A 257,753-nucleotide genomic window follows, 5' to 3' on the forward strand; every position below is an offset into this window, starting at 1 on the left:
ATTAAAGACGGGAGACCTTCATCTCTAAAAAAAAAAAAAAAAAGGGCAAAAATTCCCCCTCTTTAAAAAAAAATCTATTCTACCACCAATAAATCTTTTAATCGCCTATTATTAAACGATGTCTTTTGAAAGGAAACTCTGAGGAGAAATTGCAGACAACAATTCGTCTTATTCGGATGAAACAAATAAATCAGTCGGCCATAGTTTTTGTATCTCGAAATGGACGAATCTCGTTCAACTCGTTAAACAGGAAAAAAAAACGTGATTGCGATTGCACGCAAAGTTGAACACGCGAAAAAAGCTTTTTTTTTTTGAGGTGGAAAGTTGGAATTTAAGAAATAAAAAATTTGATTGTTGGTTCGATACACTTCTTGATTGGAATGTACCCAATCTGACACGAGTTGTAATAAGATCGATCAATCTCGAGGCGGGTGCTAATCACTTAAACGCTCCTGTCCCCCCCATAAAAAAAAAACCTTTCATTTTTTAAATATTAAAAAAAGGGGCAACATTAAAGAAAAGAAAAATTGGGCGTTCAATTTATTTCCCTCGACGTCACGCTTCATGACTCAAAAAGAATAATTGTGTGATTAGATTTCACGATAGATTTATGGGTCTCGGATGCTAATCTTGGACGGCCCTCTTTTTCTCCAACCCAATCTCCTACCCAACTAAAGAAGAAAAAAAAAAGCTCCTCGTAAATTCAACTCAAAACAACACAAATAATAATAAAGATTACGGCGCACATACTCGCATCGACTCCATCTCCCTCTTCATTTTTTTTGTTTCCAAAAGTAAAAAAAAAAAAACTGATTGTAACAAACCTTATATATATTATTATTATTATATTATAGCTCCCACAACATTTTACCATTAAAAGACGCCCAAAGTCGTAAACCCCCCTGCGGCGAAGTTCTTTTCTCTCTCATGTCAGTTTTGGAACCATGATGAAGTTGATATCAACCATTTTCTCTCTCTCTCAATTTTCTTTATAAAACAAAAAAAAAAAATATTTTACGATTTAAAAGAAATAACAGGCAAACTCGTATGTTGAGGCATTCATCAATAAATCAATAAGACCTCCCTCTCTTCTTTTTTTTATCGCTATCCAATTTTTCTTTTCTTTTCTTTTTTTTTTTAAGGAAAAAGAAGGTCATTTTAAAATGGATGTTGTACTAAAAACAGGTTTTTTTTTTCTTTTTAAAAAGGGGGTTACATCCACTTCGGACTTCCCCGGGAGTTTTAAAAAAAGGAAAGTAATAGATAGTCCACTCTCATTAAATTCTTCCGCACCAGCGTTTGTATGTGCCACACACACACACACACACACACATTGTAACCTCGTCTCGCTAGGGCCCAATTTTCTAATTAAATTTCTCTACTACTATCATCAATATGAGAAGCCTATACAATGTGCAACAATCCGAACTGCAATATTTCATTATCCGACTGACGGCATATTTTTGAAATGAAGAGTGAGGTGGAATGAAGAGCGCCGTTCATTTTTGAAAGTGAATGAAGTTGTTGTTTTCAAAAACTCTGATGAAAAATAAACGACGTCACGAGAAAAACGCATATTCGATTACCTAGGCACGATAACCGTGAACTTTAACCCGCAGATATCAACCCTGCCATTGATGATGAACAACAAACAAATCACGAAAGAAAATAACAAATGACGACGACCCTGACGTCTTCGCAAAGGGTGTGACTCTCATTTTGTTTCGGGTGAACTTTCAACTTTTTCACGATTAGAAAAGGATCGTCCACATTTTCCTCGAGACATTCAAATGAAATTTGATTTTCTCCCAAAAAATAATTTCAATACGAAACGTCCTTGAATCAACGATCGCATCTCTCGTTCAATTCCAATATGCCAGTCGTTAAAAATGATTTTTTTAAAAATCAGATAAAACAACATTTTAAATGTGTTCAAAGAAAAAATTGAGTTTAAAAACAGGGTCAATTCAAAAGTATTGATCGCAGTCAATGGAACTTTGTGTAAACACGGAGCCTTCAACGCCACCAGCTGATAGGAACAACACAAAACCCCTCCCCTCCCTTAAAGAAAAGGTAAACAATTTTTTTGTTTTGTTTTTTTCGTAAGTAGTCCCGGAGATGGCACGGTAGGGTTAATATTTTTTGTTTTCTTTTAAAAGGCTTTTTTTTATTTTTACTGCTCTATTTTTTTCGCCTGCTTGTGTTTTCACACCCCCTCGGGTGACGTCATCTCCTGGCATCTGGAACAACATTCACACCTCCCCCTACTAAAACATCACATACAACATTCTCCTTTCACATTGATCTTTCTCCCTCCCCCCCCCCTTTTTTTCCTTGAAAAAAAGAATAATAATAAAATCATGAAAGCAAAATGGGATTGTGTCGGGACATTGGGACGGAGGATAACGACGTGAAAGATGAGAAACAGAATCTAATAAGCCCCCCCCTCCCTTTTAAAAACCCATTTGAATGTTTGATGTTTCGATTCTACGAAAAGAACAACAAAAAGAAACTACGTTTCTAGGTCACGCAGTGTTACGAAAATCATTCCAAAATTTTACCCACCCTATCCCTTCAAAAAGCTTTTTTATCAATTTAAACAAAAATGATTAATAGATTTTTTTTTTAAGAAAGGGGGAAAAAGAAAAAAAAAGCTCCTCCCTGATCCCTGCCCTCACAATCGCCAGTCTATTTCGATAAACATCACCCTCCAAAAGTTTTTCTCGGTCGTGAGTGGAGGAATGCAGCTGTGCGGTAATCATAGAGTTAGTGAGCGACTTGTTTTTTTTTTCTCTTCTTAGCTTTTTTTTTTTAAAAAAGAAAAAAAAAGAAGGGGGAATTTTTTTAGTTGTTTTTGTTTTTTTCATTTGTAAGAAAAATAAGCACTCAAGGAAACTAATATTATCACCTCTCTTCTGGTGTTCAAATAGAAAACACATGTACGATGAAACACACACACACAGGTACCGGAAGAAAATTACTGGAAAACATTTGCATACGCAGCGGAAAATGAATATAAACTTTCATTTGCCAGAGAGAGAGGAAAGTATCAAATTTTCAAAAGTTACTATTAACATTTGAGTTATTCATCACGTTGTAGAGTGCGTGTGTGCACCGTATACCCCAAATTCGTTAACAAACCAAAAAAAAAGAGGGAGGGCGGATAAAACTAGTTGTAAAATAAAAAGACGCCCTGCAGAACATTGGTTTTGTGTTTGTGCTATCGTCCCGTTTGGGAATTGCGTCCCCCCACCTCGCTCTCGCTCGACCGCAATTACACCCAAACACGTACAGTAGGCCTCTATCACATATTAAAATCTTTCACTTACAGCCATGTGCAGACAAGGCAACAAGAAAAAAGCGGGAAAAAAAAATGGAGGGAAATAGATAACGTAATTGTTCACTTACCGGCAACGTTGGTTGAATCTAGATGACCAGTTGATTAAAAACACTCACAACACACTGGGGGACAAAAAAGAAATAACCACGCGGTGAAGATAGTAAGAAAAAAAAAGGTAATCCTCTTCAATTTTCAAGAAGGCGAATGGCCGTTGTGATTGATGAATTGGGTAGTTGCAAATTAAAGTTGAGCCAACGACACACGAGATAAATTTTTTGGTTAAAATCACGTTCTATTGAATGAAATAAAAATTTCAAGAAAAAAGGCGACTTGAAATAGCCACGGTCTTTTCTTCTTCCACCCTCCACCACTTTCGTTCTCGTTCGTTCCTGTTTTGTCCCGCACCAGTTAACGTTGGTGGGTAGGTGGGACGGTCGTGCTCGACTCTTCAACTGCAACTGACCTCGGATTGAACGATTCAGCTCGTGTTCGATTCTAGATGCCGCTGTGAGGCGCCACTGGTACCAACTTCCTAAATGTAGCTCCTCCGCCAACTAAATAGATCGAATTTATTTTTCATTTCGCTGATTTAAGTGCGAATTCATTCAAATTAAGTGGATAGTCAAATTTTGTTTAATTCTTTCCGTTTTTCGCTTACAGTCTTCAGCTTAACCCACAGATACTACGCTCAAGAATCAATTCTAGTAATTTCTTTTGATCCAATTTTTTAATACGTTCAGGGTTTCTTTTTATATTCACTAAAATCAATAATATTCTATCAACTAATGTACGAAAAGATGTAAAAAAAAAGAATGGTTTCGATTAAGCAAAAATTACCTGAATTGAAGAATAGCTTTGGCAACACTGGGCCGCCATTGGTACCGTCAGATTTATTTTAAACGTGCCAGACGACAAATGTTTCAAAATATTTGAGGTCTGGTCAAGTGAATAATAGTGAATCGAGTAAATGGATAGGAAAAATTTATTAAAAGCCGGCAGGCGAAAGTAAGATTCCACAATTCTACATATCTTTATTCCGATTGAAATTTAATTTTCTTATAGCTCGTTGAACGTCAGTTCACGATCCTTGAATGCGTCCCGCAACTTGGCTGAAACGTCCAACTATGCATTGGAGAACTTTGGCACGTCATTACCCGTGGCTGTTATTGAACTTATTGCCTCTGCTGAAAGTAATAGCTTTTATTTTGATTTGTTTCAAGCTAAAATGTCATGTTCTTCAACTCGTTTCTTTCAGGGAAAACCGAGTGCAGTGTAACACTGTCTAAGGATGGCTGGGCTTGGTTTGTGTGTGGGCGGCAATTAGTCATTTGGAAGTTCTCAAAATCGACCAGTGTGAGCTCGGCAATGACGCCATCAAGGAAATCACTAGCTGTTTCTTCTCCAAAATGCCATGAATTGACCTTACCGCCCAGTGACCTGGCACACAAATCAGATCTTGTAGCTGTTTTCTCCTCAGAGTCTGACAGTGTTCCATCCTGCATTGCAGTGTCTCCAGAGGGAACTGTTCGCTACTGGGATTCAGTTGCTCATGAAAACTTTTTTGTAGAAATCAATGCAGACCTTCAGGTAAATTTGGCCAATATTCCTTCTCAAAGCACAATGACTTACAACATTATTATGATAGGGACAAGAGTGTTATACGCTAAGTGAAGCCATGCCTTTGGGCTGCCTAGTGGCTACAACGACAGCTAGCATTTTGCTGTTGACTCCTCGGACGTCAGACGGCCGACCTAACATACAATGCAGGAATTTCAAGACGCCTCAGGGACTCTTAGGCTCCATTAGCCGGAGGATGTCGTCATTGATATTTGGCTCCATTTCCACGCATCAATCAATGGAGACACGTCTAGTTAAGCTATTGAGCCAGAGAAAAGATCGCAACACTTTGGAAGTGCAAATCCTATGCAGTCAAACGTTGCAGTATTGGCAGGTAATTGTGCTTTAAATTATGCCAACAATCCTCATCAAAATTATACTGGTAATTTTTTTTGGTAGGTTGGGGAAACAGAGCGATTACTATACCAATGCGATATTGACAAATGGGCGAGAGAGTCGCTCGTTGCGCACGTCTGGAGTAGAAGCAACGCCATCCACCAGTTGAGAGTTTGGGTCCTTGACGCTCAGGTTCACAAAAGCGAATTGGTTTTGCTGATAGCTGCCTCCAATCCCAACCTGAGTTCTCAGATCCAATATGCCTTGGCCACTCTCCCATTACAAACGAGCTCTCCGCCCACTGGATTCGAGTCATTTTGTGTCCTTAAGTTCGCCACAGACATGTCTGAAAGATCCGACTCCTCTTCCCTGGAATCACCTCCTCCTCCTCAATGTCGCTTTGTTCTGGTTGGTTCAACAGCTTACCTTTATTCGGATAAATGGATCCTGTGCGTACCATCTAACGAGCCATTAGAAGAGCCCGACCGGCTTGAAGTCCGTGCTCCGAATGAGCGTTTCCTGGGCGCAGGTGTCTTTAATCAGCGACCAGTTTTTTTCTCTACACGCCATGGTGTTCTGGTTTTACAGCCTTCTTCCGGTGGACCAAATGACAGCCAATCTTTTATTGATGAATCAATTATGGAACACTCCCACATCATGGCCGAAACGTTTGATCCCGCCCAGGTACGTCACAAGTCTTCTCAGAAAAGTTAAATAATTTCACACATTCATTTATCATTCAGGTCGAATCTACGTCATCCAAATTAAAACTAGCTTTCTTCAATTTCTGCCGCAAAAACGTTTTCGAAGCGCAAACATTGCTGGAAGAATTGTTCGCTTCCCCCACCAGTAAAGGGCAAATCGATTCTTTAATGGACCGCATGGTGGTTGAACTCAGCCAAAAGATCATCGATGACTATCCGGCTTCTGACCCTCGCTGGACGGATTCAGTCCCGGCTGGACACGAGTCTACGTTCACTACTGTGTCGTTATTAGTCCTCCACCAGTTGGAAGACAAAGTCAAGGCTCACGACCTATTCCTTACATTTCTTCGGTACAGTATGTTGATTATTGCCTCAAAGCAATAAACATAAATTTGTTTTTGTCTTAGGAACATGTCCATTTGGGGAGACTTGACAGCAATTGGTGATCGTCGTGGTGCCAAATCTAGTGCCTTTGTGCTTATGGAACACGCTGAAAAATTGCGGTCAGCTTTGGCTTTGCGTGCTCTGCACACGCCCGGATCCACGCTCATCGATACTGCCATCCGCCGTGTCCTTCAAGAACGCTCTGTTGAACAAACCAACGACAAATTGACGCAACAAGATCATTTTTACAGGCACATTTCAGCACTTGGAGATTTTTTTCCTTGTTTCGTGGATGTCGTCTGCGAAACTGTGGCCAGCATGGGCGGCTCTCCATCCGATAAAGTCAAACCGATCAGCAATGCAGCTAACTTTATCGTTGCGATGACCAACGCTGCCCGCGATTACCGAGCTCGCAATATCGATTTGTTGGAGCAGTGTGAAAACAGCTTCGAAACTCTGCCCTGGATTGCCGTAATCTTTAAATCATTTTTTGTTTTTTTTAAATAAGGTTTTTAAAAATATTTATTACCTTGCAGGCACCTGGACCCAGAAGCGTACGGTCTTCAATCGTACGGTTGTTGCATCTCCTAGTCGAAGAAGGAGTGGCTAATGCAGATGATGCTGGACTCCGAAGTAATCTTTGGAGTCAAGTTGCTAATCTAGCTGACATCTTGTTGGATGCCCTAAAGCTATACCTAGACAGTTGTGAAGAAAACAGTTCAGTTTTCGCCCAGGTGAGGCAGGAAGTCCAGTCGGAACGAAGTGCCATCTTAGATTTGTTCCTGAAGGGACGGGAATTTGATAGGGCGGCCCTCCTTGCCGAGAAATACGTCGATTTCGGCGCTTTACTCACAGTCTGCGATGAAACGATGAACGAAGACAAGTTGAGTGTCTATATTGACAAACTCGGTGACTCTGGATTCACCGAATTCGCCTGCAAATGGTATTATGTAGCCACTCTATGCTAGCCAATAATGCAGTTGACTAAAGTTTATTCATGTCGTTCGTGGTCGCTCTAAAGGTACATGCAACGCAACCAACGTGAAAAACTGCTTCGACTACGACGTCCGGAAGTCAGCACTTTCCTAGAAAACCATCCGGACATCCTGTGGGTGGATCAGTCGGAGAACGAACTTTATTTGGACGCAGCGCGTACGTTAACCAATTTAGCAAGCATGGAGAAAGATCTTTATAGGTGATATGTCTTTTTTATTCTTGAAACTTTTTTTTTTGCTTTAAGATAGCTCGTGATTTAAAGTTTTGTTTTCTTTACTATGTCACAGCCGGAAGAGGACGCTTCTTAGTTTGGCTAAACTACATCTTGTCACTGAAGAAAAGTTGGGCCCTGATCCCGAAGTCGTTCAAGCGGAACTGGAAATCGTAGAAGCCGAACTTGCTCTATTGATGCATCAAGAACAACTTCCTGCTATGGTTTTGCAAGCTTACGATCTTGATCCCAACACGATGAGAGTGTTCACTGCATCCGAATTAATCGAGGTATCATCATAAATCGATTACGCACAAACAGATAATCATTTTGTTTTCTGTTTTAAAGATGTACATTTGCGACGAGAACGTTCTGGCCAATGAGCTCGACTTCAAAAAGGCTTTGGATTTATTGAACTTCCTGGAGAATCCCGATGAAAGAGAGACTCGTCGTCTTCGGATTTGGGCACGAGCCATACTACGCGATGCCTGGACTCAGTTTGACACGGATAATGTTCTACAGTCAATCAGCGGAACGATCTTTTTTAAGATTATCGAGTTTTCTCTTGGCACTGGTACGAAAAGAAAAAGAGGGAAAAATATTTCAAGGCTATTTGTCAGTTGGCTCCTTCATTGACGATGTGTTGTTTGCGCAGGCGAAGATCTGGCCGATTTACTGCCTAACCCGGAAGAAATCCTGCAAGAACCGCAGTTATCCGAGTTGGCAAGCAATGACGTTTTCCAATTCCTCCTAAAAGCCGTCTACGAGCATGTCAATTCTCTAATGGAAGCCACTCGTTAAACATATATTTAAGATAATGATGGTTCATTTCCTACCTGTTTATTTTTAGTACGCCTTGTGTCAGTGAACAGTGTGCACCTCGCAAAACGAGGATGTTGTGAACAACAAAATACAAAAGGATTTTCATACGAGTTAAGCACGCTAGAAAAGTAGGAAAGATGAATTCGTTTCGGCGCCGTCGTGTTGTGTACCCCCCCCCCCCCCCCCCCCCCATTTTAGAAAGCAGCAGATGGTTTGTCTTGCATCAAATGCGATGTTAGATTGCCTTGCGCTGGATTTCGGGGAAAGAAAAAACAAACAACGAAATCAACATGTCTTCGAGCACGATTGATCTGCCAAACATACCGTCATTGCTGCCGCTGCAGTTGCCAAGGAGTGGCCGTAAAAGAGGACTAGTCGCATTCATACTACTACTCTTGTCGTCCGGATGGGACGGACCGAAAAGGTAAGACGTGTTCTTGGTAGTCATGGCTAGAAAACTGTTCTCATAAGTTGTTGGATTCCAGATAAAGAAATAGTACAAAGAAAGCAAAACAGCTGCTATGGAAACGCTGCAAACGTAAGCTACGACTGTAAATAATCGGATGAATTTGCTGTTTTTCTCATCTCCGGGACCACTTTTAACTCCGTTGTTTTCACCTGGCATGATAATCGTTGAATTGGCTGATTTCGAATGCAGAATTTCGCACAAACAATCACCCACACTCATTTTTGTAAATGTTCGAGTTCTAGACAAGAGAGTTTCATGAAACATTCGACAGACGAATCGATTGATAAGAACAACACAAACCACAATCAGAAAAACGAATTCGATAACTAATTGCAAATAAATTAAGAAAGAACAAGGAAAGTGAACGACTAGAACTAAGAAAGGAGTTTGCTCGAATGCCTTCACTCGACGCCTTTTAGTTTATTTACGTTTTTTATTTCTTTACCCTAAACAGGAGGAGCCATTTTAGAACACCCAACGTATCTTCATCAGCATCCTACAAGCGTGTTGACATGAAACGAAACACGAAAAAAAAAAAGGACCAGAAATAAAAAAAAGGGCAAAAAAAGAAAACAACACAATGTTTGTGTACAAGAAGCGCATGCTCAGTCGTTTCGTTCCTATAATCAAGTCGGGCTTTTTCTCTTTCCCTCGAGCCTCTTTTAAATCGCTGTCGGCTTCGATTCAATATAAAGACAACAAGGGAAAAGGTCTTCTGTCTAATGGCAAAGGTCTTACTAAACGTCCAAAATGGGCTTAACGTCCACCCGGAATCGTTCAATCTTGTCACAGCTTTAATGCCTTCTTACACTCGCATCAAAGTCTATGTAAGACTTTATAAGGAAAGGTTGGAATTGCATTTATGTTTCCGCCTTGTATAACAAAGAACGCTTTTGATTTAGACGCTACGTGGTTTTGCTACGTAAACAAAGACGAACGAGTTGGTTTTTAAAGGACGCATTGCATGAATTCCCACCCAGCATGGCGATCAATAAATGAACACTTCGAAGGCAGGGAAACAAGGTCGTGAGTTCCATATCAAGTAATAATTGACAGTTGGGACGTGACTCGGTTTATTAAATGCCGACAATTGGAAACCTTTCGTGAATGCGAACCATTTGATGAATCGGGCAATTTTAAATGAAAAGAAAAAAAACTTGATTAATTGAATGGTTCACTCTACCAAACCGATGCTGTTTTTATGGAAATGTAATGGATTTTTTTCATGAAAAAAAAAATTGCTTTGGCTGAAAGACTAACTGCTTTACAATTGCCTTGGGGCTATAATAGCCATTAACTTCTTCCGGTCAAATCAACTTTTCTCCTTAAAATGTTTTTAAATATATAGGCAGTTACTGATTTGGGATTGCAATCTTAGACGAGAGGGTCCTTTTTTTTCAGACTAAATTGTCGGCATGGGACTCATTGGGAGTACAAACACACAAAAAAAATGTCTTTTTTAAGGATTATCAAGTTCATTTTTGGCACAGATACAGCAAAGCAGTTGAAATAATAAATATTTCTCTAGAGGGCGATTACCCAGTTGGCTGCTTTGCTATACCGTTCAGAAGCAGATCGTCCATTTACGTCATCTTCATCCAGCCGGCTGTCGATAATAACGCCAGCTGCACAGCACCAAGAAAAACTACGGAAGGGATGGTCCACATTGACTTAGTGTTATTTGCGCAGCTAAAAAAGAATTCCCGTTGATTTACTACCAAGCGTCCATTCCGGGAATCATGGAGGTCAAAAACATATTTCTGCCCTCGAGCAAGAACATATTTTTTTCTTAGCGGAATAAACTCTTTGAAATCGATACACCATGGCAGACGTTCTTTTGGTTTATTCGAATCAACAATTCACGTATGGCCTCTGTCAATCGTTGCAACAAATATTTGGAATAAAATATATAACTGGCGAAAATTCGCTTTCAGAATGTATATAATACAATAGAGGGGAAATGGTTAAAGAAGAATCAATATTTATTGACTGGTTAATTGGCGACCAGCGCTAATTGGTTTACATGTTTCACGTTCCATTAGAAGTGACTCCCAACACTTCCGACGTTAGGTTGATCGGCGCTAGTCAGTCGACGATTGAAAAGGGAAGGGGAAAAAAATAATAATAGATTGTCAATCAATAAAGTCGGATTGTGTTTGTTTGTATGACAAAAGAAATTAGCCTCCAAATAGACGTACCAGTTACTGTGTGGTCGCCAATCAGATGTCGTAAAAGAGGACTAGCCGAAGTGGAATAGCTCGATAATTGGGAACGAGATGACACAGTATAGGCCGAATTGGGCTCTTGAAATGCGGCGTGATTGGAACGAGGATCGGGATCCCAAAGGAAAATGTAATAAAGCGAAAGCATTACAGCCGCACCGGAAACACTACAAAAGTAGGCGATAACAGTAATTAATCGGATAAATTTGTCGTTTCGATTTTTGGCCGCCGCCGTTTTATTTTCCGGACTCGCTTCGCCCGAACCGCCTGCTCCCGCTTCCATTTTGCGGTAAACTTGTCTTCCAACTAATCCGCTTCCAGCGAAATTTAAAGTCCCTCCCAAACACAGTCCGCTGCACAACATACACACACACACACAAATCAAGCGCCCGTGTCTCCACTTCTCTGGAAATACCCGTCAAATGTAGTGGAAAGAGAGAGAGAGAGAGAGAGAGAGAGAGAGAGAGACAGAGAGAAGGACAGTGTTTGGACACCCGACTCCGTCTGTGATGCAAGCTGAAATGGCCACGAAACTTGCTTTACTTTCACAATATTCCCGACCGAGGAGGAGCCATTCGAAGGCACAAAGGCGCACCTCGATAACACACAGACACATAAAGCCTTTTCAGCGCATGCTAAATCTTCTTTTGTGCAATCTACGGATCTTTCAAAACGAAATTCTGAATATTGATGCCCGCACGTGCATCCCAGGGTTTTGGGGAAAAAAAGGGAAACCAATGCAAACTGGGAAATAGTCGCCTGCCAGTAATGGGATTTGAATGACGACCAACTCGCGCCGATTCGCAATCCTATAAAGCGCGCCATCGCTCTTCCGGTATATCCCTAATCTAGTTAAGTAAACGAATGCCACGGATCGAGCCTAGCAACAAAAAAAAAGACAAGCCTAATATTTCATTTTTTTTTTATCTTAAAAAATGGAGATCCCCTTCGTTGAAGCGAATGATTGCCATAGGATGTTTTTATGGCAAAAGTGTGTATAAAGAAAAAGACAAAACATAAATAGAACTGAAGAAAAAACAAAATTTTTAAAAATATTTTTCTTTCGTTCTTTCAGCACGATCAATAAGCACACTTGACACAGACATCGGGGTCGACATATTCGATCTAGTGTTATACATCGACACCATGGTTCGTGACTCTTTGGTCCCCAATCAAAATGGAAAACATGTGTAGACGGTCCCTCCCCTATATATGTTGATATCAAGATGCTCGTATATCTGTCGCATGTGTCACTGCATTCTAGATATTATGGCTTACTGATATACACTCTCCATATCGGAGACTTTCTGGAGCAACGTCTTACTTTTGCCGGATGCGCAAACGAAAATAACTCTTGGCGTTGACGAAGATGTATTTGATTAGTACACATCCTTCCTCATTTTCTCCTAACGCAATGGTATAGCTTCATTTATCGAGTTCTGTTGATGGCCATTCTTTTAGGTTACCGACCCTATAAAATGAAGACGCCAAACAGGCACGAATGAGACCCTCGCCGGTGCGTATCCATAATATCGATCGTGTTCTACTACACCGTGGATGAACACTTTGGACCCTCACACACGCGATAATCTTTCAAGAGAAACTGTAAGGAAAAGAATAGACTTTTTTCGAGGTCATTGAGAAGAATTCGAGTGTAAAAGAGAGAAAGAAAAAAAAAGCTATTGGCAAAAAAAGACGATTTCATCTCACCAGCAGCTCATTTATACTTTGAGAACAGAACAAATCCATTGAGATCCGCAATCGGAATTGCTGATTTTCGAGGACTTCTGCCCCTTCTTTTCTACGAATACGATTTTTCACGTTCTTGGACGAGTTACGAACCGGGTGGCGCCCTAGGCATTCTCATGCCAATCAGTCAGTGACACATTCCGCTCAACTTGATACGGCTTCCTTCATTGGTGTGTCTTGTGGATGACGTCCAGCAGACAATCCAATTATGTCTGGCATTGTGCCGCATAATAATATTGACGATGAGTTCAAACAGAACTCTTCAGAATTACATATGTAGCCTATCCTGTCATACCTTTGCTAACAACCTATTCTTTGAAGAAAAGGGAAACAACTCCGTTTAGAATCGTATTTTTCCTATACTTGCAGATTTTTGTTTATTTTGGGAAAATCTTGGGGATTCCTTAGCTATCGATATGTGTGGTTGCGGCACGATCAATAGCTAATCATCGACTGCTATTCGTTTTTAAAAACCATAATAGTGTGCGGTACAGATATACATCGTATTCAACTTGTATCTTTGATTCAAAATGGAAATTAAAAAAGAACCTGAAGAGACAAAGGAAGCTGAGAAGCAGGGGGAAAGTCATGAAGGGGACGATAGAAAACTACCAGCTTGGATGCTAACATCAGATGAAACTACAACCGAAAACGAGGAGGGTCCCAAAAGCCCGCCGCCTAGCAGAGATGAAAAAGACTCGGATAAAACTGAATCAGTTGTACCTTAATAATTTGCAATTACATCTTTTTCAAAAATTTTGATGACTTTGCATTTTTATGGCCTTTCTATAGGAGAGTACATCAGAGAATAAGCGAGTTGCTTGCAAGTATGGAGAACATTGTTACAGAAAAAATCCTATGCACAGAGAAGAGTTCAGCCATCCAGGAGATGATGACTACAGTCCAGCTCCCATTAAAGAGGAAGATGGTACTCAACAAGATGGTAACGATAACAGGCCTGAATGTCAATATGGTACTTCGTGCTATCGACAAAATCCACAGCACAAGAGAGATTTCAAGCATACCCAGCCACCATCTACAGATGAGCCAGCAACAAAAAAGCCTCGCAAGACAGGTTCCCTATTTTTCATTAAAGACATTGTTCCCTGTACAAAGATAAGATATTTTTGCCTTTTACTCTAACAGTAAAAAGAAGGCGCCTTTCAGAAGCAGATTACGAATCAAGTGGCGAAAACGAGTATGACCTCAGTGACCCTTTCATTGATGATAGTGAAGCGGATGAAGAGAATATTGAAGACGAAGGTGATGAAGATTACGTACCTGATGTTGATGACGAAGTCGATCAAGATCTTTTGAAAGACGATCAGTGGAAGGCGTCAGCCGATGATCCCCCAGAAGTCTTGGAGCTGCTGAAGGATGCTAGAGACTATTTGAGAAACAAAAAACTGTAAATAACATTTCCATTTTATCATGATTTGCATTCTCATTTTTAAAAAGTCGTTAAATATCATCATTGCTCGTAATTGTGTAACTGAACTTTCCCAATGATGTGCCTTTCCCAAAAATATTTTATGGATATCTTTTGCTGTATTGCTGTTCGATTTTCCCGCTGTCTCTATTCTGTACATGAAGGGTTTTACCTTCTCATTTCATTAATTTTTACTACTAGTGTTCAACAATCGAGTTCAATATATCAATCAAAAATAAAATTTCTCTTTCATTCGTAACGCGAGAGGGCATATGTGGCGAACTGCGAACGCTTATCTGCCATCCTTTTTAAAGAAAAGATGGTATCTAAAAAGCACTAGCCATACAAAGTTACTGATAAAAAGTTAAAAAAAAAGACCTTTGGAAAGGCATGAACTGATGCATGGCTTCTATGTATCAACATGATTATTTCAGAACAATTGAAAACAGTAATCAATCGATTCACATGTTTAGAACAACAATTAAATGACGCAAATGTTTTTGTACAAAAAATGATGAGTACACACAGGGCGAATATTTGGCCAGTAACTCTTAAAAAATCATGAAAAAGAACTTTAAAAAAAGAACTTAGACGAGGTCAATCATCAAACCACGCCTTCCCTTCGATTTAGCGGCAACTGAACCCTGTTGAACTATGGCTAACAATGGAAATAAGGAGAGGAGTATGGTATCCCCGCCCTTACACACAAAAAAAACCTTTCAGGATAGATGGCAATCGACCATTAAATCAATCAGTCAAGTGCAATACTGCTGACTTCCAAGTAATCTACTCTTGGCAAGTCGATGCTAGGAAAAGTTAAATAACGCTGGCCTGTGTTTGCTAACTCTTTAATTAACAGAGAAATCCCCCTGGTTGTTACAAAGGATACTTCTTTTATCAAAATGAATCGTAACGGCCAAAAAAGTAAGTTTTTTTTTTACAAAAAATCGTCTAGATCTGGTACACAAAGTTACACGATTTTCATCATTTTATCATGTTTTAGTTACAGTTAGGGCATTTTTTTATCAAATTAAATGTAAGACGTACCTGATTGATGGCCGCCTAGTCTGAACACGTGTTCGATCGCTTGCATCTTGTTCCCACAGTCACACACTCACTCACAGACACCTGTAGACTGCCATGTTTGATCGTCGACTGTTCTAGAAATTCCTAAATTTTATATTTGGCAGCATGGCCTATGATTTTTAAAATTACTTTATTAAGCTTTTGCCAATTTATTCATTTGTTTTTTAAAGGACCTTTACAGAAGAGACTTTCCTTTGACGTTATTAATTGGCTCAAACAGCTATACTCTATCAATCCTTACCCTGATAGATTTCAGTATGGAACTATGGCTCTACACTGCAAAATAGATGCAGTGCGCGTTCAAGTATAATTACAATTGCATATTATTGGTTTCACTTGACTATCAGTTGCTATTTTCAATTATGCTGTGAGCAGAAGTGGTTTGCAAGTCAACGGGCTAGTGATTGGCGTAGAGGACGTTTATGTCGAAGTTGTCGATATTTCAAATCTCCATTGGCAACAGAAGAACTTCATAAACTTAATCCTAACTCGCGCCATTGCGTTTTGCTGACAATGCCCCAGTATCTTCAAAACATTGCTAACCTAACTGGAGTAACACTGGCTCGTTCAACTCTTCCATCAACTACAGAAGAGCTTGATATCGCGAATAATGTGAGAGCGAGAACGTTTTTTTCTTCCTCAGCACCTCCATTTACTCAGCCATTGGAACACCGACCTCATACTTACCATCAGCAAATCCAATACAGCCCGGCAGCGATACCAAGCCAAATGCACGAGCAACAACTTGTCAGAATGATGCCTCATCAGCTACCATATTCAAGCCAAATGGTACATAATTTATTATTGACATGTGGACACAAAGTAATGAATTGCTTTCTTCTTTAATAACGGTTAAATTCAGAGGCAGCATTGCTATCAAATCAATGAACATGTACCTTTCACCGGCATACAGGGAGCTAATGTCGGGAACAATGGCTGTTTTACCGACTCATTTTATGGCCAAAACTGTTCACCCCAAACTTACCGGTTATCGAGTCGAAGTAGCCTCATAGTTTCACATGCCTGGATGCCAATGGCCGCGCCTTTAGCTACAAAGTCGAAAAACAACGATTTTGTACAAGAAAATTCTACTTTCGATGCTGAAGTGTCTGTTGAAGATTCTTCTCAGATCATTTATCCGGATTACATGGACTTCCCCCATTTCCCTCGTCCCACAACAATGTTAACATGAAACCATTTTAAAGTTTTTTTTCAGACGGCTTTTTCATATGTTCTAAATACTGTTCCGCAACTCAATGCAGTTCATTTTTACGTTGTTTTACAGTTATGTTCTCGTTTTTTTACATGTGCCCTTTTATCCAACCAAGATTTCTTTTTGCCAAAAAACTTGACGTTTATGCGCTCGAACGGTTTTACTCACCAAATACACCGATCGTATACTGAACGTCAAAAATTCGTCATCCAAACGTCAGCCAATTTTGAAATGACGACGAACCGATCAATCTTCTACGGCGTTTATGACCTGTGGTTATACTAATTAATTTTGGCATTATTATTGAACTCGTTCGTATAAGTTGATTACAAAATTGTTTCTTAAAGTTAAACTTAGGTAGATAAACACTAAAGGTCTTTATCTATGCTTTCTGATTTGAAGAAATTTACCACTCGGCGACTGCAGAAAAATTTGGCAACACGGCAGAAGTCTAAGCCAATCGCAGCATACCTGACCACTACCACCTCTGCAGCAGACGAACTGGTGGCTGTCAACACGCGTCAAGAAACTGGAAAAAGAATTTGAAAAACGCGTTATCAAAAAAAGCATAAAAAAATATAATTTAAATGTCCAGCAGTGAGAGTGAATCATCACACGATGAAAATTCGGCTGAGGCTGTACCAGTAAAGTCCAATTCTAATAGCAACTTTCAAAACGATGTCGTATTTGATACTGGACTGGTTCCCTTGAAAATGTGTCCTGCATTGCTAACTGCAGAGGAATTGGCTTCTGATGATTACGACTGTTGGATGGTCACACTTCCTGCCTCGGTATTATTAAAATAGTAGTGAACCCGTTTGTATTTTAAATTATCTTTACCATTGTTTAGCTGGATTCAGAGAAGCTTTGTAATCTTGAGCTCTCCCTTGCAAAATCAACAAAATTTAAAATTGAGAAAGATAAATGTGAATCCATTGTTCAACAGAAAAGTGACATAAACACATTTGTCCTGCCAGACAAGAATGGCACAATGAAGTTTGTTGCAAGGGAGACAGTTGGAACAATATCTATTGTGAAAAATGTCAGTCTGAAAACCAGAAACATGCAAACAAGAGACTTTCAAACCAAGAAAATCATCGACTTACCCCAAGGTCTTAAAAGAAGGCATCCCATTTATGGGAAAGGTAAGGTGGCAAAATTTTATTACCTTTGAACTCTTCTAAATAGTTTTATTTCTGGAATATTACGCAACTGTGCTGCAGACCTAGAAGGTATAATGTGTCAAACATCTGGACTCAAGAAACCTAAAGAAGAAATCCTAGAAAATAGCCAACACACAGTGAAAGAAAAGAAGAAGAGGAAGAGAACTAATTAAACATTTCTGATTCATCCAATGGTGTCCCAAATATTACAACTTTCAATTGAAAAACTTTTTTATTCCTTGTGCAAATGTTTTCTCCTGTTCTTTGCAGGCAGCAAATACTTGTCTTTCTAAAGTCCCAATGGCTTTATTGGTAGGGTCCAGTGTCAATCCAATTTTAACCACATCAAAACAATCTTGGAATTGCTTTAAACCTTTAAATCGGAAACGACATTTTAAAGAAGTAGGTACAAAAACATAAAAAGCTTACCAAAAAGCGCAGATGCCTTCCTATAAATAGCTTTGAGATCGGTTGGTGTCCTCTCTAAGACTTGATCACACAGATATACAACATGTCTGTCATGAGACACCGCTAACTGACAGGCAGCTAAATTGTTATACATGGAGGCCACGAGAGAGGTAATGTCGTCTTTGAGGCGAATTGTTTCTTCATCTTTGTTTTCTGGGTTGCGGGCCAACTCATGCGTAAGCCGCACTTCCAAGGGAATCAATAATTTTAATGCTCGTCCAAAAAAGTAGAACGAATCAATAATTCGTTTTCCTCGATATAGAGAAATACCCTGCTCTTTTAGTTGTTTGCTCACTGTGATCACTTCTGCCCTATCCCAGCATGGCATCGTAGGGGCCTGCGAAACTATTTCATCTAGGTAGAGCTGAAACCCAAGCCACTCTCCGTTACGTGTCTTAGCACGAAATTGACTCACTTCACCTTCGTCCATTAGTTGTACACACAATTCAAGAATTCTTGTCCATTCATCATTGCCAAAACCGATGCGGAACAGAGACAAATTTTCTGTAGTATTTTCTTCTGGTAAAAGCACCGAATCTTCTTGATCTGAACCCAATGGAAATTTAATTACTTTTCCCATTATTTCACTCCAAAATCGTGGTCGCTTCCCTTCATTTCCTTTCTGAATAACTTTTTTCAGCAAGCCTTCTTTGAGTTGAATCCAGTCAAATGCCATTTTGGAGTTTTCCATTTCCACTCAGAAAGCGACAACTAGACCAGCCCTGTCCAAAGTCGGCTACAGTCATAAAGCTGCTTTGATAATTCGGCGTTTTGTGACAGATTCGAAGGGGTTTTGCAAACCAGATCTCTAAATTGTTTAAAGTATTAGCGGTTAGCTACTTCAGTAAATATTGATAAATTTCTTTACGAGTAATAAAGTCCGGTTTCCTTGCTCATGTGCGGAGACACGGCACAGTGAAGCACAGTTTGTGCTCCTTGAAATGGAGTGCGAACGACTATATAGCGAATTGGTCTCTGAAGAGCTTTTAGAATGGGGTTTTGCAGGAAAGGAAAATGCCTGTAAATGGACGTCTCCACTGAACCAGGGTCTACGCTGTAAACGTTTATGTTTCGTTCTGCGATACAAAAGAATGGAATCGTCAAAAACGAAGATTCAATTAAAACTTCTGAATGTAATTAAACCTCTATATTCATATAAAAAATTACCTTTACAACGTAGAGCGAGATTCTTACTATACAACAACAGGCATAACTTTGAGCTGGCGTAACTCTGAAATCTCGCCGATGATCCAACAGCTTCTGGATCAAAGGTAGCAACCGTCTTCACGTCAAGCGATTTAGCCAAAAAATGAGCCGCTGATGATAGAAATATTACGCGGCTAGTAGCTGCTAACGTTGGTAGCAATAACTCAGTTAAAAGAAAATGACCTGCAATAGGATGTTTAGAAAAATTAATTATTGACCTATCTGATACACTTTAGATCTCCATTTAGAAACCTACCCAAATAGTTTGTCTGAAATGTGACATCAAACTTATCTACAGTTTCACTGGGAGGATGGAAAAAAACTCCAGCATTGTTGATAAGTAAGTCAATCGTGGAACAAGTTTGTTTCACATGCAACACAAACTTACGAATGGAAGCAAAATCATTTAAATCCAAGTGCTTGCAATAAATCTTGGGATTCTTAGTTGCTGTCCTTAAATAATTTTGAATGACAATACCCTCATCACTATTTCGTGCGGTGAAGATAATGCTTGCCCCCCTATTGGCAAGCAGTTGTGCAACAACTAATCCAATACCTATTGTTTAAAATGATTCTTTAGCATTTTATTAACACAATGAAAATAAAAACACGTACCAGACGTTGCCCCAGTTATCACTATAAGCTTATTATCGAGTCTTGAAAAACAACGGCAAACAGGACCGCCACAGCGTTTTCTGAAAATTTGGAAACAGATGAGTCCAATTTAACTACGTTTCATTAATTAAAATCTCATTTTGATTACCTTACTTAAAATAGTAAAGGATGAATGCCGCACCCAGACAAGTTGCCGATTTCAGCAAAGTCCACTTCATATCTTAGAAAACTAGTAAAATAATTGAACAAAACGCAATTTTGAAAATACGCCGACGAGACAAGCCGGTCAATGGCTGACGGTAACTCTACAATGTTGCGACACGTCTGAATGGAATCGGGTTGTTCACTTGTTCCGTTTTTCGACAATTTGTATTTTGAATTAGAATAAAAAATTAGAAAAAACACTTAGCGGAAATAGAAGCAATAAAACTAGAAAATTTTTTATGATTTTGTTTATTTACATATAATGTAATAGACAATTAAATCTAACACTGTTGGCGAAGCGAAAAATGCGTTTTTTTCAGGTAACATGAAGAAGGATAAAGCATAAAGGCTATAAAAACTTCATGAACAAAAAGATAACTTGTAAAACAATTACACAGACTAGTTCTCAAGGAAACGATTTGTTGAAATTGCAACCACAATTTACAGAGAGCTATAATTACTGCAGATGCACTACCAGGACGACACCATGAAATACTTTTGATATTGTAAAGTGTTGTGCTGGAACATCTTTGGAGATGACTGTTGAATTGAGATGTGACACATTTACTAGGGCCGATGATGTTAGACACATAGTATCTCTGTTACAAAAAATGGACTTGAAACAAATGACTCATGAGCTATTAACAGTTTTTAGATGTTATTAGGTTTACTGGCCCTGCTGCAAACCATTGAAAATGTGACTGATTTTCTTATTTTCTGGATTGTTCAGGAGATCTTTCAAAAAGAGTTTTGTTTCCTCTTTTAGATTTTCCAAATCTCTATGGCTTTGCTGATTTTCTCGAATCAATGCAGCTGTTCGCACTGCCACATCATAAAGCCCACTCTCCTTTAACATTTCAGTTGTCCTCGACAAACGCTGTTTATTGCTGTTGCCAAGTGCTTCGTCATTTGAGTACTCCTGTTGTTGGTTTTGTTGCTGAGGTTGAGACTGATTGGAAGATGAAATATTTGAAGTGTGAGAAGAGCAGCTAAGATATGGATCAAACGAATTTATTGACGATGTTTCAAAAACATCTTCAGACTCAGGAAAAATATCTTTCTTATATCGTTTTGACGGCAAAGTTTCAATAACTACGTAATCAGGTCTTGACTGACGCTTGTTTGCGCTTTTCAAATGCTGTGCAATTGAACTTGTTTGAGCAAGCTTTGTTTGAGAGTTGATATTGAAAGATTCCATTTCTTCTCTGTTAGCCATAACGTGAGAAAACATCTTTGTTTTATACGTAAGCTACTCACGTTTTCAACTTTTTAAAGCACGTTTGACAAGTTAGAGGATAACGAGTGAGGCAACATCTGCTTTAAAACAACAATGCAGACGGGTTTCTGTTTAGCCATAAAAAGGTGAATGTGTATAAAACACCAACAGTCAAGTGTATGTTGACACATGGAACCTCTGGAAACCAGTATAATTTGATAACATACAAAAAAAAAACATTCGAATCTCTAAAGGTACTAACTCAGATAAGAAATGTTAACGAAAATATCAATAATTTAAACGCTGAAAATCTTCAGAATGAGCTATACGATTGCAGCACACTTCAAAGGAAGAGAACCAACAGAACAGTTTGTCAAATCTATTGTTTTGTCAGAAGATAATGGAGTAAAATCAGTATTGACTACTTCACTTGAGAAGTTAAAAAAAAGAAGTCAATACTTTTTTGACAGAATGCATTGAAAAAAATAGAAAAGAATCATCTGATGCTCAAAGTACATATTTAATGTTTGAAAAAATTTAAGAGTGTGTCTAATGGTACATAAACTATTTAGATATTCCGACAATTGATGAAGAAGAATTAGATAGTGAAGAGGAAACCATCAGTGAAGATCATACATCTCTAAGACCAAATAAGGTTCCTAAGTTGGTTTAGTGCCTGGCAATCTCTTTCTTATGTTCTCAATGGCTAAATGGTGTGTAATGAAAGAAAAATTGAAATATAGACACATGATTCTCTGTATTTTTATTAAATTTTTTTTTCCTTTTTTATGCTTGAAAAGATTTCCAAGTACACACTTTTCTAGTACTTATTTGGGCAATTCAGCAACACAGGGAAGGGACAAGAAAGAGGGAGCCACTGGTAACAAGCGACGGATATCTAATTTACATTTGGCAACGTTGATCGTCCATTTTATCCGCCATTCTGTGGGATTCTTCTTTCGGCTAGGCACGTACATCAAAATATCCTAGTTTTCCAAAAATGTTGGGCGCTCGCAAAGTTGTTTCCTTGACGAAATCCCTCGCCGGAACAAATGGATTCCAACTGCGAACATCAGCCATTTCTGGCCCTGCACGCGTGAAAGTCCCTGCTGCGGTACGTACAACTTCTTAAATACTGACCAGCCAACATACATATTCTATTGTTTGACCAATCGAGTTTCTTGTTTGTCACTACATTGTTATAGAGTGAAACATTTAAAATGTAATTTCGTATTACAGGAAAAGGCTTTCCTAGGATTGCTTATTGTAGGAGGTGTTACATTCTTCCCTGCTTGGGTGCTGGCGCATATCGCCGAATATCGAGGAGCTGCCGATGAATAACATCTTTATTCCTTCCTCAATGTTGAAGCTGTAGAACGTGTAAATGAATGGCCTAAATATAAAAGCTCTCAAAGTATTGAATTTGTTTCTTATTGGAAAAAATAACTGAAACAAGGTATGCAACCAACAAGTTACACAAAGTGCACAAGCAGTTTTAAATAATTTTAAACAAAATATTTTTTAAAAACTGCATTTACACTACATTTCCGCAGTAACTTAACTGATGTACGTAAAATTATGGTTAAAAATGGTAAAAATTAATGGTAAAAAAATGGTTAAAAAATAAAGCTAACAATATTGGAACTAGTTTAAGTGTATTTTCAAAGTGTCTTAATTATAAAACTCCTAAACCTTCGGTTAATTTTTAAATAAACAACCAGATGTGAAAACAAGAAATTGGGCTTCCAAAAACTTTTATTCATATTGTTCATAAGGATACAACTCGCAGGAAATCCAGATTTACGACGCAGACAAATGGAGTAGAAGGGTGGCGGTTAAAACCCAAAAGAAGCAAGCAATGTTGTCTTAATCATTTGGCACCGGAATGCTTCAACAAGACTCCAAGGTTACAATTAAAATTTTCATAACATTAGTTTGCTAAGAAATTTTGCCAATTAACTTTAAAAATTTAGCATTCAACTGTTTCATAAAGAATACAGCAACTGGTTTCAATTGGTGCAACTAATAACAGTCTCCCCAAATTACTGCGTCCACTCTGGCAATTCCCCAATCAAACTCTCAAGTTTCGTTCACGCATTGAAACTTGCTTTCCCTTAAGCGGTCTCCTCCTCTGGGTTGTCATCCTCCACAAACTCACCATCATCGACAGTAGCTTCCTATAATTTTGAAAAATTTGACGTTAAACAGTAACGAAAGAATAAAAATGCCTCGTAATTTCCTGGTATTGTTGATATTCAGAGACGAGGTCGTTCATGTTGGACTCGGCCTCAGTAAACTCCATCTCGTCCATGCCCTCACCAGTGTACCAATGGAGGAAAGCCTTGCGCCTGAACATAGCAGTAAACTGCTCAGAGATACGCTTGAAGATCTCTTGGATAGCAGTCCTATTTAAAAAAGAAATTAGCAATAATCGATATGTTTTACAACAAAGTTAACTTACGAGTTGCCGATGAAAGTGGCGGCCATCTTGAGTCCCCTGGGTGGAATGTCGCAAACGGCTGTCTTAACGTTGTTGGGAATCCATTCAACGAAGTAAGAAGAGTTCTTGTTCTGAACATTCAACATTTGTTCGTCAACTTCCTTCATGGACATGCGGCCACGGAAGATGGCAGCAACAGTCAAATAACGACCATGACGGGGGTCGCAGGCGGCCATCATGTTCTTAGCGTCGAACATCTAAAATCCCCTAAAGTTAATTAAGCGGTCCAGAATTATTGGAAGATTATTTCGTACCTGTTGAGTGAGTTCTGGGACGGAAAGTGCGCGATACTGCTGAGATCCGCGGGCAGTGAGGGGCGCGAAACCAGGCATAAAGAAATGGAGACGAGGGAAGGGGACCATGTTAACGGCCAATTTACGCAAGTCAGCGTTAAGCTGGCCTGGGAAACGAAGACACGTGGTCACTCCGGACATGGTGACCTAAAAATTCATGCCCCAATGCAAAAAATTAAAAACCGACGAAAAATTCGAGCCTGAATTTGATCTCAAATTGTTCGTTAGCCCTTAACAGCACAACGCATCGTCCTGCATACTCACAGACACGAGATTATTCAAGTCACTGTAAGTTGGGTTTTCCAACTTGAGCGTTCTGAAGCAAATATCGTAGAGAGCTTCATTGTCGATGCAGAACGTCGAATCCGTATTTTCAACGAGCTGGTGGACCGATAAAGTGGCGTTGTAGGGTTCTACAACCACTTCCGATACCTAAAACCACAGTGGAGAAAAAAAGATGAAAAATGACTCACCGAGACTAAATGGTTGAGGTCGCCATAAGTGGGAGAGGTTAATTTAAGGGTGCGGAAGCAGATGTCATAAAGCGCTTCGTTGTCGATACAGAAGGTTTCGTCGGTGTTTTCGACCAGTTGGTGAACGGAGAGGGTAGCATTGTAGGGTTCCACCACAGTATCAGACACCTATACCAACACCAGACGACAAACACGTAATTGAACAAATTAATAAAGCAGTAATCACACAACTAACTTAAATTCTATCCTCTAGCAGTGATAGACAACATACCCACAAATGCACCCCAAAAATTAAAAGCACAAATTAGGCAACCATAATTACTTTAGGAGAAGGAACAACTGAGAATGTGTTCATGATGCGGTCTGGGTATTCTTCTCGGATTTTGGAAATGAGCAAAGTTCCCATGCCTGATCCGGTACCACCTCCCAAGGAATGAGCAAGCTGGAATCCCTATTTAAAAAAATGGCCTCATTAAGAAAACAAAAACTATGTAAATTAATGGGGCATACCTGAAGACAGTCACAGTTTTCGGCTTCTTTGCGAACGACATCGAGAACCGAATCCACCAACTCGGCTCCCTCGGTGTAGTGACCCTTTGCCCAGTTATTGCCAGCGCCACTCTGACCGAATACAAAATTGTCTGGTCTGAAAATCCTTCCATAAGGTCCAGAGCGGACTGAGTCCATAGTGCCAGGCTCCAAGTCAACCAGAACAGCACGGGGAACATACTTTCCGCCTGAACCTCACCAAGCATACACGTGAGGAATTTTATTTCAAAGTCACACATAAAAAACTTAAATACTTACTTGAAGCTTCATTGTAATAAACATTGATTCTTTCAAGTTGAAGGTTGCTGTCACCAATGTATTTGCCCTCTGGATCTACGCCATGTTCATCGGAAATGATCTCCCAGAACTAAGATAACATCAATAAGATTAACGACAAATTCTTTACATACGCAATACATCAAAAGGTTTCACTAAGAAAACTGGTCTCAACCGGCACCGCCTCGTGGAGTGAATCCGACTTGCAACCGCGGGTTGGGTCGGCACCCAGGGAGGGAATGGGTGTGGTTAGGCTGTAACACGTCAGCGGCCATTACGCCGGCAACGGCACCCATACACCCAAACCGTCAAAAGGGACATTTTTCCACAACAGAATCAGATTTGGGCAATGACAAGAAAACAATTTACCTTAGAACCGATCTGGTTACCGCATTGACCGGCTTGGAGATGGACGATTTCGCGCATGTTGATGAATTAATTGGATAAATGGACTTTGTAAAGAAGATTGAAATAGCCGCGAAGTCAGGTACTTGCAACAAGGACCAGACAAGACGAACGCTTTAGACTGAATGACAAACCCAACGTTCTTCCACTAACAATCGTCGAAGTTGTGGCCGTGATTAAAGTATCGTCTAGCCAGCTAGACAGTATCGATTGTTGGAAAATCAATAACAAAATTGCGAAATTGGATGATTCTGAATCTGGAACGGATGGAATGAAACTTTTTTATTATCCATATCCATAAGATTTAACCCAATTGAATCTCATCGTCTATTTAAATCTATAAAAGTAAAAAATACTAGCAGGTTTTACAACTATAGAATCGATTGAATTATTCGATTACGATAGTGAATTTTCGCGCCTTTTTTGGTCATGGCTCTTCAGTTTCCCCTCCCATAAGGGCGAGTTTCTCTTCTCGCTCTATTCGAAACCATTACACACTTTCATCGTATGTGATCATATTCTTTAATAATGAGCAACATTCAGCTATGATTGTCAATTAACCTAGAAAACATTTCCATAGAAGAAAGACCAGATAGTTGGAGACCTTTCTCTCTCGATTGTTTATATCTATTCGTTGTTGATGAATCGCGAGTCGACGACCTTTGAAATTCAAGATGGCTTTCGAGCATTACAGCATTGACTCCCGCGTAGTCCGGAAAATCGACCGTGTTATTGAGGCCACACAGCAGGTAGTGAAGACCTCAAAGGTGACACACAGTGTGTGTGTATCACCTTTTAGTTACTAACATACCCTGCTAAAACATTTCGTGTTTTTTTCCTTGTTTTTTATATTTTACATTATACCAAACTATGCATACATGATTCTGCCGGAGGCATTCCTGTTTTGTTGCTGTTTAGGATGGCCAAGTATGGTCGTGAATTCTTGTGTATACCGTTCGTTCTTCTTTGTTCGTTCTACAGAGTTAAAAAGAAAACATTCTAATAAATATTGCAAACAACATTGTCTCTTGAATATATTTTTGCACAGGCATGTAGTAATTGGTAAAAGAAGTTATATATGTATAAAGGGTGTGTTAGAAGCCATGTTTATAACGTCACACACACATGAGCACACATGTTTTTATTTTTACATTACATGGCGAAATGAGCATTCGACATTTTCTATCTTTTGTCTTTTTAAAGTTCCGTTTCCTTAACTCAATGAATCATCTATGCTGATTCATTTTCTTTATATGCAAAAATGGAAAGAAAAATAAGAAGAGAGAAATCGTCAGCATAAAAAATCAAAAACCGCGGATTAGGTGTCGTCATCATTCCAACAGAAAAAAAAACAGGTAAAATAGAAAACAGAAAAAAATGGGCGAAGCATGACAAATTCCGTTTCAGATAGTAGTGGTGCAGTAGTAAAATAATAGTGGTGCACATAAAGAACAGCAACAGATAAACCAGATTTGCTCTCTGTGCCAGGTGATTCATACGCCCGTGTCATGTCTCTCCCCTCGTTCGACACGAAAAGGTGTGGCACACGCGTTGTTGTGTATATTTATTATATATGTGTGCCACCCGTGCCCATTTAGGGTAACATCCCAAAAAGGGAGAAAATTACCAATTGTTTTTGTTTTTTCCTCCCATTTTTAGGGTTTTCATGTCATCACGATGGAGATTTAAAAACAAAGGAATCTTTTTCTCCTTTCTAACTCTTTAAATTAATATTCATGTGTTTTTTTTTTTTTAGCCGTTGATCTGTCTAGGCCACGCTATCTTGGCGTCTTGACGCCGGAAGGCAAACGTAGTGCAGGGTCGATCTATTCCGCCTCCGTTGACGGCGGCCGTCACTGCCGCAGCCGCCACAGCCGTCGCTGCAGCGTTGCCCAAAATCCACGTCTGAGGGTTTTCCGTCTCGGGTAATTGGATCTCTAAGTGATGACAACAACAACAACAACAAAAAAAAAAAAAAAAAAAAAAAAGAAATAAGTTGGAGATAATATTAAAAAGAGGAATTCTTTTATCTCGTCCAATGCCATGGGAGCCGTCACGAACGGTCACAGTCTGGCGGAGAAGCCAAACAAGTGAAAGAGGAAATGGTTGGAACGCACCTTGGCCGTCTACAAGAGCCACCAGCGTAAAGTCCTGAGGGTTGGACAGTCGCAGTTTGAGGGCTAGTAATTTGGTGACGTCACGAACTGTCATGGATGGCCGTAGGGGAACGGTACGGGCCAATAAACTGCTCTGGTTCTCATCGGCTACCAGAACTCGAAGAACGCAAGGCGTTTGGATGGATGTCGACATGGACGTACATGAGGAGACGTCGCCTCCAGGGATTGAAGTCAGCGTTCCCATCCAACTGCCGCAATCCGACGGAGAGGCCGGCCTCGACTGAAGGTTCTTCAAGAGCTGAGCGGCGGAACTCAGGGCTGTTAAGAAATAACCACCTTCGCCGGCTAATAGCGAAGGTTGGAGCAAGGCCCACATGAAATCGGCTTCCATTTCAGCTGTGGAGAAACCGCAATGGGCCAGCAACCAGGCTAATAGCGGAAGGAAATCTTCAGCCGCGACAGACTCGCCACATGTTTCGGCTGCGTGATTGTAGATGACAGTGCAAGCGTCAAGCAACTGTTCCAGCTTGTCCAAAGGAGAAGCTGCCCGTTGCAAACGTTCCATGCTGGCTGTTGCCCGGTCCAGGATGTCCGTCGAAGGTGGCGTTTGCCCTTCTTTCAATCCTAAACTTGACGGATGAATCTCACGAGCTACTCGGATTCCAGCAAGTAATTGCTGCACACTTCCAGCAGCTAGAGCTTCTTGTCCCAGTAATTTGTACAAATGCGACCTATTAAATTCAGATCATTAATAACATTCAACGTTCATTTCCTTTTTTTGCAATTGAAATACCGAAGCGGAAGAGTGACCAGCTGATGTAGAACGAGTTCCAGGACGACATCGACATTGAGGAATTCATTCGATTTAAGTTTAGCACGAATGTCCAACAATGCATTATCAAAGGCCGGCTCTCCATGTTGAACTAAAAAGTTTTTAATTCCCGAAATGAATTGACGGACGTTACGGAGGACAGCTGCTGCCCGCTGCTCTTTGGCTTCTCGTGTACACTGTAGGAAATTTTGCAAACTTCGGCCAAAAGTTGTGGTACAATCCCGTCCCAGTTGAAGAATCAAAACCTGGAAAGAAAATACATGAATTAAATTTACATACAAAAAAACGTTTCATCATCGATACCTGAAGGTTTCTGCCAGCTTGGCTGTTACACGTGGAACGCAAGGCTAATAATCGAGGAGAAGCCAACAATGGGTCCATTTTGTCCTTGAAACTGCGGGTGCGTGAAAGCGGAGCATGTGAACCGGAAGGGGGTCGGTCGTTTATCGATTTCGGCGCTGGATCGATTGGCCTCAGCGTTTCGAAATCACTGAGTGTGCCAATTCCGCCGTCTGACGAATTCGAGCTGCCCGTATTGAGCGTATGTTGCTGGGCGAGATGGAGAGACCGCTTCCGTCTGCCTATCGTACTAGTTCCTCCACGGATGCTACTAGATGGCGATGAAAGAAGTCGATCCCATCGAGCGCTATCCCAAGGCTCAGAAAATTCAGTGACTGTTCCATCATCACTCGAATCATTATCTCGTTCATCCGGCTCTTCATCCGCTTCCTCCAGATCACCAGCCGAGCCTGATAATAAATTATCATAAGCAGAAACTCGTTGTTTTGTTAGATGAGATGTGGCCACATTCCGAGTCAACTGAGGATGTGATGGAACAGGCGATGGAGTGCCCAAGGCCGCCGATGGGCACAAGGTCGTTAAGACTTCCTGTCGTGTGTGAAAATTTCCAATCAAAATTCATTTAAACAAAAAATCTAAATTGTTAAGATATACCTGTATGGTAACCGTATCTTCTCCAGGCGCTGGGAGATAAATGACGGATGGAAAAGCTTTACGTTGTTCGATTGGCAACGATGTCGTGATGGATGAACCGGTTGGAGGCTTCGGCATAACAACCTGCTTGCCTCTATTGTTGTTTGATATGGGACGCTGTCCAGTTGGTGGCAAGACGTTGACCCTCGGATTCGATTGCGATGGTGTCAAACTGGGCAGAGTGCAACGGACGTAACCGTCTTTAGTAAATGTACTGAAATCAGTTGTCGGTACGGATGGAAAAGGAGGTACAGGCAATGGCCGTCCTGGTTGTTGATGTTTCCATGCTAATTCCGGAGGTAAGGCATCCGCTGGTTCAGAATAAAGAGGAGATGTTCTCCGGCTGTTTGTTTCTCCTCGACTTTCGGTCGAACTGCAACTTGTCCGTCTCCGAACTAGTGCGACAATTTCACTTGTATCCGGTTCAGCATTTTCTTTGTTCTCCACCTGCATTTGGATCTTATCCTCTTGTTGATGATCGATTTCAGGCACTGGATTATTTCGGATTTCGATAATTGTCACAGATAATCTTTGTGGTTCTTCCTGGAAAGGCGATGGTGGTTTAATCTCTTCCGGCTCTATGACATCTACCAATGACTCTGGTCCACTTGAAATCGACGGTCTGCGTTCCGGGCTGACTGACGTCATCTTTTCCAACGTCGAATTCGAGCTGCTACTTGTGGCAGAATAATTCTCATGACAGATCTCATCTTCCGGCCGATCACTTAAGGCCGTATCTTCTTCATTGGCCAGTATAACGGGCCGTGGTGGAGGATCGTATCCTTCATCAGCGTCTTCATCGTGACTGGCACCGGGCGACGTGCCCCAAATATCTTCATAATCGCTGGCCTTGTCCGCCAAACTGCTGTGATGGCATTGCGGAGACAATGGAGCTGTCGATCTCCTCCGCCGGGGTTTTCTTCTTCTCTGTACGTGCCTTTTAATTTCCTTTTTTGGCTGTTCTTCGACAACTGGAACAACTTCTTTCAACAACGGTGGGGTGTCAATAGCAAAAACGGGCGATTCCGGTTCAAGTGATGAATCCGATGAAGGATTGAAATTGGTAATAGCCAATTGAGGTTTGCACCAACGTGGGGGAGGTGGCGGAGGCACTGGCTCGGAACCACGAGCTTCCAATCGAGGTGAATGACTTTTCCGGTCATCGGGTGTAGTTGGGGTTGGAAGCAACGGTTCGAATGTGGATAGCCTTAATGGCGGTACTGGCGGTGCCCTCTTAGTTGAAATCGTTAAAATGTTTTCACCCGTGTTCCAAAATTCTTGTCCTGTAGAAATAAAAGAATTTTTTTTTTAACAACCTCCTTATCTACCACAATTCCAAGAGATTATTGCACTCGTGTGTCCTGCGTTGATTGGGCAAGTCTGGGCACATTTTAGTTTTACTACTTGATATCACCGATAAACAAAGGCGCGTATACACACGGGGAGTACATGATAGTGATTGCACTTCTGTTGGTGTGCGACTTATCTGTTAAAAGGAACGAATGTTTAAAGGTCAGTAACATTTTAGAAAAATTACCTAATGAAGCCAAAGATGTGAGACTTGGACGGTTCGAACAATTGCGAATTCTGGCCGGCAATCTGAGACGGACGGGTAGTTCGTCGCAACATTGGCAATAGTGTGCCAAAAGGGCAGGCAAGTTATCGAATACGAAATCAGACGATTCGAGTCTGACACCATTTTGAGGAGTTTCAGCGGCTTCAATCAGATAATGTTGGACACCAGCGCCTATAACGGCAGCACCGATACTAAGACGAGATCCAGCTTCCGGCACAGTAGATGTCAATTTAACTGATAACGCTAATGTGCCCGGCTGACTCGATTGGCGAGTTATAAAAACCTGTGAGAATTAAAAAGAATTAAATCTTAATCGAATAGAATTTGTTTGAAAATGTTTTTACGCCTTGTTCTTGATTTTGAAGGAGCTGGGCGGCTGCTACCCGTTGGATATTGGGCAAATACCAAATGGGATGACTTCGGATGAGTCTCTCAAGTAGCGGAATATCTGAAGAGTCGACCGCATCTTCACCGCACGATTGTGAGAATCCGGGCAAGTCGGGACAGGAAACCGCGGGACTATTCCCGACATCGCTTCGATCCGGCGATCCGACCAGTTCCTGACTTCCTCGTAGCGTCGGACTGGTACTCAAATCACTGAGGATGGAATCCAGATCCGACGCGAAGCTGTTCAACATCTGTGATGTAGAAGAAAAATAATCACGTAATTTTCAAATGATTTGAGGTCAAGGCCGTCTGACTCACGATTCCCGGCAACATCCGCCGGAAATCACAATGATGTTAATGTCATTTACCCCATTCGAATTTAAGGGCCTCTATTAAACAGTGTCATCGATTTTTAAGGGCGTTGTCTGATGAACCGTTATCGTGTGATCTAATTCAATTAAGCGGAGTAGAATAGCATAAAAAAAACTATTGGGTGTTGGCCTCAATCGATCCAGCCATATTCTTGTTTTAAAGGGACGCCCATCAAATGAAACTCCACAACATTTTATTGTTATGTATAATGTTATAGTTTCTCTAGGAATTTTAAAACACTTAAAATCAAACGAAATTCCGTTAAGCCAAATAAGCCGTTGGGATATTCGATAGTTAAAGAAAAATATGTTCTATCCGCATATCACATAACAAAGTTGAAGGAGGAGAAGATACACATAATAGACCTACCACTTGATAGGGTAAAGCTACGGATGCCCACAAATGGAAGAAGGGCGGCTCCCCCCACCCGTAAAAACATATCAACATATTCAGTATATGATCGTTTAGCCGGCGGCATCTACGTCTTTTTCGGGGAAGATGAAAATCACGCGCAAGTATCTTGCTGCGTGGTGTTAAAGCTCAAAACGAGCAAGGCCACAAGATATCAATAAAAAGATTTCTTCAACTAGGGGGACCCTTCTGGCACCAAAAATATAAAAAACTTTCTCGAAAAAATTCTTTTATAGTCCCCTCCCCCCACTTCACAGAGCGGATGACGTTACAAAATACAAAAAAAAAGTATCTTTCTACCTCAACCGGAAGAGGTTATTACAAAATCAGTAGGGGGAATTGTTTAGAAGGACAACAAAAAGGTCCCCACCAACTACTCAAGTTTAAAGCTTTTTAATCCTAATAAGATAAAACGGGTTTCCGGATGGGATTAGTAAAAAGTATTTTAAATTGGAATTTTTAATTGAAAATATATTTGGATAAGCTAATTTTAAAGCAAAAAGACAAAGAGCGTGCGAAAAAAAGCTGGCAACAATGGAAGCCAATGTAACAATTGCATCCGGCTGCTGCTCTTAAAACAGAAAAATTCGAAAAAAAAATTCTTTTTTCGTGATGGACGACCTCTATGCACGCGGGAGTGCTCGCGTGTTTTAGTCGACGTGGTTTTACGTACGAGAAAGTTGGAAAAGGGGAACTGAGAAACGTCGTAATAACGAAGAAGAAGAGAGGGGAAACAGTTGGCCTGAGGCTGCGGAAACGCCAGAAAAAAAAACAAAAACATTCTCTTTCTAACAACTGAAATCGTGAATTTCTGCGAACTTTTATCAGATATGGAATTTCATCTATCGTTAGGGAAAAAAAGTGACTCAATGATGAAGAGAGGAGGGAAAAAATCCCATCCGGTTTCACATTTTGCGCCACTGGTTTCACGTGGATTTTCGTTCTGCTACACACACGATACCGGACGAGAGAGGGGTTCGAAAAATACGTGTGTGGGAGGGGAAAAATAGAAGGGAGATCTTCTTTTGCTGCTAGACAAAAATAAGTCCGGGTGTGGGTGTGTGGGTAAAAGAAAAGGTTTTTCGGGCCTAACAACTCGGGAACGCATTCTTTGTGCCAAAAAAAAAAAAGCCAAACTTTTCTCTTTGAAAATTACAAGAATTTTAAACAATGAAAGAAAAGATATAAAAGTTATATACCAGCATGTAGGAAGACGAGCGAGGAGCAGGTGATGGCTGACTTCCATCGCCCGATTTCATTGAAGGCAAAACTGGAGAACTTTGAGCTGAGAAATGTGATGCGGCGAAACCAACCGGACTGCTGGATGCACATGACATAGTCCACGGCCGTGTTTGGCTTTCTTTTTCGTGCTGTTATTCTCTTGTGTTCTTCGTACACACTGGGAAATTCTCCACTACCCTCTTTCCCCCTCTTAATGGTGGGGCAACACACACAAATCCAAGGCGTCTGCCAGCAACAAAGTGAATCACTTTTCGCTGTACACACTGACAACCCTTTCAAGCACACACACACACAGACGATTGTTGATTGTTTTACTTTAAGTTATCCATCAGATTTCTTTTAGATGTGGAGTGAAATGAAACGTGGGATACGATCAAACGGCGTGGGGATTCAACACAATAAACGACGACTGAGCACGACTTGGGTTCATCACAGACTGCGAGCCTTGCGGCGTACAGAGAAAATATCTCATACGCGCACTCTATGCGAGTGTGTGAGCCCCAAAGGGGGAATATATATATAAAAAAAAAAAAGTTGCATGACAGATGTTTCGTCTGCTATTGTGAGCGCCATCTGTTGAAAGAAGAGAAAAGCTTGAAAGTTCGTGTGAACCACATGATTTCTGACGATGAAAACTAAAACGAAAGGCAAACATACAAAATGGTAGACTGTAGAAATACCTTAGTTGACTATCACACGCTAATAAAAGATTAGAATGGGTAGCTTATATAATCACATGAGACTTGTTTGAAATCCGTGCAAGTAGAGCAAGAAAATGGTACTCGATCCAGTTTTGTAGTAACAGTGAGTTTGTCGGTACCAACTCGTGCTAAATTGAAGTACTAAAGGAAAAACGAACTTCTTTTTGTGGCCTGTGGTAGTTTTCGTGTGTCAGCCATCGGGTTTCGTGCCTCACCTGTTTTCTCATCGGTCATCCACGATCCATTGTTATACAAACAGGTGCACCAACATCTCATTATTATTCTTCCACGTACCACAGATCCATTTCCATCCAGCTGTCTCTAGCGGCATTGTCGTGAATCAGACGATTGTCGACTTGTTTCCCGCGTTTGTCCTTTTTGATTTATGATCGTTCCAGTTCTAGATATTCTGTAAAATTTGCACATCCAAAGCTATTTGCCATGATAATTTAAACCAGTATTTTTAATGAAAGAAATTGGAAGCAGCTGATCAAAAAATCCCACACACAAACAGCTGGGTAATAGTAAATTAATTTTAACTTTCGAACTCGAGGGATTAGTAAATTCGCAGACGACGCTAATGTACATCATCTGCATTTGCTTTTATTTATCATTTTAAAAAAATGGCGGTACCTTTTTGGTTCTAATAAATATAAAACTAAATTACAATGTGTCAAAAAAAAACAACTTCCTTTTGTTTTATTTCAGTGATAAATCCATAAATCAACTTTTTTCAATGTCTATGTTACAACATTCTATGTATACGGAACAAGGGGGGATGGGTGGGTGGTTGATCTCTCTTTCTCCATTCAAAAACATCGACCATTCCGTCCCGACGTGAATTCGGTACCACGCTCGTAAAACAAAAGAAGAAATGAATGTTTACGCAAAGAAAATTGTCTGAAGAGGCAAACTGCAGGGATAATAATGAAGAGAAACAATGTTTTAACAAATGGTCATCATCTTCGCCAAGAGCTCTAGGTCACGTGACAGCATCATATACCCTGTAGGTACATGGAGAAGAATGGGGGAAAAATGCACGAAGGTGAGATAAGGAATTGCAAAAAGAAAAAAAAATGCCGTTAGATCCAGAGCCCTCCTCGTCAGGCGGGGAAAGAAAACCATAAACGAGGCCGTTTCATCTGTTTCTTTTTTTTTTTTACACGATAAAGGAATGAAATCAAATGAACATGAAGATGGACGCGCAGCGAGGAAAGGCGGATAAAACAAAAAAGATTTTCACTGGAGGGAAAAGGGAGGATAGTAGGTCAACATGTGGTGTGGCTCATGATTTCCTATTGGGGTTAATGAAGAGTAATTTTGACAGGGCATGATAATTGTCGTCGGCTTCTAATTGCAAGGTTAAAGGAAACGAATGGATAATTTTCTCTCATCATCAGACCATGGTGCCTTCATTGGTGGTGCTGGAAGTGTGGTGAGATGGGCCAATCGGCCGTGCCCAGGTACAGACGATGCCATCTTGACAGGCGGTAATGAGGCAGTCCTCGCGGAAGATGAGCGCCGTCAGCCGTTCGTGGGCTACCTTCTTGCAGACGAGCGGCTCCAGCATGGGAATTTCGTCCAGCCGGGGGCAGGCTTGCGTCCCGATAAGACGGAGCGGATCGGCGCATCCCGTCACTAGAGATTGGGACTGAACCGGCGCGGACGATTTGGAAGCCGAAGAGTTGGCCGTCGATTTATCTGATGAATTCTTGCCACTTCCAAGGCTAAAATTTTTACGGTGAGATTTCAAGTCCGGGTCTTGCCCAGCTTTCCTCTCCGAAAAAGTCAAACTCGCCAACCGCTGAGTAAGAGATCCTGCGGTGTTGATCGGTGTCGTGGCAGTATTATTAGATACGACCGAGGTGGCAATGGTGGCGTTAATGGGCGCTACCGTCAAAATATTACTGCTGTTTCTATCGCCTGAAATGGGCGTTTGGCCAGTGAACTTCAGACTAGAAGGAGGCGATCCTGGTCCAGAGACCATTGAAGCTCGACTCCGGGAACCATAAGGCTGTTTCAGGACGTCGTCCGTCAACTCCCACAGACAAATTTGCGTGTCCATGGCTATAGATCCTAGACGGTAACAGGTAGCAATGTCAGGGGTTGCGTTTTTCGTCTCTAGGTCGTCCTCACATCCGCCTATTCCATTTGAAGAGACAGTATCTGTTCCTTCCTTCGAAGACTTGGAAGACGAATGTTGAGATGAATATAAAGTGGTGAAGGGGTCGAACGCCACCACCGTAATCCAAGATCGATGACCCTGTCCCCTAGCTACGATTCTCTTTTGTTGAAATGACCAAACCGTCACCAAATCGTCTTCGCCACCTGCTACTACCAGCTGCCCGTCAGGTGACCAACAGACACACAACAGACCGCCGAAGAATGATGTGGCCAGACCAATTAGTTCCATGGCATCGTAATTGAGAACACGCAGACAGCCGTCCTGCGACACGACAGCAAGATACTTCGAGCAAGGTGAGAAGGAAAAGTCGTTGATGGCACCGTTTCCAATTACCCACCTACAAACAATAGACTTTCGTTAAACATTGGTTAATCGATTGGTGACAAATAATATAATTACCTGTAAATGGGATTTCGGGTGCTTTTTGCTTTACACGTCCATACTGAGAAACCGGCTCCTTGCTTGAACAGTTGGTACGTTGGTGGGGCGGGTCCTCCACACGTAACGTCTTCGCTGTATAGATACATTTGCCCTGACGCATGAGAAACTAGAAACAAGTTGGGCGAACCAGGCAGCCACTTGATGCATGTTACTTTAGTTTTTTCAATTATCCTCTGCAAAAAAGTAAACAGCATTAGCTAAAATCATACATTCAAATAGAAAAAAGTTGAGTAAGAATACCTCTTCATTGTAAAGCTTTCCTATTTCCTTCCTAATCGGGTCCACTAATTGGATTTGTCCACCAGTGAAACCAACTAGTAGCATAACACTTTCACTACTTATGGTTAATTTATTGATATCATGGCAAGTGGGACTTGTTCCTTTGTAGATTCGTTTATCTACAGGTTTCGATAAGTCTGCGGGTTTCTTGGCTCCTTTGTATGTATAAAAGTAGAGTTCCCGACCATAGTTGAAACAAATGCGATCACAAAACCCTGCTGGATCAGATGGCAAAGACACAAAGGTAACCCTAACTGGAGGGTTGGAACCTTGACCGAGGGCTGCTCCTTGTTGGCTTTGTATTGCACTATACCCAGACAACCGATTAGCCCGGGAGTATTCGGCCAATGTCATCAACTTGTATACTCCCTCCCTGGTTGTGAAATGAGTTCGCACATCATCTCGGCTGCTGTTGCCACTTGCACTGCCACTGTTCAGATCCGTTTGGCCAGCCATCGGTGAACAACAAACGAATCGAAAAACACAAACAACTTAAACTCGATTATTCAAACATGTTTGCTCCACCGTTTAAACAACGGCCTCCCACCACGAGGGTCCAAAACATTTCACATTCAAATGCTTTTTTCTGCGGTATACATAATCCGATAAGATGGATAACAAAACATAGCCTGTCAACTTTTTCAGGTAAATAAACTAATTTTACAGGAGAAGTGGAATTTCCTGATAGTAGCAGACGCCCGCCATTTTTACTGTTGCAATCGACGTTGTCATCTCTAATAATGATTCAATAATTAACCATCAATTAATAAAAAAAACATCATACAAGAAATTTCGCTTTAACAAATCCTACGAAAAAATATAGATTAAAATGAAGAGAAATTTCTATCATTTTAGGAACCATCCTAGGAAATAAAAACTGGCTACAGCTTTGAACGCTCAGTTTCCCCGTTAACGTGGCAAAATGGTCTTATGCTTTACAATGGATAAAACAGAAGCAGCCTAGCTTTTTATAAAATAAAAATTCATACGATTAAACGGACAGAGTTGTTTAATTCAAAAGAAAAAATTTACTGCTAAAAATTTTATTTATTTAACACTTTGTTTAACCATTGTTTCTTTACAAAGAATTCTAAATTGCAAACGATTCTTCAGTTACGGTAGCCAATGTGAACAAGCCGAAACTCAGATGGGTATTACCTCTTAAATTTTCTATGCAAAATACTTCTACAAAAGATTTTAAATGCAAATTAGATTAGATTTAAATGTTCAATTTTTCGTCCTTAAATTTCGATTCAATATGCTAATCTGGCAACGTTGGGCGTCTGCAATTTGATTTTCTTTTTGACACGTGCCTTTTGAGTTTTCGCAAAGCTAAACTCTAAAATTTTCTTTAAGAAATGGGTCGTGGGCGACGAGGATCTAAGCGTGGAAATTTCAAAAACCATGGCTCTCGTAATTCATCTTCACGTGGCCGAGGTAATTTCAAAAACAAGAGAAAATTCAACAGAGATGAAGACAAAAAAAAGGATGCTGAATCAGATAATAAAAGGCAGAAGATTCAGCCCGAAAAAGAAAGTGAACCGCTTATAGAGGAATCCTCGTCAAGTAGCGAGTCAGAGGAAGAAGTTAAACCTTATACCCAATTACTGTCTATGTTTAAATCTGGTAACAGGGCACAGCAAGTTTTGACATCAGATGAAGAGGAATCAGAAGATGTTGGGTCTGAAAATGAGTCTGAAGAAGCTGATAGCAGAAATGAAGGAGATAGTGTTTCTGAATTGGGTGATGAAGAAATGGAAGAAGAAGGGGATGAAGAAGTTGATTTAGAGGATGAAGATGATGAAGAGGAAGAAAGAGATCTACTCGGAGTTGAGGAAACTGATGAAGTTCAAGAAGATAATGAAGAACTAGACGATGAAGAACATGAAGATGAATCAGAGGAAGAACCTTCTGATGATGAAGAGGAAATAGCTTCATCAACTGACCCATACCACCTTCACTATGAAAGAGAAATGAGTGAATCTCTTTTAGAAATTTTGACATCACCTAAGCCTTATGAGACTCAGGAACTAAACTGGAAAGCACTTGGAAGAATGGTGATCCATCTACCAATAAAAGTCGACAAGAAAATGGAGAAACCTAAACTTGTACTATTGGGTGAAACAACAGAAAAATATGTTATTCCTGGTACACTGCCAATACTGAAGACTGGAGTTCCCCTAGTAGATTATGGAGTTAAATCACAATTATGTGCCAACCTTGACAAGCGGCCACTCTCTGATAGTAGCATTCAGACGGCCGAAGAACTGCTTTCTCCTCTGCAGCACGAGCTATTCAGTCTCGCGCACGATTACCGTGATATATATTATCCTGAAATGAACCATTTGAACAACGATGAGATTCGAACTGTTTATTGCCTTCATTCCCTGAACCACGTTCTCAAGTCGAGAGATAAAGTTCTATTTCACAATGCGAAATTGAAGAAGGACAAGGAAAATGGACAATCGACTGACGATGTCGAATTTCGAGACCAGGGTCTAGTGCGCCCTCGAGTTCTAATTATCGCTCCGTTGAGGAATTCTGCCGTTAAGTAAGTCATAAGCTTCGTAAATTTTTTTTGCTATTTATATTTATTTTAATAAATTCAGGATTGTGGAAAAATTGGCCTCACTGCTACTTCCCGTGAAAGGGCAAATCATCAATAAGGACCGCTTTTATAAAGAGTTCGGTGAGGAGAAGGATGAAGAGGACAAAAAAGAAAATAAAAAGAGTTACAAGCCAGAAGATTACGAAGCCGTTTTTACAGGAAACACTGATGATTCGTTTCGAATAGGAATTTCGGTTGCTAAACGTACTCTCAAAGTAAGAAAGGCAGCATTTAACTTCGCAAAGCTTTAGTTAACGTTTCCTACCTAAAATTCTTTAGCTCTATGCTGGATTCTACAAGGCCGATATTCTTATTGCATCTCCGCTGGGAGCAAGAACGCTACTCGCTGATGATTTTGACTTTCTTTGTAGCATAGAAGTACTTGTGATAGACCAAACAGATATTCTCTACATGCAGGTAATATTTCCTTTGGTTTAATTTGTGTCCCAGTGTAATTTTTCCTTTTCTTCCCACAAGAATTGGGATCATGTCCTTCATATTTTTCAACATTTGCACCTTCAACCACGAGAGCAACATGACACAGACTTGGGTATGACTCAACTAATAGACTGCCTTAGTTCAAGTTATTAAAAATAATCTTTGGTTAACAGGTCGTGTTCGTCTTTGGGCGTTAAACGGTTACTCCCCTCATTATAGACAGAATTTAATTTTTAGCAGCGTAGCACTTCCGGAAGCTGCCGCGCTTTTTTCTCGCCGTGGAACAAATTTTTCCGGCAAGGTGCGTGTAGAAAATGTGGTTTTACCCTCAGCAACAACCGTTTGCCGTGTTCTTGTTCAACTACCTCAAGCATTTCATCGAATTCCAACGCCATCAGCAACTCAATCAGCTGACGATCGTTTCCATTTTTTCACAAAAAAGATTCTTCCGCAGTATCGCGATCTTCTAATGAGCAATACGCTCATTTACATTCCTTCGTATTATGATTACGTAAGACTTAGGAATCATCTTCACAAAGAAGAATACAACTTTGGCCAAGTGAGTCATGAAATGAAAATACTTTAAATTCCAGGGTATTAATTTAATCATTCAATTTAGGCTTGTGAATATACACCAGACGGGAAATTGGCCCAAGTTCGTAATCGCTTCTTTCTTGGGAAGAAGCGTTTGCTGCTGTATACAGAGCGCCTTCATTTTTACAGGCGACTGACAATGAAGGGAATTCATCACATTGTTTTCTATCAGCTACCAACTTTTCCTAATTTTTATCCGGAGCTTTGCAACCTTCTCCAGGTAAGCCTGATTTTTTTTACTATGTTTTGCCTTTGAATTTTATTTTCTTAATTGATCTTATTTATTTATTTTTTTATTTGTCGCCTGGTTTTTAATTTCAGGACGCATTTCAAAATCCAAAATACCGAGGGGATGGTAGTCAAACTTGCACAGTCCTATATTCATCTTATGACGCCCAAAGACTTGCAGCAATTGTAGGAAGTCAACGAGCTGCTGAGATGTTGACGTCAGATCGACCAGTACACCTTTTTGTTAGTGGAGGAAGTTGACCAAATAAGTCATTTCTTATTGTTTAATTCGGTTGATAAATACTACTTATATTGGAAAGATCTTTTTAGGGCCTGTTTTCCTGACATGTGGAGAGGGCACAGTGTCCTAAATCCGTTTACGTAAGATGTCTAAGATGCTACTGATGAACGATAACCGCTATTGTGTTAAGCTTATTATATATTGGGAGTCGATTTGCGATAACCTTCGGCGTATTCGTGTCAACTCGCTCAAGGCAATTCATAAACGTGAAGAACCGTTGCGGAAATCGAGCGCATCTAGGTCGCTGCCTGATTTTATCTTCTTTATTCGTGCCAAATTTGAAGACTTCAACGTAAGTGATAAATAATCAAAAGGAATCTTGATTCATAATAGGCTAGATTTACTAGACATTGTCTCTAATTTCGCATCTTTTGTTTATTAGCAATTTAAAAAAACACTTGAATCAGATCAAGGGTAAGATTTCTCCATGTCCGGAAAGTCTCCCAGGTTATTAGTGCACCTTTAAAACGAACAAGAGGTTGGTAGTTTAGGATAAGGCTATAAGGGTGTTAAAATCTTGCGATTCGTTAGTATTCTCTAGTATGTATTCTGTAAGTTATGGGCGACGCCAACAATCGAAAGTAAACAAAATGGGCAGTCATGTAGTCAGTTGATTGGAAAACTGAAACCACAAAAATATCATAGGTCATTAAAAAGCTTCCTAACGAGCAACAAGTACTAGAATCGCCTCTGATGACTGGTCTTTTCGTATGTTTTCTCTGCTAAACAAAATGAATTCTACTAATTTTGAACGGTTAAAATAGTTCTCTGGAAATTTAAAATGGAATAGTTATGTAAGGGCAGTGGACTTTGAAAAAAAGAATTGCTATTAAGACTTGACGAGTTGTTTAACAGCGTCTGGAATATTTTCGACAAACCATTTGTGGTCGTCAGATTTGGCAGCGGCTAGAACCCCTCGCCTGTTGGGGTGCATCTCTGTTGAAGCATACGAGTAGGCATCTCCGTGTATGTCGGTAAGACGACCACCCATTGCAGTCAAAATTGCTTCTGGGGCGCAAGTGTCCCACTTTTTGCAGCCAGGGCTTGCAAACACGTAAGCTGTGGCTTTTCCTTCCATTAACAGCATAACCTTTGAAAGATTATTTTTTAAAAACCTTAAAGCTTGAAATTGTGGCAGGTGGGAATAATTACATACTTTATATCCAGCTCCCCCGACTCTCAGGATTTCGTCTGGTTTTAGGGAATCCAGGGCTTGCTGAACTACGGGTGTCATATGACTACGTGTTGTTACAACCAGACGTTTTCCTTCTGGTGGTGCAACAGGGTTGAATCCACCAACGCCAACTCCCGGAATACCCCACAGAGTTCGCCCAAGTCCTGCCTTATCGTTTTTGTAGTTGTAGTAAGGCTGATGAATTACCCCTCCAACTGGACGATTTTTGTGAGCAATACCAATCAATACTGTCACATGGTCCAGCATGCCTAATTCAAACTAGGTATTAGTATTACTATAAAACTTGAAATATTTTTAATAGTTTGAATCACCTTCAGTGTACTCTGCTGTACCATCAAGTGGATCCACCCACACAACAAACTGAGGAAAAACATCATGAAACTTGTGACACTTTGCTTAATAATCATAGATAATACTCACATCTTCTTCTGTAACATTGACAAGATCTTCTGGGCATTTAAGATTCAAAACTTCTTTATCAATATCACTGACTAATTCAACATCAATTTCCTGGGCAAGATCTTCTTCTCCAATAACACTCATTAATGGGAATTTTTTGTTGAGGTTGCCAATAATACACTGTTGGGCTCTGCGATCAGCCTCAGTTTGAGGGTCATTCACTCCCTAACATAGACGTGTAAATAAAGTCAATATTATTGATCTTGTTTAAGGTGAACACTGGACGATACCTTTTCAACAATACCAAGGTCCCCTTTGCTCATGACTTCCCGAATGATGTTGCCTGAAAATTTAAGATTAATAAGAATACTGTGTGTGGGAATTGACATATCGTTTGAAATATTCTAAATTTTACCTGCATGGTTGGCAACAGCCACCGCATTAGCCATTAGACGCAAAAAAACCGGAGAAGTAGCAGCCATTTTTGCGTTATAAAACCGGCAATAATTTCAGGGACTGTGGACGAATCTAATGGAACAAGACCTTTTAAACGTTCAATATCGGGTACAAGATAAAAACAGGTTTTGTTTGGATACCTCTGGTGCCTGCTGCTATCAGGAACGAACGCGAAAGACAAATAGGCTTAAGTTGTTGCCGTAAGCATATCAGACAGCGTTGGCACCTGCTCTGCAATTCAGCCCAACGTAAAAAAACAAGCAAGCTATACGAAACAGAAAAACCCATGAAAAAAAAAGGACGAAATTACTAAATACAAAGGGCAAGCCATATTTCTTTACTAATTTTGCTTCACGTCGTATTGACTAAGCTAAATTTTTGATCAGGGTTGCGAGCGCCCTGTGCCTGTGTGATTTTGCACATGACTCGCAAACTCACTCCATCCAACATGGATATTTATGTATTACGAGAAGGATTTTATTTCATTAACCTACCTGTGTTATATGTAACAAATTCTTGCCCCATCTGATTTTATCAAACGATTTGGATTGTGTACCTTTTGAGTTCTGGCGGCTTTATGCGATTAAGAATGATTTGTTATTGAGAAATTTACAAATTTGGCCACGTCACTCGCGTGTTTCCCAACCAACGCGCGATTAATGGACGTGGAAAGAATCTATTTCACCTCTAACGATTCTGATAGCTCCGAATTTATTGATTAACGGAGTGGTTTTTAGGTTTTTCCCAAGTATGACGCAAAAAAGATAAGGAACGAGACATTTGTGTGATACAGCATAGATTTTTTTTCGTCATGCTACAGTTGCAATTTTCACAAGTGATACTGAACAAAAAGACGTTTTCAAGCACTGGACAAAGGAAATTAGCATAGAGCTCTTCTATTAGAAAGAATTAAATCAGCCAATGGAAGTTCATAAAGGGATTTTTATCCTAAGGATAAATTTACACAGCCTTAATTTCCAACAAATGACTTTAACTATAAGGCTTAAACATGTCAATAAATACCAGGTGAAATACATAACTATTTAATGTTTCACCGACACATGTTCTGATACAGGATCAGTCATGTGTTAAGCGTGATGCTCTGCGTGATGTGCCGGTTCGGGTTTGGCGGCTTCCTCGTCATCGTCAGGTTCGGCCATCTTTTCAGCGTGATGTGCTGGTTCGAGTTTGGGGGCTTCAGCACCGTGTTCAGGTTCTTCATGATGAGAAACAGCCTTAGCTTCCACTGATTCAACTGACCGTTTGTTGGCGTGGTGTTCTGATTTTGGAGCTGACTCTCCGTGATGGATAGGCTTGGCTTCAGAAGATTCGTCATGCTTTTCAGCAGAATCATTTTCGTGTTTTTCGGCTGAATGCTCATCGTGCTTTTCGTTGGATCGTTTGCTGGCGTGGTGCTCTTTGGCGTCAGCTGAGTGTTCATGATGAGCGTCCTTATCGTTGGATGAGGTATGTTTCTCAGCAGAATGATCTTCATCCTTATCCGCTGATCGTCTGGCAGCATGGTGTTCTGCAGTATGGGCTGGTTCTTCATGATGGGCTGGCTTGTCGTCATGTTTCTCTGCAGAATGGTCTTCATGATCATTCACTTGGCTAGGTGCTGCTGCGGCCATCGCCACGACAATTAAAAGCTGTTCGATTTGGAAAGAAAAATTGTCATAAAGTAATTTGGCGATTTTTGAGAACGTTAAGTTACTTACGCAGATGATGGTTTTCTTCATCATTTTGGCTTGTAGAGGATAATATTGACAATGTCTTACTGGTAGAAGAAGCTGGATGAGTTTGATACTGCAAATAGTTGTGGAGGTTTTTATATACGAATCATTCAACTCATTGAAATTCTACGGCTGCCTCTTCTTTCAAATTTATACGCCACCTCGTGAAATTGATCTAGAAATTGGCATCGTCCACGCAGAAAATCTACCGTTTCTTGAGCAATATTAACTTCGGTTTGTTCTGGAATCGAACACGATGTCATAAGAGAAGGACGAGTATAACGAGATAAGAATGATTAATCTGCCAATCCCCGTGACATTAATCCTTTCATTTTGCCCAGATGGGATGCAAGACCTCGAATGACTCATAAAGTTCTGCGTACTTCACTACCTTAGCATATCAATGAGTGAAAGCACTTACCGTTTCTGACTCTAAATGAGCAAAACTTGCTATTTCAGATAGAATCGCCCTTGCCTCCATTACGTGCTCTAACTGTTCACTATCGATCAGATTAATTTCATCGCAAATTGTCCTTGGCCGTTTCCTAAAATCGTCTTGTTAATCTCGTTAGAGGCATAGCTTTAGTTGACCTAATTTGTATGGCGAATATATTAAAAACAGTCCAATCTAGAACCGGTCAGAATCCTTAGAAATTCAATTACGAAAAGTCAGCTGAGCATGCATGAAATCCGATTTGCACAGTGCCAGACGGAACAGTTTCCTACTTTGGTTTATTTCCCATTTTTATTTAATTTGCGTTCACGACAAAAAGGTTTTGTCTAAAAGAATATTATGATTCTTACTTTATACCCTCTGACTCTAAAAACAAAAAAAGCCAGCAAATGTGAAAAAACTGGGAATTTCGTTTGGCAACGTAGCGCCAAGCATGGTTAGCAGACGACACCGTATTACTTGAAAAAGTTTGTGAAAATTTTCTGTACAAGTTCGAAATCATGGCCGGTGTTTTGTTTGAAGATATTTTCGATATTAAGGACATTGATCCCGAAGGAAGGAAATTTGACAGAGGTAAGAAACCTTTCTTATCTGTTTTCCGTGATTGGGTTTTATTGTGATATTGGTTTTTAAAATGTTCTCCGATCTGGTCGCGATTTTGTACTCGTGGTTTTCAATGTCAGTATCTTTTCTCATGCTTCCCCAAACTCTTTAGTTTCTTGAGAGTAGTGCATGTCAATTTTGTCTAGATTTGTGTTATTATTCATTGTTGTTACAGAAATAGGGTTGGATTCCCTGTAACATTTAGCTTCAGAGATGATTAATTCTTATCTACATTAGTCATGCAATGGTATGGTTCTGTGCTGGTGGTAGAGTTAGGGCAATCTTGAGCTCTAACTGGTTTTTGCAACAACAAATTTACAAGAAGCAACAAGTACTTTAGAGCATCATTTCCCCCCCCCCCCTTTACTGGGTTGGTTACAAAGGGAAACACTGTTTCTTAACAGCTTATCAATATATCAGTATTTCATTGTGAGCAGAGGGAAAGCAAACCTTATTATTGGGGAGATTTCACTATTATGCTTTTGGGGAAAACTTCAAACGCTGTTTTCTTTTTTTTTTCTTTTTGAAAACTGGGTTGTAAATCTGGTCCCGCCATCTACTTGCGAAAGACGCGACTACCTTTCATTGGCATATGGCTACAAACTTGTGAAAACTGAGTGACGCACGCACAGCTTTGGTAACCAACGGTGATTGCCCTTTTTATGCCCTTCATCCATATGTGCGTAGAAGGTAACGGCATAAAAATTTTTACACTGAGAATGAACTATCGGATGTTGATTTTAAGCACCGAAAAAATTGAGAAGCTGCCTGACATCCAATGACGTCAGAACGAACCCGGACACCGTGCTCAAGGTGAAACCTTTTTCAGAACACGAGAAGTTTTGTTTCTTCCGAACTAGTCAAACTTGATGTCGTTCTCGCCTTGATTTTTATTACTGGGTTAACGAACATCGAAATGTAACGAACCGAACGAATTAAGAAGCTACGGTGGTGGCCTACGCCCATTTACGCCCATCAACAACTCCTTTTTCCAAGTTTGTTATTGTTGTTGAAGAAGAAGAGTATGCCTCTCAAAGGATAACCTGATAAGGAGAAAGAGTGTTCTCTATCGTTTTGATGAGCTATGAACTTGTATAAACCCAACCTTGTCCCTTTTGTTGCTTAATTGGATTTCGATCCATGGGGAACGCGATAGCCATTAGTTACATGAGACCTTTTGATGGTAAACAAGTAGTTATGGGCTTCATGGGTACAATGCGCCCATGTTTGTTTTGATAATAGCGACGTCGCCGACGTCGTAAGTAACCTTGACCTTTCCAGCTAACAGCCAGCTCCTTCTGCGTTTTCTCCCAGTGAAAAATCGATCGGCTGCAAGAAACGCCCAGCCAAGTCAAGATCCGACTCAAACTCTTCTCGTTTTCGCTCCGCTTCGCGTGTGTGTTTAACATCTTTCGCGATATGAAAAAGGGTTTAAAATCGTGAGATCCTCTTGTCAAAAGAGATGGAAAGAGAGAGCGACCCCGTATTTCCGTTCTGATAGACTCAATATTGACTCATAAATTCAATCCAACTACATTGTCGAATTGGGAAAGCGTATCGACCGGTCGTTTTCCATTCCCGCGTGACACGTCATCTTGGGGGACTGGGTGGGTACCAGTTATTTTCTCTCTGTTTTTCGTTTGGTCAGTCCGGTTATTGCGGGTCAATCCCGAAACAGTCGGCAGCCATTGCGGTGTGCGTCATCGGTGCGTGGGTGTCTCTTTGGGTCTTCCGCTCTCAACGTTTTTTGGTGGGCCGATTGTAATAACATATCGAATTGATTCTGCTCGTCTTTATTTTTGTGCACAAGTGGTTAACTCGTCAAATGCACTAGTGTCCTGAAATAGCGAAAAAAATGGCCGACCGTGAACCTGGTGTGAGGGCCAAACCCACCTGTCATTGGAATACTAGACTTCTTTCGGGATGGGAAATCGCAGAAGGATGCAAGGGAATGAAAACAACAACTAAATGTTACGCAAATATCACGGATGTGTTGCTAGCCGAGTGCAATGTCTTAAAGAAAAATTGATGGAAGGCCATCGGGGCGGAGACTTGCGTTTAAAAAACATTTTACGCCGTGCAAAAATGCTTACTTTGTCGCTGTTTTTTTTCCCTTTAAATATTAAATTCATACAAAAATTCTTGGGCCAATGTCCTCCCGAGGTCAATAACATCATCGACGAGAACCGGAAGATCTCTTTTTTTTTTTTAATCTTCTTTTCCTTTAAAATTATTTGGATTATTGCTGACGATCAAATCCAACAAGAATGGGCAAGTTGCCTGTACACGAGATAACAACACGCAACAAGGTGTTGTTGTGTGTATGTGATGCCACCTGGATTGTCCGTTTAAAAACGTCCAGTTATTTTTGCTGCGTGTCATTGCAATGAAACATGTTTTTTGTCTTTTTGCAATTTGCTTTACATGGCGAAGACGGAAGAAGAAGAATTTTGTTTGGCTTTTGTGGCAGTGTCATTGATTCTAGGTTGATGGCCGATTGTTGTTGTTGTTGTTGCCGTCGTGGTGGTGTGGGCCTGAGACGTCATTGGCCGTGTTGTGGGTGGAGTTTGAAATCGGCCAATTGGGGAAAATGAGAGAGAAGGGAACCAGAAAACCCACTGGGTTGCTGTGTTCGTGCGGGACACGTTGCACGTACACTATCCCTCCCACTTGCCACCTCCTGCCTCCTTTCACGTTCCCCATCTCGTCGACGGCGTGACGCAATCTCTCGTCCCCGAACGTCAGCGGCAGAGAGAGGGTGGTGGTGGGAGGCGGTAGATAGAAATGGCGCCGTGGCCCCGGCGGTTACGAAAAAAAATATAAGGAATAAAATAAAAGACAAACAAAACAAGAAAACGAGTCACGCTATGATTGCACACACACACACACACCAAGCCATTTCGCCATTTTCGAACCTCTCTCTTTTTCTCTCTGTGTGTGCGAGTGACTCAGGAGTTTTGGTTAGTCGTTGGCTGCGTGACTTTAGGTGCGGGAGTGCGCGGACAGAGTTCCTCCTAAAGTGATCACCTATTCACGCTCCCGTGTAACTACTACAACTGTTACTTTGTCCCCAGTGTCATTTAGATTTTTTTTTTTTTTTTTTTTGCGTTGACCGAGTGTTTCATTTCCTTCAAATTGGTTTTCATTTTTTGTTGTTTTTTACCTTCAGGATGAAAGTCGTTTTCAATTTGGTATCCAATCATTTCTGATTAATTTTGTTTTTGTTCGTTTTGAGAGGAGGGAGGATATTGACGGACCTGATAACAATTGCGTTCGTGAACAGGAGGACATTTGTGGGTGGGAGGGGGGCAGCGTTTGCGCCGTGTGCCCGATTGGGAGAAGGTGGAAATGATGACGACACGAGGATGGTGGAAAGGAGGGGGGATTCGGTGGGTGGATTGGGAAAGGGGGTCGTGAGAGATGGGAAGGGGGTTTCGCCGTCGTCGTCGTTGTTGTTGGGGCTTTCGCTAAAACTGCGCAGTTGGGCAACCGACTCGAACCTTCCTGGCTCCGACGTCGACGACGCCGCATCGCTTTGATATCTACTGTGCCTCTTTTATTGTTGTTCAATTTTTCGTTCAGCTACGCACACGCAAAAATTACGTAACGAAAAAAAACGCAAACAATGACAAAAGCAAAATCAAGAATAATTTGTGAAAAGACAAAAAAAAAGGACAGGATGACTTTCTGAACGTGTTGGAAATTCCCAAATTATGGGTAAGTCATTTGCGTTGTCTGTTGCGCAATTTTGTTTTGGTCAGTGCGTGAATGTCCGCATCTCGGCTCCCCTTTTTTGGACGCACATGACAAAAAAGGGCCAGCTTCAAAAAAATATGTACTTATTCTAAATAATAATGAAGCGTGTAAGACTTTGAAAGCCTGCAGGTATTCTCAACCGGAACTGGTTCAATGTCTTTGAGGATATAACCAAGGTCAATCGTGTTCCATTCACCGTCTTCTCTCTCTCTCTCTCTTTTCGCGGTGTGCGGCTGTGGTAGAATTATTTTTTTTTTTTTAAGTTCCTTCAGATTTTGTTTTTAAGCTGTTGCAAAACAATAATAACAATACGCTAGTGGCGCACTTGCGTGTTATTGTTGTTTTTTCTTTATTTTGGCCAAGGACGAGGTAAAACTGTTTGCGATGCCCAAATACTGCGCACTTGCGTCACTGCGCGCCCGCAAGATTTGAACTTTCCTTTTTGACGTTTGTTTTCTTCTTCAAAAGAAAGTTTTCAAATAATAAAAAGTGCAGAGCTTTCTCTCCATTTCGTTTCGTATGTGAAACGCTCTGCGAGTTGATTGGATTTTGTTTTGTTTTTTGTCGGAAGAAATCGCGCACCCAAGTGACATTGACCGCCATTTTTGAACGCTCCCGAAAATCTGATAAGTTTGGGTTGCCGTCTCCCTTGGCAACCAGCGAATTGCGTCAGTTTGTTTTCTTTTTCGTTATTGCGACGTTCCAAGTTCACCTGTGTCTATCTTGCATGTTGATAAACAGCCCGAGACAGGTGATGCTGACAACACGCATCCGGGATGGTACCAATTTTCTCTCTGTTGCGGGATTGATCCGATTTTTTTGTTTCGCACTGTTCCACGTGACCTTGTTTTGATATCGTGTGTGGCGTCGTTCCTGTTTCGCACGACGCCTTCCAGTTCCTTCCAAGGGATCGATACCCTCTTCCTCAGTCTACCCACTCACTCCAGTTTCTTTCCCCATCAGCGCTTTTCTTTTTGTTTTATTTTTTATACGTAACTGCGTTGCAAAAGATGGAACACAGAAAGGTCGAAAGGTCACGTTCGTTTTGCGCGCACGCGCATCACGGAAAAACAAGTGCGACTCTCTTTTACTTTAAAAGGCCTCTTGTGACGTCACTGCCCGCTGCAACGTTTGATTGAATTACCTACACTTCATTTCGACTTCCCGTTTTGCCGACACCTGGTGCTCATTATAGACAGTTTCGTGATAAGATTTCGTTTTTTTTTTATTCCACTCTGCCATTTCTTTAATCTCTACTACGCCATTAATGTCATGAAAGTAGCACCCCGACCCACTTTCCCTTCTTCCCTCATCAAATGGTAAAAGATATCGCCCGTTTACAATGTCCGTCTCATTAACTGGCATTTAGTTTGTTTTTCTATTGAATTTCTCTTTCTTGTTGTGATCTATTTAAATTTAATGTGTTTTGTCATTTGTTTTCTATTTAACAGTAAGCCGGCTGCATTGCGAAAGTGAATCGTTTAAAATGGATTTGATTCTGGACATCAATTCGTGGCTATTTCCGATGGATTTAGGTAAATGGTGCACTTCTTTTATTTGTCTTTTAAATTAAATTAAATATTATTTATTTTTAAAAAATAGGCGACAAGTTTCGACTGGTCTTGGCGACGACGTTGCGCGAAGATGGATGCTCGGATGCGGGCGAATGGGCGCCGCAAGATCAGGGCGCCCCATCTCGCGCCGACGCTTTCGAATACGTCATGTTTGGCAAGGTGTATCGCATTGAAGGTGACGAAGGATCGACGGAACCGTCATCACGATTGTAAGTTTTTCCCTTGATCCAATTTCACCTTTTTTCTTTTTGAAAAGCACCACATTTACGATCGCAAAAAAAAAAAGTGTGAAAATATTCCACTCCGGGACAGGGAACCACCCTGCGTTCGCTTGTTACCTTTAGAGCCAGGTGAACACAGCTGGTGGTATCTCAGTCCTTGTGATTTTGGAACGAATCGACTTTGTTGTTATTTTGTTGGCAATATGGAACAGAATTTCGGGTTGTTTTCTCTTTGCCGGTTAAAGAACAGAAAACAAAAATCTGTTGCTTTCGCTTAGTTACCGCCGGCATTCCGGCAAAGAAAAAGAAATTTCCGGATGGCGTTCTGCTATCCATTTTCTAAGATTGGCTTGTGACCGACATTCCTTTCCCATGAGGCGAAATACGTATAGCGATCCATTCCAGTGAAATGGCGAAACTTTGTCCTACTACCAACCGTTCCCTGGAAACATAAATATTGAAAAGCGTCATTGAACGGGTTCTCTTGGATTCCCCGAATCGGCCTTTGACACGCCCCCTTCCGCGAAAATTTTCTCTTTCCCTATAGTTTACACAAACAAACGTACGTGATTGACAGGCTCTTGCTAGATGTTGTTGCTGCATCCGGCATATCGTCGTCTGAATTCCGAGTTCTTTTTTTTTTTTTTTTTTTTTTTTTTTTTTTTTTTTACGGAAATAGCGCCGTAGGGTAGATAGATCTTTTTTTTTTTTTTTTTGTTTTTTAAACAAAACGTCTTTTTGAAATTTCGCAATGGTGGGAGATCGACGGCCTTAGAGGCCCACATCTCTGCCCACCGACTATATAAAAGCAAGCTAGGTAGAAGAAGGTTAGGCCCACTTGAAATTCGACCTTTAACCTGGACGGTGCTGAGAAGAGGCGTCCTCTCCGGAGCTAATATCCTGCGCTAGAAAAGAAGATCGAAATCCAAGCTTATTTTTATTTATTTCGGAAAAATTGCATTTTTAAAAATTCAATGTTGTGTGTGGGTTACTTGATTTTTCATTTGTTGTGGCTCGTATTGCACAAATTGATTGGATTTTGTTGGTTTGCGTCCCTTCTTTTGACAGTCCACTTTCTGTCTGGAGTCCGTACCAGTGGTGCGTTTGCCTTTAGCTATTACGTAATCGGGGTAAATGCATTCTTCTGGTATCGTCACTCTTGTCAGTCATCACGTCCTCACTCATTTTAAATTTGATTTTATGCAATTTCCTATTTTCCTATCCACGTTTTTTGTTATTGGCAGAAGAAACGGAATAAATTATGAAAAGCAGTACAAATCGTTGTATTCGAAAGGTGTTGAGCGTAACACATAAAACCAGATAAAACTATAATCGCACGGTTGCGATAGCGGAATAAGTCAGTTTCAGGGAAACACAATGTCGTTTGTAGTCGATAGCGTCAGATGGTCAGCAGTCTGTGCATATCAGCCCATAAATCTTGACGCAATTGTAGTTGGTAGAACTGCGTTTCCGTAAAAATGGACGTTCCGAGTTGAACGTTCGTTAAGCCCTATAATTTCAGAAGACGAAATAGAGAAAAATGCAGAGAAATCACGTATAATTGAATACGTAGAAAAGTTCATAGAAAAGTCATTTTAGCCATCGCCATGGCTAAAATTCGCAAACTATGAATACGGTTGCTATAAGCGCAGAGTTCATGAGGAAAAGATTTTGCGAAATACAAAAGAGGCTTAAAACCAATTAAGAAAAAGACCCCGTCGTTGAATTTTGTTTTCCGACGAAGAAGCAACGTTTCCCTTTCCGCGAATGTTATTAATTTTTTCGTCAAGGCGAAGAGGTCGAAGAATCCGATGCTATTTTCGTCGACCCGTCGATTCAGAGGAAATTCCCATGGCAGGAACCCATTTGGCGACGTACGTTAAATACGCCTAGTGTACGACATATCATTTTCCTTCTTTTTTTTTTTTTGCACATTGCGATACGTTCTGAATATAAAAGGCTCCATCAAATTGAATCTAGATCACAGTCAAGTGTCTTCCTCTCATTAGGAAAGAGCTAGAAGTTGAACAGGTGTCTCCAGTGATAAGAGAAACTAAGGGAAAAGAAAAATGGTGTCCCGGCTGTTGGCAGTGTGGTTAGCTGGTTGTGAGATATTGTTACGACTCCACAGCCACTATCCAAACTGTCCACTGTCGGTTGACGCAATATTCAACCTCGATTAATCGTAGCTATTTCGATGTCTCCATTGTTTTCCCTTTGTTGTTTAAAAATAGTGTTTTTATGTTTTAAAAGTTGATGCTTATTTATTCGTATAGATCGGCCTACGCTTCGTATGGCGGTTTGCTGATGCGGCTGCAAGGCGACGCCAACAATTTGCACGGGTTCGAAGTGGATCAGCAAATCTACTTGTTGATTAAGAAACTCGCATTTTAAAAACATTATTATATGAATGCAGTTACACTGCTGTGTATACTGATGCATTGTAATACACGTGAATTTTGTAACAATGTCGAGGTCTGACGACTAGCCTATTTCGATGGACTGGCAAAAAATATTTGAGGACGTAAGTATAATAAGGTCTTGTATTCTTTTCCGTTATAACATTCTTTCGAACACAATTTGCATTGATAAAGCAGAACTACAACAGAAACCAGTCATATTGAGGTTTCTTCGGATGTTTTTCATTGCAATTCCTGCAAATTTAGGCGTGACCAAGGGCTTTCAGTTTCTCTATCACGGCGTCCACATTCTCGACCTTGGCGCCGGCTTGTCGTACGGGTGGTTCCTCGACCGTGACTACTTGAATTCGGGGGCTAACGTCGACGCCTAAATCTTTAGGCGCCATTTTTTTTATGGGCTTTTTCTTGGCTTTCTAAAAGAGAAAAGAAATTAAACCTACTAAGTAAAAGCGAGGGCATCTGCGTTTTTTAAAACAATTTATACCATGATGTTAGGAAGGGTAGCGTAGCGCGGCTCATTGAGACGCAAGTCGGCACTGACGACCGATGGTAGTTTCACCTTAATTGTTTCGAGGCCTCCGTCAATCTCACGTACCACCTGCAAGCTGCCATCCTTGGCTTCAATCTGAATAGCAAAACACGATTCTCAAAATAGTGGTGTCGGACAGCTGAATATCTAAATGCAACAAAAGACAACCTTGGAAGCAGAAGTAGCCTGTGGCCAATTTAGCAGAGCAGCTGTCATTTGGGCTGTTTGGTTACAGTCATCATCAATAGCCTGTCAATCAAAGGCACCAAGTGTGCTTAGTAGTGTTATCATTAAAAAAAAATACAAAGTGTAATGGGTCAGACCTGTTTCCCAACAATTATTAGGTCAATCTGCTCATCTTTTGCCAGTTTAGCCAACATTTTAGAAATGTGCAATGGCTGCAGTGTTTCATACTCTGGCCCTGAAACTTCAACGTGAATTCCCCTGTCCGCTCCCATTGCGAGAGCGGTCCTGAGTGTTTCCTGTAACACAGGAAAAACCAGTCACAAAAATCAGTTCAGGATACAACAAGATAAGCAAGTCGGTGCCAAGCTTATGTAATGGAAAAGAAAGTTGATAAAATGCCAACCTGGCATTGAGTTGGACCACAGGAGAAAGCTACGATTTCTTTGGCAACCTTCTTTTCTTTCATGCGTACAGCTTCCTCAATTGCAATCTCGTCAAACGGGTTCATAGAGTGCTTCACTCCTTCGGTGATGACTCCAGATTTGTCAGGTTTAACACGGATCTGCAAAGGTAATATCATTTTCTTACTTGCTACTGTAGCGATAATTAGAATATAATACCTTAACAGCATAGTCAATAACACGTTTACAACCAACCAAGACGCGAAGAGACATCCTTACAAAAAATCACTTATTAGTAAGACAGAATATCACGAAACGGCAATAAAGTGCAGAAGACGTTAGACTAGTAAGGTCATCTAGCGGCGCAAACTTTTTTGACAGCGTTGCAAGATAATTGGACGAATGAGCTCGTGACTGTTGGGATTGGGAATCGGAGCGCCGGTTTCTTTATTTATGATTGACTGATAAAAGTTGGACGGAAATTTAGGCAAGGGTTTCAAAGAAATAGCGTATCGCTGTTTTTTGATTAACTTTTATTGAAAATTCTCAAGGCATACAGACAATGTGAAATAGAAATAAGGAAATAATGGGGCTGTTTTCACTGTATAATGTTTTCAGATTCCCAAGTAATATTGGTTTAAACATGTAATAGCAAATCATGTTGACACAATGGATGTGGAAAGAAAAAGCGCTGCTCAGAAGATCAAATTTTCCAGTTCATCAGGTGACAGATTCATCCATCAGGACATTTTTACTTAAAACTGTCTGGCAGGGAATGTTCTATGGAATACGGGAAATTTTTCTTATTATTTCAGTTTACTTGATTAAGCTAAATTTCTATAAATATATACCCATTTGGTTATCGGTGGCGTGGGCCAAATTCAAGGTTTTCATGATTTGAATGAATTCTTCTCGGCTTTTCGTCAATCGGGGATTGTAACGTTTTTCTTCGTAAACGGTTGTGACCGTTCGACCTTAAAGGGAAAGTAGTTTTTGAATCGGAGAAAGAAATCATTTTCTATGTTCTCCCATTTTCGTACCTCTGTAGTCGTGACCTGGGTAGAGCCTGTGTGTGTTTGGCAGTGAGAAAATCTGGTTAAAAATTGACATATATAAAGTCTCCGGGTCTCCTTGGTCGAAATCAGTTCGGCCGCATCCTCTTATCAGTAAAGTGTCCCCGGTAAACGCCACTCCCTCTTCGTGACATACGTAAGTCACGCAACCTGTAACAACAAACATACACCTTTTAGATATACATTGTGCTTAAAACAACCATGTTCGGTCATTTACAGTTCGTATGTCCTGGTGTTGCTCGTACTTCTAGATTAAGTCGGCCAAACTTAATGATATCGCCATGGCGTACTAAGATATCCGCGGTCGCCCCACTGGCAGCAGAAATGGCAGTTTTGCATGATGGAAGGTACTTCTTCAGCTTTTGGACGGTAGTCGTATGATCGGAGTGCATATGGGTACTTACTGCATATAGTAAATATAGGAACAATAGACTGTTGAATGCTTAGACCTAATTATTTGTCTGAATCTCATACAAGCATATCTGATGTTAAGGCCCAATTCCTTAACAATTTCTAGGTCTCTGTCGACAAGCTGGATGACAGGATCAATGACCACAGCATCTTTTGTAAATGCATCAGCAAGGAGGTAAGTGTATGTGCAACTTTCCCTATCAAACAGCTATAAAAATGTGGCAGCAGAAAGCAAAATGTATTATTAAAGACTTTGTGCAAAAGCAGCAACTGAAAAATTTGTTCTTGCCTGACGAAGAAAGAAATGTTCTGAATGAGGTTGTCTTTCGATGTGAGTACTGAAACTCCTGCATAATTGATTTACAGGCAAATATTTCCCAATTGATACACTGGCATTGGTTGTAGATGATTTGGTGGAATTAAATGCCCAGCTGGACAAGTTGAAACAAGAAGACGTTTGCCTGCTGAGGCGTACATTCCTTACACCGAATCGGAGAGTCCTCCAAAAAAGCGTCATTGGAGAGGTGGTTTCGGTTACACTGTTCCAGAAGGATTGATGAACTAAATCAGAAAGTCTCTGTTCAGCTGTGGTGTTGTGTTGTTTTGATTATAGAAAAAACGATAGCGCCTGTAATTCAAGCTGAATTGACCTTCGACAGATGACAGTTACCTAATACAATATTAAATCATTTTAAAACGAACGCCACTTGAAGAAAAATTGTGAATTATACCTCAATTTTGAAAAGTCACGTAACACCCAAACTCACGAGGGTTACTTGATCTCGGCGGTCTATGACACCTTTGCAAAGTACCCTTCAATGGGTTTAAATGGAATTTCTAGTTCTACCGCTAGAAGGAGACTGTTGAGACCTTTTAGCAAGTAAGTGAACTGGTACAAAATTGTTGATTTGGCTATTAAAACTAAATTCTTTATTTAAACAGAAAACCTATGAACTTACTAGAAAATTAATAATCGAGTGAAAGATCTTTGTACCCAAAGGAAGTCTCGTCAATGTTTTGGCAGGTTTCATTCCAGGTTAGCCACTTAGGAATGAGACTGGTGTCGCCGTTACACACTATATATTCGAGGAAGCAATCTTGTAAAGGATATTGCGATTTGTGTTGCTGCCTCTGCCATCATATAACTAACAAAATAATAAAAGAATCAAACCGAAGACCATTCCTTGCATAGTAAAGAAAAGATGCCCTTTATATATTCGTCCTTGTGCCGGCAGTTTGTTTATTCTAGCAAAAACGTCCTCGTTTTAGTCCTTCCCCCAACGAAACGGAATCCAACTTTCCAGCTTTTACGGAAGAATGAAAACGAGCTATGGCTGAGCCGACCATCCCTGCCGCCTTGTATGTTGAGGAACGGGTAAGGTTAATCGATGGACGACGACGATCCGGCCGGGAGACGATCAATAATTTCGGCACGAGGCTATTCACGCCGGGTGAACTCTCGATGCCATATCTAACGGCAGGGATCGAGAACCCCGCCATGTGCATTCGCCGTGTTCTTTTTCTCCTTCGTGTTGAGGCTCAGCATATCGTGTATGGTGTATCGGCTTGGCGCCATGAAGTACTATTGACGTCATCGATGGCTGGGTGAATAGCTCCGTTATACGGAAATGAGATCTTCAAGAAGGGGATTTCGGACAGGTTCATAACTTTTAGCACGTCTCTGCCATCTTCTTAGATTCCCTTTTGTGATGATGTCGTTACGGTCTTCTGCGTCGTCTGCTTTCTTCTCGATCGCAAAACGTCCACGCAACGACTGGCTGAGAAATGAATGCCATTTGCATCTTAATTAGATGCTTTCGTTATGCAGGCGTTATGAATGTCATCTTTCATTATATCGTGGGGCTTTTTACATTCAGAATCGTGCTTTACTGAAGGGTACGAAATCAACGAGACGACGAGGATTATCGTGCCGACTAATCATGGCAGAGTACGAGAATTCCCGTTCATTTTGTACGATCCAGTCGAGCGAGCATTCCGACATCGAGGAGGCCCTAGCGATGCTCAACTATTGATTAAGTGCTCTCTGCATCTGCAGCCTACTAGTATGTTATGTACCGTGTCGTCGGCCCTGAAAGTATTGCCTCCCTCTGTTGACAATAGACAGACACAGCAGAAAACACCCGCATTCATGGCCATGAAATACTATACTGCCGAACACAATTGTGAACCCAACTCGTATCTTCTTTTTGTTATGAAATCTCTCAATAAACATTGTGACCATTAACTTCTTTATTTGTTTTTTCTTTGTCTTTTTTTTTTTAAATTCGGATATTTGCTTTCATTTTTTTGTTTTTTTTTTACCCCGGAGTGGAAATCAATTTTGGTTGCCAAGGGTAACCGGGTCTCCCTAAGGCGAGCGAATGGCGCGCGCGCCAAAAAACATAAACCCTCTGACGAGCGTATAGGTGGAACAATTGCATCGAACCGGCACCGTTGCACAAGTCGTTTCCAAAGATGGCCTCCAAGGGAAGGATGGAAGATGTAAGTCCCTCTTCGATTTATTTGATTTTCATTAGATCTTTTTGATTCTGTACTTTGTGCGATTTTTGTTACGTGTAGTCCTCAATTAAGTGCATCGGTTTGAACGAATTCCCAAATTTTTGACGCCTTGTTTGTGCCTCGAAAAATGACAATTGTATAGGTAGGATAGGCAGTGCATACCCTTTCTTACCTAGGTATGTTTTTTGAAAAAAAAAAAGAGAAGCTTTTTCGGTAGGGGATACAGGAATTTAGCTTCGGGCTGTTTGGTACCAACGCCCTGTTTTTTGTTTAGATTTTTGTCGTCTCTCCACGCACGTTTGGCCTGTGCTTTTCAACCATTTTTATTTCATTTCCTTGATCATTTGTTGGGGAAATATTACTCTTCTTGATGATCTGCATATTTTATTCTCTCTCGTAACATTGCGTATTTTGAAGCAACTGCTTAAACAAGTTTCTCGTTTTGTTACGTACGTTCTGGCATCGAAACTCAGAAAATGATCTGCCTATCATCATGTTCAGCGAATGTGATTAAGAGCATCGTCAGTTAGAGCCAGGCAGAGCGCGAAACACGACACATAATGAAAAGGTGTGATTGGTCTCCGTCCCATTTCGACTCGATGGAGCGTTTGATTCGAAACGTCGTTATTGTCTTGTCGCCAGTGCCTTCCTTTTTCCATGTATTGATTCGTTCGTGGGGTAATAATCATAGTAGAACCCCCCCCCCCCCTCCCCGTCCTAAAAGCAAGCAAAACCGGGATAAAAGCAGCACTAGATAATGCGATTCCCCGTCACCGTCGTCAGGCCATGATTACGTCATTTCTAATACGCGTATCGATTCTGGGCGAGTTTATTATTGTGTATTATCCGTGCCAACGTTTGTTAGATGTTCTCGCCCACTTAAGAAAAAGGAAACTAAAAAGGGTTGCGTGAAATTGAAAAAAAAAAAAAAAAAAAAAAAAAACTATATCGATTCATTATTTCGTATTCGCCTATTACGTTGATCACGCTAAAAAAACAAATCCGAGAACAGATCCCTCGCTTTAGATCGTTACGTTCAACGGGGAGGGCTTCTCCATGTCTCCTGTTTTCACCTTCTTTTCGTCTCACGCCCCCCCCCCCCCCCCCAACATTTTTTTTTTATTATTCCATTGTTAAGCCGTGCAGGATGGCAAAGCAAAAAAGAAGTCTGTCCTTTTGAAGCCAATGGCCTGTCTGTAACATGTCCGATGTCTCAAATAGAGTCTAGTAGTAGTAGTACTATTGATCGCGTACGGAAAAACGAAAAAGAGAGCCTCTAGTTTTTTTGTTTTTTTTTTTCTTCTTTCTTTTACTTTTCTTTTTTATTTTTGGTGAAATGAGAAAAGACTAGACTCTCTTGTGGACGGAGCGCATGTTGTTGTCTGCAGACTCTGGCGCGCCGTCGCCGCTACCGTTGACCTTTTCCGTTTTTCTCGGTTTGACTCGGCTCGTATTGATCGTTTCGAGGGAGAAGGTACATACGCACAGACGGTGTAGGCAAATAAATGTCGACTTGGTTGAGCAGCTCCTCTTTCGTTCCACAATCGTCGTCACCTTTTTCTTTGCAAAGATTCGATGCGAATTGGAACTTGTTTTTTTTTTTTTTTATTTGAACGAAATAATTTGACACGATACCATCTCGTGTTTGACGTCTCCGAATTCTCCGTGCTTTCTGTCGTGAATGAGGGTCGCACCTGGAACTCGTGTGGAGACATGACACACACGTGATCAACGGGGGGAAAGGAAATAGGGTAGTCTGAAAATGCTCGTTCCGCTGGAATAAATCACAACGGTTCTCTTTTCCACCACCATCTTCTTCTTCTTTTCTCTGGAGGATGTTCGTTTTTTGGCACTCAATTCTGAAATGTCTAAACTTAGATCTCAGCCCGTTACGCTAGACAGTAGTCTTATCGAGTTTGTCGATCGTCATCACAAGATCGAGGTGCATCCCATTTTTTCTTCTTCTTTTCTTAAAGGTCAGTCGAAGATCAAATTGAGATTTGTCGTCTCTTCTCTCGTAGACACGCGTCCGCAGCAATTGTTCTGTATGGAATATAGAGACATTTCACACGATCGTGACCTCATTTGCCTAATTCTAACGTAGCTCTACTACTTCAAAGCCTCTTTCGTACAGAGGAGAAAAAAAGAAGAAAAGAAATAGAAGATCTTGCTTATCTTTTTCAGCAATGTCTCCCATCTTTCTTGGGGTGGTTTTCATTTTCTTCCTGGAATTGATTTCCAGCTGAAATATTTGTGTTGGAAAATTCCCTCGACCATTTACTCCAAAAGAGAGGAATGATAGGACACCTACACACCCTTTTAATCCTCCCCTCTCTACAAGAAGTAGCAACGTTTCGAAACCATCCCGAATGGGTCTATTAATGTTCTTCTGTAAGTCTCTACGTCGCCAAAGCTATTTCCATATCGTTGACCTCAAAAACAAAAAAAATAAATCCCTCTTGTCTTTTTGTTTTTAAGGGCTCTTAATTCTTTTTCTTCTGTTATATCCTGGACAGGCTAAATAACCTATCTCGTCTGACCTATCAGTAGACATTCCCCTCTCCACCCCAAAGTTGATTGGTGTCCTCCAACATCACATCTCGGAGATTAAAAATGTTTGTTTTTCTATGAAAAATAGTAATCTCTTTTTTAATTAAGAAAAAAACAATCATTAAATGAATAAAGGGAAAGGCTTCTTTTTTTTATTTTTATACATAAGTCAAACAAATCAGAAGCTTGCGTTGCGTAATGTCTTTGGGGCCGTTTTTGCGGGGCGGCCAAGGACTTTTTGTTTATATTTTTGAAGTAGACCCTTTTCTTTCTTTTTTTTTTTTATGTTTCTCCTCGCCTTTGTTAGACCTTATGTTGTCCAACTGGTAAGATTTGTGTGTTGTTTGAAACGGACGAGAAAAGGAAAAGGAGGGGACGAGAAAACAAATCCTGCCCAGTTTATAAGAAGAAGGGGGAAGAGAAAGCGATCCTTAAAATCTACATAGATACAACACAGTTGGCAACAGACTTGCGTTTGATGCACTTGAAAAGAAAAAAAAAAAGAAAACGGAACTCGTGTTATTTTTTTCTGGGGAGGGCCTGTAATCTTCTGCCATTGTTGTACATGGAACATGACAAAGATGACGGATTAAAGAGCAATCGTATAATATGGCCGTTACGTCTCACGCTATTTTTTTTTTTTTTTTTTTGCGTCGTGTGACATTGTCCTGATTGGATTAAAAGCTGGACCCGGAGTCAAACTGGAATAGGGAGAAAAATAAGGGGGGGAGTGGACGATAATCAAATCGTCTTTAATTTTGTTTTTTTTTCTCCATGACGAGAAAGTGAGGAGAGATAATGGGGATGGAAGAGATTCCGTTGCGGACCCCACGTACCGCGTCTGGCGCCGCTCGTGTCAGATTTCATCATCTCATTCGAAGAGCCAAACGTTTGCCGAAAGTTTGCGATCTGCAAATTGACTGCCAACGCCCACCTTGTTTTCCGTGGTCAAAAAGTCCGATCGATTAGCGTCCAAATTGGATTCCGTTTCACTTTTTTTTTTTTTTTATTTTATTTTGGGAGGCCCCGGCCATTTGTATCGATGGATGCCATTCGTATGCCAGGCGCTTGCGTTCCGCACGAACTTTTGCAGACATTTTTTGCGGGTATAGAAAGAGGAATTAAAAAAAAATAATAATAAAAGAAAAGGAGGAAATCGATAAGATATTTAAGAGTTGAATGCGACTGCGGTGGGGTCATTGATTAAAAATTAGTGGGAGGGGGTATGGAGTCGACCGGGGCAATTTCGAACATCGGAGGACTTTGGTAACTAATGGCCATCATGGCCGGACTCATCAGACATCGATCCGCGTGAGTAGGAGGAGTCTAGGGTCGCCGTAAAACATCCCGCCCAGCATGTTTGGGAGGAGTGTGGATGCGCCGAAGGGTTTCCTCTTCGTCTCTCTCTCTCTCTCTTACCATCCTGTGTCTTTAATGCAACGCGGAATGAGCTACTGGACATGTGTAACATTAAATGTCATATTCCTGGCTATCCAGGAAAAAAAAAAAAAAAACATTTTCATGCGTGTAATCGATCCCCGTTTTCTCCCGGCAATTCAGCCGTGTGTGTGTGTGTGTGTGGCTGGACTGGCGTGAAATAGGAAACGACTGGGCAAAAATGGTAGCGACGCTGGGGCGCTTCGGGGATGGGCTCATTTCGATTTATTTTTTTTTTTTGCGTGCACGTGAATCTGTGACGGATGAAGGAGCATCTTCTTTTCTTTTATTTGACGAATGAAGAGTCCTCTCCCACCAATGTCACAGACTGGGCGAGAATGATGGGCTGGTAGGATAGCACTTGAAAAGAAAAAAGAAAAACTCTTTATTGCATTTCGTATTGTCTACAGTGCTCGTGTTCAGTCTAGAAACCCTCTCGCTGTATGTGTGCCCCTCCTATTTTCACGAAAGCTCCTCCCTACACCGTCGTGTGTGTAGTGAATTATTACGCTTTTTTTTTTTTTTTTGCCATGCTTGCACATACCGTGCGCGCGTGTGTCGTGTGCAGAGACGCCACGAAAAGCCGAGAAGGATCAATAAAAACCTTTTTGGCCACTCTTCTATTTTCTCTTGTCTGATATGTGCGAAGGTTCTCGTTCCATCCGGTAGGATCCAGAGGCTTTCCCATTTTTTTTTGTTGGAGTAGAAGAAAGACGGAAGGCAAAAAAAAAAAAGAATGGAAATGAAGCCCGCGTCGATTGATGTCGTCGATATTGGCGAGGGGAGGGGGGGGGATGCAGAAGACACTACTGCTATTTAGACTAGCTGCCGCACATTCAATTTTTTTTTTTTTCTTCTTCTTTTGATTATCGCTTATTAGATTTTTGCTTCCTTTTTTTTCCATTCGCTGCATCTTCCATTTCCGTTGTGGATGGATAGAAAAATTGGGATTGTCACACGGATCCTATTTTGTTTTTCATGTTGTCGGCATAGCGGCCGGTCCATGTGTCCTACGACATTAATTTTTTTTTAAATGGGCATTTTTGCGCTTGTTTCGTAGGAAATATTCACGAGAAATCTTTTGACGTCACATGGGGCTGAACGCCAATCTGTCAAAGCTTATCCTCAAGTTTTTTCTTCTTTTGCTTGTAGTTGATTTGGGATTTTTTTTTTCAATCTCTTTAGCAGCTGGATCCCATCGGATAACACACAAGAAAAAAAAAAAAAGACCGGAAGCTTTTCTTTTTTTTTTTTTTTGTCCCCAGGAAGGAAAAGAAAAAAAAGGGGGGGGGGGGGTAGGGAATTGAAGCTCAAGCATGTCTTTTATATCATCTCTGTATCTAAGCGAAGTTTCTATACGGAAATCCATTTTGGATGTAAAGGGGGAAATAGCATCGTGATGTGAACTGATCTTTTGTGTGCGTCGTGTGTTTGATCCGCACTCGATGCGCGATTTTTCTGAGCGTGAAAAATAGAAAAAACAACATCGAAATTCTAGGATGGCGAAGCGTCTGGTCTCTAGATGGCGTCTACTAACACTGGGCTTTGCGTCCAATAAAAAAAAAAAAATGCTGATTTTCTGTGTTATAGAGTACGAGGATCGCGAAATTCGGGATTTTTTTTTTCAACTTGATCCAATCAGCTAGAAACCTGACAATCGCATTTGCCTCCCCCCTTTTTTTTTTTTTTTTCCTCCACCCAGCACCTCGTAAGGCGCTCTGTTCCGCTGGCGCTGAAAGTGATTATGTCTAGCAATAGGAAAGAAGGAGAACGAAACAATCGATTATGGCCAGACGGATGGAGATAATAAAGGGGGCATCGAGCTCTTGGCTTCCTATTTCGGATTGATTCCGTCTGTTTTTCTCCGGCTCCGTGCTTTTCTATTATTCCGCGTGTCTCTTGTGTGACATAACATTATAGCGTGTAACCATCGCGAGAGTAAAAACCGATCTTTTCCTCTTTTTCAGTTCTTGTGTGCAGCCAATTCTATTAAAGAGATGGCAAGGTTTTCTTATTCTTTTTTTTTTTTTTTTTTTTCGTGCAAGATTTATTTTGAAAATAAAATAAAATAAAACAAAATAAAGCCCCACCCACACGGCCGTTTGCTTTGAGAGGATTCTTTTGCCACTAGTACTCGCCCAACTATTGAACAAATTGGAATTGAGCCAACGGGGTCCCCATCGATCGCATTTCGAATTTTCTTTCAACCAACAATGAATAATAGTTCCCCCTTTTTTTTTTCTTTTTTTTTTTTTATTTGCTTATCGCTTACACTGCAAACTGGGAAGAGATCTCTTTTGTTCACAATTTGTTTAGTTGCGTGTGTTTGCTTGTCTCATTTTTTCTTTTTTTTTATCGGCGACATCTTGTCATCCGCGATTCTGAAAGCCAAACGGGAGTAAGAAAGAAAAACACAAAAATTGATCAAGAAAAACAAAAAAAAGCTAAAAACGTGTGTTTAGTTTGCAACATTGCAAGAAGAGCAGCTGCAGCAACTTGAGACTGTATGATTATTACGTCTCTTTTATACGTCAGTCCATATTTTATTTATTTATTTATTATCGAGCTGTGGCGTGCCGTTAGAGTAGTGTCGTTCCGACTAGATATCCACATTTTTCTTTTGTTATCTTTCCGAGTGCATTTGTTTTTTTGTTTTTTTGTTTTCTTGGGGGGTAGAGGGAGAGAATACGGAAGGAAAAGAATTTTTTTTTTTTCTTTTTTGCAGCCGTCGAAAACGGAAATAATAAGCGAAACGATGCATCTGTGTGTGTATGTACTGCCAGCAGTGGTGGGAAGGGACTATTAATAAACTCCCAGTTGCTCTTTTATTTCATCATCCGGCCTTTCGCTTTTTGTAAGGCTATCGCGTGAAAAAAAAAAAAAAAAAAAAAAGGAAAGCGTAGCGGAATAAGAGAAAAGAAAAATGTCATTTTTTTATTTGTTTTGATCCGCCGAGACTATTTCATCTTGTTACATTGCGCGCATCTATATGCAAAGGATGACAAAAGAAGGATGATTTATTTATCCATTTTGCGTCAGTCGTCTGTTGCTAGGGCCAAACGGAAATGTCCCATTTCTGGCGTTCGCACATTTTGTTCCGCTTTCTTCTTCTTCTTCATCGTCCTCAAGTAAAATGTGTAAATCTTGTTTTGTTTTTTTTTTTTTTTTTTCCCAAAAGAAAAAAAAAAAAAAAAAAAAAAGACGACGGTGGCGCAGCCTGGCGTGCAATTTTGTCGCGTTTCTTTTGCGGACCGAGCGTGCGCAAAAACAAACTGCGGGAGGAGTTCTACCCGATAGCCGGGCCCAAGGGGTGGGAGGGAACTAAGAGAGGGTGGGGGGGGGGACAAAATTGAGACAGAAAAAAGGACGGGCAAAGTCGGTTAGTCGTGCCGGAGTCGTCTGCTCGGCCAGTTGTCCGTCGAGTCCGTTTTTATTTTTTGAGAAGAAAAAAAGAAAAGAAAAAGAAGAAAAAAGGACATTTTTCTAATTTAAAAACAAAAAACACATCTGGCACGGCCTTTTTTTTTTTTCATCTTCTTCGTGAATTTTGTGCGTGTGTGTATGTGTGTGTTTGTGTTCCGACAGGAAAGAATTAATTTTCGTTTGTCTGCGATACATTAAGAGTCGAATTAATTCGCTTAAAAATAAAAAGGAATACCCAAATTTAAAACAAGCGTTGTGACGGTGTGGTGGGTGGTGCCTTCTAGTAGAAAGAATTTCAAACAGAACGCGTTGCCTCGTACAAAATTTCGGTGTTGATATCGTCTAATTACCAGTCATGACTGAGGTTAGTAATAATTAGATTTCCTGTTGGGAACCCCATGATGTTTTATCCCCCCCCCCTCCCCCTTTTTTTCTGATTTATTTTGCTATTCGTGAGTTTGCGTGCACCTTATCACTCACGAACGATCATCCCTTTCGTTTTTTCAAACCCCATTTTTTTTCCACCTCCCTTTTTTTTTATTTTTTATTTTTTTTTTTTTTTTTTTTTTTTTAAATGGTATCTCAACGTCACCACCCGAATGTGAAGGTTCTGATCATTGTTCGGGAAATCTCCATGGATACGCGGCGGGTCATCGTGACGTTAGCGTTGTTCAATAGTTAGTTTGCGTGTGTGTCTTACACACAGTAGCGAGGGTATGTAACGTTGTACGGTTGTTTGGTACGCACGGTGCAGTGAAACTGAAACTCCTCAAACTACATTGTATAAGTATAATCATACCATTTTCTATGGCTTCCCCTCCCTCCTTTTTTCTTTTTCTTTTTCTTTTTCTCGTACCGCTAAAGGACGAGAAGGAAATAACGATCCATTCGCTGCACCAACGGGCAAATCGATTGAGGGCAGGCCACACTGCGGGAGACGAGTTTGACTGCGTGCGTGTCACATATGAAGCACGTCGATGACGTTTGCCATCTATTTGCAGCGACGACAAGTTTCTGACAATGTCCAATCGAAAAAACGTCCATCACCGCTAGAATAACAAAGAAGGTTCGCTTAATGAGCGGTGCGGACCCACTTTCATGTTCGCCCACCACTCTGCGTGTTTTCTTTGAGCGTTGATTTACGGCGTTTGAAGTGTCACATTAGTTTAAGGACAGGTGTCGCCGCCGCGTCGGGTTTTTGTTCTTTGAACGTCTCGTTGAGGGACAAGTGGACGATCATTTGTTCAAAAGTATTTCTCTTTTTTGTTTTGTACTGACGCAACATTTTTTTTGGTTTTTTTTTGGTTTTTTGTCCTTTTATGTGTTCTTGCGTAAAAACAAACGAACCCGCAAGAAGAAAAGTCTAAAGATAGGATTCCGGTTGCGCCAGCCGGCCCAGCTGTGCACTCCCGATTTTGTTGGCATCGATTTCCAGTACTCAAAATGTGACGCTCCTTGTATTTATATCCACCGGCGTCGGTTGTACTACATCCGAACCGCCATTTTCACATCCGTTTTTTTTTTCCCCCAGCATTTCACGCTCGTTTAGTTTTCCCCGTACGTCATTGCGGTACATTTCACGCGATTCACGCAAAAAAAAAAAAGAATGTCGTGATAGTTTAGTTCAATTTTTTTTTTGTTTTTGTCCACTATCCGCCATTTAAAATGACGCAATCGAACCAATTCCTAGTTACACCTGGAATGCTGCCATCAATTATGTTTGACGTTGTGCATGTTTCATTATTATTTTTTGTTTTTTAGCTTGAAAACCTTTTAATTTTGTTATGTCTAATTTTTTTTTTTTTGTATTATGATTTGCCTGCCCTGCCCTGCCTGCGCCCTTTCATGATTTGCCCTGCATTTGCATACGTTTAGTACGGTCGTGCGGATTCGTACCGGACGGCTACCACAGCCACCTTACCCGACGACTGTCTTCGTGCCGATGGTGTTGCCAAGGTAATGTTTTACTCGACCATTTCCCCAATGTCTGCACCCCCCTCTCTCTCTCTCTCTCCCCGGCCCTCTTACGTACTTTGTGACCACGTATACACGGTTGCATTGCTGGCAAATGGAGTTCGAAATGTTTCCCCCAAAAGAACTGATTTTTCTATTGCGTTGGTCACGTGTGAAAATCGAATTCGCGTTGATGTTTATTAAAAATTAACGTTGCTTTCATTTGTCACAGTATCGGCGAAAGGATGCGGCGCCTAGCGCTGGCAAGAAGGCGGCCAAGAAGGGCCAGAAAGACCTGAACGAGTTGAAGCAAGAGTTGGACATTGACGACCACAAGATCCCCATCGAGGAGCTCTACCAACGACTGGGCACCAATCCCGAAACGGTGAGTTTTTTTCTTTCTCTCCCCCCCCCCCCCCCCACAACGTCTTTTTTTTTCTCTCTCTTTCGATTCATTCGGTACACCGATGGATGTTCGAGGTACAAGACGAGCAAATGACATGCATCAACATTAATATTTTATTGCTTTCTTTTGCACACCCACACTTCCGGCAGCATGTATGATGCAGTGGGTGTGCAAGTTCGCGGCAACTCTGGGCTTCCTTTTCGGATCGATGAATTAAGTCCCCCCTTTTTATGTATCGTCTTGCTCGTTTTTCTAGACGTCAGGGAGAGGGGGGGGGGCGTCAACAAAAGAAGCGACGCTTCTTGGGTTGCCATGTCGACCCCAGTTTGCCAGGACGTCGAGCGCTTATCTTTTTATTATTTTTTTTTCCCGTGTCCGGCACAAAACACGCGCATATGATGCGCGCGTCGTGTGTGTGTGTGTTTGTTCTTATTAGCAACGTTAACAAGATTGAAGAGAAAAGAGAATCTATTTTCGTAATGGCGGCGTAAAGAAAGCCTTACTTACAAAACGCAAACATTTTTTTTTTTTTGCTGCGTTGAGATGATGGTCGTTTGTGCTTTTTTTTTTTTTTTTTAATGATTGTGGCGTGTGAAAAATGTAGGGCTTGACTGTAGCGCAAGCCAAGGCCATTTTCGAACGCGACGGCCCCAACGCCCTGACGCCGCCCAAAACGACGCCGGAATGGGTGAAATTCTGCAAGAACCTTTTCGGCGGATTCTCCATGCTGCTCTGGGTCGGCGCCATCCTCTGCTTCGTCGCCTACTCGATCGAAGTCAGCACCGAAGAGGACGTGCTCGGCGACAACGTACGTTTCCTTCCCATTATTATTATAATTTTTTTTTCTAATTTCATTGTACGTCGCATTTTGAATGTTTTAAAATTTCTCAAAATTTTTGGCGGGGATGTAGTTGTACTTGGGCATCGTGTTGACGGCCGTCGTCGTCGTCACGGGCGTCTTCTCGTACTACCAGGAGAGCAAGAGCAACAAGATCATGGAGTCGTTCAAGAACATGGTGCCGCAGTACGCCGTGGTGGTGCGCGAGGGCCTTAAGCAAACGATGAAGGCCGAGGAGATCTGCATCGGCGACATCGTCGAGGTGAAATTCGGCGACCGCATCCCGGCCGACGTCCGCATCATCGAGGCTCGCATGTTCAAGGTGGACAACTCGTCGCTGACGGGCGAGTCGGAGCCGCAGAGCCGCAACTCCGAGTTCACCAACGAGAATCCGCTCGAGACCAAGAACTTGGCTTTCTTCTCCACCAACGCCGTCGAAGGTATCAATCATTTGCAATAATTTAAAACGAATTCAAATGAAGGATGATTCAATTTAAATCAATCGATCAATCAATAAATAAACAAATAGGAACCGCTCGCGCTATCGTCATTAGCATCGGTGACAACACGGTGATGGGTCGCATCGCCGGATTGGCTTCCGGACTCGACACTGGAGAGACGCCCATTGCCCGCGAGATTGCCCACTTTATCCACCTCATCACGGGCGTGGCCGTTTTCCTCGGTGTTACCTTCTTCATCATCGCCCTGGCTCTCGGCTACCAGTGGCTCGACGCCGTCATCTTCTTGATCGGTATCATTGTGGCCAACGTGCCCGAAGGTCTCCTCGCCACTGTCACCGTTTGCCTGACGCTGACGGCCAAGCGCATGGCCAAGAAGAACTGCCTTGTCAAGAACTTGGAGGCTGTCGAAACCCTCGGTTCAACCTCAACCATCTGCTCAGACAAGACTGGAACCTTGACCCAAAACCGGATGACTGTTGCTCATATGTGGTTCGACGGACAAATCATCGAGGCCGACACGACTGAAGACCAGTCTGGTTAGTTTCATCTAATTTGAATTTGAATTTGAATTTGAATTGAATAGAAAATGAAAATGAAAATGAAAATGCGCAGGAGCCCAATACGACAAGACGAGCGTCGGCTGGAAGGCCCTGTCCCGCGTTGCCGGACTTTGCAGTCGAGCCGAATTCAAGCCCGGCCAGGATAACATCCCGATTTTGAAGCGCGAAGTGAACGGCGACGCGTCTGAAGCCGCTTTGCTCAAGTGCATTGAGCTGGCGACGGGCGAGGCGATGGCCATCCGCGCCCGCAACAAGAAGGTCTGCGAAGTCCCTTTCAACTCTACCAACAAGTACCAAGTGTCGCTCCACGAGAACGAGGACAAGAACGACGGCCGTTACTTCCTGGCCATGAAGGGAGCGCCCGAACGGATCCTCGACGTCTGCTCGACCATCTTCATCAACGGGGTGGAGAAGCCACTCGACAACGAGATGAAAGACGCTTTCAACATGGCCTACATGGAGCTGGGCGGTCTCGGCGAGCGAGTCCTCGGCTTTTGCGACACCTACCTGCCGCTGGACAAGTACCCCAAGGGCTACTCTTTCAACGCCGACGACCCCAACTTCCCCTTGACTGGACTCCGTTTCGTTGGTCTCATGTCGATGATCGATCCTCCCCGCGCTGCTGTCCCCGACGCCGTCGCCAAGTGCCGTTCTGCTGGTATCAAAGGTAAACCCCCCTTCCTTTTTATTTTTATTTTTATTTTTTTTTGTTGTGCGTCTTGGCCGTCCCGCACCCCTTGACGATGTCATTAATTCCGGTTTTTCTTTTACCTTAGTTATCATGGTGACCGGAGACCACCCCATCACTGCCAAAGCCATCGCCAAATCCGTCGGCATTATCTCTGAGGGCAACGAAACAGTGGAGGACATGGCTCAGCGGCTCAACATCCCCGTCGAAGAGGTAGACAAGCGTCTGGCCAAGGCGGCCGTCGTTCACGGCGGCGAGCTCCGTGACATGAACAGCGACGACTTGGACGACGTACTACGCTACCACACTGAGATCGTCTTTGCCCGCACGTCGCCCCAACAAAAGCTCATCATTGTCGAGGGTTGCCAACGGCTCGGAGCCATCGTCGCCGTAACGGGAGATGGTGTCAACGACTCGCCCGCTTTGAAGAAAGCCGATATCGGTACCGTGAAACGGGATTGTTTTTGTTTTGTTTTTTTTTCGTTTTCGTTTTCTTATTATTATTATTATTATTAATTACTATTTGACGTGGTTCTCGTTGTGGCCGCTAGGTGTTGCCATGGGTATCGCCGGCTCCGATGTCTCGAAACAGGCCGCCGACATGATTTTGCTCGACGACAACTTTGCCTCGATCGTTACCGGTGTCGAAGAGGGTCGTCTGATTTTTGACAATTTGAAGAAATCCATCGCCTACACTTTGACGTCCAACATCCCGGAGATTTCGCCCTTCTTGCTCTTCATCATCGCCGACATCCCTCTGCCGCTCGGCACCGTCACCATCTTGTGTATCGATCTTGGTACCGACATGGTAAGCCATTTCGGCCCTTCTCCTAGTTCTAACGTAAATCAAATCACCACTTTCAACTGCTCCCTTCCGATCTCTTCAATCGTATTTGTCTTTTGACCGTGCGCGCGAGGGCGGGAATTGCTTGAATTTCAAATGTTTCCCAATCTAAATTTAAAAAAAAAAAAAAAAAAACGGAAAAAAAAAAAAAAACATTTAAGGTACCGGCCATCTCTTTGGCTTACGAATCAGCCGAGAATGACATCATGAAGCGGCCGCCGCGTAACCCCGTCAAGGATAAATTAGTCAATGAAAGGTATCGGGGGATAAAGGATTTTACAAGAAAGATGGCGTGGTGTGCGAGACTGATCAGCCCTTAAACAAAAAAAAAACTAATTCGAAACATAATTCCATCTCTCCCGAGTGTGTCTGTGTGTGTGTGTGTGTGTGTGCAAGCAATTAGGATAAATGCAGAAGGAACTACAGGTCAGGTCAGTGTTGGTGCATGGCTCCCTGCCCCTCCACCTAGCGCGGTGTTAATCTCGTTTATCCCTTTGCTGTCCAATATCACCGTTTGACTAATAGATTGGGCCCACCACACAAAAAAAAAAAAAAAAAAAAAAAAAAAAAATGGACGCGAGAGAGCGGAAAGTTGGGTGGCTTCTGTCTATTTTTATTTGCACTATGTGGACGGCACACACTCTCTCTCTAATATTGGATGTCGTTGTGGCCTGATTGGTGCTTCCCCCCACCCCCTTTCATTTTGATGGATCGTCGCCAACTGGAACGTCCGTTCGGCCAACGGGATGGGTCGAGAAATTTTGATGAGTTTTTCTCGTATGTGTGTTCCTCCCCTTCATGTTTGTGATTTGCACGGCCGCTGCCGCTCTCAGTGTAACCGTTCCATGTTTCAAGCCTTTTTCTATTTTTAAAGAAGTAGGGAAGGGAGGGGAAAAAAAAAAAGGCCGTCCGTCCGTTTATTTTTCTTTTTGGATTTTATTTCATAATTTTTTTTATTTTGGACCCACATTCTTCGTTGAAGTGATAGACAGAAATGTCGTTCATTGTCGATGGGGACCCTCGGCGATTTCTTAATTTGAATATCAGCATGACATCCTCGATGTAAATGGCCGGTAAAAAGAAATTTAATGTAATCGAATGGCCAGTCCAATTTTTTTTTTGGCTGAGATCAAAACATTACGTAATATTTTGCATATCAAACTGATTGCATTTTTGCCGGCCCGGTTGATTGTTTTGATATTTCAAAATCCCTTTTTATTTAGTTTGTTTTTTGTTTTTGTTTTTTTTCAATTTTAATTGATTTTGGATTTTTCTTTTTTTTTCTCTCTCTTTATTGATTTTGTGCGTCTGTGTGTGCGCGTGTCTTTGTGTGTGCGTGAATACTGTCGACACCCCCCCCGGTTGTTTTTGGTTTCTTGAAATGCCATCTACCCACGACACCGATCACCAAAACTGCCAGGTGCCCGCTATTTCCTTGGCCTACGAGGAAGCTGAGTCGGATATCATGAAACGTCGGCCAAGAAATCCATTCACCGACAAACTAGTGAACGAAAGGTAAGCCCAAAAAAAAAAAAAAAAAAAAAAAAAAAAACAAGCCAAACAACTGGAACACGTACCAATCTCCCCTCCCCATTTATCATCACGAACCGGGAAATACGTTCTTCTTTCTTGGGTTATTTCATTTTATTACGTTCTTCTTCTTCTTCTTCTCTATCTAGACTTGATTGTTTATTCTCTTTTAGTCCTTCTGATCTATCCTATGCATGGGATGACATTTCATTGACGTTTTTCAATTTGGCTTTTTTCCTTCCGTCCGCTTTCGTTGTTTGCTTTTGGACAAGAACACCTTCGTACAGAAACTTGAGACTCTGTTAGCCCCACCTGATGGAGATTGATCTGCAAAGGTGAGTACGTTCCGCACGATGCGGGATCCGAACGGAAATGTGGGCGGGCTTAGTTTCTAGTCACCGATGACTTGCTGCACTTGTAAAATAAGACACGTTGGCAGGTGTGTTTGGGCGGGAGGCCGATAGACTGGAGGCCCTTTTTTTCTTTTTTTCACGTTTGACGAGCACGGTTTGAAAAGAAGTAGTTTTAGTTAAACAGAGAGATTGGACAGTGAGAGAGAGAGAGAGAATCTATCCTCGTGTCCTGCTCGTCAATAGGTGCCTGCCATCTCTCTGGCCTACGAGGCCGCCGAGTCCGATATCATGAAGCGCCAGCCACGCAATCCCTTCACCGATAAGCTCGTCAATTACAGGTAGGTTCTCACATTCGATTCCATTTTGCCCTTCTCTCTCTTTTTTTTTTTTTTTTTTTTTTTCCTTTTTTTTTTTTTTTTTCGTTTTACAAATAGTGAACTAGGGCGGGGAAAAAGAGTTCAATCGTTTTAGCTGTAGATTTGATTTGTTTAAGATTTCAAAAGGAATTTTCAGAATTGTTTTTTATATTATAAAAAAAAAAAAGACCCACCAACATGACGATAAGGTAATATATCATCGCCAACATACAAGGCTTTTAAATATTCATTTTTTTAAACAATTCGTTTGGATCAATCGATATTCTTCTCTGGTGGGTTATGGCACACTTTTTCTTTTCTTTTTTTTTTCTATATTTTCTTGTGCGGTGGCTTTCCTCTTTCTTTATTGTAGAACGTTTTTTCTCTAGTTTTGTGATCGATTTTTGTGTTTTCTTTATTTTATCTTTCAAGATTTGTTTGCCCTTTTCCCATTTCGCAACTTCATCCATTAGCAACTAAACAAACATTCCCTTCAATACGAGGAAAAAAAAACAATTTAAAAATACTAAAACTCAAAATTGAGATTGATAGTTGCCAAACAACTTGATGTCTCTTTTTGTTTTGTTTTTACTTTCTTTTATTTGAATGGAACATTCTTAGGACACGTAACGTGTCGAGGAATAGTCAAATGCTTTTCTTACGTCATTTGTGTTGTACAAAAAATGTTTCATTCGTTCATTCTTTAACCCTTCTCCCCCCAAAAAAAAATTCCAGGCTGATTTCCATGGCCTACGGTCAGATTGGTATGATCCAAGCGTCTGCCGGCTTCTTCGTCTACTTTGTCATTATGGCCGAAAACGGATTCCGACCCGACAAGTTATTCGGCATCCGCAAGAACTGGGACTCGCGTGCCGTCAATGATCTCCAAGATTCTTACGGACAAGAATGGGTAAATTGAATGATATCATTTGGCTCCTTTGAAACACACATTCCCTTTCACGCCGTGAATTCCATTTTTTTTTTTTTTTTTTTTTTAATATAATGTGTCATTCTTTTTATAGACTTACGATGCTCGTAAACAGTTGGAGTACACCTGCCACACGGCGTTTTTCGTATCCATCGTTGTAGTGCAATGGGCTGATTTGATTATTTGCAAAACTAGACGCAACTCGATCCTCCACCAGGGTAAGCGAAAATGCCCTAAATCCAATTTCGGACAAATAATATTTTCTAATTTAATCTAAAATTCTCAGGCATGCGCAATCACGTCATGAACTTTGGTCTCCTCTTCGAGACGGCCATGGCGGCCTTCCTTTCCTACACGCCCGGCATGGACAAGGGTCTTCGCATGTACCCGTTGAAGTGAGTGATCACGTTCACATTACTTCCGTTTGTTTGCCTCGTTTTCATTTATTAAAAAAAAAACAAAAAAAAAAAAACGAAATCTCGTTTCTGTTTTCCACTCGCGTTTTTTCAGGATCAATTGGTGGCTGCCGGCCATTCCTTTCTCCATATTGATCTTCGTCTACGACGAGTGCCGTAAATTCATCTTGCGTCGCAACCCGGGCGGATGGGTCGAAAGAGAGACCTACTATTAAGGAAAAAAAGCCAGAAAGAAGAAAGCGAAACAAAAATGACATGCAAGAAAAAGAGCAGCAACATTCGACCATCATTACGAGCAAGATCAATCAGAAGAACCGGAAAAAAAAAAAACTTACTGCGTTGCGACCTGCCAATTCATTTAATTTAGCAAAAAAAAAAAAAGCAAACAAGGATAATTGAAGGATCCCTCCACCTACCCCCTACTACCCCCTGTTTGAATCTCTAACGAAAGTTTTTTTTTTTTTTCCTCCCTTTTTTTTTTTTCTTCAAGAAACAAATCAAGGGTCAAAATCGTTATGACACATTTTTCACACACACACCACACATTCACACACGTGCGGAGGAAGCTTTAAAACAAAAGCAAACAACAAAAAAAAAGGGTTAATTTAACAATACTTTGCATTTTTTTTTTTTTTTTTTCATTGACACAGTCGTCTTCTGACGATCGCTCGGGACTCATCACAGTGCAATTTCGGGACTGGTCCTACACGATGGTCATTTTTTTTTTCTTCCCTGCCCTCACCACCCGAATCTCTGAAATCCTTTTTGCAGGTAGATAACAAAGAAGACAAGCAAACGAAAGGGGACAAAAAAAAACAAACAAACAAACAAATAAGAAAAATAATCATGACGCCAATCTTTTGAGTGTGTACAGAGGGACGTACTTGCGTTGTTGGTTGTTGTTTTTTTTGTTTTTTTTTTAATTAACGATCATGTTTTTGTTGTGTGTATGTTTTCTATGGCTTTTCGATCTTTCTTTCTGTCCTTATCGAGGGAAGAAAACCCCCAAAAATTTCGAATCTCCCGCTGTCCACTGAAAAAAAAAACCATCTTTGAAAAAAGGTACCCGATGACCTCAACGTCTCACCGAATCTCGGTCGTTTATCTCTCCGTTCGTTTTTCTTTTGGACGAACACATTTCAAATCGCAGATATGTTTCCCCACCCCCGATGAAGCTTTTTTGTCTCTCATTTTTGCTTTTCCATGCAAAATTCTGTCTCTTTTCACTCTCTGCCACCCCGCCCCAAAAAAAACCGTTTTCTCTTAGTCTATTATCCAAATAAGAGCCATGTCCCCAATTTTCACAGCGTTTTGATCTGACATAGTGGGGATGTAGGGAGGGAAAGGGGAGGATGTAGGACGTTAAAAAAAAAAATACGCAAATTTCGGACGTAATGATTTTTCTTTTACGTCACGATCGATGTGAAGAGGGCAAGACGCAAAGAGCCAACAACAAAAAAAAAAAAAAATTAGAAGATCAAAGAAATGTGAAGTATTTACAAAAGAAGCAAGAGAGAAAAAAAAAATCCCGTAGTACAAGTAGCTAAAAAAAAAAAAATTTTTAAAGCCGTCTGTCTCGGAGGCATTTATTAAGCAAAAAAAAATTTTTTGATGTATATCAGTGGATTGATCTAATTGAATCTACCGTTGTTGAATTTTTTTTTTTTTTTTCACACACCTGCCCATCCTTTCTACTATTACTATCTTTTTGATGATTGATTTACTTATGAGGAAGTCGTCGCTCAGGACGTTTCCACACCCATCCCTCCGTTTGTTCTCTTTGAATTTTCTTTTCTTCCTCATTTTTTATGCAAATTAATTTCTCAATTCGTCCAGCAATTTTACACATTTTTTTTTTTCTTGTACTTTTTACAATCCTCCATTCAACAAACACATCTTTCTCCTCATTTTACCTTCTAATCTTTTTCTCCTATTTTGCGGAAACGTCATTGTAGTTATAGATCACGGAACAAAAATAATAAGAGAAAATGGCCGAAAAACTGTCGTTGTACAGCCATGAAAAAAAAAAAAAAAAAAGAAAAAAAAAATCAAACAAATCTCGTTGAAGTTGTTTTTCTTATTAGTTTTTCACCATTTTTCTTTTTTAATTTCTTCACGAGTTGCAGCTAAACAAATTTTAGACACACTCGTCTTTTCATTTGTTTCCCTGGAAAATGATTCGAAATAGATGACGCGATTCTCCACCCGAGTCTGGGTGAAGTCGAAGCCAATTCAAATTGGATGCTGATGCCACTTTTCGCTCGTACTACGAATTCTGTTCTCTTTTGTTTCCGTTCGGGTAGCTGATGCCTCGATCATATCGACAGTCCCGCTCTTTTCTCAAGCTCTCTTCTTTTAGCACTTTTGGGAGTACTGCTATTGGATATAATCATTTCTGCTCTTGTCCGTTCCTCGATCGAATAGCTTTGTGCTGGTTTCTCATCTTCTCCCAACAAACAACACTCTGGAAGAGTTATCTGTTCCATCTTTTCCTTCCGATATAACATGCAGCTATGCTAGTAGAAAAGAAAACAAAAGAAATCTGAGAGTGAAATCAGAGCCAGAAATACGATCGTTTGTTTTGTGAACGCATCGTTTCGTTTCCGAGAAGAAAAGTTAAGCAAAAAAAAAACAATAATAATAAAAAATATTGACACAACAAAAAAAAAACCAATAATGTTCAATCGAGGAAACACCCTACTGCCGTTTAAACAAAATCTTGAGTTCAGTTTTTTCGTTTGTTATTTATTTTTTTTTTTTAGCTTCATCATTTATTTATTGGACTGGATTTGTTTTTTCTGGTTCGTTTTTTGCCTTTGAAATCCAATCATACAAACTCATGATCCACTCTAGTAAATAAATAACGAAAAACCTGAATTGTCTATGCTAAAGTTAAACAATAGAAGCCGAGACATTCCAGTCGATGACTTTTAAAAAAATTAAAGAAACTCGTTAGAACGTAATTGCGAATCATTTGTTTTTTTTCTAACCTGTACACCTCATCCAACAATCCCAGTACCTTTTGATAGGCAAAAGAATGGCGAGTGATGGATTCGTTCACTCGTCTCACGCAAGATTTTCGGCGTCTCGACACTCACAAACAATTCTTCTAGGTTATTCTCCAAACCCCGATTTCATTTATTTAAGACGAACGATTGCGTTGCAATAATCGTGTTCATCATCTCCTCTGTGTGGCGGTGTGTAGGGATCGATAATCGACTCAATCGGGAACTTTCTCTGTTTTCTGTTCTTCTTTTCTGTCTTCTAACTTCCTTCACGTCATTCTTCACGTTCCCGACATTTCTGATATCTTTCTTCTTCTCATCTACATTTTTTCGTTATTTCTTTGGCCAGTTTTCGTAGGCCCCTGTATTTCTTACGAAAGTAGAGGACACAGCTGCATTCGAATCCTTTCTCTTGGCCCGTATTCCCAATTCTCAATCATTCGATTGATTCAGTAGTCAAATTCGTTTTAGTTTAATTCCTTTGAGTTTCGGATGACTGTTTTCTTAAACAGGTGGAACTGAAAAAAAATAACAAATTTAAATTATAGAATTCAATAAAAAAATTTCCAATTTAAAAAAGGGTGGGGGAAAAGGAGTGAAGCCTTGTATAACGTCCATGGTTATCGAAAGTGTCATCAGTTGACTCGCAATATGGCTTTTACTTATTTAGTTTTTGTTTTAGTCCTTTTTTTGTGAAAGATAAAGAAAAACTTGTTCTCCTTCTCATAAGTTCAGCCCATTCCCTTGTGCTGATACTTCCCAATCCAGACTCTTTCTTTGTTTCACCCGTACAGTTATAATACATTAAGTATTATTATCATTAAGATTTAAAGAAAAGGAAAATGAACTCGAAATACACACCGATCTTAAAATTAATCCATCCCGCTAGATCCTTTATGACTGAATATGATGTGTGGTACTAGGTACTAACAGTAGCATAAAAGGCGTTTGGATATTCAACGTAAGCCGTACCTAAGCAAAACAGGGTAAAGGGAACTACCAACTGTGACCATGCTGTTCGTCAAAAGGACGTATGCAACCATGATAATCTGTGGAAGAAGCGAGTGCCACTTGAAGCTGTATCAAAAGAGGTCGGCTTAATGGGCTACGTACAGTACGTACTCAAGTTTGCATACAACACAGGCAGAGTTTCATCATTGTTAGATGAAGAAGTTTGTAAAGACGTTTATCACTGCACAAATTATTCAAGTATGTTCGCTGTGGACACTTAAGGCAGTCGATGCAACTCTTTGTTTCATGGGTTCGTTGCGATTTCCCGCCTAATCAAAATAGTTCCTAAACATACCATCGTGTCGCTACTGTAGAGGAATTTTCTTCTTGACAGTTGACAGACGTCTGTTTAGCTGACGCCGCTCAAAGTCAACTTGTACCATACAAAGCATGTTTGTATTCTTTGTTATTTGAAATGTTCTTATAATCGTTAATGGTTGCTCACGAAGTCATCGCATAAGTTGAATAACGTCTTGATAGGAAAGCCGGTTGGATGTGTCACATTTAACGCAGTAGGTTTTTCTGTAAGATGATGGATTCGGACGATGAAGATGTTTCGGAGAACGACATCCTCGACTGGTACAAGAGCGAAGTGGCAGATATTTGGGACACAGCAACGGATTCAGCCTTCGCTGATCTCAGTTCAAATTTTACTGAGATGTTTAGGCAGGTCATGAATGACGTTAAGCAGAGGAGCCAATCCAGCCAGGTGCCAAATGGTCACGCAGTGGAAGTCAATGGCCATTGCTCTAACGTGAATGGTGTTCATGAACAGCAGGCGGCACCAGAAGCTACTACTAACACTGTGTCAGTCAGCACTGACCAGTTGATGGCAATGCTTCAGGATGAAGATGATGATTGGCTCGAGGACAGCAGCACTCCCTCACAGGATGAAGAGCCAATGGTTCTCTCCGTCCAGTTAACAGATCCCCAAAATCAAACTGAAGAGAACCAAAAAAACGTGAAGGGAGTCAGTCAGGAGAATAATCGCCTGGCTGACTCCATCATTTCAAAGTTTGAAACAGTTTTTCAAACAGTCATGCAAGCATCACATCTCTCATCCTGCTTCGTTGTTCCACTGACTGCATTGTACACTGCTTCTTTGACACACAAACTATCTCAAATGTGGTTTCTCAAAAATGTTCAAGACTACATCTATCCTGTCGCAAGACTGTTTTGGCTTGCCTACTCGGTTCTGGCTGGTAATTTTCATCTCTTTTTAAACATGCTAGTGGATTCTTAACCAACACTTTCTTTCTCTAGGTCTGCATGAAGAAAGTTGCCTCATCACACACCCATTTTGTGAATACAGACAAAAGTTTGTTGATTGTCAGTTTCGCACTCAAGTAATCGAAGTTAAGAAGGAGAAGTCAACAACCATTAGATCTCCGATTGAATACTACAACGGTGGCATCCCTATCATGAAGGTACACAGTATTTATACCAGTTAGCGAGACCCAAGCAAATCTTCTATTGTTTGTCTTAGGATATCAGCCATAAACCAATATTGAGAGGTATCAAGGAAATTCAATCTAAAGGAAGACAAACAATTTTGCGATTTGTCTACGCTTTCATCTCGAAACGATTCGCCGATTTGAGTAACCTCCTACATTACCGAGAACTTCGAACGTGCAGGTAGCTCAACCTTTAATTTAAGTCTAACTAAGCCACTAAGTAAAGTATGTATTGTTTCCATTAGAAATATTGATGGTGTGTGTTCTACTCCATTCTTTCATCGTTTGCATATTCTGCTCCCTAACGTATGCGCCCAGGTACTAACTCAACTGTCAATATGGACACACTGATTGACGGATGGTAGCTGCACAAATCATTTCGCGAAGGTACGAAGTAGATCTCGATATAGATTTGTATATTGAATGAGGTTTGGTTTTATTCCAACTAAAATTTCATACATGTCAAATAGTGTACTACAATTGGCAATTTTGGAACTCGATTCCCGCATCAATTGACAAGTTGGGTGGTGAAATCAGCGTAACGGATGTCAGTTCGTTTTTATTAATACACAATACAGAAACCACATTGTTCGAATGGAATCTCCCGTCAAAATACAGTAGTTTGTTAACAAACATAAAATTGCAGTCTAATAGGGTACGGAGCAAACTGTGATGATAACGTTGTTTTCAGCTAAACTTCTTTTGAAGTTGTTGCTTGAACAACACCGGTAGCAGCGAGAGCACAGCGAAGGCCGCAAGAATCAATATGGAATTGAGTGATACTGTATCGCTAGATGATGTTAACTGATTCAATGTCGTCCCAGCTTGAATTGCAACGAAGGATGGAGGTGCCACGCCTACAATGTAAATAACGATAATTATTGATCACACTGTTTGAAAGGAAAAAATACACGAATCCAACTTTACCTAGAAACGTTCCAAAGAAGAATGGGCCCAGGGGGACGCCTATCACTGGGGATGTTATGTTGATAAACCAATTTGGCAGGAAAGGAGTTATTCTTAGAAAGATGATGTAGTTGAGGAGGTTATTTCTATGTTGATCAACCTATGTTCATTGGTTAACCAATGAAACTTTTTGTTAAATGTTATTGAAATCTAATATATTGATTGTTACCTTTTGGGCCCATGACTGGGCTCTCTCTTTGGCAAATTTGTTCACAAGCTTTGTTCCTACCAAGTAAGAAAGCAAATAGCACAAAGATGCACCAATTGCAGAGCAGAAGCAGACTAGAATCAAGGCCAGATAAAATGGAAACAGGTATCCAGACAAAATGGACAAGAAAATCGATCCAGGTATGGCAAATGTCTGCAAACTATAATATGATACATATAGATTAATGGCTAAATGAGTCAAAACAATGATGATATTTGAATTTACACTTACAATATATAAGTGATGAAGACTCCTCCAAGAACTTCGGAATAGTACTTATCCTTGAAACGAGAAAGAACAGCACCAAGATGTTTTGCATCCTCAATATCTCTGGGCAGTTTGATATATTGTTTCTCTGATTCTTCAACTTCAGGGAAACAAGTATAGACACACGTAAGTGAAAGAATCGAAAATACGAATATAGTGACTAGGATTGCGAGGGCATTTCTCATGCTGATGCTACCAGCATCTTTGGATTTCTTTGCGGCTTCTTTGGCCGCTTTCTTAGTGCTTTTAGTTTTTGCTGATCCGTTTTTCATTTTTAAAGAATAAGTCCAGTGGAGAAAAATATTAACTAACACTATATTTCACAATTGGGCAGCGTTTCGGTAAATTATTTTACAAAGAAATCTTGATCAAGCACACTGTTTTGCTGTTCACACATCACACTCACGACATGTCATATTTTAAACTGCGGCGTCTGCACCCCAGCTGGCCAAAAAATATATTGATTTTTAGTAACTTTTGGTTTTTTTTCTTAAGTATTAATATTTTAAACCTTATGCAAAAATCTAGAAGGATTCTATTTTTATCTAATAATAATCTACTATGCAAGTTACAATGGTTTCCTTTTTCCAAAAAACCAAAACACGTCAAGTCAAACCCGTGACGTCAATCCATTTTGAAACCAGCCAACAGATGGCGTTAAATTGACCCCGTTACCTATTTCCTAGTTAATTGCTTAATGGTGAAGCTGTCTTCTAGCAATTCTTAGGAAATTCTTAGGAATATCTTACGAATTTTCTTCACATGAATGGTTAACAATATGTCAACATTGTATTCCATGTGCTCATTTGGAGGATTTCACTCTTGTTTCTTTCGTTTTCTTATCTTTTTCGCGGTATTAAGTGCACCTGTGATAACAACACCTACAGCTTCCAAACTGATGAAAGTGGAAAGTTCTTTGGCAGACTTTTGTGAACAGTGGGTTACCTTTAAGGATCCACAAACTGGCCAATGCCTTCCTTGCTCACCTTGTCCTGAAGATCATTTGACAGTGGTAAAATGTGAATTTGATCGTGACACTTTGTGCAGGCCCCTGACAGACCTGGCCGAACATATTGAATCTGTGGTTCGTAGCAGTAGCAGTGTTACACTGACAACAAAGAACAATACCATTGTCATTGTCGAGGAAAGCACTGTGTTTGAACATTTGCTTGGAGGAATTGAGTAATAATGTTAACTTATGTTTGTTCTTTGTTTATTTACTAAATTATTGAAATTATTATAGATATTCACCTGCCTTGTTGGCAGTCCTGTCACTTGCTGTTTTTGGATGCATATCATACATCATTCTGCAGTCATTGAAAAGGTGTAGGACAAGCAAGAAGCAGCAACGAGCACTTCAAGATCCTCTTCAAGAGAGTCTTTTGGGGCAAGAGGAGCAGGAAGAAAATGAAAAACCTGCTCTTGACATGGACGAGATGCTGGCGCAGCGTTTCGGTCGATCTTTAGTCACCAACGTGTACGTTCCCTAATTCAACTCACTTTTCGTTTATATAATCCAAATTACCTATGTTTTGACCGTTGTCTGCGAGACCATTGTTGGCAAATGTACAGTGCCTTTCTGTAATGGGATTCCACCAATATAACAAGATGAATTGAAGCTTCTTGTCGTATGGTCGGAAATACTAGGCACCATCAGGCCTGATCATATGCCAAATTCCATTGCTCCTTATAAAACGGTGATAGCCAAGGGAAAATGGTTTACGATCTGGGTTAAAAGCTGATGTTACGGTGTGTTTTGGGGGATGCCATGCATTCGTAACATTCCGCAACGTCCCATTTGGCAAATTGATTTCGGATACGGGCACCTCATCTACTGACGGTTTCAAAACTTTATTTCGGCTTGCAGACTGTCAGTCCCGATTACTAAACCGCAGTATGGAACGATAGAAAATTGTCGTTGTGAATAAAGGCACTTGAACTGCCAAAGAAAGAGTTTCGAAATCATGATGACTATGGTTTAAAAAAAAATATATCTATATAAATTTTTTTTTTTTCGGTTTTAGAAATCAACAGGTTTCAGGGTAACTTGACCAAAAACAACGAAATGTCAAACCGGGAAATTTACCCGTGGCAATTTCACGACTTGCGAAATTGTCTACGTAAAGCTGTTAATCTACTGTTTTGATACATGCGCCGAAACTCACAATATCGAGGTCAATCATATCCAGTAGTTTCTGTTCAAGAGAATCGTCGTGATCGATATCGATGCAGGTCATGCTTATGTTAAGTAGTGAATTGTAAATTCATACGCAATTGAAAAGCTAGCGATGGAGCTCTGGATTCAAAAGGAGTCCTACTTTTATCGCTTGATTTTGTTTTCCTTTTTTCCGATAGTTTGCAGCTTTTACCGTTATAGCGGCGACAGGCAAACAACCACTAATATTGCGATATATTTTAGTAACCTGTAGTCGAGAGACGTCCTGTTTTCTCGTGTTGCCTCACCGAGTTCCGCAAGTTAGCGGGTTCTCATTTGACGTACGTTCTCTTAGTAGAAAGCTACGTCGGTTAGCTGTAGTGCGGTGGAAGTTGCGCCGCATTGGTTGTACCGTATGCGGATTCGCCCAATGCATTTTATTATACCGTTTCGGCATTATGCAATTTTTCAATTTTTTTTGGCGCTGATCTTATAATCAAATTTCCTGCCGATGTTAACGAACCGTTATGTTGGAGAGATCTGTAACGGATGACTGCGTTTAGATTCCACAAGTGTGAAAATGGTTGTTGAAAAGCTACCTTTCACTTTTCTTGTTTAAAAACTTATTTTTGTATAGGGGTTTTATACAATGCGATTTGATTCGGTTGGAATTGTCGCGGAAAGAATTACGCTCGCTTTTACCTTTAGATTTAAGGGGTGGGTCTTTTGAATGAAATTGGTAAAAGTGCCTTTATTACGCGAATCTTTCACACTTTAACTGTCAGGGTTTATTCAAAGTTCGTTCTCCCTTCTAAAAATTGTAACGCCTATTAGTAGAAAGTCGCTTTAAATGACGCCGTACGTCCCTCCAAAAATAAGGGAACATTTACCATTTAAAATTACGACTTGATTGTTCATTATCGTCCCCCTTTGTAAAGGAAAAACGGGGATATTTGAAAGAGATGCCAACGAACATAGCCAGACTACGCTGCTTAAACAGTAGCCTTTTGGCACTGCAACGAAATTGCTTCTTAATTATCAGCTACATGTCACACTGACTGTCACTTTCTACAAATTTGCATGATTGCGCGAAGCTTATTGCTCTACTTCCTATTCTGTTAACAATTAGTGACGGAACAGGTAATCAACATAAAAATCTGTGCACCTCATACTTGAGCTGTAGGAGCAGCTGTATAGAGGTTTACCACTATACATCTCCTCAAGGCATTTTCTTTAAGAGACAACAGGAGGGATATCAATACGTTCAACATTGAAACCACGCCTCCATGTTGCAAAGTGACGCCACGGTTTTCCCGTGGGCTCGTATCCGAGCACTAAAGTCATCGTGTTGTGAGCCCAACATCATCAGTGTCTGCTCGTTGCTCTCCTGTCTTCCACTCACGCTTCCAGGTGACCATGTTTAAGGTAAATTGTACATCCAATACTACCGTGAAGAGTTATTTGAAATGCTAATCAATATAATTTTATGTTTTGCAATACAGACGGTTGCAGTGTTGGTAATTTTTGGATGCGCTTTGGCTGCACCGACGCCTCGCGTTGACGACCAAAACTTAGTCCAAGCCAACAACTTTAATCCCAGCAATGCCATCAAAGAATTGGAATCTTCTCTTGACAATATAGACGCGATTTTCAAACATTCCTTCCAAAAAATTGGTATGTACGAAAAAATGGGAGAATGTTCTTAAAGCATATGACCTTGTGTTTGCCCTAACAAAACAAAGGCGGAAGTCATGATCTGTTGATTCCACCTATCCGTCAAGGTCTATACAATCGCATCATGGGTGTGTCGGGGTTGTTTTTGTTCCGCACAATCAGATAACACCTTCTACTGTTTTTACCACTGAATGGCATTAATTTCGTCTAATTAATTTGGTATGTTCTGTTTTCAAGGTGCCAACAAGAAATTTGATTTCGTAGACGATAAAGAGGAACAGTTTCCTGTTGACATTCAATTCAACCCTACAAGTCGCCCCTTGCGCCAAGATTCTCGTGAAGAATATCGGGGAGCCCAGGCACGTGATCCACTGGTTGGCACAGAGGTATCAGCATACTTTCCAGTCGTTAATTTTACTTTCTTTTCATTAAACCAAAATAATGAAAGTACCGTACTGACCAACATTAAAAAGAAACTCGTGGGAACTAATGCAAATTTATTTCACTACCTTCACCAGGAGGCTGCAGCGCGTGCTATTGACTCTCCACTTTTTTTCAACACCTTTGATCACGCTCATATGGTCACTGGTTACGCCGAACGAAGACGGGATCGCCCAATGTTGTTACGTAGCATTCGACCAGACTTTCCATTCTCCGATATTTCACGAAGGTATTTATAGAGAAAATTTATGGTTTCTATTTGTGGCCACTATTACACCAATGGTTTATTTAGAAGACAACGAGTTTAACAACAGAACGCCAGGTTGTGGTTCACGTTGAAGTTTTAGGATGGTAACACCACACGAGACGACAGTGATGTTTTCTTTTTTTTAATTGGTTACAATTTGATAGAATATATAAGTGAAAGATGCAATTGCAGCTTTTACAAAAATGTGCATAGGCTTACGTAATTTTTGTTATTCAATTTGTGAGAAGGTATCGAATAACGTATACCTTTATGCCTATCTGAAATATATGTTTACTAAACGAAACCATCATTGGTTATTTTTTTAATCAAGTTATACAGGGAATGGCTAATAAAGTTCCTATCCTTAGTTGGTTTTCAATGCTTAGCTGATTGAAAAGCCACAAATATTCTGACGTATCAATCTCTCTAACCTTGTATATCACGTATTGGCAACCAGCGACGGGATAATGGAAATTTCACGCAGGAACGTGATGGCTCCAAATCAGGAAATCCGATTATTCTTTTTGAAAATGCCTTGTTTAGACCCTTTATCAGCGGAGAGAGCTTATAACTTTATCTTGTGGATTGGGGGATATTGATAGCATCGGAAATGCAAAGAACCAGTGTTAAATAAGGGTACAGTTGCACGTGAGCCATACCATTCGTTAAAAGGTTTTGATGATCATAGGTGAAGTATTAGATAACATCATTTCAGTTGGTGAAGTAACCATGGTTATAGAAATGGGTTGACAACTCGTAATTAAGACGCAGTTGGCAGATGTGGTGAGACACCGAACAATCTAGAATAAATGTATATTGACAGTTTTGACAGCATTAGATAGTCTCAGTGCTCTTGAGCTTTTTATCTACAAGGTTGATTACAGGTGCCACTGACTTAACGTAAAAAAGCATTCAGGCCGAAATGACATACCTGCAAGTCATGTCTACATGATTTCAAATGAACGATTGAAACAATGAATAAAAAAAAAACTAAAAATATAAGTAAAATAGCGGTTTCTGTAGGATCCAAAAATTTGAAATGGAAAATCCTCATAGAGTACATATGTGGTATTAAACTGACGTTATGAAAACGCAATAAGAGGCAATAATGTTTTATTTTTCGCAGATGCCACGCCTCTTCCCATCCTTTATCTCTTATAGGTATAAATTCGTACGCGAGTAATACAACTGAGCCACATTCTTCTGTGCAAACGAGACTGAAGAAACTGCGCTAGAAACTAACAACTTCAACTGACTCTACAATGGCGTCTGTCAAAACTGGTTATTGGAATCTTCGTGGGGTAAGACGAAATTTGTTCTTAGTATTGGCCTTATTACGTATTATTTTATTCATTTTGTATGTTGGCATTTTGTGAACAGTATATGCAGCCCATCCGGCTTCTTTTGGCTTATACCGGAGTCGAGCTTGAAGACAAACGTTACAATATCGGACCCGCACCAGAATATGACCGCAGTGAATGGATAAGCGATAAGTTCAACCTTGGCTTGGACTTCCCAAATGTAAGGTTTGCAGTTATTAATTCTTCTGCTGGTTAAGTACAACATATGTTGATGTTTAGTGTCCTTACCTCATCGATGGAGATGTCAAGCTGTCCCAGACTTTTGCCATCTTGAAGTATTTGGGGCGCAAACATGGTTTGGCACCCAAAACAGAGGCTGAGCAAATAAGAGTGGATCTAATTGAAGCAGAAGCTATTGATGTGAGAATGAAATGGTCCACATTATGCTACAACGCTGACTTTGTAAGTTTTTACAAATGTTTTTCCCTGTGTCTGTTTTGTAACTTGGATGCTTTTGTTTTTATTAATGTAGGAAAAATTGAAGCCAGAATTCTTGAAAAACCTGTCAGTGAAGTTGAAGGAAATATCAACATTTCTAGGAAGTCATCCATTTTTTGCCGGAGAGAATGTATAATGATTTTTTCTAGTTAATTGGCAGGAAATTCTTTTATATTTTTTTAAATTTAGGTTACCTACATCGATTTTGTGATGTACGAGTTGTTGGACCAACATTCGCAATTGAGTCCCGGCTTATTGGAGGAATTTCCCAACCTTAAAGAATTCCACGCACGGATCGAAAACCTTGAGAATGTTGCCGCTTATCTGAAGTCCGATAAGTGCATTAAATATCCCATTAATGGCCCAACAGCCCAATTTGGTGGCAAATAGAATGGACATTTTGATTTCATATTATCACAGAAGTTAAAATTCAGATTGAGATATATACTCTTGTTATTTGTTTTAAAAATACAAATGTATTTGAGTCACTTTTTTATAGTTTCTTCAATAAATGTTAATAATTATTATATAATTGATATTATTCAACATGTAAAACTATTTTTTATTTAATAATTAAACTAAAAACATACAAATATATGTTAAACTTGTATTCTAATAATGCACATATCCATTAATGACTAAACCATGTGGGCACACCTTGTTTTGATATGTTTAGCTTTGTTTTCAGGGCAAACTGCTCCTTTGATGCTTTCATGCTTTTTGATTGTTCAGTTAATTCCTCATCACCTTTCGCAAACATATCCGGAAAAACAAATTTATGGTCCTTATGCTACAATATATTGAAGTTAATCAATGCATTACTGAAACTTAATAAATAATTACCAGGGTTACAAAGGCAATCTTTTCATCTAGCTCCTTTGTAACATAATGATTTGGAACAGTTTTTGTTTTACCTTAAAAGGAACATAGGTTTTAAACTCAGTTTGGTTTAAATTACACAAATATAATCTTACCCATTTTGTTGAATGTGTTAACATGAATAACAGGAACATTGTAAATTTTCTCAAGGTATTGTTTTACATCAAGTTTGGTCATTTGTGGTGAAACAACAAACTGAACTTGGTTAGGAAGCAAATTATGGCTTGGTTTGACAAGTTTCATCCAAAAGTCAGGTAAGAAAACACGGAGCTTGGAATTCCCATTTTTGAAAGCTGGATACCTATATATTTTATCATTTTCAATTACTGTAGGATAACAAATTTACTATGCATTTAACACTAACGTTTAGGTTTATTTACTTACAATCTTGTCGACATTTTTGTCAAGAAGTGTTTAAAGCTTTGAAGTTTACTTTTTTCGTCTGCATAGCCATGATGGGGTACCAAATAATTGCCAAACTATATATTTAAGTTATTTGAGTAAGCAATGTGATATTTTTTGAATGATTACGTAAGGCTTTATTTATTTTACCTGACGTTGTATAGTTATTTTTAAAATCTTATAAAACTATGATTTTATTTGTGTGAAAATTGCAGTGCTGTATGATAAACTGTCTGGAACTGAGGATTGTTTAACTTCTTATCATCAACGAAAGGGCGTGTAAGTCAAGTTTTAGCCGGTTTGAAATAGTTTTCCATACCTTTTTAGAAAATAATTGGTACGTGGAAAACCTTGGTTTCGCCGTCAGCGTTACTTCAATTGTTTATTTTCTTCAGTAACTTATTCGTAACAATATGTGGAAAGCAGCAGTTGGTTCCAATATCAAAGCTCCAGTAGTGAGTCAAGACGATGACGAATGGGATACCGACCCTAATTACATCAATAACGTTACGGAAGAGGAGCAAAGATGGGGTGGAGGAAGAACAGCGGGTGCTATCGAGTTAGAATGTGATTAATTTTTACGCTGTGCCTCTTGTTTAAAGTTCTTGTGAATATCTAAAGTATGAATGCTCTTCGTGAGCAAACTACTAAAGAAGATTTAGAGCTCAAAAAGAAAATAATGGCTGAAGGACCTCAAGCATCATATGGCTATGGAGGGAGATTTGGGGTGCAGGAAGATCGGTAACACAAATTTGTTTTCATTGTATTGCTCGTAGTATTTATGGACATGCTGCAATGTTATTATTTTACTAGTATGGATAAAAGTGCAGTTGGTCACGAACATATTGAAAAAGTTGAAAAACATGCCTCACAAAAAGATTATGCCACTGGCTTTGGTGGAAAGTTTGGGGTCCAGAAAGATAGGTAAGAATAAAATTTTTTTGTTGTACTTGCCACAGTTATTATTAACTTGCTAATAACTTATTGTTTTATAAGAATGGATAAGTCTGCTGTTGGTCATGACTATGTAGCCAAAGTTGAGAAACATGGGAGCCAGACTGATGCTGCAAAAGGGTTTGGAGGCAAGTTTGGTGTTCAAACTGATCGTGTTGACAAGGCAAGTTGATAAGTCTAACTAATGTCATCTCAAGTAAATAGTCTTAGATACGCTCTATTCTGCATCCTGACATCTTGTTTTTATCAATAGAGTGCCGTTGGTTGGGACTATCAAGAGAAACTGGTTAAGCACGAAAGTCAAACAGATGGCTCCAAAGGTTTTGGCGGGAAATTTGGGGTTCAAACCGATCGCATCGACAAAGTAAGAAATTACCTCCTTCTTTTGCTCAAGACATTATTTTCTATTGTAATGAAATTCTTAGAGCGCAGTTGGCTGGGACTACCAGGAAAAAGTCGAGAAACACGAAAGTCAGGTTGATGGGAAAAAAGGTTTTGGTGGAAAATTCGGCGTCCAGGCTGATCGAGTCGATAAAGTATGAAGTTCACGAATGTCGTGTTTACTATAATGAAATTTCTACATTCTTTGTTTTTTTTTTCTTGCAGAGTGCCGTTGGTTATGACTATCAAGAGAAGGTGGAGAAACATGAAAGCCAAACTGATGGCTCGAAAGGATTTGGAGGAAAGTTTGGTGTTCAAACTGACAGACAAGATAGGGCAGCGGCTGTCGGTTTTGATGAAGAGCAAGGTCATGTTGGCACTACATACGAAAAAGACAAGCCTGTTGTAGCAGGTACTAAAATCGGTTTATCGTGCTACGTGTACTATCATTTTTTAAACGAACACTTCTGTACTTTCCAGAGAAAGGAAAAGCTTCGTTATTAAAATCCCGGTTTGAAAATTTGGCTGATGAAAACAAGAAAGCCGCAATGGTAAGTTTTGCATCTCAGAAAACTTTAACTAGCTTCAGTAATGTTTGCTTTAATCGTGAATTCGGGTGCGCAGGCTGTTCCTCCTCCATCGAAGAGCGCCCGACCGATGGCTAAAATAGCACACAAATTCGAAACCCAATCTTCGTTGACACCCCCGCAACAAGAGCCACCCGTTAAGCACATTCCTCAAGTAGAGCAACCTGTTAGGGAAAGCCAAGCTCCTGAAGTCAAACCGCCTGTAGTTCCCGAGCCAATTATCAAAGAAAGTGCTATGGCTTCTCCAGTACCTGAACCCCCTGCTGCATCGCCTCCACCCATTATCGCGGCTCCTGTACCACAAACCCAGCAATATATTACGCACTCTCAAGAACGATGGAATGATGACCTAGCGGAAGCTGTCGAACAAGTTGATCATGGAGCGTGGAGAGAAGTGGATGAAGAAGAAGACGCTTGGAAAGACGAAGAAGATACAGGCTACGTTCAGGAAAACACAAATTTGGAAACAGTGGCAGAAGAAACTGGTATGGGTTTGGTTGCCGTCGCTCTTTACGATTACCAAGCCGCTGCAGAAGATGAGCTCTCCTTTGACCCAGATGATGTCATTATGAACATCGAAATGGTAAATTATCTTTTAATTTCTTTGTTCGTATACGAACTTTTATTGGTAAACGTTTGTACTGAGCAGATCGATGAAGGCTGGTGGCGTGGAGAATGTAGAGGACAGATCGGATTATTCCCCGCTAATTACGTCCAACTGCAACAGTGAAACTCCAACGGTCTTCTCGTCTTCCAGGTTTTATCCAGCAATCCAAGGTTCTTTTTATTCCCAATTGTTAAGCATGCTTTCCAAGATTTTCTTGATATCGTAAGCCAACCATATGGCGGTACTTTTATGCGTGGCGTTATTTTGCATGTGTTGTTGCCCAGTCAGTATTTACAAACGTGGTGAAAAAAATTTCTTATTACAAAAGAATAGTCCGATGAACAAGCGTAACGGGATAACATCGCTCTTGCCCATTGTTGCGAAAAGAGAGGAACTTACTTAACCCTATTCCACCGATTTTAATGAATGAGCAATAATTAGATGATGTTTACCGAATTGAATCACAATGCTTTGTTAACGATTATTGTGCCGAGATCCAACCGACCAATTTATCATGTGCGGCCTGTCGATTGATGGAAGAGTTTTCCTGTTCGTTTTGCTGCAAACAAAAGCCACTGTGATTACGTGTTGGTCCAAATACATATCTGCGTGTTAATGGTAATTGCAATGTACTGAAGAATTCGGCAGTCGTCGGCTTGTGAAAACCGATACCAAATTTTGTCGCGTTTCAAGTAGAAATTTTTCTCCAACAAAGGATTATTCGGGTCCTTTGCTAACCTTTCCTCTTGACCTTAAAGGAAAATTGGAAGGGAGGAGAAGAACTTTCACTTGTCACGCCCCTTGTCTCGTACAATTTGGTATCGTCGATTTCATATCAGTCTGACTGGCGATAACAGTTTCATCTTCTCAAGTGTGGCAGCAGTAGTTAATTCCTGTTGATCGTGTGTTCATTTTAAAAATGGCAAGTGAAAGTAAGTTGCAGTTGGTGTGCCTTCAAGATTATGAAGAACATGCCAGCAAGATTCTTCCACCGTTCGTCTTGGATTTTTACAGGGGTGGGGCTGATCAAGAGCAAACTCTTCGAGACAACCGCGAAGCATTCAAACGGTATATATTTTTTGTTTTTGTTTTTAATTATTTACTAATGAAAATTATTGTAAATATTTTGTAATGTTAGATGGCGATTAATGCCGCGAGTTCTTCGAGGAGTGGAGAATCGTTCGATGGCTACCACGGCTCTTGGATATTCAGTGTCTGCTCCTCTTGGCATTGCTCCAACTGCCATGCAGAAAATGGCACATGAAGATGGTGAACTGGCTACTGCGAGAGGTTAAACATCTCAATGAATAGATTGATTTCACAATTTGAAATCACTCTCATTTTCCATGCAGCTGCCTTTAGCGAAGGTCTGGTGTACGTTTTGAGTACGGTAGCTACTTCTACGATCGAGGAAATCGCAGCAGCTGCTCCTCAAGGCAATAACTGGTTTCAACTTTACATTTATAAAGATCGGTATTATTCTTCAAACATTTTAGTTAATGGATAAACATGTAATTTTGATTGACTATTAGTCAGGTCACTGTCGACATGGTTCGACGTGCTGAACAAGCCAACTTTAAGGCACTAGTAGTGACTGTTGACACTGTTCTTCTGGGCCGGCGTTTAGCCACTGAGCGAAATGAATTGAGGCAATTTTTTTTTCACTTTTGATTACATTGCTCCCCAATAGTATTTATTTAAATATTTGTGATTAGTGATTCGGGAAGTTCAACGTCGAATACCTTCGTGTCGTCTCTCTTTGATCCAAGTTTGACCTGGAAAGATATTGCCTGGCTTAAAAGGTAATCGTTCTGATGGGTTAGAAATTTTACTATGGTCAGCCAAATTGAAATGTTACGTACAGCATTACGAAGATGCCAATTGTGGTGAAAGGAATCCTAAGGCCCGATGATGCTGAATTAGCAGTTCAACATGGTGTAGCGGCCATTGCAGTGTCCAATCATGGTGGAAGGCAACTCGATGGCGTTCAAGCCTCGGTAATGTTTACGCTCGATATCTCTTTATTGAACTGCCTGCAATCCGTAGTTTTTTAATATTTAGATTGATGCGCTTCCTGCTATAGTGAAACAAGTCAACGGACGTTGTGAAGTCTACGTTGACGGTGGCATTATGCAAGGAACAGATATTCTCAAGGCATTGGCTCTCGGTGCCCGCATGGTATTGCCATTTCACAAGGGATTCAAAATATTTTATTAATTCACACTTGTTCTCGCCAGGTCTTCGTCGGTCGCCCGGTATTGTGGGGTCTTGCACATAGTGGTCAGGATGGAATCATCAACGTCATTCGCTTATTAAAGAAGGAACTGGACTTGGCTATGGCGCTTTCAGGTAGGACAAACCCACACTTTATTTTTATTTTTTAGCGAATTCTAAAATGGTTATCGTTGTGCATGATTATTTAAGGTTGTTCTACCGTCACAGACATCGATCGATCATTGGTTGTTCATCAAGGTTACTTTTCAAATATGTAGATTACGTTGAATTATATGTAGATGTGTTTGCTATAGTCTGTATGACATTTCGGATTCAAAAAGTAGTCTGAATAGATTTATGGAAGCATTTTCTTTGAAGAAATCAAGGGAATCTCTGAAAAGGGTATGCGTTAAAACATATGCGCACGTTCCTAGGATTTTATCTGCTCGTTTTTCTTAATGGTTTGTGGCTGTGGTTTTCTCAATCTCGACGTTGAGTTTCGAAAGGTGGCCTTTTATCAATTGATGAATGTAAAAGGAAACAACAGTCGATTTTATTTCAAATGCATCATTTTATTTTAAATTATCTCATCAAATACTATAAATGAAGGTTATAGTGTTTATGAGTTAAATATAATCTCCGGTTTCCCCCATGTTTTCCAAGTCAAAGCGGTCATATCCGTTACGGTCGGCACCTCGGTTATCGTACTCTACGTGAGTTTGAATTTGATTAATAGTTTGTGGAACGGTTTCATCTTTCTGTTTAGCTCCTTTTTAAAGCATAGAGGAAATGTCCGTACCTTTGGATCAAAGATCGTTGACATAGCTGTTGTATTTCTTTTCCTTTTTCTTGTCGGTATATTTTTGCGATTTCGCATTTTTGTAGCCTTTGTTTGCCTTCGTTTTTTCTACGCTTTTCGTTTCGTATTCATTCTCGTCGCCGTGTCCTTTCGTATAACTATCATCTTCAGATTTTTCGCGTTTTGGCTGGTGATGTTCTGCCGAGTCATATCCTTTCAGGTTTTCTTCGTACACATTTGAATTTTCGCTTTTTGTCTCGTAGCTGTGCTTTTCGTCAGATTCGTAACCCGTTGGGTTGCCATAGGCATTTTGATATCCGTCTTCACTTTCATAGCCGTATCTCTGTATAGTGGGGCGAAATCCAATGTGAAAATATTCTCTGCCATTGCCTAAACAGAGAGAAATTTTCATGTCACCAAGGAATTTTTAATTGTAAAAGAATTCTTGCCTCCATATCCATTGTTGCGTCCTTGATTTTGGCAGAAGAAAATGCAATGTAATACTTGTTATTTATTGTAATCTGAACAGGTGGTTGATTAACTTAATTTTTCATACCCGTGTATCCGTTAAGTTGACCGTATCTATGTGCTAGAGTGTAGCCATTTGTTTGGCCATATCCTCGAGCGTACCCAGCAACTTGTACGTATCCGTTAGGTTGTCCGTATCCATTGTGTTGACTGTACGCATGTTGAATTGGAACATAATGAGGCTGAATGTGACCGTATCCATGCTGATTTTGGCCGTATCCTTGTTGAATTTGAGCACCGTAACCACCTTGGCCGTAGATTGCGTATTGCCGATGTCTTCTTCTTCTTGTCTCCGACAGACTTAAATCCTCTCCGCCGGATGGATTCCCAACGCAAGCCGCTATCACTATCACTGCTGAAATGATTAACGTAATCTACAAACCGATAAGCAAATTTTTTCAAATTCGATATGGAAAGGTTTTGTTAAATCAATTTAAATTTTTTTACCTTTAAAGCAGACATTCCTTTTGCCATTGGGAATGTTATTACTGTAAATGGTTGCGCGATCGTTTATTCGTGTCCGTCTTGAAGAGCGCACTGCCGAAGCGGTGTTGCTTTGCATATTGAGGAGAAGCTCTTTTATATTCGTCTTTTGAATCTTTTGAGGGGCAAATTGAAAGAAACTGTGATGAAAAGTAAAAAAAAATAGACCAATGCCAACGAGAAAGTTCAGGTGGTTTATTTGATCGAATATGCGTGGGAAGAACTTGGTTTTCTTGACGCATCATTTATCTTGATTTTGCATTCAGCGTGTTGCGTCAACAAATCTGCGAAGGTGACTGAGACGAGCACACACCTGAAATCTGGGCTCATATTTTGACTCACCTGAAAATGTAACATGGGCGTTGGTTGGCATAGACCTATTTTTCTTTGTGAATTTAGTGTTCTATAGATGGGTGGGTGTCCTGCGTGATTGACACGGCCTGATATTATCAGAGCAAAAGAAACCGATTTCAAGTCATCGACAGCCTTGAAATTAGCCTTTTTTGTCTTTCTTTTTGTTTGTTTTATGCTTGAATAATTTGTTAGTAGTTGCGAAGTTTCCTATCCTTTGTTGGATATGAGGTCCGTTAAAGAAACTCTCACAAATATCCCATCGTGATCGCTGCATTCAAAATTTTTCATTGCGTCATTTAATACGAGTAGAAAAAAGTGTCAATCCTCGAAAAGTTTTCTCAGTTTACGATTTTTATAATTGAATGGATAAACTACCATTAAAACCACGATAAAAATTCGTGGCTTTATTGCAATGTAGATGTAGCCGGAGAAGGAACGGAATGATCGAAAAACGTGATTTTTTTTTTGTTTTGTTTTGTTTTTTTGTTTTAAATTTAGTTACTAGTTATTCAAATTTTCACCTTTGCTAATTCATGGCATGTTGATTTTTATTTTCATTTTGGTGCCACAACGCACTTTGTAGAGTACTGATTTGATCAGAAAAATTTTTTATGGCAAAAGAAATTTTTAGATAATCAAACGTATCTTTCAAAGGGGTATCTGTTTATTTCTTTTAGAATTTCTGCGAAAATAATTTACGGTTTCGATTAACTTTAATCTAATACAAGCCTCTGTGGATATAGTCATCAACATAATCATTGCGATAGTATTGATTGCTGTATCCACTTTGGTAGCTATTTCCATATTGATTGCCGTATCCGCTGTTGTGACCTGATCCATAGCTAGATTGTCCTGCGTAACCATATTGTTGTGTGTTGCCGTATCCTGTCTGGTAATTGTTCCCGTATTGGTTGCCGTATCCGCTGCTCTGGGCATATCCTGTGCCGTAGGTGGATTGCCCTGGATTACCTAGACATTAACAGATCAGTTAAGGTGTTACCTTTTTGGATCTCTCTCTCTCTCTCTCTCTCTCTCTTTTACCTCCGTATCCGTAAGATTGTCCGTATCCATAGGATTGTACTTGTGGGTATCCGTAGCCCTGTGATTGTCCATATCCAGTCACTTGTCCGTGTCCGACACCTTGTCCAGATCCGTAACTGTTATAGCCAGCGTTGTTGTTGCCGTAGTACCTTCTGCGTTTCGTCTCTGACAGTTTCATTTCGTCGGATGGATCCTCATTAAAAGCCGTGACTACCACTGCAACAGTAGCTAGAGCGATGAGTGTGATCTATGAAAATAGATTTCCAAGAAGCCAGGCGAAAAGGTTACCACAAAGTTTAATGACTTGATGTAAAACTACGTACCTTAAAAACAGACATTGCGAACGACAAGAAAAAGATGTTCGTAGTGTGAGGAATAGCTGTCGATTGCAGTGTTGGAAGCTGATGGCCGATGTTTGAAAAACTGCGAATGCATGTCCTTTTATATTCAGGTTTTTTTGGAGGACAAGTGAAATGGTCGAATTGCAAAATTAGATCAACTTCAATGAAAAGGCTAATTGATGGGGGTGGGCGAAATTTTGTTTTCTCAATGAATCCATACGTTGCATAAAAACAAGAGTATGTGGTGAAGACAGGCGATAACTTTCGAATAATTTTAGTCCTAGTAAAACAGGGTACGCCTTTCCCCGCAGGTTTTTTTTGTTTTGTTTTTTTTCGTTTGGAAGGAACAATCCATCGACTGGAACACTTGCGGTTTCTGCAAAGGCATATTTTAAAGAATCATTACCCAATATTCGCTTGCAAATAATTTCAGAATAGTGGTCGAATAGCCGTCCCAACTTTTTTTTTAGGGGAATTGAGTAATATTTTAGGAAAACTACCCACTAATAATAAAATAATTCCAATTATTTTGTTAAATGAATTAGAAAAGAATTTTTTTTGTCTGTAAAATTAATTTACAGAAAACCGCTTTGTGACTGTTTGATTATGTTATCTATCAGAAATTGATGTGGTATTTGAAATTCTCCCTTGGCGCTTTGCCATCACTGTCATGCGTGACTGTCACACATCTATCTAAAGAATGGAGAGCAAAGCAAGCCGCCCATGTTCTGCATAATACCCTCTATTAATCTTTCTCTTTTGAAATGTCAGCTTTTTCCTTGCAAGTTTTGCAGCTTTCTTGAGCTTCATCCAGTAAATGCTTCAGCGTTATCCATTCTTCGACAAGTTATTTCGGAATAGTGGGAAAACACTTATTCTGCGATCAGTTTAATAGGAGAATGCAGCTGTCTTCTGTCACAGTTTCTGTTTCTTGCGGCGCACAAAAGGAGATGGCGGAACAGCGTAAGAGGGTATCACGATAATCGTGAGAGCCACTCCACTGCCTCAAGAAGGAAATATAAGGTTTGGCAGTATCACATGCGGAAGCCGTAGGCACATGGCGTAGGTCAAAAAAAGGTCTTTGCGGAGATAGTGACTAAGTGTAGTTATCAAACTATGAAATACATTAAAATTCACGAAACCTGTTTTAAGCAAACCGCAAATCTGCTAGAAGCATATCAGCTTATGCGTACGAATCATGCACATAGTAAATAATTGAATAAAAATGCAAAAGCCCTACTATTTTTGAAGGTTTATCTCCTCAGCAACAAACATGTTGGCACGGAAACAGTTATCACAATACTGCGGCATCCGTTTTTGCGTTGTTTTTTTTTTTTTCTTTTAACTGTCCCGCGTCGCATGTAGGTAGACGGAACGTCTCAAATTAGGAAAAACCGATTTCAGTAGACAATTTACAATTGGCTTTTGGCAGGCTCAAACTTCAATGGGATTTCCCTTTGGACGTAAAGCCAAAATGGTCAGTTGCCAAGCAAACATTTTGTGAGTTCTTTTTCGATGAAAACATTAGTATTCTAGGCGGGTAAGTTAAAAGGTTCATGTCAGTCAACTGGCTTGGGAACATGCAAATGCCAAAATGATACGCACGTCATTGGGTGGTAGTTTTCTTATTTTGTCGACACAGACAGCCTAAAAAGGACCTACAGCAGTGACTGGATAAGGTGATCGTTTATTGCTTCATATACCTATTGTTAGTAAAGCGATCCACCTGTTGTTTTCATGTACATTTTTATTCATAGTCTGAAAAATTGAATGGGCGCGTGTGCATCGCAGCGTCTTACTTGGAATTAATGCCGATTAGCCTTTGAACGTACCGTTTTTTATAAGCACATGATTGTTGATGTTTTTTTGTTTTTGTTTTTTTTCAGATTTTGGTAAAACAATTTTGTGGGTAGGGTCTGCCATAACAATTTCCCCGCATCCGTCAGAAAATATTTTTAGAAAGGAACAAAATTGACGACTGTTTAGCCTTGGGTTAAAGAGGAGGGGCTAGGGCTGGGGGGCTTTTGTTATGGCGCAACTTTCAGACTTTGGTTAGAGTCAAACGGCTCTATGCTTGTAGTTGGGATTTTCGTCTCAAGTTGGTGTGGTTGTGTATTAACTATACGAGCCGAAACGTGGTGCTAAGGCGATTGTTTCTTTCCTCGTTTGTTTAAGAATTATTCATGATCTCTTTATCAGTTCACTATGACCATCACTTATACAGCACAAGTTGCAACTTGTACAGGACTTGGATGTTTTTGGAAACTACTTTTCTGGTATGATCAAACTTTTCTTTCTCAGTGTTTCATTTTGTTTCCTCAATAATAACCAGATAATTTTCTTTTTCAACAGTTGGAAAGGCTCGATTTATAAGCTACTATGGCCAAATCTGGTTGTTTACGTTCTACTGTACTATTCTTTGTACTTTGTTTACCTTTTTGCTTTGGACGAACCGGGACAGTTGTAAGAAACCAACAGTTGTATTTTATATTAATTATGTTTTTTCCGTAGTGATGAATTGACACTGCTAGCAGGAGAAATTTCTTTGGAGCAAGAATTTTTCTTTGATAACTAGAACAAAGGATGTAGCTAGCACAGAGCATACATTCATTCATAATTACTTTAGCCCTAGAGCTAGAAACCCTACGTCAAACTGTAAAATAGCCTGAAGGAAGCTTGTCATTATAAAGCTATTGTGGTATTTTTAAGCCAATGGAATTTGGATATTGGTGTGGTTGTAGCTTGAAAAGTTAAAAGCTGTTTTGTTTTTGAAATAATTTATACTTATGAACTTTAAAGCTAGATCTAGTGTTTTGTATGTTTAGACAATTTGAGAAGATAGCCAAACATTGCTTAGAGTATTCTGATCTCATCCCGTTGTCTTTCGTCCTCGGCTTTTATGTAAATCTGGTTGTCAAACGATGGTGGGAAATGTTCCAGTTTATGTAAGTAACTTGTTTTACACAAGTGACAACTTTGGCAGTATAATTGCATTCTAATAAACTTATTTATGTAGCCCTGGAACTGACACGCTTGCAATATTTATATCCAATTCGATTCCAGGCCAGGTAACAATACACATTTACCTATTTTCAAGTCAGAAAGATAAATTTTTTGTTTTATGTGATTTTCAGGACGAGCGGTGTCGAATGATGCGACGCACTATCATGCGGTACGTCAATCTTTCCTACGTCATGATATTGTCAATGGTCTCAACGCGGGTCAAAAAACGATTTCCAACGCTTGATCACCTTGTTGAAGCTGGTATGTATTTAACTTATTTTAAAGCACCATCGACCTTTATCTGGATTTCCAACTGAGGGATTAATCCCCATCTTAAAGGCTCAGTAGCCCCGTAACCTAGTTAGATCCGCAATCGGTCACCAGTGCCTGCATGGCCGCTGACAAGGGACAGAAAACGAGCGTTTTGCGTGTAGTTGAACTCCACCCTTCGTATTTCCCATTGTTACGCAAGAATGCCTAGCTGTGCAATTTCGTGACATACCATTACTACCTTTAGGGGACATTTAATAGCTAAGATAACTTCGGACCGGATATGAGGCGGCCTATGTAAATAATATACTAGCCGACCTCTGTTTATCAAGATCACGTTACTTTTTAGGGTCGTAAACAGTTCCGGAGTCTGACGAAGTGACCCAGTTGCGTAATTTTTTTAAAATGTTTTTCTTTTCACAGCAATAGGAACTTGTGAACAAAGTCTAGGTGGACCGACATTATGTCGTCACCAATTTTCCTAGATTAAGAAAAACACGGCCTAATTACATTGCGAACTATTTCTTTTACAGGTGTGATGTTGCCCAACGAAAAGAAAATCTTTGATGACCTAAACGCACGCTCGCGCTACAGTAAATTTTGGATGCCGCTGGTTTGGGCCGGATCTATTGTTGCAAGGGCACGCAAAGAAGGCCGGATACGAGACGATTTTGCAGTCAAGACCATTATCGATGAGCTGTGTATCTTCCGGTCCAAATGTGGCGCGCTTAACGGTTACGATTGGGTCCCCGTTCCTCTGGTTTACACACAGGTTTAGTAGTTTGTTGTTTAGCAATTTGAATAAAATTACAAAATGATCATAGGGGATTTTTAACTGTCACTGGTCTTTCAGGTTGTAACATTGGCAGTTTATACTTTCTTTATGGCTACGCTAATGGGTCGCCAACTAGTTGGCGAGCAGAAGGACTTATACGTCCCCGTATTTGCATTTCTCCAGGTATGGTTATGTTACATTTTTCTTATCCCGTTTCATTTTCGAAAATGTCAAGCTGAACTTTTCCTTTGTCCCATTGTCCTCACCGATAAGCCCGTAAGCTAAACTTATTTCTCGTTTTATGTTATCTGTGTCCAGTTCTTTTTCTACATGGGATGGCTGAAAGTGGCTGAAAGTCTTGTGAACCCTTTTGGCGAAGATGACGATGACTTTGAGACAAACTGGTTAATTGATCGAAATCTTCAAGTATGTAAATCGAAACAAGTTCCGAGAATAATTCAACTGAAGAGCTGTCTAATTATCCAATTCCAAACACCATACAAAAATTTTAGGTATCTTACTTGATCGTCGATGAAATGCACAACGAGCATCCGGAACTGCTACGCGATCAGTACTGGGATGAAATGCCGCAAGAACTGCCACATACGATTGCATCTCAGGCTTTCCGCACGTCTCCTCACATGGGCTCAACAGCTCAATTGGCGATGACAGCCTATGAGAAAGATATATTCCCTTCGTCGTCACAGCTTCACAAACTGGATGAAGAAAGTGAAGATCAAAGTACAGAAAACGAAGAAATCTCACCAGACGATGGTGGAGAGGCAGGGTAGGATTGTTTGCTCGATAGAATTAATTATGTTTTTAAGTTCTAAATGTGCAATTTGCCACAGATTACCGGTTAAGGAACGAAGCCCTAAGAAGAAAGTTCAGCGTCAAATGTCTTTACAGTCAGAGGCACCAAATTCATTCAATAGCACATCTCGTCTCCGAATGTCGCACAAAGCACCATCTGTAATGTCTGTCTTCCAGAAAGTTTTCAAGAGAGATAATAGTATTCATTATGAACAAGTTAGTTGATTGATTTCGGTTTTAATCGCTTTTTCTGTTCTTTACCATAAAGCTATGGGTAGCAATGCATCCATCGCATCTGGATATACTCGTAAACCGGGATTTAACCGTAGTAATAGCCGGTACAGCACAACTGGAGTCAGCCGCCCACATTCTCCAATAGTTTTTGGGCCACAGGTAGGGCTTCGTACCGGCCCAAAATTCATGTTTTGAAATAATATTGATTTGTATTCTTTACCATAATAGGAAGACATATTCAAGATGTCTGATCTGAGCATTGATTCCGAATCCTCAACTCCAGTTAACACCCCTATAGGAAACCCACCGGCCGTTAAGGAACTACCCCCATTGAATCTGAAGAAAGCAAATGAAAGGCGCAGCAGATTCGGCAAGGTGAAAATTCAAATTGAAATATATTTTCTTAACAGATGAAGAAATAAATTTTCTTCTAGAATTTGAGTGTCGAACAACCTAGGGGATCCTTGGTTATCTCGGACACCGAGGACGAACCGCTAATTGCAAGTAATGCGCCATCTCCCGCGGCGCCTCTTACAGCATCAGCTCAAAATTCGCCAATGTCAAAACACAAGCAGTTGTTATCGGCGAATAAATCAAGTCCAAAACTATTGCCGAAATTCTCTCATAGCCCACAAGGATCTCCGAGGATTACTCGCGTTCCTCCGGTAGCCTTTTTTATGGGATCGGATGCATCGGTAAATTGTTTATTAACTTCATTAGTGCTTTTATAAATACGAAACACTATACTTTGTGCAGCAAACTGATCGAGCTTCCACGTCGAAAACAGCAGCACTTCCCAAGAAAATCCATGTTGTACCTTTGGCCGAAGAAGAAGAGGACGGTCCCGCAGAGGAAATTACGAGTGACATTGCTGCAATTATTTCAAATAGTTCATCAATGCGGCCGCCGCTAGTAGTCGCAGCAAGAACTCATAAAGACAGCCTACGTGAGGTATCAGAGCTGGAACCAATCGATGAGCAAGGCGAGCGCCATGAGTCAACTTCGGTTGAATCAGCTTCGATTGAAGAAAAGCTGGAGGATAAATAATGTAACTTAGCTTGTTATAACTGCCATTTTATTTAGATGAAGAAGCATTCCGTGTTCATACTTCACTAAGACTTCACGTTTGCCCTACTGCCCTTACTGTACAGATTATGACTCCCTGAATTAGTTATACTTCTCTGATTTTTTTTTTTCGTCATAATGGATACCTGCCCCGTCATCCTAACACGAAAATACTCTGTTTCACTTTACCCTACAATCTGTTGAACAAACAAGAATCTACGAATTTTAAATTATAACATCATTTTAAAAGCATAGAATAGGTAAGAAATCTTGCACCTATTTTAAGCAGTTGCAAAGCGCATAGTGTAAAATTGTTGATTTTATTTAGCTATTTTTTGCAGCGTTCCTATTTACGTGTCTTCCTGCTTTAATCTAGCCTTGTATCATGCTGGTATGTTTCTACAACAACGTTAACACGATCATTTTGTCTGCAGTGTTGAAGCTTACATATGTAAATTCATGCGCTTTAAGAAAAGCATACGAAAAAAAAACAACAAACATGAGGGAACGTACCCATTTTAAAGCACCGTAAAGATGGGTAGTAACTGTTATCCGTAACCCTGCGCATTTCAATTTTGGTTGCCGTCAAAAAAAAATTACCTTTCAGTGTTCCGCCATTAGGTGATTGCCATTAATCGGCATTAAGGTTGTAACTCAAGATAAACTTCCTTCCAGATATGTAAGGGCCTCTTGGTGCATTGTGAAACCCCGCAATTAGCCCACTGCCATTTCTTTTGGACATTTTTGTATTTAGTGTAGGTCTATTCTATATGTTTCGTAGGGTTACACTAAGGACTTTACATTAGGCATTTCCAAAGTGGTAAACATCGTTGTTCAACTTCATTTTATCTGTTTTGATTGATGGCAATTGTTTTTACCCTTTAAAATAGGTTTCAATTGCAAACAGGGATGGATGCTAAACAGTGAGGAGATACCATGGTGTACAAGGATGGTGAAACAACTCTCCATTTTAAGGCCTATCTCGAATGAAGCCTGTTTCATAGGAGGTGGGTGTGGCCTAATTGAGGTTAGATATAGCCAACGCCACCATCATATTTACTTGTGTCGCGATAAGAAAGGTATTACAAATTCTGTGGTCTAAGGGATAGAACACTCGATTACAGTACGGGGGTCTCGAGTTCGAACCCAGTATAGATCTTTCTTTTTTCTCCTTTCCTATTGCTATATAAATTTAATTCATTATAACGGGCTACTTTTAAACAAAAGAATTGATCATTAAATTTATTCTAAACGAACTAAACGTCAAATACGATAATATAATAAAAGAAAAGTTATAACGGTAATTTGATAGCTAAGAGGTAATGGGATAATGGGACACGTCCCCTTGTTTGGACTTAGAAAATTTTTCAAGCAGGTGCAGCCTTTACCTTTTACTTCAATATCGGCCACTAGGCGTCTCTGATAATATCTAACCTAGACCCCTATTAGCCTTCAGCCGAGATAGGCCGTTATAACGAAGAGTTCTTTCACCATCCTTGTACACCATGGAGATACTAGTCAATTTTTATAAAATTACGGCCAATTTGGCAACATACATCCATTAGCTTAATGCTCATTGGACTCCATTTTCACTTCTGTACTCCATAATTCACGTTGTTTGAAAAATTGCAGGCGCATTTCAAAATGGAAATTATTTTAATAAGCCAGAAAAAAAACACCACCTAGGTATGCTGTTTTTGCCTACAGTGTAAGCATTTTTTGTTTTCATTTGTAATGTAACTCAATGCTACTACTAGGATAGTTCTAGAGTTTACAGTTTTCCCTTTCCTTGGCGCGAAGGGTGACAAGGTAGACTATACCGTCGGTCACAGCTGACCTCTTTGTTAATGCAAAAGTTTATGTGAAACCTCGGGCCACTTTCAACCCCTGTTCGTAATTTCGAAATCAATTCGTTTCACTGGAGCTGTTGATAAGTGAATACAATCTTTTCTCCAACCTCTCTGTTAAGTATTAAAGAGAAATGGTAAGTGGTATCGGAATCTACATTGTGTTAAATTCATGAGATGCTGGTTTTCATTTTTCTATTTAGGTAACTTATCAATTTCAGCTGTTCTACAATCGAAGAACATTGGTCAGATAAAACAAAAGTCACTGTGTTTACCCAAAAACCCAGTATTACCCTTTTCTTATGATATTCAGATCCATCCACTCCATTCTATCCATCACAACTGAAGAGTTGTGGGTATTCTACATGAAGGTGGGCAATAGTATCCACAATAGTATAAAACTGTTTACGGGCATTGTTTGTGGGGAACGTTTTAACAATTTTGATAAAGTCGTCCTCCAGGTAAGCCATTTCACGAAACTGTATTTTATGATTATAAAATATCTGTTGGGTTTGCTTTAGGTTACAGGAAAAGATGTACCTCAATACATAACATCATTCGCAGAACCCAGACTGCACCAAGGACTACTTCAAAACATTTAGAATTCTGGCTACATAAAACCATCACCTGTTCAGAAAGCTTCAGTTGCAGTATTTCTTGCCAAAAGAGTTTTAATTGCTTGTACTGTCATGGGCTCCGGCAAAACGGTAATCCAATTAATCAACGCTGTAAAATTTTGAAACCTTGATGCTTTCGTACTGACTTGATTCGAATGGGTCGGTATGAACTGAGTAAGTTGAAGTAAAAGTAATTTTGAGTGGGCACGCCGGCGATTGCGACTGCTAAAAGGTCCAATTGCATCTAAGATACTCAACAAACCCTTCGTGATATTCGTTGATTAAGTCATCTAAAATTTTACATTTTTTATGTAGGTGGCGTACTTGGTACCGGTTATGAACATATTGTTAGAACAAGGTGTTGCTGGTGCGTCTCATGCCATGGGGCAAAAGCCAGAAGTTGTATTTGTCGCACCCGCGCGTGAATTGGCCATTCAAATTCACCGCGAGGCATGAAAATTCTCCTACAATTCGGTTTTAAAGTCTGTGATTATATATGGAGGAACTGTCACGAGCCATCAGCGGTTAAATCTTCAAGCTGGGTGCAATATTCTTGCCGCGACCGCGGGGCGACTCAAGGATTTTCTCGACCGTGGAGTATTTGTCTTCTCGGGGGTCAGGTTTTAAATTTTGGACGAAGCTGATCGAATGCTTGATATGGGTTTCGGCCCCAATGTTGAAAAAATTGTCAACCATCCAACGATGCATCCGAAAGTATGTTCTCGATGGCTTTTGAGTATGAGATTTGACTGATGTAATACTATTTGTTTCTCTGTAGGGAATCCGTCGTGTTTGTATGTGTTCGGCTACTTTCCCAGATGAAGTAGAAGCGCTGGCTGCGACGTACATGGAAGACTACATATTCGTCTCAACAGGCATTGTCGGTGGCACCAATCCGGATGTTGAGCAGCTGGTTTTTCAGTGCTCGAAAAGAGGGAAGAGAGCTAAGCTGGACGAAGTTTTACAAGATCTCGGTGATGCTAAGACTATCGTTCTTGTCGGCAGCAAAAAGACGGCGGATTTCGTCGCTGCATTTTTCTGCAATAACAACTTACAACTAAGAATTAAACCTGTTGTGAATTGGGCAAAGTGTCTTAACTTTAAATGTCTAGTCCACCAGCAGCCATGGTGATCGTCTTCAGAGTCAGCGTGAGCAAGCGCTTCGTGACTTCAAAAATGGTATTAGGAATATTCTCGTGGCGACTAATGTTGCTGTCCGTGGTTTAAGTAATAGTGTCTGGGTTCTTCGTTCGTTTTTATACGTATTCGATGTTTGTATTGTTTTTCCTAGATATTGCGGGCGTCAACTATGTCGTAAATAATGACTTGCCAACTGATATTGAAGAGTATATTCATCGTGTTGGTCGAACGGGCAGCGTGGGTAATGTTGGAAAATCAATAATCTTCTTCGACCAAGAAAGAGATGGCCCTAACGCTGGAAAGTTCTTTATTAAACTTTATTAAACTAAGTCTTTGTTAACCAAGGTAAGAACCTACTTCAGTTTGACATCTAATTGTATTTCTCTGCCCTTGTATTCGTAATTAATAATCCTCCGTATTTTTTTTTAGTCCAACGCCGATTTACCGCCATTCATGCAAGCGATGGGCTCAGGTGTGAGTGGAATGGGGTAGGACTTTAGCGCCCCTTCGACTCAATGGGGTTTTGCTAGTCGAAATGTGCGCCGAGTAAGTTTAGACGTAGGTAGTTTTTATTAGTTGTAGATCTAATTTAATCTATTTGCAGTTTGGCGATAAACCTGGATTTGCTGCCTTGCATACTGAACTACTGAATTTATTTTGTTGATGAAAACATTTGATTGTAATATTTTCTATTTATACATTCCTATTTTAAATCACGGTTTTTTTTTAATTTATCAAATAACTACATAGCTATCAAAATCTCAAACTACATATGTAAGGACGGTTATGGCATAGCGGTAACATGCTGTCCTACAATGCGAAAGGTCTGTGGTTCGAATCCCAGAATGGTTAATATTGCTTGGCGTTGTCGTCCCAGGAAAATATCTGGGTCGCTACCGACCATACGATCGTCGAGAAGAAGGAATTTTTCCTTTTTATGCCATTTTTCGTTATTTCGACAAATAAACGTGTGGTTTGAAGAAAAAAACGTACATGGCGAATCTGAGTATTGATCCCTAGAACTTCGGCATCCGAAGCCGATGCTCTACCATTGAACTATTTCACATATTTTAATACTACTATTACTAATAGTGAATTTAGGAATACGGTTTGGACTTGGAAAGAAAAAAAGCAAGCCTCTTTTTGTTTCCTGACCATTCACTGGCTCAGAACATCGAAGCCAAGACCCAGGCCACTTGCCTTAACCGAATACCAATACCTAATATACCCGAAAACCTATTTTTTTTTTTCTCACACGGACGTTTTGTTATTACGCCGTCATTTGTACGTCAAAACCACAATTTTTCTGCAGGATGTTTTTTTAACAGAACTGGCTTCGTTTTTTTTTTTGTTTTTGCTTTTCCGTTTTTTCTACCTGCCAATTCCTTGCGCCGTCATTTGTACGACAAAACCACAAGTTTTCTGCAGAGTGATTTTTTTAACAGAACCAACTTCGCTATTTTTTTTTTTTTTTTTTTTTTTCTTTTTCGTTTTTTTTTACCTGCCAATTGATTGCGGTGGCGGTTGATAAACTAATCAATTTTGTGTGTACATAAATATTTACATATAATTAAATATACCTATAATATGACTAAGAAAGGGCCTTCTACTCAGGAAATTCCTTTTATTGTTGTTTTATTTTCTCTTCGAAAACAGGTTGTTGCATATTAATTGTAAATTTTTGTTTTCAGTTATTACAAATACACTGAAATGCCATCAACCAAGGTAGTGCCTTAATTGGTTGCCACAGGGAAGGCTCAAAACATTTTCGTTCCGCTATGATAATAAATTTATATAAAGAAAAACATGTCACCAGACAAATAAAACGATAATCATCCCTACGAGAACATCGTATGTTAAGTAGCGTGTTCCTTTCCAGTAAAGAGTCTTTTTTTCTGATTAAGGGATCTTTGTTTTCCACAAGGCCACAACAAAGTTGTGCTTCACTGCGTTTCACTTTAACATTGTTAAACATGGCACAAAAGCAAAGCCTGTAGAATGAGAATCAGAATGGTCGAACACTTGATTTGTTCCTTAGTAAATCGGTAAAAGAATCTTTAGTTTCCCTTCTTACTCTACTGTAAATTGTAAACTACCTAATTGCTTTAAACACTTGTACCTTCCATCACTTACGTCACCACGATTACTGGAGCAGACGAAATCAAACAACACTGCCAAACGGGTGATAAGCAGCCCAGAATACCTGTTTAAAAAAAACTCGGTAGGGAGTTGAACCCTAGACATTCGGTATTTCAATTCGATGCTCTACCACTGAGCCGTGAATCACATATATAATTTGATATGGCGATCAGTATGGAAATCCGTTTAACCCCCCCCCCCCCCCCCAAAAAAAAAAAATTCGCCCAAAAAAAAAAAAATCACACTTTTTTCTTTTTTCCGACACGTAGCCATCTACCGCTCAGACTCGTTATTACTGGCATGTAGGCAATTTCAGTCCATTGGATGCCATTCGCAGTTAATTGAGTAGCGTGGATGGAGATTAACGTGTGGCTGGAGAAAAATATGTTAAAATGGATAAGATAATAAAAGATAAGGATGGTAAGTACAAAGATTATTATATTAGTTTTCAATTATTAATTATTGTTTTTTAGCTCTAATTATGAACCTGCAGGCTCAATTATTGTTCGTAATCAGTAAATGCAGCGATGGAACTGAACAATTGTGGGACTGTATTTGGGCCGAAAAATGGGTGTGGTACGGAAACCCAGAAATGGCACAAGTTCAACATGAAACATGGATTAGGTACTTTTCGGTTTTTTGTCTATCGAAAAAGTATTTTTAATGCTATTATTTTGCATTCACAGATTTTAACGGGGGATCAAATCAAGTCTGGAAGTGTTACAGGATTGAAGAGTGAGCCTACAGATGAAAAAACACTGAGAGTGCATTACCGTAAGGTGTGAGGTAAATTAATAGAGTAATGCAAATTGCCTAATGAGAAGTACCATCCATCTTGTGTTAATGAGTTCAGTACAACAGCAATCCTTTATAGTTCTGTCACAGCTAGAAGCCTCAAATAATTCTGCTTCTCTGTCTAAAGAACAACTTGTCCTTTACGTTCAGAGTGTTGGGGAAACTGGGTACTTAAATGGCCCTAAAGATGTTTTAATTTTGCTGCTATTGCAGAGATGAACATCATACATGGACTCTTTAGGTATGAAAGGACTTTTCTTCAAATAATTTTGAATTTATGACGAAGAATTTCTCCTGCTTTTTGCCAACCATGTCTAATCTACAAAAAAAAAATCTATTCTACCAACTACCACTTCTTCTATCTTATCTACCAAAAAAAAATTATCCAATAGGAAAGGATTTTCATGTACTGGGAACACAACTATCAACAATGCAACATTCTACAGGTGCTAGTTTATCATTCAAGAGCCTTATACAATGAAGTTAATCTGCAATTTGTATGTCCTTTCCCAAGCTTCCACCAGAAGTTGAATCTATGAGTCATGTAAGTTCCATGATCAACAATTGATGTGTTTAACGGTGTTGTTTTTCTTTTCTCAATATAGGTTAATAGTAACATTGGATCTGAAAAGATTCTTGGTTGGGGCAAGACACTGAATAAATTGTATTGATTGGATGGATGACATGACATTGCTATACTTAATTCGGATTCCCCAGACGGTATTTGATATTAAAAAAATTGAAGTGCATATCTGGGCTCCCTTCTTTTCTGAAGCCCCGTTTCCCCTTGACTCATAATAAGCCCGTAGGGGGTCATGCCCCTACTGTACGGTATATATAAAAACAACATATACCGAGGTTTGGAGGGCTCTGGCCGGAAAGGGGACGTGGGGTGCCGCTTCGTCCGATGATGTGTTCACGGAGGGTGACGTGGCTGCCCACAAATCCGAACTAAAGGTTAATCGCTCCTGTAAAAATGTTCCAAATCTTCAGCTCTTCTTCCGGCTTCTCTTAGCCAATCACCGGGTAATCTCCCCGGTGGGTCAACAAGGCAGTGTCTCCCCCTGCCTGGGTTGACGGCAACTTTTGAAAGGGCTATTGTGCCTTTTTAAAGTTGCAAAAATAATTGTAATGTGCAGAGAATTGTCAATAAAATTATTTTTATAAAATATTTTTTGCAAAATTCGTTCGCTTCATTGTCTGTGTTAGCTTTGTTCACACATTGCATTTATCAATTTTTTTTTTTTGGCTTTGCTTTATTTGTTTTTGATCACATTTGATGGTAAGGTGACGGGTATTGGTTTATCGTTTATCTGTAAGCTTTCTATTATTATCCAGGGATCGAACCCTGGATGTTTGGCATACCTCGCCGATGCTCTACCAATGAGCCACGAATCATATGATTTTGATTTGGGTTTTTTTTCTAGTCACTTGTGGACTTGCATTTACACTTAGAATAAAACTGAAATGCAATATACTCTTCTACATTATTCTCCTTCATTTTTACACATCTACTGAGGTTTGAACCCAGGGTAACAGGTATCGCAGATAAAACCTCTACCACAGAACTAAGAACCTTATGGAAGAAATAGAAAGATAAACATATAGTTGTGAAAGACTGCATAAACATCCTAGACGATAACATATGATATGCGATAATAAAGTATTTAGATATATCTCGTGGCTCAATGTTAGAGCATCGGCGTTGCACGCTGAATGTCTGGGGATCGGTTCCCATACGAGTAAAACAAAATACAAAATTACTTCATAAAATATCTAGATTGTTCCTTGAATCTAAGTTGAAGAATTCAAAGAGTGTAATAAATAATACTTACAGATAAACGATAAACCAATGGAAACAATGCTTACCATCAAAGGTGACAAAAACAATAAAGGTGAATTAAGCAAGCTAAATATAAAAAGTGTAACGTGTGAACACAGCGAATACAGACAATGAAAGAAACGAATTTTGCAAAAAATATTTTATAAAAAAAAATTTATTGACAATTCTCTGCACATTACAATTATTTTTGCAACTTTAAAAAGGCACAATAGCCCTTTCAAAAGTTGCCGTCAACCCAGGCAGGGGGAGACACTGCCTTGTTGACCCACCGGGGAGATTACCCGGTGATTGGCTAAGAGAAGCCGGAAGAAGAGCTGAAGATTTGGAACATTTTTACAGGAGCGATTAACCTTTAGTTCGGATTTGTGGGCAGCCACGTCACCCTCCGTGAACACATCATCGGACGAAGCGGCACCCCACGTCCCCTTTCCGGCCAGAGCCCTCCAAACCTCGGTATATGTTGTTTTTATATATACCGTACAGTAGGGGCATGACCCCCTACGGGCTTATTATGAGTCAAGGGGAAACGGGGCTTCAGAAAAGAAGGGAGCCCAGATATGCACTTCAATTTTTTTAATATCAAATACCGTCTCGGGAATCCGAATGAAGTATAGAAATATCATGTCATCCATCCAATCATTACAATTTATTCAGTGTCATGCCCCAACCAAGAATCTTTTCAGATCCAATGTTACTATTAACCTATATTGAGAAAAGAAAAACACCATTAAGCATCTCAATTGTTGCTCATGTGACTTACATGACTCATAGATTCAACTTCTGGCAGAAGCTTGGGAAAGGACATACAAATTGTAGATGAAAATCATTGTATAAGGCTCTTGAATGATAAACTAGCACCTGTAGAATGTTGCATTGTTGATAGTTGTGTTCCCAGTACATGAAAATCCTTTCCTATTGGATAAATTTTTTTTTTTTAGATTAGACATGGTTGGCAAAAAGGAGGAGAAATGCTTTGTCATAAATTCAAAAAATTTTCAAGAAAATTCCTTTCATACCTAAAGAGTCCATGTATGATGTTCATCGCTGCAATGCCAACGAAATGAAACATCTTTAGGGCCATTTAAGTACCCAGCTTCACCAACACTCTGAATGTAAAGGACAAGTTTTTTTAGCAAGAGAAGCAGAATTATTTGAGGCTTCTAGCTGTGACAGAACTATAAAGGATTGCTGTTACACAGGATTCATTCACACAAGATGGTACTACTGATTAGACAATTTGCATACTCTATTACTTTACCTCACCTTAATGGTAATGCACTTTCAGTGTTTTTCAACTGTAGGCTCACTCTTCCATCCTGTAACACTTCCGGACTTGACTTTATCCCCCACTATAATTCTGTGAATGCAAAATAATAGCATTAAAAATACTTTTTCAATAGACAAAAAACCGAAAAGTACCTAATTCATGTTTTATGTTGAACTCATGCTATTTCTGGGTTTCCGTACCACACCCATTTTCAGCCCAAATACGGTCCCACAATTGTTCACTTCCTTCGCTGCATGGACTTATTACTAACAATTCTTTTAGTGCAGCACTAACAGAATTTAACTTTAACACACTGTCAGGTGGTAGACTGAATAACGAAACAATAAATAATTGTTTGTTAAAATTCTATACTTATTTTGCAAGGGTACCTGACTGTGTTGGCCTAATACCAACTCATCCTCATGTTCAGTTAGGGATGAGTTTGGAAAAACCTCATTCACTGTTTGGAAACTGTTCCGTTCCAATTTGTTCTTTTCCCCTAGCTGAGCTTGTAGACTCAAAATTTGAGCTACACACAAATGAATAAAAGCAAATAAATAGAATCATTACGTATTAGGCCTTACCATCCTTAGCTTTGCTGTTATCTAATATTTTGTGTTGTTCCAATAATTGGGCCTGCAGCTTCATAATTTGATCTAATAAACAATAATTAATAATTGAAAACCAATATAATAATGTTTATACTTACCATTTTTTTGTTTTATTATCTTATCCATTTTTCAATTGCTCCTCCAGCCACGCGTTGTTCTCCAGCCACGCTACTCAATTAACTGCTAATGGGATACAATTAACTCAAATTGCTTACATGCCTGTAATAACGAAACCGACTGATAGATGGCTACGGGTAGAAAAAAGAGAAAAAAGTGCGATTTTTTTTTTTTTTTTCCGCCATTTTTTTTTTTATGTAAAACGGATTGCCATACGGATTGCCATATAGATCCGTTTTAACCGAAGTAAAAATAAACAAGATTGGCCTTTTTTTCTGTTTGCTACTCGCCATCTACCGGTCACATTTCTAGTTAATTCTCCCCATATGCAAAAAATTTTTAAGCCCGACTTAATAAGCCCGACTTTTCTCGGTCGGGCTTAAATTTTTTTCTGAAAAAACTGACACTCATCGGAATTGGTTGAAAATCACAGGGTATACTGAAAATTGAATACTGATTCCGGGAAAATTTCAGTTTTTTAAATTAAATTAATCTGTTTTGAAATACACCGAATATTTGACGCAATGCTAGCGCGCCAGTACCCTACAGCGCTTGCGCAATGCAGACGGATAACGAAGAAGGGGTTTAATTATTTTCAAATATTTTATAGACATCTAGGGGAAAAGTTATGAACTGCTTGTCTATCCCACGGTAAAATTGATGTCACTTGTTTTATTTCGAATGGCGTCGGAGAGGGAGGTGTGGCGGATGTGACCGACGTTCATATTACTGAAATTTCTCTTTCGATTTCCTGCATTTCAGGTTGGTCTTGAAAATAGATTTTCCTGTTTTCGCCTTTTGAGAGGTTTATACTTTGAAACAAATCTATACAAGTTTGGAGGCATTAAAGCTCAAATTTATTTAACAGAAGTATTGTACCACATTTAGAAAATTCTTTAAAGGAGAACCTTGACTAGGGTGTCCTTGATTACCAAGCATGTGTTACACTTTTCACAGTCTAATGCGACCAACTAAGGTATACAAGGTTTTCGTTGAAGAAAGCTATCATTCTTTGTAATATTTGTCACAATTTGATTGTCAGGATTCATTTCATCTTTATTGTTAGCAGTATTGGTTTCGTAAGTATACTTGCAGGTCTCTGAGATGTACCTAATACGCTGTGCTGGCTGTGGGATCCTTCTGTGACGGAAAGGAGTATTACCTGTGTTGCGGTTTCAGTGATAATATAACATCTAGTAATATACTTGTTTGATGAATTATTACATCCTTTAAACAAACCGTGGGGAAGTTAAAATTGAAATCAGTAAATTTTTTTCTCAACAATACCAAGTGAAGTGATCTAGTGCTGACGAAGAATGATTTCCTTTTTTCTTTGCAAAGTAATTGTTTGGCACTTACAAGAAAAGAGAAAGAAAAAGAGAACTTCATAAATTTTCATTGTAAGTATTTGCAAGCGTTTTTTTTACTGTAAAAAGTAAAATTAAAGTTTGTCTGATAATGTAAAGATGTGGTTGGTAAAAGTATTCTAAGTTTATGTTATGGCTGCGTAAATAATAAATGTTGAATAAAATACACAAACAAGTAAATTAAAAGTAAATTCGTTTTATTGTCCCTCCTCCACCCAACAATTCCACCACTATTTTATATACAACAACGCTACATTTTTATATACAAAAAAATACATATATACACAAATACACATACAATTAGTTAACCTGTTGGCTGCCAGCCATGCAACCCGTAGGTTGCTTAAACTACAGTAACTACGTAACACGTCTGAAGGATCGCTGACCAAGGGGGACTCGTCCTAAGACAAGCCCGGAGTGGCACGGTGATAGAAACCATTACGGGAATGCACACCCTGGTTTCTATCAGCGTACCGACAAGGAGGAGTCCCTAACGGTGCATTGCATACGGGGCCCGAAGGCCAATCTTGGGCAGATGCGACTGCTCCACCCCAAGGCAAATACGGCCAAGAGGCAGAGCAGCGCGGCCCGTCCCTACAAGCTAAAAAAAAAATGGGACCAAACGGCGTGGCAGCCAACAGGTTAACTATACAATACAACATACAACAAAACGAAATAGGACAATACCCGAGAAGTTCCGTCGCGAAGCCACCCGCGATAGCCATTTGTTTTTTCCCGATCTGAGGTTGTTCCATCGTTGTAGGCCACAGGCAAAAAACGGCGACGGCTGTGAAGGCGAATACAGCGATGAAGTGAAGGCGAAAACTGCGATGGGGCAAAGACGGCGATGAGGCGACGGCGGGGTAGATGGCGAAGAGGCGAAGGCGGCGATGAGGCGACGGCGGTGTAGATGGCGAAGAGGCGAAGATGAGGCGACGGCGGGGAAGACGGCGGGGAAGACGGCGAAAGTGGCAAAGACAGCGGTGAGGCGAAGAAGACAGCGGTGGTGCGAAGACGGCGATGAGGCGAAGACGGCGGTGAAGCGAAGACGGCGGTGAGGCGAAGACGGCGGTGAGGCGAAGACGGCGGTGAGGCGAAGACGGCGGTGAGGCGAAGACGGCGATGAGGAGAAGGCGAAGATTAGCGAAAAGCAGGACTTTGTTTCCTGTTTTACCTGCATAACAGATGTAAATAAATTAGCCAAAAAACAACACACCATTGATAGATAAGCGATTAAATTATGACTATGGTTCCGCGAAATATTAAAAAGACACAAGTTTGAAAACTAGTCAGGGTGTTTTCTTAGAATTCTTGGATTATTTTCTAATCCAAGGACCAATAATGATGGAACTGACCAAAGACAAAGGATGCTACATTTTAGAAATAGCCTTTCGTTCTAGAAAAATCTTATGCAAAACAACAACGAAACAACCTGACGATGACGATGGGTAGAAAATTAGGTTGGGAACAGGACTGATTTCTTTTTCATTACCAATCTGTACAAAAAAAAGGAAATAAATCAGATGAAAGAACAAGAGCATAATCATGGCCATCTGCAATGAAAAACTTTTGTAAAAAACGAAAAACAAATAAAATTCATCAAAGAGAAAGAAATACACTACATGACAATCAAAGTTTTCTATTGGCAACCTACTTGCAACAATAACATTTAACAAACCAATGTGTTATTGAGCTTTTTACATTGAGTAAAGATTCTGAAAGTCTAGCGGAAAAGTCTACTACAGATAAGTTGTATGGGGAACTAAAAGGTGAAAATATTACTAATTCCATTAGTCCGCTTCAACGTTAATGTGGAACTACCATATATCTCAAATAATAAGAGAACACCCAGTAAGCTTGAGTTTGCAAACCACCCACTACAACCTTATGAGTCAATTGACAATCTGTTGCGACAGACTCATTTGAAACCAATGCTCCCATGGTAAAATTTACAAGTATTTAAATTTGCCTTCTATGCTCTGGAGAGAAATTGAGTGACAAATAAATTAAAACTAAACTAAAGATTAAATTTCCCAAGACCATAAGAGATGAAGCACTTTTTCTTGGTTGCAATCTGAGTCCAATTTTCCTATGGTTTGTTAACGAGCAGCCATCTAACTATTCTAACTCTAAGCTAAAAAATAATCTCAGCCTTAGAGTTATGGTCATTTTTAACTTACTTGATACTAAAAACGCACGAAAACAACGATGGAATAGACAAAAATTAACGAAGCAAAGGCTGTTAGGACGTTTAGTCCGCCATGACAGCCATAGCAGACGACAGTCTCCTGCAATCCTTTACATTGAATCATAAATAATAAACAAATATTGCATTTTACGAGTATCGAACTTGAAACCTTCCTGTTACCAGCATAGCACTCTAACCATCTAAACTAACACGCCACTATTTGAAGTTTTCCAAGACCATATGATTAAACTTTTCTCGGTAAGGCGAGTATAATTATTCGTATTCAGTAAAAGACCCATTTGAACGATATTTGCCATATACTTATGGCAATCCGTATGGTTTCGATTCGCACATACGCTAATTTTATATTTTAGATTACTCCAAAACAATAAACTCTACGTAAAAACAAATTTCGTTTTCGTGTTCGTTGTTAAATTTTGAGTCAGAATCATATATAGTTATCTAAATTTAATATTATTATTTTCTAATAGGAAAAAATTTTAAGCCCGACAAAATAAACACAGCCTTCTGTTTTTTACGTTCAATTCAAAAAGTGGAATACTAATATAAAAATATACCCCATTTTCATGATCAGCGATCAATTTCGAATCGGACTAATGTATTTTTAATGAAATCTAGGATCTTGCCTCCAACCAAACATGCTTTAAACTTTTATTCTTCTTCAGTCACAACAGATAAAATCACTGTTTTTTTCAATTACACATATCAATAACTTCAGTTAAACTAAAGGAATTTGACTTTCACCATTTTGCCTACAAAATCACTAAAATTGTTTACATTATCATCTTCAAATTTCAAACAGTTACCTTTTCTTTCTTTCTTTTATGGGCCATCCAAGTTAGTATCAATATTTTGACCAGGAATTACCAGGAGTTGTAGGATGCGAACTATATATTATAGAAAACGAAATATATATGGATATATGTTATAGAAAACGAAAGCAGTGGAAATCTTGCCTAAACCTATGCTTTACCTTCAAGAGCTAATGTTAATAATAAACAGCTACCATTTACAACGATGTCAAAGTGCCGAAACAGACGATATAAATTTCACACTGTTTTTACGTTTCAAGGCTAAAGCACAATCTTTTTTTTATTCTTACATACCACCCTTGCTTCATTCAATTTTAATGTTTTTAAACATATATTCGGCGAGATATTTTCCATTGAATCTACAAGTGACAAACATTTTAAAAAACATGACGCCATGCGATACCTTGATTCAAGGTAAAATGCACCAAACGCGTATTAGCTTTTTCACTTAAAGATTAAACTCATAATTACTTATTCCTACCCCTAACAACGTTATGCTGAATTGCAAGAAAGACTGCCTCAGGATGTTTAGGTATCACATCATGCATTATCGTCAGGGTTCCATGGAGTTTCGCCTGGCGATCATACATAGTTGAAGAATAAATTGAATTTCAAATAAATTTACAATCAGATTATAGAATAAAGGGAGAGAGGCTATACATATAATTGAGATTGTGTGACTTGTGGATGCAATCCTTTTTCACGCGGTGAAATTTAACGAGAAATCTATAATTAAGCTAAGCGATTATTAATGCGGATTTGCTGGGGTATCGACAGATGGATGGTCGCTTCAATTGGGCCCCGTACATTTCATATTAATCCAATTGTCGCTTTCCGAGTCGCGTTCCAAAACAGTAGCCAACTCCAATTCTAACTCTTCGACTGGAATTGAAAAATTTCGCCTCATTAAGTAAAATAATGATACCGAAAGAATAGAATGCTTTTGAATACATACATCTTGAGCTGGGTAAAGCCAGCGGCACTTGTGAATCAGTGTGCGTCGGAGCTCCAGCCTCAATACGATGAACTTGTAAAGCCGGGCCCCAATCACTGCTTGGTTGCAGAAGAACTCGAATACGCTATAACGGAACGAAATGCTTGTTTTAACATTAATTCTCGAGGTCACAACACCTGTAGTTAGTCACCTCTAGAATGGGCCCATCCAATTGGAAAACCTTGTAGATAGCCACGATTGGAACCATGGCCACAGAAGACGACGCAATGAGAAATCCTATGATGGTAGCTTCCAAAGGATAAGTGTAATTGCCATAAGTAAGTGTACGGAAATCCACCAGAGTGAAAACCAAAATTGCCTTTCATGGGGCAAAGTTAGAAAAATCAAAATAAGAACTATAATTAATTTCTAAGACCAAATAACTTACGATGATGATAACAGGCGTAAAATATTTCCAGATAAATTTCCAATACCAACGCGGTGGTGCGTCATGTCCGAGCATTAATTTGATGTCATCGAGGAATCGATCGATACCATAATGCCATGCGATTACGCACACCTCGGCCATTCCGATTATCAACGCGGAAAAAGTAGCTGCGTAAGTGTCAATCAACTGGAGGACGTACATACCTCCATTGGTGCACATTACAAGACCAAGAAGAAACATGATCGTTGCGCTGGCCAACAGCACCCATCTAGATATTGAAAGGTGAAATTATAATAAAATTCACGAAAACATACAAGTTTGATAAGTACTTGTGATTTTTTCCGCGTAGCTTGTGAGGCCATATGTCAACGATTGTTGTAACTACCGTCTCCAAAACGGTAAATTGCGTTCCGAGCCCAAGTGTAAGCAGCATGACAAAAAAGAGGATTGACCATAACGGAGCGATTGGTAATCGAGCTACTGCTTCGGGATAGACGGCAAATGCAAGTCCAGCTCCTGTGTACAATCATTTTTGTTTAATGTGAAACGAAAGGTGGGCAAAATTTTAAAATACATACCTTGGGTGGCAACTTTATCGACGGTGGTGCCCAGCTCAAATGCCATGAAACCAATGATACCGAAGATTACAAAGCCGGCAAAGAACGCTGTCAAGACGTTACCAGTTGCCACAATTACGGCATCCCTGTTGAATAAGTGTTACGTTTAGTATTGCGGTCATACAAATATAATGCTCTACTGGTTATAATAACGATTACCTGAAACAGTTGTTGTGAAAACGGTTGTAGCTGGCGAGTGTGATCAATCCTCCCCAGCAGGGCGACAGGGAAAAGAATATTTGCATGGCTGCATCCCCCCACACACTTGCTTCGGTCAGCTTACTCCACTGAGGAGTCAGGTAAAACATGATACCATCCGTAAATCCCGGTAGTGTGGCTGAGCGAATCAACAGAATCGTCAGGATCACGTAGGGAAACAGAGCAGTGAAATAGACTGCCTAACGTGATCCACACAAATCAATTTAAATTTCGAGGCTAATCAAAAACAAATAAATAGAAACAATTTGTTTTTTTTTTACTTTGCCGAAGCTTTTGATTCCTCGTAGGAGCACGAAAAAGACACACACCCAGGCAAGAAGCAGACAAAGTGCTAATTCCCAGTTAATTGGACCTAAATCGTGGATGCCCGGGCTGATGTCCAGGACGCGTTTGCTATTCCAAAATAAATACAGGATTAATCACTACGAATAATTTATTTAGAGAAGTTCTGCTTATCCATACTGGAAGTATTCATCTGCGGGAAGCCTGCTGTTGGTGTTCATTAATTCCAATTCTTTCCAGAAAGAATCACTCACTTCAGATTTCATGTGACATGTTCTACTGGAATCCACCAATCCATCCAGTAAGGTACAGTTTTTAACATCAAAATCTCGACAATCTAAACAGAATATTAAAAAGATGATATCAGTTCAGGTCAAGTAAATTCTTTTAATTTCAACCTTACTGTTGGTATTCCAAACATTGCTACAGGAAGTCCAAGGAAGGACAGACGTCATGGAAGCAAACAAGTATCTAAATGACCAGGCTACCACCATGTTGTAGTAGATACCAATGAAGAACGATATTACAAACATAGCATATCCAATTCCTGTTTAAGAAATGTTGCGTAAGATTCCACTCTAACAGCCCGCCAATAAGCAAGGTCAGTGGCTTTTATCCATTTTAATCAAATGCATTACCTTGGAAGAACGGAGCTACTTTCCATATGCTAACGGGCCCTGGATATTTAAGACCACACATTTAGTTGCAACTGACAGGTGAGTGGATTATTTCAATGGCAAGGGCTTACCTTCACTGGCGTATTGCCCAAACGAGAGTTCAAAAAAGAAGAGAGGTAATCCAGCAAAGACGTACATGATAGCATACGGAATTAGGAAAGCTCCACCGCCATTGCGATAACTGAAATCCAAACAAACAATTCAAGAAATATAATCAACCATGATGTAGGGGTTTTTCAGCTCTAATATATATGGAAGGAAACGGAAGCTTATTCCTGCCACCAAAAAAAGGGAGCAAGAATCATGCACTGCGCTTACCAAAGATAAGGAAACCGCCATATCGTACCCAGTCCCACAGCATAAGAAAAACACGAGAGGATAAATTCCAATTTGTTTGACCAATTGCCGCGTTCGACATTCTCGTCACGTTTCACGATGACCGAATCGAGTGCATTACGGTCACAGTTAACGATCTTTATCGTGGGCTCCTTCAGCCATGGAGCTTCTTCGTCGTCATTTACGGTTTTGTAATGATCCTGTAATATGAGAATGAATTAAAAGATTGTCATAGATAAAAAATTTTCTTTAAAGCGTCCGACAAACACGAGCGTTCGGGGAAAGTCAACCCACGCTTACATAAAAAGGTCATTGTGAACGTCAGAAGAAAAAAAAAACTGCACGCTGCAATACCCCACTTTCCCGCTATCGATTGCCGGCTCCCGCGGCTATACTACGCGAAGCGCATACAATCCAACATAAAAGCGCTTCCTAATCGGGGATTTTTTCCTTAACATAATTCGTTACCTCGCAGCCGGCTAAAAATACTTCCAGATTCTTCCGCAACTCAAAATACACGTGTATCACCATATAAGGCGCATTTAACAACAGCGAAAGCCTGTACCGGATGTCATAATATAAACAACTTAACAAGTTACGGCTTACCTTGTGAACCATGGTTGAATGATTGAACCTATCCGTTCAGTTGCGAACGGCAATAAAACAGGAAACACGTCAGCTCCAGACGACAGTCGCGCGTTGAATGAAGCTCGCTCACGGTCCCGTTTTCTAGTTTATAGCTCGACTCATCGGTGCACGTTGAGAAGTGTATGGCAGAACGATCAACTTCTGCATTTGATGAATTGAACTGAAAATGAAAACATTGTTTTCTATTATTCTTTCTTCTTTATTTACTTTGCATGAAGATGACAGTTAAAATTATACTTGCCTTTTGCTTGTTGACATATCGACATCATTGCAAATTTTGCAGAAATCAGTTCCACGTCGAATTCATTTGAAACCTAGCAATAAACTATTATCAAACCGGATAACTCCAATCTCGTCGCAACACGTTTTAACTATTATTCAGCCGGTTCTATTATTTTTAAACTTTCCCTTTAAAATAAAAAGGGTTGCCACCAGACGAGCTGCTTTCTGTCAGTTGTCAAATAGAAGAAGGAAGCGTCAAAATAGTGAAATTATCTGGTACGTAGATATTTTCTCTAAATCTTTACAATTCGTTTGGCTATTTACTCAGGCGATTCATGCTCCTATTTCGGCTTGACTGTCGCAATATAAGAGAAATTGGTAACCCGCAAAAAAAAAAAAAAAAAAAAAAAAAAAGTTACAGTCACGCTCACGTGAAAGCCACGAACCGGCTGATGCAACGTCGACAAAACCAGACATTTCCAGTTACTACCAGACAAGCCCAGCTTTTCACGGCAGGAAAAGTGGGGGTGGTAACGTGAACGAGCCAACAGTCCCGGTTTCCCGAGGCTGGATCAATAATAGACGCTCCACGGTTGCCCGTTCTCAAGTTTACTCTTTTTTGTGTCTCACTGTTAATGTCTAAACGGATGCAAATCAAGACGGGAAAAAAAAGGAAAGGCTAGATCAGTCGAAAGCTTCAAATGACTCGGCATTAAAATTTTCGCCAGTCCAGGGGATTCTTAATGTAAAAACCAATTAAAGGTTTAGGATTTCTTCTCGGTCCAATTATGCCACGGCACCCCGTAAACATCGAATTTCAACATCGTATGTGAAAATCCTTGCGCCATAAAAGAACTCGATATCTTTTGTGTCTTGTATGGCACAATATCAAACTGTGAAATTGTTTTAAGAAACCCACAATCAAGGATAAACTGGAATTTTTCCTGAAGTAGCTAGAGGTTTGCAGTCGCTTGTCATCCGAAATGGATGGCACGGAATCCATCAGCTGATAATAAAATTATCAACTTGAGAAAAATAGGCGAACGTGATCAGCGCCAAAGCTCGTCTTCGAAGGTCATCAGACTGCGTACCCGAAGTTCACGTTTGCTGATAGGATTTCGGTTAAAGCGACGCAAACAACAAGGTCTGTTACATACTAATAACGAAAACAACAAAATACGTAACCAGAGCCGAAACTTGCAACCGCAAATGTTTCGCTAGAATCACCCAAGTCATAAAAATGTCGTTTTAATAAGGCACCATCTAGTGGATTCGCCATTAAAAAAACAAACATGACCATTCATTTTTTTCCCACGTATTTCTCGTCCAATTTTACATCAAATCTTTTTGGATCCCGAGTCATTGATTCTGAAAAAGCAGGGACGTTTGATGTCCTCAATTTCTCCATCGTAGATTACGTTTTTTAATATTAGATTTAGCCTTGTCGAAAAGCTATTGATCCCAATGGATGTACTGTGTTCAACCTACCCAGATAAATTCTACTGTCCTAGACAACAAAAGGACGTTCGATAGGGAGCACCTATATAACTATGGCTTGTCTCAAACAAACTCAAACAGACTGTGACTTTGGTATACATGCTCTTATACTATTTAAAAGGAGAACTGACCTGAAAAAAAAAAAGTGCGCCTAAAGATGCCCGAAATATCACATTCCTTTACTTCTGTTTGAGTTGTTTGTTTAACTAACCAAATCAAAACCTATAGATAAGAAAATAAATGTAAAAAGGAAAAAAATAAATTTTTAGTTAAACTTATGTTGTTACCAATGTAGACTTCCCCACCTTCATGAATTTATTAAAAGATAAAACAGCACCCAGCCAATATGAAAACTTCATTCTGCAAATAACATTTGACGTTTCCCGCGGACAAGGGGGAAAAGTTGATAAATATCCATGGCTTTTCACCCTAAAAAGATGTAGGTCTGAGAGGTAGGCACATGTTATAAAAGGAATCCGCTTTCCAGAAGCTTGAAGGTTTCCAGTTACACCAGCCTTTATTCTGTATAACTCGCAAGTCTTCACCTCCAGTATAATGGGGATCTAATATAAGGAATCGCGCATCACCCGTATCTTGATTAAAATCAATTCCAATAATTGTGTGAGCCAAAACGCCACCGCCTGCAATGAAAATGTTGAAAATTATTAAGGTCATGGAGCGCAAAAACCCGAATGATGTCATTTAAATATGGCGCCATACCGATCATGATGGGAGTCCCGTGCATTCGGAAATGCTCAGATATTTGCTGTGCTTTAGAACTCATTTCCGCACCACTCGATACGTTAAGAATAGTTGATTCGACACCTGGATTATTCCGATATTTGGAAAGAAACTTATTTAGGTTCACATTGGTAATCGAAGAACGTACCGATAAGCGTCTGAAGACAAAATGATACTTCCATAGAACCGATCCACTGTCTGGATTTGACAAAACTAGGGGGCTTGTCTCCAATATCCACCAAACATTGTTGGATTTCATGATGGGTTGGAACTGTACGTTCGGTGTATCCTTGAAGGCTAAAGCAATTCAACATTATTAGCAAGTTCACTACTGAATTTGTACCAGAACAACCTACCGAAACCAAGAAATAATAGACTGCAGCGACCTGTAGGCGCAACCCCAGCCGTTGTCATCGAAATTATCTTGCATGTAGTGATGGTAGGCATATCTGCCTTGAACCAAAGAGACATTGCTACCAGTCAGGTTAAGGCCCACGTGCGTGTTGATCAGCTGACGACTCTTTTCATAATCTCTGGCAAACCAATGTTTATTGCCGCGTTTAAAAATTGGACGGTCCATTGGTAAATCAAACCATTGGTGAACATCCTTACGATAACCCTCTAACAAAAAAAAAAAAAAAAAAAGAAAATATTTAATAACCTTGGCATTCAGTTACAAAATGATTCAAAATACCTAATGATTGGTCGCTCCTCTGTGGGTGGTACACCAATGTAACGTAATGTTGCAAAGATTCGGGATAGAAATGGAATATTTCGGGTATTTCAATATTGCGGATTGAGGTGTGACGAAGTTGTTCCTTTAAATCTTCCATCATGAGTTTCAGTTGGCGGGTGATGGCCATACAAAGGATTGGTCCAATGTTCTCTGCTGGATCTGACCAGGGGACCACTGAGATTGTATCAAATGAGAGACACAGGACATGGCTATTTCCTAACAAAGTGACAGAACTGCATCAAATAAAGATTTTTAAAAACTTCAACTGAAAAACTTACTTCTCTGATGGTATATTAGTGGTGCACACTGTGGAACATCTGAAGATGCATCCTCCAAAACAGTTGACCAATACAGTTTGAAGAGCAGTGCAACATCCTTGTCAACTGATTTTTTCTTGGTCTTGATATTTTCCTCTTCGTCTTCATCTTGCATGTATGTTGTAAGTTCTTCAACGTTGACATCTTGTGGGGCTCCATACAGTACTGACTTATCCCCACTACACAAGAGTGCAACTTTTGATTTGTCCAACACAAATGAAGCTGCATCTGAGTTAATCTTGTCCAAAAGTTTATCAAGGAATTTGTCTGTCTCGTCTTCTTTGGATGAAAGCTGAACAGAGATCTTGGTTTCAACTCTTAGTGTTGCTAGGTCAATAGCATCAATAGTTTTGAAAGAAACATTCTTGAAAGTGTCATCTTGATCTTGAATGAAGCACTTTAACTTTTCATCTTGGACCAAAGCTATATAGTTATCAGAGTTAATTTCGTCTAGGCAACGGCCAAACGCTCCAATTCTCTCTAGCCCAGCTGGCAGTATATTTTCGTAGTTTTCATCGACCTTCTGTTGGTTGAGGAACGTCACGGCCGTTACAGTTTTTACCGATTTAATGCCGTACAAGACTGCACTTTCGCCCTGGTATCTCTCCAATCGCTAAAAAAAGGACATGTGGTTAATGCATTAAACCAAATGTCAACCCAGATATTAGAATATTACCTTGACAAGAGTGGATAATAGGACGACTTTGGTCGACATGGTCTTGCAATGAGTTGTCGTTTTTTTTTCACATTACCAGAAGACAAGTGTCAATTATCTTGCACTGCCACCTGTTGACAAGTGCATGAATCCATGGCCAGCATGCGTGATTAAGAGACCACCCGACAGCACGATGTCCGTGATTTGACCGATGTCCGTAATCTATGAATGTCTGAGTAGAAGAAAATGGAAATTAATTTTGTTGCAGAACAAGAGAACACTAAGACATTACATATTCGACATTTTCTTTTCGTCTACTGACAGATGTTACCGTATTCAATATTCTACATGGAAAGCAAAGTTTGTAGAGTTTCTACTGGTACTTTGCCAATGTTCCAGGTAAAAAAGTTCACAGTAATTTTTCTGATCACTCCCCACCCCCCACATAGCTTTTCACTTTTCAGGCTTTTGCAATCCGCCTGATGGATGGAACGTGGACTTTAAGAAAACACAACATGTGAATGATCAACGACGTGCCATCACCAGGGTGCTGTTACAAACTACTGGCCAAACTTGATTTGATAAATTGTAGGGCGTTGAAACAATGCATTTTTTCTTTTTTTAAATTAAAATCACTCGGCCTTTTACCTGATGGCTGGAAAATTCTCAAAGAGACAAATTACTGTACGCCCATTTCTCATCCACCATTTGTTCTATTGAATTTTTCTGAAACGTGGTCGAGGAAGGACACGAGCGGATGAATTGAACGGCAGCAGCGCATCAATCTAGAAATTAGCATGTCTTTTTTTAAGGGTTTTGAATTTGACGTTTGATAGTAAGAAACAAAACGTACGACACGCTACGTACCCGCTCATAGCACCGCAATTATTGGCCAATTAATCCGTGTAACATAATGTGCGCAATTATTAAACGCGTGACCGAAGAGCCCATCGAGGAAGGCAGCCAATCCCTGTAAGGTAAAATAAAAAATAAGAATTTAACCTATGACACTTTGCGCACCGCTTTCGAAATAATTTAAAATTGCAGGCAAAAATGATAATAATACGTTGGCCTTCTCTCTTTGTGTTCCAGAGACTTTAAAGTCGATCCCCCTCTCTCTTTATCGAATGTGTGTGGTTATCAACCAAAAAAAAAAAATTGAATGTCGGCTAAGCATTTTTCCGACCGTGTCCTCTAAGCTGGCCAAATGACTTTTGCTTACATAATGACGTCAGTTATAATAATGACAGTTTGGCAAAATTATGGGGCAAACTGTCACTGCTGCAGGCAAAGAGAACACGCCTCTATTTTTCTTACATCTCCTCTTTACGAGAGGGGAAAAAATATGAATTTGTTTTCTTTTGTTGTTTGGCTTCTCACAGGTCGGTTTTGACCATTTTCAATGGAAATTATTCCCCCGCCCTTCCCATTGAAATGGAGGAAAAAAATACAACATAGATTTTTATAGTCTAGATGATCGTTATTCACCGCAACACATTGATGGCCGATCGTGACTTTATTGTCGAAATGGCACGCGGCCAAACGAAACAAAAATTCACACACGTAATGATTCTCAGCATTGGTTTTTATCCGGGAGTCTGGACTATTGACCATTCACGCGTGTTATAAGATTATATTGTAGTTTTTTTTTTCAGAAAGAAAATATCCCCATGGATTTCTATATAACTCCCCCCTTTGGAAACCCCAAATATAAAAAGGAAAAGATTGGATACAAGAGGATGCCAATGCTGAAATATATAAGAACTTGACCCAAATCAAATCATCTTGAGATCGGACAATTAAAAAAAGACCGTTTGTTCCCGAGCTTGTTAAATTATCTAATTGAACACAATAGGTCTCGCGTTATTGTTTTAAAAATACGGGGTGATAGGTGTGAGAAAATTATTCCATTCAAAATTCGACCGCGTCTGGACTTTTAACCGCTTTATGTCTTACTTTTAATTTTTTTTTCACGACTTTCTTTTGTTTTGTTTTCTGATGCTGCCTGCCAATGTCGTTCTCGCTCAAACCTATTACATTGTTTTATGTAGGGGGGTGTTTTCTCTCAGCTGGAAATAATGATACACAGTGCCTCAACGGGGGACTCCGGTCAAGCCCCGCAGAACGGACACGCCTCTCTGCACGCGCATGAACATCGCAATATAACCTATAGAAATCGTACCTGCTATTATTTATGTACACGAGATGGGTAGCCGGAGAATCGTTCTCTTCGACAGTTCAAGATCGTTGTCTGTTATTTCTGCCGACTGGCCATTTTTACGTCCGTACGCGCGGACTTGACCCACTTTTATTCCCTGCCCGAAAAGACATAATAACTAAAATAAACAAATAAACAAAACAATAAAAATAGTTTACCTTTTTTTTTTAACGTGTGGATGGTATTCGCCCTTGCTAATATATCACCACCATCTTCTACATCAATTGTTGTGCGGCCGAATGTTTATTTTCACGCGTGCGTGCGGCCACTGTTCCTTTAGAAAAGTGGATCGTCCGGTGGGTGAACAATTCTTTTCTTCTAGCCACCCGCTGGGTTCGTATCCTGTTATAATTCCTAAAGTCCGCTAAATATCCATCAAGCACGACGCGTGCGGACATCACATTAAGGTGTTTTGCGCACCCAATTGAGCCATTAACCGTCAATGCACGACAGCTGAAGGCTGCGATGATTTTGTATTTTTCTCGAATTAAAGTTTTTTTTTTTTCTGCGCGGGAAACTAACTGGAAAAAAAGAGAGAAACAAGATTTATTATTATTAGATTATTTATATATATATAACGTATTTAAACCGCATAGAGGGGGTGACATGTAGTGCCATCTAGCGGCGACCTGCTTTTCCTTCCTTCCTCCACCCGCTGGATGCGTTTAGAACACCGCAAATTTTGCGTGCTCCGGGCATGCACCGAGTTCCCTCCTCCTCCACCCTGAAGAGTGTGGGTGGGTTCATGAGGTATGCTTCGCCTCGTGCTGTACGTTAAGACGAGAGGCCTCCGTATAATCAAAACAGCTGCTGGGCCTTTTCCTTTCTGGAATAGAGAGTAAGAGTTCTTTGAAGGCGAGGATAAAAGGCAGCGCGTTATTCGTTCGGTTGTCTTACTGTCGATTCACAATTCGCAGAGTCACTTGTGTCCAATCCTCCGCTCTCCACCTATTTTTTTAGAGCAAAAAAAAATTTTATTTCGTTTAATTATAAAAAAAAAGAAAATTCTACACAATTTATTACATCCGTTCAACATGGCACGACCACACCAGGTGAATCTACTCATCCCTCCCTGCTACTTCTTACTCCCCTTTTTTCGGAAATAACGTGACAAAGTGTGCTCTTATTTTCTCTCTTTCATTTGGTTCTTTTATCCCACATCGGTAGTTGACTGTGATCTTCTCCGTCTTTTGGATTATTACGCAATGCTTGGCTGATTACTATTCACCAGCTAATTACGACACGTATTACCAGGTAAAAACCTTCTATTGTTATTTTGCCCTTTTTGAAAACCAAAAACTGTTGGCTTGGATTCACTTTCTTTTTTGCAACGCAAAAATTAGTTTCGACTATCAGCGAAATTCAGATTTCCGTAATAACAGTTGATGTCTTTTTAAATTTGAAAAAAATTTTTTGAAAACCGCCGTTTTTTTTAGTTGTCAAAAACCTTTGGTTTTTTGGGGGGCCATTAAAAATTTTCGTTGCTGGAAATTTCAAAATGATGATGACTTTGATTGCATCCACCCTAATAATTTAAAAATATTTTTGTGAATTCCCGCATTTTTTTTCTCGGGGTGGGCGTGAAGGTGCCGGCCTACTATCAGTACAGTTGGGAAGTGAAGGACGAGCCATCCGGCAATGATTATCGTCAACAGGAGACCCGCGACGGCCATTTGACCACTGGATTGTATCAAGTTCTTCTACCCGGTGGCCGCCACCAGGTAAGTTTCACGCCATTTTTATTTCTTTTTTAAGATTAAACAAAACAAAAAAAATGGGCCTTTATTTTACAAGATGGTTGAGCCCTCTTGTCCTACATTCTCTGCCTCAAAAGAAAAAATTGTTCAAAAACAAGACACGGTTCGCCAAGTTTCACAAACACAAAAGTCGTGCTTGTAGGGTTCAAATTCTTCTCCAGTATTCCTTTCTCTAACTTCAGAGCTCGCACAGTGTTTTCTTTTATATTGGGATTCAGAAAAAAAGAAAAAACGTTGAATCGCGTAAAAACGAGTCGCAATTCACGGTATCTAAGGAGAGTACGTTTATAAATTCCGTCTCAATGGTTTTTCACTTTCTTCCTCATTACATAAGTTTCAAATGATTCCCTTTTCCTCGTATGGCGACATCATCTTTGCAATTGCAAACAACGTACTCTCTACAAAAACAACAAACTATCAAACGGGCGGGGGTCCACTTCAATTTTTTTTTTAGCGCCAAAAGAAAAAATACAAAACATCAATATTTTAAAGGTGCGTATCGATTGACAAATGAAGAGAAATTTTTCAGCCCATCGCAAAAAACAAAGAAGGGAGCTCAACAAGAGTGAGAGTATACAGAGCCTCCTGCTGTTCACGTTGTCCTTCGTTCACAGCAGCAGCTCAAAGAGAGATGCACCTGACGTTTTGTGTTCCAAAAAAGAAAAGGATCTTTAGTCAGGCGACACTTGGATCACGATAATTACCGACATCCTGCCCCGTGAACTGCAATGTTTCTAATAGCCCTCTAGTTAAAGAGCGTAATCATATACAGGGCTAACTAGGATTGCGCAAACAACTTCTCCCATTTTTTCTTTTATATACTTTACCGTATCCTCATTAGAACGAGAATAATGTGTGACGTCATTCGAATGTTGGAACGTGACCAATTGAACAAACGAACGAAAGGGAATCCCTTGCGTTGGTTTATTAACGAGGGTATCAGACCACACAACAAACGACACCCCCGGGTAGTTTGGGTACGATCCGCTATAATTTAAGCCGTTCGAAACAAAAGAAGGAAGGCTTATTAATAATTATCTTCGTGTTCCCTCGACCTTGCCGATTATGTGGGAGCAAGAATATAACGGACGCGGGAAGAAAAACATTTTTTTTCCACGGCGCTGATTACAGCGCGTGAAATAGAGTCGCACAAACAGAAAGGTAAGTAAGGTATACAGGTACATCTCCTTTTTTTTTATATGTGTGAATCAATCATTTTCCCTTTTTCGCGGTAAAGGCAAAACAAAAGAAAAACGAAGAATGCATTTTTCGTGCTGTGATGATCCGCACGGTTTTTTTTTTTTTTACTATTCAATTTTTCCAGTTGATTTCGTGGCCGCCCACCTTATTTTCCTCCTTTCGACATGTTCAAAAAGGAAAAGGATATAAACGCAATAATATCCGTTGCTTTACTAAATTTAGTTGTTACGATAGAAAGTCATACGAGACTAATTAGGTTACACATTGGTCAACTATTTTTTCCTTTTTATTATTATTAACGAAATTTTATTTCCTTTCTCCTCGCCGGTATAGATACTACAATTACATTCGCCAGTGCTTATTATCAGATTGAACGAGCGTTAAAAACAATTTCAAATTGCCCATCAGAGCATGGAAGACGACAAAAAACTGTAGCAACTCCCCCCTTCTAATAATATTCTTTCCTTCCAAGGGTTGAATAGCAACGATTTTGTTTTCACAGAATTCCATTGCGTGTCTGCGTTCTGATTAAATAATCCCTTTGTTTTTATTCTTTTTTTATTTATTTATTCATGCGCTTTAATCTGGGGGAACGATCGACTTAGACGGTCAATTATAGAGTGGACAAGGACTCGGGCTTCATGGCCGACGTCAGCTACCAGGGCGAAAACAACTATTTCACTTTCAAGAGTAACTACCAGCATCAGTTGTCCGACACAGACTACATCAAAGCCCCGGCCCCGCAAGGATCCATCCCACCGGTCACTTACGCCATCGACTACGCTCCGGTGGTAGCGCAACAACCGCCCGCGGCCTATCACAACTACCCCTCATCGTACGATAATTACGAGCCCCATCGTCCGGCTTACATCAGCTACAACTCCGCCATTCAAAAACAACAAGAGGCAGACACGTATTACGACGCGACGGAGAGACCTAGTTATCCTGCCCGTCCCCAGCAATCTTATCCCACCCGTAACAAATACGGATTTGATGATGCACCGGCCATCCGGACGACAACAACAACAGCCGCCCCGATGACTAACCCGCCCGTGACGACGACCGAAGCAACGACCACGACGGCTGCGCAAAGCGACTACGATTACGCTCATAAACCCGATTACTCTGTGCCGATGTATCCGCTCTACCGGGCGGATTTCTATTCCGCTCGAGCTAAGGCTGGCAAATCTGTTGCGCAAACGCAAGATAATTACGGAGTCGACGAAGAAGGCTACACTTACATCAAACCATCGGCCAAATATTCGATTCCCGATAAATTGGGATCGTATGAAATTAATCACCGGAAAGCCACCGCGAGGAAACCAATGGTTTCGGATTATCAAGCCCCAGAAGCCCTTATCCAATCAAAGTGAAACGGAGGTCTTTTTTAGAAAAAATCAAACAGAAAAGATAAAAACTGGAGGAAAATGGGGAGAGGTGAAAGTAATATAACGCACGGAACTACAAGAAACACACAAAAAAAGAAAATTTATGAGCATTTTTTAAAAATATTTTCTTCTTATTTCTACAAATGATTGTGTTGCTCTGTGCTCATCAATGTCCGAGAAAAACTATTTTTTGCCAACTGTAATTTATCAACAATAAACAACTTCGAAAAAAATTCATTCAATTTTGAAATTTACTTTCTTTTTTTTTTTGCAGAGGACAACGTCAATCATTTTGAATAGGGGGAATTTAAAGAAAAATTAAAAGATTGGGCAATAATTACAAAAAAATTTTAGGCTGTCGAACTTTATAAACATGTTGAACACGCAGGTGTTAGCCCCAGGGTGTTATTAACTCACGCGTAATAAGCGTTCGTCATTTTTTTTCTGGAAACAAAAGTTTTTCGAAAGGCCACAATCAAAATGTCAAAAAACCGCAAAAAATTGGCTGCGGTTTGTTACGTCGTATTTTAAAAAAAGCAGGATGAATAGCATTTTTGAACTAGTGCACTACAACAGAACAGCAAATATGAAGAAATAGTGCTGCATATAGAGCTGTAATAATAATTGTCACAAGACCGCGAATATTTCAAGGAGACAGTGAAAAATGGCTGCCCGTTTTCGATTTTGACCAGTCAATTCGTTTGGTCGCTCTATAATTCACGGTAAAAAAAAACGGATGTGTCACCTGAAATTCAACGGGGAGTGTGCGTTCCCCCTCCTCTCATTATGTAATGTTCTCGACCACCTGAACGTCCTTGGCCTACTTTAAAACTATTTGGCTTTTCCAGTTGGTTAAAAGAAAAATGTTGAATTTACGGATTGTTTCCCTTTTAACGCGATGGCAACGCTGGAGCAGTTCGAAATCTACTTCTCTACATTTTTTTCGATTTTCACGCCCCCTTATCTCATACTAATCCTTTCCATCATTTCATAACGTGACCTGCGAACGACAGAGGGAGACTACAATCGCTCAAATATCTTTTGAATTATTTTTAACGTGTATGCTCTACATGGTGAACTGAATTCCTCTCGCCAAACACGATTTCTACAAAAACACAAAAAATTGCGAACAAAAAAGGTTTACCAAGAATCTCCCCCCCCCCCTTCTCATATGTTACGTTCACTTGGAAAGTTTGGGACAACAATACGTACAGCTGAATCGTGTTGTTCAGGAAAAAAAAAGAAAATTGCACGTTTGAAAAATGGCGCGAAAAACAATTTTTGGGCGATCCATATAGAAAAGTGAATTACAAAATCAGCCATAATTTTGGAGATAGCCGATGCATAAATAGATGAGCATGACAAACGTTATGTATGCTTTGTTGAACGAGTATATGCAAAACAAAAAAGGCGTGACGGCAGAAACAAAATAGAAAATTGTTTGCCGAGCGATTCAATCAATAGAGAAAACACGCACGAACTGGGTGACGTCACACAGGCGAAACCGATTTTTAAACACAAAATCGTTTTCGAACGACGGAACCAGGTTTCTTTTCGTTAAAAAGAAAATAATTTCACCAAGAAAAAATAATCAGCGATCACCTTTGAACCTCGGGTTTAGTAATGATTCTCATCTTCTTTCCAAAAAAATAGATCGTGAATCATTTGGCAGCAAAATGGGAAAAAAAAACTCTCGATCGTTTTTCGTGTAAATCAATTATGATGGTAAATAATTTTCTAAAGATGTTAATATTATAGAAAGGCAACTCTTTTCTGATGTGGTAATAATCCTTGAACTGACAGAGACAACAGCACAGACAAAAAAGTAGCCATGAATGCTGGCAACAGAACTCCCGAGAAGAATGTGTTCAAGACAATTCACGACCACATTCAAAGAAATGGTAGATGCCACACCCTCTTGTACAAATTATGGCTTGAATTTGCTGGTCCATTTTTTTTATGTGTTGAAGTTCTCTCGAGTTATATACCGAGTCCCACAACAAGTAAAATGGTCAACGAGACAATCAGCAGCCCGAGGAAAACAAAATTAGTGTAAATCAATGTGGGCTGGAACCAGCCCAACCCAACTGCACGATCCCGTTTACTTTTTTCTCGGGCCTGTTAACAAAGGACAATACGACAATTTTCCCGCCATTTTAAGAAAGGAAAAAAAACGAGGCAATTGAAGCAGGAAAATTGTCATCCAAAATGAAACACGAAATGCAAATCAGCAGCTGTTAAACAGCCAACAATAAAATGGATTGTCACGATGAGGAGTCTCAATAGGAAAAAAAACCGGCACGTGCGTTGTAAAAACGATTATCAATGACGCCATTTCTGGTAAACTTGTTGATATTTATCGACATTGATTTATTGGACACGTCGTGCATAAGCTACGACTATGGATTCAACAAACCTCGCCCTGATTAAAATCTACACAAATAATATGGTGGAATGCACTCACCTGTGAAAACAGCTTTCAGGAACAGCATGCTGGAATTCTCTGCTTTCCTCCAAACGTGTGAGAACGTATCACGATTTTCCAATGCAAGATATCATTCATCCGCAATCAATTGAATAATTAAAGAATCTGTTTTGCTACTGGCTTTATCAACGTTTCTTTATTTTAGGTAGATGCATCACCATAAATTGAAGGGTTTCAAAGATATTCTACGATTCATTTTTCGACTAAACGTCTTTCATCAGCGAATGATATGGATTTCTGATCCGATGATCCCTATCCTCTAAATTAAAACAACGTTGCCAGAACTATTTGATGCCTAAGCGCCATCTATGGAAATTTGGCAGACGAAAATTTTTTCGACTGGTGAGCAGTTAAAATATTACATATTTTTCCTTTTTTAATATTTAATTTTCTTTTCGTGCAGTGAAACGATAAAATCGAATGCAACACACAATTTTAAAGTCTAATTTCAAGCCCTAGAGAAATCTAAACCCACAAAAGGCTAAATTGGTGTTAATTACACTTTAAAATCTTGCTAGCAATTTTATCAATCAATTACAACAACAAAAAACCGTAAAAAGTTCCAATCCCCCCCCCCCGAAAAAATTTCACCATCAGTTTTGAAGACGTCTAATAATCGATAGACTTAGAGGTGCATTCCATCAACGGATAACATCACCGTATATCCGCCATGACACTTGCCTCTTTTACCTTCCATATCTTCCACGAAAATCTTGAGCTGCAGCGGCAATGGATACCTAGAAAGTTTTTAATGCTCGTCTGACTATAAAGAAGGATCGTGTGTACAAAACAACACGCAAATGTCTCATCATTGTCTTTTCTCTTTACTTTTGACGAGCGTCTAACACAGCCGCGATTGCATCTGCCAAGTTTTCTGCTTCTATAGAAGCGCCAATCTTAATGCAAAAAGCTTTTAAACATATTTTTGTTAAATGATTTAACCGTCAGTCCCAGTTTGGTAAATCATCTTTCAAACGTCCAGCAATGGCTTCCATCAAAGAGTAGGCGCGGTCACGAATTGGCGGCACATCACATAAAATTTAAAAAAATGAAGTTTAAAACAAAAATAAAACTATTATTAATAGTTGATTGAGTACTTGCGAGTCATCAGTTATTGATCGTTTTTCTTGAAGAAGGGAAAACAGCGCTCCTTATTTAAGTTGGTTTCCTACATCTTGTGATTCTGCACTTTTGAGGATCCGGCGAACACAGCTTTCACTCGGCGTATGAATCCGTGTATAGGTAGCACCTTATATTGCGGGGTGACGTCGGTTCCTTTGATTATGCTAATTCATCATCAGAAAAATTGTGTACCTGAAACACACACGACCATCATCGTGGAAGTATGCCAATGGACCGTGATCTCACTTTAAACGATTTCAGTAGGTAGATTTAATTGTCCTTTTCGTCACGGGTACTGGAACCTAAAAACAAAAGAAAAAATTCTTGAAATTTTTTTTTTATTCTAAAATATTTCATTAGATGCTTGACCGTGAACGGGATGTATGGCGAATAGAAATTGTTACTCTACAATGAAACATACAATTTAAGAGAATTTTAATTTAAGTAGATCGTGAGTTTTGCCTTTTTTCTTTTTACGGGAGGCCATTTTTATACAGCAATGAAGTTTGACAATACAAGGGACATGTTTTCTCCTTTTTTTATGCTTTGTATATATGTCGCCTAAATATTATTCCAGAAAAGATTACTACCACGACGAGAAAAGGACGCCAAAGAAAATCAAAATTTTAAATGATTCGAAAGGACGGAGTAACTTAATTGCACTGCTCGTTATTTCTTCTTTGTTTCGTTTTTTAATTAAAGAAAAACTCTCACACAGATTACAAATTCCCAATGCAAGTTTCCGTTTTAACAATGTCAATTGGACTTTATGTTATCGGTCACCAAAAAAAAAAAGTCCCTTCGGACTAATTTCGGTTACATTTGGTCACGTCGCCTCCCATGGAGGTTGAACGTATTCTAAAGGCCTTGATATTTACCTATGTATGCAGTTGGCAAACAAAATTACTTACCCACTTTCGATTTCATTTTTTCTTGAGGTTTTTGAATTTATCCAAGTTTGGCGCGAGGCCAAGTCACCAGCAAGTCTGGCGAGCATTTGCCAGTGATGCATTACGGTTTCTTTTTAGCCGAAACAACTTTAATCGGTTAGTAATCTATGCTGGTTGATATAGAACTATGCACATATTCAGATGAGGCTAGGCTCTAAAATCAGACTGTATTTCTCTGAAATCTATTTATATTTGTGGCTGGGCTGCTTGCCGAATTCAGTGGAAAGACAGATCGAACAGGTGCGGCTGATAAATAGGCATGAAACATTAGCAGACGCTTTTTGGCCTATGCGTAGTTGCAAATATTTGTTAATTTGTAAAAGAAATTTTTCTTTTTATTTTATATGCGCGAAGAACTGAGGAGGAACTGGAACTTTCAACCTACAAAAAATTTAGGTCAATAGAGCAGCAAAATTCTTTATATGGACTTGATGCGTGTAGGGTAATTACTGTAGCAAGAGGACAAAGAAATTCTTTATGGACTTTTGAAGGGGAATGAGGTTCAAATTATAATATTGCTAAAGTATGCAAGAAAAAACTCGATAAAACCACAATTGCCTTGCCGCCCCGCCAATTTTTGGCTTTTACACTTTGTGTGTTCGTTTTTCCCACGAACGACATTACAGCATAACATTTACTTACACTTTTTTTCTTTCATAAACAGTTCAATCAATGATTTCTTTTTTGGAGGTCAGGAATAACAACGGGTACCATTACGTGCACTTGAAATTTAACATTTTTGTACCGAAAAGAAAATGAGATTTCAGCAGGAAAAAAATGGAAAACGCATTACGTATAGCTGCAGGGTATGTAGCTCAAGATAAACGAAGGCAATCAACTTGATGAGATGCCCCGACAAAAAATGGAAAATGATGACGGCTTTTTTTATATGTATATTTTAGATCTACCTCCAGGTGCGTTGGGACAATTTCACAAAAACATAAACAAGTACAATTATTTTGAAACTTCTCCATTGCTATCTGCCATCTAGCGGTCACATTAATAACTTCTAGTAATTGTTTTTCCTCGTTTTTTTTTTTTACTTTTGAATGAAATTTGTTGTGAATGGAATATAATTGCACGTCTGCACACTATAAGGAAGAAACTGAGCATGCAAGACAATCGTCAGTCAATTGAAAACTATAAATAAACAAAAAGTTTTATTGATCGGCAAAAAATTAAAATGCGACACACATATCCAAACACACGGGCCAAATGAATAATAAATAAATAATTTAAATAAATCGTTTATTTTCACAAGGGTGTGGATACAATCAAAATTCTTAGCAAAAATAATAATTTTATTAAGATAACAAAAAAGAAAGGAAGATTTAATGCCGTAAAAAAACGACCTGTAATGAATTTCGTCTCATTTCCCAAGATTTTCTAAAACGATAAAAATAGTTGCGTGCATTTTCCGTATTAGATACTGCGGCCACTTATAATCTCATCCGTGTAGCGGATATTACAAACCAGATACATACATCCTTAATGCAACAACACGCTTATGATGCGGAAGTTTGGCCGTCATCCTTTAGCTAGGCCTCGTTATTACTTAAAACATAAATATATATTGTGATTAAAAGACATCAAAGTGCAAGAGGAGATTCGCATTATGGATGGTGAACCCTCCAAAACTTTAAAACTAATTAAATTTACATTTTCTCATTTAAAGTTTATTCCCCCCGAAATTCTAATAAAATGGTGCCTTACATTTCTTAGAACAATCATCGATACGTTAACACGGTCTATTAGGGTGGTCTACGCTCTCCGTTTCTAAACAATTGAAATAATAAAAGAAAAAAGGTACACATAAATGCAGCTATAACAATCGTCATCAAATTACAAAGCGAGTTTTTTTATTTTCAAAAAAAAAAAAAATATTTTCCTTAACTCTCAGGGATTTTTCTTGGTTTTTTTTTAACGACAACCCCAACCTTACGTACAATTCAAAAGTAAATTGCCAGTTGGCACGGCATATCCCTCCTCCGTATATCCTATACAACATTTTTTATTTCAAATTTTATACAAGCGACGCGAGCTGAACAAAAAAAAAAGAATAACATTTTTCTTATTATACATTTCTGGAATTTTCTGGAATACACGAATGTAAAAAGGTGGACCATTTATAGAGACATTCCACGTTTGTAGTTAGTTTCTAGCGTTTATTAGAACAACTGGTTGACGTAAGCGATGCCGAAATGTAGCCATGATTTGTAAGAACGAAATGCCAGCCATTGTGCAATGTCAAGATTAGTCACGATTTTATAGCTCTTTTTTTTTTCTATTATCAGAGTTAAATAGACGTACAATAATAACAAGGTTATGTACACATCTATTGTATACTCGCTCTGTTAGAAAGGGAATAAGAATGCATGTCTACTAGACAGATCTGCACAAAAGACTGGAAGATGCCAGCGCTTTTGTTCGAGCAGGATGTTCATTGGTCGTCTCTGTGTATATATCATCAACATAATAGGGACATGGCATACACATTATCAAAAGAATACATAAAAGACATGCTCTCCTGAATTCAAAAATGCGCACAGCGCGGAAGGGAAACAGGAAGTTGTGCATGTTGGAAATAATCTTTTTTGAGCAACAACAACATGGTCCTATAAATATAAGTTTGCACAGGTATCTATTATCTAGCTCGTTGCTTTTGTGTGTCTACATATCGTCCTATAATAAATAGATATGCAGGATCAAAACTCACTGATTGGCTACTATCCGCCATAGTCGACATTGACGGGCAGGCCCGGTCATTATTCAAATACATTGTATTGGACAGTTCTTTTTTTCTTTTCAGGGGACAACAAGTATTGTCTTACTGCTATAACATTATATATTGTAAAAGAAAAACAAAGAAGATTCGAAAGGAAAAAAAGTTCTGAAAAATGGTTTTTCAAACGGATATTTTTGATCAATGGTTTTTTGTTTTGGACTGGGGACAGTTCTTCAGAAGCGATAAGAGTTTGTTCGCTCCATATGATACGTTATATATATATATACAAAATGATATCGATCTTTTAAGGAGTTTTCCCGTTTAGTGATGAATGATGCACGCCATCCTGTAGGCCTATACGTCCCCACCTTTTCCCCCCCTTGTCAGACATCTTTAGGAGGACATCTCTTGTGCAATCCTTAAAAACGAAAAGACACATCATCTGTTTTTTGTTTTGTTTTCCTCGTTTTTCTGAGAACACAAGCGTTTCAGTAGCCATTGGTTGTGTGTTTTTCATTTTTAATATAAAAAGCTATTTAGATTATCACTGTGGGAAAATTTAAAAACGAAACAGTTTTGCTTTTTATATGAGACAAAAAAAGTCATTAGCCACTAGTCTAAAGTGGATGGACTTTTGAAGCCTATAATCACACATCAGTTTTCTTCTTTTTTTTGTCTGTATTATATATTATAATATTTAACTCGTAAGGCTTTTTGATATCCCCCCCATTTTTGTTGGGTTGTCAAGGCAACCAACGTGTGTAATACTATTAAGTTGAAAGGCCTATTGTTTGTAGAAGAAACACATACGCCACGTAGACACGCCATTGAGCTGTATATTTACCTGAATGGTCCTTAAATATGCTAAATATTACATACGTACATATACACAGTGACCCCTTATAAAAGCAATTCTTCTTACGTATAGTTTCGTCCCTTTTTTCCGATCCTACGTTATATAAAAGTTAATTATGTATATACGACTATCTTTAATCGTCAATTTTAATGTATTTAATATAAGGCTTCTTATGTAAGGGCGTACAGGCCTATACGTGTGGTTCTTAAGTTTCTTTTGGGTTCTTTTAATTGGTTGAAACGGTAATAATACGATTATTAGCGGATTAGATAGTCACATTGGTGTAAGGTCAAATTACATCAATTAAGCCTTTTATTATCAGCACAAATATTTAGTCTAGGTCTGTATCTAATAAATCCAAAAGAAAACAAATACATTTTCGTGTGTTTACCTGGAGGTAAAAGAAGACAAATTAAAATTGTTCCAGCTGTTGCCTGTAAATTCAGAAACGTAAAAACAAAGCATAGAAAGAAAAACCGACAAAAATGATTAGATTTCTGTTGGGCTCCCCCTATCCGGATGAGACAGATGTTTACGCGCCATCCGGTTCTCTACACACACCAGTTCGTATATAACTCAACAGACGCAATAACATTATGGTTAGAAAAAAAAGTGAACCTTCTGTCTATTTTAGATCCACATCTAAACGGTCAAACGATACTCATCTCCAAGGTTCTTTTACACACACAGAGAGAGCAATTAATATTGTAGACACCAGCAGCAGTTTTTCAAAACTCTTATGTATATACGGATATAGAGAAACAAAAGAGGGTAGAAACAAAAAATAGAACTGTGCAATAGCTCCTGCGGTATATAATTGATGCTGTCTTATGATTTGATGGATTCTCCCGCTTCACAAACATGTTTCTATATGCGCCGTGAAAAAGCCCAGCAGTTCTATATAGGAAAAGGAGACGGACAGACTTTCATGCACATTTTTTTTTATTTTTTAAATTCTTATTATAGAAACTGTGGGGGAAAGAAATTGGATGTGTGATATAGCCGTTTTTGTTGGTAAGTTTCGTTTGTTCCAGACCAAACACGCCCACCTCGTTCATCAAACGGTTGGGGGAAAAAAAAAAGTTTTTCTTTCTTGTGTATTTCCTTTTTTTTTAACATTTATTTCTTTGTTGGTAGATGAGTTTCTGTTCCCCAAGTCTGTGTACACTGACACTTGATAAAAATGTGCAAGCTAGAAAGTTTCTGGAATATAACACACGTAAATCATGCGGATATTTAAACCAAAAAGAAAACTCTTGCAGAATTTTCTTTTGGCGTGAATCGAATTCCAGGTATATTTCTCTATTCTAACCCGAGTTTGTGGTTTTTAATTACGTCTATATTTGAATAATGAGGCGACTGTGTGGCGTTTGGAAAAAATGGAAGAAGATCGTGGGAAAAGATCAGTTTCCTTGAAATCTTTTTTGTTTCTTGAGGTGAGACACACAGAGCAAGAAGCTGTGTTAAGACGATAGGAGAACATGTTGTTTAGACAACAGAAGCATTCAAAAAAGGAGGAAAAAAAATCTAAGCAGCAACAAAAGAAACTTGATGGGTGCCTGATGGAGGGGCTGAGCGCCAATATGGCGCTTCCATTTCTTTTTTTAAATCATTTCTTTCTAGATAAAAAAACGAAATAAAGTCGAACCTTTTGAGAAAAATGACTTAAGGAAGTGACCGTGATGAATGTTGTATATAATCAGCTTATTAATATGTTTGATGATTATTTAAGCCCTCTTTTTTTGTGAATTAAAGAAACACGACTCGTAATGACGACGAAATACAAAGTTATTCGATATGGCCGTTGGATTTCGTTGACTGAAACGCATTTGACAAACCCCACAATCTTATTATTTCTCAACAGAATCATTGAGTTTTATACTATTGTTGAAATCCATCAACTAAATCCGGTAGTTTACTACTGTACAAGTCGACACTATCGAAAAAGGAAGAACAAAAAGTAGAAAACGTTTTTTGAAAAGCAAAAAAAATGTTTAAAATGAAAGGAGGATGTAACCTGGGCCGAGTTTTCTTTCTTTTTTTCAGGTTATAGCTGATGGGATCCCCCCCTGATGTGAGGCTGATGAAAACGTCAAGACAATGACCTGCTGGCATGACGGATGACTTGACGCTTGACACAAACAACTGCAACAACACAAAAAGCCAGCAAGACAAGGAAAAACGGAGAGATACTTTTGCTGCTGTTCTATGGGCTCGGATGATCGCTCAAAACTAGCAGCCATTTTTCTTTTTTAACTCAAGAACAAAAAATTGTCTGTGGTAAATGATAAAAAAGAGGGAACGGCAACAATGTTTTCCCCAATAATATTGAGTTCTTTTTAGAGTTGATTAGATTAGAATGAGTTTTGCATCCTGCAGTAGCACGATCGTCGTCATTACGTTGAACCGGCGCTATGGTCTAGAAGATTTTCCCTCCAAAAATAGAAGTGGATAAACAAAGAAGGCATGAAATCCGGTAATTAAATATCGTTTTATTTGACATAACACGTTTCTATATGAAAGGAGAGACAACAATAAGCGGTAAAGAGTTTTTAAAAAGTTATTATTGTTGCATGCTAACGGCAATCGAAGTAATTCGAAAATGAATGAAACGAGCAATTCGTTGTGGCGTTGCCAAACGTCGTGGGAAAAATCTGCAAAACTATTTAATAAAAAAAATTGATTAATCTGTTGTCCAATAAATATTTTTACACTGTACTCATTTCAGAAAAAGGAAATTTTGAAAACGAGTTCGAAAATTCGTCTATGCAATAAATTCAGATCAACGTTTGCAATTTGATAGTTCAGTCACAGCGACGCAGTTACGTGCATCGGTTAACCGTTTAATTTTGAAAAAAACAAGATAATACAGAAAATTGCATGATTTATGTTATTACAAAACCGTTATAAAAATTTCACCTTTTTTTTTTCAAGAGTAATAATTGGAAATGGTTATTGGTGCATGAGCCCATATTCAAAGAATATTCAAGCTATTTGCACATGTTGCGGCATCTCATTATGCGTATTCAGATAAAGCGTTGACTCATTTAAAAAGAAATGTCGATTATTATATTATACAACTTGTACGTTACTGATGATACATAAACCAATGGCATCTCACGATGCAACGCTCGTGGCGTAGTCGAGCGTGACTATGGGAAGTATATTTTCAAATTTATCCAATGGCGTCGGTATGTGTTGGACCGATGCGCCAATGAATGGTGGAATTGATGAGAACCCAACGTTATTTATACCAATTTAAATGGTTTTTTTTTTTTTTAATTTCACAAAGGCAACGCCGCGTTCATTTTATTCTTCTTAATACTCGTAACATCAATGACTGATTTATACGAACCGCGAAACCTTTCGACCTTCTTGATGTGAAACGAAAAAAATCTAAGGTGGAAAGAAATTTGTTTTTCTAATAACCGGTTTATCTAATTTTGATTGTATTTAAAAAGAACCATAAGAAAAAGAATTTTGTTTAAATGTCAAGGGAAAAATGGTCTCACAACTCGCACGAAGAAACTTTTATTCAGTTTGATAAATTGATTCATTCCTTTGATGCATGTATACATTTCCGTACACACGTGCAACTATTGCGTTATGGTTGTGGCGTCATCAGTGTTATTGCTTATCCAACAAATAACAAAAAAAAAAAGAACTTTTGGAAGGAATGAAAATGGAGGTGGGCGTGTATGTTGCCATATTTTTTCAAATAAATTTAACGTGAGAACAAAAACAAAAAAAAAGAGCGCGTGAAATGAAACATGAGAATTTCCGATGTTTCTAATGTAATTTTTCGATACTAGTATAAAAGGTAATAATAAAAGATGAGTATTTTTTTTTTTCAAAAAAGGCACGTACTTTTTTTTTCTTTCTTTATAAAAAGAAGAAGAAAAAATGATTAGATATTGTCCTTCCGGCACCGTCTGCTGAGCCCCGGCAAGAGCCGAGCGCGCTAATTGGTAAATGGGCGTTTTCCAATTAAGAGAGAGAGAACCCCAACTCTCTTTTCTCTGCTGGAAAGGTGTACATAAAAAGAAAAATACATTTCCCTAAGAAACTGATGGCGGCAAGGCGCTTTTATTTTAGCGCTCTATTGCACGATGCACTTTCAAAAAAGAAAAAAGATTCTCGAGCTGCATTTCCGAGAGGGTGGGTGGTTGTCGATCGGTATCGAATGATTGAACGAAATACTCATCCATCACTCACCACCGCAAAAGCTGATGGTAAGATGTTTTTTTTTTCTCATTAAAAACGTGTTGAACACTGTTTTTAATTGTAAAATGAACTATGTCCAGGAACTCTATTTACGCGGTTCTGTTTTTTTTTTTTTTTTACTTCATTTACCTATTTTTTCAAAATAATTATTCCTTTTTTTTGTCTGGCATTGGCTGTATTACGCAGGCCTATACTGACGCATGCACCAAGCTTTAGAAATCCAGGCTTATAACAAGCTTTCCAGGCATCATTAATCTTCTTTTCGCCATTCGCAATGTTCATATCGAAAAATAGGTTGAAATATAAAAAAAACGAGACATTTGTTTTGGCCCGTCTCATTTGTCTTCAATAGTGCAATAAAGCTAACCCCCCTGTGCGACATAGCGTCTAATCTGTGATGCGAAACAAACATTGGCCTGACCACCCAGTATGCCAGCGAAGCGGACCGAACGTTGGTCGTTAAATTGCTCTTTTATTTGCTGGCCAGCAACTCTTGCGCATCATCAACCAGTTATGCCCGATAGGCAAACATATGTGTTGTTTAACTGCTCTCTATATAGTCAATACACATAGTTTTTAGACGGAAGAATAGGAAACAATGGAAAGGTCTGGCCAAAAAAGGAACATCCACCTACGGCTGGGATTTTTAAACGACTTTTTATCCGGATATCCGGACTAATGTTTAAAACCTATCCGTTTTTATCTGTCCACAGTCTAAATGTGCATCGATTTTGACAGTTACAACGAACCCCTGGGTCACGAGGGGTGACCAATGACCGTGATGGTCCAGGTCCATCAGCTGTTTTGCCTCTTTCCCACTTTGAAGTATCTCGTCATTTTCTATCCCTTCTAATTAAAAAAACAAATAATTTTGCCGATTGCACTAAAAAGTTATTGAATCGAACGGAAGGCCCGAAAAACTTGTCGGTAGAGGGCGACAAGCGGCGACGACATTTGTTTGCCGCTGCGTGATCGATGGCTGCACAAAGTCATAGCAGCAGATTGGGGGGAAATTCATAGATCTCAGCTCACACCAGGTGGCGTTCTTTTTTTATTCCTTTCTTTTTTTCTGGTTAAAGAAAAGTTATTTTTCTCGTCGAATAAAACAAGTCATCTTGTCTTGTGTGTTACTGTGTGTGTATAATAAATCGGTAGCGGAACGATACGCGCCAGAACAATGGCTGCCGTAACAGAAGACAAGCCCAATCATCATTTCATATCCATCACTTTGTCAAGTTTCTCTGCGTCTACCATCGAAAAGGTAAAACTTTTTTTTTTTTTTTTCTTTTACCTCGGCTTTTTTTTTTATAATCAGACGTGTGTGTAATACTTGAGCCTATTCGATGGAATATGTTAAAGAAAAAGTTGGGTTCGGAGTGGCACGCGCCTGTGTGCCATCAGAAGTTTTCTGGACACGTGGTCGTGCCCTTTCTTTACCTATTTATCACGTAGAATCAAACGTTTGGTTGCCAATCATGAATAATTTTGTATTCATACTTTTATTTTAATTTCTGATGAAACACGTTTTGGTTTTTAGGACATTTCCGTTGTGTAAACATCTGTTCCCTAGAGGGATGGTTCCACATTGGAAAACTTGAATAAGTTTGTTTTTCTTTCTTTAATCGACTAGAAAAATATGCACGTTAATCCTCACTCAAGGACAAAAAGTCTTTTTTTTCTCTTCTAAAAAGGGAACATTTTCATGTAAATTGTGTTGTTGACTAAGCTCTGAATTCCCTAGACGCATACATTTGGGAGGAAGGGTGAGCTTTTGTTTTAGAACAACGGCGGCCATCATGGATTTCGCAATTTTGCCACCCACAAAAAGGGTTGAAATCGACCTTGACACATGCAAAAGTCACCCACCCAAAATTTGTTTTTCCATTAATTTGATTGACGTTAAAGAAAATATCCTTAGGCTTCTCGTGATTGCATTTTTTACGACTTAAATATTATTGTGATGATGATGAGACTTTTATAGACGTTTCGTCATTCTAATGTCGCTCATTTTCCCACACACACTTGGACCATCTAAATCGTATGTATAACGTTCATTTGTGCCTTGCAGCTCAGTCCGTATGGAGGTGACATTTTCAGCGCCACGTTAGTCGTTTTTTTTTTCTTTAACATGTTCCATTTCTGTGTGTGTATATTTTACAAGTTAGCCAGGTTATGTTGACCACCGGTGAGATGTAGGGAATTTATGCGACAATAAACACCTTAGGATATTTTTTAAAATTCACAGCTGATCGACGAGATTTGTCGTAACAAAAATGCCATTTTTTTTTGTATTGTTGTAAATCTTAATGACATTTACTAATATTTAGGCTTAACAAAAAAGAATGGTTAATCTTTTAATCTGATTAGGATGACAGTAGTAAGTTGTGATTATGGAGGGACACCACAGAGAAATGTACCGAACACACACAGAAAACAGCTTTTTTCTTTCCTTTTACGCAACAACAGACATGCAGCGGCAGACGTAATCGAATGTGCGTAGAAAATAGTTTATGTCCTTACAGTCAACAAACCCTGTATTTAACTTGTAATTGGAAAACTTGTTATTGCCGTTTTTTTATTCGTTCTTGAGGTTTTCTTCCTCCATTTTTTTCTTTTGCTTTTTAAACTAAAAAAAAATGTTTAAACATTAAGGCGAACGGTTGAATGACAGCCATTACACGATTGACGTTTAATCAATTATGGTGAAACGTTGCCTAGTCTAATAAATCAGATCGTGCTGTGGCAATTATACAATAATCCATCTGTGAAAAATCTCATCATCACAAGTTCCATCACGTAAAGAGATCGTATTATGTATGTATACAGCATCACGCAAATCCATCTAATTAAGACCGCAAAATATCTATTTACCCTTAGGCTGATCGAACGCCCTCTATTATACGTAATACAAATTATCTTTTTTTTTTTTTTACAGGAATTATAGCAGCTTATGCATTGCGTGATTCATTCATTAGTGTGTTTTTTTCCCTCGGCCCATGCACATGAGCTTTTAGACATTGTGCTTTAATATCGATAATGACTATCGATTGAACTGCTAATATGGCCGCTCATCAGTGGGATTTGGATCTCGGTCTGTGTGGGGACACACGAAATATGTGGGGGTCTTCAGCATCCTATATATTATAGGCCAATTGATTCGAGTGGTTGTCTCGTTGCGCATCACCAGTAAGCAGAAAGATTCCGGATGTTCAGTCTGGAACATCAGTTAAGCAGATGGACAGACCCCTTTTTGCTTGATGGCTGTGCAGCGGTTCGCAGCACGCAATACACGTGGTGGGGGTGAAGGCAAAGAATTACAAGGTGATTTTCTAAATTCTACTTAACTCAACATTTAATGTTTAGATACGTAATTTGAAGTCGAGGTCTATTGGAACGAGAAAATGTGATCCATTTTTATTCGATTTCGATCGAATTCTTTTGGGTGTTATGTGTGACACGATTGGCAATTGTTTGTTACGTGCGTAGCCTACGGCGTGTATCTCAACAAGAGAGATCATCATCACGAAAGACAAATGTTTGAAGAGAAAAAGAAATTGGCATTGCGTGCAGCGTCTTTTTCTATTCAAAACAGCTGATGATGAGCCTCTATTTACACGATTTTCACGTTCAACAAGCAACACATTTGTTTTCTTTTGAAAGTGTCAAATCTCCTAGAAAAACTAAAAGTTCCATTTCCACTCTGAGCAACTGAATTGAGAATGAATCAAACTCGAATATTTAACCAACAATTTCAGATTCAATGGCATTCCAAGCATTCTCGTTTGATTTATCTCAACTTTTTTTTTCTATTAAACACAAGAACCATATCGAAAATGTAATAAAAATAATCGTCTATAGAAAGTTATGCGGCCCGGCGCCATAGAGCACCCGCCGTGCCAGCCCCTATTTTTCGATATCTATTATTATTGTGAGAAATGAAAAGAAAAAAAAAAAGAACCCCGAAAAAAGAAAAAAAAAGAAAAAGAAAATAAGCAGTCATCTTATTTAGCCACGCCTACTTTCCCGCCTTCCATCACTGTACAAGGTGCTCAACAATCTCCGCCCACGTCTCCGCCTCTTACGGACGATGGTGGCCGAATCCCCGTTGGCCTATTGGTCGTGGTCCATGACAGGAGGAGGTGGCTTGAGGGAGGAGTCGCCTCGGGGATTTGCCGAGGCTGACGAAAAAATTGAAAGAGAAATAACAAAAAAGAGGAAAGAAGAAAAAGAAGAATAGGAAGGGAGGGATCATCAATCAAGGTGAGTATATAGACTTTTTCTTTTTGTTTTCCTTTTGCTTGTTCCCTACCTTAAAAACCTACGTGTACTGCCCGCGCTGGCGCTGCTGAGCTGACATCAAAGGGAGGGAAAAAAGGGACGGCAAACAGTTAATGGCCTCTGCGGCCTCTTGCCGGGTGGAAGGGTTCGCTAACCACTCCGTTGCGCGCGCTCGTTCGCTCCCCCCTTTTTTTTTTGTTATTTTTTACACTGTTTCTTGTTTAGTTATCTCTCAAGTTCAATTTTAAACGTGCGCTAACACAATGATCTTGAGATTTTGTTTGTGAGAATTTTCAGTGGCCACCTGCAATCCGAAATATTCAAGTGTAAAGTGTTTGGTGTGAAAGCAAAAGCATTTGTTCAGGATTGAACGAGTGGCTTTCGACAATAACTGGTCCATGATGCATCACAGCCGGTTAGAACCCATCAAAAGGTGAAGACGAGAAGACACTCGTTTTTGATTATCAGCAGCTTAAACTCAAGTGGCAACTGTGCAAAGTGTTTTCATCTGTTACAGTTTTTTTTACGTTATCGGAAAACAAAACAAAAAAAACATTTTTAAGAGACGATTTCTAAACATGTTGGGATTCGGCTGAAAGGAATTTTTGTTTCTAATCAGAAACTAAAACACGAAAACCAGTTCTCAGTGTGTTCCGTGTCGTGCAGTGCTGTGTGTAAGTGTCAAAGTGTTTTGGTGTGTTGTGCGTGTGTGTATTTTTCTGTGGAATATATTTCGATTCATACCAGCCCCTTCCAGCACTCATCACCAGTGCGTAATCGACAAAATAAAAGTGCCCCTGAGTGTTTTTTTTGTGTTCTATTCAATTTACCTACGCCAGTTGAAATTCGAAAAAAAAAATGAATCAACTAGGCACCGTTTACGCCACCAAGCGTCGGCGTCGCAACGGCAAAAGGTAAAACGAGGCCTAATTTCTCTTATCTAAATGAAACGCACAATCCCATTGCCGAAAAGCTTCTTATAAATCTATAGGGTCACACCTAAAGAAATGGGGAATAGAATTTTTAAGTTTTTTTCGAGGGGGTTTTGTTGTGTGGAAGCGCTATCGACTGGGAGGAACCCCTTGTAATTTTACACCGAATCCGATATGTGCTCAGCTCTTACCTGTACAGGTATAACCCCTTCTTTGGTGTGTTAGACAGCCAAAAAAGAAGCCTTTAACGTGCAGACTTTGTTATTTTAGTTTTTTAAGTGTGCCCCGTCTGTTAAAAAAAAAAAAAAGTAGATATGAATCAGCTGTTTTGACATATTTTCTATACGCATCTCTGAGTTCATGATAATATTGGTTTATATATTTTTTTTCTTTGACAGACAGCGGCCTCTTTTAACGAGGGATGTCTACCTGTGTTAAATAGGAAGCAGCTACCGATATAGGTTATTGTTTCTCCCCTCCTGTCGTAACTTGTAAAAACTTGGCTTCTCGTATTCGTTTTGACTCGTAAATTATTTTTTATTTATAGACATTTAAAAATTTTGTTTTCCACTTTTGTTTCGCTGGTTTATGAATGAAGAAAAGTTCTTCATAAAAAAAAACGAAACAAAAGGTTTTAAAAAACTGGCCATCGGCATTAAGAAAAAGGATCGAAAATCATCACTTTGGTGTGACATTTTTCGTTTTATTTTTCTCTCTACGTGTCGTTTATATGATCTGTTACCATGTCGATTGTATGTGTATAACGCAGGTGTGCAGGATAAAAGAAATTAGTGTCATTATGTTTATGCCCCGATGCGCATAGTCATTTGCATATAGGCCTACCATATTTTTTTAAGTTTTGGCACCTGGAAATTCGATTGGCCTAGATTATGGCAACGCTGTTAGTTGACATTGGAAATGGAGGCAATTTTTTATTTTGCCGACATGCGATGTTAAAAATGTACTCACGGGGTTGACACTTGGTATTGCGTGCCAAAAATTCTGAAATGGCACTTGTTCAAAATGTTCTAAAATCCTCTTTGAAAGATGCACAGTGTGTGTGTGACCCCTAGCGTCTTGAGTCCACGTCGTTTAAATTGTTCGGATTATTTGTTTAAAATTTTTTTGGAAAAAAGAAATCGCTCATGTCATCGTTTGGAAGCCTCGATATATTTTTCTGACAAGTGGAAGGTTGTCGGGTCTAAAAGTTTACACGAAGGGGTGGAGTTAACTCATTTTCTTAGCGATTTATTGGAAGCCAAACAAGAAAAAAGTGTAACGTAAAATTCAGGGGAGGATTTTTGCATAGAATTTATGCATTTTTCTGGTCGTCAGGTCAAGTAGGAGGTCGATTTTTTCTTCGTAAGAAAAATACCTTTCCTATTATCATAATGAAGTTCCGCTATTCTCAGCAGACCGAGTAAAAAGAAAAACTGATTATGCATTAACTTTGGCCAAATATGGTCGCCTAGTCTGAAATAATGGCGTCGGCAAAATTAGAATTTTTTTTTTCTTACATGAGACTGGTCAATTGACACAAGACAGGTGATAATGAACCGCAAAGTACAAACTCACCGCCAAACTTTTTTTTTGTGCGGTCTGCATGATTTCTTCTATATTTTTTTTATTTAACGTCTACCCATCCCCCCAATTTACATGTTAATGAAGTGTATGGTCTATACTTGTTCTTTTTACAATCGCAATCATATCCCACATTTTTATCTCGAATGCCAAAATGAATTAACTCTGATATTTAAATTTTAGTTTGAAACCGTCGCCCAAGGAGAGTTCGGGCAAAAGTAATCCGAGCAAACGTCATCGGGAAAGGTTGAACGCCGAATTGGACACGCTGGCCAGTCTCTTACCTTACGAGGCCTCCATCCTGTCAAAGTTGGACCGGCTTTCCATCCTGAGACTGTCTGTCAGCTACCTGCGCACCAAGAGTTACTTTCAAGGTACGACACAACCCAATTGTTTCTCCCCCCTTTTTCTTGTGTTTAAGAATATTCAGATAGGCTCGTTTTATTTTTATATAACTCTATTTTTGAAAATGATGATGGAGCCTCGAGGTGTTTCGATTTTCGAATGAAATTCAAAAGACACAAACAAAAAAAATGGGTTGACAGAAACAAACAGATACGAACGAGAAAAAAAAGAGGGGGGGTATAATAACGAACAGTTGTCTGATGATGAACCAAACATCCCCATATAATCTACGTGTCAAGGTGCCTCCGCACTGACATTCACAAACGGGCCAGTCGTCCATCATCTACCCAACTGCCCTTCTGTTGTGCCATTCTATTTTATGTTTTTAAAAATAACGAAATTTTCATTTATTTTTTTTTTCCCATTGTTGTTTTTGATGACAGGATGATTGAAATTGAATTCCCCGAGTTTTTCTATATTAAAAAGAATATTTTTTGGTGGTTCTAAAATTTTGAAAGATGACGGTAGCTTTAGCCGACACCGTATAGATATACGGCCGATTTATATAGGCATCTAAATTTACTTTCATATTCATAATGAAATCAAGTTGTTGGGTGGAGCTTGTCTTTCTCTCTCTGGGGCCGTGAATTTATTACATAAAAAAAAAATACTCTTTGATGAAGACCTGATGCTGGCATAGCCCCTTTCTTTTTTCAATTCAACGTCTATACATTTTTTTTTGTTGTTGTTGTGATCCCTTCATTCAGTGAGTTACGATATCACAACAACAATTTTAAATTTCTTTTTAAATTTTTTTTTTCTATGTTTGCATCTTTCAAATTTTTTTGTTTGTTTACGGAAGGGAAATAATTAGATTAGAACACGCAACAGTTTTTTGGGGGGTTCTGTATAAAAGTACCGCACCTTGTCCAAATAGAGCCATGATGAATGGCTGACTGGGGGAAACAAAAAAATTAACTTTTTTTTTCCCTAAAATTTCTAAACACGTGTATGTTGGGGCAGTGGGGGGAAAGAGATTGCAACTTGGAAATGAGCTACTTAGTTTTTTTTTTTTTTCTTTAACTATTTTATCTTTCATAGTTTCGCCGCAGTGTAATTATCCCATAAACAAAAAAAAAAGAGTTTTAGAGATAATCGTTTAATAATATCGCGACATTCTTTAGAAAGGGTAAACAAAAAAAAAAATGACGAAACAAAATGGCGGCGAAACAATTTCACGAATTTCTTTTTCTATTTTGATAATTCGAAATTGAGATGTATAATATGCACACTAGTAGTAGTAGTTTGAGAGGAAAAAAAGAGGGGTTTATATACGACCATAGATATAAGAAAACATAAAGATGATGATATAAGAACCACCCGTTGAGGGGTTGACTGGCCTGTGTCGGACCCCCGTGGCGGGTGGGGATGGCTCCCTGCTGTTTTTTTCTTTCTTCTATTTTTGAAAAAAAAAATATTTTTTTTTTAACCAGCCCTCCCCCTTCTCCGCCCCATCACCACCAGCTAGAATAAAAAAAAATGGGGAATACTATTTTTCACGAAAAAAAATGCGATAGCGATAACAAGCAGTGAAAAGATAGCCTAACCCACATTTTTCAAAAGTCGAATCAATATGGTGAAGAAAATGTAAAGACTGTAATCAAACGGACGAGAATGGGTGTGCCACGTTTGGCAACAAAGTCACCACACATTGCCTATTATTCTTTATTATTATTCTTTTTCGAAAATGTGTGACTTGTAATTATTTATTTTTTTTTTGATCTGTTATTTATTTTTTGAAAAAATAAATGACAATTAAATCAAAAATAATTAAATTAATTAATGAATTAAAAAATTTTTTTTGATGAATGATTTCGCAACGTTGCATAGCTTTTTGAACAAAGGAAGAGGGAATTGCAAGTCATTGTCGCCATGTAAAACGAGTGCAGGGGTTCAGTTCAATTTCTTCAAGTGGAAGGAATTGGCTTTTAAGGTGCGTGTGTAATGTGATAGAGTGTCGTGATTGTGAAGAGTACCTGTTTTTTTGGTGTTATGGTTTTGCGGTTGGTCTGCGGGAATCACTTTCAAACAAGTAAAAAACCATCAAGTGGCCGTTTTGAAAAGCAAATGAAATGGCGTTTCGTTAGCCCACCACGTGGTTTTTTTTGGTGGGGAGTTTTTATTTGTCGTTATTTTTACCATTTTGTTCGTTAACACTTTCCATTTAACGCAATCTTATCGTCAGCACTAAATGTGAGTCATCCAAATGTTTCAATTCTTTTCGTGTAGAACAATTTTGTAATTAATCGCATCGGTCAAGTTCAAAATGGCGTCAGTGTTCGTCGAAACCTTTTTTCTTTTCTTTTTTTCTGAGATTTCGTTGCTCTTCTATTGAAATGAAAACGAATGAAAGACACTTTGATTGTTTGCCAAAAAGAACAAGAAATTCAGTTGTGCCAATTGTGGAAGAGTCCATCATCATCATGTTGAATTACTTAAAGGGATTAATTTTTTTTATATTTTCCATCCAACGTTCAGCGTAAAGAAATTTGAGGTACGTTTTTTTTTTTTTTTTTTTTTTTCAAAATTGTGTTCGCCATCAATCACGGCGTGTGCGACGCCCAAAGGCATTCGACGCAAGAGTTAGAGACACACCCATCAGCTGTGAGGCAAATTAGCTAAGATGAAAGACGCCATTTTTTTCTTGGGTTTCACAGGCGACAACGTTGTTTTTCGATCGATTTGACTTGTTAACGTTCGTTGAAGCTGAAACCTTACACAAAACATTTTTGTCTTTGAAACAAGGGGATCTCATTTTCTTTTCTGCCTTTTGTTCTGTGCTTACGTAAGCCGTAAGCTCTTTTGTTTGATTAACCCTATCGCCGCCCCCCGTTTTTTGTTCTTGTTCGTGTGGAATTCTTTCCAACACACGAAACCTGAAACACAAATTTCGACGTCATTCCCTCCCCCCTTTTGCGGAATCGACACGCGGGTGAAATTCTTTTTTTTTTTTTTTTTTTTAGTGTTAACATTCCCGCGTAAGTCTCGTGTAGTCCCCTCCTCCAATTTGAGAGGCTTCCTTTAATCAGGATTGTTTTTGTTTTTTTTTTCTTTTCAAATTTCTCAAGGCTTTCTCTTTTTCTATAGTATTTATCCCGATGCAATTGCGCTACTTATTTGTATCTGTTTGGAACAAGAAGGAAACATAACCGATTTTCGTATTTTTTTTTTTTTTCTTACGTCTACCTGAAATGTTTTTAAGGCAATAAGCCTCCCTCCTTAAAATTTATATTTTTATTGGAATGTAATGGTAATTTTTCTGTGTGTGTGTGTGTTTCATCTCGCCCGTGTTCCTCAATAGCCCAACGGGATAATCACGAATTCTTTTTTTTTTTTGGAAATCTTTTTTTTCTTCTCCCGATATGGGAAAAAAAGAAGAAAAAATACGGTAGCCGTTGTTTTCTCATTTTGAATACATGTCATTACTAGGGGGGGGGGTTTGAGAGAGAGAGAGAGAGAGAGAGAGAGTTGAGGAGGAAAATAATAATAACAGAGGGCGCTAGTAGAAGAGAGAGGGCCCTGTAGGCTAGAGGAACTTGTCTCTGCTGCGGGGAGATATACAAGAACTGTTGCACCTGCGGCTTCTGGTGCATCACATTTGAATAACTTTTGCAGAGAGACTCCCTTTTATTCTTTTTATTATTTATATTCTTTTTTTTTTGGGGGGGGGGTGTAAAGAAAATGAACAAAACGAGGGCCCGGAAGTTTGCGTCTGTCATGAGAGATATACCGGAGATGGTTGTCTTTTTCAATTGAAAAAAAAAAATGAAATAAAGGGTGGTGATGACATTTGTGGAGATGGGGGGAATAATAAAAACAAAAAAAAAAAAAGAGAAAAGATGTCTTAAAAGAAAAGAGAAAAAAAAAAGCCTGTGGGGGTGCAAAATAAGGGGGGAACTAACGCCGCTCCCTTGTAGCGACGGGAGGTCACAACAGCCGTATGTCGGCACATTCAAATTATTATTTTTTTTTTTCAATTTTGTTTAGCCCGAGTTACCTAGGTAACCCGTTTTTTTTTTTTTTTTTTTTTTCAAAACGTTAAAATCCAAAATAAAGACGTAACTAAAAATGAACCGAGGTCGAAATCAAAATGTTTGAAATTGATCCGTTTTTTTTTTTTAAAGATATATATTCGATTTTGGCTATTTTGGAAATGAAATGTCTGAAAGATTGAAGGGCGGATGTCGGTTGTTCTAGCGGATGGCAAGTGTGTGGGAAAGCAGTTGGCTCTGTCTCCTTTCTTTTTCTATTTTCTCGTAAGGGAAATGAAAAAAAAAAAAAACTGGAACGCATCAAACAAAACCCGACAGTTAAATCACACATTTAGAGGAGGAGGCGAATGCGTAGAGAAAGGCGGCAACAAACATTTTGGTTTATATCAAGTCCACGCCCTTTTTTTTTTCTTTTTGGCAGGTTTAAAAAAAAAAAAAAAAGAAATGCACCTAACACACCGGTATCATCCTCTTTTGACTATGGGGTTTCGGGTTTCACCCCTCTCTCATTCTTAACTATCCCCCCCCCCTCTTCCAAAATAAAATAAGTTTTTTTTTTTTTCTTTTTTCTTTTTCGCTTATTTTTGAAAGTTGATTGTTTGACCCTGGGTGTGTAATCTTGTGAGACTTATCGACAGTTGGATAACACAACGGACAGGTGAATATTGTTTTTGGGTGCACCGGAAGCTGTTCATCAGTTCACGGTTGCCAAACCGCTGAACTTTTCTGATCGACCATTTGATTTGAAAACCTAAAAAAAAAAAAAAAAAAAAAAAAGAAAAGGGCCGTTTGATTTCTTTTGTCTTTTCAAAGTCATCACAACCTGCGGCCATCTTTGTTCAATTTCCGAAGTGTTGCATTTTATTTTCTACGTTAGACGGGGGTTGGTTCCATCGGTAAATCAAAAGCAAATTCTCTTTCTCCCATTGTCCAATCTTCGTTCCACCATCAAATCACAACCCCTACCTCTTGCTCGAACGTGTGTGTGTGTGTAACGATTGTATTGGGATTTTCTTTCAAACATGTGTGTAGATAGAAAAAGAAAAAAAAAAAAAAAAAGAGATGAGGGTTCTTCTTTTTTTTTGGGGGGGGGGGGGGGAAGGTAAAACGATAAACAGTGGCGCCAGGATGTTCATAAATCGGCGGGGCAATCATTGCGGTACTGCCACACACACACACACACACACGCTTTTAAACTCTATAAGAGAAAAAGCAAATGTATTTCTCTCCTTTGAGTTTATTTGTGTTGGATGTAATAGCGTGGGGCTTTTCTTAAAAAAAAAAAAAAAAATCGGTCGCCATTGCCGACGCATGAGCGTGAAAATGTGTGGATAGGGTTCAGTGTGTTTCTCTTTTGGAACTAAGAGTAAATAACAATAAATAAAAGGCGATAGAAAGAAGAAGGAAAGGGGTCGTTCTTCTTCTTCTTTTGATTGTTTCGTTTTACTTTTCACACCTTTGCGCGTCTCTTGATATTTTGTTCGGAGTTGTATCATTTTTTTTTTTTTTTTCCCACCAGCTTTTTTTTTGTTTTGTTTCGTTTAGTTTTTGAATTAGCCGCTGAAAACATTTGCATTTACCCGTCCTTATTTTTCTTTTCTTTTTCGTCTTTTCTTTTGATTGGGGGGTGGTTCAGTTTTTGAATGGCAGGTGACATTTCAGCTGCCAGTCTGCCATCATCACCACAAGTAGATAATTTCAAAGAACAATTAATCCATTTATTATTCGCTTCTGTCATTCACATATCGGGTTATCTCATTTGCATTTATTTATTTACCTGGCCAGTTTTTTTTTTAAATTTAAGTAAAAACAAAAAAAACAAAACAAAAAGAAAAATGGTTAAAAACAGAAAATGATGATGATGCGACTGCCGTATTTTTGTTGTTGTTGTTGTTGTTGTTCCATAGCCGCCCCACGGGCACGTCCCTGGCCATGTCAACTGCAATCATGTAATCGGTGGTGCCCTGTGTGTAATACCTACCGGGGCGCTGCCTTCAACAGGAATATGCACACCTCAATAGTTCTCCTTTCTCTCTCTCTCTCTCTCTTCTTTTTCTTTCTTACCTTCATCCCCTCCTCTTTGAAAAAAAAGAAAAAAAAAAAACCAAAAACGAAAGAAGTGGAGGAAATAATTGGAAAGAGTCAAGAGGGCGCTTCTGAAGTTGTGTTTTCAAATTGCGCGCGCTCATCCCTCCCCCCTTCACTCTCCATTGTTCTTACCTTTTCGTCTATTTATTATTATTATGTCTTTTTTTTTTTTTTTTTTGGGAAAGTTGAGGAACGGTGCGGCAAGCAAGGTCGTTACATTCCCCTACCCACTTTTTGTGTGTGTGTTGCCTTTACCGATGATGATGATCTTCCACCCTTCTTCAATTCTCCAACTGTCTGTGCACCGTCTCCCTTTTTTTTTTTTTTTCTTACCTGAAAAACGCTGCGCACTGATCATCATCACCATTTTCTAAATAAGGGTAGTGTTCATTTTTGAAGAAGAGCTTCTTGTTTTCTTTCGTATTTTATTTTTTTCAAAGAAAGAATTCAACTAGTTTAGCTACTTATTTATACGTACGTACACCCCTGTGCATTTTTTGATTGTTCACGCTTTTGCTTGTCACAACAACGAAGAAGCGCATTTTCTTTTTTTTCTTTTTTTCTTTTAAACGTTCGCTACAGGAATTTTGTTTTAAAAAGAGGTTTTCATTTTCTGAACTATCATTTTTTGATTTTTAAAAGGAGGCAGACATCTTGGGCGGTCGTCAGTTTAATTAACGCAACAATAGTCCTCGCTCTTAGCGTCTGCATTTTTCGGAATATTATTATTTTTTTTTTTTTTTTTACATTTCCACATGTTGAAAATGACTCGTCAAACAGTAGCAGGCCTTTTATGACGTACGATTCATCTGCTCAATTTGCATCGATAAGGAAAAAAAAATAAAAATAAAAATTCTAATATCGAAAAATGAAAGAAAAAAGAAGGAATCAGTAATTCAAATGTTGGCGCCCAATCGACGACGTTGTACGTTAATGATGATCATCGTCATTGACCGATTGTGCAGGGACTCCAGCTACTGTTGCTGGAACAAGATATACAGTAGCTTAGACTTCATGATGATGATGATGATCGACTTTTCTTTTCTTTTTTTCTTTTTTTTTTTTTTTTCTTCTCTTCTTCCAGAATCTCATTTGCCTATTCTTTTTTTTTTTTTTTAATTTTATTTTATATTTTCGCCCCTCGTTCGGAAAGAAACAAAAATTGTTGAACCGAAAATGGTTAAGGCCCCGACGGCCATCCACACACACATAAAAAAAGAAAAAAAAAAAAAAAAAAAGAACAACAAGTAGACAGAGAGAGGATGTGCTGCATGTGAAATCAGATTGCCAAGACGGTGGTGGATGGTTTTGGTTTGTGAGGTGGGGGGAGGCTTGTCTAGATCTTCTTTGTCTTCATTCATCATTTTCTTCCAGCAGCCGAAGACATCGAACTTGTTGCTCTGACGTGCCCAAAGCCACCCACCCACCACCACCTTCTTTTCGCTTCTTTTAACCCAAGAAGAAAAAGGTGGGATATCTCATAGATGATGATGAATGTTTGAGAAAGAAGGAAAGGCAATCGTTATGGACGATTCCCCATTTTCTTTTTTTTTTTTTTTTTTTTTTTTTTTTTACATATTGCCTTTTTCGATAGGGCCTCATTATCCGGTAGCTACTACCACTAGCTTCTACACCCTTTTTGCTTATGATAATGACCTGAAGACAAAAAAAAAAAAAATTATTCATTTTCTCTTATGGGGGGTGTTCTATAGGGAAGGGGGGGGGTTAAGATGTAATCATAAAAGAAAAAAAAAACGGGTATGGTCATGTTTAAAAAAAAAAAAAAAAAGCCACAAAGCCTAGTGAACGGAGACTAACGTTGGATGTCCTTAGCACAAACCAGAAATAAGAGGACAGTGTGTCGTGTCAATGCAATCAGTTGGCTCCATCACTAACCTTACCCCCCTCGTTTTTTCCTTTTTTTTTTCTTTAAAAGTTATTGATGAATTTTTCTTTTTGTGAAAAAAAAAAAATATATTGATTTTAATCTAATGGTCAGACAGCCAGCAGCCAAAGACATTTTTAAGATGATTGAAAAGTTGTGTCGGTTATGGTGACATGTTTGACCATGCGAGATGAAAACTCGGCCCTTTTTTTTTTTTTTTTTTTTTCTCTTTCGGTTTGGGGAGGGATCTTGGCGTCGTCTGTGTTTTTTGTTTTGTTTTGTTTCCCGAGTGTCTTCAAGATCAACAAGGAGCTGTCTGTGTGACAATCAAATGGGTGGAAAAATAAAAGGAGTGAGGATAAAAGAAAAGAAAAGGTGGCGTGAGCCATAACTGACTTAATGATCATCACTCTCTTAAAAAAAAAAAAAAAAAAAAAAAAAAGGAAAATACGAAGGAGGAGCAGATAATGATGAATGAATTGATCCGAACGACCATTTTTTTTTTTTTCTTTTTCTTATCTTTTACTCGGGAGCGGTTTGACCGGTGCAACTTCAAAAAGAAACGAGTTGTGCTTTTTTTATTTTTATTTTTATTTTTATTTTTTATGATTGTGCTAAGGATTTCCGTTCTCACATTTTTTTTTTTTTTTTTTTTTTATTATTTTTATTTATTGAGAGACTGGCGTCTTGATCTACTAGCCAAGATATGAACACAGAATAGGAATGAAAAGAAGGCGCGGTTCTTTATTACTTTCAACCGTTTCCATAACGGACGTTAACAATTGTAACGAATTTCAAAACGTAAGGAGGGAGGGGGTTATTCTGTTTTCAATAATGCTGTCACATGATTCTTCGATAACGGGAAAAAATTCACTACGTGTCGCTACCGTCGGTTAATGACGTAACGTGAATCTACAATTCATTTCAATTTTGGCTATGAATAAGAATTAGAATTTTTCCTCATTACCTTACGTGTTTGAATTTGATTCAATAGATTTCTTTATTATTATTTATTTATTTATTTATTTTTTTTTTTAAATTTGCAGTCAGTTGCCACAAGGGGATCAAAGGTGAGCAGCAACAGCATCAACAGCACGGCGGAGGTCATTTCTTGCTGCACGACAATCAGTTTCGCAATCGGGACGTGACCATCTTCGACTCGCCCTCTCTCGACGGCGACAGCTTCCTCCAGGTATGAACGCATACACACACGCTTACCTGTTTCTCCCGTTCTATTGTCTTTTCTTCGTTCACAACTGCGATGACAATCCTATTGATTTTTTTCTTTTTTTTTTTTTTATTTGGGCTCTGCTTCGTTTCGTCCCAACCCCTTGCCCCATTCTTTTTGTTTGTTTTGTTGCTCTTATCAACCAGGTTTCGAGTCAAAGGGGGAGGGGAGAATCGAAAAACAAAAGAAAAGCGGCACTTGGTATGTTACCGGTGCCCGACTTTTTTTTTTTTTTTTTTTTTTTTTTCCCTCCCGAATGTTCCAGTGAGAGTGGACGTTGGGAGTGGGGGGGAGAGGTAGGGAGGGAGAAGGCTGTATAATAGTGTGCGCTATAGTCTCATCGTTGTACGTTGGGAGGTTAGGGCATTGCGTGACACGATGTCATTAGAAACGAAACGAAAAGAAAAAATAGTAGTGGCGTATGCATTTTCCCCTGACTGTGCCCTAGCAGTGGCCAGCCCAAATGAAAGGCAAATGGGGGGACCTTTTGCTGGACAAGAGAGAAAGAGAGGGGGTGGGAATACACAAGTCTATAGTCTAGAAATGTGCTTGTATATATCTATTTTGAATAGATGTAGAAATGTAACGATAATCCACACAAACAAAATAAGAGAAAAAAAAAATGGGAAGGGGGGTGGGGACGAGTATTGAACGCGTTTATGCCCTGAACAAAAAAAAAAAAATAAAAAAAAAAAATAATAAATGGGTATGTCATATATATATATATATTTCTAAACGGTTTTGCGCCGGCGCTGGGTTTTATTATTTTTTTTTTTTTTTATTTGGCCGGCCCGGAAAAAAAAAAAAGAAAACGGACCAATCTCTGCGCGTCGTCGGCCATTTCCTTTTTTTTTTTTTTTTTTTTTTCATAGTGTGCCTTGTTTATTTGGTTGCCTAAAAACAATCGTGTCGCTAATTGCGTATGCTAATGAGAAAATCAAGTCGATTGCAACTGCGCCCCGCCTTATTTATTTATTTATTCATATATAGTTGAATGGGGGAAAAAAACAACAACAAAAAAACAATTCATTAATTCTTTATATTTTATTGTAAATTTTCATCCCGTAGGCGCTGAATGGATTCCTGCTGATTTTGACCAGCGACGGCGAAGTCTTCTTCGCCACCCACACAATCGAAAGCTACCTGGGATTCCATCAGGTTTGTCCACCTTTTCTATTTGCCTTGTTAGCGCCATTTTGTTTTTCCCTCCATTTCTCTTCTTCAAGAAAAATAATAATCGAAATTGCGATTTGCGGATGGGGATAGGGGCAGGGTGGGAGATACTGTACGCGGTAGGATCCGGCACAGGTGAAAGGCAAAGTTTGATGGGCGTGGGGTCACCCGAGTTAATCAGATGTAGACATACGTCATCAACCGCCGACAGCTAGAGGCTCGTCTCGTCTCTCTTCGCATTCGAAATCATTTTTTTTTTTTTTTTTATTTTTTTTTTTTTTGTATTTGAAGGGCTCATATTTCACGTTGAAAATGGCGTTCGAGCCCCATCCACAAGAACTTTATCCATTTCCTTTTTGTTTTAAGGGATATGTTTATATAAAAAAAGTGAGTTTAATCATAGAGAAGTCGACGGTTACGATGGTCAAGCCCCTTTTATTTCCTTATCATTCCGTTTTTTTTTTTTCTTTCTTTCTTTCCTTCTACATTTTTTTTCAAAAAAAAAAAAAAATTTATGTACGATATCTAAATATTTCGGTGTGTGTAACGAGCTACTCGCATGTCGGACGAGACGCCGAGTTTACCTTAACGACATATAGATTTATGTTTTTATACATTTCAAGTATAAAGAGGTCACGTTTGAGTTTGCGCATTGCCAACCGTCGTTTGATTGTCTTTTCACAATTTTTCTTTTCTTTTTCCGTTTTTTTGTTTTTTTCTCATGACTTTCCAAGTCAATTCTTCATTTCCGGATTGTCGGAATTAAAGTCCGTTCCGCCAGTTGACAATCGTCCCTCCTCCCCCCCCACAAAACATTTTTTTTTTGGAATATCGTCCTTTTTTTTAAAAAAATATTTTTTTCTTATCCGTCACAACGGAAACAAGAGCTCGACGGATATATTCAACGACTAGAAGAAAGCAGAAGAAGAAGAAGAAGAAGAAGAGAAAAAAGAATAGAACATTTGCAGCGTTGTCTTGCGTGCCACGACGCCATTATCACCCCCCGACACAAAGGAGAGAAGCGGGGTGGACTCTTGAGCTTAAGGAAAAGATATATACACACACAAACATTGTGTGTGTATATATTTCTATTCAGCTATTGTTATATATATATATATATAAAATATATATAAAAGATAGAGCGACGTCAATATTTTTTTTTTTTCGTTTTCAAAGAATAAAAAAAAAACGCCGGGTTCGGATGGATTTTTTTTTTTTGTGTGTTTTGTTATACGAGCGCAGCGGGTGGCGTCGTGGTGCCGGTGTTTGCGGTGCGCTATGTGACCGTTCGGGAGGAAAAGGGAGGGCCGAGAGCTAAAATAAAAGAAAAGAAAAAAAAAAAAAAAAGGTGGAGCTTACGCCCCCGCCGCCTAGACCAACCAAAAGAAAATGCGATAAAAAAAAACAAAACAACATGTCGAGTTTTTTTTTTTTTGTTGTTGTTGTTGTTGTGCCTCTCTAATCGGAAAGGGAAAGAGACGGATGAGATGGACGGTGAATTTCCTCTCTGCTACTTTAATCATGTGCGATAGCCAAGTGATGTTTCTATTTAAAAATCCCCAAAATCCGAAAGAATTTTTTTTTTTTTTTTTTGTCTTTCGTTTGCTACTACACGTCAGCGGCAAAATTTAAATGTAGATATAAAAAAACGAAATGTTTTTTTTTTTTGAATGAAATTGGATTGGATATCCCTGTGCGTCTCGGCACAACGGAGGGATTGCGTAGAGATGGATGGGATAGATCAGTCACAACAAAAAGCCGAAGAAAAGGGTCCCATTCGAAAATGAAGAAGGGGGAAATGCATTTTCTTCTTCTTCTTCTTCTTGTTGTTGGAGCATCCGCGCATTTTGCCCCGCCGACGTTTTGGTGTTCCGCTCCTGCATTTTTTCTTGTTTTGATAGGAATGACGAACAGCGGCCCTCCGTCCCTACTTTCACATCTCAATGTTATGTGTGTGCATACGTAAAAGGCATTTTTTTTTTACTGATCGTGTCAGTTGCGTCGTAGAGTAGCGCTCGTTTTTTTTGTTTTTTGTTTTTAAAATCTCTTCTTCTTTTGTATTTCTATTCTGGAAAAAGCAAGAACAAAACGGAGAAATTTGAATGTACAATATCATTTTGGACGGGCATCAGATAGACCCCAACTGTCTATTTGGCTACCGGCTCTCCTTGTTTCATTTCCCGACTTTACTCCCGTTGCAGTGATCCATCAACGGCCCGGGAATCCTTCTCAATTTTGTTTCCTTGTTTTTTTTTTTTCTTTTTCTTTTTTCTTTTTTCTTTTGATTTTTAAATACTTAATATTTACTCAAAGTTTTGTGCCGCTTTTTTTTCTTTCTTTCTTTCTTTCTTTCTTTCTTTATCGGGTTGGTTGTGAGAGAAAAAAAAAAAAAAAAAAATGGGGGAAAGGAAAAATATTTTTGTTTGTTGATTGAATCGTCTACGAGTCGATAATGAAGTTGCATCACAGCGGGACGTAACGTTTTAAATATGAAGATTTCAAAAAAAGAAAGAAGAAAAAATGTAAACAAATCGCTGCTGGATAGATCACGGATTTCTAGAGGTCTTTTTATTTGTATGTCGTCGTTGTTACATTCCGATCTTTTGTGCGTATCTTTTAGAGAAAAAAAAAGGAAAAGGGGGGGGGGGGGTTATTTATTAGATTGGTTGGCCATGCAAATTGGACTCGAAAAAAAAATTCAGGAGGATTTCGTGTGGGACGACCAAAAGAGATCCTTTTCTTTTTTTTCCTGGAGAAAGATGTCACGTCGTGCATCCATACAAACATCTCTATTCCAAAAACATTCCATTGAATGTCTTTTCTTAAAAAAAAAAAAAAAAAAAAAAAAAAAAAATTTTTTTTTTTTTTTTTTTCTTGTACAAACAGACTGAAACAGCTAAAGAGAATCGGCCAAAAGCGGAACAAGGTCCCCCCGTTGCGGCCGCGCGAGGCTATAAAAATCGGCCCGGGCGGTTATGTTTTTCCCCCCCCCCCTCTCTCGTTTTTTTTTTTTTTTATGTATTTAGATACATATATATATATAGTTTGTGTGTTTGTTTGTGTTGGATTGCCCCGCTGATTCTTCGTGCCGGCAAAACAAAACGAGAGAGAGAGAGAGAGAGATGTCGGTTTTTGATATGTTTCTTACACAAGACACACACGGGGGCTTTCCTCTACCCCCTTTGGCTGTGTGCTTTCTCGGCTCGATGGAAAATGTAGTGTATATCGATATCCCCCCGCCTTTTTTTCCTCGAGGAAAAAAGAAAAATGTAAACGAAACAAGGAAGTTGAGATTGTCGATATTTTAATAAAAACGTCATAATCAGCGTATAAAATCAACATCACGTCCATCTGAAGGGGGGAAAGAAGAAATAAAGAGAATTCGTCTCGTAAAAAAAAAAAAAAAAAAAAATGGCTTGACAATCAGATGCGTGTCAATGTCTTATTTACACAAAAGTGCAACGCGATTGCTCTGCAGTCCGAAAAAAAAAACAAAACAAAAACAAATCAGCTGATTTGAGTCGGCCAATAAATTCGATTTATATGTTTTTTTGTTTTTTTTTTGGCTATGGAAACGAATAGCGATGGGGGGGTGGTGTCCTCCCCCTGCCGGCCTGTGTGTATCTATTACATATTCAGAGGAGCCTGGCCAAAGTACGACCCTCTGTGGAGAGGACGGTGGATCTGTTTATTTCTAAGGAACAAGTCGATCGTAATTCAGTCGGGTTTTCTTTTATTTATTTATTTATTTATTTATTTTTATTTGGCTTGTAAATTGAGAGATGTCGGCAACAACACGGACGTTTTCCATCTTGTCCTTGATGAAGACGGCTGTATCGTAATCATGTCGCCTTGTTATGTTTTTGTTTTTCATTTGACAGTCGGATGTGGTGCATCAATCCGTCTACGAGCTGGTCCACTCTGAAGATCGGGAAGAATTGCAACGGCAATTGACGTGGAGCAGCCAATTACCGGCCGATTCCGGATTGTCGCTGTTGGACGCCCTCAGACCGGACAACTCGATGATCCTCGAACGATCCTTCACCGTCCGCTTCCGCTGCCTACTCGACAACACTTCCGGATTCCTCGTACCGTCCCTCTACAATTTTTTTTTTTTTTTTTTTATTTTAAAATTTCGAATCGACATAAAAAAAAACAAAAAAACAAACAAACAAAAAAAAAAAGCGGACATTTCCATCGTTGCCAGAGCGGCCGAATTTAGTTTGATCAATAATTATACGCGTACGCTTCAAAAAAAAACAAAAAAAAAACCCAAATAATAATCCCTCCATTTTCTTTTCTTTTTTCTTTTTTTAAAGGCGCGTCCTAGTCATTTCTTCTCGTAAAGGAAATAGGGAATGTATTTATTTATTTTTATTCTCCAGATGAGAGACGCAGGAGCGCTAGAAAAAAAAAAAAAGAAGAGAAAATGCGCGCGCCCTGTAATTACAGGTATAACCTCTTTGGAGTGGGCAGGACAGACACAAGTACGGACGCCATTGACTAGCGGGGCTTTTTGCTGTACCTCATTTTCGGTTTGCGTCTATTCTTTCTTTTTTTTTTTTTCCTTGCTCTTGTCCCTATGTGCCGTACCTGAAAGGAAGGGAAATTTTTTTTTTTTTTTTTTTTTTTTGTTCAATTCAAAATGAAAAAAATAAGAAAAAAAACAAAAACATTTTCGATTGGGCTTAGTGCGAGGGCAGCGAACCTGCGTGTATATAAATAGAAAGAGGTTGCCCGATGCAACGTCATCCGTCATTCACGTAATTTTCATTTTTTTTTTTTTTTTCTTTTTTCATTCTCGTCTTGTGTGTGTGTGTGTGTGTGTGACACAAACAAAAGCCGTACGTCTTTTTTTTTTTTGGCCTCTCAATCTTGTTTTTTTTTTTTGTTTTCATCATGTAGATACAAAGGAATGTATTTATTTATTTTTTCGAAATTCGTGTATGCTCTTTTGTCGGACATTCTTTCCTGATTAGTTTTCCATCTTCTTGTGTTTTGTGTCGACGAAGGGGCAATAATTGCGATTCCATCTTTTCCCATCCTCTCGTCGATACGTAGGCGAACTGTATCGTGCCAGACGTCTGTATGCTAATTACTGTCGACGCAAACACAATGGAACAATTTTCTTTTCTTTTTAAAGAACAAATATTCTGATTAATCGTTTTTCATTTTTATTTATTTATTTGTTTATTTATTTATTTTTTTTTTTTGTTTGGCCTATTCCCCGTTGGTTTTTGTTTGTTTTTTTTCAAAAAATGACAGAGACTGGATATCAGAGGCCGTGTGAAGGTGCTCCACGGACAGAACCGCAAAACGGAAGAGCCGCCCCTGGCCCTGTTCGCCATCTGCACGCCGTTCGGTCCGCCGAGTCTGCTCGAATTGCCGCATAAGGAGAGCATGTTCAAAAGTAAACATCGACTCGATCTCGCCCTCGTCTCCATGGATCAAAGGTGAGTCACCACTTACCTACTACTCGTCCCTCCTCCTCCTCCCCCTTCGCTCCTCCTAGACCAAAACGAAAAACAAAAGACAAACGCGAATATGAGGACGTCCAGTTATTGATGAGAAACGGTTCGTTTCGTGAGATCTGATGCATATTCATAATGAAGGATGGCGATGTTATGATGGGTCAAGAAAAATCACGCGGGACCAGCCCTCCCCCCCCCCCCCGCCCCCGACGGAGACAACACGACCCCGGTCGTTTTCCGAGTCAAATGCACCGTGGATACGTGATCGATTTCTAGTTTCACTGGCTCGCGTTCGTCTCTTCTTCTTATTATTATTATTATTTTTTTTTTTTAAATACTGTGGATAACTGTTTCGTTTGTGATGTGCGTTTCGTTTATCGGGAATTATTCACGAGAGAATGCCAACCACCTGCTCGACGTACGCTCGCAGCCTCTTTGAATATTTCACGCGTCGCAAATGGCCGTTCATCTAAAATTCACGAATTGTGTCAACATTTACAATCCCCCACCCCCCCACCAAAAAAAAAATATGATCTGAAAGAAAAAGAGAAAAAAAAAAAAATGAATCATTCATTTATTAATCACGCGTGAAAAGTGAATGGGGTCAATCCGATAAGAGTTGGGGCCGCCGGTAGAGCACGCGCACATCATACATTATTTGAGTATGATTTTTTTAAAATTATTTTTGGAAACACGATAGTTTGATCGATTCGACGACATTGCACACACGACCCCTTTTTTTTTTGTTTTGTTGTTACCTTGCCAGGTGAAACGATATTGATTCCTCCTATTCTACCCCCTCCCCCCCCCCCCCCCCACTTCCATTTATTTATTTTTTTTTTTTTTCTCAAACTAGAAATCGAGGCTTATTCATTTTTGGCATGAAAAACGAGATCAAATGATCATGTTTAAGTTATCGAACGATCTTTTCCCCGTTTCCGCTAACGGGACACGGAACGTTCGGGGAAAACATTTTTAAAAGGAAATGAATAATGAAAAAAAAAACAAACAAAAAACGACACGCGAATGTTTTATTTATTTATTTCATTTTTATTCAAATGTGTTTCCTCGTGTGGCAGGGGCAAAGCGCTTTTAGGTCACAGCGACGCCGAACTGTCGTCGTTGGGTGGTTACGATCTGGTCCATTTCGACGACTTGTCCTACGTCGCCAGCGCTCATCAAGAACGTGAGTTTTTCTTTTTTTTTTTTTTTTTTTTTTCCTTTTTCTTTTTCGATTCGACGAAACGAAACATTTTGGAACGACCCAAGTCTTTTGTTTTGTGAGGTACTTTGCGGTTTGGGGCCGCCAGCGATGTTTTCAAATAAAAACAAAAAAAAAAACAAAAAACCCACAAGAAATAAATGGATCGATTCGTTTAATGACGTGTTAGAAAAAACAAAAAGAAAAACGAGTCAAAGTAAATAGACCTTGTCACCTGGAACAGCGGGGAAAAGGCCGTCGGTGTAAAAATGATGAATTTGTTTGGTTTTCTTTTTTTTTTTTTTTTTTTTTTGTTTTTGTTTTTTTGTTTGTTGTTTTTTTTTTTTTTTTTTTTTTTTTTTTTTTTTGTTTTATTTCGTCTTTGTTATGAATGGGGAAAACTAAAAGTGCTCAAGACGGGAGCTTCAGGATTGATCGCCTACCGACTGCAGACTAAAGACGGACAGTTCCAGTGGTTACAGACTTCGTCACGGCTCGTCTACAAGAACAGCAAGCCCGATTTCATCATCAGCACGCATCGGCCGCTCATGTAATTTCATTCTCATTTCAAAACCATCCCACCAATAGGGAAATATAATCCCAAATTTATTTTTATTTTTATTTTTTTTCCTTTGCCTTGGAACGTTCCAAAAAAAAAAAAACAAAAAAAAAAAAAAAAATAGGGAAGAAGAAGGTCGAGATTTGCTGGGCAAACGTACCATGGATTTCAAAGTGAGTTACCTGGACGCCGGGCTGACTAGTAATTATTTCACGGATCAAGAGGCTGGGTCGGCCATCTCGGCCGCGTCGACGACGACGACGACGCCGCCAACGACCACGTCCATTTCCGCCGGGCAGACGGTGCTGCCGTCGCACGCGGCCGGGGCCCAAACGGCCCACGTGGCCGGAACTCAGAAAATCGGCCGCAAATACAAGAATCAGTTGAGGGATTTCCTAACGAATTGCCGGACGAAGCGGAAAAGTGGCAGCGTCGGCTCGGCGTCGACGGGCGGCGCGGCCAACGGCCTGACGACGCCGCCCGAACCGTCGCCCGTCCACTACCTGTCGGCCAGTGGCAACAGCGTCGAGTTGGCTGGCGGGGCCGGATGGACGACGTCCGTCGTCGGCGCTAGCGGCATAGGCGGCGGCGGCGGCGGAGGAGGAGGAGGAGGAGGAGGAGGAGGATCAGCCGCGGCGTCTTCGGCTGCGGCCTCGGCCGCCGTAGCGGCCGCCGCCACGGCCTATTCTCCCTCGGTCTACCCGGGAGCGTCGGTGGCGGCGGCGGCGGCCGCTGCCGCCACGGTCCCTTACCACGCCGACGCCACCAACAGCTTCTACCACAGCGCCATGCATCACCACGCTCACCACCACCATCAGCTGGCGGCGCACCATCACCACGCTCACCACCAGCCGAACGCGACGTTGCAAAATTTGCAGAATTTGCATCAGAGCTTTTACGGCGCGCCGGCCGGCCTCGATCACAATCGGTTCGGCATCGGCGTCGTGCCGGCCGTTGGCGCCGAGCACAACCTCTTCCACCACGGCCACGCGGCCTACGCTCGCGGGCTCGGCGTCGGAGCCGCCGGCTATTACGCGGCCGAGTACTCGCCGTACGTTCACGCGGCCGCTGCCACCACCAACGGATTCCTGACGGCCGGATACGATTCCACCATTGGCGGTAAGTTTCTCATTCCGCCTTTTTGCGCAAATGAAAACGAATCGTAATGTGTTGATGCAGCGCATCCCATGAAGAAAAAACAAGAGACCGATAGGGGAAAGTTTCGTTTCGATTTTTCTTTTTTTCTTTTCTTTTTGTTTTGGTTTTTGTTTTTGTTTTGAAAGAGCGTCCCATTTTCTAGTAGCTAGGGCAATAATTATCGTTTAATGAGTTTGTTCAAATGCAATTTTTGTTTTCTTAATGTGTTGTTATTATTTTTTTGTTATTATTTATTTTGTTTTGTTTTGTTTTGTTTTGTTTTTTAACGCGGTTTTCCCTGGCGTTTTGTAATTTAGTTCAGATTTATTACGCGGTGAATGTAGACAAGCACAAAAGAGTCGTTGAGATTAATGGGCCAGCCTGCTGGACAAAGAAAAAAGAAGAAAACTTAAAAAAAAAAAAAAAAAAAAAAAAAAAAAAAAGATTTACGATGCGCGGCGCAGCTTCAATCGTTCATTTTTTTTTTTTTTTTTTAAATTTATTTTATAGCCTAGCTCGATGTAGTGCATGTATAAACATGTATCGGTCCAGCCCTTTATTACAATGTGTGCTACTAGTAAGGAGGGGGGGGATCCTCCCTACACCGGATGAGACACACACACACGAGCTAAAACAAAAACAATTGGAAAGAGTTTTTCAAAATTGATTTGATTTTCTATTTAATATTTTTTTGTTGTTGTTGTCGTTGTGTGTGGCCCTGTGTGGCTGATGTTTTTTTTGTTTTTTTTTTTGGGTGTGTGTGGCGTCGGGGTTCGGCGACACGGTATGCAGGGATGAGCCAATTGTACGGCGGTAGCAGCAACAGCAGTCCGGCTGGCGGTGGAGGTGGCGCAGGTGGCGGTAGCCCGTCTGCTGTCGAGAGCAAGTACGTCAGCAGTGCCACCAGCACGGCCGGAGGTGTGTCGAGCTTGGGTCGGCTCACCGGTCTGCATCATCATCATCATCATCATCACAACCATCATAATAATAATCACGCGGAGGGAGGAGGAGGAGGAGGAGGTGGAAGAGGTGGAGGTGGACCAGGCCTAGGTCTGCTATCATCCGGCGAGACGGAGCCATCGTCAGAGTCGTCGGGCACCAGCACCAGCAGCATCGCCGGAGGCGATAGCCCTTACCACAACGGCCATCACAACAACAACAACAACAATCATCACCAACACCACCATCAACAGCAACAACAACAACAACAGAGGAACAATCTGTCGGGTTCCAGGCCGAGTTCGCGCAAAACGATCGACCAACAGCAACAACAAATGATGCAACAACAACAACAATTGAAACTGGACAAGTACGGCGATGGCAGAGACTCTAGCGGTGGCACGTCGTCGTCGGGATCCTCATCGGCCAGCGCAGTTTATCCAGGCGGGACGAGCAATAGCAACGACACCCGACAGACTGTGCTCATGTGGGGATCGTCTGGCCTGACGTCGGTCGGTGGCAACAACAACAACAACAACAGCAGCAGCAGTTCGAGTACCAACGACGACAGTGGCAATGGAGTCGTCGTATCCATGACGACCGCCGATTTAATAACATCCACCACCGCCACCGCTTACGCCGCAGGTATAAAAACTTTGAGACGCGCACACACACACACACACACACACACACACACACACACACACACACACACACACACACACACACACACACGGACAGAGAGAGAGGGGGGGGGGGGGTGGCTGAAGCAATTACATTTAAATGCGAAAATTGTTGTCGCCGTCTTGTCGGTAGGGCGGAGGGGCTTTTTTTTTTTCCCCAAAGTTAACTGAGGACTCTGTTGTTTTTGTGTGTGTGTGTGTGTGTGTGTGTGTGTGTGATGAGGAGAAGCTTTAGTCTAAAATTATCTATTCGACTCAAGGACATTTGCGATTTGCATACGCGATTTGTTGCCGGAAGAAAGAAATAGCCAATAGCTATATAGAGCTATTATGTATATAAATATTTTATTTTATTTTTATTTATTTTTATTTTATTTATTTTTTAAGACATGCAACTCGTGTCCACCTGGCGGCCACTTGCGCTTTTTTTTTTTTTCAAATAATTGGTTTATTATTAAGCTTTGAAAATAGCGGAAAATTGGCTGCGTACGAATGTCAATCCTCGAGACGAATTGATTTACTTGGAAATGTTTTAAAATTTGTGCTGTTGTTCGCCTTCGATTTCCCAGTTTAATGTCATTGATTTGAACGACGCAGATTGCGGCGGGTCGGAAACGGGCCTCGGCAAAACCAAGTACGGGACTCATCACGGCTACAACGGCCATCACGTCCAGCAGCAACAGCAGCAGCATCAACAGCAGCACGGCCATCACGTCCAGCAGCAGCAGCAGCAACAACAACAACAACACGATGCAGCCGTTACCAAGTCCAGCAACGGTGTGGCCAACAACAACAACAGCAGCAACAACAACGTGGAGAGCAACGGCGGCAGCCTGAACAGCGCCTGCAAGTGGGGGCGGGTGGGCCCTCATTACCTTTACGGTGCGGCGGCTGCGGCCAGCGCGGCCGAAGTGGCCGGCAGTACGGAGGTATCCTGGCCTCCGCACCATCACCACCACCACCCCACAGCACCTCACCACCACCACCATCCACATCAATACTATCCTTACCCATACCATCACCATGCGCACCACCATCACCAAACGCACCAGTGAGTTTCGTTTTGCATCTTTATTTATTTATTTATTTGTTTTTTTTTTTTTTTTTTTCGTTCATTCATTTATTTTAAAAATTGAGTTGGTGGTGATTTGCATGATTTACATGTTGGCACGTTTTTTTTTTTCTTTTTTTTTTTTTTTTTAAAGACTGAACTTCTAATTGAAATGAAAATTTAAAAAGCGAGAGAGAGAGAGAGAGAGAGAGAGAGAGAGAGTTCCAGTTGAAAGTCAACTGTGGATGACTTCAAATTGGACTTGAAAGCTGAAATCGAGTCTCTTCCTTTTGTCTCTCTCTCTCTCTCTCTGTGTGTGTGTGTGTATGTGTGTGCGCGCAACAGCAGTGCCTCCTCCATCAGCTGCACCTCGGCGGAGGACCCTGCTGCTGTCCTACACCAGTACACCAACAGCTCCAGCATCAACAATCTTCATCATCTCCACTCCACGGCGTCCATTGCTCCGGCGGTTCGGCACCGGCATCAGCAGCGCAGCAACACAATTCCTGTAGCCAATCACAGCAACAACAGCAGCAGCAGCAACAGCAGCACCTCGTCCTTTGCGGATCCGATCGCCATCGCACGGACCGGAGTCCTTTGCTGTCCTTCTCCGAGGTGACAAACACCCTCCTCAACCAGCACGGAATCGGTACACATTCAACGCTTTTTTTTTTAAAAAATATTTTATGTTTTCATTTAATTGATTTAATTTTTTTTTTTTTTTTTTTAGATCCATAATGTTTAAACATTGAAATGAAATCAATAACGACTGTGGGATTTTTTTTTTTTTTTTTAAATACCGTGGAATTGGTTGAACCACATGCGAAATTCCCGCGCCTTCCTAACCTGGAACGTTTAAAACAAAAATCGAAATTTCATTTTTTTTAAAGCACAAAAAAAAAAAAAAAAAAAAAAAAAAAAAAAAAAAAAAAAAAAAAAAAAAAATATGTTGTTCATTTGAACGGACGATCTCCAACGCCGCTGTCTCCAAATTTTTTTTTTTTTTTTTTAAATTCATTTAACGAAAAAAGAAATTACCTTAAAACGAATTCATTGAATGCTCTGATTGATTAGCGCCGTTATCAGCTGTGATTTTCACACCATCCGTTTACTTGTGCCCACTTGTTTCCGGTCCCCCAATTTTATTTCCTCAGCGGATACGTGGCGATATGACACATTGGAAATTGAAATATCCTTTTTTTTTTTTTTTTAATTATTATTATTATAATTGCTCCAACTTAAAAAAGAAACAAACAAAAAAATACGTAAACTCGAATGAAATGATATTTCACTTGATGAAAGAAACCCAAGATATAAATCCTCTTGTTCCTCGTTTCGCCCAAGCCGCTAATCCCAAACGTGGTTGAACTCTCGATGGTAAATTTAACGATATCTTTCTGACTCGTTTGAAATTTTGACGCCGTGGTTCTTTTTTTTTATTTCCTGTCCAACGTGCGTTACCAACAAGATGCGTCTAGTCAATTGTACGCGATGACATTGTTTCTTTCTTTTCGTATCATAGGCCCTCCTCAGTTGCCACGAATTTTTAACCTAATCTAAAAAAAAACAAAAAAAAACAAACAAAAACAAACTAAAACTGCTAACCTGGCCCCGTTCATTCTTTTGTTTCGCGCTTTAAAAAAAAAAAATTATTTAATTTTTAATTTTAGAAATGAAAAGGGGTTCAATTCATTGCGAATGTTTGTGCTACAATCTTCCTCCTATAACCCATTTGAATGTTAGTACATCAATTCATGTATGTTTATGTTTTATGTTTCGTGAAAAACAATTCTGACTTGATGGCTAAAAAAAAAAGAAAAAAAATTTAGAATTGTGTGGGTGGGTGTGTAGTGTACATTTCTTCCTGCGATTCTTGTTCTTCTTTCGTTGTTATCTGCCCTGTTAGCGAGGAGAATGAGTTACTTGTATCCGTGTGATTGCTTTGCGTGACCCGCTAAGAGGTGCTGGTTATTATTATTATTTTTTTTTTTTCTTAAACAATTCTGTTTGTTTGTCTGCGTATGTAAAGTTCTTTTCTTTCGTATCTTTCGAATCATCACTAGAATTTCCCTCGTCACCGCCATAATAATAACAAAAACTAAGAAATATATGATGATGCTTCTGCTCGTCTAGAACAATTGCCACAGGAAGAGTGGGGGTGGTGGAAAATAAGAAAGAAACAAAATCTTTGGGTTTGATTTGCTTGACGAGGTTTTCATTTCTAACATTCCCCTTTCTTGCTAATAATTACCAGTTTTTGATCATTTTTTGAAAAATGTTTGATTGATTATTATTGCGTGTTAAAGAAGAACATGTCCCCTCCCCCACATTCAAAATGGCGGCGACCGACTTCATTTTTCCTGTGGTACTTTGTCTGCAGTGGAAAGAAGAAGATGAACAGGAAGAAGAAATATATAAAGGAATCATCATCATCACACACACACACCCACGATATCAAGTCTCGTATATCCGTCGCTATAAACAATTATTATTATACATAACAATTTCTTTTTTTTTTTTTTTTTCAAATCATTTTGCTGCACTTCCTCCTTATAATTGTGTTGATCTTACTCCGATTCGTTGTGACAATTAAAAAAGAAAAAGAAAAAAAGCAAGATAAAAGGATATTATATACCTCATGCCATGCTTTTCCTTGTTTTCAAACGAAATTTAAGTTGAAAACCTTTCATTTTGATTCGATGCTGTTCAATAATAAGTGTGGTGTTAATTTACAACAACTACGGGGGGTTGCCGAACGTCTGCTCACCACTGCCAGCCGAATTTATGACCTAACGGTGGATAATTCATGTACCAACAAAAAAAAAACCAAAAAAAAAACATACCCGTCATAATTTCGTAACTTTCTTTTTTCAGAAAAAAACTAGGGTGAGTTTGTTTGATTAGGTAATCAACAGAATAAAAGGGGTTGAGTCACGTGCCTACGCTATTTCGACGGGGAGAACTATATGACTGCCCCACCACCTTGTCTGTGCATAATCGACGTATACAAGACCGAAAGTAAAGAACCATACACTACTAGAAAACGATATACATATAGAGTTGATGGTAGGGGTGATGAAAGATAGGGGGAGCAGCTGATGGGTTTAAGTTAGATTAGAATCGTCGCGGACAGTTGGACGACTGGTGGGGTTCATGTCAGATCTCTGTGAAGGGCTGTGAAAGAGAAAAATTGTGAAAAAAAAAGAAGGCTATAATTACGTGCACACACAACGGAAACTGTACCCAAGTTTGGAAAAAAAAAGAGGGGAGATGACCCTTCGCTTGTCGCTTTTTCCGAGGTATGTAATCTTTCTTTTTTTTCTGATGGAAAGGTGAGTGGGGGTTAGTTTCCAGCCGCAGCAATTACACACAGACAAACGGAGTGGGGAGAGAGAGAGAGAGCGCAATTGTTGTACAAAGCCCTGGAACCTTTTTTTTTTTTTTTTTTTATCTTTTAGATAGTCTTTTGTGTGTACAAGTCAGTTTTCTTGTCACATTGAGTGACAATGAATTTCAACTAACTTTTTGGAAACACTGAGCTCTTTTATTTTATTTTATTTCTTTCGTTCCTTTGTTGAGGGGGGGGGGGGGGGGGCGTGATAAAAAACATTTTTTTCGGAAACACAAATTCAAGTAAATTGACCTAGAATAACTTTTTCTCGTGCTGCGATTTTAGATAATCGATGGCCAATGTTCTGTCACCGAGGCATCCGAATTTCTTTTGCCATTCGTTTAAAAGCATATCGTAATAAGACATTTTCTCCACGAAGCGGAAATAGCGTTCAGAATTTTCAGACGGGAAGACTCTTGTAAATCTGTCCAATTATAAAACGGAAATGATTTAACTTCTTAAAAAAAAAAAAAAAAAAGGGCTTGAACTGAACAAGACCAACTTACCCAGCGCTCTGACTGAGTTCATCTTCCGTTTCAATTAAATGTTGAATATCGTCTCGAGTTAAACTGTCCAAAATGTTGGTTACTTCGACGACATGGGTTCCATTATCGGGGCATTGATTTTGAACCGTCCAGCAAGATCCACTAGGGACCGAAACTGCACGTTGGACGATACTCTCGTAAAATTCGTGCTTCTTTGTCTCCTCTTCGCTTAAATCGAATCTAGAACGGGAAGGATCGTGGCAGTATTGCGATCCCTCATCGCCCCCGGAAGACTTTTCGCATACGCGCTCTTTGAAGTAGGTTGAAATGTAATTGGCTAAATGCTCTTTGCTCAAGCTGGAAGCATTATTTGGGAACTGAAAACGCGCCATGTTGAGCACATTTTTGATCAACGGGCCCTGAAATCGGCAGATCATTTGAAAATCAATTTGAACAGTGGCGTTAGAATCGTAAATCAAAAAAAAAAAAAAAATAAATAAATACCTTTACGGAAAGATCAAGCGATGACGTAGAATGCAACGATGGCGAAATGTTGACTTCCAGCAGCCAAGGCTTCAGTTCCGAGTCGAGCAAAATATCGAAACCAAACAGCTCAAAGCAAGAATAACGATTTGCGACATTGTTTTTCAGCATGTCATTGAGGACTGGCGTGACACTCAATAGGGTTTTAATTACAATATCACTTAGAGAGGATTTAATTGCTTCGACATCGACGCCGAGGCCAAGAAAGTGCGTCCACAAGCTTGCCAGAGTCCTAAATGGTATAGATATATAAACGGTACATTTTAAGTGGCAGCGAAACGTAAAGACGTAGTTCACTCACCATTTATGTCCTTGACACACATTGGCATCTTCGTTGGCAACATATCCCTCACAGTGTTTATTAACGCTGTAGTTGGTTAAATGAACGTACAAATCATCGAGACTATTCATTTCAGTTGAGTAGGTCACTAAACCGACAATGGCGCAATTAAAAACGGCTTTTTTTTTTTAAAGGAGAAATTGCGGGGTTAATGCTTACGCGACGCGAAGCGGACCAATCCATTTTCGTAGAGGTAGATTCTAAGGGGGTTGACGCTAGTGACGAAAACATACAGCCGGATGTCAAATTTCGTGCCATTAATAAGGTAAGGATTTTTCACATAGGACTGAACAACCTGTAATCAAAAGACGTTTGTATCAAATTTAACAAGAAACTATTTTTAAAAAAGGTAATACAAACCAGAGGTTTCTTTCTTGGCAATTGGTTCCATTCATGAATCACCTGAATTCCAGTACCCCTTGCAGACGCAGGCTGTATTTTTTCAAAGTTTTTTTTTTTTAATGATACAAAAATTTAGGGAGTACTTGTTGATTTTTACCGGTTTAATGATCCACGGAACATCGGTGGTGCGTCTACTCCAATGTTTTCGAAGTAAACGTAGATCATGAGGTAAAACGAACGTTTGAGGAAGGAAGCCAAACCTAACATCAACGAAGAGTTAAAACAAAACTCGTCATGTTAATATCGAATATGCCCTACTCTTCATTTCCATATTTGGCAGCCATTTTTTGCATGTTCCGCCACAATCTGTCTTTTCTTCCGATTTGAAAAGTACCGGGGAAGTGATTGACCTAGGACAGCGCAAGAATGACATTAGATATATTTGATTATTTGGCTTTGCGTAATACCTTCTGATGTTCCAAAACAGATGTGAACAATGGAGACTTCATGTGTTTACCCCAAGTTCCAATCCAGTCCTTGGGCTCTTTAATGACTCTAAATCCAGAATTCACCACAGTTTTTCTCACAACCACTGGGGTAATTGTACTGAGTTTCCATTTTAAACAACGTCGTATGATCCAGGGAAGTTCAACCACTACAAGAGAAAACGGGAATCTGATTTCAAACATCTTTACCTTGGGTAAGGGGCTCAAACGTATTCAAACAACTCAAATTTATCAATGATAAAACAGCATACCTTTCTCGTCATGAAGGCAAAAATTAAGATACGGAGGGACGCCAGAAAAAGCTGAGAAGCGTAAGGCAGGCTGGAGAACATCTGCTTTATCACTAGAAACCGTTAATGGTTCAGTTTCCTTTGCATCACATTCTTCTTCTGTAATATAGGAGCAAGATTCATCATCTGCAGGGATCTGAACACTTTCTGATGAATCTAACTCTGGAAATGAAAGAGCTGTAGCACAAAAGGCCATGAATTGTTCTTGATCAATGTTTTTACCTTCTGAAAAATTAGAGGCAAGTGAAGGCACAGAACTGGAGGCATCACAATCATTTTCAGACTGGATGGAAGCATAACTCAATTTTCCATTGATTTTGGCTTTTTTGCATGTCGAATTGGATACTCTTTCATACGAGGAAGCTCTGCTCTTGCCATTTATTGTGTGCGCAGGATGGACTTTCCTTAAACTTTTCTTCACCAATTTCTTTTTGACAACCACTGGCTTGACTTTGTTGGTATGTTGATCTGACAAGATTGATGTGGTGTGCTGGCATTCAGTCCCAGAATCAGTAACAACTTTTTCTATCATCATGGGTTTTGGCATGTGTTACTGATAAGGTAAAGGTTCTAAAGGAGTGGATGTGTTGGTTGGAAAACTGAGGTTTTCTCCCTGTGATAAAAACAAAACAAAACATCATTAGCATATAAAGGTAATAAAATATTTTTTTCTTCTATCATACACCAACATTCATGCTTCCACCAGCTGACTGTTCAGACCACTACCATTGTTAAAATGAACGTGAACTTTTAAGCGGGAAATGTCTGACGGTCGTCTAGCTGTTAGCAGGTTATATTGAACAATTCCAATCAATATAGAAAAACATTTAAGAAAATATAAAACAATAATAACCTGACTTCAGCAAAGTGGCAAGTAATTTTTCCTTTCAAATTTCCAACAATAAACTTAATTTAAAATTATTCAATTTCTCGCACAACCGTCACACTGTACTCAGTGTTTTACGGAACAGACAAGGTAGTCTGCTATCATGCTTGTTCCGGTAGGCTAAGTGCATTCTAACGGCCGAATTTCAAAGCTCGCGGAAGTTTCAGCCCTTTTACCAAAACAAATGAAGAACGCATCGTTGACGAGCATCTTCATTTGTGAAACTTGAGGTAAAGTTGTGATCTGAAAACAGAAACGAAAAGTGTTTCCTGAGTAAATCGTGGTAGGAAGATCAAATAAACAAATCCTACCATGCCGCGAATTATGATTAAAGGTGGTGTGTGGAGGAACACTGAGGTGAGATTTTCGTTATTACCATCTTACAATGCCGGTGCATGTTTTTGGCATATACCTCCTCTAGAGATGAAACAAGTTATTTTTTTCCATATAGGATGAAATTTTGAAAGCAGCTGTGATGAAATATGGCAAAAATCAATGGTCCCGTATTGCTTCACTCCTCCATCGTAAATCTGCCAAACAATGCAAAGCCCGTTGGTATGAATGGCTTGATCCAAGTATCAAGAAAACTGAATGGAGCCGTGAAGAAGATGAAAAACTTTTGCACTTGGCAAAACTTATGCCTACTCAGTGGAGAACAATTGCTCCAATTGTTGGCAGGACTGCTGCCCAGTGCCTGGAACGCTATGAATACCTTCTGTAAGAAACCCACATCTTCTCACTCAAAGTCCTAAACACCTAAATAACAAATAATTTTCTAGTGATCAAGCTCAAAGAAAAGAAGAAGGGGAAGAGCCTGGTGATGATCCACGTAAATTACGCCCAGGAGAAATTGATCCCAATCCTGAAACCAAGCCAGCCCGTCCAGATCCCAAAGACATGGATGAAGATGAGTTGGAAATGCTTTCAGAAGCCAGAGCTAGATTAGCCAACACTCAAGTAGTATTGAAATCAAGTGTTTTCATTTAGTTCTGGAAATTAAAAATTGCATTTTTTTTTTTTTTTTCTGTTTTTAGGGTAAGAAAGCTAAACGCAAGGCTAGAGAGAAGCAATTGGAAGAGGCACGGCGACTCGCAGCTTTACAAAAGAGGCGCGAGTTGCGAGCTGCAGGAATGGGTGTCCGTCGTGGAGCTCTGTCCCACAACCGTCGCAAGCGTGGTGTTGATTACAATGCTGAAATCCCATTTGAAAAGCAACCAGCTATTGGTTTCCACAATACGGCTGAAGAAGAATACGATCCCTTTGCACCCAACTTCCATAGACTCCGTCAACAACAGCTCGAAGGCGAACTACGCTCAGTAAAGGAAGACAGGGAACGCAAAAAAGACAAGGACAGGCTGAAGCAGCGGAAGGAAAATGAAGTTCCTTCTGCCCTACTGCAAGGAGACCAACCAGCTGCTAAACGTTCGAAACTTGTCCTACCAGAGCCACAGATCTCCGACAGAGATCTTGAACAAGTAGTTAAGCTAGGCAGAGCCTCAGAAGCTGCTCAAGATGCAGCCCGGGAAACTGGCCAGAGAGTATCGGACACTCTTTTGGCCGATTATTCGCTAACACAGGTAAACGCTATAAACAATACCAGAATTTGACTGATGTACTAATGTATATTCCCACAGAGTGGGGGCTTGCGAACTCCTCGAACTCCAGCCCCTGCTATGGACAAGATTTTGCAAGAAGCGCAAAATTTGATGGCGTTAACGCACGTTGAAACTCCGCTTATGGGTGGTACCAACGCACCATTGATAAATCCTGATTTTGCTGGGGCCACTCCAAGTAAAGATGGAGTCGCAACACCAAACACTTTACTTTCAACACCATTTCGTACTCCCGGCGGTGCAACGGGTTCTGCCACACCAGGCATGCTAAGCATCACGTCGGGAGCTACACCTCGTGCGGGAACTCAGTCTCTTCCCGGTGCAACGCCGTTGGTACGAGACAAATTAAATATTAATCCAGAAGAAACTACTGAGGGTAAATTTCGAAACTACTCCAACTTAGTGTATTAATTCTAATCAATTTTACACATTTTATGAATTCAGTTATGCAACGCACGCTTAAAGAGCAACTCAAACGAGGACTGAGTACCCTGCCTGCTCCCAAAAACGATTACGAAATTGTTGTACCAGAAGACGAAATGGACACTGAACCTGGATTACCTGGTGACGCAGGAACGACAGGCACTTATATATCTGTTGAAGATCAGGCAGATATTGATGCTCGTATTGAAGCTGAACGCAAAAAACAAAGTATGACACCGCAGTAGAGTTATTAGTTTATAATTATTATTGACGTATCGAGTACATTATTTATATGCTTTGTAGGAGAGGCAGAGTTAAAACGCCGATCCCAGGCGTTGCAAAGAAGTTTGCCCCGTCCTCACGAAGTCAACAATGCCATTCTCAGACCAGCCAATTCATCTGATTCGTCCCTCAGTGATCTTCAGAAAGCTGAGGAGCTTATCAAGAAAGAAATGCTTACAATGATGCACTATGATTCAATCCGTAATCCAGTCAATAACTCCACAGAAAAGGGTGGCGGCCTCTCAAGGAAGATCATTGAGACTAGCCAAAACTTTTTGAGCAACAATTCCTATCAGGAATTTGAAGACAAGGAAATCGAACAGGTATTTGTTTCTGGCTATCGCAGTCATCGACAATAAATGTTTAATGTTTGAACTTTCGTATCGTTTCGAAGGCAAAGGAGTTGCTGAAAGTGGAAATGGAAAAAGTGAAGGCGGGTATGGGACATGGGGATTTGACAATGGAGGCATATACACAGGTTTGGGAGGAATGCCTGTCACAGGTTTTATTCGTTCCATCCCAAAATCGATACACGAGGTAACATTTGAAAATGAATCATCCTTCGAACTAGTCACAAGTGTCCGTCTTCTTCGGTCAATTATAGGGCATCTTTGGCTTCGAAGAAGGACCGACTGGAAAGTGCTTCACGTCATTTAGAGACCAACCGAGCTCATATGGCCAAAGAGGCCAAAAAAGCTGCCAAATTAGAAAAGAAGCTGCGAACCTTGACAGCCGGTATAAAGTAGATAATTTTTCAATGGATTTCCTCGTGTCCTTATCTTTTCTTTTTCTTCATCTTTTAAGGTTACCAGTCCAGATCACAAGCTCTTCATAAGCAGACCCAAGATCTGATTGATCAAGTAGAGGCCGCTCGCATTGAATTAGACACTTATTCTTTCTTAAAGAAGCATGAAGATGGTAAGCTATGAAACTTTATCCTGATGTTCAGTTCATAATTTCTAATTAATTTTTTTTTTCTTTAGCTGCCATTCCCAATCGTTTAGAAAAAGTACAACAGGAAGTGCTCGTACAGACAGAGCGCGAGCGTGAGCTTCAGAAACGATTCCAGCTTCTGCAAGACAAATGTTTCGAAGCTAGCCTAGCTGCACCGTAATGCGACGTTAGCGCTCTTGTCCATTTCTATTCTTTACCCGCTGTAATGTCTGTTTTATCTTGATATAATATGGACTTCATTCGTCTATGGTTGTCTTAATTTCGTTTTTTTTTTCTTCGCCATTCCCGGTCGTCTACCGTAAGGATTGAATTATTTTGTTTACCAAGAACAGTTCTTCTAGACCAATACCTGATTTTCAACTGTCACGGACTAAATAGATCTATTTGTTCTTTTAGTTCATCTTTTGAGAAAGAAAAAGGGTTGTGCTTTACTATTAAATTCTATTTCCTTTAGAATCCTGAAATGTTTTAAGAAATTTACAACTGGCAACCATGTAACTTGGGAAAAGCTTCTTCCGTTTTTGGCGGTATTGTTGATTTCAGAGAGCATGATTTTAGGAGAGCCATGGCCGATCCTTGGAATCTCACGCTTGACCAGAGTGTATTTGATAGTTGGTGTGGTGAATCAAGAATAGTTATTAAAGAAAACGATTTTACAGATACTTATGAAGTTGTTCAGAAACTTAGTGAACAATGTGTAAAGCAAACCGATCCCATTGAGCTGGAACAACAACTATCAATATCCTTTTCATATATATAGTTTTCTTACATTTTTCATACACTTGTATTGTAGATTTTATTGAAAATCCTTAACTCACCAAAAAACATTTGTTTTAGGGATGATTTTGATGTTAAAGATGTGGTACCAGTTCTACAAATGATAACGGCTGTATCACAAAAACTGTCATTGCTACCAATTTCGATATGTCAGCTCACTATTCAAACCTGTAAACATGCCCTACCTACAGTGTTGGCACTGAATAGGCCAAAAGATCTTAAACAGTACTTTGACTGTTTAGAATGCTGTTTACATCATGTTAAAATATCTAAAGATTCTGTCAGCTTGGTAACCATTTGTGAAATCATAGAACAAAGTTATGCATCATGTTCGAACAAGTAAGCCTCAATCATTGAGTGGTTAAAGCGCTATTAATTCTGTCTTGTCACTTGCATATGATATTTAGGACCATTAATCTACCGGATGATCTTTTTAAACATTCTTCAGAAATTTTGATGACTGCCCTGTCCATCATTGAACAACAGCAATTTGGTGACAGTGCTTTAGTTGGGAAGTTGTTAGTTCCCCTAATGGCTATTGGAAAATTCTCTTGCAAGCTAGATGCCAAGTCAATGGCTTTAATTTGGAAATTAGTACTCAAAACCATGCAACACTACCCAGATCTATGCCCAAAACTAGAATTGGGAGAAACTGTGGTGTTTCTTGTTCAAGAAGTTTTTTATCTCTTTGATCTGCTTCATCAGAACACCAGCAACATTTCAAAATTGGCCAAAGTGGCAGGTTTCCTGATAAAAGTCATCATTGGTCTTAGTGAAAAAGATACAGCAATGCTTGAAAATGAAAGCGTAAACGAAACAGTGCTAGATCTCGTCTTCCAGCTTCTGCAGTAATTATACTCTTAAAATTTATCATTGATTAATACTATGATTTGATTTTCTTCTATTTTACGCAAAAATTTTAGATTTACTCCTGATGCTGTTAAATATAAAATTCCTGTGAGTGACGATCTTGCTCGTCTTTTGGAACTTCATGTGTCCATCGCTATGCACCCAATTTTAGATAAGTTGACGAAAACACGACAGCTTCTTTCTAGCTTACTGAAAGTATCTTCGAATTGCCCTCCCGAGAATCGACTGAACTTGATCCGGCTACTCGGTTTGCTGCTGACACCTAATTATCAGTTGAATGTAAGAAACTACGGTATTAGTACAAGTGACTTATTGGCAATATTTCTCTCCTCAGTTAACCAAGGTAAAAATTAGTAAAACTATGAGGGAGGTAGAGAACCTGTTGAAAATAATGAATAATGATTTTAAAAATCTGTTAGGCCATGTAGAGTTCAACGGGGCTATTCTTCTTCATGGTATAACTCATAGCGGCAAAGGAATTCACACCGTGCCTATCTACGAACTATTGGTATCTTGATTCGCATTAAAAATGCAAAATGTTATGATTTAGTAAGCCATTGCTTCTTGTCAGGTTACACAAGCTGCTGCCGCGATGGCCATTACCACACAAGATTCTGTTACACAGTGCGTTGCAGTTCTTCTTAAGTCTGTTATCCAAGATGGATTTTGGGCTCATCTCATGTCTTGTGACATTCTTACCTTTATGGCAAGGTAGTAGTCGTGCTGAACTAAAACTAAAGCTAAAACTGTTTAACAAAAATGGTTGGTTTTTCTTTTCCTAGGTATGGCCCGTCTCAATTTTGTCTTGAACTAGTTCAGCACTTGTTCCTGCTTAGTCCATCGACTCCGACCACCTCTTGCCGGCCGATCTGTCTTCTCAACCGTTTGATCCCTTTACTTTCGCCTGCTGGTCGGGCGGCCATACTGAAATCACATCCCGTGGAAAAATACCCTGATTTGTGGGCTGCCATAAATTGGGATGCGTTCACTGTCGAGCAAAAAGGGGACCTCCGGCAATGTTTGCCCACTTTCGCATCTAGTTCCCAGTTATTCAAAGCTAACGCAGTGATTCGATTTGGCTTAATTTGTACTTCTGGAAACGACTCAGCTCTTCAAGATCAAAACGATTTACAATCGAATTTGATCAAAACGGGCACGGCGCTACATTTTGGATTGAAAAGTCAATTGGCTAAGGATTATCAACGCCATGTGGAGCATCTCTTAGCGTGCGTTTTACGCGTTCTTCTGTTTACAGCTCAGCCAGCTCAAAAAGAATCACATCTTTACTTGATGCAAGTATTAAAATTGGCATTAGATAGCAAAGCTTTAACGGCTGTTCTGCTTGATGCCACCATTTTTCTGACTAAAATTGGTTCGTCGGGCATAGCAGTCTCACCACAACAGATAGCCTTGTTACGTGTCGTCGCCAATTTGTTCTGTGAAACCACCACTAGCCGATCCTTTCTGGTACAGCTACGCGCACTTCACGCCTTCGAGTTGTTTTTTAAGACAACGCCACATTCCCATTTAGCATCGTCATGCATTCGTGAAGGCAATGATGTCGTTATCAAGCGTTTCATCAGTCGCATTTCTAGCAAATCGCCCATGGGTGAAATCAATCAGTTCTTCAGCTCACAGCTCTTATACCTAAAGAGTCCTCCTTGCAACAGGGACCCGTTTCCTAAACTACCAATAGAAGTTTATGCCCTCACCGCTGTTGACTCTCTAGATGTAGTTGATTCATGCTCGAATGGTTCCATAGCCAAACGGCCCCGAATGGATAATAGTGACCAGTTACCATTCTTACTCAACAGTTTGGCTAAAGTTGTTACTGATATGGGACACCTAGGACCCCTTCCGATGTGGTGCAAAGAAGAGATAAAAGAACGTATAAATATGCTGAAATCTTACTTGTAAATGTCTAAGAAAAATCGAAAATAACTTATAGAAAATAGAAATATGCAAAACTGTTCTTTGCGAAGTTTAACTTGGGAGCTAGTTACTTGTAAATACATGACTTTATGTTTCGCTCGTTTTCCTAAACCGAAATTAGAAAAAACAATCTGGAAATCTTGAGTCATAGACATTTATCTAAAGACCTGATGTTCTGGCAGTCATAGAACTTTTTTATGTATTTTATGAATCCTGGTTCTGGTGAGTTAATTCTTTTTTCTTGCATAAAAAATTTAATATTAGCAATATATATTTTTTTAGCTTTTACTTTTATGAGAGTTAAAATCTAAGAAGTAGGGGTTAACATGACATAAGTTAAAAACTACTCACAGAAATATGGCAACAGTGTAAATAGAAACAGACTGATTGCGTTATGGCGGCGCGTTTCTTGAGTGTTGACAAAGACGAAGGAGTGTGTGACAAAATGGAAGTGTAATTTCAATCAATTAAAAATGTCTTTACTTTCAATTGACATTGCTAGGCTGATACATCATCACCTTCTGAAAGAGGGATATGAAAACTCTGCCAATAATCTAATTAGTGAGTGTCCACACCTGAAAGGATTAAAGCCTGTTAAACACCCTTACAAGCTTCCAAGGCTTTTAGGACTATCATTGGCTGATTTATTCGAAAGTTATTTTGAAACTAAGGAAAACGTAATTGAGGAATTGGAGCTTCTGGAATCGGTCGTCTTTAGAGAACATGACAGTCTTCCACTGCTTACCAAAACACTAGTGGAAAACCTTAAATCAACAACACTGTCAAAATCTGTTCAAAAAGAAATTTGTAGTAAAGGTGTCAACACAGAAGTTGTAATCGCAGATGGCCCTGAGGTCTGTGATGCAAGTGTCAACACTGACTCTGTTCTTGTTCCAGAAAATTGTGATGCAAGTGTCAACACTGATACTGTTCTTGTTCCAGAAAATTGTGATGCAAGTGTCAACACTGATACTGTTCTTGTTCCAGAAAATTGTGATGCAAGTGTCAACACTGATTCTGTTCTTGTTCCAGGAAATTGTGATGCAAGTGTCAACACTGAAGTTCCTTGCTGCCCACAAACATGTGACTCATGTATTAACACAGACCTTTTCCTTGGTCTGCATGAAACATGTGATGCGAGTGTTAACACTGAAACTTGTTTTAATGCTGAAGAGACAAGCCAATCAAATGCTCTGTTTGCAGAAAAACCTAACATTCTTGAAAAAACAAGTGAAAATAGTGTCTGCAATGAAGTCATCATTCATAGTCAGGAAAAGAAATCGTTAAACCATGTCACACCTGCAAAATCTCCAACAGTGTTGGAAAGAACCAAAGGGCAAGATGATAATGGTGAGGCAAATATGAACCCTAATTGGACCCAACACCATAATATTGACCAAGAAAATAGTCATGTACTGCATTGCTCAGAGCAACTTGTTGCAACAGAAACGGTGGATTTTTCCCTAGTGTATGACAGATTACTAGAAAATAGAGAGTTTCAAGAAAAAATAGCTGAAAACATTAATAAAAAGAAAGCTCAAGCTGTTTTACCATACACTGATAATTCAAAATGTGGAAGCTTGGCATCATCACAAGATCTGGATACTGTTATCAAAGCTATTGTTGCAGAAACTCAAGCAGATCCTGCTTTTGACAATTTTCTAAAAGACTGCATAGGTAGGCAAGCATTTTAACTTAACATACTATTTCCCAGGATAATCTCTTTTTGCTACTTTTCAGGCATTGACAGTGAAGATCAAACATCAGTTGGCACCCCAGACAGTATTGCGCCAAATGATGGTGAACCCAATGCTACACCTAATAATTCAGATAATCAAGAAAATTGCTTGGTTTTAAATGATGTAGGAGAACCCATGTTGGTGGAGCAACCAACAATAACACCATCTTTTTTTACTGTACAAAGTTCTGACATAACTGGCAGCTCTTCTTTGATGAACACACTGAATAGTGTTGCGATTGTGACATCCTCTGGTCAAATAACTTTGGTTCCAACTATCATTTCGGCTATGTCTGGTGAACTAGGCTCTTCTGAAATTGTATCTTCAACAGTAACCAAAAGAGTAAAGAAGAAACAAATCATGGTGCCTAGAAGAGCACCCGTTCGGATTGCTCCGAAGCCCATGTTTACCCTCACTTTCCCGGCACCGGATGATGACTACAATCACGTTCCAATTACAGCATGTGAAGCCGAATCAGGTGTTCAAGAACAGAATATAGTGGAAAACCAAGTAAACCAGCAACAATCTGTCGATTATGATCGGTTAACACGCGAAAACCCTGGTGACTGTAGTCCAGGCCCTTCTAAGATCAAACCTATCATGAAGATAAAAAATCGTCCTCTAGCGAAAAGTAGACGTAAAAAAAATTCGAAAATTCGTGATCCAATGTTTCAACGTCCCACGAACCCTCCAGCTGCAGAAAAAAATGTTACTTCTAATTTAGCTGCGCTTTTGAAAATCGCAGAGGAGTATCGCTCCAGTACTATGGATGTTCCAAATCAACAAATTGTCAGTCAAACGGAGCCGTCGGAATCTCCCGATGTCGTCTTTAGTACACCCGTTCCGGATTCTTCTGGATTCGTAACTACTCCTACCAGCACTCGGCGCCGAAGCCATGTTCGACAGCTTAATTTTGGCGAATCGCCTGAATTACCCAGTAAGCCAGCTGCAAACAGCCCGGCATCTCATCCGAAACGATCCGAAATACCTTGGGATCTTGCTTTGAGAAATGCTTTTGCAGCTCCGCCTCCAACGGACAGCGAAATTTTTGCAACACCAAAAGGAAAGGCCAAACGCAAAAGAAAAAGCTCACCAATGCCTGAAACAAGCCATGTAGTAGCTATACCAGACACCTCCTCCAATGAAGTAGCTGTCAATACTTCACCATCCAAATGCTCACATCCGCCCGCTCAAGCGTCCGCCTTCAATTTGGCGGCTACAGAAGAAACAGTCGCCCCTGCCGTTGTGATGGAAGAAAGATCGCAACCTTGTGGCACTTCGGATTCCAACTATGCCGATTTAGTTGCTGCTTCAATTTTACATGAGATGGCTAACACTCCCTTAACAGAAGTGAACCGGGACGAAACTTCAAAAGAAACAGGAACCGACGGATCAGTTACACAATGTGCAGTTTCGGGTGCTAATTTACCCCAATTTGGAATGGATGTGGTTAGCCGTGAAGAACATGTAATGCAGCATTTTACTCTCCCTGTTCTTGCTACCCCTCGTAAAGAGGTAACGGATAGCTTATTAGGAAGTTACCCACCTCAAACCGTGCCTTCTAGCGTGCTCTGCGACGGTCAAAGCAATAGCGTCAGCTTTGGTGCATGGGACGGAGAAATCCCACGGACACCACAGATCCGTATGGATCTTACCAGTTCTACTAGTCCCTTCCAAGTTTCTCTTACCAAAGGTTTCCGTTTCTTACCTGCGGCGGATTCTCCCAGTTTGGCTGTTCCTTCCACTCCTTGCATTTTAGAAGCAGGAAATTCTAACACTTCCATCGAGACACCATACGTCGGGTTTTATCAATTCCCGTCAGTGCTGAGCACTCCGAGGTTTGCATCTAGCCTTTTCATCTTGCATTTTTAAGTTTACCTCATAATGTTATTACTTTTACAGATTGGAAGCTCTCCGACAGGAAATCATGGAGAGCCCAGGTAAAAGCTTGAGCATGACCGTGATCAGTCCTACCCAGGTGGTCCTCGGGCGTCCAACCCCATATTTCGTTCCAAGTGGTGAGCGGGCGCAAGGCCCTATCATGAACCAAAATGCCACTCCAGAGCATGTTCCCGAACCAGACAAGGTTAATACACAACTACCATAATCTTTAAATTTTAAAATTTACTAAACATTTTCTGTATATTGGTAGCTGGACAGAAGACGGCGAAGTTCCATGGAAATGGATCCATTGCAGTTGGAAGAGTCCAACGATGCAAGCGATGCGGCAGCTGCATTAATGTGCAAAGCCGCGGAAAACGTTGCTGCTGCCCTTCACCCGCCTACTCCATATAAAACAGATCAAACTCTAGAAAACGACCTTATCAACGAATGCCAGCGTTTGGAAGATGTTCCGTCACCAGAAAAAGTTAAACAACGTAATCAACGATTAATAGAATTGTTTGGGGAGGATTCCACGAATCTTAACGAAGGCACGAATGCTATTCCATCTGCTCCTGAGACTGTAATGGAGGATGCACTAGCTCAAAGTACTCCAATAACTACGAAACAAAAAACCGGAAAAGCTAGAAGAACTGCACCCAAGAAATCTGTCCCCATAGATGAGTCCATTAATTCGGGGTGTGCTAGAGTGCAGATTTATGCTGGAAATCCCCAAGCCAATCGCCGGAAGTCTAAGCGTCATGCAAAAGGATCCAAGCCGTCCACATCACTAGAAGATGAAGCTATAATTCAAGAACTTTTGGCTATGTCCAGATTAAACAACTCGTATGATGGTGGGAAGCAGTCTCCTTTAAGCAAAAAGAAACGGAGCTCCCATTCGCTTCATCGTGAACAAAGCAGTTCACCTGGCGAAATAGTTACAGAGAAAAAATCGACGCGAAAGCAAAACAATCTGTCTAGTTTCAATGACGCTATTACCATTGAGGCTTCGACTTCCACGAGTGAACTTGTGTCCGTATCTAGTGCATCGTCACCGAATTCTTCTAGAGAAGACGTGGACGTCGTCGAGTTGGTAGAGATGGTGGAATCGCCCTTGAATAGTCCTAGGAAGAAAGATAAATCCAAGAAGAAAATTACGGGCAGAGAAAAATCCGCTACTAGGCCAACACGGAAAGCATGTAGCTCTAGTTCATTTGGCATGGCGACCCGAAGGACTCCGGTGAAACTGTTCAAATCCGCACCGCCACCATACGCTCGTAAAGCGATTAGCTACCGTCAATCGGCCACTAACAAGAAAACACCGACAAAAGTATCTTCTGGGGAATCTGCTGCCGCCACCAATGTCTCCCACGACGACACATGTTTGGAAAAATATCCAATCGGAGCAGTAAATATACCTGTCACAGACTCCTTGGCAAAGCATACTCAACCTACAGAAGATTTTGGTAGGACAGTTGAAAGTAATGATCCGATCATGGACAAGTCTGCAGCATCTCCGATTACGGAGGTTGCTGAAAACACCGATGATCGATTGAGTCTGATGCACCAAGCTGTAGTACTAGTTGCAACAGAAGATTCAGTTAAAGAAACAACAACATTAACAGAAATCACAAGCGAATCTGCAGAAACCTCTCCATCCATCTCTGTTGAGGGTTTGTCGATAGAATCAGAAAGTGAAACAATAAAAACACCAAATGGAATAAGTGCGGCTGAAACACGAGAAGTTAACGCGGATGCCCTTGTTAGTTCTGAACAAAATCCCATAGCTGTGCCTATACTGGAACCTCCTGCGTCTCCTGACAGTACCCTGGTGTCCAGTAACAACTCAGAAAAGGCAGAAAACTTGATTAGGCTTCCATCAGTAGCCATATCCGACGTGATTGGCGAAAAACACTGCCAGGCAGAATCAACGTTCACAACTCTTATCGAAACCCAAGGTGCTCATACCGTAAATTTTGTGTTACCTCACGAAAACGTGGTAGTGGAAACGAACCTGGAAGAAAGCAGCCTAATTTCACATTCAATAAGGGACTCAAGATGTGAAGAAACACTTCACCCGGCAGAAGCATTAGCAAAGGTTCCTGACAATGTCCCTCAGCTCAACTTCATTGAATTTACACTGCCTCAAAAAGACCTCATGGTGAAGGCAAACCAAGAAGTATCATCTCCTAAAGTTATTGCAGCCAAAGAAAAAACTAACCGATCTAATTCAAAGCTACAAAATTACCTGCGATTAAGTAGCTTTAACAGCACACCTGACTGTTCATCCAAGAGAAAGTCATCAGTGGTTGATGCTACTATTTTATTGCCAAAATCCAGTAGTCCTGCTCACCCCATACCACCTGCTATTGGAGTTTGTGGCCAATTACCTCTTCAAGAAACAGCTGTATTCATGCACAAAGACCTTGTAAACAAAATCAGAAAGCAGATAAGGCTGAGTAAAGAAGTTGATCTCTACTCACAATGAGTAATCTAGCATTTTTAAAACTAAACGTTTAAATTCTCGTATATAGCTTATTGGCAACGTAATTGAATTATTTAATGCCGAATGTCTCGTAGTCTCGCATTGCCTTTTTTAATCTTAAAAATTAATTAACCGTGAATAATTGGTTGCCTGAGTAATAAAGTACATATTCTGTTTGTTTTGTGTCGCTATGTTCAATTTTCAGAAGGGTGATTAATATTGTTTTGGAAAATGACTATTAGCGATGTCGACATATCGTAATTAATTGAACAATCGACAATCGGAAAATAAGAGTGATATTTCCCGATATGATATATCGATGTTCAACATCATCACTGGTCACTCTCCAAAACAATAATAGTCACTTTTCTCTGAAACGTCGTTACGCAGTATATACTGTAATTGATTTGACATCGACAACGTTTTCTGTATGACAGTCTCGTTGTCTTAGTTTTGTCCCCTTTTTAACGGCTAGTTCTAAAGAGTGGTAAAATATTCAACTGAGGAAGTTGTGGAAAATGAAGCTTCGTCTCAAAGGAGAGTCATTTGCAAGGCAAGTGCTAACGGAATTTGACTCGAACAACGTTACTGTGGCGGAGTTAAAAATTCGCGTTCGAGATATTTTGCAATTGAATGATGAAGATTTTCTCAGGTATTCATGGTATCTCACAGTATACAAATATTTAGTGTCTTTTCCTATTAGGGATTCCAATTGTGTTTAATCTCATAGGTCTATGCAATTCAGTATGAATGGAAAACAAGCTCTTTTGGCAGAAGATACTGAATTGGTTTCCAATTTAGGCTTTGTATCTGGAGATGCAGTTTACATCTTAGGGACTTTTTCAGCTACGAGAAGACCAAAATTTCCCAAACTGAATCCCAGTTTTTGTGAAAATGATCAGGAACAAGAAAATTTTTCTACAATTGTAGCATCTGATAAGAGACGCATGGCAAGCTTAGAGCTCAGTACTGCATCACGAAATGTCAACAGAATGAATAAGCAAAGCAAAGAAGAGTCTGACGGAGATCCCACTGTACCAGATTTTGAGAAACATCACATACCTATATTGGATACCCCAAATCTGTTGATTCCTCCAACCTATGCAAGATTAATTACTTCAAATTCACCAAATGCCCCATTTCAATCAAATCTAGAAAAGCTGGGTTGCATGCTTCATATATTGATGGTTGAAACTGGGTTTCAACCACAAACATGTAAAAGTTTTTCAGACCCATTTTGTACCCTACCTGATTCATGGAATGTAGCAAATGAAACTCTGAGGCTAAACTACAAGACAGGGTCCCAATCCCCAGCAACAATAGTACTTACATCAGTGGGATTACTGGTAATTGTTTATGGTATTGGATCATCATCAAGGAAGTCTCTGTCATTGAAACTGAAGCCCAGTGAGTTTATGCCGCCTGTGGGTAGCAAACATCTGAGACAAGTATGCATTGATTATAAAAATGAAATCGCTTTCCCATTGTACGTCCATATCGAGAGAGAAGCAAACGGCACTTGCCCTACACATTTTTCCACTTTGCCACCGGAAATCTCGTACAATATACTTCAAAGGCTTGATTCCAAAAGCTTGAGTAGACTGTCGATGACTTGCCGGCTATTTCAGCATTTGGCAAGTCAACCTAGTCTTTGGAAAAAACTGGCTTCCAAGTAAGGATAAAAAATTCTATGTTAATAGATTTAAAAAATATATATATATTTATTTATTTTTGTCTTGTAGAGACTTCGGGAAGAAAATTTCGAATCGAGTGGCGTCCGATACAGTAAACTGGAAAGAGCTATACAAGGATGAATTTTTGATAGAAAAGAAACAGCAAGGTAGAGAAATACTCGCATCGTGTATTTTTCCAAACCTGTTTACATATATATTGTTGAATTACGTATTTCCTTCTTTCTTGTTGCAGAAATGTCGAAATCAATTCGTGGCTATACAACAATGCCACGCGTCCCTGAGATCTTTTTTTCTAGCCCATTCCCGAGCCTGCAAGTCTATCCCGACGTCAATGGCGTGCATGAATTTCCGGGAACTATGGGGGGTTATTCCGATTTGTATCCAGATTTAAGAGGTATCGTACATTTCAAAGCAATTGTCTGGTATATTATTCACTTACTGCGATTCAGGTTTCGATCCGCCAGGTCGTCGGCAACAATCCCGGAATCTTCATGATGGGGGGATAGGATTTGCACGACCACATGGTAGATTCCGTGGCTTTCCAAATATTTAATCTCCAGTTAAACGGTTATTGTACATGAAAATCCGACCTTTTACCAGTAAAATAATGTCGGTAAGTGTTTTAAAACCCATTTTCTTTTATTTTTGTTATTTGTTTCACCGTTACAGGAGTTAAAATTCCTTCTTGATCTAGAATTTGTTGAAAATTTTTTTGATTAGAGCAAATAAGGCTAAAAATGGTATGTTATGGTCGAAGTTCTATTACACGAAATTCGTTGCAGTGAATAAAAGAATTCTCTAGTAACTTCATTTCATCAACACAAAAATTATAACCAGGCAGTGTAATCTCTTTAATAATCCTCAGCATAGTCATCTTTTTTTTTCTAGTAAATTGGAATAATATTTTAGAATTTTAACTCCGACCGCAGGGTTCCATAACAAAGCCACGATGGCCGCCGTATTTTGGGACATCAAGAATAGATAAACTAGTAATCACTTTCATCAAAGACGTCGCTGTCATTGAAATGTTTACCGGTTTCAAGCATTTTGAGGTGTGCTTTAACGTAGATTTGCATGTTTCACGTTAACTGGAAATTTTTAGTGTGGACTCCAAATGTTTTAAGGCATTGTGTGTACAGAAGTAATATTATTAAGACTGGTATGTAAAAACTATTATACAAGAATTCAAAATAATTGAAAGAAAAATATTCCGCGTCTGTATACCAGCTTGGATAGCGTTCTTGTTATTATAAAAGAAGAAAGGAGACTATGCTCCCATAAGACCCTGTCAAAAATTGGCAATATATTGTGGCAGAAAAAGAACTAATTCTCTACTTGAGGCAAAATCAGTATCAGCACACAATTTTCCCAGAGCTGCACCTCCACCATGCTATGTCTAACGAAATAGTGAGTTAGGTCATTCAAATATTGTTAGTATTATCAGTGTAAGCATTTTCTGTGGTCTTTTGTAATGTAACTCAAGGCTCTTACTAGGATGCTTCTAGATATAGAGTGTACAGCTTTACCATTCCTCGGCATGAAGAGTAAGAACGTAGCCTAACGGTCGGTCACAGCTCGGGCCACTTCTATCGCCTATTCATATTTCGTTTTTGAACTCAACTCGTTTTACTGGAACTGCTGTTGATAAGGCAGTACAATCTTTCCCACACAATCTCACTGTTGCTACAACGAAGAAATAATACGTAATATTGGACTGTATGTTTTATTAACTTCATGACATACAGAGCCTTTTCTCCGTATAGGTAATCAATCTATTATATTACTTCCTTCTCCACTGTAAATTGTTAAAAACCTATTTTCTTTAAACATTTCTCACTAACGTCGCTTACGTCAACAAGATTATTCAAGCGGAACATGCTTGTCAATTCCTAAAGTTTCATACAACACTGCCAGATGGTGATAATCTGTCAATGAAAACCTTTTGGAAAAAAGAAATTAAAAAGTGGGTTTTTTTTTTGTCGGGCTTAAATTTTGAATGGCATTCTACCCTTTAACCTAAACTACCTAATCTACCTAATTTATCCTACATTTTAAATTTGTTTAAAAACATTTAATTGTGACGGATAAAGTTTCTCGTGATGACCTTTGCGTCCACAAGAGGCGCCTTAAACCGTGGCTCATCGGGCAGTTTTTTTTCAGGCATATTTCTATAATGGCTTAACGCATGCAGTCTGCTGTCTACCTTCCTCGGTAGATTTTACTTCTTGACCTCGCGGCTTTTGCGATTTTTGGTATTTAATTTACTCGTTTTCCATTCATTCTGATCTACATTTTTTCTGTCCAGAGTCACAAGGTAAGTGTTTTTGTGTATTCCTCGTGTGATTACTTTAATATGGTTTTGTTTAACAGTGGGGAGAAGGACACTTTGCCAGAGAGTGTCCACAAGCTGGTGGGGGCGGTGGCAGTGGTCCGTTGACGCCACAAAGTAAGATGAAAATATCGAAAAATGTGTTCGAACTTAACTTCTTGGTGCTTTTTATAGTATGGGGAAGGGGGACATTTCTCGAAGGATTGTCCACAGGAGGCCGCAGCGGCGGGGGAAGTGGTACCTGCAATGAGGTAAACAGAAAACATTAAAACAACATTTTTAGTGTTCATTTTTAACGAAGAAGAGGGCAATGTAGCAAGGCGTTTTCCTCAAGGAGGATGCATTGGTAGCAGCAGGTGTTACAGTGTAAGCATCAATTGTGTCTTCCCAAAAATATTTTATGTTCCAGTGTTCATTGTTTTACCCTTAGTGTTGTGAAGCTGGCCACACCTCAAAATGCTGCCCAAATCTATTCAGTGATTTGACGGAAGATGGAAAGCTGTGTGAGCAATCTGTTCCGGAAGCTGTGACATGCGATGAAAAGGAACTGTTTAAGGGCATCGTCTGTGGGGAATGTTTTAACAATTTTGATAAAGTCGTCCTCCAGGTAAGCCATTTCCCAAATTTTATGATTTAAAAATATCTATTGGGTTTGCTTTAGGTTACAGGAAAAGATGTACCTCAATACATAACATCATTCGAAGAAGCCGGCCTGCGACAACTACTACTTCAAAATATGAAGGATTCTGGCTACATAAAACCAACACCTGTTCAGAAAGTTTCAGTTGCAGTTCTTGCCAAAAGAGATTTAATTGCTTGTGCTGTCATGGGCTCCGGCAAAACGGTAATCCAATTAATTAACGCTGTGTAATTTTGAAACCTTGGTGCCCTTGTACCGACTTGATTCGAATGGGTCGGTATGAACTGGGTAAGTTGAAGTAAAAGTAATTTTGAGTGGGCACGCCGGTGATTGCGACTACTAAAAGGTCCAATTGCATCTAAGATACTCAACAAACCCTTCGTGATATTCATTGATTAAGTCATCTAAAATTTTACATTTTTTTCATGTAGGTGGCGTACTTGGTATTGTTGATGAACATATTGTTAGAACAAGGTGTTGCTGGTGAGTCTCATGCCATGGGGCAAATGCCAGAACTTGTAACTGTCGCACCCACTCGTGAATTGGCCATTCAAATTCACCGCGAGGCGTGTAAATTCTCCTACAATTCGGTTTCAAAGTCTGTGATTATATATGGAGGAACTGTCACGAGCCATCAGCGGTCAAATCTTCAACTAGGTTCAGTGTTCTTGTCACGACCGCGGAGCGACTCAAGGATTTTCTCGACCGTGGAGTATTTGTCTTCTCGGGGGTCAGGTTTTAAATTTTGGACGAAGCTGATCGAATGCTTGATATGGATTTCGGCCCCAATGTTGAAAAAATTGTCAACCATCCAAGGATGCACCCGAAAGTATGTTCTCGATGGCTTTTGAGTATGAGATTTGACTAATGTAATTCTATTTGTTTCTCTGTAGGGAATCCGTCGTGTTTGTATGTGTTCGACTACATTCCCAGATGAAATAGAAGCGCTGGCTGCGACGTAAATGGAAGACTACATATTCGTCACAACAGGCATTGTCGGTGGCACCCATCCGGATGTTGAACAGCTGTTTTTTTTTCAGTGCTCGGAAAGAGATAAGAGAGCTAAGCTGATCGAAGTTTTACAAGATCTCGGTGATGCCAAGACTATCGTTTGTGTCGGCAGCAAAAAGACGGCGGATTTCGTCGCTGCATTATTCTTCAATACCAACTTACAAGTAAGAATTAAACCTGTTGTAATCGACAGACGATTGCACCGATCCTTATTGAATATACAGAAAATTTAGATTACATGCATAGTATGAAAGAGATCAAGTATGTTACCGAAATTGGCTATCTCAATTCGCAACTTCCGAACTCATCCTCAGTCTGTCATTCTGATGCAGGGGGTCCTGAAAGAAGTTGGAACGTTTTGACCCGTCTCAGCCAATAAGTCTGTCTTTTTTTTGTGCCTGGAAACCCATGATTACAACTAATTCAAATGCCATTTATTGTGTTATTTGCATAGGTATTAGAAAATGGTAGTCGCTTAATGATTAGTTTCTTGGCTGCCCGTCAACTTACCATCCAAGCAAGCACTGTCTGTCAAACCATTAGCCGAATACAATTAATACCAGTAGTTCACCAAAACAAGAGGTAAAGATGGATTGCACCGATCCTTATTGAATATATATTGATAGGCAAACATTTAAAAATTGATTCATGTTTCGTTTTCTTTAAATAGGTTAAGAATCATACTGAATCAAAGAGGTATCTAGTCGAACCAAATTTCATAATGATAACGGTTGGAAGCCCGAAGGAATTTTTGAAAAATGCCTCCTGCCCATTACCTTCAGTCGTTGCTGCTGCCTGAAAACAAAGTATTAAAATTTATATAAATTGAAGTGCATATCTGGGCTCCCTTCTTTTCTGTGGCCCCGTTTCCCTTAAATTTTTAATAAGCCCGTAGGGGGTCATGCCCCTACTGTGATCAGCAGTAAACGGTTGTGAGTGCGCTGTCCGGAAAGGGGACGTGGGGGTCCCCATGGTTCGATGATATCATTGGAGGGCTGTGGGGCTACCCAAAAATCCGAATTAACGGTTAATCGCTCACGTAAAAGCTTGTCCGCGACCTTCGCTCTTCTTCCGGCTTCTCTTAGCCACGCACCGGGTAATCTCCCCGGTGAGTCAACTGAGGTAGTGTCTCCCCCTACCTTGGTTGACAGCAACTTTGAAATCGGCTATTTTGCCCTTTCAAAGTTGCAAGTCTTTAAATTCTGCCGAATTTTGTCAATACAAATTCTTAAAAAAAAAAAAATTACAAATTTTGTCTTTTTTATTTTCGTGCTGTTGCTCTGTTTACTAATGTGAACATTTCTTTTTTTATGTCGCAATGTCATTTTATGGACATATACGTTATATTTTCAATTTTTGCTGTTCCCATTTATGGGAGGATATGTTGTTAGACGACTTCATTGTTTATGGAACGATGCACTTTAATCTCACTTCATGGAGATTCTACACCTTTTAGTGCATTAATGACATTGAATTGTATACATGCATTGTATATCTAATTTAACATTTGGAGTTATATATATTTATTTAATTTCATTTTGACTGTTTAGGGAATTGAACCCTTGTTTTCTGGCGTGCAACGCCAATGCTCAACCATAGAGCCATGAGTCTTGTCAAATAGGTAACTATTTTTCCATGTCTTTTGAAGGAAACCTATTTGCACTTGTAATAATATTGTTGTGCGTCCCAACTCAATTTAATATTTCCGTCTCGGAATGTCACCCATAAATACAATAGAGTAATTCATTTTTTGGACAAAGAAATATTGTCTACAGTGGGAACCATAACTCATTCCTCTGGCACAGAGGATCCATACGTGACTCGAACTCTTGACTTTTGATTATCGTAGTCAGACGCTCTACCTCAGAGCTATTAGTATTACATAATTTCTCGTAGCGTGCTACTAAGCTACAGCGTAACGTAAAATAAGAAAAAATCGGTCTTATTTTTAAACCTGACTGTACATCAGATGGCCGTGCATGATAAGGTTATAATAATAGTATGTGGTATATCTTCATGCTATGATCTATACTTACCAGGTATACCTTCCCATTAGCGTGATACATAATGCTAGTAGTCTCTGTTAACGAAATAGTGTCATTAGTAATCAATCAAACAACAATAAAATAAAAAAACAAGCATGAAAGAAGCCACTACACCATTTCGTATATGATCATAATGCTTAAAATGTTTGGCATATTAATGTTCATTTTTTAGTTTTTGCGAAATTGAAAAAAAAAATACAGGTAGTGACCGGAAGTAGACTATATCTCCAGAAATACTGGGCCCACAACAAAACGAATTTGATTTTCGTGATCCTCGTGAAATTTAAGGTGTGTCTGACCTATTTTGACCTGTTTTTGGCGAAAAGTCCAATTTCGCCAAAATCGCGATTTTTCCTGAACTATAGTTCAGGGAAATTTGCGATTTTTGACGATTTTCGGGTATTTTCTACTGACACATGGATTCGACCCCAAATTTCACGATTCAGGATTACGAAAATGTGGTTCTTTTTTTCATTCAGACCAACAGATAGTGAGTTATTAAGCAATTTCAAACCGGAAGTTATACCGAAAATTAAAATTTTGAAAATTTAAAAAATGAACTATGTTTTCCTTTACAAGGTACACAAGATCTGCATAGTTTCAGTCGTAAACTATAGTAAATTAACATAACATGGCCTTTCAAAGTTCGTTAAGTTCAGTTTTCAGGTACCACCTGTGTATCACTTCAAAGCACTACTACACACATAATAATCGACGTAAATGGTTTAAAACCATCCCCTTAATTTCATAGCCATCAGAATTAAGGCCATAGTGGAACAGATACGGTCTTACCAGAAAAAAGTAAACAGGAGATCCAATTCTTGTGGAATATTGATGGCAAATAGCACATCTTGTTAGAATTTCTTGAAGGTTTATTCCAATGAAAAAATCTTCTGTTACAGACTGTGAATATTTTGTTGCATTGAGAAATGAATGCTACCACGCTTGTAACAATGGCTTTATCCAGAATGATACAACATGAGACCTGGTTTTCCAAAAGTACGTTAATATTACCTTGTTCTATGCCCACCAGCTTACATTTTGTGTTGGTAACGAAGCAGCGTAAAATTTGCACATCAATAATAGGGGTGGAGGTAAAAACAACAAGCTATTCCGACGAAGTAAACTCAAATACACGCTTTCAACGTAACAACAAAGTAAACAATGAGAATCAAATGTCAAAAAATAGTTTCGATTTCAGCCGCTAGAAGCTGGTGAACTTGGAGCACCGTCCGTTGGAAATTATGTTGCATATTTTCAAGACATCTAGTGGAGAAGTGACTAATTCCGATCCATTGTCATTGCCACCACGTCAGCTGTTCTTTCACGCTATTCTATCAGCTGTTCTATTTCGCGTGGCGTCGGGCTGAGGATGGAAGCATGAAATGAACGTCTTCCTTCTAGAAATTTTACCGTTGATTTCATCGTGTTTAGACCTGGATTTCGTGAATTGAATCTGTGCTTAAAGGTGAAGTAAGTTCGTAAAGGTATTATGGCAACTATTGTTGTCAAAAAGCATTCTGTAAAACATTTTAAATTATTCAAAGGAGCAGCATTGATTGGCTTAGCCACCACGTTTTTGATCTCGGTTAGTCGAATACACCCATTTGGGACCAAGGGTGCTACACGAAGAAGACAGTCCTTTGCAATCGATGTCACAGCCTGGATGTCTTAAATCCAGAGTATATCAGTTAGTGTTAAGGGATTGTATTATTTAATTTAATCATTTTAGCTTTGTTACTGTTCTTTTAGGTCCTAGTGATTTACCAGGATGATGTAGTGGTCACTTTGGGAAAGAAAGAAATATCATTATTATTCTGTGTTACTGTAATAAAAGACATCCAGTACCATTGTTGTGTTGTTGAATCATTCTCCCACACGCAAGAAACAAAGAGAAGTTCCAGAAGAACATTGTATATGTTCCCTACTGGGTAGTCAAGTCTGTCACATTGTGAAGATCTTTTTGGGTTTTTTGTAGACAAAAAGCAAACGTCTTTTTTCAGCTGTGAAAAGGGATGTTCACTAAACATTGTCAACGTCTTGAGATTCAGTTATATACATGGTAAGTGTTTACTATTAAAACTAACTTTATAAAGTAAAGTGAAATATACAAGAAAAATATATAAATTTGAAATTGTTTTTATTGTCCCACCTCCGCCCTCAATTCCTCCACATTTTAAATACATATATAAATACAAATACATACATGAATAAAAATACACACATAAATACAAACACATACACTTAACTAAATTAACCGGTTGGCTGCCACGCCATGCAACCCGTAGGTTGCTTAAGCTACATTCGCTACACGTCGAGTCGGAAGGATCCCCGACCAAGGTGGGGCTTGTCCGAAGACAAGCCCGGGCTGGCACGGTGAAAGAGTCCATTCTGGGAATGCACACCCCAGGATATCTCTCACCGTGCCGACAAAGAGAAGTCCCTAATGGTGCATTGCCTAGCGCCTAATGGCATAAAGCCATTAGGCGCAATGGCGACTGTTCCCCCCATGGCCATGAGGAGAACAGCGCCCAAGTCCCTACATCTACAAAAAAAAATGGGACCAAACGGCGTGGCAGCCAACGGGTTAACTTATACATTATACACATTATACACTACAAAATAAAATAATACCACGGAGATCGATACACGATGAACTCCCTCCATCGCCGTGGGATGCCGACTTTTTGTGAATGGTGAAGGCGAAGGCAAATTGCGATGACGTCGATGGCAAAGGCAAAGACGAGGAAGGCGATAGCGGTGGCAGAGATGAAGAAGGTGATGGCAAAGGTGAAGAAGGCGATGGCAGAGGCGAGACGGTGATGGCGAAGAAAGCGATGGCGAAGACGGCGATGGCGACGGCGAAGACGGCGATGGCGAAGATGGCAATGGCAAAGGCGAAGACGGCGTTAAGAAGATGACGAGCCCATGGCGGAGTCGAAGACAGCGATGAGACGACTACCAGGACTTTATTTTTTATTGACCCTATGTAACTTTAACAGATGTAAAGATATTAGACAAAAGAATATGAGAATTTAATAAAATAGATCGAAGTATGATTATGGTTCGCGGAGATTTTTAAAAATAATACAAGTTGAAAAACGAAAACTAGCTCAAGTAGTTTCCCAGGATTACTGGGACCATAATATGAAACTGACTGAAGGCAGGGAATGCTACTTCTGAAAAGTAGTCTTTCATTCAAAAGAAACCTTTCGCTAAATGCTTATCAAACTTTCCATATCTTCAGTCTTCCTTCAACAACAGCTTGTCACAAACAGTTGTCATCAAGCTTTGTTAGTTGAACGTAGATTCAAGAAGTTCCAACAAACAAATATTTAGTACAATATTAGTCACGATATTGAATACAAACTTGAAAAAGGTTAATAAGCTGTTAAGTTTACTAAATATAGATGAAAAAGGCAGATATATTAAATAATGATATCTCAGCTAGTGTGCTCAAACTTGAAACAGTTCAGCCAATCCTTTTAATTCTACTCACGATTCAATTCTAAGGAATCACTGCTAAAAAATACTCAAGCACAAATTTGCCAATAATATTTCTCCTATGCTCTGAAGAAGAACTTGGAGACATTTTACTCCAGAAAAATCAGATGACTGCATTTTCCAATGCACCAGCTGAGCCTTGACTTGCTTACTATCTACGTTCAACTTATCATTGCTAGTTTACATAAGAGGCTTCCAGCTTCCTAATTCTAACAATAAAGCAAAATATTAACGCCTGGACAAAAATAATGATCGTATATTACTTACTCGTTGATGTAAATGCACAAAACAGTGGAAAAACTCAAAATAACTACAGAGCAAAAACGATTGAATGTTTTCATGGCTAATGGTGGACATGACAGACGACGGTAGCGTTCAAGCTTTTGGGTTTTGATGCAAAGCAACCAAGGTTTTAAATCTTCATACGGTAAGCATCCTGGAATTTCATATACACTTGGAGTGATTGATTTGATTTTTAATTTACGGTTCCTTACCGCTTATATGCAAATTTTCCGGAAGTGTGTCGGACGTAACGAAGAACTACAGAACTGCTAAGCAGACAACGAAACAATTCAGAGATTTATAACACCTATAAAATTTGGGAAAGAGAATTATTTTAATTACAAAAAAAACAGGAAATTGGATTTTGGCCCAATATGCGAAGTTTTTGGTAGTTTTAGTAGCTAAAACTTTGTAAAATTTCTCTACTGTTTTCTTTCAAGTGTGTGATGAGCAAGTTAAACAATATTGTCTCAAACCAAACATGTTTTAAACTTTTATTCTTCTTCAGTCACAGCAGATAAAATCACTGTTTTTTCCATTACATACATCATTAACTTCAATTAAATGAAAGAGATTGGACTTTCACCATTTTGCCTACAAAAGCACTCAAATTGTTTACATTATCATCTTCTAATTTCAAATAGTCCCCTTTTCTTGCGTCGGCCATCTGAGTTAGTCACTTTCACTAGACCTGCAAAAACGCGGTTTTAATACTTGACATACCTTAATAATGAAATGTCCAGTTTAAACGATAACACAGGTTTTCCAAGCTTCCACAATACACACGCTGACGAAAACATCCTGACGAAGACTACCTTTAATATTTGATTGGTTTGTTGAAAGATTAATCACGATCACGTTAACAATTGATTGCTTTCATTCGGGCTACGCAGCCCTAACAGGCATCCTAGATCGAAGTCAACCAGATTCGTGTAAAAAACCATCGCCATACACCTTAAGGGCCCTAACCCAAAAACAATTCTGTCAAGACATTTCACAAAAACAAAAAAAAAAATTATAATTTTCTTCAGCATGCTACTGGATAAATTTCGATTGCACTGAACTTATTTTTGAGAACCTAAATCTTCTATAACTTGTGGTTTCTTTTCTGGTACATATTCTTCCTTAAGTCTTCATGGTGATTTCATCGGTAACATGGGTACAACAATTCAAAATAAACACTACTAGTTCATAGCAAGGCAAGAAGTTGACTAACATGTTACACTGGACCAGAACTCACCAATCTCTTCATGACTGGTAGAATACTGTAATGATTTAAGCTCAGTAATCTTCATAATACTATTGAAAAACAAGACAATACTAACACCTGGAAAAAAGGTAACAATTAAGTACCTGCATGGACCAGTTTGCAGGATAATAACTTACTCGTATTTATTTTGTGGTGCAATTATGGAATCTTTTTCTGTCAATGTCACCATTTCCCATATGACAAGCATTAATGCTGTACCTATAAGACATTTTAAAAGTACCATCATTATTTGAACAGGGAATGAAATTTTTCTTCCATGCCTTATAAACACTGCAAATATTATGCCACAATAGTGTCCCACTGATTTGGTTGTAAATACACTGCTGGTGTTACATTGGAGAATTCCTGGAAAAAACAATAACAACTTTAAAAAACTAAAAAATAATCATTTAATGAAGCCCAACTCACAAGTTAACAAATGGTATTTCCTTACATTCAGGTTCAGTAGAAACCATGAAAAACCTCAAAGCAAGGTCACATGGCAAGGTTACCCAATAAATGAACACTGGCTATCAAACAGCCATCTGACTTATCCATAGACATCCTGCTTGGCCCCAAATTTATTAATTATCAAATAACAAAGCAATCCAAATAATATTTTAATAATACATGTAACATAATTATATTTACATTACCAGACACCTACAGGTAATCCAAACTCTGAAAAACCTTTACGATGTGGCCTTTTTCAACAGAAAAACTGGAGCTCGAAGTGGTTCAATTTAAATTCTAGATAGGTTCTGAAACAAAAGGAAATGTGATTAGGTAACCCACACAATTCTTGGGAGCTAAGCATTCTTACAGTTATCTGGTGGTGCTTTCATTTACCATATACGGTAACTATAAAATACCTTAGAGCTGATTTTAATGAAATGTCCTTCTAGTTTAAACACCTATATACCGTATATATAGACACAGTACATAACATAGCCAATGTGATAATCCAGTTGCAACAGAACAACCTTTCGAGCACGAGAAAACTTTCATGCTTAATCATGGGAGTGCAAAACGTGTATGCTGCCATGATGGGCGTCTCTTGTGAAGTTCTGGTATAAACTGCCTTCAATGCCCCACAAGCGCAAAAGTCAAGCTCCTTTCTCTACACCACATTTTTGCTGCTGTGCAACTTGCAGTATCCAATTTGTCCGCTCGATGCCTCACGATTTTAGCGACACCTAGCGCTTTTTTTTGCAATGCAACTGTTTCAATTCAATAACAGAAAATATAGTAAAATACACAAAAATACGAATTGATTCAATACTGAATTTTAAGAAATACCAAATTTTTCGTTGACGAATGAGAACTGATCATAACATCTTGTATTACTGCTTTCATTTGGCCAAGGTAATTGTGGATTTTGTCCTAAGGAAGGTAAATAACTTAAACTGCATGTTAAAATGAAAATTTTCTGAAAATATCTGCATTCTTACAAGGAAAGGGCACCATGATTTGAAACGGGATTCATGGTGGATCCGTCATTTACCACATCTTGTTGAACAGTCAGGTGCGTACAGTGTAAACTAGAGCCAACAAGTTGTGCTCTAACTGATCATAGTGTGATGTCGGAATGGAAGCTACCTGAAATCCCCCAAGACAGGTATATAATTAAACATATTTTTCTTCAGCACAAACAAAAAAAATATGTTTTTTATAGTTAAAGCACACATCATTTATATAAAGCATGAAATTGCTTGACTAAGTTGACCCTCCCGTGCAGCAGTGTTGATGGTCTACAATTACACTTCCAATTGTTGATGGTATGGCTAGGTTTGAATAATCTCCTGAAAATCTTTTTATTAGAAAACAGAATGGCAAATATACATTCCCTTCTGTTGTGTGGCACTATTTTCCCTTGACTTAATTCAATTTTTTCATTGCAGTTTGTCTTCAACATCAACTTCTGCTATACCTATATGAATCATTTTTGTACTTTCATGTAATATATTCTTAACTCTTCTAGGCATATATGCAAGTGACACTTGATCAAGGTTTTCCTTTTCTTTACAGATTTGGTGGTTCATCTTTTGCCAAGTTATAGTCAAAGGTGTCCTGCACTTATATTTGCCTCACTCAAAAATAGGAAACGGAAAGAGATACTGCTTTCTCGGAAAAAGCTATTCGCACTTCACCGTTAGTCACTGATTAATCCCGAACATGAAATATTTATATTTTTATAGATTAAAGTCGCAACTCTTTTTTATATTTTCCTGTTGTTTTTTCTTCAGATCTTGTAATCGACTTTTGCCAACTAACCACGAAAGATGTCATGCAACTGTATTAGCCCATGGCCAAATATTGAATACGGAAAGGGATATTCGAAGGAAAAGAAAGCGGTATTAGTGGAATTTCAAAAAACCCTCTCAGATTCCTTGTAGTTCTTTGCTTGTGGCACTTGGATACCTCTCTTCTTGTACCCTGTATCAACTGTCAACTGAGTGCATTTTGATACAAAAGTAGGGTTACAAGTTTTTGCTGGATGACGAACACGTCCATTGTCTTACCTACTTAACCTTTCCGACGCAAAAGATGTATATTTTCAACACGCCTTCTCATAACCAATCGTGACGAAAAATCTGAACTCTTCAAATCAGGAGACATTAGAAATATGTGTAACATACGAATACAATAAACGGACGTTGCAAGTTGAAGGCCTACAGAGCATCACGAAATGTCAGTCGTTTGCCAGGGTTTTCATATATTGGCTTTAAACGAGTCTTTCTCAGTGCGTAAGGATTTCATCGTTTCAATAGGATCATTCTGTTTCGCATGGCTTTGAACGGTGAGCTCGTTAACACGCATGAACGGATTGAACAGCTTTTCTTCACTAAGTAATGAAGGAACGGTGGGCTCGGATTTTGCACGTTGCTCTTTGGCCCAAAGTATACGCTTGGCGACAGATTCATTGTTAGGTTCTACATGAAGACCAAAAGCTAGATTTTGTAGAGAGTACTCGTGGCCGCAATAAATGCGAGTATCATCAGGAAGGCAGCCAAGAACATCGATCAATGCATGATACATTTGATCTGCTGTACCTTCAAAAAATCTACCACAACCCCCCTGAAAAAGAGTATCACCTTAAGTAGGCAAGACAAATTATTAGAAAATTATTTCTTTATGTTGCTTTGCCTATTTTACTCACCAGTGAATACTGCTGCTTGACCATTTACACTGCTTGGTGGCAAATAATAACAAACATGTCCAGAAGTATGGCATGGGGTGAATAAACATTGAATTTCCAGGTTTCCCACTTGAAGTTTATCTCCATGAGAGACTTTTTTGTTTAAAGCTCCAATGCGATCATCTCCACCATAAACTGCAAGACCAGGTACAAGTTTTACCAGTTCTTCATTGCCTCCAGCATGATCCCTGTGGTTTGCATTATAACACCAAGAATAAAATTCTGTTGTTAAATAAACAGCAAGTTATACCAATGGTGGTGGGTGGTAAGTACGGTTGTCAACTTCACGTTTTCCTGATTAGCTATTTCAATCACTTTACTGGGGTTTACTGGATCTACTACAGCAGCTTCATTTGAGCTCTCATCAATCAACTTTCAAGTAGTATCATATTAAATTCAAAGATTTAAAAAGTTTCATAAATAAATTACCAAATACATGTAGTTATCTTGCAAAGCTGGAATGATATGGACCTTCATTTTTGAGTCAACACAAGTTTTGAGCTGGCTGTGACTTCTTGAACCCAGTGCCCTCCAAGCAGAAACTGTATGACACAAATAATATAAAAGAAAAAACCCACATTTGGCAACCAGTCCAATTTCACACAAAATCTGTTAACTCACATCGAAAATAAGCCGACGTTAGGGCTTGTAAACACGATTCCGGTAGAAGACGAACAAGGGTATTCATTTGTTTTGCTTTTTTTAAGGGCTACCTTGCCGAAACTTCTCTCGTGGTCAAGGGTCTGGGGATTTGAGCTTGACGACGTTAACGTAAAACTCTTTTTTTTTACAATGATAACAAGTTACGCAATTAAAAAGTTTGATAAAAAGGATACCTTTTTTTATCTAAAATAATTCTGTGACATTAAGATAATACGAAACAAGTTTTTCCCTTTGATTTTTAGTTCTAAGTCAATGTGGCAAGAAAGCATTTGTTTTGCAGACGACAGACGGAAATAAATATACAACAAAAATATCACGAGATTTTAACTCGAGAAGATTGTGGAATGGATATTGAAAGGACGCAACAGTTTCTGATTCAAACTGAAAGTGCTGCACAAGAGATTCTGATCTCCAAAGATGCGCTAGTAGCATTAGATTTCAGGCGCCAAAAAACGCGCGAAGCATTTAGGGCTTTGAAGAATGACATGATACCTGGTGAAAAGGCATGGATGTCAGTTGGAAATATATTCGTGAAAACAAGAACATTGAATGCGCAAAAATTACTAGAACGAGGTAACATAAAATTCATGTGTCATTTAATGTAGAATATTGCATTTAATGATTATTGATGCAGAGATGAAAGAACTTGATAAAGACATATCTGATCTTCACAACAAGCTCAAAGAGCAAGTCAAAACGCTAAGAGATCTTGAAGGAAAACCAGAATTGAAAGGGTTTGATCTGAAACCAATCACAAAAGAGGCTGAAGTGATAATGAAAGTACTTTCTAACTGATATCCAAATGTACCCAATAAATTATTTTCTTTGACTGATGATTTCTGTTATATCCTCTGGATTCTCCTCCTCTTCCAGGAAATCTTGTTTCAGATAAAGGGTAGGGGAGAGATTCAATGTTAAGCAAAGTTTTGATACAGTGCCACTGTCCAAATAGGTCATGAAATTTGGAACAGTCGTTTTCATCCCATCTAAAGTTTGTAGAGCTTCATTGTGCATTTGGTGATCAACATATAGTTGAAAAATTGTGGCATAAACATTTCCTGGCCTCAAAATGCCCAAGTCCATACCAGGTGAGCTAAGAATGCTTTCAAACTGAGGAATCACTTGAGAGTTCGTCGCAGCCATTTGCTTGATATTAATAAACTGCTCAAGAAAAGCCATTTTCATGGCAAGCACTTTTGATTTTGTCGACTGGTTGTTGTCGGGAGTTTTTGAAACTATTTTATGCGCTTCTTTTAACGCGTTCATTGCATTATCGTAGCTTTGATATTCGTCCACCTCAGCCTACAAAGAAAGCAATGACGTACTGATATAACTTTCAAAATGTTATCTTTAGAACTAGTTCCACGAACCTGCGCACAAGCTTCATAAAACCCTACAAGAAGTTCAGGCGACCTAGCTTTCGTATAGAAAGTAACAATATGCTTCACATATTCCGGATACGAACGCCAATCCAATGTTTGTAAATAGTTCCCAGCAAGTATGTAAATGTCTGGCTGCCGGGATACGTTCGCGAAGAATACTACTCGATCAGTGTCGCCCGATTTCATGAGAGCTTTCATCGCTTGGTACTACAACAATCGATTGGCGCAAGAAATCAGATTAATCAACATTCAATATTATAATACATGTAAGAAAAGAAGTGGAATATACTTTATCTCCAGCTTGAGTGAACTTTTTAGCAGCTAACTGGTAGTCTCCCTGACGTTGAGCAACTTCGGCCAACTGGAGCAGCAATCGACTATTGTTCTCTGCACTTCCTAGTTGATCAGCTAAGGCTTCTGTCAGCGTAACGTTGAATTTTAAACACATGTCAACGGCATCGGTGTACTGTCAAAGATAAGCGGGCATTAGATTGTAGGTAAATGTTTTCTTCTAAAAGGGGAGATGCATTAGCTTACCTTCCCTGCCATTGCGAGCAAATCAACTGCCGCGTCATAGTGTCGATGACTCGCTAAGTAATCAGCACATCGTTGTAATGAAGCAGGGTTGGAATTTTTGTCCAAACGTCTTGATAATTCTAACACAGCTTCATGCTGCTCCGTCCTGCACAAAACAAATAACGCTGTACATTTAAAAAATGCAAGTAGAACGATTGTTGGAGACCACTTTCGTGTGGGCTCCTGCCACATCATTGGCAAGATATTACCTGGATGCCAAATCAAGGGCAGTGTCAAGTAACCCAGCTTTGCTATAAAGCATGACGGCTCGGTCAAATCTCGGCTGGCGATCGCTAGTTGACGATGGAGCCTCGAAATAACGTGCAGCTTCAACCATCTCTTCTTGTTCACCTTGCATGGCATAGCGATACAGTTGATCATCTAATTCGTGTTCCTGTAACAAAAGAAGTATTCACGTAATGAGCTAGCATTACCGAAGTACAATTGCTGAAAAATTACTTTGCATAGTCGCACTGCGTTGCCGTAGGCTGAGGCCTGACCGAAAAATTTTAACGCCTCGGGAATGTTATCATTAGCCTCGTACTGACGTGCAACGTGAAAGCAAGCTGCACGGTCTTGACTTTGTTCAGCCAATTCGGTCGCCCTACTCAAATCACCCAAATAGCAGTGGAGTCGCACCAACGAAAGATAATCGCCTGCCCTGGCGTAATGCTCCAGAGCTGCATCCATTTCGCCACTGCTTTCCAGAAACTGCGCCCACCAACGAAGTCGCTCTCTACCAATCCCAGAAAAGTTATTCATAGCCATTGAAAAGTGAAATTTAAAAGAAAATGTGTTTACGGGTCTTGGCTAGAGGTACAATAGCTTTGAAGGGCTCCCGTATCTTCGAAGAGCATTCGTGGAACATCGAAATGGTGCGTTTGACACTTTTCATACATTTCTAGCGCTAGTGCGGTGTTGCCTAAAATTAGAACATAAAATGTTTGCGAACGCTGTCCTAATGATGACAATCTAAAAAAGTACCTTCGCCCTCAAGATAGCGGGCATATTCATAGTACGTTCGTTTCAAATTGATGCGGTCCTTCGTATGAGCCAACTGTAACGCTGCTTCCCATCTGTTAGACGCTTGGTACATTCGGCTAAGTAGATCGTAGCAAGAAGATTGCTCACACAGCGCTTCAGCTTCTTTCTAAAACAACGAGAAATGAAAAAAATATCTTTTAAAATCAATGTAACAACAATTTAAAATCAAACGCTCATTACTATCATGCCCAGCTGGACAGCGAGCACTGCCGAGATTGCATCCACTTGTCCTACATATTTTGCTTGGGCAGATCGCACCGCCGCGGCTGCCTTGGCGTTACCCAGTTTCCCCAAGCAAATGAGGCCAACGTCAGGCCGTCTAAGTTGGACACAACTACGCGCTAAACTCTCCCATATTTTCGGACTGTGGCGAAAAGATTCCACAGATAACGTATCGGTTGATTAAACGGTTAAGTAAATGGCTAAAATAAACATACTTTGTGAAAGGACGGACCGCCTGGTAAGCTTGTTCTACCCTTCCTCGCCGTAGGTGACAACTAAACGACAACAAGGCGTCGCGGGCTGCTTTATCGCTGTGGTCATTCAAGCTGGCTAAACTGGCCAGCAAGCGCATGTGAATTTTCGTCGCTTCGTCCAGAATGGCGTAATGGGGAAGTCGTACGCCAATTAGTTCGTCCATTGCCATGGGTACCACATCTTGAACCAGAAGCTCTTGCTGATCGTCCGCAACTAGGAGCGATACTAAGCAGCCATTTTGATTGCCTCTGAGCTGGCAAGCTACGATACGGGGTTCTTCTTCATCCCAAAAGTGAGCTTGGAGAGTGCCTTGTTCTTCTATCCATTCAGCGGCCACATTAAAGAACTCCACCGAATTCATAGTTGTTCGCCATATGAATAATTTAGATAGTCCTTCATCTGCCTGTCGGAAAAAAATATAAGATTTTCTTGATTATCCAGTGGCCAACGTAATGGGCAGACGTTCAATTTACATCAACCGTAAAAGAGATGCAAGTGCCGTCGCTGTTGGTTTTTACAGAACGGAATCGCATAAAACCAGATATGTTCGATGCCACGTTCTTAGTATTGATGTGAAGCTTCGGATCACTAGATCAAACGGATAAAATGATGAAAAGGATTGGGTCTCATGACCGAGTCGGGCTAAATGAATACCTATTGGATACATCCCAGAGTTTGACATAACCGCTGCTCGACGCCACGCAAAGAAAATGCCCAGAGAGATCCAACGTTATAGGAGAGCCTTCCGAGTCCATAAAGGACAGTGGTGGACACAAAACAGAGCCCTGAAAATTCCGCATCTGAATCAACGGACCTTCCAAGCAAAAACATGCGGATTTGTGAAGCCGTGCCAGCAAGCATCCGCATTCATAATTTCCTAAAAAAATAAAATAAAGTGAAATGATACCTTAATTATTGGGAAAAAAAAAAAATAAGGGAGCAGACATTACCAACTAGAAAAGGCTTTTCATTGGTGGTAGAAAAACCAATTTGATAAATAACAACTTTCTCCTCCCCCCAAACAAGGAGGTGATTCGCAGAAACATCAATGCCATCAATCCTAACGGGTAAATCTATCTGAACAGAATTTGTATGTTTTTGAACGGACACGACAGACGATGAAAGTTGAACAACGCCAACCTATACCGGGAAAATCCGATTATTTTCTAGTTACGTCCAATGGTCTTTATGATAGGGTTGCTTTTTAATTACTTCATCTCGAAATGCGACGGACGGCTGCTGTTGGACGATTTGATAGAGGCTAGATCCATTATGTACGAGCAGAAACTTCGCTCCCCAGATGGAGTGTTCGATAGAACCTCCGGGGAGGCCAACCAGACCGATAAAATGCCAATCGTCCTCGAGACTGTTGATGTTGTCACGACTGTTATTGTCCCGCCAAAACACGATCCCTCCCAAATTGGTCGCAGCGGACAGCAGAGAGGGCGCTGCTTTATTTGGTAGATAGGCCAGCGTGGTGAAGTGTTCCGCCCCAGAATGGAGGGTAAGTTCAGCTACATCAGGCAGTGGCAAGAGAAAAGTGTCATTGCTTTGACAGTTCCAAAGGCGAATTGTCAAATCGCCGCCTGTCAGAGCCAGCACATTTCTACTCAACCACGTCAGCTGAATCATGCGAGATTTACCGCTTATTTTCACCTAAACAAAGCAATTTCTTATCAAGGATTCTCGAAAAATTCTAGCCCATGACACATACCGTATTCAGAAGTTCAATGCTTTTGATTCCGTCTTTTGTTTTATTTTTCCGGAAAACTGAAACGATTCCACCAGATGTTAAAACGCAGAGGGAATCATCATGACTTACGATGTTTTGAATCGCTCTAACCATGCGAACAACTTCTACACAGGTTGCAACATCCTGTATTGCATGATAAATGGCACCTGTTGAGTAGCACAATGTTATGATTATTGGGTAATAAAAGTGGTTAAAACTGTTGAACAACAATTCTCACCGGAAGAGCTACCAATAAAGCACTCCCACGGTGGTAAAGGTAATCTTAAGCAGGCCATTTGAGAAGGTGTGTCCTTTACATCATGTTCATTTATTTTTTGGAAATGATTATCTTTCGAATGGTTCCAGACAGTTAAAAGGCCAGCCTAGAATGGAAGGTATTGGAGAGAAATGAAAAACTATTAAAGCTGTTAAATTTGCAATGTTGCACACATAATTAAGCATACACTGTCTAGGCTTAAAAGCTGACTTTCACTTGCCCATTCAATAAATTGAATGGGGTAACTGTGAACTGTTGGGAGCTTTAGTTCTCTCATGGTTTTAGATTCCAAAATGAGCACATAGATTTCTCCAGAATTAGAACCAACAACAACGACTCCTAGAGTGGGATGCCATTTGACAACCAGCAGCATTGAAGGGCATTTCCAAGGACAACCATGTAGTAGGGTGCTCTAGAAGATTGAATTACAACAAGTTATCGCACGTGCTGGATAATATTCCACGAAAACACTCTCTTACCTCATCGAAAATGTACAGCTGGTTATTCTCGGCAACTACAGCCGTGAAATTGAGCTTGGAATGGCAAACAAGTTGGTCTAATGCTTTCCCATTAAGCTGAATTAATAATCTCTCTACAAATATCGGCATTGCTACTTTCCTTTGCAACCGAACGGTTGCAAAACGGGTCGAGATATTCAAATATAATCACAGTTGGTGTGGCGCCCTGGCGCATTCTTCACAACCAAAACAACAGTTTCCATAGAAACCATATTTGCATGAAGACAAGGTTGCCATGATTTTCTTTTTCAAACTGACAGAGCAAGGTGAAAACAGTTTGCGATCCAGTCACTATTTATTATGCAGTAGGTAATAAAAAAACCTTGTTGAGAAACGAGACCGACGTCTATCTGTTATGTAAGAAAAATAACTAAAAACAGCACGATATCAATCTAATGTGTTTTTAATACAAACGACTGAAAGAAGTAACGCACATTGAAGAGGCCGAATAGCAAGTTGCCCAACACATTCAGCCTTTAAATTCGTTTTGACACCTAATCAGCAGTTTCCCCATATGACACAATATAGCAACAACATTTAAAAAACATAGGCACCAAAGGTATTTATATATATAACATCAACATAATAATTATGTAAGAAAGGAGCAGGGGAAACAGAGAGAAGGGAGGAGCAGGAAAGCTTGACAGTTTGTAAATGTCATGCTTTGATGTGTTGATTGCAAACACAGTTTAAACGAAATCCATCAGAGGAGATAGGAAATATGAGACACACAGTGTAGGAATTAAGATGAAAAATCACATACAGGCCATTCAGTAAATAGTGGAAGACACCCTACAACTATGATATACCAAATGCTCACACAACGTACACACGAAATGCGGGGGGTGAGGTGGAGGATATGATTTGAATCCGTGTTTTTAGATCAACCGTCACTTATACTTCTCATAATACAGCGACTTGGGAACCTTATGTAACTTACCAGACTTTGATATTTTTTTGAAAGATCATCATCTCTATAACTCGTAGCCTCACGTCATCCTCCATCGACATAAACATATAAAATTACTGTACAAAGCATGACAGATGGGGATTGGGAGAAAATGAATTAGAAATTAGAAAGAGAAAAATAACATCGACAAAGACATTTTCTATAGAACATGGCGCTTTTGTCTAGATAAGAAAGTATATAAAAAAAAAAAAAAAAAAAAAAAAAAAGAAGTTAAACAATCAAGAAGCCACACGAATAAAGATAAAAATTGATGCGATGATGACAGCGAGCGATTGTTCTCTTTTCGTAAATAAAAAAAAAATGAACACACTAAACATTAGCAAAACGAACCCCCGAGACACACTGAAGAAAAGAACACAAAACACATTATCATTAGCTTATGCAATATAGTTGGCTTTAAAAACTGGTGGAATTAAATCCATCGTGCGTACGCGATTGTAGTGGAGTGTGGAAGATTGGGTGGCATATCGGTTACACTGTTCTTTTAAATTGGTCGAGATGTTCTTTTGTTTTATTTTGTTTTGTTTTTGTTTTGTTTTTTAAATTTTCACATTCGTTTTGTCACAGCTGTTACTTCCACGTAACTCGTCACGAATAGTTGGCAGCGGTGGTAGTAGTTGTAGTAGTAAAGCCTACCTAAAAAACAATACCCGGCACAGCGCTCTACGCATCACGCCGACAATTCCATACGATCCAGCGATTCCGGGCTGAGCGATTCATCCTCTTCGGACGGCTGGTAATTGGAGCGCACTCGCGACACATCGTTGCCTCCTTGGTGATGATGGTGGTGATCATCGGGATGCGTTTCAAAATGGCCGATCAGGTGAGTGTGTTGCTGATTGCCGGAAGCGTGATGAGAGCTGCTAAGCAGCGGATCTCCCCTCGTGGCTTGATTGAAATCGTCTTCCATAAAGTCTTCCAGCGCCGTGAATTCGCACGCGACCGCTAAGCCGCCACCACTGCCGATCTCTGGGATTAAATCCGGTACCTTCGATGGATTGAAAGATTAGAAAACAACATTAGAATGAAAGTGGGACACGGAAGACAATTTAAAAAAAATTTAAAAATACCTTTCGGAATGAGTTGTCGTCGCGGGGTTCCGTCTTGATGTAAGGCGGTGTGGAGGGTGTTAACGGAGCCGAAGTTAAATGAGGATCCGTCCAGGTGCCGTCCGTGTCTGAAGCGGGCAGCGGCAGACCGTGCGTTTTGGCTTGCAATTCCAGCTGCTGGATCCGCAAAAGTAGCCGTCTATTTTGCAATTCCAGCTGCCGTTGGCGGGCCTCATTCTGGGCCAGCCGGTCGCGGTCGTGCCTCAATCGGCGAATGTAGTCCACAGAGGCTTTAAGGATCCCTCCTTTATTCTGGCGGACGTCGCGGAAACAGTCGTAGTACCTGCACATATCACTAAAATCTTTTAAATACTAGAAGAACTTTGCCGCGAACTACTTAAACGATACAAGTTCCCCGATCATATAACACGCCACGACTTTTTCCAATAGCAAAAAAACGAATTGCTTCACCTTCGAAGCGGACATTTGAAATTCATGAATTGATACGGGGCAGAATCAAAACGATATTGAAAATCGAAATGATCGGGCCTCTTGAATAATTGATGAATTGAATTTAGAAAATGGAAATGAACGTACGGGTCGTTGCTCTTCGGTAGTAATGTGCCCAGCTCCTTGATTCGATCGTTGATGTTGAACCGGCGCCGCCTCTCGACTAATCAAATTTGAATCACAAAAAAATACAAATAAAATTAATTAATAAGATATAACAATTTGGTGGCATATTACAGAGTTGTAGTTGCTTAATTGTAGGCCTTCTCGATTAGCTACTGTTTGTATATTTTTGGTAGGACGACTTGATTGCTTTCATCATCAACAGGTTTACTGTACGTAACACGAGCCGGAAATTGCTGCCAGTATTTGAGTTTTTAATGTTCCCTTTTCTTTTTTTCTTGCTTTTTATTGTTACTTTTCCTTTTAGGTCATGTCTTAATTTCGTTCAATTTGTTTTCGTAAATAGAATTTTTATGGACGCGCGGCATGAAGGGCAGGGATTAGTAGACAGGCACAAGCTCCTGATGGGTTCATTACGTGGCGGTTACGGCGAGTGAGAACAGGTTCGCACGGGATGCCAACTAACGAGGCAATCAAATAGAAAACTTAAAAAAAATTACAAACGGCGGCCGAGTTGTCAATAAAGGCAGACGTTGCTGTGGAGGGGGGCAATCAAATCAGCGTCACATAAAAACAACAAAGCACAAAAAGTCAATAATAAAAGATAATCTTTTTCAAGTTGGGCCTCGCCATCATCCCGCCCAACGCGAACGATTTTTTTTACGTAAGCCAATTGGTTATTGTGCAGCTCAATTTTGACAGGATAAAAACCAAACAAAACGAGAACATCAATTGAAATCATTTTTTTTTTTTTGTTTAGTTAGACTTAGACTACTACCTTTGCAGAGATTCGAGCGCGCTAAGACTGTGCAATCGCGACAAACAACTGATTACGATTAGATGGTGAAATAGAAAAAAAAAAACAAGCGACGTCAAAGAGAGCCATGATTTCTCTTCGCCTTTGCGTTACTTGAATTTGTTCCTGACAATTGGGCCAGCTCAACATCCCCCATTGAATTGGAAAAAAACAAGACATTTTTTTTTTCTCGCGTCCCTTTTCTTAATGGAATGACGTCCGACAAGACACACAATCCAACGGTCACAGCCCATAGCAACTGACAGTCGAGACCCTTGTGATAAATGCGTACCCATCTCCCTATTCGTTGATTGACAATCGTCATTATCTCGGGGCGTCTTTCGTTTTTTTTTTCTCTTTACGTAACGTAAGAATCAGAAAAAAGAGAACGTCTGTTCTTTTAAAAGAGGGGTGACCAACGAGCAGCCACTTGAAACTTAAACAAGAAAAACATTCCAAAACAACGCAAACAAGAGACGCTGTTGGATAGCGATCGCACATATCTAAAGCGATAGAAAAAGAAAAGACTACGACCTAGAAAAAAAAAAAGAAAAAATAAAAGAAGGTCTTGGCTTACTCATGTTATGATTATCTTTCTTTTGACGATCTTTGGCTAACGCACGTAAATCGACCACACCGCCAATGCCGTCATTAGAGAGTCCATTGCCGAGGGCGGCAGCCAATCCGCTCGAGGCGCCGAATTCCGTGCCGGAGCCGCTCAAGTCCAGGTCGACAAAGACGGAGTCGATGGAGCCGCGATGATGATGGTGGTGATGCCCGTTCGTGTGATGATTACGTAACGGATGGTGGCACGGCGATGAGGTCGGCGACGTCATCGGAGACGTGAGCGACGAAGGCGGTCCCGATGTCAATCCCGATCCTTTTAATCCTGCTAGTAATCAATTTAGATTTGTTTTTTTTTTTTTAAATCCAAATTTAAATAAAAAACGAAATTAAAAACACGATATTGGGGTTGTGTCCACTGAATGAACGAGGGTCAAATTATTAAGATCGGCTATGACGTTATACGAGTGAAAAAGAGTACACGTTGTTATCGTTATTTTTCAGTTCCTGATTGTCAATCCAATGCAACGTCTAGTATTTTTTAAAAAAGAAAGGCTTTGATTGCATTTTACAAACTGCAAGCAATTGATAAGGCGATCTATTTTTTGGGGGTTTTGCGTCATTTCTCACCAGCTGTGAAGGCTCCGGTGATGATGGGCACGTAATCCACGTTATCATTGATGGACGCGGTTGTACCCTTGGCGGGCGGACTGCTGCTGGCCGCGTGGGCCGGCAGTTTGGCCGGCAATTCCAGAGCTGTTGGCAGAGGGACGTGATCTCCGTGGTGATGCAACGTCGAGCTCAACGTCAAAAAATGTTCCATCAGGCTGCCCGAATCGCTCACCTATTTTTATTATTATTTTTTAAACAAACGACCCAAAACAAAAAAAAAATATGGAAATGAATAACAAAATTTTGTACATAACGGTTTTCACTTTTTTTTTTTTTTTTTTTTTTTTCTTTCTTTGTTTAAAAAAAGAACAAAATGTTTACCTCAGGCGGAAGGGTTTGATGGTGAGATGACGTATCCATGACTCGATTCCGATCAGCCGCCTCCAAACCGGCTTCCAAGTTCAAAATGTCCTCCAAGAAATCGTCCGCCTTTTTCAAAGATGGAAGTTTCGCGTGTCAAAAAAAAAAAAAAAAAGAGATGAAAAAAATAAAATAAAAAATGAATAAACAAAAATATAAATCGGGTCAACGATAATAAATACAAGTAAAAGAGGAGAATGTAAATCATTCTGGAACAACAACAAAAAAAAACTAGCTTACATCGTAAAAAAAAACAAAAAACAACACAATTATTGTATGCGATAAAGAAAAAAAAAAGGGGGCCTCTCTAATGTTACGTATGCGAACACACGGCTCTTTTTCGTGGTAACAATCAAATGAGACTAGTTTGCCCTTAATAATGAGTCTACCTGATGGACGCTGAAAGTAGTCATGTCTAGGTAGGTAGGCATGATGATGGTGAAGCTGCAGCTTCTTTTTTTTTTTTTTTCTTAAAGGCAAACGACTTTCAAAGAAACGAAGGTTACACACAAAAGGTAAAAATGTGTGTGTTATTTCAGCCGTTGCTGCCAAGCACGCTACACAACAGGTTTTCTTCTTTTGCTACGTATTTTCGCCCTTTCTCGGGAGCTTCCACGATACTCGTTTCTTTTATTTTTTCTTGGGCGACAACGAAAATTTATTTTTTTTTTTCAGATTGAATCGATCCCGACGTAGGAAGAAGAATTTCGTTGAGAACAAAAAAAAAAAAAAAACGAGACTCGAAAGAAACTTGTTTTGCCGGATGAAATTGCACAGGCACTGGGACATCAATCTGCACGAAAATTCGCTTTTAGTTTTTTAGTTCGAAAAAACGATGCCAGTCGTTCAAGAGTTAGGTCAGCACGCAAGCGGGTGCACTAATAAGGCGACATGGACTCTTTGAACCCTTAGAAAAACACGGTTGAACAACAACAACAACAAAATCTTTGACGGACAATCAAAAAAGTAGGCGGAGAAAAGAGACACTCTTGCGATACAGAGATCGGGGAGGCACCTGAGCAAGTAACAAGCCGATAACTATTTCTCGTTTTAGTTCGGTTTTTTTTTTTTCGTTATCGAATATTTCTTTGTTGTTTTGAATTTTTTTTTAAATGTCCAGACGAGTACGGAACGCGTAATAAAGCGGCGACGGACGACGACGCGTCTCGGCCGAGTTTCAACTCTCATCTGGCAGCTTGTCGATAGGTAAGAGATTACATTGTCAAATTCGAGGGGTTGCCACGAAAAAGCCCCAAAATTGTACTCAATAAGAAGTGTAGGACTCTAACGAAAGAAGAAATGTAGACATTTTTCGGTAGGACAGCGGCAGGAGGGGGAGTGGTCCACTGTGGGTGGGTTCGACTCCAGGAACATCCGGATTCAACTCACGAAGGGAGACTGAAAGGGTGGGGAGACGGGGGGGGGGGGGGTAGCGAAAGAAACAAATTGCGTGTAAAACACAAGAGAGTCAAATGAAATTCGAAAACGTATTTTTCCTCGAAACGGCCGAAGAAGACGATCCACACAATAAAAGTGGAATCAAACATTAAAAATACAAAGAATTAAAAAAAAAAAAAAAAAAAAAAAAGGAGAAGAAAATTGACATGCTGGACATGAGACGGCCGTAAAATCTTGTGACTGGCACGCGACTAACGACAAGACCCGCATTGAAAATGACGGTAAAAAAAAATATATATATAATAAAAAAAAAAAATTTCTCATAACTGAATTGTCCCATTTCTCTTATTTTGCCGTTGTGTGTTATGATTGTTAGCCTTAGGATCTATTGCACCTGTCTTTTAACCTCTTTATTCATTTTTTTTTTTTTTTTTAAGAGAAAAAACTAATAGAGATAGTACTACTATAATGACCAAATATGGAGCTGGATTGAAGTAGAAGGACAACTGATATCATTTTCTCTGTACATTTTTTAATGTTTCTAGGATTTTGTTTTTGTTCTACCCCCTTTCGAAAAGAAAAAAAAAAAAAGAAGTACATTGGGGTCGTCGATCCGGTTCTCTTTTGTCTAGAACGTATATCTAACTGTGAGAGAGAGAGAGAGGTCGAGTTTGATCGCTAGTCATGCTCGTCCAATCTCGTAGCCATGCACGCTTTTTTTTTCCCCTTCATTATCGATTGTCATTTTCTTCGTTCATAATTTGAATAGTACGTAAAAAAAGAAAAATTCAAATGAAAATTTTTGTTTTCTGATTCTATGAAAAAGGAGAAAGAAAAACTAGTTTGGGTGTGGTGATAAGACCTCATGATTTATAGGTTCCATTTCTTTCGTTTGCGCACGGTCTACAAAAGAGAAAGACAAATCCTACATCAGAACATAAAAAAAAAAAAAAAAAAAAAAAAAAAAACAAACAAAAAAATCAGATGGAAATCGAAAGAAACGTTTTAAAAAATCTTAGTGGTACATAGGAAAAAGGGAAACATTTTTATGGCTCGTGCTTCCTTACGTAATCGATAAGCGTTGGCGACCAAACAGAAAATAAGCGCCGCAAACTCAAACGTGAGATGATTTATGAATCAATTATTTTTTGTTTAAAAAAAAAAAAATCGGAATGTTCTTTAGTACGAGAGACTAACCGGCTCGAATGGGATCCCGTTTTTTTTTCTTCTTCTTTTCCTTCGACTTCCAACGATCATCCATTCGAAACGCAGAGCGCGGCGTCAATTGAATGTCGAATGATGGCACGAGCCATCAAACTACTTGTCAATACCACCGACGATATCTTCTAACCTACTCCTAGACATTCACCAAGTATTTATTCATTTTCCTCATCATTTTTTCAAATCACCAGTTAAAAGCGGCTAATACCCATTGTCAAACCCATTTTTGTCCGGCCGGCCGCGATCAAATACCATGCACACACTCTAACGCCTCCAGACAAAAACGAATGTTAAAAAAAAAAAAAAAATATGAATAAACTGACCAAAATAAAAAGATGTAAAAATGTTAAGAAAAAAAGACGGTGGGTATGCCCCACCGGTCGTAAAAGAAAAAAAAACCCAAGGGCCATGAAAAGGGTCATCGAGCTTATGTTTTTCCCCGTATCAGAAGTATATCTACCTGTGTTACGTCGAGGATCGAGCAGAAGCCGACGATGGAACCAATAGGACACGGTCCATTTCAACCAAAACACACACGCTTTCTTATTCAAGTTTGTTTTCCCCCGGCTCTTTTTGAGTTCCCTCAAACTCAAAATTTCTTGTCAATTTGCGGCTTTTCTACCCCTTTGCAACGCAAAAGCGCGACTAGTTAACACTGTACGCGTCCGACCGTCTGGGACAGTCGCAACCAACTTTTGCTGGTGGCACACAGTAAAGTTGAATTTTTTTTTTTTTGTGCATGGCCAAGTCCGCCGCCGGCCGTCTTGCTTTTTGTAGTTTTTTTTTTTTTAAGACCAAAGGTTCTGAAGTATGGGAATAATAGGCCAGCCCACACCCTCCTCCGCCTTCCCGAAAAGTTTCAGAGAGATTAGACAGGAACGTACATGTCGAGCTTAAGGGAGCCCATGGTCTGGCTTTGATTATCGCTGTGACGACAAAATGATTAGCTCCATTTTATTGCCTAGTGCGGCGTGTCATTGTAATAGAGTTCACACTTGCGCGTTAAAAGTACCAAAGAGTGAGCCACGGTGCGTTTAATTCAACGCTACAATTATCCAGTTCGGATTGTAAAGCCACAAAAATCGGTTTGATCGAGTTATCACAGTGCGCAAAGTCAAGAACCATTTGTTTCAAAAGCAAACGAAGACACTGGGCCCTGAGTTTAAGAAAGAGAAAAAAAAAAAAGGAAATGAAAAAAACCAGTTTCATCCTGCGATTAACATTACTTTTTTTTTTTTTGTTTTGTTTATAAAGTCGGTTAGCTTTAATATAAAACTATCGGTGAATAGCGGTATCCTGTCTCGTACGCAGTTATGCGAATGATTTAAAGGGAATAGCGCTTACACTATTATCTAACCCTCCCTCGACTGAACGAAAAACGGGTTCGGCTGGACTCTTGTCTCATTTCACTCATAGAGACATTTAACGAACGATTGTACAAGAACGCAATTATAAAAAATTTGAAAAACATTTAAAGAAACATTTTTTTTTTTTTTTTGCCTTAATGCTTTACTAGGTTATTCTTCGGTTTCTCTTTTTCTTTGAAATGAATTATTTTTTTTTTTTTTTTTTTTTTTTTTTTTTTTTTTTTTTTTTAAAGATCAAACAACCGCAATCTATTCGTTGGGGGAAAAGAACGGACTACTGTGTGTCTCGACACAACGAAATAAATAAAACAAATGATTATGAATTTCCATAGGCATGACGGAACGTGCCTTTAATTTAAACAGGACAAAAGGCATCAGCCAAACGAACGAGAAGTGGAGAACAAAACCCAAAATTTTGTTTGCTGGTTTCAAACATTTGTTCGAGTTGGTCAATGAATTGATGAAGCCATTCGACATCAATAAAGTCAAACCAATTTTTTTTTTCGTCAGCACATTCCGGTTCATGTCGTAGGGCGCGTATGCGACGCGTTTCAATTATCACGCACGGCGCCCCATGCCTCGATGAGAAATTTCCCTTTCCCACTCATTTGTCTCCAAATGCGTTCCGGCTAAAACCACTCGCCAAATAAAAAAAAAAAAAAAAAAGCTTTCGACACATTCGAAAATAAGAAATCGATAGAAGACTGTGATGAACGTTAATCGCATATCCAACTACATCTGGTTTTTTGAGTTTTCCATTATTTGATTTTCTTTTGTCCCCCCCCCCCCCCCCTGTTCTATTTGAATTTTTTGGAGATGATTTTCAAGCGACGTTAGCATTAAAGACACGTTAACAAACACAGCAAGATAAGTGATGGCCACGTTATCTGATCCGCAAGACGATTTGTACTGTACTCGATCAGTTGATGACGAAACGATGCTAACCTTTCACCACCCAAACAAAACACACACACACAAAAAAAAACGCCATGTCAGCCAAGGCTAAGCGATAATGTTTCTCTTGTCTTTTGCTTGTAATTATCAAACATTTGCTTTTCGTCACGAAAAAAAAAAAAAAAAAAAAAAAGTTGGAATCTGCATCGAATCGAACCTTCCCCCCCCCCCATTGTTTCTGTCAAACCGGATGCAAGAAGAGAATGAAATCAAATGAAAGGGGAGGTTTGCAAAAATTGTCAAGTGAAAGAGAGAGAAGTTGCTAATTGATCTGAAAAAGGACCAACGCCATCCACCCACTTTTCTTTCTTTAACATCCTCCCCATCTCTGCATTCTTTCAGATGTGCTCGTTTGATTGGCACTTGGTGCATTGCCCAGTTGGCAAATGACACCCAAGATTAAAAAAGAGATCCCTCTCCACTTTCCATCGAGTCAAACAAAATCAAAAAAAAAAAATGAATCAGATCGAGGAGAGCGACTTAGGTGGGCGTTGCCTTCCGCTCGTTCGTGTTTACGTATATATGTCAATCAATGGCCCCCTTCAAAGAATCAAGTTCAAAGCTGATATCAACCGTACATTACGATAGAACATACGGTGTTTTGAGCAGGAAGAGGGGGGGGGGAGAAAAAAAAACCTGATCGCGTCTGTACATTTTCACATTCGAACGAAAGAAACAAGAAACTTGTGGCCTTGCGGCGTCTTGATTTCTACCGGCTTTCACCGTGATCACCGTTCCCGCCCTTCCCCGTTCATCCGATCTCAACCTGTGTATGTATACACGGCACACAAACGCGTATGTACAAGTACACACGCCGGTTCGTGACGTTGATGGAATAGCACTGCCCGCGGGCCTCGCTAACAATCAACGACAACAAAAAAAAAAAAATGAAAACAAAACAACAAGAGAGCTCGGAATTAAACATGCATATACGTTCAATTCAGCGGAATGCGTTTTCTTTTCTTTCTTTCGGATTAAAAAAAAAGGGGGAAATATTAAACAAAAAATGAAAAAAAAAAACATTTAAAATCGCCCCCTTTAGCTAGTGGTTATATTTGTTGTTGAATAGAAATAAAAATAGATTTAATAACAACTAATGGCAGGGTTGGTTTCAAATCATGGCTGCCAAGCAAAAATTACATTCTCTGGCAATTACGATTTTTTTTTTGTTTTCTTCCAGGGGGATGATGTATAGAAAAGTATGTTCTATGATTACATGTAGAAAGTCTACAGTTCAGGCTGGATGCATTTTTTGTTGTTGTTGTTATTGTGGGGTGGTGGTTATCAAACATTAGGAATGCAAGAAAAGAGAGAATGAAAACGATCGACTTACAGCTTTTTAAATAACGGCTTTTTTTTCCCGCACTTTTCGCAATGTCACTGTCGTACTCTTGACGTTTGTTTATTTAAATTTTCGTGAGTTCCTTACGTCGTTCCGATAAGGTAAAATGCCAGCCAATTTCTCTTTCGTTTTTTTTTTTTTTTTTTTTTGTGTATGTGTGTCTGAACAAACCACAACAAATTGGCAGGGGCGTTCTCGCTGAAACGGAATTCGTTTTTTTCGCGAGATATCAAAACGAATCGAAAAAAACAATACACGCGGCACGAGAAAAAAAAAAAAAAAAATGAGGAAATTTTAGCCGGACGCCATGTTTCGCCAACGAGCTCCGGCCACGAACTGTTGGTTCCGTTGCCTCTACAACGACGAGTGGCTAACAAACAATAACAACACCTCCAGCTAGGCAACGGGGGCACACGAAATGACGATCAGAAAACCGTTTTCTACGAGGGCAGACATGCAAAGCGACCGCAATCACGAATAAGAAGAAGAAGAATGAATAGAGAAAGAAGGAAATGTTTTCCTTTTATTTTATCAGCCAAAAAGAAAACCCGTTTTTCTTTTGTCTCTCTCTCTCTCTCTCTCTCTCTCTCTCTCTCTCTCTCTCTGTTTCCACAGTTCAACTTAGCCTGCCCTATGAAATTTGGGCTGTCCCATTTTTTGTTACGAGTCACAACACAAAATTCGTCTTGTTGTTTTAACTTCGAAAGTGAAGATTCCCTCTCTTATCTGTCGAACAGGTCCAAACGGCAGATAGACAACGTTACGTTGCACGTTGCTACGTTCTACCACACGTATTCAAATTACGACGGCTCGACCGTTGAACGCGAACATCTTTTCATTTTCATTTTTTTTTTTTTTTTTGTAAAGGGGCGTCTCTTAATAAAGATCGTTAATCCAACATCCACCAGGAAATGGTGAGAGACGTCTTCCTCCTCTGCGATTTGTAAAAGAGAGCCCATCTTTTTCAGCGAAGCCTTGAACGCTCACGATAATGTCGCAACACGAATTTTCCGTTACAATCGTCCTAAAGGGTTCAGACACGGTAATCGACTGAGCAGAGTTCAATCTTTACTCACGCCACATGACTCTGCAAGAATTTGCCACCTCATTTTTTTTTTTTTTTTTTGTTTCGTCCCCAAAAAAGAATGTGAAAAATGCGGAGGAAAAAAACCCAGTGATTGCATCGTGCAATGATAAAAAAACCAAATCAAATCGAAGGTAAAAAGTTCTTACATCATTTTGTTTGAAATCGATTTTTTGGCCGGGCCAAGGGTTGAAAAGAGGATATATCCTTTTTTTTTTTTTTGAATGGAACGAAACGGCACTGGAGAAGCACAGAGGACACACACAAATGTTTCACGTCGTTCAACTCGTAACATCGACGTTTGAGTGGCGAAGGACCGTCGCGGATGTTCTCGTTTCACTCGCAGGAAGAAACTCAAAAGGGAGGGCACGGTCCAGCTAAAGATGTTTTATTTTATTCCTTCTCTTCTTTGTTTTTTGACGAGTGAGAGACGTCGGCAATCAACTCACTGATTAAATCAAATAGGATACGAAAGAACTGCACTATCCCAACAGCATCCGCAACGATGAAAAGCCGAGAGGCTTAACGCACTTTCACGTTTTGACTCTTGTTTTTTTGTTTTTTTTTTTTCGATGATAACAATTCCGAAAAAACAAAAGAAAAGAAAAACAAAAAAACAAAAATGCAGAGGAAAAAAAAGGGACGACGCCACTGACGGCGCCGACGAGCAGCACCGTCACCTCGCACAACTTTTGTTCAAATCCGCGTCCGAGTCTCTCAATCAATACCAAAAAGGGGCAATGGAGGTCCTCTCTTCCTCCATATTTTCGACGGACGGAGAAGAAGGAGAGAGAGTGGGTGGAGGAGGAAGTACTATAGTAACGCCGGAGCTGCCATCCGTCGGAATCGCAAAAAAGATCGGGAACGAGCGTCCTTGTTACGCCGACGCTATTCCGTCCTGACTTGCGCAATCGAAACTCTGCGCATTATTATTATTTGATTAAATAATAATAATAAAATAGAAAACAGGTCGATAAAAAGAAAAAAAAGGACGGCCCTAGAAAATAATATGCCCGTCTTCAGAAAAAAAGAAAACGGAATTGATCCGTCATTGTGCGAGAGATACCCGATCTGACGGTTCCAAATATCTCGCGCGAAAAAGGGGAGGCGGGGCGGGGATTTGAGAAACGACTGCATTACTTCCGCATTACTCATAAACAAAATTCGGGATTGTTCAAAACTCACGAGCGGATATGGAAAGCTTAATTTAAAAAAAGAAAGGCTAAGAAAGAAAGAAAAAAAAAAATAGATGATGTGGGGGCTTACCTCGGCGTCGGTTGGGGCTGATGGATGTTGGGTCAAGGGCACGGCGAAGCCTCCGGCCGGAGCGGAGCTGATGGTGGCCGAAGGACGGTGATCCAGCGGGAGCGAACTGGATGCTTGCTGTTGGCCGTGCTGGAGAAATTCGCGCACTTGACGCTTCCGAGATTCGATGACGTGGTAGAGCGTGGGATTCTCCAGTCGGGTGCGCACCGTCAGAACTTGAGGTGGAACAGAAACCGGATCGACGACCAGCTGCTGCGATCGCGCCATGATTGGAATTCCCATCTTAACAGACGGGCAGCTGGACGCCCTTGCAGCCGATTGGAGTTTCATCATTTCGCGTTCGCGACGCTCCTGCTGTTCCAGTTGCTGTCGCTGCAGTTGCTGTTTCATCAGCGTCCGCGATGGCTGGACGCTCAGAGATGAACGCGGATGAGGCGGACGGCCCGTAACGCCATCCGATTGAAGGGGATATGGTGGAGGTGGTGGACCCTGATGGACCATCGTTTGGGTATGGGCCGGCTGCTGTTCCCAAATGAACGGTTCACTTTCGAGGATCATGGCCAACTCTTCATCGATGCCAGGCCCTTTAGTCCGGCATACAGAGGTGACCGGACTGGATTGGACAGATGACAAAGGACTGGGCGACGGTGTCTGGAACGGTGTCTCATAAGGGCTGACGTAGGGCGACTGGTAAGGCGTCAGCCCGCCAGGATAGGGAGGGGGAGGAGCCTGACGCGGACTGAGGTAGTTGCTGGACTGATAGGTTCCGACTTGACCGGATATGGCGTCGTGTCCAGACATGGTCACTGTAATACTGGTATCCGATTTAGCAACGCCACTTGTGCAGCTCTGCTGTTCCAGCAACAAACTGCAGCCAATGGCCGTTAGATCCATGAATTTCGCTTCGTCGTTCAGCGCCCGCTTGATTGACATATTCGTTCCAGCGGAATGCGAGCCTTCCCAACAGTGGCAGCACAAGGCATCCCTATAACTCGCGATTATCAGCTGTGTCTCGACTCGTCAAACTCGCATCTCATTCCACTGTGGACTCCGTCAGCGTCAGAATATGATGTTGATTGAAGGTCAGGTTAACGGCTCGTGTTTTGGCATGAATATCGAACGCTCAACAATCTAGGCGCCATTGGACATCCCTCCACATCTCTGCATCAACACGAGGCGGAAAAAAAAAGAAAGAAAACTCACTTTAATGAATTACAAGAATCAAGTTGCAAAATGTTATTAAGCACTGGAACAACGCACTGATTGACTCGTCAAAAATGTTGGGCTATTTCGTTCAATAATCGCAACACGAGCGAAGAAGATTCGAAGTGCGGCCGTTTTGCTCACGACCCGATCACCGACTAACATTGCACCACGAAAAAAACTGGCAAATTCGTTCATTTTATTTTTTGTTTTTAATTTGCTACGAGACGGACTTCTTTTTTTTTTTTTTCCTTCTTGTCTTGCCCGTTATATTCTTATTTTTCTTTCGTCTTTTTTTTTTTCGCAGTAGCTTCTAAATATTTCCAAGTTGGCTCAAGGTGGATGCAGTGCTACTATTTTGGGCGCCACACTCGCATACACACACACACACACGCTGCTGATGTATATTATTGGCATTCGCAGCCACGCCACCCACTCAAGCTATTATGTTACCCAAACGGTCGGGAACGGAAATAGGAAGAAGGCAAAACGCAAAAAATTGATTTCAAATGCCTCATGGTTGTTGATGAATGTGTCGAGACATTGGCACATTATACAAAGAGAGAAAATACATATGTAGAAATAGAAGACGAAAAAAATATTGGTCGCATTTATCGTATCCTCCCTTGCGCAATACCAATTGATTGGGTCCAGGCCAAGAACGCATATTGAAAAGAAAAGGAAGACGCTGTCTTTTATTTTTGTTTTGAAAATTGATGTGATCTTTTTGTGAATGTTCAGGCTGGTGTTGTTGTTACTAGAGGTTTCCCCCGCGAACTAGTAGCGGGGCATACATAATACGCCTACGCATCGTACTAACATTAAATTATGTGGAACCGAGTGAGAATTAAAAAAAAAAAAAATGTCCCAATTTTTGGGAAAGACGCGCTTTGGAATTGTAATCAAGGCTTTTCGAATTCCTATCACACAACTAATAATAACGACATTGCTAAATTTAGAACTTGCGCGCCATCTATTGTTAAGAAAAATTGGAAAATGATCGCCATCTATTACTGTTAAAGAGAAATTGATAGACGCCATCTATCGCCAGTAACTGAAGTTGGAAATCGAACGCCATCTGTCATTGTTTAATAGAAAACAACACTGGATTCTAGCGGCATACCAACAAACTACCTACGCCGGCACCCATAGAAACAACTGGCAGCATAGGAGAAGGATTAAGTTTTCAACCGAGTTTGAAATTAAGCAAAATTATCAAAATGGAACTTCCTCGTCCCCCAGAAGGTAATTATAATTCACGAGTCGCTCCTAGATCACTGTGTAAACAAACGTACTCTTTAAAGACATTGAGCTTCGAAACATAATCGACAAACTGGCGCAGTTTGTAGCGAGAAATGGTCCAGAATTCGAGCAAATGACCAAAAACAAACAAAGAGACAACCCAAAATTTGGATTTCTGTTTGGTGGAGAATATTTCAACTATTACCAGTTCCGTGTCACAACAGAGCAAGCCATCTTGAAACAAAAATATGTCCGGGAACAAAGTCAACCGATGAGCTACCCCCTCAACTATGGCCCACCTCCCATTGCAGAACACCCTGGCCCTGGCTTCAACAGAAATTACAATTATGGCCCATCATGGCCAAGGCCTCACCAACAACCACCAGTACCCAGCCCGATGTCCTACCCTGGGCAAAATCCGATCCCTCCCCAAACAGATCTGATTGCCTTAAAAGGGGCTAAGGATGTACTGGTTGCCCAGCAGACTCAACTTCAAGAACAGGTAAAGAAAGTAATTAGTGTTATTAGCAATAAATGCTAATCTCATTTTCAACAGATCAAACAAAGTGAGAGCAATTTGGCTGCTCAACATCAGGTGACAGTTCAACAGCAGAAAAAGCAAACAGAAGAAACTGTCAAACTGCAACATGAGAAAGAAGTTATGGAGAAAGCACTTGCATGTGGCATGAATTTGGCAGAGTTTGAATTGCTTCTGCTGCCCATTATGGAGTCTTGCACCAAAGAATCTATCTCACAGGGCAAAGCATGGATACTCCACCATGTGCTGCAAGCACATTCCTCCTCTGATGCCATTGCACAATACCTTCTCTTCAAAACAATTCAGAGCAGTAAGAATTACATGCAAAAAGATCCCATAGACCATTTCTAATCATTTACTCTTTATCCCCAGATCAATTCACCCAGAAACTTCATTTGATCTATTTGGTCAACGACGTGCTGCATCACTGCCTACGTAAAGGACCAGACACGCTATTGAAAACCCTTGAACAAGTCGTCGTACACATGTTTTCCAATGCTAGTCTGGCGGCAACGGACGAGGAGCAGAACGCCAAGTTACAAAAACTGGTCGTTTTGTGGCAGTCAAAAAACAACTTGTTTGACCGTGGTCTACTAGAAAGGTTACACGCGCCTTTGCAATTGTGGAACGAGTACCATAATAGCTTGGCGGCGAAATACTCCACAGCCGTAACCAATGCCACTAGCCACATACAACATACCTACGAAAACTATCGGAGTCAACATCAAGCATTTGTCAATCATGCAAATCACCAGATCCAGCAGTTGGAACAACAAAAACTACAAATTGAAGAGCAGATTGCCGCCGCTGCCAGTTTACAGCCATACAGTGCTCCCCATCATACCATGCCTCCCGATTTTCTTTCTCGTCCACCGCCTATTGCTGCCCTCAACGTTCCTCAAAATTACCCGACTGAAGGGATCGAACCCAAGGCCCCTTATTTCGACTTACCAGCGGGATTACTTGTGCCTCTCGTGAAAATGGAAGAGAGCGAGTACAAGAGCATTGATCCGAAAGACATTCGCTTGCCCGCGCCTCTGCCACCATCTGAGCGGTTGATTGCTGCCATTGATTTCTTCTACGCGCCGCCATCGCACGACCGACCACGCAACGCTGATGGGTTTGTGAAAAATTCCTCTAACGTATATAGCACCACAGTACTTTACACTCGACTTGTTTCGTTTTTAGGTGGGAACAAATGGCTCTATTTGAATTTTACAAAAATAAAGCAGCTGCCAAGAAGAAGAAAGAAGATGATATTGCTGCAGGATTACGAGAATTGTCGCCGCCTCCTACTCCTATCGAAGCTGCAGAAGAATATTCGCAAGAAGCGGGTGGTAAAAATGGAATCAGAAGTCCAGTTCGTCGACGCTTCCGCAGCGAGTCACCAGAGGAAGAGCTTAAAGAAGAAACGAGACGGGCGAGATCAAGGTCTGGATCACCAAGGGGCTCACAGAAACGCCGCAGAAGTCGATCGAATTCAGAATCACCTCGTCGGACTGTATGTTCTACGTCTCCTACACCTACGCGTTCGGAATCGAGATCAAATTCGCCTGTTGTTATGACAAGATTTCAGCCAAAAAGGAGTCCTACACCGCCTTCAGAAATGTAATGTGAAGTTTTCAGAAGTTGTTTCAAGAGATTTCAAATTAAAGTTCGATATTTTGCAGGGCATCGCTGTCCTTCGCCAAAGGTTTCACGAATAAGTTGGACGAAAATAATCGAGGACATCAACTGCTATGTAAAATGGGATGGGGAGGAGCTGGACTTGGCGCCAATGAACAGGGTATCGCTGAACCCATTAAAGGCGGAGAGGTATTGTAACGACTAGATTTAGTTCTAAAATCAAGTTAAATGACGTTATGCTCTAGGCTCGTGATCGCGTAGATCAATTCAAAGGTGTCGGCATTAATATTCGCGATCCATTTGAAAATTTCCGCAAAAGCAAAGGTCAAGCATTCATCACGAGAATGCGTTCACGCGCCGAAGAACGGGAGAAAGAAAAAGGTGAAACTGATGAACCTCCTACACCCTAATCTATCTTATTGCAATTACGAAAATACAGTTGATTTTCTAATTACTTACGTTTCGTGTAATGCCGCTACGTCCAAATGAGGGGATATAGTTGTTTAGCTAATTCCTCTGCGTTGGACTTGAATTCGCTGTTCTCGTCTACAGTGCCGACCTAGCATTCGATGTTGATTAGAATGTAAGTCGACATATTCGAAAAATGCATCTTTACCTCAATGGGACAAAAGCCCGGCCGAACAAAGGTCCGTTTAGCTATCATGCTATGTAGAATTAACCAGACGGATCCTGAGTGATACTTCGCAATGGCAATCAAATTCTCTTTGGCCAAATTCTAAAGGAATGGAAACGTTCAAAGGATAAGCAATCCACAAGTGTTATAATTTTATGCATACCTGTAACTCCGAGACTTGCTTGTTGCTAAGGTAAAGAGAAATCGCCTGGACGATTCTAACAACTTCCAACACGGGAGGATCGAGAAATTCAACTATGGTACCCATGGCAGATAGTGCCGATTTCTGCAGCTTGTAAGCTTGACTTGCAATGTGCGCTCTGCTGGACCGTCCACGACTTGCATTTGCCTGATTCTGAAGGAAGGTAACCAATTTGGGAACTACTTCTCTCACAGCTCGATGACGAATAAAATCCGGGCAACACCGAACTAACGAAAGGAAAACCTCGAGGGCTTGCTTTTGTTTGAGATGTGATGTTCCCAGAAGCTGATTCTTTAAGGGCTCCCAAAGTTTATGTACTTTTGGCAGGAACACATCCTCGTGTGAAGATAGCACTTCAACCGACAAGCAAATGGTTTTCATCAAGGCAGCGTAAAGTTGCTCCTCTTCGCATTGTGGCAATATCTTAGTGCAGCGATCCAGTATGTCGGCCACGATATTCACTTGAGGTGGTGGCGAAATGACATCTGTTACCTGTTCCACTTCAGCCTCCATGATTTCTTCTGCTTCTTCTGCATCATCTTCATCGTTCGCTTCAGAAAACGTCTCGGTTAGTTTAATATTGGCTTTATAATCAGCTATACGCCGAGCCACCTCTTCCACTGATATAGCTTCGCCTTTTGAAAGAGGTTTCGCACAATCTGGACCGGCTGGCTTTGCTTTAAGCGCAGCTTTTGCATATAGTTCGAACACCTGAACGTAGGGAAGTGCTCGAAGAGAATGGTTCTTGTCCAGACCTTTCAATGCATGTTGGACCATCCGTTCTAGCCAGTAATCCATACGAATATCGGACAGCATGAGCAACGCTCGAAGCAGATCAATAGCGCGTGGATATCGGACTATGTTTTGTAGCTGATAGCTCAATTGTGGTGCGTAATAATCAGCATTTTCTTCAAGCAGTTGAGAGACCGTGCTCAATTGTAAAGCTTCAGCCATACGTTGAAGAGACCGTATTCCAACTTCACAGAATTCCGGATTGCCAGCTTTTTCCAGACAAGGCTTTAAGGCAGTAATTAGCAAAGGCGAAAAATCCTTTCCCATTCGAACCGCAAGCTCGCCGATCACTAACAACATTAAGTGGCCCACAATAATGTCGGTTTTACTTTCAGTTGTTAAATGCGTAAGGCAAGTTGAATACTCTTTTATGACGGTCGTGAACGCAGTTGGATCCAGCTTAGCTCCTACAAAAAGATAGAGATTTAGTATGAAGGAAGTGGTACGTAATTTTACTAATGGTTACCTTTGAGAACTAAGTTCATGACGTAAACTGATTCTTTATCGAACGAGTCTTTTTGCCTCACAACGTCCAATAGATAATCAGACGTATCGGCCAGGTTTCCATAACGGCCAATTGTGAGGGAGCATGCTGCGAATAACGAAACAACTCTGTTCTCCCGCAAGTATTGAAGATTAAAGGGTTCGTCACTCTCGATGACTTTGGTTGGTTCAAGGGTGGCCGAGATGAGCAAGCCTTTAAATAGGCGCTGACGCAGGCCACTAAAAATCAGGCTTTGTTCTAAGCGAGGCCCCAGCAACGTGAGATGGCCCTGAAGTTCTTGTAAAACTACTAATTGGTCATGAGTGACTAAAAATAATGAGAGAATTTTTTAATATTCAATTGTAAAAACAGATACTATTTGTATCATACTTCCTTGAGTCACTATTCTTGGTAAACACGTTACGATGTCATATAAATTTTGCCGTACTGCCGCATCAAAGTTAGTTTGGGAATGGCTCAGAACTGTGATGCGTTCTTTGGCAGCTTCCTGAACTTCTAAACACTCATCGGCGGTAAGCTGAACAAGTTTCTTGATAAGTAAAGGCAATGAAGGTTCCAAGGTAACAGAGCACTCTTCTAACACTTCAGAGACCAAAGATGTTATTCCTATCTTCACTTTCCAGTGCATGTCGGGATTTTTCATAATCTTTTCGAAAAGGAGGTGCAGATTAGTGCGTGTTTGTTGTAACCATTCCGTGCCAGACTTCCCGGCATTTTCAAAACGACTGTTATTTAAGATTATCCGAATCCAACTGGAGAAAACTTCAACTGCCCTCTTAAGAATAAAACATATTAATGAACAGCCATCGCAAAATACCGAATATTATCTACGATACCTTTGTCAGAATATGCGACTGCTTTATTGATCCATTTATGATTTTTAACATGTGGGTGCATGTTCCGGGGAAAAAACCAGCCAACGAAGAGCCGATGACGGTGGTTGGAATGCAGGACAACTCCATGAGAGTGTTTAATGCAGAAAGCCTGTACAACCAACATGTAGTTGTTTCTGTTCAACAAATATTATGGAAACTCATGTAAATTACCTCAGTTCCTTCAATTCTTCATTTGCAGCAACTTTGAGTAAAGTGAAAACTAAATGTCCCAGTTGAGGCCTGTTTGTCTCAGAAAGCAACTCAAGGATGACATCACTTGATGCAGATCTCAGTAATGCAAGCAATGATTCTATCGATGCTAGTTTTACTTCCTCAGACCACAATATTGTACCTAAATATGGCAAAATTTATGTGTTTAAACTGTAACCCAGCTAATATCCTGATAACCAATTTGCTTACTTTCAGTTGGATTAACACAATGGACAACTAGAAGAAATTGCAACAGGAAATCTGAAAATATTTTATACACATTCAACGTGGATTTCCGACAAACTTCTTGTACACAGTTGCAAGCCGCACAGAATGTTTTCTCGTTCCTGTAACATTTTCAATGTATTTTAGGCAAAAGTAGCATGCACTCTTAAATATGTTACCTCAATTCTTCATTGGAAATGATGATAAATAATGGAAACAAAACGTATTCCTGCAATTGCTTAATTGATTCAGTTTCAGTTTCAATGACTAAGAGTTTCAGTTTTGCCAACTTTTCTAAGGAGGGGGTTTTTAGTAGCTCCACGCAAATAGGTTTGAATTTCGAAAAGTCCCCCATGATCAAATAAAGGAAAACACCTACTATTAGCTGACCCAAAGCGTATGTATTTTAGGCGGTAAAAAAAAATTTCGTGTGGGAATTTCACGCAGTGCAGTGCTCTCACACCCGCTCTCACTCACTTTTAACGAAAATGCGCGCGCGTCGTCTGCAATATTTGCATACAACTACATTTGCCAGATTTAGCTAAAAGTACGGTTCTTAATTTGAAAATTTTGAAATTGTGGATTTGCGGAATAATTGCAAGATTTAAGGCAAGAATTATCGAACATAAATTCACAACTATTCAACCATTACCGTAAAAATTTACGTCAAAGCTGAATATAGACAATATGGCAACAGCATGATTTATTTTACAGCTTGTACAAAACCGCTTCATGAGAATCTTCAGTAGTTTGTTAGAAGAACTAGAGAAGGGAAACGTGTGATGCTCATTTTCGAAAACAGGTACACATGAATTTATCTATAAAGCATATTTTTTAACTCGCTAGTTCTTCTGCTTCTAGGAACACAGTTCGAAAACAACGGGCAGTTTTGCATTCTTCCTTTAAACCTCGGGTCATTTGTCACTAGGAATCACGACTGAATCGTTCGTCGTCATCTGGTAAGTCGTTGTCTTCCGCATCTTGCTCCGCACGGTAAAATATCTCTCTATCATTCAACTCCTGAATTTCCCGCACATTTTCTCTGATCCGGTTTCCTTGCTTATCCAGAAGTAATCTAAATTTTGCCAACTAAATTAACATGTAATAAAAATTTAAAATGTCATATCTCAAACAGTAACCAGCAAGCGCGTACAATTGATTGATTAAGAGTATACCTGGCCTTTCGAAATGGCAATTGGAGTATCAAAAACCGTCCAGATGACGCCTTCAGTAAACACTGGTGTGGTCAACGATCCATTGTAACGAAAGAAGCTTTCAGTGCTATCGGGAAGAAGATCATCCAGTGGGAAAGGAACATCTAGTTTATCGCTATCGTTCTCAGTAGGATCAATTATTGCTTCAAACTGCTGAAGATGACGAAAAACTTTGTTGTCTCTAGCTTGCAACTAAATCACGCAACATAAAAAGCTTGTTAAATAATAAAAATTTCCCCCCTGTTATTTCAAACCTCAATTAGGATGGCTAGAGCAGCTACCCCATCCTTTTCGCCAGAAGCTTTCATTATATTTTCGTATTTAGCATTGTAGTGAACGATGTGCAATTCGGCAGCATATCTAAACAGAAATCAGATTATGTTTAATTAATTATCGTAACAGACAACAGTAATCGTCAGTATACTGTTTGCCATCAATTCTGTGCTCACTACCCCGCGAGCCTTCACCCCAATGGAAATGAAGTTGTTCGAATCTGTAACGGCCGAACAGCCCTCCACCAGAAATGAAAGGGAGATTATGTTCATCCAAATCATCCGTCTCAATTTTCAACTTGACTAGTAAAAATTTAACAAATAAAACAGGAATAACTGTAAATAATTTTTTAAAAAATAAGGGAGAAAAATACCGGTTTCCCCATTGTTCTTTAAGCTTTCAGGAAAAATCTTTTCGTAATTTCCGAAATGAAAAGAAGCATAATCTGCGTCGATGGCTTTGCCAGTAATGATATCGATGGGTGATTGGCTTGGTAATTTGGTGACCTGAGCGTTTCCTTTGAGAAGCGAGTTATCGGGAATAGCACTTGTTGTTGTACGTTGGTTGTCTCCGATTTTAGTGCTATTGATAGACGATTGTCGTAGTCTTCCGCCATTTAATGCGATTGATCCTTGCAGCTCTTTACATAATAAAGATAACGATACACTTTTCATTATTTGGATTGAATTTATGTAAGATCTAAATGTTCCGATCTGACTTTACCTCTATCATTCGAACGGGTAGTCTCCGCTGCTTTTGGCATGGCACTTACAGCGGAAAAGCCCATCGCTAACAAGAGCTGTGGACGAAAAAAAGATTTAACTTATAAACTAGGGTTTGCAGTTGGAGATACATTCACAATGGCCTGTCTAAAAGCTCACCTTACAAAGGAAAATCATTTCACTTCTACTTGGATTGTTGGTTGCAACAATTGTCGGCGAGGTCGTTGATGGAACTGTTCTAGTAGTTTGGTGGATTCGTTTGTTTTTATACTGTAAGAGATGCGAACTGTGGTCGACTCCACATCCAAGTAACTTGTGAGTAAAACATGAACGCCTTTCCTCCATAAACATTATTGTTTCCAGTGAAAGGAGGAAACCCCGAGATCCTATAGCGTTTCCTGGTGGGATGCTGACCATGGAGAATGATCAATGCCTATACCTATTTTTAAAAGGTAAAGACAAAACAAAAAAAAAAACACGCCATAGACCTTAGCCAATTGAAACCTTAACCAAACGATAAACGAAATAAAATTCGAGGTCGGTGTCGCCAATAAAAACTGCTAGGCCAAACACAAATTACACTACATTTTCTTAACATGTGTACAATAGCCGCTCTGCATCAGCTGACGACAAAAAAAAAAAAATTTCCACTTACTGACCAACCGTAATATTTTAGCTCTGATTATTCCACGTAGGAATATAGTATAATTGCGATAATCCTTTGTTTTCCGCCAGCAAGTTTTTTTTTGTACACAATGACCCGTGTACAGGAGACACATAAACTATTGTACATTTTTCACGTTTAACCTTGGACACACCTACTATTCTCAGGTCTTCGAGATTAAAATGGACGCACAAGAAAATCGTGAGTCATTTCAATTCATTTGTTTCGAGTAAAATCGTGACTGCAGCATGACACCATCGGAGTCTATATGTTGTAGGTCAAGGTTGTAGAGCTATCAAGGAACCCAAAACAAGAACTTCCGTGATCTAAATCTGTTTTTCCCCGGATTGTAAAATCAGGTTAAAAAATCTCAACAAATGCGTAGGCGTTAAAGAATATATCGAAATACAAGACATCAGTATGTTTTTACTAGCTGAGATGTTTTGTGCGTTTCAAATCCGCTGTTAAATGCGTAAAATTTTGGGATGCGTAATCGTACGTACGTCCAAGCAAGAATACGCGAAAGAAACCGGATTGACATCAACAAGAAAAAAAAAATAAATCCATTTTCTTTTCACGCCTGGGAGAGGGGATAGCGTGTTGCACCAAGAACAATGGAATTATTGAGCGTCATTCTCATGAAGTAGGTAGTATCTTGAATATGGAATGGGTTGCTTGCTTTTCTAACATGGACCAATCGTCCGTGATCTATAAGCTGGCGGTAGGAGTTCTACCTTGTTGGGGTAGAGCTCAAAATCATCGGACTTATACTACTTATTTTTTTTTTTACCTTAACTACTTCATCAGGTATTTGCCAAAAAAAAATGCATGAAATCGCATTTCTAATCGGCCTGAAACGAATGACAATAAAATTTTAATTCAAGATGACTACCTTAGTGTCGGGAATTTGAATTCGTAATCTCCAATGAGGTTAACCTTGGCGGGATCCATGATTTGTGTACCATTATAAATCAGTAACTGGGGCATGCTTGCAGTTCCATCTCTTAAAGGTCATCAGTGTTTCTAGCTTCTACAAGAAATATATCATATTTGAGTGCCTACAGCTACAGTTATTTCAAGTGAATTTACACAGACAGTTTTATTCATATGCAACTTACTTGGCCGCTAGTAAACTCCAGTAAGTTTTCTTGGCCAGTTATGTTCTCATTGGCTTGTGATTATCCTTGTATGAGCATCAATATGCTATGCATGCCAAAAACCTAACAAACGTGCAACCAGAATAGTCTTGGATGATGTTACAGACCTAAATATTTTAAGTAGAAAGTAAATATTCACACTCTTTTCAAAATGATGGTAAATACGTAAAATTATCTAAATAATTTTACAATAATTTGTGAACTTTTTACCTTAGCTCCCCGCTTGAATTGATAATAAAAAATGGAGTTGTTCTTTCTTCCATTGCTTGAGTTTTGTTTTTTCCTCTAGTGTTGCTTTCAGTTGTTTCCTGGCTGTTGCAGTTAATCGACTTTTACAGTGACAAGAGTTTTCTTTATAGCTCTACGGAAATGAGCTTAATTTTTTTTATTGCACCATTTATTGCAAAAAAGCAAAAGAAACCAACAAGAAAATAAACTCACTGTTTGCATTTTTGCGCGTATAATGGTATAAAAGTAATATTCAGTTTGGAGATACTTTCGTAAAAAAAAAAAAACACCTCATGTCTGAACGAAAGGGCGCGCGCATTGTCTGCTATTTTCCGCTATTACTACATTGCCACATCGTTCGTTAGAAATCGCGAAAAAAATTTGCGAATTGAATATTTTAATTTTAATTTGAGATTTAAAAATGAAAAAAAATAAATAAATAAATAAACTAAACTAAAAAACGGAAAAAATGCAAGAGAATGAAAATTGAGAATTGGAAATTTACGAGATCGGAATCAAAATCAGATCTATTACTTTTTTCCATTGATGCAGTATCATAGAAGAAGATTCCAAAGGTGGTTAACGTTAATAAGTACCCAGAATGATAGCACGTGTTTCAAATGAATATAAATACTACCCTCAGACGTTTACCATGTGCGACTACCATGTGTTGGTAATTCAACGTCTCTGATGAAATAAGCTCGTAGGAATTCAAGGTTTGTGTGCCATCAGAAGAAAGTATTTGCGTCTAAAATGAAGTTCTATCTCTTGTGGGTCTTTTGTGGTCTCTAATGCTTTCTGGCAACTAGAGAATAAACCACATAGGTTTAAACTATCCATGCGAAATAATCGGTATATGTCTTACTTTGACATAAATTCTTGGAGAATTTCCTGACCAGCTGAATCCCCATTAGCTTTACAATAATTATTGTATGAGCACCACGACGTTATGTACTCAACGAAACCGGCCAAGGTTACCTTCTCTTCTTTCCAAACTTCTTCCCTGGAGAACAATAACTGGTGTAACATCGTATTGTACCACAAGTAATTTAAATGATACTTACCGCACGAAATCCGGATACGGAATGGTAATATCAGCATACTCGTTCTCCGTATGTCTAACACCACTAGCCCAATAAGGACCAAGACGTTCACTATAAAACTTTACGTACAAAATCCCGTAGTCAACCACAATTCAAGTTCATAAGAGAAAGAAAATTGAAAACAAAAAGAAAATTACTTACATATTTCAGTGCAGCAAAAAGCTCTTCCGATTTTGTTGGATGCAAAAATACAACCGGAGGTCCGTAGCTAAATAAAGCGACAACTCCATTGGAGCAAAGCACCCTGTCAACCTCTTTGAAAAACATCGGCAGGTCAAACCAATGGGCACAAACCCCCGCGTTAACAACCTGTACTGAAGCATCTTCGACAGGAGACTGCTCTGCTGAGCAGACACTGTAATTGGTGCCGAAACACACAGAATTTTAAAAGCTTGAAATAGTTAAGCAGAGACATTAAAGGTGCATAATTTTTCGAATGGTTACCGGAATTCAATGTTAGAAGGGTGATTTTGTGATTTGGCAACCTCAATTTGAGAGCAACTGATGTCAGTAGCAAGAACTTTTTCAAAGTGCGGTGATAGAAGTACGGAGCATTGGCCACTGCCACAGCCAACATCCAGGCACAAATTCAAATCTCCTTGGTGCTTCACGAAAAATATTAAAGAAATGAATTAAATGATTAATGTATACTATTCTCATCCAATACCTTTTCTTTTAAGAATTCTACGACCCTTTCAATTAGCTGTTGTGGTGGTTTTGGTCGAAAGTCTACGTAGCGAGAAGCGATGACGGTACTCTCGTAACCACGCTGGGACCATTCTTTCATCATTCTTTTCTTCGTAAAAGCAGCAGTGGAACTGTGAAGAAGAACGCTACCATCGCTTAAATAAGGGAGCTGCAAGTTGCATTACCCCGCCACCCACCCAACCCCCCACTACCATAAAGAGAAGTCTAGAACGCATCCCAATCCTTATGTTTTAACCTTCACTACGTTAGCTTCTGTTGGGACAGGTTAAGGTCACAAGATAAGAGAACCTCTTATTCCCAATGGCGCTGACCATGTTATTTCAGTGGAACGGAGGGGATGACATGGTAAAATTGATTTTTAAAACTTCTTGCGTGCTCAGAATCATAAATAAGGAAACATTCCTTTCAAACACGTGTCTTAAAACAGAGGTCAGGACGCGTAAAAGTGCATGGTCCTTCCCTCCTGTTCCAATGTTTTCACAGCAGATAATTTTGCTTGATTAGTTATTTATTTACAAATGTGCATTAAAGTACCTTGAAGTATCGAAAATGCTGTACATCCGAGATCACGTATCAAATAGTGATATACTTGTCCAAGTACATGCGAGCAACGTCAAAACCCGAACTGGAAAAATCAGCTGCTCGATATATGAGCGATAAGTTAAAGGCAATTTCTCTCGATAAGTCGAACACATGTGCATGTTTCCCTTGTGTGACGCTTGGTCTAAACTGCAGAGCTTTCTTACTAAATGACAGAAAAAAAAAATAATATTAAGTAAAGGAGCAAAAACTTTTAAGGGTAAGCAAAAAGAAAGTTTTACTAAAAATCCAATGCATGGGTCAGAAGGCCAAGCTGATGCATGCCTCGGCCGATGTTGTAGAAGACCTCTTGACAGTCGCCTCTTGATTTTAGATAAGCATCAAAGAATGAGGAAGCCTGGGTGACGAGAGAGTGTTTCCCACTTGAAAATTTTTGGCACGTCAGCTGCACTAGCACAATTGCAGACAGCAACAAGAACAATGAATTGTTTGGCTCCATTTTGCACGCTGACATGTACTCATCTAAGTAATGGTAATGAGCAAATTAGGCACATCACACAGCATCATTTGATTATATTGCGACCTCTCACCTAATGCATATTTATAAGTACCGCTCGCTACACACGCGTGGCCATTCAAAACGCTTAAACAAACGTGCTCGGGGTGTTTGAGAAGTAACCGAACAAGGAAACGATTGTAACGCACATCGTCTCCTCTCATGATAACCTATTTTTAATTGAATGTTGATTTTGGCGTTCGGCCACCGTGACAAAGAATATAAATGGGCAAAAATTTCATACCTGGATAAGAAGATTCCAGACTCTGTTGTTATACAAGTTGTTGCACCGCAACAGTAAACTGCGGGCTAGATTGTAAGCGTAATAAGAGTCGCCTTTAGCTAAGCATACTTGAAGAGTTATGAACTGGATTTCTCGGCAAATGTCTCTTTTCTTTCGGAAAAGAGGGGACGTCAGAGCCGTAAAACAAATTCGTTCCAGTTCCACCAGGCGATTTTCTTTGAACAAGTGTTCGGCTGCTAAGCGAAGGAGTCGATATTCTTCTTGTAACTCGACCGATGATGCTCCAAATTCCAATTCTTCATCGGCCGACTCTTCATCTGCTGACTCCCAACCGATCTTCTTAGCCCCACATGCTTTGTATATTTCGTCTTTTGATCGTATATTTCTGGCGTGACGCATCATCAACAACTTGTAGGCAGCAATGAATTGATTCATTCGCCCTTCTTTAAGAAGCAAGATGCACTTGTGATGCAATACGCTTGCCTCTATTCGAGAAGCTTCAGAATCCTGAGTCACAGCTTCCAAAGCCTCTTCATGGCGACCTGTTGAAATAATGTGGCATTTAGGGCAAATTATACTGGTGGACGTGTAGAAATTTACCTAATTTGGTGAGCAATTCAGCCAAAGATATTCTTGCATCCTCACTTGATGGTACTAAATGAATGACATGACGGAACGCGACGATCGCTTCGTCCACGCGATCTAGAGCGGACAGGCTATTAGCATACTTTAACCAAACTGCCGCCAAACAAAACGAGTGGCTTTTTGTTAGCGCTTCTAGCAACGGCCTGGACGGAAATCAGATTGCAAATTGTAAGTGTAATCAATTGTATCAATTATCAGATCACTTACAAAGCTCGTTGGTGAAATTCGTTTTCCACAAGCGCCTCGGCAACGTCAAGGTAAATATCTCCAAAACTTTCCACGTCACATTCAAGGAACGTTTCAATTAAGGGAAAGGCAAAATCGTGTTTCTTGGAGTAGACTAATGCAATACAAAGCTTGCTGAGAATGTCCAGTGGTAATTCCTGAGTCAATTCCATCGATTCTGCCTCTTCGAGGTCAATGGCGTCAACTATTTTATTGTTAAACACCAAGCCACAATGCTTAGTAAGTACCTAGTGGAATTTTGTTAAAATCAGGGGAATAATGGAATCAAACTTAATTTGCTACGTTCGATAAGAACAGGCCAAAATTTATCATACTTTCACCACATCGAGATAATGCTTCGTCAAAATTTGAAGTTCCAATAAGAGATTATAATGTTCCATGGTAAAACTCGCTGAACAGGTGACTAGGGCATTGCTAAGAGCTCTACGCGCAGAATGCAGGTGCCCGCTCGCATGATGCATGCGAGCTATTCTAACAGCCAGCTCGACCCATTCATTTCTTTTCTGCTCATTTTCTGGTTGGACACATCGTAACATGGTGAGACAAGCTTTCAGTAAATCCTTTTGCGCGCCCATGGATTCAAGCAATTCGCAGCGACTGAAATTCATAAATGTAACATAGTATTACAAATGGAAACTATAGCATTCTTTTCGTAGCGAGATCTATTATGCAATACTTTTGATGAATTTGTATGTTTGAAGGGTCAGCTTGGACCGCTTTGGCAAGACATTTCGACGCCTGCAGCTCATCGTTACGGCTCAAGCACACCTGTGATAGACCCAGAGATTTGTTTGATCCATAGAATTAGAATTTGGGTTGTCCTCTACGAATGATCTTAAAATTGGTTTTTTCATCAAGTACTTTATCTGAAATCCTTATCTGCTAGTTTTTACCTCGGCAAGCCGTATCCATTCATCAGCATCTTGAGGGGACAAGTATGCAGCTATTAGGGATAATTGGTATGACTTTTCGTAATCTCCAAGATCTTCATAGAACATGCTTAATGCTTGGAACGGTTCGGCATAATTGGGAGCCTACACGAAAAAGCACGTTATCCTTCATACAAGATGAATGGGAATTGAAAGTTGAATTAACAAGTACCTGACGAATGACCTCCATGCAGAGGTTGATGGCATCTTGCTTCTCATTTCTGGCGTACCGTAAATTTGCTTCACCCATCAGACCTGCCCACCACAAAAATTCAAAATTTATTATTTTATCAAAAAGTGAGCCAAAAAATTACCCTACCGAGTAAATTTGCTGGAAGTCTTTTCATAACTCTAGTGATAGCTTTTTTTCTCCTGACTGGGGAGGCAGGTGAGGGCTGTGGGGTGTAACTGGTAACAGTTACATTCCCTTTACGTGTTCCAATGATTTCTTTTTGGCCATCTGATTTTCTATGTCGACTAGTTTGACGTTTGGATAAGCCTTCAGGTATATATTCTGGATCACTTTTGTTTTCTTCTAAGATGTGTGCTTCATCATCTACATCTGAAAACTCTTCTCCACTTAATTGAGAATCATCTGAATTCTCTACTCTAGTTATGAAATCCTGAAATGAAATTTTTCCAGACAAAAAGTCATTTGTCATAGCAAGTTGTTCCTCATCTGCATTTGGTTCTCCATCATCTGATTCATCTGCATCTTCAACTTCAAAATGCTCAGGAAAACTTTGTCGTGAGCTATCATCATCATTAGTCACTGTATCAAGCAATTCTAGCTCAGACACCATATCTTCTTCAGCAATATTAATATATGATACTTCATACAATCCATTTTCTGCTAAGTTAAGAGGTGTGTCTTCGTTGATGAAAGTTACGCCTGCACTATCGCACGAAGCCACTACTTGGACTTGCGAAGTAGGGTCTTCTTTTCTTCCCTATTCTCCATCGCTAGAACTTCAATATAAACCAAAAGAGATTTAGCAGTTGTATGAAAAATTTTGCTACGGCTGATGCCAAACTGTCTTGTGCTAGCACCGCTGCAGCAGACCAAATTCATAATACGCCACTACCAAAGTACTAGCATTCTGCAGTGGCTCTAACTCGAAGAAAAACGGACTATATCTTGTAGCTCCTGCGTCGATCCTCGATGTCCATGGTGTTGCTCGGAGATTGCACTCCTAATTCATCGGGAACGAAATAAAAACAAAAAACAAAAGGTTCCATTTGATTAATGTAAAGTGCTTACAGTGCAGTGATGCTATGTCGTGTGCAGTGTAGTTACAGTGCTTATAATCAGGCTTGGTGTTCATGATTGTGCATTCACAAAATAGTTGTCCAAAAGGTGAACGGTGATTTAATCCAAGTGATGAAGGCGTGAAACACTACGAAAAACACCTAAAGAACCCTTTCTACACTTGTGCAAACCGTGCAGGTGAGTGAATAACTTAAGTGCATAGCAGAATCGGATTTTTGGTTTTTCAAAAGTGAATTGCACAAGGTTATTGATATTTTCGAGGTCATTGCCATTGGGTAGGTCAATCAAGATGAGTTGGCATTTTCTCAACTCGCGTAGAAATATAATGTTATTGTTTCAACAGCCATCGGCCTTTAGGTTTTATGTTCCCTCTACCCCAAAAACTATTTCGACAGAGCCAGTGGGCTGTCCTTTCCTAAACAAAGCCATGTATTCACTTAGCTTTGCTCTTGATTCCAGCCTTTTTATGACTCGATATCTCTATCAGACAGCCACCGTTTAAGTTGAATCACATTTTAAAAATTCCAAATGGTGACTTTTTATTGCAGATAACATGTTGGACGGCTATCCATAACCAAAAATACATCAATGCCTCTCGAGAAGGCGTGTAAGATTTACAATCTTTCTTAGAGCAAACATTGGGTCACACTAGGGATATGAACCTCAATGCGTTAACCTCAACGCAAAACAAACGGTAGTGTCATTATTCTATATCACATGGATTATTATTTTGTTTTATCATAGCTGTGGCACAAACGAACGGGGATCACAACATGAAATAGAAGGGTATTCTGTATAGATTTGTATTATGCTATATGTATTTCTACATACAGGCGAATAGCAAATTGAATAAACTACGTCCTTTTGAGTCAAAAGGACGCTCACAATAAGCTTATTAGGGTTGGCAATTTAAGGCTGAGCTTCACAAACAGCACGAGCCGTTTCGCCGCAGTTAACGTCTCCCCAATACGTCAGGAAATCACCGCCGTAGACCATGCAATCGTCAGTATTGTCAACTTGCATATTGGGTCTCCCTGGGAACCAAGCAGTGTAAGTCTGGTCGGTCAACAGCGACATCGTGCTTTCCCAAACCCATGAGTTGTCACGACGGTAATCGGTCAGTGAGGTCCAGTGTTGTTGATCTGCCATTAGAAAAAGAATATTCTAAATACAGCTAGATCCACAAGGAATGTTGATGCTTCGGCTTAGCTATTTGCTATGCATTGTTTTACTTATGTAAAACCACTGCCATTCCGGCTAATAAGCATAAAATTCCATAGATTCGATGTCACTTACCGGGAATCCAAGCTCCGCGAACCTTCTGTTCTTCTAGTTGCGTTTCGAAAGACACCAATTTCATGTCGACGTCAAGGCAGAACATCGCGTGATCAGCCTGGCTCAGCTATAATTTTGAAGAAAATTAAGGAAATCCATAGAAAAAAAGGAATTGGCAATGTTTTGCAAGGTTTTGCCCCAACGTTAGGAAAACTTACAAGCCTCGAGATTTGACAATAGCAGGAAACCTCGTCCACTATTCGTCCACAGCTAGTGTCTACTCCCACGTTGAATCCACAAGCAACGGCCTATGTTGAAAAAAAATAATAACATTATGCACTTGCAAAACATATCAGTAAAGGAACAAAAAATACATCACCTTTTGAATCTTGAGCTGCAAATGGGTTGCCGCTTTCAAAAATCGAACGGACGCTTTCGAATTTTTAGTGTAGAGAGTCACAGGCAATTCGTCTTTTCCTGAAAGTTCGTGGGTTTCCTGGTGTTCAAGTTGAAGGATTGGAGAATCGTTGTCCATTTCGTCCCCAAACTGCACAATAGATGGATATAATGAGCCCAATGCTAGTTAAAACTAAGTAAAACATAGTAAGAAAAAATATGCTTAACTACCTCCATGACTTCACGAAGGACGCTGAACGCCAGAATACGGTCGTCTTGTGTTTGAAACTCTAAAACACAACCTTCTTGAAAAGGACCGTCGATAATAAGGGCATCGTCAATAAACATCTGCTTCCCGCAAAAGGAAGAAGGATTCGCTGTTTAAATAGATAAAATGAAGTATTGCAATTCAGTTTGATTTGTTAGATGAAATTTACGTGGAAAGGCAGCCACTTTTCCGTAACTGAAGTGAACCAAAGCCAGCGTAAAGACGCAAAAAGCTATCGGATTTTTCATCATTGTTGGTAATGAAAGTTTACGGAACTCTAACAGTCTAAGGCAATGGCTTAGTTGGACGCGGTGTTACCCACTTCTGGCGGAGTGGTCTGAAATCTGCGTTTATATATGAAGCAACGCTGGTCAAAGTTGGATGAGAGGATTGTGTACAATTGGGATGAATACATGAACATATAACAGTCACGGAAGCATCACTCAAAAACAAGAGAAATCTGTCAAAAACATTGACAAGTGTGAAACTTGACATTGAAGTTAAAGGTGAAAAAAATTTCCCCAAATCACACAATTGGTCGGCTTATCATTGGACTTTAAATAAAGGTCACATGAAAACTGTTGGTTAACATAAGGTGAAAAGCAAACATGGAAAAACCAAAACATATGCGCTAGTTTCAACTTCGTCGTTTTCAGGTTCTTGTTGACCAAATGTCTTGCAGCTGTATCAACAGTTCAAAGATATACATTCGATCAATATCATCTGACAACAGACTGCTCAAGGTGTGTGCAAGAAGGATGAGAACTCACTTGATGGACAATGTTTATCATCATGTCTTTTCAAATGTGCAAATCATTCATCATTGTATCGAATATCATTGTTTTTCGAGCCTCTCCTCGAAAAGGTATGCTCTGCTGACAACGGACATATTTAATAAGCTGTCAAGGATCGTCTTATTTTCATTCGATTAAGAAGTTCTATTTGATTACACCCAACGACACGGATGTGTATGCTAAGAAAAGGTAAAATAAAAATCCCCTTTATTATCTGATGAATTCAAAATCACAACAAAGGGCATATACACATTTTGCTAACTATCCTTCATCGCAGCGATTAGATCTCTAGATCTAACGGTGTCGAAACTGCTTAGGTGATTTTTAAGGGCATCTGTCCTTCTCTCCTTATTCATCAATGTTATGTAAAAGAACACAGTATGTAGCCAGTGAGTGTTATGCAGGAACATAACAACAGAGTGTATTAGCTTGTGATGTTCTACACTAGAGTCACTTTTGCCAACACCTCCTACCGAAAAAAAAGGTGTATAGAGCGGAAATGATTGTCCCATATTTCTTAAGTCACTTTGCATTCCCAAACCTAATATCTGCTATGCAAAACTGAATGCATATGTTTAGCAATCAGGTATAGAATATAGGAACTATGGCTGAGCTTCACAAATGGCATTAGCTAGCGATGAACAATTAACGTCGCCCCAAAATGTTAAGTATGTACTTCCACCGTACAACATGCAATTAAACTGATCGCTCTCCTGAGTAAGAGGTCTTCCGGGGAACCAGTTAGTGTAGTTTCCATTGCTCAACAGAGTCATTGTGCTTTCCCATAACCAAGAACCGTCACGGCGAGTGTCAGTCAATGAAGTCCAAAATGGAATTTCTAATAAATTAATACAAAAAAAATGTAAGCTATGTAACTCATGCTGTACAGTTTACCACTTGCTTCATGTCAAAATAAACTTTTGCTAGCCAAACAGAAAGTTTAAATGTCGCTGCAGTGCTAAAATTGAATTGTGCACTTACGGGTACTCCAAGTTCTTTGAATGAGCTCTTCTTCTTCTTTGCTTTCAAAGGAAACAAGTTTCATCCCGCTATCAAGACAAGACATGGTTTGATCTGGTTGGTTTTTCTATTCCAAACAAGAATGTGTTTAACATTTCAGGACTGAGCTTTTTCTTACGCTAAAGTAGTACGTTCTCTTACATTGTCGAAAAGAGCACAGTAGCACGAAACCTCGTCAACCATTCGGCCACATTGGGTTTCTGGTTTGATATTATACGAACAATTGGCAGCCTTTAGAAGAATAGAATAGTGCAGGTGTAGCAGAGTTCAGATTGGGAATAAAAGTCACGTTACCTTCTGAATTCTGAGCTTCAAATGTGAGATTGGTGTCTTCGAAAATTGCACTGTCGCCTTAGATGTAGTGCTGTACAATGTCTCCGGTAAACCTTTTCTTGACAACTGTATTATGTCATCATTTTCGAGCTGAACTTTTGGCGAATAGATGTCAGCTCCATCACGAATCTAACGCAATGACATGGAATTTTTTAAAATTTAAAATTGAATAATATTTTCAACTAAAAAATCTTTGACCGCACGGACAAAAACTCTTGCGCGTCTTTGATGTTTCCATCAAGGATGCTGAATGCAAGTATACGGTCCTCTTGAGTTTCGAATTGCCAAATGAAATTTTCGCCAAACGGACCACCAATCACGACTTCGCTGTCTACGAAGATGGGTCTCCATTCGTAATCTAAATTGAAATGACACTGTACATAGGACTATATCCATCTTTATGTTGTCTTAGGAATAGATTTCCATTGGAATAAGAAAATATTTACCTTCAGGTGCCAATATAGTTCCATAGCAACTATGACTGACTGCAGCTAATATAACAACGTAAAATGGCAAAGTCTTTGCCATTTCTAGTAACGCGGTTAGGTAGATTGAATTGATGCTGGCCTCTGCACGTTTGTGCTTATCGACCTACAGTTTGTATGCAGTCGCCTAACTTCTGCCTTTAAATAAAGAACAATTGTCGATTTGAACGCTCCAGCGAGCTCGGTGTATCTGTATTGCCGAATTCTATAGTGAGAAGCCAAGAGCAAGCGCAGCAAGATAGACGAACAAAATCGACCAGCGAGAGAAGGAGGAGGGATTTGCTAAGTCCCTTTCATTATCAAATGAATGTTTGTACATAGGTGAGAAATTGGGCGTTGAACTGTGAGAACAAGTCCCCATGTCGATAAGATGTATAGCTTCCTTAACCGTTTGCTTGATGTATCGCTTTCCTTCCGCCTTGCCAGCCACAACAAGCGTTTGAATTACGTAAAAAAAAAACGGTATAGTTGTAATTTCAGATATGCCAATCATCCCTCCACATCTTTAGTTCAATCAGTTACCCCTTCTGGAAAATCCTGTAGCAGCTTGTTTTGTACGGAATACATCACCACCTTATATAAGAACAATAAAAAAAGGTCAATTGACCATCGTTTGAAATGCAAGTTAACTATTTATTGAAAAGTAAACTAGATACGAATGTTATTGCTGCCTATGTTATAATTTTATTTCCCAGTTGGATTGGCTAAATTTACATGTTTGTTTTGGCTGCGCATTATGGTTGCGCTTCGCAGATAGCATGAGCCATGGTTCCACAAGTGGTATCACCCCAAAATGTCAAGAATCTAGTACCACCGTAGACCATACAATCATCGTTGTTACCAGCCGCAGTGCTTGGTTTTCCAGGATACCAATTCGTATAAACAGCAAAGGTCATCGTGCTCTCCCAGATCCAAGCACCATCACGCCGGGTATCGGTCAAGGAAGTCCAATATTCCACCTCTGTTGACCATAGAAAAAAAAAGGGTAAGTCTTTGTGTGTGAGTGCCCCACACTCAAATGAAAAGATTATAAGAAATAATGTGACTTACGAGTTCCCCAGGTTGATTGAACTATTTGCTCTTCTGTTGCATTTTCGAAAGATATCAGTTTCATATTGTTGTCAACACAATACATTGTTTGATCTGCTTGCACTCTCTGTCAATGTAAACCGGTAAATTTTAATTTAAAGAAACATAGGTAGCTGATTTCGTCAATATTTTGGTGACTAATAGATCGTTGCTTACGTTGGTGAACGTAGCACAATAACACGAAGACGCGTCAACGATCCGACCACATTGACTATCTAGCCCCAGATTGAACGGGCAGGAAACAGCCTATATGCGGTGTAATTCAATCAAAATAGTTTTATTAGAAAAAGGATCATTGTAAATAAAAAAGCGAAAATACCTTCTGTATTTTGAGTTCCAAATTTGAAGTAGGTGTCTTTTTAAATCGGATGCTAGCTTCGGGTACAGTCGTGTACACGGACTGAGGCAAATCTTTTCGTGAAACTTCGTGAATCTTCTGATTTTGCACGAGGAGAATAGGAGAAGCGCTATCGATTCCATCATGAATCTATATCATATAAATAACACATTCTTTAGTTGATTAACAGACAGCAAAGATCAGAAATGTTTTACGCTGAAATACTCTTCGACTTCGTTTAAGTTTCCGTTGACGGCAGTAACAACTAGGATGCGATCTTCTTGCGTTTCAAACTCCCATACGCAATCTGCACGCAATGGAGCATCAATCACGACTGCTTCATCAACGAAAACCCGTCCACCACAACCTGTAAAATAAATATCATTTCTTTTAGAAATCCGATTGAAAATTGAAACAAGTTTTCAAAAAGTTCATTTTAAACGCTTTATACCTTGAATCTTTACACCATTTGCAGAGTTCTGATTGACGAGAGTCGCTACTACAAAGATAAAAAGAGCAAAAGCTTTTGCCATTGCTGCTACTGTTCTCCAAAGGAAGCTCAATATAAATCTTATGGTTAATTCAATCGTAATTAGCCAGAGATTTGGAATGAGTTGATACTAACGTAACCAAACTTACCCTGCTTGAATCTGTGATAAATACTAACACATACATATCCATAATCTACCAACTTATCGAAGGAATATTAGATAATAAGAAACCAAGATAGCTAAATTGCTTAAAATACATAACACATGGCTGTTGGTCGATATTTGGATAGGAACCAACATAAAAACAACCTGGACTCTTAATCAACTGTCTTTTGGTTTTGCAATTACAAACGAAAAATTTCCCCTGATAAATACACAATTCAACATGTTGCAACCAACTATATTAAATCATGAAATGTTTGTATGTGTCATCCGTGTACAGAGCACCCAGTGCGGAATCCAATTTCCCTGTCCTTGTCAGATGAGGGACTACTATGCTTCATATTTTAGGACGTGTAAAGCTTAACAAACCTTTATGTAAGCTGGAATGCATTCAGAAAATGCTAATACTTTTTTACACCTTCCGTCCCATCAAAAGAAAGTACTTTCGTTGCAACTTGAGCTCCACGTTGGCCGGATCGTCCGTAGTTCCCAAACATGCGAGGCACCTCCACGTGAATCAACGTTTTCATCAATCAATATAATGCATAAAAACGATATTTCGAATAACAAAGAGAATATACCTTGATATGAATTCTTGAAGTACTTCTCTTC

The 257,753-nt window shown here is 39.7% G+C and overlaps 49 protein-coding genes, 8 long non-coding RNA genes and 2 pseudogenes across 83 annotated transcripts in view; 28 read left to right on the forward strand and 31 right to left on the reverse strand.

The window, feature by feature from the left end:
* The first annotated feature begins 4,205 nt into the window (after window positions 1–4,205).
* On the forward strand, window positions 4,206–8,520 carry LOC130688855 (nuclear pore complex protein Nup133-like). The gene is made up of 12 exons (XM_057511861.1): window positions 4,206–4,345; window positions 4,403–4,530; window positions 4,596–4,927; window positions 4,986–5,291; window positions 5,357–5,977; window positions 6,037–6,347; window positions 6,405–6,852; window positions 6,918–7,324; window positions 7,403–7,576; window positions 7,665–7,878; window positions 7,937–8,162; window positions 8,244–8,520. Exons 1-12 carry the CDS (start codon window positions 4,308–4,310, stop codon window positions 8,387–8,389), a joined length of 3,351 nt encoding a protein of 1,116 aa, XP_057367844.1. The 5' UTR covers window positions 4,206–4,307; the 3' UTR covers window positions 8,390–8,520.
* Window positions 8,521–8,604: 84 nt separating this feature from the next.
* Window positions 8,605–9,168, reverse strand: LOC130688900 (uncharacterized). The gene is made up of 2 exons (XM_057511918.2): window positions 8,735–9,168; window positions 8,605–8,660 (listed from the first exon to the last, which is right to left on the reverse strand). Exons 1-2 carry the CDS (start codon window positions 9,141–9,143, stop codon window positions 8,605–8,607), a joined length of 465 nt encoding a protein of 154 aa, XP_057367901.1. The 5' UTR covers window positions 9,144–9,168.
* A 1,959-nt stretch (window positions 9,169–11,127) lies between these two features.
* Window positions 11,128–15,490, reverse strand: LOC130688916 (uncharacterized). 2 transcript variants are annotated; one of them, XR_009000571.2, is made up of 3 exons: window positions 15,327–15,490; window positions 14,132–14,237; window positions 11,128–11,268 (listed from the first exon to the last, which is right to left on the reverse strand). It is a non-coding gene; the product is annotated as an uncharacterized LOC130688916 (long non-coding RNA). The 2 variants fall into 2 exon arrangements; XR_009000572.2 differs by having other exon boundaries at window positions 14,132–14,256.
* On the forward strand, window positions 13,236–14,520 carry LOC130688888 (aprataxin and PNK-like factor). 2 transcript variants are annotated; one of them, XM_057511904.2, is made up of 3 exons: window positions 13,236–13,566; window positions 13,643–13,925; window positions 13,997–14,520. In XM_057511904.2, exons 1-3 carry the CDS (start codon window positions 13,381–13,383, stop codon window positions 14,260–14,262), a joined length of 735 nt encoding a protein of 244 aa, XP_057367887.1. In that variant the 5' UTR covers window positions 13,236–13,380; the 3' UTR covers window positions 14,263–14,520. The 2 variants fall into 2 exon arrangements, with proteins under 2 accessions (XP_057367887.1, XP_057367886.1); XM_057511903.2 differs by having other exon boundaries at window positions 13,238–13,569.
* LOC130688877 (uncharacterized) lies at window positions 15,044–16,680 on the forward strand. The gene is made up of 4 exons (XM_057511892.2): window positions 15,044–15,203; window positions 15,536–15,669; window positions 15,741–16,154; window positions 16,228–16,680. The coding sequence occupies exons 1-4, from the start codon at window positions 15,182–15,184 to the stop codon at window positions 16,555–16,557; spliced, it is 900 nt and encodes a 299-aa protein (XP_057367875.1). The 5' UTR covers window positions 15,044–15,181; the 3' UTR covers window positions 16,558–16,680.
* A 387-nt stretch (window positions 16,681–17,067) lies between these two features.
* On the forward strand, window positions 17,068–18,115 carry LOC130688892 (uncharacterized). The gene is made up of 3 exons (XM_057511907.2): window positions 17,068–17,369; window positions 17,429–17,723; window positions 17,802–18,115. Exons 1-3 carry the CDS (start codon window positions 17,166–17,168, stop codon window positions 17,912–17,914), a joined length of 612 nt encoding a protein of 203 aa, XP_057367890.1. The 5' UTR covers window positions 17,068–17,165; the 3' UTR covers window positions 17,915–18,115.
* On the reverse strand, window positions 17,712–18,900 carry LOC130688881 (FK506-binding protein-like). The gene is made up of 2 exons (XM_057511895.2): window positions 18,171–18,900; window positions 17,712–18,114 (listed from the first exon to the last, which is right to left on the reverse strand). Exons 1-2 carry the CDS (start codon window positions 18,898–18,900, stop codon window positions 17,957–17,959), a joined length of 888 nt encoding a protein of 295 aa, XP_057367878.1. The 3' UTR covers window positions 17,712–17,956.
* LOC130688873 (retinol dehydrogenase 11-like) lies at window positions 18,630–20,340 on the reverse strand. The gene is made up of 6 exons (XM_057511888.2): window positions 20,184–20,340; window positions 20,031–20,110; window positions 19,672–19,971; window positions 19,377–19,598; window positions 19,078–19,285; window positions 18,630–19,017 (listed from the first exon to the last, which is right to left on the reverse strand). Exons 1-6 carry the CDS (start codon window positions 20,246–20,248, stop codon window positions 18,921–18,923), a joined length of 972 nt encoding a protein of 323 aa, XP_057367871.1. The 5' UTR covers window positions 20,249–20,340; the 3' UTR covers window positions 18,630–18,920.
* A 276-nt stretch (window positions 20,341–20,616) lies between these two features.
* On the reverse strand, window positions 20,617–21,569 carry LOC130688896 (uncharacterized). Its single transcript, XM_057511912.2, has one exon. It carries the CDS (start codon window positions 21,463–21,465, stop codon window positions 20,902–20,904), a length of 564 nt encoding a protein of 187 aa, XP_057367895.1. The 5' UTR covers window positions 21,466–21,569; the 3' UTR covers window positions 20,617–20,901.
* Window positions 21,570–21,573: 4 nt separating this feature from the next.
* LOC130688915 (uncharacterized) lies at window positions 21,574–22,208 on the forward strand. The gene is made up of 3 exons (XR_009000570.1): window positions 21,574–21,704; window positions 21,768–21,962; window positions 22,023–22,208. It is a non-coding gene; the product is annotated as an uncharacterized LOC130688915 (long non-coding RNA).
* Window positions 22,209–22,271: 63 nt separating this feature from the next.
* LOC132088271 (uncharacterized) lies at window positions 22,272–22,867 on the forward strand. The gene is made up of 2 exons (XR_009421692.1): window positions 22,272–22,564; window positions 22,690–22,867. It is a non-coding gene; the product is annotated as an uncharacterized LOC132088271 (long non-coding RNA).
* A 540-nt stretch (window positions 22,868–23,407) lies between these two features.
* On the reverse strand, window positions 23,408–26,079 carry LOC130688867 (tubulin beta chain-like). 2 transcript variants are annotated; one of them, XM_059497048.1, is made up of 9 exons: window positions 25,911–26,079; window positions 25,524–25,632; window positions 25,227–25,453; window positions 25,039–25,167; window positions 24,717–24,884; window positions 24,205–24,390; window positions 23,912–24,147; window positions 23,687–23,855; window positions 23,408–23,624 (listed from the first exon to the last, which is right to left on the reverse strand). In XM_059497048.1, the coding sequence occupies exons 1-9, from the start codon at window positions 25,965–25,967 to the stop codon at window positions 23,565–23,567; spliced, it is 1,341 nt and encodes a 446-aa protein (XP_059353031.1). In that variant the 5' UTR covers window positions 25,968–26,079; the 3' UTR covers window positions 23,408–23,564. The 2 variants fall into 2 exon arrangements, with proteins under 2 accessions (XP_059353031.1, XP_059353030.1); XM_059497047.1 differs by having other exon boundaries at window positions 25,227–25,459.
* An 884-nt stretch (window positions 26,080–26,963) lies between these two features.
* On the reverse strand, window positions 26,964–34,411 carry LOC130688854 (protein sprint-like). The gene is made up of 8 exons (XM_057511860.2): window positions 33,834–34,411; window positions 31,809–32,102; window positions 31,426–31,747; window positions 29,850–31,171; window positions 29,199–29,783; window positions 28,857–29,140; window positions 28,064–28,794; window positions 26,964–27,883 (listed from the first exon to the last, which is right to left on the reverse strand). Exons 1-8 carry the CDS (start codon window positions 33,969–33,971, stop codon window positions 27,699–27,701), a joined length of 3,861 nt encoding a protein of 1,286 aa, XP_057367843.1. The 5' UTR covers window positions 33,972–34,411; the 3' UTR covers window positions 26,964–27,698.
* An 839-nt stretch (window positions 34,412–35,250) lies between these two features.
* LOC130688504 (WD repeat-containing protein 20-like) lies at window positions 35,251–38,167 on the reverse strand. Its single transcript, XM_059497046.1, has 3 exons — window positions 37,444–38,167; window positions 37,162–37,376; window positions 35,251–37,099 (listed from the first exon to the last, which is right to left on the reverse strand). Exons 1-3 carry the CDS (start codon window positions 37,936–37,938, stop codon window positions 35,974–35,976), a joined length of 1,836 nt encoding a protein of 611 aa, XP_059353029.1. The 5' UTR covers window positions 37,939–38,167; the 3' UTR covers window positions 35,251–35,973.
* LOC130688856 (sodium/potassium-transporting ATPase subunit alpha-B) lies at window positions 36,769–77,458 on the forward strand. 6 transcript variants are annotated; one of them, XM_059497043.1, is made up of 14 exons: window positions 36,769–36,772; window positions 68,868–68,948; window positions 69,178–69,330; window positions 69,956–70,159; window positions 70,263–70,629; window positions 70,719–71,186; window positions 71,263–71,877; window positions 71,987–72,340; window positions 72,450–72,706; window positions 74,163–74,257; window positions 75,717–75,891; window positions 76,004–76,127; window positions 76,196–76,304; window positions 76,420–77,458. In XM_059497043.1, the coding sequence occupies exons 4-14, from the start codon at window positions 70,076–70,078 to the stop codon at window positions 76,538–76,540; spliced, it is 2,769 nt and encodes a 922-aa protein (XP_059353026.1). In that variant the 5' UTR covers window positions 36,769–36,772; window positions 68,868–68,948; window positions 69,178–69,330; window positions 69,956–70,075; the 3' UTR covers window positions 76,541–77,458. The 6 variants fall into 6 exon arrangements, with proteins under 6 accessions (XP_059353026.1, XP_059353024.1, XP_059353023.1 ...); XM_059497040.1 differs by lacking the exons at window positions 36,769–36,772; window positions 74,163–74,257 and adding exons at window positions 59,494–59,564; window positions 72,904–72,998; XM_059497039.1 differs by lacking the exon at window positions 36,769–36,772 and adding an exon at window positions 59,494–59,564.
* LOC130688860 (U3 small nucleolar RNA-associated protein 25 homolog) lies at window positions 38,774–41,671 on the forward strand. The gene is made up of 7 exons (XM_057511872.2): window positions 38,774–40,033; window positions 40,092–40,305; window positions 40,370–40,507; window positions 40,568–40,640; window positions 40,702–41,087; window positions 41,148–41,342; window positions 41,444–41,671. Exons 1-7 carry the CDS (start codon window positions 38,841–38,843, stop codon window positions 41,609–41,611), a joined length of 2,367 nt encoding a protein of 788 aa, XP_057367855.1. The 5' UTR covers window positions 38,774–38,840; the 3' UTR covers window positions 41,612–41,671.
* Window positions 42,175–43,804, reverse strand: LOC130688875 (3'(2'),5'-bisphosphate nucleotidase 1-like). The gene is made up of 6 exons (XM_057511890.2): window positions 43,661–43,804; window positions 43,536–43,588; window positions 43,267–43,470; window positions 43,158–43,206; window positions 42,808–43,094; window positions 42,175–42,741 (listed from the first exon to the last, which is right to left on the reverse strand). Exons 1-6 carry the CDS (start codon window positions 43,725–43,727, stop codon window positions 42,481–42,483), a joined length of 921 nt encoding a protein of 306 aa, XP_057367873.1. The 5' UTR covers window positions 43,728–43,804; the 3' UTR covers window positions 42,175–42,480.
* LOC130688894 (histidine-rich protein PFHRP-II-like) lies at window positions 44,481–45,571 on the reverse strand. Its single transcript, XM_057511910.1, has 2 exons — window positions 45,420–45,571; window positions 44,481–45,350 (listed from the first exon to the last, which is right to left on the reverse strand). Exons 1-2 carry the CDS (start codon window positions 45,441–45,443, stop codon window positions 44,790–44,792), a joined length of 585 nt encoding a protein of 194 aa, XP_057367893.1. The 5' UTR covers window positions 45,444–45,571; the 3' UTR covers window positions 44,481–44,789.
* LOC130688901 (DNA-directed RNA polymerases I, II, and III subunit RPABC3-like) lies at window positions 46,370–54,510 on the forward strand. Of its 2 annotated transcripts, none has more exons than XM_057511919.1 (4): window positions 46,370–46,461; window positions 51,699–51,782; window positions 51,850–52,030; window positions 54,319–54,510. In XM_057511919.1, the coding sequence occupies exons 1-4, from the start codon at window positions 46,389–46,391 to the stop codon at window positions 54,434–54,436; spliced, it is 456 nt and encodes a 151-aa protein (XP_057367902.1). In that variant the 5' UTR covers window positions 46,370–46,388; the 3' UTR covers window positions 54,437–54,510. The 2 variants fall into 2 exon arrangements, with proteins under 2 accessions (XP_057367902.1, XP_059353035.1); XM_059497052.1 differs by lacking the exon at window positions 46,370–46,461 and adding an exon at window positions 49,630–50,208.
* LOC130688887 (electron transfer flavoprotein subunit beta-like) lies at window positions 54,568–125,630 on the reverse strand. 2 transcript variants are annotated; one of them, XM_059497051.1, is made up of 6 exons: window positions 125,627–125,630; window positions 55,581–55,764; window positions 55,315–55,473; window positions 55,160–55,240; window positions 54,947–55,087; window positions 54,568–54,875 (listed from the first exon to the last, which is right to left on the reverse strand). In XM_059497051.1, the coding sequence occupies exons 2-6, from the start codon at window positions 55,755–55,757 to the stop codon at window positions 54,705–54,707; spliced, it is 729 nt and encodes a 242-aa protein (XP_059353034.1). In that variant the 5' UTR covers window positions 55,758–55,764; window positions 125,627–125,630; the 3' UTR covers window positions 54,568–54,704. The 2 variants fall into 2 exon arrangements, with proteins under 2 accessions (XP_059353034.1, XP_057367885.1); XM_057511902.2 differs by lacking the exon at window positions 125,627–125,630 and adding an exon at window positions 55,798–55,947 and having other exon boundaries at window positions 55,581–55,739.
* On the reverse strand, window positions 56,095–57,937 carry LOC130688880 (persulfide dioxygenase ETHE1, mitochondrial-like). 3 transcript variants are annotated; one of them, XM_057511894.2, is made up of 7 exons: window positions 57,794–57,937; window positions 57,352–57,732; window positions 57,126–57,270; window positions 56,869–57,054; window positions 56,619–56,801; window positions 56,430–56,552; window positions 56,095–56,358 (listed from the first exon to the last, which is right to left on the reverse strand). In XM_057511894.2, the coding sequence occupies exons 2-7, from the start codon at window positions 57,577–57,579 to the stop codon at window positions 56,330–56,332; spliced, it is 894 nt and encodes a 297-aa protein (XP_057367877.1). In that variant the 5' UTR covers window positions 57,580–57,732; window positions 57,794–57,937; the 3' UTR covers window positions 56,095–56,329. The 3 variants fall into 3 exon arrangements, with proteins under 3 accessions (XP_057367877.1, XP_059353033.1, XP_059353032.1); XM_059497050.1 differs by having other exon boundaries at window positions 57,352–57,623; window positions 57,794–57,899; XM_059497049.1 differs by lacking the exon at window positions 57,794–57,937 and having other exon boundaries at window positions 57,352–57,767.
* LOC130688869 (uncharacterized) lies at window positions 80,669–82,381 on the forward strand. The gene is made up of 5 exons (XM_057511883.2): window positions 80,669–81,543; window positions 81,605–81,768; window positions 81,828–81,976; window positions 82,041–82,182; window positions 82,266–82,381. Exons 1-4 carry the CDS (start codon window positions 80,871–80,873, stop codon window positions 82,144–82,146), a joined length of 1,092 nt encoding a protein of 363 aa, XP_057367866.1. The 5' UTR covers window positions 80,669–80,870; the 3' UTR covers window positions 82,147–82,182; window positions 82,266–82,381.
* Window positions 82,335–83,694, reverse strand: LOC130688884 (transmembrane protein 41B-like). Its single transcript, XM_057511899.2, has 4 exons — window positions 83,201–83,694; window positions 82,931–83,129; window positions 82,723–82,861; window positions 82,335–82,652 (listed from the first exon to the last, which is right to left on the reverse strand). Exons 1-4 carry the CDS (start codon window positions 83,506–83,508, stop codon window positions 82,483–82,485), a joined length of 816 nt encoding a protein of 271 aa, XP_057367882.1. The 5' UTR covers window positions 83,509–83,694; the 3' UTR covers window positions 82,335–82,482.
* LOC130688890 (uncharacterized) lies at window positions 83,903–84,854 on the forward strand. Its single transcript, XM_057511905.1, has 2 exons — window positions 83,903–84,418; window positions 84,480–84,854. The coding sequence occupies exons 1-2, from the start codon at window positions 84,003–84,005 to the stop codon at window positions 84,724–84,726; spliced, it is 663 nt and encodes a 220-aa protein (XP_057367888.1). The 5' UTR covers window positions 83,903–84,002; the 3' UTR covers window positions 84,727–84,854.
* On the forward strand, window positions 86,616–88,057 carry LOC130688897 (uncharacterized). Of its 4 annotated transcripts, none has more exons than XM_057511914.2 (6): window positions 86,616–86,816; window positions 86,894–87,065; window positions 87,134–87,193; window positions 87,303–87,451; window positions 87,584–87,735; window positions 87,802–88,057. In XM_057511914.2, the coding sequence occupies exons 1-6, from the start codon at window positions 86,808–86,810 to the stop codon at window positions 87,812–87,814; spliced, it is 555 nt and encodes a 184-aa protein (XP_057367897.1). In that variant the 5' UTR covers window positions 86,616–86,807; the 3' UTR covers window positions 87,815–88,057. The 4 variants fall into 4 exon arrangements, with proteins under 4 accessions (XP_057367897.1, XP_057367896.1, XP_059352735.1 ...); XM_057511913.2 differs by having other exon boundaries at window positions 86,637–86,816; window positions 87,799–88,057; XM_059496752.1 differs by having other exon boundaries at window positions 86,641–86,816; window positions 87,134–87,172; window positions 87,799–88,057.
* Window positions 88,896–90,042, forward strand: LOC130688891 (glutathione S-transferase Mu 1-like). The gene is made up of 5 exons (XM_057511906.2): window positions 88,896–89,054; window positions 89,134–89,274; window positions 89,334–89,516; window positions 89,587–89,682; window positions 89,742–90,042. Exons 1-5 carry the CDS (start codon window positions 89,016–89,018, stop codon window positions 89,940–89,942), a joined length of 660 nt encoding a protein of 219 aa, XP_057367889.1. The 5' UTR covers window positions 88,896–89,015; the 3' UTR covers window positions 89,943–90,042.
* On the reverse strand, window positions 90,146–90,887 carry LOC130688902 (large ribosomal subunit protein uL23m-like). Its single transcript, XM_057511921.2, has 4 exons — window positions 90,816–90,887; window positions 90,527–90,732; window positions 90,396–90,466; window positions 90,146–90,342 (listed from the first exon to the last, which is right to left on the reverse strand). Exons 1-4 carry the CDS (start codon window positions 90,827–90,829, stop codon window positions 90,184–90,186), a joined length of 450 nt encoding a protein of 149 aa, XP_057367904.1. The 5' UTR covers window positions 90,830–90,887; the 3' UTR covers window positions 90,146–90,183.
* On the forward strand, window positions 91,077–93,982 carry LOC130688912 (src substrate cortactin-like). The gene is made up of 10 exons (XM_057511929.2): window positions 91,077–91,392; window positions 91,455–91,574; window positions 91,647–91,757; window positions 91,830–91,950; window positions 92,041–92,151; window positions 92,213–92,323; window positions 92,394–92,580; window positions 92,649–92,719; window positions 92,793–93,338; window positions 93,405–93,982. Exons 1-10 carry the CDS (start codon window positions 91,247–91,249, stop codon window positions 93,483–93,485), a joined length of 1,605 nt encoding a protein of 534 aa, XP_057367912.1. The 5' UTR covers window positions 91,077–91,246; the 3' UTR covers window positions 93,486–93,982.
* LOC130688870 (2-Hydroxyacid oxidase 1-like) lies at window positions 94,121–95,925 on the forward strand. The gene is made up of 9 exons (XM_057511884.2): window positions 94,121–94,430; window positions 94,501–94,652; window positions 94,715–94,835; window positions 94,895–95,011; window positions 95,078–95,164; window positions 95,227–95,359; window positions 95,424–95,540; window positions 95,600–95,711; window positions 95,787–95,925. The coding sequence occupies exons 1-9, from the start codon at window positions 94,282–94,284 to the stop codon at window positions 95,852–95,854; spliced, it is 1,056 nt and encodes a 351-aa protein (XP_057367867.1). The 5' UTR covers window positions 94,121–94,281; the 3' UTR covers window positions 95,855–95,925.
* Window positions 96,134–97,465, reverse strand: LOC130688886 (hornerin-like). Of its 2 annotated transcripts, XM_057511901.2 has the most exons (5): window positions 97,351–97,465; window positions 96,932–97,277; window positions 96,825–96,845; window positions 96,376–96,765; window positions 96,134–96,285 (listed from the first exon to the last, which is right to left on the reverse strand). In XM_057511901.2, exons 1-4 carry the CDS (start codon window positions 97,375–97,377, stop codon window positions 96,383–96,385), a joined length of 777 nt encoding a protein of 258 aa, XP_057367884.1. In that variant the 5' UTR covers window positions 97,378–97,465; the 3' UTR covers window positions 96,134–96,285; window positions 96,376–96,382. The 2 variants fall into 2 exon arrangements, with proteins under 2 accessions (XP_057367884.1, XP_059353078.1); XM_059497095.1 differs by lacking the exon at window positions 96,825–96,845.
* LOC130688899 (keratin-associated protein 21-1-like) lies at window positions 98,387–99,224 on the reverse strand. Of its 2 annotated transcripts, XM_059496733.1 has the most exons (4): window positions 99,105–99,224; window positions 98,782–99,028; window positions 98,651–98,709; window positions 98,387–98,614 (listed from the first exon to the last, which is right to left on the reverse strand). In XM_059496733.1, exons 1-4 carry the CDS (start codon window positions 99,117–99,119, stop codon window positions 98,459–98,461), a joined length of 477 nt encoding a protein of 158 aa, XP_059352716.1. In that variant the 5' UTR covers window positions 99,120–99,224; the 3' UTR covers window positions 98,387–98,458. The 2 variants fall into 2 exon arrangements, with proteins under 2 accessions (XP_059352716.1, XP_057367900.1); XM_057511917.2 differs by having other exon boundaries at window positions 98,387–98,709.
* LOC130688861 (bestrophin-1-like) lies at window positions 101,003–105,785 on the forward strand. Its single transcript, XM_057511873.2, has 14 exons — window positions 101,003–101,398; window positions 101,475–101,585; window positions 101,948–102,067; window positions 102,139–102,190; window positions 102,257–102,386; window positions 102,929–103,167; window positions 103,249–103,353; window positions 103,489–103,596; window positions 103,683–103,957; window positions 104,022–104,182; window positions 104,252–104,376; window positions 104,446–104,592; window positions 104,652–104,912; window positions 104,974–105,785. Exons 1-14 carry the CDS (start codon window positions 101,328–101,330, stop codon window positions 105,262–105,264), a joined length of 2,196 nt encoding a protein of 731 aa, XP_057367856.1. The 5' UTR covers window positions 101,003–101,327; the 3' UTR covers window positions 105,265–105,785.
* Window positions 106,886–109,550, forward strand: LOC130688503 (ATP-dependent RNA helicase vasa-like; annotated as a pseudogene).
* On the forward strand, window positions 116,557–116,875 carry LOC130688931 (uncharacterized). The gene is made up of 2 exons (XR_009000591.1): window positions 116,557–116,634; window positions 116,701–116,875. It is a non-coding gene; the product is annotated as an uncharacterized LOC130688931 (long non-coding RNA).
* Window positions 119,872–124,396, reverse strand: LOC130688911 (sodium- and chloride-dependent glycine transporter 1-like). Of its 2 annotated transcripts, XM_057511928.2 has the most exons (14): window positions 124,166–124,393; window positions 123,542–123,759; window positions 123,295–123,404; window positions 123,185–123,223; window positions 122,950–123,093; window positions 122,727–122,883; window positions 122,525–122,657; window positions 122,205–122,443; window positions 122,007–122,131; window positions 121,758–121,944; window positions 121,429–121,696; window positions 121,192–121,359; window positions 121,002–121,125; window positions 119,872–120,928 (listed from the first exon to the last, which is right to left on the reverse strand). In XM_057511928.2, the coding sequence occupies exons 1-14, from the start codon at window positions 124,175–124,177 to the stop codon at window positions 120,837–120,839; spliced, it is 2,016 nt and encodes a 671-aa protein (XP_057367911.1). In that variant the 5' UTR covers window positions 124,178–124,393; the 3' UTR covers window positions 119,872–120,836. The 2 variants fall into 2 exon arrangements, with proteins under 2 accessions (XP_057367911.1, XP_059353028.1); XM_059497045.1 differs by lacking the exons at window positions 121,002–121,125; window positions 121,192–121,359 and having other exon boundaries at window positions 124,166–124,396.
* Window positions 125,631–126,218: 588 nt separating the features above from the next.
* On the reverse strand, window positions 126,219–128,551 carry LOC130688864 (ufm1-specific protease 2-like). The gene is made up of 7 exons (XM_057511878.1): window positions 128,397–128,551; window positions 127,682–128,333; window positions 127,362–127,619; window positions 127,024–127,288; window positions 126,816–126,964; window positions 126,647–126,751; window positions 126,219–126,567 (listed from the first exon to the last, which is right to left on the reverse strand). The coding sequence occupies exons 1-7, from the start codon at window positions 128,433–128,435 to the stop codon at window positions 126,356–126,358; spliced, it is 1,680 nt and encodes a 559-aa protein (XP_057367861.1). The 5' UTR covers window positions 128,436–128,551; the 3' UTR covers window positions 126,219–126,355.
* Window positions 128,552–131,472: 2,921 nt separating this feature from the next.
* Window positions 131,473–134,968, forward strand: LOC130688872 (uncharacterized). The gene is made up of 4 exons (XM_057511887.2): window positions 131,473–131,645; window positions 131,761–131,847; window positions 132,180–132,314; window positions 134,156–134,968. The coding sequence occupies exons 1-4, from the start codon at window positions 131,628–131,630 to the stop codon at window positions 134,921–134,923; spliced, it is 1,008 nt and encodes a 335-aa protein (XP_057367870.1). The 5' UTR covers window positions 131,473–131,627; the 3' UTR covers window positions 134,924–134,968.
* A 16,345-nt stretch (window positions 134,969–151,313) lies between these two features.
* On the forward strand, window positions 151,314–176,522 carry LOC130688908 (circadian locomoter output cycles protein kaput-like). The gene is made up of 13 exons (XM_057511926.2): window positions 151,314–152,492; window positions 154,275–154,465; window positions 163,508–163,653; window positions 164,758–164,847; window positions 168,744–168,950; window positions 170,128–170,315; window positions 171,413–171,519; window positions 171,943–172,084; window positions 172,218–172,660; window positions 172,703–173,212; window positions 174,023–174,814; window positions 175,450–175,903; window positions 176,249–176,522. The coding sequence occupies exons 1-13, from the start codon at window positions 152,437–152,439 to the stop codon at window positions 176,520–176,522; spliced, it is 3,600 nt and encodes a 1,199-aa protein (XP_057367909.1). The 5' UTR covers window positions 151,314–152,436.
* A 2,920-nt stretch (window positions 176,523–179,442) lies between these two features.
* Window positions 179,443–182,805, reverse strand: LOC130688862 (tubulin monoglutamylase TTLL4-like). Of its 3 annotated transcripts, none has more exons than XM_057511875.2 (12): window positions 182,654–182,805; window positions 182,023–182,413; window positions 181,762–181,962; window positions 181,472–181,659; window positions 181,323–181,414; window positions 181,162–181,264; window positions 181,023–181,094; window positions 180,822–180,957; window positions 180,624–180,750; window positions 180,284–180,554; window positions 179,801–180,198; window positions 179,443–179,718 (listed from the first exon to the last, which is right to left on the reverse strand). In XM_057511875.2, exons 2-12 carry the CDS (start codon window positions 182,345–182,347, stop codon window positions 179,547–179,549), a joined length of 2,085 nt encoding a protein of 694 aa, XP_057367858.1. In that variant the 5' UTR covers window positions 182,348–182,413; window positions 182,654–182,805; the 3' UTR covers window positions 179,443–179,546. The 3 variants fall into 3 exon arrangements, with proteins under 3 accessions (XP_057367858.1, XP_057367857.1, XP_057367859.1); XM_057511874.2 differs by lacking the exon at window positions 182,654–182,805 and adding an exon at window positions 182,484–182,580; XM_057511876.2 differs by lacking the exon at window positions 182,654–182,805 and adding an exon at window positions 182,490–182,577.
* Window positions 182,806–182,867: 62 nt separating this feature from the next.
* On the forward strand, window positions 182,868–195,752 carry LOC130688907 (uncharacterized). The gene is made up of 19 exons (XM_057511925.2): window positions 182,868–183,043; window positions 183,138–183,403; window positions 183,466–183,643; window positions 183,721–184,263; window positions 184,321–184,675; window positions 184,744–184,950; window positions 185,026–185,327; window positions 185,399–185,541; window positions 185,609–185,739; window positions 185,809–185,922; window positions 187,409–187,583; window positions 187,659–187,948; window positions 188,025–188,113; window positions 188,177–188,316; window positions 188,388–188,994; window positions 189,990–191,214; window positions 191,278–193,114; window positions 193,179–193,362; window positions 193,429–195,752. Exons 1-19 carry the CDS (start codon window positions 182,999–183,001, stop codon window positions 195,643–195,645), a joined length of 9,048 nt encoding a protein of 3,015 aa, XP_057367908.1. The 5' UTR covers window positions 182,868–182,998; the 3' UTR covers window positions 195,646–195,752.
* Window positions 195,753–196,016: 264 nt separating this feature from the next.
* Window positions 196,017–198,042, forward strand: LOC130688866 (F-box only protein 7-like). Its single transcript, XM_057511880.2, has 5 exons — window positions 196,017–196,294; window positions 196,373–197,314; window positions 197,385–197,482; window positions 197,569–197,730; window positions 197,786–198,042. Exons 1-5 carry the CDS (start codon window positions 196,161–196,163, stop codon window positions 197,887–197,889), a joined length of 1,440 nt encoding a protein of 479 aa, XP_057367863.1. The 5' UTR covers window positions 196,017–196,160; the 3' UTR covers window positions 197,890–198,042.
* Window positions 198,043–199,848: 1,806 nt separating this feature from the next.
* On the forward strand, window positions 199,849–201,584 carry LOC130688502 (probable ATP-dependent RNA helicase vasa-like; annotated as a pseudogene).
* Window positions 201,583–202,474, forward strand: LOC130688927 (uncharacterized). The gene is made up of 3 exons (XR_009000587.2): window positions 201,583–201,695; window positions 201,771–201,898; window positions 201,987–202,474. It is a non-coding gene; the product is annotated as an uncharacterized LOC130688927 (long non-coding RNA).
* Window positions 202,475–204,678: 2,204 nt separating this feature from the next.
* Window positions 204,679–205,183, forward strand: LOC130688922 (uncharacterized). The gene is made up of 3 exons (XR_009000581.2): window positions 204,679–204,848; window positions 204,909–205,043; window positions 205,114–205,183. It is a non-coding gene; the product is annotated as an uncharacterized LOC130688922 (long non-coding RNA).
* Window positions 205,184–208,677: 3,494 nt separating this feature from the next.
* LOC130688925 (uncharacterized) lies at window positions 208,678–209,496 on the reverse strand. Its single transcript, XR_009000584.2, has 3 exons — window positions 209,220–209,496; window positions 208,826–209,157; window positions 208,678–208,762 (listed from the first exon to the last, which is right to left on the reverse strand). It is a non-coding gene; the product is annotated as an uncharacterized LOC130688925 (long non-coding RNA).
* A 137-nt stretch (window positions 209,497–209,633) lies between these two features.
* LOC130688919 (uncharacterized) lies at window positions 209,634–211,065 on the forward strand. Of its 2 annotated transcripts, none has more exons than XR_009000575.2 (6): window positions 209,634–209,788; window positions 209,851–210,014; window positions 210,072–210,174; window positions 210,298–210,353; window positions 210,425–210,547; window positions 210,643–211,065. It is a non-coding gene; the product is annotated as an uncharacterized LOC130688919 (long non-coding RNA). The 2 variants fall into 2 exon arrangements; XR_009000576.2 differs by having other exon boundaries at window positions 209,856–210,014.
* Window positions 211,011–212,372, reverse strand: LOC130688876 (hydroxyacylglutathione hydrolase, mitochondrial-like). Its single transcript, XM_057511891.2, has 5 exons — window positions 212,217–212,372; window positions 212,025–212,137; window positions 211,846–211,967; window positions 211,557–211,783; window positions 211,011–211,491 (listed from the first exon to the last, which is right to left on the reverse strand). The coding sequence occupies exons 1-5, from the start codon at window positions 212,281–212,283 to the stop codon at window positions 211,109–211,111; spliced, it is 912 nt and encodes a 303-aa protein (XP_057367874.1). The 5' UTR covers window positions 212,284–212,372; the 3' UTR covers window positions 211,011–211,108.
* A 186-nt stretch (window positions 212,373–212,558) lies between these two features.
* Window positions 212,559–213,209, forward strand: LOC130688903 (p53 and DNA damage-regulated protein 1-like). The gene is made up of 2 exons (XM_057511922.2): window positions 212,559–212,831; window positions 212,893–213,209. The coding sequence occupies exons 1-2, from the start codon at window positions 212,603–212,605 to the stop codon at window positions 213,051–213,053; spliced, it is 390 nt and encodes a 129-aa protein (XP_057367905.1). The 5' UTR covers window positions 212,559–212,602; the 3' UTR covers window positions 213,054–213,209.
* LOC130688853 (intraflagellar transport protein 140 homolog) lies at window positions 212,819–218,461 on the reverse strand. Of its 2 annotated transcripts, XM_057511859.2 has the most exons (19): window positions 218,226–218,461; window positions 217,934–218,158; window positions 217,708–217,852; window positions 217,452–217,636; window positions 216,950–217,393; window positions 216,688–216,877; window positions 216,392–216,614; window positions 216,211–216,325; window positions 215,698–216,140; window positions 215,441–215,624; window positions 215,201–215,366; window positions 215,018–215,138; window positions 214,676–214,952; window positions 214,426–214,610; window positions 214,178–214,322; window positions 213,930–214,106; window positions 213,629–213,847; window positions 213,067–213,560; window positions 212,819–212,999 (listed from the first exon to the last, which is right to left on the reverse strand). In XM_057511859.2, exons 1-18 carry the CDS (start codon window positions 218,352–218,354, stop codon window positions 213,075–213,077), a joined length of 4,059 nt encoding a protein of 1,352 aa, XP_057367842.1. In that variant the 5' UTR covers window positions 218,355–218,461; the 3' UTR covers window positions 212,819–212,999; window positions 213,067–213,074. The 2 variants fall into 2 exon arrangements, with proteins under 2 accessions (XP_057367842.1, XP_059353021.1); XM_059497038.1 differs by having other exon boundaries at window positions 212,819–213,560.
* A 520-nt stretch (window positions 218,462–218,981) lies between these two features.
* Window positions 218,982–232,878, reverse strand: LOC130689024 (uncharacterized). Of its 3 annotated transcripts, none has more exons than XM_059497058.1 (7): window positions 231,941–232,878; window positions 223,270–223,377; window positions 222,907–223,120; window positions 222,290–222,601; window positions 220,881–220,956; window positions 220,305–220,638; window positions 218,982–220,222 (listed from the first exon to the last, which is right to left on the reverse strand). In XM_059497058.1, exons 1-7 carry the CDS (start codon window positions 232,871–232,873, stop codon window positions 219,905–219,907), a joined length of 2,295 nt encoding a protein of 764 aa, XP_059353041.1. In that variant the 5' UTR covers window positions 232,874–232,878; the 3' UTR covers window positions 218,982–219,904. The 3 variants fall into 3 exon arrangements, with proteins under 3 accessions (XP_059353041.1, XP_059353042.1, XP_057368023.1); XM_059497059.1 differs by having other exon boundaries at window positions 220,305–220,626; window positions 222,290–222,604; XM_057512040.2 differs by having other exon boundaries at window positions 222,290–222,604.
* Window positions 232,879–232,968: 90 nt separating this feature from the next.
* Window positions 232,969–240,382, reverse strand: LOC130689023 (TELO2-interacting protein 1 homolog). Its single transcript, XM_057512039.2, has 10 exons — window positions 240,172–240,382; window positions 239,978–240,114; window positions 239,729–239,909; window positions 239,519–239,666; window positions 239,052–239,457; window positions 238,644–238,988; window positions 237,347–238,584; window positions 237,166–237,285; window positions 237,009–237,108; window positions 232,969–233,101 (listed from the first exon to the last, which is right to left on the reverse strand). Exons 1-9 carry the CDS (start codon window positions 240,345–240,347, stop codon window positions 237,025–237,027), a joined length of 2,835 nt encoding a protein of 944 aa, XP_057368022.1. The 5' UTR covers window positions 240,348–240,382; the 3' UTR covers window positions 232,969–233,101; window positions 237,009–237,024.
* On the forward strand, window positions 234,265–237,003 carry LOC130689025 (calcium homeostasis endoplasmic reticulum protein-like). Its single transcript, XM_057512041.2, has 7 exons — window positions 234,265–234,388; window positions 234,448–234,887; window positions 234,942–235,233; window positions 235,296–236,043; window positions 236,112–236,531; window positions 236,594–236,738; window positions 236,795–237,003. Exons 1-7 carry the CDS (start codon window positions 234,364–234,366, stop codon window positions 236,957–236,959), a joined length of 2,235 nt encoding a protein of 744 aa, XP_057368024.1. The 5' UTR covers window positions 234,265–234,363; the 3' UTR covers window positions 236,960–237,003.
* A 287-nt stretch (window positions 240,383–240,669) lies between the features above and the next one.
* Window positions 240,670–244,431, reverse strand: LOC130689092 (carbonic anhydrase-like). 2 transcript variants are annotated; one of them, XM_057512105.2, is made up of 10 exons: window positions 244,233–244,431; window positions 243,984–244,129; window positions 243,758–243,895; window positions 242,361–242,640; window positions 242,203–242,278; window positions 241,853–242,119; window positions 241,631–241,781; window positions 241,461–241,566; window positions 241,168–241,398; window positions 240,670–241,081 (listed from the first exon to the last, which is right to left on the reverse strand). In XM_057512105.2, the coding sequence occupies exons 4-10, from the start codon at window positions 242,616–242,618 to the stop codon at window positions 240,917–240,919; spliced, it is 1,254 nt and encodes a 417-aa protein (XP_057368088.1). In that variant the 5' UTR covers window positions 242,619–242,640; window positions 243,758–243,895; window positions 243,984–244,129; window positions 244,233–244,431; the 3' UTR covers window positions 240,670–240,916. The 2 variants fall into 2 exon arrangements, with proteins under 2 accessions (XP_057368088.1, XP_059353074.1); XM_059497091.1 differs by lacking the exons at window positions 243,758–243,895; window positions 243,984–244,129; window positions 244,233–244,431 and having other exon boundaries at window positions 242,361–242,653.
* A 328-nt stretch (window positions 244,432–244,759) lies between these two features.
* On the reverse strand, window positions 244,760–246,228 carry LOC130689093 (putative methyltransferase DDB_G0268948). The gene is made up of 6 exons (XM_057512106.2): window positions 246,021–246,228; window positions 245,798–245,958; window positions 245,495–245,708; window positions 245,315–245,412; window positions 245,116–245,253; window positions 244,760–245,055 (listed from the first exon to the last, which is right to left on the reverse strand). Exons 1-6 carry the CDS (start codon window positions 246,141–246,143, stop codon window positions 244,962–244,964), a joined length of 828 nt encoding a protein of 275 aa, XP_057368089.1. The 5' UTR covers window positions 246,144–246,228; the 3' UTR covers window positions 244,760–244,961.
* A 399-nt stretch (window positions 246,229–246,627) lies between these two features.
* Window positions 246,628–250,218, reverse strand: LOC130688501 (general transcription factor 3C polypeptide 3-like). The gene is made up of 11 exons (XM_057511483.2): window positions 249,541–250,218; window positions 249,394–249,476; window positions 249,186–249,326; window positions 248,969–249,060; window positions 248,607–248,889; window positions 248,254–248,519; window positions 248,002–248,189; window positions 247,402–247,943; window positions 247,192–247,327; window positions 246,883–247,123; window positions 246,628–246,806 (listed from the first exon to the last, which is right to left on the reverse strand). The coding sequence occupies exons 1-11, from the start codon at window positions 250,022–250,024 to the stop codon at window positions 246,635–246,637; spliced, it is 2,628 nt and encodes an 875-aa protein (XP_057367466.2). The 5' UTR covers window positions 250,025–250,218; the 3' UTR covers window positions 246,628–246,634.
* A 1,168-nt stretch (window positions 250,219–251,386) lies between these two features.
* LOC132088272 (uncharacterized) lies at window positions 251,387–252,713 on the reverse strand. 2 transcript variants are annotated; one of them, XM_059496797.1, is made up of 6 exons: window positions 252,600–252,713; window positions 252,394–252,539; window positions 252,146–252,313; window positions 251,985–252,074; window positions 251,788–251,893; window positions 251,387–251,633 (listed from the first exon to the last, which is right to left on the reverse strand). In XM_059496797.1, the coding sequence occupies exons 1-6, from the start codon at window positions 252,679–252,681 to the stop codon at window positions 251,401–251,403; spliced, it is 825 nt and encodes a 274-aa protein (XP_059352780.1). In that variant the 5' UTR covers window positions 252,682–252,713; the 3' UTR covers window positions 251,387–251,400. The 2 variants fall into 2 exon arrangements, with proteins under 2 accessions (XP_059352780.1, XP_059352779.1); XM_059496796.1 differs by having other exon boundaries at window positions 252,391–252,539.
* Window positions 252,714–253,590: 877 nt separating this feature from the next.
* Window positions 253,591–255,105, reverse strand: LOC130688500 (uncharacterized). The gene is made up of 6 exons (XM_057511482.2): window positions 255,024–255,105; window positions 254,781–254,935; window positions 254,539–254,706; window positions 254,386–254,475; window positions 254,206–254,311; window positions 253,591–254,062 (listed from the first exon to the last, which is right to left on the reverse strand). The coding sequence occupies exons 1-6, from the start codon at window positions 255,103–255,105 to the stop codon at window positions 253,827–253,829; spliced, it is 837 nt and encodes a 278-aa protein (XP_057367465.1). The 3' UTR covers window positions 253,591–253,826.
* Window positions 255,106–255,766: 661 nt separating this feature from the next.
* On the reverse strand, window positions 255,767–257,096 carry LOC130688374 (CD209 antigen-like protein D). The gene is made up of 6 exons (XM_057511351.2): window positions 256,940–257,096; window positions 256,704–256,855; window positions 256,471–256,638; window positions 256,308–256,397; window positions 256,113–256,218; window positions 255,767–256,023 (listed from the first exon to the last, which is right to left on the reverse strand). The coding sequence occupies exons 1-6, from the start codon at window positions 257,019–257,021 to the stop codon at window positions 255,797–255,799; spliced, it is 825 nt and encodes a 274-aa protein (XP_057367334.1). The 5' UTR covers window positions 257,022–257,096; the 3' UTR covers window positions 255,767–255,796.
* Window positions 257,097–257,490: 394 nt separating this feature from the next.
* LOC130688375 (putative methyltransferase DDB_G0268948) overlaps window positions 257,491–257,753 on the reverse strand; it is a 1,297-nt gene continuing 1,034 nt past the window's right edge. The window contains exons 5-6 of the mRNA XM_057511352.2: window positions 257,723–257,753; window positions 257,491–257,647 (exon numbers count right to left, since the gene is read on the reverse strand). The exon at window positions 257,723–257,753 is cut by the window's right edge and continues 110 nt beyond it. Coding sequence (XP_057367335.1) covers window positions 257,554–257,647; window positions 257,723–257,753 — 125 coding nt within the window. The 3' untranslated portion in view covers window positions 257,491–257,553. The remainder of the gene's footprint in view (window positions 257,648–257,722) is intronic.

The sequence above is a fragment of the Daphnia carinata genome, chromosome 9 (assembly GCF_022539665.2).
Source record: "Daphnia carinata strain CSIRO-1 chromosome 9, CSIRO_AGI_Dcar_HiC_V3, whole genome shotgun sequence".
Classification (NCBI taxonomy): domain Eukaryota; kingdom Metazoa; phylum Arthropoda; class Branchiopoda; order Diplostraca; family Daphniidae; genus Daphnia; species Daphnia carinata.

Bases quoted from the DNA above. Each gene is read 5' to 3' on its own strand.
- LOC130688855 (XM_057511861.1), top strand. From the start codon at position 4,308: ATGGATAGGAAAAATTTATTAAAAGCCGGCAGGCGAAA. The intron at 4,346-4,402 runs GTAAGATTCCAC...ATTTTCTTATAG, and splicing joins TTAAAAGCCGGCAGGCGAAA to CTCGTTGAACGTCAGTTCAC. The intron at 7,879-7,936 runs GTATCATCATAA...TCTGTTTTAAAG, and splicing joins CTGCATCCGAATTAATCGAG to ATGTACATTTGCGACGAGAA.
- LOC130688900 (XM_057511918.2), bottom strand. From the start codon at position 9,143: ATGTTTCATGAAACTCTCTTGTCTAGAACTCGAACATTTACAAAAATG. The intron at 8,661-8,734 runs GTATGTTTGGCA...CCCGAAATCCAG, and splicing joins CTGCAGCGGCAGCAATGACG to CGCAAGGCAATCTAACATCG.
- LOC130688888 (XM_057511903.2), top strand. From the start codon at position 13,381: ATGGAAATTAAAAAAGAACCTGAAGAGACAAAGGAAGCTGAGAAGCAG. The intron at 13,570-13,642 runs GTACCTTAATAA...GCCTTTCTATAG, and splicing joins CGGATAAAACTGAATCAGTT to GAGAGTACATCAGAGAATAA. The intron at 13,926-13,996 runs GTTCCCTATTTT...TTACTCTAACAG, and splicing joins AAAAAAGCCTCGCAAGACAG to TAAAAAGAAGGCGCCTTTCA.
- LOC130688877 (XM_057511892.2), top strand. From the start codon at position 15,182: ATGAATCGTAACGGCCAAAAAA. The intron at 15,670-15,740 runs GTATAATTACAA...TGCTGTGAGCAG, and splicing joins TAGATGCAGTGCGCGTTCAA to AAGTGGTTTGCAAGTCAACG. The intron at 16,155-16,227 runs GTACATAATTTA...GGTTAAATTCAG, and splicing joins TACCATATTCAAGCCAAATG to AGGCAGCATTGCTATCAAAT.
- LOC130688892 (XM_057511907.2), top strand. From the start codon at position 17,166: ATGTCCAGCAGTGAGAGTGAATCATCACACGATGAAAATTCGGCTGAG. The intron at 17,370-17,428 runs GTATTATTAAAA...ACCATTGTTTAG, and splicing joins TGGTCACACTTCCTGCCTCG to CTGGATTCAGAGAAGCTTTG. The intron at 17,724-17,801 runs GTAAGGTGGCAA...ACTGTGCTGCAG, and splicing joins GCATCCCATTTATGGGAAAG to ACCTAGAAGGTATAATGTGT.
- LOC130688881 (XM_057511895.2), bottom strand. From the start codon at position 18,900: ATGGAAAACTCCAAAATGGCATTTGACTGGATTCAACTCAAAGAAGGC. The intron at 18,115-18,170 runs GTAAGCTTTTTA...TCCGATTTAAAG, and splicing joins GAAGGCATCTGCGCTTTTTG to GTTTAAAGCAATTCCAAGAT.
- LOC130688873 (XM_057511888.2), bottom strand. From the start codon at position 20,248: ATGAAGTGGACTTTGCTGAAATCGGCAACTTGTCTGGGTGCGGCATTC. The intron at 19,286-19,376 runs GTAATTTTTTAT...TTTGTATCGCAG, and splicing joins TCTCGCTCTACGTTGTAAAG to AACGAAACATAAACGTTTAC. The intron at 19,018-19,077 runs GTAAAGAAATTT...TAAACAATTTAG, and splicing joins GAAACCGGACTTTATTACTC to AGATCTGGTTTGCAAAACCC.
- LOC130688896 (XM_057511912.2), bottom strand. From the start codon at position 21,465: ATGTTTTCTCACGTTATGGCTAACAGAGAAGAAATGGAATCTTTCAAT.
- LOC130688867 (XM_059497047.1), bottom strand. From the start codon at position 25,967: ATGCGCGAAATCGTCCATCTCCAAGCCGGTCAATGCGGTAACCAGATC. The intron at 25,168-25,226 runs GTATGCCCCATT...TTTTTTAAATAG, and splicing joins AAAACTGTGACTGTCTTCAG to GGATTCCAGCTTGCTCATTC. The intron at 23,625-23,686 runs ATTACGAGGCAT...AAATTATAGGAA, and splicing joins AATATCAACAATACCAGGAA to GCTACTGTCGATGATGGTGA.
- LOC130688854 (XM_057511860.2), bottom strand. From the start codon at position 33,971: ATGTCATGTGCATCCAGCAGTCCGGTTGGTTTCGCCGCATCACATTTC. The intron at 29,784-29,849 runs GTATATCTTAAC...CACACACGACAG, and splicing joins AAGATACGGTTACCATACAG to GAAGTCTTAACGACCTTGTG. The intron at 29,141-29,198 runs GTATCGATGATG...TTTTCTTTCCAG, and splicing joins AAGCTGGCAGAAACCTTCAG to GTTTTGATTCTTCAACTGGG.
- LOC130688504 (XM_059497046.1), bottom strand. From the start codon at position 37,938: ATGGCTGGCCAAACGGATCTGAACAGTGGCAGTGCAAGTGGCAACAGC. The intron at 37,377-37,443 runs GTATTCTTACTC...ACTTTTTTGCAG, and splicing joins GAAAGCTTTACAATGAAGAG to AGGATAATTGAAAAAACTAA. The intron at 37,100-37,161 runs GTAATTATATTA...TATTGTTTGTAG, and splicing joins ACCCGAAATCCCATTTACAG to GTGGGTAATTGGAAACGGTG.
- LOC130688860 (XM_057511872.2), top strand. From the start codon at position 38,841: ATGGGTCGTGGGCGACGAGGATCTAAGCGTGGAAATTTCAAAAACCAT. The intron at 40,306-40,369 runs GTAAGAAAGGCA...AAAATTCTTTAG, and splicing joins TTGCTAAACGTACTCTCAAA to CTCTATGCTGGATTCTACAA. The intron at 41,343-41,443 runs GTAAGCCTGATT...TTTTAATTTCAG, and splicing joins AGCTTTGCAACCTTCTCCAG to GACGCATTTCAAAATCCAAA.
- LOC130688875 (XM_057511890.2), bottom strand. From the start codon at position 43,727: ATGGCTGCTACTTCTCCGGTTTTTTTGCGTCTAATGGCTAATGCGGTG. The intron at 43,589-43,660 runs GTAAAATTTAGA...TTAAATTTTCAG, and splicing joins GGCTGTTGCCAACCATGCAG to GCAACATCATTCGGGAAGTC. The intron at 43,471-43,535 runs GTATCGTCCAGT...CGTCTATGTTAG, and splicing joins ACCTTGGTATTGTTGAAAAG to GGAGTGAATGACCCTCAAAC.
- LOC130688894 (XM_057511910.1), bottom strand. From the start codon at position 45,443: ATGATGAAGAAAACCATCATCTGC. The intron at 45,351-45,419 runs GTAAGTAACTTA...CAAATCGAACAG, and splicing joins TGAAGAAAACCATCATCTGC to CTTTTAATTGTCGTGGCGAT.
- LOC130688901 (XM_057511919.1), top strand. From the start codon at position 46,389: ATGGCCGGTGTTTTGTTTGAAGATATTTTCGATATTAAGGACATTGAT. The intron at 51,783-51,849 runs GTAAATGGTGCA...TTTAAAAAATAG, and splicing joins GCTATTTCCGATGGATTTAG to GCGACAAGTTTCGACTGGTC. The intron at 52,031-54,318 runs GTAAGTTTTTCC...TTATTCGTATAG, and splicing joins ACGGAACCGTCATCACGATT to ATCGGCCTACGCTTCGTATG.
- LOC130688887 (XM_057511902.2), bottom strand. From the start codon at position 55,851: ATGTCTCTTCGCGTCTTGGTTGGTTGTAAACGTGTTATTGACTATGCT. The intron at 55,088-55,159 runs GTTGTCTTTTGT...TTTGCTATTCAG, and splicing joins AGGCTACTTCTGCTTCCAAG to ATTGAAGCCAAGGATGGCAG. The intron at 54,876-54,946 runs GTATAAATTGTT...TTTCTCTTTTAG, and splicing joins CTACCCTTCCTAACATCATG to AAAGCCAAGAAAAAGCCCAT.
- LOC130688880 (XM_057511894.2), bottom strand. From the start codon at position 57,579: ATGACGCTTTTTTGGAGGACTCTCCGATTCGGTGTAAGGAATGTACGC. The intron at 57,055-57,125 runs GTATGAGATTCA...TACTATATGCAG, and splicing joins CCTTAACATCAGATATGCTT to TAAGTACCCATATGCACTCC. The intron at 56,553-56,618 runs GTACGAAAATGG...TTTCCCTTTAAG, and splicing joins CCCAGGTCACGACTACAGAG to GTCGAACGGTCACAACCGTT.
- LOC130688856 (XM_059497040.1), top strand. From the start codon at position 59,538: ATGGCCTCCAAGGGAAGGATGGAAGAT. The intron at 72,707-72,903 runs GTAAGCCATTTC...AAAACATTTAAG, and splicing joins TCGATCTTGGTACCGACATG to GTACCGGCCATCTCTTTGGC. The intron at 76,128-76,195 runs GTAAGCGAAAAT...TAAAATTCTCAG, and splicing joins CAACTCGATCCTCCACCAGG to GCATGCGCAATCACGTCATG.
- LOC130688869 (XM_057511883.2), top strand. From the start codon at position 80,871: ATGATGGATTCGGACGATGAAGATGTTTCGGAGAACGACATCCTCGAC. The intron at 81,769-81,827 runs GTACACAGTATT...TGTTTGTCTTAG, and splicing joins GTGGCATCCCTATCATGAAG to GATATCAGCCATAAACCAAT. The intron at 81,977-82,040 runs GTAGCTCAACCT...TGTTTCCATTAG, and splicing joins CGAGAACTTCGAACGTGCAG to AAATATTGATGGTGTGTGTT.
- LOC130688884 (XM_057511899.2), bottom strand. From the start codon at position 83,508: ATGAAAAACGGATCAGCAAAAACTAAAAGCACTAAGAAAGCGGCCAAA. The intron at 82,862-82,930 runs GTAACAATCAAT...CAATGAACATAG, and splicing joins CCCAGTCATGGGCCCAAAAG to GTTGATCAACATAGAAATAA. The intron at 82,653-82,722 runs GTAAAGTTGGAT...TTTACATTGTAG, and splicing joins CTTCTTTGGAACGTTTCTAG to GCGTGGCACCTCCATCCTTC.
- LOC130688890 (XM_057511905.1), top strand. From the start codon at position 84,003: ATGGTTAACAATATGTCAACATTGTATTCCATGTGCTCATTTGGAGGA. The intron at 84,419-84,479 runs GTAATAATGTTA...AAATTATTATAG, and splicing joins CATTTGCTTGGAGGAATTGA to ATATTCACCTGCCTTGTTGG.
- LOC130688897 (XM_057511913.2), top strand. The intron at 87,194-87,302 runs GTGTGTCGGGGT...TCTGTTTTCAAG, and splicing joins TCTATACAATCGCATCATGG to GTGCCAACAAGAAATTTGAT. The intron at 87,452-87,583 runs GTATCAGCATAC...TACCTTCACCAG, and splicing joins ATCCACTGGTTGGCACAGAG to GAGGCTGCAGCGCGTGCTAT.
- LOC130688891 (XM_057511906.2), top strand. From the start codon at position 89,016: ATGGCGTCTGTCAAAACTGGTTATTGGAATCTTCGTGGG. The intron at 89,275-89,333 runs GTAAGGTTTGCA...GTTGATGTTTAG, and splicing joins TTGGCTTGGACTTCCCAAAT to TGTCCTTACCTCATCGATGG. The intron at 89,517-89,586 runs GTAAGTTTTTAC...TTATTAATGTAG, and splicing joins TATGCTACAACGCTGACTTT to GAAAAATTGAAGCCAGAATT.
- LOC130688902 (XM_057511921.2), bottom strand. The intron at 90,467-90,526 runs GTAAGATTATAT...GTTCCTTTTAAG, and splicing joins TAACACATTCAACAAAATGG to GTAAAACAAAAACTGTTCCA. The intron at 90,343-90,395 runs GTAATTATTTAT...AATATATTGTAG, and splicing joins AGATTGCCTTTGTAACCCTG to CATAAGGACCATAAATTTGT.
- LOC130688912 (XM_057511929.2), top strand. From the start codon at position 91,247: ATGTGGAAAGCAGCAGTTGGTTCCAATATCAAAGCTCCAGTAGTGAGT. The intron at 91,575-91,646 runs GTAACACAAATT...TTATTTTACTAG, and splicing joins TTTGGGGTGCAGGAAGATCG to TATGGATAAAAGTGCAGTTG. The intron at 93,339-93,404 runs GTAAATTATCTT...TGTACTGAGCAG, and splicing joins TCATTATGAACATCGAAATG to ATCGATGAAGGCTGGTGGCG.
- LOC130688870 (XM_057511884.2), top strand. From the start codon at position 94,282: ATGGCAAGTGAAAGTAAGTTGCAGTTGGTGTGCCTTCAAGATTATGAA. The intron at 95,165-95,226 runs GTAATCGTTCTG...TGTTACGTACAG, and splicing joins GATATTGCCTGGCTTAAAAG to CATTACGAAGATGCCAATTG. The intron at 95,360-95,423 runs GTAATGTTTACG...TTTAATATTTAG, and splicing joins TCGATGGCGTTCAAGCCTCG to ATTGATGCGCTTCCTGCTAT.
- LOC130688886 (XM_057511901.2), bottom strand. From the start codon at position 97,377: ATGGCAAAAGGAATGTCTGCTTTAAAG. The intron at 97,278-97,350 runs GTAAAAAAATTT...ATCGGTTTGTAG, and splicing joins AAGGAATGTCTGCTTTAAAG to ATTACGTTAATCATTTCAGC. The intron at 96,846-96,931 runs GTATGAAAAATT...GCCAAAATCAAG, and splicing joins TCAACTTAACGGATACACGG to GACGCAACAATGGATATGGA.
- LOC130688899 (XM_057511917.2), bottom strand. The intron at 98,710-98,781 runs GTAAAAGAGAGA...GTTAATGTCTAG, and splicing joins ACAATCTTACGGATACGGAG to GTAATCCAGGGCAATCCACC.
- LOC130688861 (XM_057511873.2), top strand. From the start codon at position 101,328: ATGACCATCACTTATACAGCACAAGTTGCAACTTGTACAGGACTTGGA. The intron at 101,399-101,474 runs GTATGATCAAAC...CTTTTTCAACAG, and splicing joins TTTTGGAAACTACTTTTCTG to TTGGAAAGGCTCGATTTATA. The intron at 102,387-102,928 runs GTATGTATTTAA...TTTCTTTTACAG, and splicing joins TGATCACCTTGTTGAAGCTG to GTGTGATGTTGCCCAACGAA.
- LOC130688911 (XM_057511928.2), bottom strand. The intron at 122,884-122,949 runs GTAAGGTTGAAA...TATTCTGTTTAG, and splicing joins CAATGTTTGGAATACCAACA to ATTGTCGAGATTTTGATGTT. The intron at 122,132-122,204 runs GTAATCGTTATT...CTTATTCAACAG, and splicing joins TTTCACAACAACTGTTTCAG to GGATGCCGTAATTGTGGCAA.
- LOC130688864 (XM_057511878.1), bottom strand. From the start codon at position 128,435: ATGTCGACCAAAGTCGTCCTATTATCCACTCTTGTCAAG. The intron at 128,334-128,396 runs GTAATATTCTAA...TCCTTTTTTTAG, and splicing joins TATTATCCACTCTTGTCAAG to CGATTGGAGAGATACCAGGG. The intron at 126,568-126,646 runs GTATGGCGCCAT...TTTTCATTGCAG, and splicing joins CGGGACTCCCATCATGATCG to GCGGTGGCGTTTTGGCTCAC.
- LOC130688872 (XM_057511887.2), top strand. The intron at 131,848-132,179 runs GTAAAAACCTTC...GTGGGCGTGAAG, and splicing joins ATTACGACACGTATTACCAG to GTGCCGGCCTACTATCAGTA. The intron at 132,315-134,155 runs GTAAGTTTCACG...CGATCGACTTAG, and splicing joins TACCCGGTGGCCGCCACCAG to ACGGTCAATTATAGAGTGGA.
- LOC130688908 (XM_057511926.2), top strand. From the start codon at position 152,437: ATGAATCAACTAGGCACCGTTTACGCCACCAAGCGTCGGCGTCGCAAC. The intron at 171,520-171,942 runs GTGAGTTTTTCT...GAAAACTAAAAG, and splicing joins CGCCAGCGCTCATCAAGAAC to TGCTCAAGACGGGAGCTTCA. The intron at 173,213-174,022 runs GTAAGTTTCTCA...CACGGTATGCAG, and splicing joins ATACGATTCCACCATTGGCG to GGATGAGCCAATTGTACGGC.
- LOC130688862 (XM_057511875.2), bottom strand. From the start codon at position 182,347: ATGCCAAAACCCATGATGATAGAAAAAGTTGTTACTGATTCTGGGACT. The intron at 181,660-181,761 runs GTATGCTGTTTT...TTTCTCTTGTAG, and splicing joins TTGCCTTCATGACGAGAAAG to TGGTTGAACTTCCCTGGATC. The intron at 179,719-179,800 runs GTAAGTTGGTCT...ATAATTGGACAG, and splicing joins GAACTCAGTCAGAGCGCTGG to ATTTACAAGAGTCTTCCCGT.
- LOC130688907 (XM_057511925.2), top strand. From the start codon at position 182,999: ATGCCGCGAATTATGATTAAAGGTGGTGTGTGGAGGAACACTGAG. The intron at 188,114-188,176 runs GTATCTTGATTC...GCTTCTTGTCAG, and splicing joins TGCCTATCTACGAACTATTG to GTTACACAAGCTGCTGCCGC. The intron at 191,215-191,277 runs GTAGGCAAGCAT...GCTACTTTTCAG, and splicing joins TTTTCTAAAAGACTGCATAG to GCATTGACAGTGAAGATCAA.
- LOC130688866 (XM_057511880.2), top strand. From the start codon at position 196,161: ATGAAGCTTCGTCTCAAAGGAGAGTCATTTGCAAGGCAAGTGCTAACG. The intron at 197,315-197,384 runs GTAAGGATAAAA...TTTGTCTTGTAG, and splicing joins TGGAAAAAACTGGCTTCCAA to AGACTTCGGGAAGAAAATTT. The intron at 197,483-197,568 runs GTAGAGAAATAC...TTCTTGTTGCAG, and splicing joins GATAGAAAAGAAACAGCAAG to AAATGTCGAAATCAATTCGT.
- LOC130688876 (XM_057511891.2), bottom strand. From the start codon at position 212,283: ATGAATACCCTTGTTCGTCTTCTACCGGAATCGTGTTTACAAGCCCTA. The intron at 211,784-211,845 runs GTATAACTTGCT...TGCAAACCACAG, and splicing joins CTTACCACCCACCACCATTG to GGATCATGCTGGAGGCAATG. The intron at 211,492-211,556 runs GTGAGTAAAATA...TGCCTACTTAAG, and splicing joins TCAAGCAGCAGTATTCACTG to GTGATACTCTTTTTCAGGGG.
- LOC130688903 (XM_057511922.2), top strand. From the start codon at position 212,603: ATGGATATTGAAAGGACGCAACAGTTTCTGATTCAAACTGAAAGTGCT. The intron at 212,832-212,892 runs GTAACATAAAAT...TTATTGATGCAG, and splicing joins GCAAAAATTACTAGAACGAG to AGATGAAAGAACTTGATAAA.
- LOC130688853 (XM_057511859.2), bottom strand. From the start codon at position 218,354: ATGCCGATATTTGTAGAGAGATTATTAATTCAGCTTAATGGGAAAGCA. The intron at 217,394-217,451 runs GTATGTGTCATG...TGCTTTGTTTAG, and splicing joins GCATTGAACTTCTGAATACG to GTGAAAATAAGCGGTAAATC. The intron at 216,141-216,210 runs GTAAATTGAACG...TTTTTCCGACAG, and splicing joins GCATCTCTTTTACGGTTGAT to GCAGATGAAGGACTATCTAA.
- LOC130689024 (XM_057512040.2), bottom strand. From the start codon at position 232,873: ATGTCAATCAAGCGGGCGCTGAACGACGAAGCGAAATTCATGGATCTA. The intron at 222,605-222,906 runs GTGAGAAATGAC...ATTGATTACTAG, and splicing joins CACCGGAGCCTTCACAGCTG to CAGGATTAAAAGGATCGGGA. The intron at 220,223-220,304 runs GTATTTTTAAAT...AATCCATCGAAG, and splicing joins ACGACAACTCATTCCGAAAG to GTACCGGATTTAATCCCAGA.
- LOC130689025 (XM_057512041.2), top strand. From the start codon at position 234,364: ATGGAACTTCCTCGTCCCCCAGAAG. The intron at 234,389-234,447 runs GTAATTATAATT...TACTCTTTAAAG, and splicing joins ACTTCCTCGTCCCCCAGAAG to ACATTGAGCTTCGAAACATA. The intron at 234,888-234,941 runs GTAAAGAAAGTA...CATTTTCAACAG, and splicing joins AGACTCAACTTCAAGAACAG to ATCAAACAAAGTGAGAGCAA.
- LOC130689023 (XM_057512039.2), bottom strand. From the start codon at position 240,347: ATGGGGGACTTTTCGAAATTCAAACCTATTTGCGTGGAGCTACTAAAA. The intron at 239,667-239,728 runs GTAATTTACATG...TTGGTTGTACAG, and splicing joins GAAGAATTGAAGGAACTGAG to GCTTTCTGCATTAAACACTC. The intron at 239,458-239,518 runs GTATCGTAGATA...TTTATTCTTAAG, and splicing joins AGTCGCATATTCTGACAAAG to AGGGCAGTTGAAGTTTTCTC.
- LOC130689092 (XM_057512105.2), bottom strand. From the start codon at position 242,618: ATGGTCAGCATCCCACCAGGAAACGCTATAGGATCTCGGGGTTTCCTC. The intron at 242,120-242,202 runs GTAAAGTCAGAT...TATTATGTAAAG, and splicing joins TACCCGTTCGAATGATAGAG to AGCTGCAAGGATCAATCGCA. The intron at 241,567-241,630 runs GTATACTGACGA...ATTTCTGTTTAG, and splicing joins CACAGAATTGATGGCAAACA to ATATGCTGCCGAATTGCACA.
- LOC130689093 (XM_057512106.2), bottom strand. From the start codon at position 246,143: ATGATGAAAGAATGGTCCCAGCGTGGTTACGAGAGTACCGTCATCGCT. The intron at 245,413-245,494 runs GTAAGTAATTTT...TTGTACGTAAAG, and splicing joins TTTTTGCTGCACTGAAATAT to TTTTATAGTGAACGTCTTGG. The intron at 245,254-245,314 runs GTAAGTATCATT...ATTGTTCTCCAG, and splicing joins CCGTATCCGGATTTCGTGCG to GGAAGAAGTTTGGAAAGAAG.
- LOC130688501 (XM_057511483.2), bottom strand. From the start codon at position 250,024: ATGGTGTCTGAGCTAGAATTGCTTGATACAGTGACTAATGATGATGAT. The intron at 248,520-248,606 runs GTATGATAAATT...AAATTCCACTAG, and splicing joins ATTATCTCGATGTGGTGAAA to GTACTTACTAAGCATTGTGG. The intron at 246,807-246,882 runs GTAAAACTTTCT...TCTGTCATTTAG, and splicing joins ACCCATGCATTGGATTTTTA to TAAGAAAGCTCTGCAGTTTA.
- LOC132088272 (XM_059496796.1), bottom strand. From the start codon at position 252,681: ATGATGAAAAATCCGATAGCTTTTTGCGTCTTTACGCTGGCTTTGGTT. The intron at 252,314-252,390 runs GTTAAGCATATT...TCTATTGTGCAG, and splicing joins TTCGTGAAGTCATGGAGGTA to TTTGGGGACGAAATGGACAA. The intron at 252,075-252,145 runs GTGATGTATTTT...TTTTCAACATAG, and splicing joins TGCAGCTCAAGATTCAAAAG to GCCGTTGCTTGTGGATTCAA.
- LOC130688500 (XM_057511482.2), bottom strand. From the start codon at position 255,105: ATGGCAAAGACTTTGCCATTTTACGTTGTTATATTAGCTGCAGTCAGT. The intron at 254,476-254,538 runs GTAACGTGACTT...ATTCTTCTAAAG, and splicing joins TGAAGCTCAGAATTCAGAAG to GCTGCCAATTGTTCGTATAA. The intron at 254,312-254,385 runs GTAAGAGAACGT...TGTTTGGAATAG, and splicing joins ACTGTGCTCTTTTCGACAAT to AAAAACCAACCAGATCAAAC.
- LOC130688374 (XM_057511351.2), bottom strand. From the start codon at position 257,021: ATGGCAAAAGCTTTTGCTCTTTTTATCTTTGTAGTAGCGACTCTCGTC. The intron at 256,398-256,470 runs GTATTTTCGCTT...CACCGCATATAG, and splicing joins TGGAACTCAAAATACAGAAG to GCTGTTTCCTGCCCGTTCAA. The intron at 256,219-256,307 runs GTAAGCAACGAT...TTACATTGACAG, and splicing joins ATTGTGCTACGTTCACCAAC to AGAGTGCAAGCAGATCAAAC.